Source organism: Perca fluviatilis, chromosome 14, assembly GCF_010015445.1.
Source record: "Perca fluviatilis chromosome 14, GENO_Pfluv_1.0, whole genome shotgun sequence".
Classification (NCBI taxonomy): domain Eukaryota; kingdom Metazoa; phylum Chordata; class Actinopteri; order Perciformes; family Percidae; genus Perca; species Perca fluviatilis.
Genome location: NC_053125.1, coordinates 15,289,602 through 15,577,959, shown reverse-complemented (window position 1 = coordinate 15,577,959; position 288,358 = coordinate 15,289,602). Strand labels below are relative to the sequence as shown.

The 288,358-nt window shown below is 40.5% G+C and overlaps 16 protein-coding genes, 1 long non-coding RNA gene and 2 other non-coding genes across 28 annotated transcripts; 4 read left to right on the top strand and 15 right to left on the bottom strand.

The window, feature by feature from the left end:
• Positions 1-1,940: 1,940 nt before the first annotated feature.
• LOC120572507 (homeobox protein koza-like) lies at positions 1,941-3,867 on the bottom strand (the record flags this gene model as incomplete). Its single annotated transcript, XM_039821844.1, has 2 exons — positions 1,941-3,103; positions 3,471-3,867. Coding segments are annotated over 2 exons (942 nt in total), but the record flags the coding sequence as incomplete, so codon positions are not given.
• A 2,873-nt stretch (positions 3,868-6,740) lies between these two features.
• Positions 6,741-9,233, bottom strand: LOC120572696 (homeobox protein HMX1-like). The gene is made up of 3 exons (XM_039822056.1): positions 8,556-9,233; positions 7,785-7,937; positions 6,741-7,260 (listed from the first exon to the last, which is right to left on the bottom strand). The coding sequence occupies exons 1-3, from the start codon at positions 8,803-8,805 to the stop codon at positions 6,833-6,835; spliced, it is 831 nt and encodes a 276-aa protein (XP_039677990.1). The 5' UTR covers positions 8,806-9,233; the 3' UTR covers positions 6,741-6,832.
• A 39,094-nt stretch (positions 9,234-48,327) lies between these two features.
• On the bottom strand, positions 48,328-50,642 carry LOC120572695 (alpha-2 adrenergic receptor). The gene has a single exon (XM_039822054.1). It carries the CDS (start codon positions 50,310-50,312, stop codon positions 49,011-49,013), a length of 1,302 nt encoding a protein of 433 aa, XP_039677988.1. The 5' UTR covers positions 50,313-50,642; the 3' UTR covers positions 48,328-49,010.
• A 33,743-nt stretch (positions 50,643-84,385) lies between these two features.
• LOC120572693 (protein Dok-7-like) lies at positions 84,386-123,368 on the bottom strand. 3 transcript variants are annotated; one of them, XM_039822049.1, is made up of 13 exons: positions 123,107-123,368; positions 122,948-122,993; positions 120,412-120,642; positions 117,504-117,704; positions 112,072-112,191; positions 107,501-107,599; positions 106,292-107,097; positions 103,068-103,116; positions 102,256-102,894; positions 100,663-100,751; positions 99,015-99,084; positions 89,822-89,992; positions 84,386-85,828 (listed from the first exon to the last, which is right to left on the bottom strand). In XM_039822049.1, the coding sequence occupies exons 1-13, from the start codon at positions 123,158-123,160 to the stop codon at positions 85,692-85,694; spliced, it is 2,712 nt and encodes a 903-aa protein (XP_039677983.1). In that variant the 5' UTR covers positions 123,161-123,368; the 3' UTR covers positions 84,386-85,691. The 3 variants fall into 3 exon arrangements, with proteins under 3 accessions (XP_039677983.1, XP_039677984.1, XP_039677985.1); XM_039822050.1 differs by having other exon boundaries at positions 102,256-102,870; XM_039822051.1 differs by lacking the exon at positions 102,256-102,894 and having other exon boundaries at positions 123,107-123,366.
• A 2,134-nt stretch (positions 123,369-125,502) lies between these two features.
• On the bottom strand, positions 125,503-138,593 carry LOC120573161 (hepatocyte growth factor activator). Of its 3 annotated transcripts, XM_039822671.1 has the most exons (14): positions 137,960-138,593; positions 137,798-137,861; positions 137,316-137,409; positions 135,273-135,346; positions 135,037-135,180; positions 134,169-134,300; positions 131,797-131,907; positions 131,233-131,407; positions 130,464-130,561; positions 129,256-129,520; positions 128,203-128,342; positions 127,680-127,820; positions 126,820-126,962; positions 125,503-125,813 (listed from the first exon to the last, which is right to left on the bottom strand). In XM_039822671.1, exons 1-14 carry the CDS (start codon positions 138,023-138,025, stop codon positions 125,640-125,642), a joined length of 1,821 nt encoding a protein of 606 aa, XP_039678605.1. In that variant the 5' UTR covers positions 138,026-138,593; the 3' UTR covers positions 125,503-125,639. The 3 variants fall into 3 exon arrangements, with proteins under 3 accessions (XP_039678605.1, XP_039678606.1, XP_039678607.1); XM_039822672.1 differs by lacking the exon at positions 134,169-134,300; XM_039822673.1 differs by lacking the exons at positions 130,464-130,561; positions 131,233-131,407.
• A 1,467-nt stretch (positions 138,594-140,060) lies between these two features.
• rgs12a (regulator of G protein signaling 12a) lies at positions 140,061-182,211 on the bottom strand. Of its 4 annotated transcripts, none has more exons than XM_039822667.1 (19): positions 182,011-182,211; positions 179,075-180,950; positions 175,031-175,123; positions 158,224-158,245; positions 156,574-156,606; positions 155,352-155,521; positions 154,410-154,502; positions 153,386-153,529; positions 152,119-152,301; positions 151,840-151,990; positions 150,830-150,927; positions 150,374-150,559; positions 149,953-150,026; positions 149,708-149,834; positions 149,131-149,227; positions 148,736-148,797; positions 148,145-148,256; positions 147,388-147,939; positions 140,061-141,164 (listed from the first exon to the last, which is right to left on the bottom strand). In XM_039822667.1, the coding sequence occupies exons 2-19, from the start codon at positions 180,866-180,868 to the stop codon at positions 140,878-140,880; spliced, it is 4,278 nt and encodes a 1,425-aa protein (XP_039678601.1). In that variant the 5' UTR covers positions 180,869-180,950; positions 182,011-182,211; the 3' UTR covers positions 140,061-140,877. The 4 variants fall into 4 exon arrangements, with proteins under 4 accessions (XP_039678601.1, XP_039678602.1, XP_039678603.1 ...); XM_039822668.1 differs by having other exon boundaries at positions 148,736-148,794; XM_039822669.1 differs by lacking the exon at positions 156,574-156,606.
• A 944-nt stretch (positions 182,212-183,155) lies between these two features.
• Positions 183,156-187,251, bottom strand: msantd1 (Myb/SANT-like DNA-binding domain containing 1). Its single transcript, XM_039822675.1, has 3 exons — positions 186,817-187,251; positions 186,429-186,722; positions 183,156-184,397 (listed from the first exon to the last, which is right to left on the bottom strand). The coding sequence occupies exons 1-3, from the start codon at positions 187,068-187,070 to the stop codon at positions 184,106-184,108; spliced, it is 840 nt and encodes a 279-aa protein (XP_039678609.1). The 5' UTR covers positions 187,071-187,251; the 3' UTR covers positions 183,156-184,105.
• A 2,586-nt stretch (positions 187,252-189,837) lies between these two features.
• Positions 189,838-205,568, bottom strand: dtx4a (deltex 4, E3 ubiquitin ligase a). The gene is made up of 9 exons (XM_039823160.1): positions 205,380-205,568; positions 204,948-205,162; positions 202,163-203,342; positions 194,837-194,898; positions 194,370-194,531; positions 194,208-194,269; positions 193,791-194,111; positions 193,597-193,686; positions 189,838-191,530 (listed from the first exon to the last, which is right to left on the bottom strand). Exons 2-9 carry the CDS (start codon positions 205,153-205,155, stop codon positions 191,300-191,302), a joined length of 2,316 nt encoding a protein of 771 aa, XP_039679094.1. The 5' UTR covers positions 205,156-205,162; positions 205,380-205,568; the 3' UTR covers positions 189,838-191,299.
• Positions 205,569-206,250: 682 nt separating this feature from the next.
• trnaa-cgc lies at positions 206,251-206,322 on the bottom strand. The gene has a single exon. It is a non-coding gene; the product is annotated as a tRNA-Ala (tRNA).
• Positions 206,323-206,483: 161 nt separating this feature from the next.
• si:ch211-119e14.1 (retrotransposon-like protein 1) lies at positions 206,484-211,195 on the bottom strand. 2 transcript variants are annotated; one of them, XM_039823157.1, is made up of 4 exons: positions 210,276-211,195; positions 209,715-209,826; positions 209,233-209,378; positions 206,484-208,087 (listed from the first exon to the last, which is right to left on the bottom strand). In XM_039823157.1, exon 4 carries the CDS (start codon positions 208,083-208,085, stop codon positions 207,453-207,455), a length of 633 nt encoding a protein of 210 aa, XP_039679091.1. In that variant the 5' UTR covers positions 208,086-208,087; positions 209,233-209,378; positions 209,715-209,826; positions 210,276-211,195; the 3' UTR covers positions 206,484-207,452. The 2 variants fall into 2 exon arrangements, with proteins under 2 accessions (XP_039679091.1, XP_039679092.1); XM_039823158.1 differs by lacking the exon at positions 209,715-209,826.
• A 1,200-nt stretch (positions 211,196-212,395) lies between these two features.
• coro1b (coronin, actin binding protein, 1B) lies at positions 212,396-222,716 on the bottom strand. The gene is made up of 12 exons (XM_039823156.1): positions 222,467-222,716; positions 222,213-222,357; positions 219,994-220,199; positions 219,595-219,717; positions 218,550-218,679; positions 215,919-216,100; positions 215,686-215,805; positions 215,285-215,389; positions 215,033-215,178; positions 214,524-214,581; positions 214,044-214,373; positions 212,396-213,948 (listed from the first exon to the last, which is right to left on the bottom strand). Exons 3-12 carry the CDS (start codon positions 220,195-220,197, stop codon positions 213,826-213,828), a joined length of 1,521 nt encoding a protein of 506 aa, XP_039679090.1. The 5' UTR covers positions 220,198-220,199; positions 222,213-222,357; positions 222,467-222,716; the 3' UTR covers positions 212,396-213,825.
• A 908-nt stretch (positions 222,717-223,624) lies between these two features.
• trnar-ucu lies at positions 223,625-223,713 on the top strand. The gene is given in 2 exon segments: positions 223,625-223,661; positions 223,678-223,713. It is a non-coding gene; the product is annotated as a tRNA-Arg (tRNA).
• Positions 223,714-224,322: 609 nt separating this feature from the next.
• LOC120573430 (oxysterol-binding protein 1-like) lies at positions 224,323-239,091 on the top strand. Its single transcript, XM_039823155.1, has 17 exons — positions 224,323-224,675; positions 227,052-227,224; positions 227,530-227,738; positions 228,593-228,761; positions 229,183-229,294; positions 229,441-229,624; positions 230,043-230,160; positions 230,725-230,782; positions 231,067-231,231; positions 231,905-232,150; positions 233,112-233,232; positions 233,501-233,604; positions 233,980-234,075; positions 234,286-234,473; positions 236,609-236,844; positions 236,969-237,007; positions 237,104-239,091. The coding sequence occupies exons 2-17, from the start codon at positions 227,088-227,090 to the stop codon at positions 237,244-237,246; spliced, it is 2,325 nt and encodes a 774-aa protein (XP_039679089.1). The 5' UTR covers positions 224,323-224,675; positions 227,052-227,087; the 3' UTR covers positions 237,247-239,091.
• Positions 239,092-239,739: 648 nt separating this feature from the next.
• Positions 239,740-242,870, top strand: LOC120572506 (oxysterol-binding protein 1-like). Its single transcript, XM_039821843.1, has 7 exons — positions 239,740-239,926; positions 240,349-240,460; positions 240,670-240,853; positions 241,274-241,391; positions 242,067-242,124; positions 242,324-242,458; positions 242,847-242,870. Exons 2-7 carry the CDS (start codon positions 240,452-240,454, stop codon positions 242,868-242,870), a joined length of 528 nt encoding a protein of 175 aa, XP_039677777.1. The 5' UTR covers positions 239,740-239,926; positions 240,349-240,451.
• Positions 242,871-245,296: 2,426 nt separating this feature from the next.
• On the top strand, positions 245,297-250,504 carry LOC120573428 (N-acyl-aromatic-L-amino acid amidohydrolase (carboxylate-forming) B-like). Of its 2 annotated transcripts, none has more exons than XM_039823152.1 (7): positions 245,297-245,725; positions 246,073-246,323; positions 246,404-246,599; positions 246,750-246,843; positions 246,940-247,047; positions 247,170-247,282; positions 249,140-250,504. In XM_039823152.1, the coding sequence occupies exons 2-7, from the start codon at positions 246,073-246,075 to the stop codon at positions 249,383-249,385; spliced, it is 1,008 nt and encodes a 335-aa protein (XP_039679086.1). In that variant the 5' UTR covers positions 245,297-245,725; the 3' UTR covers positions 249,386-250,504. The 2 variants fall into 2 exon arrangements, with proteins under 2 accessions (XP_039679086.1, XP_039679087.1); XM_039823153.1 differs by having other exon boundaries at positions 245,309-245,373.
• Positions 249,434-255,653, bottom strand: LOC120573429 (claudin domain-containing protein 1-like). The gene is made up of 4 exons (XM_039823154.1): positions 254,845-255,653; positions 253,041-253,148; positions 252,668-252,805; positions 249,434-252,025 (listed from the first exon to the last, which is right to left on the bottom strand). Exons 1-4 carry the CDS (start codon positions 255,134-255,136, stop codon positions 251,805-251,807), a joined length of 759 nt encoding a protein of 252 aa, XP_039679088.1. The 5' UTR covers positions 255,137-255,653; the 3' UTR covers positions 249,434-251,804.
• Positions 255,654-257,271: 1,618 nt separating this feature from the next.
• LOC120572505 (SUMO-interacting motif-containing protein 1-like) lies at positions 257,272-261,937 on the bottom strand (the record flags this gene model as incomplete). Its single annotated transcript, XM_039821842.1, has 5 exons — positions 257,272-257,286; positions 257,399-257,534; positions 257,625-257,689; positions 260,193-260,221; positions 261,655-261,937. Coding segments are annotated over 5 exons (528 nt in total), but the record flags the coding sequence as incomplete, so codon positions are not given.
• Positions 261,938-262,186: 249 nt separating this feature from the next.
• On the bottom strand, positions 262,187-265,945 carry LOC120572504 (signaling mucin HKR1-like; the record flags this gene model as incomplete). The annotated part of the gene is made up of 5 exons (XM_039821841.1): positions 262,187-263,174; positions 263,353-263,369; positions 263,683-263,970; positions 264,171-264,190; positions 265,504-265,945. Coding segments are annotated over 5 exons (1,755 nt in total), but the record flags the coding sequence as incomplete, so codon positions are not given.
• Positions 265,946-269,089: 3,144 nt separating this feature from the next.
• Positions 269,090-272,074, bottom strand: LOC120573465. The gene is made up of 3 exons (XR_005641729.1): positions 271,875-272,074; positions 269,666-269,724; positions 269,090-269,239 (listed from the first exon to the last, which is right to left on the bottom strand). It is a non-coding gene; the product is annotated as an uncharacterized LOC120573465 (long non-coding RNA).
• Positions 272,075-288,358: the final 16,284 nt, after the last annotated feature.

Genomic DNA, 288,358 nt, shown 5'->3' with positions numbered 1-288,358 from the left:
AAAATATTTTTTATTTAAGAACGTAACTGCTTCTTGTTGGTCAAGGACAGAAGTTCTACATTGTATGGATTCAAGTGACATCATGAGTCAGGATGTCATGATGTAGTTCAATCTTGGTCTCTCTGAATAGCTTTTTGCTCTTTGTGCAGTGTGAAAATGTAAATATTGCGACACAAAGCTGACAGAGCTCAGTATTTATGCAGTAACCTGGTCTGCCATTGGTTGTCTGTTTTTCTACTCCCATAAAGAAGCATTTGTCAACCTTATTTGTTACTTCTTTGTTTTAAATCAAGATTCATGTAACTAAAACTTTTTTTGTAAGTTAATATCAAAGACACAAGAGGCCCTGTGGACCCAAAAAGAATAGACTTTTTTTTTTTGTCAACCTCACATTGAATTCAACAGCTAAAGGCAGTTGGGCAAACTTTGTCCCAAATAGCCTGACCTTACTGTATGTCATGATACCTTATCATGACTTTTTTCCGTATGAGGCAGTGCGTTTCAAATGATACACTTTTTAGTGTTTTATATCAACTTGTTGTGTGTACAGGGGCGTCAGACCGGGGGACTGAGTACCCAGGGCCCTGAATAGCTGTGGATGCGGGGAGTGGCCCATAGAAAATGCCTTTCTACAGGGCCCAAAATTTTGTGTTACGCCCCTGTGTGCGTATGTGTAAATATACTGTTAAAAGCAGCAACTCAGGGTGTGATGGGAACTTTCTGTGACTGCATCATATACATGCAGGTTTTCACTCTTTTTTTATGTTAAATGTTAGTTTGTAAGGGTAGATGTTCTTTAAGGATATGTAATGGCAAGTTCTTTACAACATAGGTCGATTGTACGACATACAAACATTAACCAACCTGATATGGTACACTTTTACTACCTTCTGTTAATTAACACAGTCATCAATTGTTCTGAACATTTTATGTTCTTTTCTTCTTTTATACTATATAAATAAATATAGTGTCCCTATTTGAACTACCAGAACGTTCCTCTGCTGGCTATTTGTACCTGTTTTTAGCAGAAATGCCTTCAGCGGTAAAAATGATAGGGGATACAATCCAAACTATTAACTGTATATGATTATATATATTATTTAAAAAATAATTATGTTCTAGAGTAATATTTTTTAAGGTTAAAGACAAGATTTGTCCCCATAGTAGACAATCTTTTCAAAGTGTCTATACCCTAATGAAATGAATGTCACAATATAGTCTGAACAAAGTTCCTTCTGAAGCAATGTGGTTTCAACAGTGTTAAGATTTAGAGTCTTCAGATGGAGCAGGAAAATACAGAATGTCTACAGCATTAAAGTGATGAACACATTAATGCATGAGGAATTATAATCAAATAATATAATTTTGAAATAGACTGCAAAATGAGTCCTTTTTACTTGTGGTACTTTAAAATTGTTTTGATGCTAATACTTTTGTACTTTTACTTAAGTAAGATTTTGAATGCAGGACGTTTACTCTGCGGTATTATACTACTTTTACTTAAGAAAAAGGTCTGAATACTCCTTCCACCACCGCTGAGGCGGTACATATATGATACACAATTACCAGTTAAAGAGTGACTACATGAATATGCAGGGACGTGAACTATTGCTTTGAATGATTTTCTGTGTGTACTAAGAAATTTGCTTCGAGATTATTTCGCAACGCAGTTCTGTTCTTTCTTCACAAAGCAAAGGAGTTCTTGTTCTGCTCCGCCTCGGCCCAGTGTCCTGCACATACAACAGAGTTGTCAACATGAGGTTTTAAGAAACCCGACAAATCTAAACTTTAACTTCGTTGTTGCCAGTGATGACAGGATTTTATATATCTTTCTAAAATAGCTCAAAAAATAGAATGAAACGCAATCAATAATCCAATGTGGGAAATGCTTTGTTGCGTCTTTTTTAGAATATAATTCACCTTGAGTCAACACACTCCGGTAAAATTGCAAATATTATACTTTTTATTGCAAAATTCATCTTAGTCGTGATATAGTCTACTAACTGTTCACAGTTAACAGTCTGTCATATGAAAGGTCATTGAAAACAAACGAGTTTTATTAATAATAAGGCCATATAAATACAAATGGAGTGTTGCACCACAGAAACTAATTAAAAAGTTTAAGACGAGTTGGGGAAAAAAGAGAATTGTTATTACGAAGTAAAAACGTTGATGCAGCATTAACGTACATTCATTCAGATGACATTACTGCGCGAAATAAAACTGCTCAGAGGAACTTTAATGCATAGCATACACAATTTTTCTGACGATAAACGTCCTATCCAAAAGGTCTTAAGCATTGGAAAATATAATAATAATAATAATAATAATAATAATAATAATAATAATAATAATAATAATAATAATAATAAAAATAATAATAATAATAATAAAAACTGGGAAAGTACAAAAAGTGGCACATGCATGTCTTGGATTAGTTGATATATAAATTGGGAGATTTTTATGAAGTCCAAAAAAAAAGTGACAGGCCTAAAGCCCAAACAAGGGAGACTGTATGTCCGACTGTCCACACACGGTCATCTGATCAGAGCAAATCCTCAGTCTGCATCAAACAGGCCAACATATTTGCCGGTGTTGGAGAAGTAGATGTAAGGCGCAGCGGTGGCAGTCGGGTACAGGACAGGGAAAGGCATGGGTAACAAACATCCGCCCAGCAGGCTGCTGTCTTTGTAAAAAGTCGGTAATTGCACATTTTTGCCCGCCTCCGAGAGGTGCTCGGCGGCCAGCGGGCCCTCCATGTCCGTGGATAACTGTCTCTTGAGCTTGTTGCGGCGATTCTGGAACCAGATTTTGACCTGGGTCTCGGTGAGCTGCAGGGAGCTGGCGAGGCACGCTCTCTCCGAGCTGCTCAGATACCTCTTCATGTCAAAAGTCGCCTCCAGCTGGAATATCTGTCTCTTGGAGAAGATGGTGCGCGTTTTCTTCTTGACCATGACTTTAGAGTCCGCGGTGGGCTGCTGCTGCTGATGCTCGGAGGCGTCCTCGGCGGTGTGCGCACTCTGCGCCCCGGGACAGGAGCCAGCGGTCAACGGCGGGCAGTTTTCCCCGCGGTCCGCACGGTGCACTGTGGGCTTCGTTTGCGCTGTGAATGAAGCGACAAAACGTGCTTTGATGCTGCGGTAAAGGCAAACTTGTTTTTCTGTGCGCAAACACATGCGAAGAAGCTGCACAAGCATCGCTGTAGCCTGATTGATAAATACAAATAAACAACGACCTCTTGGTCCGCGAACTTCACCCCTACCATTTCTGAAAATCCCTTCAATAAATACCATCAGTCTCTTGTATTTTGATCCATCCATCTTTACTTTACGCACCATCTGGCTATAAACAGACTACAACTGTTCCCATTGCTTATAAAAATGTATTAATCCGTGTAAATAAAATACTGGCGATACACTGTCTTAGTCGTCATGATTAAGATGTATGCTTAATAAATGTAACCCAGTTACCTGTCTCGTCTGATCCGCTGCCATGTCTCCTCCGGACGTCCCACTCCTCATCATACTGCGCCTGTAAATCATCCGTACATCCACTGTCCCTCTGCGGCTTTGACCCGTCCAGGTGTCCGCTGTCCCGCTGCTTCAGGTTGAGGATGTTGTCAATGGTGAACGTCAAAGAAGCGCTCCGGCTCGGGGCATCCTCTTTGCTCATGTTCCCCGGCATTTCATCTGCTCCTCCGAGATTCCCGAAACACCGGCGTCTCCGCACGCTCCGAGCACCATTGCTCCTCGGCTGCTGACTAGCGCGCGCAGAGGAGCGAGGTGCGACGTTCTTCAGCGACCCGGAAGACTGCGGTTTAGCAGCTTTTGATAGGCGAGGTTGTGGGGCAGATGAGGGCGGGATGCAGATTTACGTCTGGCTGCCATATTGTAACACTTTTCTGTCGTCCAAACTCATTTCTGCTGGCTTCATTCACGCGCAAACTTGAGACGTTCGCAGAGTTCCCTTTGAACTGCGTTTGACTTAGAGTTGGAGTCAGTATCATTTTGGGGTAGCTTGATATCCAAACCGGGTCGTTTCTTTTATTTATTTTTTTAAGTATGTCACATTCAGACAGCTTGACAACTCCTTATACTGGGCTCATTAGAATTATAGGACCTAAAATATGGCTTCAGGCGTCATTTAAGTTTAATGACACAGCTAAAGTCTAACTTGTACTAAAGCACGTTTTGTGACTTTTTCTATGTTGACGGTATCCTGTAAACTTTTGTCTTTAATCCGACACCTGAATTTGTCCATAACCTTAATTTAGCCATAGAAACTAAATGCCTTCGCAAATTAGGACAGACAACACTTCTAATGTAACAGAGTTGCCTTGCCAGTAATTAACCATCAAAAGATTTTTGCTTCCATTTTATTCACATGTGAACATATCAGTGTACAAAAGTATGTATTAAAATCCTCTTTTAAAAAAAAAAAAAAAAAAGTCAAAGAATATTGCTAATAATACCAAATACTTACAGCTATCCAAAGTCACAAACACCAAACGCGTTTTTCATAAATTATCAAGTCTCTACAATTCTGGAGATCATTCTGAGGACACTGTGCATATATGTTATGTGTATGGGCTCAAATAAGGGCAAAAAATATTCTGAGCTTGTGAAATCATGTTGAGAATGAACTTCAAAACCTGTGGTTATACAGTATATCACTCTTTTCTGCATGAGACCTGGAGTACAGATTATAAGCAGAAAGAACTTGAATGTGGGTTCATAATGTCACACAGACTGGAGTTTTAGTTTCCTGCTTTGAGTTTGTGCTCGGATGTTCACAAACATCGGTTTTCTTGGAGTTGAGCATTCATATAATTTGTGCATCTGTTCTTTTTTTATTCTTTAGTAATACAATTTTTTTCCATGGGCGAGTTGTTTTCATAGGTTTACAAAGGCGCATACCACATGCAGGTTTGTTTTACAAGCTCAAAATCTTCTTGACCCTTATTGGACCCCGTATTTGGGGACCCCAGGAAGATTAGCCGTCGCCAAGGCATCAGCTAATGGGGATCCAGTTAATAAACAATATGTGTGGGTCATTCATACAATTTCTGTGAAAAAGATCACACAATAGAGCTTTAGTTGAAACCTGTGTGACCTGGTGTGAAATGTCCTCCAGGCCTGAGGGCAGGATTGTGGGCAGCTTAAATAGACTGAATCTGTGACCGGGTTGGCTCAGTGGGTAGAGCAGGCGCACATATACTGAGAGGTTCATGCCTCGACGCAGAGGTCTAGGGTTCGAATCCGACCTGTGACGATTTCTTCTTCTTTCTTCGACGATTGTCTTCCCCCTCTCTCTCCCCTTTCTCACCTAGCTGTCCTGTCAAAATTAAAGGCGGACAAAAAAGAGACTGAATCTCAAAACCACTTGATAAGTTTGAAGTGAATTAAAAAACAACATTGGGGAGAAATGGTCTTGTTTTAAGGGTTTTAAAGCAGCCATTCAAGGATCCCAATGATCCACCTTAAAGGGTAACTACCGTTTTTTTTTTCAACCTGGACCCTGAATAATGTTTGTGTTGCCAGGTTGTGAAAAGCCCCTTTAACTGGTTCTGCATGACATGATAGACTATTGTAAAACTTCTTTTATGAATGACTTTATGACCGCATACTTGATGGCTGATTAGGAAGTGAGAAACCCATGAGCATCCATTTACTGTACAATCACCACATGTATGTGGTTAGACCAGCCAAAGGGATTTTTTTTTTTTTACAACCTGGCAACCCAAATGTTGTCCTTAAAGGGTAACTACTATTTTTTTTCAACCTGGACCCTATTTTCCTATGTTTTTGTGTCTAAGCGACTGATGGGAACAACATTCTTTGACATCGGTCCAGTATTAACCAAGATCGCTGCAGTAGGCAGCGGCAAAACCAGCTACAATGTAAGTTAACAGGGCAATTGTCTAGCTTGTATTTACCTTCACAAAAGGGCTTGTTTTGCCACTGACAGGCTCAGATTAATTTTCGAAGTATCTGACAACATAATGGAAAGAATCCCTTCAGAGATAGACCTTTTAAACCTCTTTGAGACCTTTCTGTTTAACCAGAAACATCCCTGAAGTCGCTAGCGCTAAACCCACCAGGCTGCATTTAAAAAAGAAATACTTTTTGCGTGCCAACATTTAGAGCCAACATATTTTCACGTAATCGGTAAACTATGTGTTTATTTCAACCAAAACTAGAGTTGTGATGGTTGCAAAAGTGGTAAGATGACCCAAAACGGCTTTTCCTAGTTTTATTTAGTTTCTGTCAACTTAGAATGAAGTTTATTTTACGCTGCTAAAATTACTGTTTATTTACATGGAGTCTGGTGAGTTTAGCGAACACGATTTCGCAGATGTTTATATGTTTAAAAAAAGGATCTTACTTTGTAACAGAAAGGTCGACCTCCTTAGAAATCCTTTCCATAATGTTGTCAGACACTTAGAATATTAATCTGAGCCTGTCAGACGAGCACTTTTGTGAAGGTAAATACAAGCTGGACAATTGCCCTGTTAACTTACATTGTAGCTTGTTTCGCCGCTGCCGACTGCAGCGATCTTGTTTAATACTGGGCCAATTTCAAAGATAGTTGTTCCCATCAGTCGCTTAGACACAAAAACATAGGAAAATAGGTTGGGAAAAAATGGGAGTTACCCTTTAAGTTGCTTCTAGACATGTTAAACAGAGGATAACTTGACTTTATTATCATCTGACTTTACAGGATCTGAAACTGAACTAAAATGAATATTTCTGCAGCATCTTTATTTGATCAATTGGTGTCAAAACAGTCACAAGTATGCGCGGCATCTTTAACATCCCTTCCGCCCTTAAAGTCACACCAGTCCAGTCATCTGTGGCGTTATGAACGACACCGGATGGCTGAAGTGGGAAGTCAATGGATAGCTGATAGAATTAGAGAAGCCGAACACCGATGGCGTCACTGGAGGCAGGCCGGTCAGCGTCGCAGGCGAGGTGCCATTCTCGCGATACAACACGGGAACTCTGACCACCCTCTGGGCAGCGTACGGGATGGCGGCGCTGCTGGCCTCCATGTCTGCAGCGATCTGCCTCTTCCACTTGTTCCTGCGGTTTTGAAACCAGATCTTCACCTGGGTCTCGGTGAGCTGCAGCGAGGCGGCCAGCCCGGCTCGCTCCGAGCTGCTCAGGTAGCGCTTCAGGTCGAAAGTGGACTCGAGCTGGAACACCTGACTCCGGCTGAACACGGTGCGGGTCTTCTTTTTTCGCGCCACTTTCATGTCACCTGAGAGGAGGAAGCGGGAGAGATTTGACTAAATGGAACTGGATACAACTAGTCTAACAGTGCAGCTAATGGAGGGTGGGTGATATGTAAAATCCTCTTGTATCGATTTCAGTATATATTGTGATCAGGTTTAAAGTGGAAAAGTTTCTAGGAAGTCAATTGAGAAATAGTTTATTAATAAAATAATCAATTCAGGGAATCAAATACCTGAAACATTGAGCTTACAGATTAATATTACCCACAATGACTCACTGGACCCAGGATCTCTTGGCTACACCCCTGCAACTAAATATAAAACTTAAGTGGGCCTTTGTTGCTGACACAATCTGTCAAGAAAAAGAATTAAGCAAACCTAAAAAGTTCTGGAAACACCAAAACCAAATTCTTACATTTTGGATGAGAGGAACAACTATTCGTTTCAGGAGGAAAGCGCATGCGTGGTGACAATGCACTCTTGTGCAAACCGCAGAGCTTAAGGTGAACTATTTTTTGTGTAGGATGTAGCCTGTGTACTTTGGCCTCACCTGTGTCACAGCTGTAGGAGGAGCGCGCGTCCTCCTCCTCTCTGTCATCCGGCAAACTATCGTCCCCCTTCTCCTCCGCCCGTCCTGTTAACGTTGGGGAATCCCGGTCGCTCGCAGGCGCAGGGTCTGTGTGATCGTTCTTGTACTGTGGACCTAGGAACATGGAAACATAATAAATCCTACTCATTGTTCAGGCTTCATTTCGCACATATTTCACGTTTTGCCCCAAATGTGCGCATTTATGCTGCCTGTCCTTTCCAACATTATCGATACGCATCAGATCTCCACTGCTGGTCGACGTGGAGCATGAGAGTCATGGTGTTGTGAGGATGCCAAACACTGTTGGCTCGCGCCAGGCTGATGATTGGTTAGTTTGGGGGTTTTACGCACGGAGGAAGGGACAGTAAAACGTTCTACAGCCCACGTGTGATGTCCTCTTGTGAGAGGTTTTTTTTTTGTGAAAATGAAAAACTGCTGAAAACTGCTGTAGCCTCATTCTGGTCCGGGTGGCCATTTCAGACTTTTACGCACGGATTGCGGAGGTTTTAATGGTTATATATTATGATATGAGATTGAAATTGCTATTGCAATGCGTTCACTGGTTTGTAAATTGAAGATAATTGTTGTCACAATAATTCTAAACCACAATTCAACCATGTCAAGCAGGCTACCCCGAATTAGCAGACGAAATGAGAGCAATCATTTAACCCCATCATTTTTATTCCGGTACTCTTTGTTAAAAGATAAAGACAACCCGATAGATGCACTCACTTCTCGAGGTGCCATTCGCTGTGTTTGGTGATGTCCCGCTCCACTTCAGCACTTTGCTGTCGTCCAGGCGTTTTGTTTCCAGTCCCGGACAGACCACCGGGCCGCTGACGGCAACTTTGAAGCTCGGGGTGTCCACCCGCTCCTCAGCTGAAGCCCCTCTGTATGCAGTCCGCAGCAAATTCTCAATGTAAAAAGACGAACCTCTCGACGGAGGACCCAGCTTCGGTCTCGGCGCGTTTTTGTCAAGCATGTTTACTTTTTTCTGTCCTTCCTTCCCCAGGCAGCTTTTTTTTTTTTAAATCCCAGATTTAGATTTTATAAAATCATTCCCGGGAACGTGTCTTATTTCCAGCCAGGAGTGTCTTCCGCTCCGCGTGAACCATCCCGACGCAATCCTTTAGAGCAACAAGAGCTCAAGCCTCCGCTGTAAGAGACCCAGACAGAAATTTCGTCTGGAAGAGACGAGGAATTACTCCAGCAAAAAAAACCGAGACTGTCTCGTTCTTCGGAGCCTCTCATGTAGACTGTGTGATAGTCTGCCTGGAGGGACTGTAGACGCTGTATTTAGGTCAATTAGGGAGCAAACCAAAGCAGAGATACAGTGTTGTCCTCAGGGCTGGAGATGGAAAAAGCTTCATGAAGAATGGCACAGTACCGCCTAATGGTTAAATCTGTCCATGCACACTTTACATTTACTATGCACACTTTAAATCTCTTATTCTCTCAGTTCTTATTTATAGCCACAAAATAATTAGAATCCATGTTTTTAATACAGCTGCTTTTGCAGGATTAATCATCAATATGCTTGGTTATAATCTTAATAAAAGTGTTTTTTGGTCATGGAAGCTACTTTGCCTTTCCATTATAGAGAACACTTCAATCGTATTGAAAATAGAACTAAAACGAGGTGATAAAGAAAACACGTCAATTCTTTATTTCTTCTGCTCAGTTGATGAAGACAAATACAAAAATGGTGTAAAAGAGCTGTAGAAAATATATTAAAGAGTATTAAATCATGAAACTGAAATAGACTTGATTGTACTCAACATGTATTATTATTACATAAGAAATTGCAGAAAACTCAAATTAGTTTTTCTGTGACATTTGGAGTAAAAAAAAGAGCAACTGCTGAAACCATTGGCGAATAATGGTTGGACGCCACTGATTCTATATGCCAAAGTTGTTCTATTTGTATCATTTAAAATGATTAGTTAGTTATCTAAGGGTCTATACATCCACTGTAGGTGAGCATGTGGTCTGCCTCTTGCTATAAGTCTTCCATTTGTTCTAATTAATTACATTTCTTAAAGATCCATTGAAGCTATTTTTTATAATGTAAAAAAAAATACTAAATAATTTGCCGGATATGGTTTTTCCACACAAATTAACTTTTTCAATTTTAATTTCATCTACTCCTTTTTGCTCCATGAAAACAATCCAGAATCTATGAATATGCAACTATTAACTGCAACACACAAGAGGCCTCCTATAATACACTAAAAAGTCCATTCTCAGTTTATGTGCACTGGAGACTTTACGTTTCCACACCACAGTTGTGTTTGAGTTGTATATTGGACCATGATTGGCTTCGAAACTAGTTGTGATGTCCCAAATGATGCTCATAAACATCTACCAGTCAGATTTAAGACACAGAGAAGCTTTCCTCAGCAGACGAGGAACGGTCTTCTAGTGTTAAAACTCTGCACAGTGAAGGACGTAACAATAAGCAAAACACATTTTGGAATGGTTTATCACTTGCATGAAGACATTCTCCTGTAAAAAAAAAAAAAAAAAAAGCATACATACAGTACATAGTTGCCAAAATAATACATTTTTATGTGTGAGATGTTTGTTTGCAAACCTGTATTTCCAAATTAACCACAACAAACCTGCAGGCATCAACAGTGCTAACATCATCTTGCTTTTGGAACCGGGATCATGTTATTCCTCCCTCCAGCAGGCTTAAAGGACCAACCAGTGAAGTGTAGCCCCCCCACAGGCCTCAGAATACTGTCTCACTTTCACAGTGATTGGCAGGCCGAGGTATTTCACCATGGTAGGGAAATCTTTATAAAGCCTAATATAAACGCTCAAGTGTAGCTTATCCATGAAGAATAAATGCCTTTTTTCCTTTCTTGGAAAGAGCCTCTGCCACCCTGAATGTCCGTAGATGGACCGAGTGTGTTCCAGCTTAACATGAGGTAATTAATTCTGAAGGTGGAAAAAGTTTAGTCAGCTTGGAAGCTGTGAACGGTGGAGTGAAACACCACCGTGTTTGGAGTTGTAATAGGATTCAAACACTATGAAAAGCTTACTTTCATCTGTAAGTAGCCTTGAACAAATGCTCAGAACATTCCAGGCTGCAGATTTTCAGGCTATACATGTTGATCAACCTTTTAGTGCATCAAACTTGTTTTAACTCCTTTTTTTTGCAAAGGGAACATCTCACAATACTGCCAAAATGATTAGTTATTAGTTAGAATCCTAAAAGTGGAAAGTGAACAGAGCGGTAATCTGTCAGTGTATGAAATCCCTGCACAGCTGACCAGCCATCAGTGAAGAGAGGCAGAGAACAACAAACCGTTTGTTTTCTCAGATGAATTGCTCACAATTGTTCTCCACTGTGCCACTAAATTGACTTTATTCAAGCCTCTTTTGCAAGTAATAGCCTATCAGCCTAATACTCTGGATTGTGGTTCGGGTGTTACACCTCCACGGATATTTTTACATGAATTCCCAAATTACAAGAGGATTTGTAAAAGTGATTAAAACTCATTATTCAACAAGCTTTATTCATTATTTGGTCACTATGTAGCCTGCAGTATACATGCTGTATGGTGCGTAGTAAAAGCTGATAGACGTAATTATTAAGAGGGGTTTTGAGTGGAGGGTTGTGGAAAATGTTTAGCATAAACTGTTAATTGAGGCTGCTTTTTGGTTAAAGTTGAAAGAAGAATTTGGTTTAAAATGAAAACACTCCAGCAGTTAAAGTTGAAAGAAAATGTACAGACAGGATAAAAAAACACACTATCTTTTCTATTAACAGCAAAGTTTTTAAGACAATGGTTTCCAACCTTTTTTTGTTGTTTATGACCCCTTCTTAGAGCCTCTGAAAACATTGCTTCAAATGTCATTTCTAAAAAATATTAGATATTCATAACTATACGAATAATTAAGTAAGAAAAACATCTTTAGTATTATTTATTAAGCGTCTAAACACTCAGAAATCATCTAATCTGCTACATCAGGACTGTGTGGCTGTGATTTTTTTTGTCAGATTCGATTGACAGTATCCAAACATCCTCCAACTGTGTCAGATTCTGATTCAAATCTTGCCGAGTCCTGATTGGTGCACGGAAGTATGTGACATAACATTTTGCCCTAAATGAAGCCCCGCCCACTCCAACCCAGTGACAAAAAGCACAGAGACACAAGTAAATGTGTTGATCTCTCATGTAAAATAACCCAAACTGTTATAACTTTTGTGTAAAATGGTGCGTTTGTGTGGGAGTTATCACACAGTGAGAAGCTGATGGAGAATATAGTAGAATATAGTTTTTTACGACCTTTTAAAACGAAGCAGTGTCCATTTACAACCCCTCGTCACAGGTTAAATGTCTGTGAGCAGTTGTGATTTCTTCTCAGAATGTTTTTCTTTTTAATTATTCTTTAGAGGCTATAAGATCTCCAACTTTCCGATATTTAAAAAGAAAAAGAAGATTAGAGAGAAAAGCCTGAGGAAAGTAAATGGGCTTCTGTATATAGCAGAAATACAACTTTTCTTCTTTTTTCCTATCTTTGCATGAAAACACTAGATTGATTTTATAATCCCCCTGGGTGATCCCGGCCCCCAGGTTGGAAACCACTGGGTTAAGATTGTCCAGATGTGATTTCCAGCCATGTTGGCTCCTTTTTTTTATTCAGTATTAGACGCTTTTCGAAAATAAGTCCAAATGATTTGATATCTGGTTGTACAATTGGTCTTTGATGAAGTTCAGTTCTTTCTGTTTTTTTGTTGTTTTTTTTGTTGTTTTTTTACTGATATGCAGTTTTTAGTTTTGTTTTTTTACTGATGTGCAGGTTTTTTTTTTTTTTATTTAAGTTTTTTTTACTGATGTGCAGTTTTGTTTTCTAAGTGCACAGTAATTTGACCTTGTTCTTTCTATCTGGCTTAAGTGGAATATTATGTCATTGGTCAGCGGAGCTGTTTTGAAGGACAAAAAGAAAAGTGGCTTGCATGCAGCTGAGGTGTCTGGGTATTTAAAAAGATGCAGAATGATGGGGAATTTAGCTTTCTGCTGTTTTTGTCCAACAGTCTTTCCCCAACAATAATTCAGGCGGACATGTTTTTGTGTCCGATCGCATGCCACAATAACCCAACACTTCCTTCCCTGTCTGGCCTCATTGGGAAGCATTGCACAAAGGCATGTTCAGGGTCTCTAATTAATGCTCGCACTGCAAGGTACATATGACACAATGAAAAAGTCTAACCTCTACATTTCTTGCTACATGAACACTCAGGATTAGAACTCTTTTCTAGTACTTATCGGTGAGATAAGATTCATATGCATTTTTACTGAGGATGATTTGACTTGTTTTGGCAGTAGTGGAAGTAGAGATTAAATCATTTTACTTGTGTTACTTATCTACTAGTAAAAGTAGCAATAGCACAATGTCAAAATATTCCCTTTACAATTGATTCAACAAGAGTACAAAGATTTTATCAGCAAAATGCACCTAAAGTATCAAAAGTAAAAGCACTCATAAGTCAGAGTGAATATATTATCCAATTATGTATGAAACAATTATCATTACTAATGCATTGACATGTAAGCAGCATTTTAATGTTAGCTAATTGAGTTGCAAGGTATTTTAACTATTTTACATACTGGGTAGCTAATAATATGCGTATTTTATAAACTATGTAAAGCTACTTTACTCTTTGAACAAGATCAAATTATGAATTAAACATTAGCTCTAATTGAATAGTTGTTTTAAAAGCCACAGTCCTCCCAGAGAAGAAGTACAGGGCAGAATATCTCGTCACAGTCCTTCTCGCTGATTACTTTGATTATCTGACGACCGCTCATCCCAAACAAAAGCATGATGAATCTAATCCATATCTGATCCTAATCCAGTATCATTAACAGTGTACATGTTTGTCTTGCTGCAGGATGAGAATCAATGTTTTAATAGTCTGCTGCTGGGGAATCCTCCACATCATTACTGGCACTATAATGGGCCACTGTGGCGGTGCAAGCTGTTGAGGTTGAAGCCATGGCCTACAAAGCAATAGTGTATATGAGGTCAGAAAGGTCCAGACATCTTAGGTCGGCCTAAACAGAGCCAGTCAACCAGAAGGCCCTTTGTGCCACATCAAGCGTGGAGCTATTGATGAATCTGTTTTTCAGCTCTCCTGCAACTCCTGCTCGCCGTCTTTGTTGTTTTATTTCACCAGCAGTCCCTTTTTTTTTTTTTTTTTTTTTTTCTTACTCAAAATTGCTGAACTCATTTCCATCAGATGAGATTTTAAACACGCGGTTTCCCTGGCAGTTTGTGTCAAATAGGTCAGCGTAAGACCCTGCATGAAAACAGACCTCCGGGCTCCCGCTGTCACTTATCAGAAATGCTTCTTAATCTGCGTTTTTATACCTGCTCAGAAACTCCAAAAAGAACATTTCAGATTACAAGCATCGAAACTGACACATACTTTTCCTGCTTAATCCCTATTAGCCCTCACCTTACTGCACCCGGAGCCCAACTCATTGGGACAAACCAAAAGGCATTCTGGGAGCGGTTTGGTTTATTGCGAAAGCATCTGCAGCCTCGCATAAAAGCCTGGTAACAAAAATAATAACCTTGTTGTTTTTAGTTTTTTTTAGGTTAAATTTGATCTCTGAAGCCTTTAAAGAAACCCCATTAGAGTCTTGGCTGGAATAAACTATGAAGGCCTGTTTGTTTAACCCTTGAACAGCAAATTAACCCCTGTTAGAGCCAGCTTGTCAGCTCAGCACAAAGGAGGAAAAGGCTTGATATTTTAACCACATTATGGCCTAATGCCACACATCCCCACCCCTTTCTTTGTGTCTGAAAGAGTAGAGCAAGACATTTTCTCCTTTTTTTTTTAAAAAGCCAAAATCCTTCAGAAAAATATACCCATTATAACACGTTTTTAAAAGGAAGAAATAAGGTTTTGCATCATTTGCATGCTCTTGTTTAGTGCCTTGAACACCGAGGGATTCATCAACCACTGGCTCTTTCCCATGCATGTTAAAGTGATCAAGGTTAATCACATGAGATAAGTGCAGCCGCCAGTAGGTACTATATACCTACACAGGAAACATGTTTTATCCCTGTGAGTGTGGGGTGGGAACGAAGGAGCACTTCTGATGGATTACAGGCCCAGCACAAATACCAGGGCTTATGGGACATCAGATCAATGAGAAAACATCAGCTTCCCTGTAATTCCATTAATGTCTTGAGCTGTGCCAGGAACTGGGGTCAAATGTTAACGAAGCACTTGATTCTTGGGATAATTTCAGCTACATAACAACACAAGAAAAGCTTATTGCTCAAACTTATAAAGGCTTTTAAAACTTTTTCTTTATAAAGGCAGGCAGATGCCTAATAATAGAGCCTTTCCTTTTGCCGTATGACTTCCTTCGGTGTCCTCCAGCACACTCTATCTGACCCAGAGGTTCAGATCGTTTCTACATGCAAACTTAAATAAATCTGCAGAAAAAGATGGACATTGAGCTCAAGCAGAGGAATCGCGTGAGAAAGAAGTACACTCAAGGTAGCAGCTGACTTCCGTGGAGAGTGCACTGCCCCCCCGAGGTCAAAGCACTTCTGTCATATTAGCTTATACACAGGGTCCATATTTTCAATAAATCATGCTCCTGAAGGATAGCTGAACACACAGGCTATTAGAGCTGAGTCCTGCCTGTGGGCTTCCTCCTATACTGCTAAATCGCACTCACTGGGGAAAGTTAAATTGTCAAATGTTGATCATATTCAGTTCACAGATGCAGTTTATTATCATCAACTTCTAAAACTTGTTATTATTTTCTCCTTGAAATGATAATTCCTCAATGCAATAACATTTTACCAACATATAAATCTACCGAAAGAGATTGCATGGTCTGTCTTTACTATTACTTACTTACTTACATTAAGCTAACTTGTGTGAGTAGAATTCTGTATTTACAGGGCCAAAGTAAATTAGATGTGTCTAAAAAAATGTATTGATAACATTTCTGATTGTTTAGACCTATAGGAAACCTATAGGTTATAAATTCACCTTTTTTTTCTTATGTTTTCTATCTTTCCCCCGAGGACAATAGGTAACAAAAATGTCCTTTTTCCTCTTCATCTTTTCCTCTTCCCATTCATTAGAATTGGGGGTCGAGCCATGTACAGTCTCTTCAAAGTGTGAGGACCATCTGATATGATTAAACATACATGCAAAGGGACAGGGCAAGAAAACCCAGAAGCGGCAGGAAAGATGAAAGAGTCCACTTTAATGTCTGCCTGAAGGACGGATTTCCACAGTCGTGTTTTCCCTCCTCTTGTCACGCAAGTCCTCCGCTTACTTAATGCTGCTGGCCTGTCCCGGGAGTCCAACCCGCAACTGCGATCTGACAAGGGGACGGGGATGTTTGAAATCGCTGTAGGCCTATTACGTGTTGGTCAGTAAAAGCATCTTTTTTATTGAAATCCTTATCCGTGACACACTTGCAGTTACGTTGAGGGCGTAAAATGTAGAAAGCTTCCAGTGTAAAATGGTGGAAGCCGACATATTTGGCTACTCTGATACATTTAGAATTATAGAATATTTACACGACCCAAAATAGGCCTAGCCTATAGGCTATGTGCAATTACGGTCAGATGGCTGATACTCTAAAGTATGGCCATTAAACTCAACAAACTAACCGAGTTTTTTTTATGGAGAGAGAGAATGCAGACTAGAGCTAATTTAAAAGGCCTGTTGTGTAAGTTTTTATTTTATTTTTTATTTTAGGACCAAAGCTGCTGCTGCGTTAGACTGTCGGGAATAACATCTAGGACTATTTGATTTACTCTTAATCTAAACACCCCCGCCTTAAAAAAAAAACATTGAATCGATATGTTGAGCAAAGTAGAATATTCATTTTTTTTATTTGTTTTTATTAGTAGCCCTGTAGTGCTACAACTTTTGATCTTTTAAGGATTTATTAATTTAACCTTTTAACTGCAGTCACTAACCCGCCAGTAGGTCCACCTACAAACCCAAACCAAACCTCAGTTAAAATGTGAAGTGAAGTTGAGCTGAAGTCAGTTATAAAGGCCAGGCCTACATCAGGATACAGCAGCCCGGTATAATATTACAGCCCGCTGAAGACTACGTATAGGCCTAGGGTTCCCACTTAAGGTAAAGTTGCTCTGATTTGACTCCCACAGTTAATACAGTTACACCTAATATCATAGGCCCTACTTTATTTATTCGAGTCTTTTGATAAACTCATCCAGAGTAGGCTGAAGACGTTTTAAACAGACGGCGGTTCTGATTGCCTGAAATGGAAACCGTTAAAATAGCTGATAAACAGAAACCGAATACCTTTTTAAAACTTATTTAAAAAAGAAAAAAAAAGAAAACGCCACTTAGAAATAGCTTAGAAAGAGGTGGGATGTTGACACAGTCGGCAAAACGGTATTTTTTGATGAAATCGCTTATATTGACTTTGTAAATAAACACTCATCCTCGAACCTCACCGCTACAGGACAACATATTTCCGCACATGCTCTTTTGGTAACTAGACCCCATGTAATTCTGTTCTCCATCTTAGCGCAGTTTACTTACATTTTTATCAACTTATATCTGTTTTACTCATTTTTAGGGACTAATTCTGTCAGTTGTGTTCTCAAGAGACACTATTTTATTTTGAAAATTATTTTCGAAACGTTTGCTTTTGGATGAAAAAACAACAACGAAAAAACGCATAACAACGAGGCAGACAAATTGTAATGAGATTTATTGATGCTATATTTAAATATCCGTATTGAATGTTTACTTTCAGGCTTTAGGTTGTGTGAATTCATCATGAGGTTTATAACACTGTAACATTATCCTGTATTATGACACATAATATAATTATATCACATCCTTGGAAACAGGGCCCGCTTTTGGCAACGTTTAATTTATTATATCAAAAATATAATGTGTCCCACAGACAGTAAACAGGCCAAGTTGTAAAGTTCATCACATTCGAAGCATAAAAACAATGTTCAAAGTTAACACCCATGTGTTTCTGTTGAGAATAAAACGAACCAACAAATAGATGAGAGACATTTTCTTGAAATGGCCAACACGCACCTTTTTAGTTTACAACTCCCACCGCTGCTGCAGTATGTGTGCTAATAATTTTGATGGTGTGACATGAAAGAACGGGGCTAATTTGAAGTTGTTTCAGAGGGAGTCAGCGAGGGAGGTCACTATAGTGCCTGAAGCTGTTTTCAAGGCTGGGAGGCCTAAAACTCAACGTATTGTAATCTGCTGTTTGAGTTCAGTGTGTGGAAACATAGAAAAATGCCCTTTCATCTGCTGCCTGTTGGTGATTAATGTGACTCTGGTCTATATCACTTAATGCGGTGAAGACAAACAGAAATATCCAGACTGAGAAAGAAATCACACAGTGTCAGGATTGGATTGGTTTGATTAGTTTTATTTGTGCCTGCATAATGATAATGTGAATAATATGCAGCTGGAAATCATTATTACAAAATAAATTTTTTGTTTGTGATTAATTTGTAGCTGTGCAATTAATCAAAATGTAATCGTGATTATGATTTCAGCTCCCAATGATCACAAAAACAGAATAATCGAGAAAAACAATTATTTAGCTCATTATGTTTTGCAAGTAAACTCTAATTTTCTCTTTTGCTCAGAATGAAAAAATAAAGTTTAAATAGGAAAAGTATTAAGGCAAATTTCACAGTTGTATGTATTTTTTCACTGTTGATTTATTTAAAGGTCCCATGGCATGAAAATTTCACTTTATGAGTTTTTTTTTTAACATTAATATGAGTTCCCCCAGCCTGCCTATGGTCCCCCAGTGGCTAGAAATGGTGATAGGTGTAAACCGAGCCCTGGGTATCCTGCTCTGCCTTTGAGAAAATGAAAGCTCAGATGGGCCGATCTGGAATCTTGCTCCTTATGAGGTCATAAGGAGCAAGGTTACCTCCCCTTTCTCTGCTTTGCCCGCCCAGAGAGAGAGAGAGAGAGAGAGAGACATCATGGCTTTCAAACGAGCAAAGTGGCATTTGATCAAGATACAGTATTAGGGGACCACTAAGGCCTATATAAAAGAGACTTCAGATACAGTATTAGGGGACCACTAAGGTCTATATAAAAGCATCCAAAAAGCACCATGTCATGGGACCTTTAACCTTTTCCACTTTTTTTTTGTTCAATAATTGCAACATCTTTCCAGAAGTCAATGAGTAATCGTGTTAAATTATCGTGATTTCATTATTGACCGAAATAATCGTGATTATATTTTTTTCCATAATCGAGCAGCCCTAGATTGCAGTAAGAGACACTGTCAGTTATTTATTTAAGATGATTCCCTTTCCTGAGAGCTTGAACCAAACCTTCTCTTGTGAAAATTCAAATGACAACAAAATGATAAAATAAGCCAGTGCAACTGAGGAAAATACTTTAGATTAAAGCAATTATGGTATTTGTTTCTTGGATGAGTCTGAGTTACAATACATTTTGAAATCATTTTTGAAAGTTTATTGTACTGCCACACAGAACAGTCAACTGCAGACATTTACATGACCGTGGACAACACTACTGCTACTACTACTAACTCCTGCTTAAATAACTGATTTCATGTTTGTAACACCATAGCTTCGTCACTAGATGGCAGCGTTATACTTTAGTCAGTCACAGCTTTAAATGTCTGTCACTATTGCTTCTGCGTGATTCAGTTTAAACAAAAGTGGAGAGAGATATGGACTGTAATTATAGGAGCTATCAAGTTCATTTAAAAAGACATCACATGATCACAATATGCCTCTTGTCACTGATTTCAATGAGTGCAGATTGATAGTGATTTAAAAAAAATGCATTAAATAAGGTTTTTTTGACAAGTTGTAATGACAAGCAAGCAACTACGTTACTGGAGTGTTTATGTTGAATTAATAAATTATTTAGTTTTTGGTAACGAGTTTACTAATTGTTTTTAATTACATTTTATTTTTTCTTTTCTTTCTTTTTTATAAAGGAGTCATTATACAGCCCAGTCTCTCGGAAGTTTGTGAAATGGTCACGTAATTTAATCTATTGATTGACGTTTATCTCCTTTTTTTGTGATTTTTATTTTTTTTATTATTAATGGTATCCAGAGCATTATGGAAATACATCTTTCATTGTTCCCAACACCCCTACCCTCTCAAAAGTAGGCAACAAATACACAATTTAAGGACATATTCACAAAAATTAGATAGACAAGCAATAGAATCCACATCAGTAATATCAAAGAGCATCTGGCCAACCTCCGGGTTATTACTCGTCACATTTCTCATGGATTTCACATGTAGATAATAAAAATAAAAGACAAACAAACAAACAAAACACTTGCCTGTCTTTTGATAACTTGTGCATAATCTTCAATAAAAGGTCTGTCTGGTACCACAAACAGAACTATATACATTATAGAACTGGGAGGAATGTGTGTACTTGAATTAAATGCATATAGTATACATTATATAAAGTCTACTCTTCTGGGAGCAATGTATTCGGTCCACTTAGACCATAAGCTGGCAAAATCTTCTTGCCGAAGTTTGAGATAATATGTCAATCTCTCCATTTTGTATATGTCATAAACTATGTCTATCCAGTCATTGATCAAAGGGGCCTGTTGCTTCAACCATTTACGGGTTATGGCCTTTCTACCTGCAGCTAGTAAGATGGACGTAAGCTTCTTGTCTTTAGCATTCATCACTTTTGGAAAGTTACCCAGGTATAGAATGTCAAATCTGAAGGGAATAGTGATACGGAGAACCTCCAGGAGAACCTGGTGGATACTTCTCTAGTAAGGAACTAGCACTGGGCAAGACCAAAATATGTGATAGTGATTTGCACTGTAGTGATCTGTGTGGCATAGTCTCCAACAGTTTAAGTCAGCAGTGCAGTGTCGCTTTTGTTGGGGTGTTATGAAGGAACGTACAAGGTTCTTCCATGCAGAATTCCCTCTAGCAAAAAGAACTAGTGGTTTTCCATTGTGTTTGGCAAATATTGTACCAATCCTCTTGAGAGACAACATAATTACTCTCACTATCCCATTTTTCCTTAATATACAGTGACTCCTGTGATTTTCTTTGTGAGAAGCAGTTGTATATCTTGGATATGGTTTTAGAGTTAGACTCAGAGTTGTAAGCAGATATGAAGATTTTCATTAAGTCACTCTCTAAATTTGCCATATCTACATTTTTCTTAAGTGTGTCAAAACAATGTCTCATCTGGAGGAACCTGTAGAAGTCTTGCTGTTCAAGACCATATTCTTCAGAGATCCCTTTTGTAAGAGAGTACAGTAAGCAGTGACCCCATTCTTTGCCCATGTCTTAAATCTTTCATCACTTAAGTTAGGAGGGAAATCGCTATCAAAAGCACACCATCTTAATAGCTTAGCTAATTTTTGTATTTTGCTCAACTTTTCAGTTTCCTGGTCAGCACATTTTTTTAAACTAATGTATTTCAATGGGAAGCATCTTTCGTGATCACAGCACGATTCATTAAGAGCAACTACGGTAGCGAGTAGTATGAAAGGCCGAAAATCTGCATAGGGAGGTTGGTTGCGGTGGTGGATGGGTCAAACAACACAGGACTTTCACCCAGGAGACCGGGGATCGTGTTCTGCGTGTCAAGTTTCCTAAACCCAACAGTCGCTTTCTTCTTTTACTAAACCCAACCGACCCGTTCTTCTTTTACTGAACCCAACCGTTGCGTTGTTGTCCCGCGTCCCGTTATTTTTTTTCCAAAACCCAACTGTCCCGTTCTTCTTTTCCTAAACCCAACCGTCCGTTCTTCTTTTCCTAAACCCAACCGTCCCGTTGTTGTCCCGCGTGACATGGAAACGTAAGCCCACTCACGACCTTTTCCTTAACTTAAGGGGCCGTGTTCATTTCACGAAATTCTGTGAGATCAGGTTGTAAAAAAACATGCTGACCATCACGAAAAAAAAAACATGCTGACAATCACAAAAAAAAGGAGATAAATGTGTCCGTGTACACAAATCATTGGATTAAATTACGTGACCATTTCACAATCTGCCGGGAGACTGGGTTGCATTATATCCCTAAATATGAAAAGCCAGGTATTCCAGGATTTGTGTCTTTCTTACCAACCAAGACAATGTATATCCTGATATATCTGATATATTTTATATAAGAGTATAATGTCTCTGTTATAAAACTAGAAAAAGTCACCTAATGTGTAGTCTCGCATTGCCAGATATCCTCAGGGCTGTATTAAAGCTATAGTGCGTAGTTTCTGTCGCCCCCATTGAAGAATTAGTAATGACAACAACACTGTCGGCGCGTCCACATGATACAAGCCTTCCGTGATTGCGCACCACCCCACCCCTCCTCAACGCAGTTGCTAGTAGCCAAGGAGGACACAGAGGATTAAAAAAACATGATTGATTCTTCAGAAGAGGCAATTATCTTCATTCGATCTTCTGCGTGGGAAAGTCACCGGACGCCACAATCTTCTGAACACAGCCATACTGAGAAATACAGAGAGAGTTGTGTGGAGCTGATAGTCTTAATTAGCTTTGTAGCAACTCATTTGGCAATGGCTTGAATGTAACGGACGTTCATTAATATCAAAAAGTTACGCACTAAAGTTTTAAGGTCTGGCTCTACCACATATAAACATACCAGTGTATTGCCATATGCACTTTGTCCACAGCAGTTCCCACCAACCGGTCCCGAAATGCTGGCATTTGTAGGATGGCTCTGAATCTATCATTGCCAACTAATGTTTCTGGTTTTCCAGCTAACAGCAATTTTTGGCTCTGAGTTTGTTGTTGCTGTTTCCTGTAGCAATGGGCAAACATTTGTTGTTGGGCCCTTGCTGACACCCCAAGTCCACCCATAGCTATGCAACAGTCTACACAATGGCAGCTTCAGTATATGCCCAGACACTCAGAAACCTCTGGGGAAGGTAGTGTTATTCCACTTGCTGCCTGTGTAAACACAACTTTATTTAGGCAGACAATTTTGACACTGACAGGACTCTGTCATCAGTTAATAAAGGTGTACCCAGCTTAGTGGTGCAAACACCTTAAGAATTTGATAATCAAATTATAAAAAACAATTCACATGTACTAAACCACTGGGCCAAGAATGTTAATTATTTAAGCATTTAACTTCAACAAGTATTAATGTTGTAGGTAGTCTAATAATAAACGTTTACAGTCTGTCACATAAACTCAGTACAGACGTCACATACACACTGGCATGTATTATTTCCTTTTGAATGAGAATAATGTAGTAATTTATTTTCTTACTTGCTACCCTGAGTTTAAGTGTTGTACAGTTTAATACAGCATGTTGAAATGTATCACCCTGTATTCTACAGTAGGCACAGTTAGTATGCACAGTACAGTAGCTATTTCTTTCCCCACAGTACATAACCTATTCACCACAGTACCCTGAGAGGCTATAGAGACCCAGTGCCGGCAATAGACAATCAATGGGAAGCTCATTACTAGATAATTTACTGGGAAAGCGTCATCTATCAAGATTGTGTGAGCTGCTACAGAACAAAATTACATTATTATTATTATTATTATTATTATTATGTCTCTGAAAGAAAGTGTCATCCTGTCCTCATAAAGTCAGAGATATTTGGAATTAGAGAGGAGAGATGCTCACATACACACCTTCATCTGTGAATAATGTATCGAATAATCATCACATGGATTTTTCTCATGTCATGATGCCTCTTTAGGTATATATGCAGTCGATTTAATGGACTTCAGTTGGGATTTACTGTATTGCAGCAATTTGTTAATTCGTTAATAATAAGATAATGCTGATAAAAGTATTTATTGTTGGCAATTACATGTTCTGGAGCTTTCAACAGCATCTCACTGTCTTCATCCGCAGCAGTGCTGGTGGTCGTATATGACTACCAGTGCTGTTTATGTTACTTGAGTTATCCATGCCTGACAAGTGAAATGCAGTTGAAAGCTCCAGAAAAAGAAATTAAGTGGTCCTTGAGTTAAGTCTTTTTTTTTTCTTTAATGACTTGAATATGTTAGATTGGGGTTTTATATTTTCTAATTGTACAGTCCAGCCACGTTATTAATCTTTAAACCAGTATGAAAAAGGACAGATTGCTTCAAGTTGTTGGGCAGTTGTATATGAACCTTTGAGAGTTGCACATTACCCAGCAGCACCATGACAGGATTAAGTGAACGGCCCTGAGCTGTCACTGAAATCCACAAAACAAGACAGGGAGAGCAGTTTGGTTATTGAGTGCATTATGCTCAGTGGAATTAACACCTGCCTGGGTTGAAAATTGAGACAAGCACCATTCTCTGGCAATTATGCATGGCCGGCTAGAGACACGGCGAGTGCACAACTGAGGCTAAGGCTGGGTCTTGGCCCCTGTGCATGATGTACAGCTTAATTCATTACAAGGAAACAGAGTGCTTCTTCACATGCACGCAGCATGCCTTTTCTCTCCACAGCCTATCACATCAAATTAGTCATCCAGAGGGGCTTAGACAGAGAATATTGCCTGTCATGAGGTTCTTGTGCAGAGAGAAAAAAAAATTAGCACAAGGCTATTTCTCAGAGAAATACACGTCAATCGTAATGCACATTAATGTTACTGGGCTTTCATATCAACAGAATTTCTTAAAATCTGTGTGCGGGTGGCATTGTCTCTGTCAGGAGGCAGTTCTGGGAGTCCTGTTAGACGCGGCCATTTGCATTGCCTCCAGTTTCTGTCTTCTTCAGTAGCCCAGGCACTGCCATGTATTAGAAATTCTTTTAGTTCTCCAACACAAAACTTCTTATTTAACGAGACACAGATGCAGTAAGCACATAACAAAGTAGGCTCTGCATAGTTAGCTTGGTACATGTGCACTTATCACCTTTCCGAATGCACCACTGATACAGTGTGTGCTGTATGACTATTGGCTTATTTATGTATTTGTTTATTTAAAGGATGCCCATTAGCTGATGTCATGGCTATCAGCTTAAAATGACAATGATAGTGACACACCTGACACACAATATATAAAACATACATGATGAACATTAAAGGGGCTGTATTCAATATTCAGAACATTCATATAAACATAAATTATAAACAAAAAGTAAGGAAATTTGTGTTTGGTAGATTATTTCTCTGTGGTAACAATGCTTTTTGGCAATAAATCTTATACCGTTGGAAATCCTGTATAGTTCCCTTTCAAATGGTGCCCCATTTGTAAGGAACATGCATTTGTGGGATGAGCAGCAGCACTGAGTATGTGGGTTGCGCCCAAATTTTGGCCAATGCCAAACCGCTTATTCTGCCACTGTTTGGTGGATTGGATGATTGAAGTTTGAAGAAACAAGACATATTGGCAATTTAACAATTTATTAATTTCACAAACAGGAGCCTCAGTAGCGTGTGGAAGAACCATACACAGCCACAACAGCCTGGCACCTCCTCCTCATGCTGGTCACCAGCCTGGTCACACACTGCTGTGGGATGGCATCCCATTCTTCAACCAGTATTTGTCGCAAGTCAGCCAACGTGGTTGTGTTGGTCACTCTGGCACGCCCAAGCTCATCCCATCCTCTCCACTCCCACATTCTGGAGGTAGTCTCTGATAAACCCCGCCCTGTTGGGGTGAGCATTGTCATCTTGGAGGATAGAGTTCGGTCCCAGACTGTGGAGATATGGGATTGCCACTGGTTGCAGAATCTCATCTCTATATCTCTCTGCATTGAGATTGCCTCCAATGATGACAAGCCTCGTTTTTCCAGTGAGGGAGATGCCGCCCCACACCATCGCACTGCCTCCACCAAAAGGTGTTACTCTATCGGTGCAGCAATCGGCATAGCGTTTTCCGCGTCTTCTCCACACTTTGACCATATGCTCCAACTGCCGTAGGCAGAATCTGGACTCACTGAACATAACGTTTCTCCACATGTTCAGGTTCCAGTGCACGTGTTGCCGACACCAGCGCAAACGGGCCTGACGATGAAGGGCAATGGCAGAGAAGATTTGGCAAAGTTTTCATGGGCGCAACCCACATACTCAGCGCTGCTGCTCATCCCACAAATGCATGTTCCTTACAAATGGGGCACCATTTGAAAGGGAACTAAATGGGCTTTCCAACGGTATAAGATGTATTGCCAAAAAGCATTGTTACCATAGAGAAATAATATACCAAACACAAATTTCCTTACTTTTTGTGCTAAGTTAATACTTGCTATGTAAATATATAGTGTAGTTAAAAAAAATTATTTCACACTCTCTCTGTGTGTTGTGATCAGAGCTTCTCTGTTCTGTTTTGATTGCTGCCTGTGCATGTTAGTGCATGTGAGTCTGTGAGAGCCGTGTGGAGGTAATCCCAGACCACTTTTTAATAATACATTATTAACATAAAATGACATTCATAATTCAAAGTCATGCTGTCAACACTGTATACAATTGGGTACAGTAGAAGACTAATTAAAAAAACCCTAAATAGATGTTTGAAAAGGAGAATAATACCACTCGTATGAATATTAAACAAATTAAATATAAAAAACTAGCACAGAGTTATACCACCTCCTGTTCGATTTTATTTTTATTATACAGATATAAAAGGCTGAATTATTCCAGTTTGTTATGGATCTGTAAATGGCAATTAGTCCTTGGGCTGGTTACCACAATAGGACTGTTACTGGCAAATCTGGTGTTGTGATTATACAGTATGTTTTATTGCAGTAAACTATTTTTGTCAAATAGAAATGTTTGCATCTTTGAGTATATGGTGAACAATGTGGCCATGTTTGAGGCTGGGCTGCACAATACGAGGAAAATATGTGATATGCGGTAACGTTATTGAATTGAATTACTTGGAATAAATAAACAGATGTGAAAGTGTGCTCAGTTCTGCTGCTCTTAGTATTCTGCTAATTACAACAAATTGCTTTTTGAATTTAAAACAAATTTTTTTTTTTCATCTTTTAGTGAACAAATTGAATATTGAATTGAATATAAAAGGCACCACTTAAAAAAAGGATTAAAGTAAAATTTTTATGTGGAGTTTTCTGCTGATATTTTCTTTCAACTCACACAAAACAGCTCTGAGTGTCTATTGCGATATGTTGTAGCCTTTTGCGATGTGTATATTGCGCAAGTTGATATTGCGATGATGATAAAAAACGATATGTTGTGCAACCCTACTTGAGGGTATCCTTTGCTCAATGGTGAGCTATGAGAGGCTGGAATGGAGCTTTTTGGTTCCAGTTCTAATAGAGCAGCCCAGAACAAGTGTAGCAACCCTCTTTTGTGCGACATGTAATTTTGTGGGGTTTGTTTTAGAAGCAGCCGGCCATGCTTTTGAACGATAGTCCATGTGGCACAAAATACATGATTTAGAAACCTAACCCAGCATGTGTGATTGTACATAGGATATGTATACGCCTCAGATTCTTAGTGATCCATCACTCCTCCTTGTGCATTATTTGCATCCTGTGCAGGTAAATTGGAGACTTGTCATGGTACATCCCAGCAACTTCAGTTTCCTCCGCCTTTGATCTTCGGGTTAGCACGATACCACTTTTACCTGCTCATCAGCCTCCCAGATGGTGCAGCAGCTCACAGCCTAACTGTGCTCTGTCTGCTAGCCTTTTCCTGCTAAAAAGGCATGGGTCTGCCACCTGCAGATCTGTGTTCCCCTCCACCTGACTCCGACAGTGCAGGGAGGGCGCAGGTGGCCAGCGTACCTGTCAAAGACCTTAAAATTTATCACAGATGCGCTTATTATTCCAACAAAAGACTTCTGTTTTCTACTCTGCGTGCAGCACCAGTGAGCATGTTGTTATATGCATACCAACACATACACTGCAGTCACATTCTGATTAAAGAGCAGGGAAGTACTGTAGATAATGAGTTATTGTAATTCTGATTAATGTGTAAGTTAAAATCCTTTCCTGGTGCTCTTATACTATGATTGTGAGCAAGCCTGTGTTCCAGATGAGCCAGTGGAATTCCTTACTCGTGGCTGCAGTGTACTCCTTCTTTGAGGCTCCTTCTTTCAGTAGAGCTATTGGTATCAGCGCCTCTTCTCTAATGGATTTTCCCCCTGTTTGACGGTTTACTGCTTGTGTAAGATAACAAGTCCGTATGTTGTTGATAAATGGATTGTTTCCTGCGAACTTCACTGTAGCTTTGCTGGAAATATCTTAATGAAATGTTATGTCATCTGTACTGAATTTGAGATTATACAATACGGTTGACATGAAAACAAAAAAAACATGGTTGACATTTTTTGTTCAGAGTTAAGTCTTGAAACTATTGGATGTATTATCATAATAAGTTCCCCCTTAGGATGAACAGTAACAAGTTGTGATGGTTGTGGTGAATGCCTGACATTTAGCTTTTAGCATCTATTGCCATCTTAAGGTCAAAATATTTAATTTGTCTAATACATTGTGACAAAAGATAAAAATAACTAAAACACTCAATTTCAGCTTTTTTGTGCTAATAAGCAAATGTTAGCATGCTTACATGCTAATTTAAGATGATGAACATGGTAAGCATTACACTTGCTAAACATCAGCATGTTGACATTGTCAGGTGTGAGCATGTTTTTTTTAGCACCCAGGTCTCATTCAATCAGTACATCACCACCTAGACCTTGACTTGTTCTGATCCATGCTGCTGAATTTTTTACCAGTGGCCCCTGATCCTGACACTGGCTGTGTGATTGTGGGCATTATATTATGCATGAGATAAAGAAATAAATGAGGTTTCTGTAGAAATGATGACATTGTGGATAAAATTTGACCAAAGTAAAATGCAAATCCAAATCTCTGAGCATCGACATGTGTTCAGTGCAGTAGGTGTCGGAATCTATGGCAAATATATTCTTGTTTCTAGAATCTATACTTGTATCTACTAAACTAAACCAACCCTGTCTAACTTTACTTGACCTATGCAGGAAGCACTCGGTGAGGAGTGAGGATTGTTAGAGATATCAACCACAGCTGAGGCAGGTGTAGAAATAAAAGCAGCTCTCCAGAGGCTACGAGCAATATAAAATTCCTGACAATGGGCTTCCCTACAGTGAACAGAAACAAAGCACGCAAATGGGGGATGTACTTTCCTCACAACAGGGAAAGACTTTGATTCGAGAAGTGCACATAGAAAACCAGGTTACTTTACAGAGGGAATGGAAGGCTTAGAGAGTCATGACGTTACGGTTGGTGCTGATTGACAAGTTAATCTCTTAATCATCTGCAGCAGTTATAGCTGTGTGGCCTCTCATCTCTTAATTCCACCATGATGAGAAATGGTGGATAATCAGCAGCAAGACAAACCTTCTGTTTTAGTCCTATCTTTATTAGCTTGCAGCCAGAGCAAACTGACATTCACTTTATTGACTGAGAAAGCAGCACAATCACCTGATGACGTTGATGATAACAGCAACACGATGATTCCATTAACAGACGCATTAATCAGTCTAATGAAGTCCGCTGAGAGGGAGCGATAACCAAGCAGGTGAGGACCAAGCAGTAAACGTAAGCACTTGCTGAACCTCGCGTTTTCCTCTCAGATCCTCTAAAAATGAAAGAAATCAGGTGAAAATGGTGATCATGTAAGCAACAGGACGCCTGTGATTGTTCAACACTTCAGTGGGGAATTTCTTTCTTGTGCACTGAGCATGTACAATAGCTTGTGTTTTATCTTCTGTTCATGGCTCTGTTTATAGTTTTTATAGGGATTATTCTTTTGTAATGGTTTATGACAGTTGATGTTGCATCCTTAGCCAGTGCACTTGTTTAACAGCGTGTTCTGTTTCCATACTTGTATATTACCTTTTTTTGCACAATACATGAGGCAGAACAGTGTGCTCAACATGTTACCAAGTCCTTTTTGGTTTAATAAATGTCGGTGTTCAAACTCTATTGGATCCAAGGTCATGTTCCGTCCAACACCTGGACCTGTATTTTATCAGAATGCCTCCTAGGAGTTGCATTGAAAGTAAAATTTAAAACACTTTTACCTCAGAGTAGGTTTTTATTTTTATTTTTGAAGCATCCCACATATATGGCTCTAGTTTGTTTTATGTATGAAATATTTAGTTCTACTTGGACAATTTATGGGTTACACTATTGTGTTGTGGCTGCTGTAATACGTTTTCTTTACTCTTTATTTTGTGCAAAGTAGAGTATATTGTGTGTGGACATTAGACCAGAAGCTGTGGATGAAATTACTGTTGTATTGGTGTCATGTAATTCTGTGTGGGATGGGCCACTTAGTGACATAACACGTAAATAAAATATCATATCATATATACCCTCAGCAAAGAGAAGGATCACTTATAGAACAAAACGTGACATTACTGTTTTATTAAACTCTCAGAAAGTCACAGAAATTGTGATCACGGTAGCTATCTAATATCTATCTAGGTGTGGTTTGAAGAAGTAGCACCTCTTTATGTGTAGCCTTTAATGTGGGTCTTTCCAAGTAAGTAAGTTGGTAAATAGGATGCCAAAATCAATCTCATGTCTCAATGATATTTACCAAGTTTCCATTTGCCTAAGTTAATATTGGCAAGCCACTATTGTAGCCTAAAGAAATACATACAGTACTCAGTAGGCGACTCGATGGGGCATGCAATTCCCATGCCACCCCCCACCCCCACCCCCTCTCAATCCCCTAGTAGCAGAGAGAGTGCAGGGCAGAGGGGTTTGTGCAAGTTAGAATCTATGACCCCCCCCCCCCCATGTATTGATAAATCCATGGCGCTGGCTGTGTTGCTGAAGCAGCCGACAAAACTGCACATTAATAGCGACTTTTTTAAATGAGTTATTAATCATAAGAAATTTATCAATTTGTGCGTTATGCGAGGAGCTGTAAAGTTTGATTAATTTCTTCCAGAATTGTTGATTTTCCGAAACATCTCTCTTCCCACAGAATGTCTCTGCCTGACTGTTATCTCCTTGTAGCTGTTAACAGGTTAAGACACCTCTTGAGCTCTCCTAAATGTTGGTAGAAAATAGTCATTTCCTAGGACATAACAAAGTTGACTCCTAAATCTATACGTAGACCCAAATATGATAAGCTCCAATGTTGCCACGAGGTCTGATATTCTGGGTCACTTTTAATGGCTCTGGTTCCAACATCACACCACACGTCTACAAGGTTCTCCTGCCGATAAACAGAGCTTTGTATGTCATGACTAAGGGACTCATTTGTCTTGCCCACTCCGTCTGCTAAGTTTCAGCCTTCCAAGTAATTAAAGAGCTGTGGAACACCGCATTCTGGAAGGCCTCGGGGGTTTCGCGCTTACTTTCATGCATCCATTAACAATATGGCCAATGCCTTCCAGATGTACACTTGTGCTTGGGGATTTGTTGCTTTCTTCACGGGAGTCCTTCGATAAATTGCAATTGATGTCGTAATTATTCTTTGAGATTTATTTAAAGAAGAGCCTCCGGAGAATGTAAATGATATAATTATTACCTGATGTAGTTTTCTTTCTTGTGTATAATGGCTTGTGATAACCTGTATCTTAGGTATCTAATTAACACTTTCAATGCCCAGTCATACAAACGCAAGGTGGATAAAGACATTATAGAATAGGTATTATTCAGTAGAATCATATCTTACAAGACATTTATCAAAAGAATATCAGGGCAAAGTCATTTTAATCTCATTACATTTAACCGGAAATCCCACTTCTGTCACCTTGGCTTTGGCAGAATTTGTAAAAAAAATTGTGTCTCAGACATCAAAAGCCTCCTGCAATAAACACATCTGTCACAGCACTGAAATTTGGCTTTTCATTCAATGATTCATCACAGTGTGCAGGTAGAGCCCGCAGTGTGAATACACAAGAACTCACAAGGCAGAAAGGATGTGCATACAATTTTAGAACTGAGACTACACAAGCTGGATAGGTATGCAATGAAAAGACGTAGCGGGAACCTTCTGTATTGTTGACTGACAGCAGATCAGGAAAGAACTGCGACATACATTTTTTGTCTTTTAATGGATTCAGAAATACAATTGTTATCTCCGCTGCCTTCTGCCGCAGCATGGGAGAAATGAGGAAATGCAGCACAAAGAATTACAGGAGATACGGGGACTTTGAAGGAGAGGCTGGGTTTCTTTTTTATATGCATTTGAAATTTTAAAAACAACCTCTGTGCACAGAATACAGTCCAGTGTGAAATAGTTTGTTAGATCAGACCTAATCTCTGGGTGACATTTCAATTGCATGAGTATGACGTGACAATCACGTGCTGATGAGACCATTTTTAACCGAACAGACCTTTTAAAACCTTTACAAAAGGCAGCTAGCATCTCAATTGGTAAGACTTGTGCATGACAGGCTTCTTCTTCATCTTCTTTAGCTTTTGTACGTCTCCTTTAGTTACCAAGAGACGGCAGCATGAAAGACTGAACAATACTACCGTCAGATATTGGCAGTATTCTAACTTTTGAGTGAGTCAACTTTCTACCCTTGCAAACTCTCCCTGGCACTTTACTTTGTGGACTTTGGACTTTCACTCTGCATCTGTGTTGTTCTTGGTCAACTTTTGTCAATTTTTTGGAAGCTCAAGGATATTTGCAAACTGAGGGTGTTCTTATTCTGTCTTCAATAATGTCACAACTATTGACGTTTTATGCTCCTTTTCTTACAGTCCAATTCAATTGTAACAAAGGAAAAGCTTCACTCCTCCTGTTAAATAAACACATTGCTTCCCTCTGGAATATATAAATGAATATTTTAGCAGAGGAGGTTTTCATGGTGTGTCTGCATTGGCCTAGATGTGATTTAATGCATGAAAAAAGTCAGCTTAGCAACAAATGTTGCTTGAGAACGTCTTTGTTATAGGCTAAACACAGCAAATTGCATGTTTTAAAGGCTCAACAAAATTTGGCATGTGATTTAAAAAAAAAAAAAAAAAAGAAACTCATTCCTCAAGTCCTCTACGTTTACAAGCTGTCAACTTTCGGGTTATGGTCGGGTTAAGGTCACTATTCGGGTTTCTGAAACATTCGGAATAACCCGTTTACATGCGTGAGCAGAGAGAGTTACTCCTGTATACATGACATTTGTAATCAAATGGCAATATCCCGACGTAAACGGCAACGCACGGTTAGCGTCTGGACGTAGCCTACGGACAACCTTAAGACGCAATAACTTTTCGGTCACCTTCTTATAAATCTCACTATCTCGGTACTTTCTGCCGTCAACAAAAGACATTATATTCATGGTTTTCCACCACACTAATAAAGAAATTGGTTTCCTCCTCGGCCCAAAAGTGTGGTGCTGTGCTGCGTCTCGCCATGTTTACCTCTACTTCTTGTTTACTTCCGGTATACTGCGCGCAGGTTTTCTGCATTGACATATATATATATAACTATATTATTATAGTATATAATTATTATTATAACTATGTTTTCTGGCGCATACAAGAAGTTCCTCTACTCAAAAGACCAAGATTCCTTGCGAATAGAACATGCGCAGAACACAAATCAATGTTCCTTTTGATGGGGATATGCCGATACGCGTTTACATGACCAAAATTTCGGGTTATCCTACCCAGGTAGCATATTCGGGTTTTTAAAAACCGGAATATGAGCATATTCGGGTTTTTGCCGGTGTTTACATAGCCGTGCGCGACCGGGTTATTGCTAATATTCCGGTTTTGAACGGGTTATTGGCTGCATGTAAACGTAGTCATTGTATTAATGTAATTTTGGTCCTGAGTTGAATTTTACCTTTTCAAGTGCTGCCTGTGTTTGTATAAAGTCAGCTTTAACTTGAATTTTAATATTTAGTCATCATGTCCAGTATAACTTTCCCATACTTTCAATACAGAAAAATTACACAGGCTTCATCAGCAGGTGAAGTTTGTTCTGTTGTCATGAGCTGTGGATGTTCAAACTCTGCATGATTCGGAGCATATCCAGGACTCCTTGTCCATGTTGGCTTAAAAGATGAAGAAGTTGGAGATTTTTTTTGTCAGCTGCTGCCAAAATCAAGAATGATCTGTCGACCTTAGACAGAATACTGCATGTTTTACCGATACTATTTAGTACTTAAATTCTTTGCGAAACTTAAGCCAGCCTTTCTTATAAAAAAGAAGACCACTGGAATTTCAGGAATCACAACTTTGCCAACTTGAAACTTGGGCTCAAAGGTTGAGGGTGTGAAGGCTATCCTGTCCCCGTACGGACCGAGGTACAGAGGTGGACTGGTAGCTGGAGAAATGCCAGTTCACCACCTGGGCACTGCCAAGGTGCTCTTTAGCAAGGCACCGAACCCCCCCACCCCCAACCCCTCAGGGCACCTGATCAGCAGTCGCAGCCCACTCACTCTGACATCTCTCCATTACTGCATTTAAAGGACCTGAGCATGTGTGTGTATTTCAGGCCTGTGTGTAGTGTGTAATAACAATAGAGTGTAAATTGTAATTTCCCCATGATCAATAAAGGGTATAAAAAAATAAAACAAGTTTTAATAATTATAATTTTAGCCTTCAACCCAGAAACTTGTAATATAATGCTAGGCTCTGCTGATTTCCCCGATGATCTGGCCTGTAATATTCAATTTGGGTTGGAGCAGTTGTTTCAGCTGCAATAATTCTTAATAGAAGATAAATGCTCAGATGCCTGTGTGTGTAGTGCTGGATAAGGCATGAGCCACTCCATTAACTTAAAATCCCAGGCTTGCCCCGAGCTGACTTCCCATTAATGCAGAAGGCGGTGCTGGGAAAAAATGCTATATCAATTATTCCTCTGTATTCCCATCTGACTTAAGACCTCGCTTGCCGTCTAAAAAAAAATTAGATTTTAACTGTGTCGGGCTCGGACACAAATTTCTTAATACCTGTTGGGCTCGGGCCGGGTTCGGTCACGGCTCTGTCGGACGCGGGCCGGCCTCGGACAGAAAAATTCGGCCCCATCCGGACTCTACAACCTAGCCTTCCTCAAGTGTTCGAGTGCTGAGCGTGTCATTGGAGCACCATTGCCTTCACTCACAGACATCTACTATGGTAGACTGTTTCAGTCTAAATTTCACTTTATGAGGTTTTTTAACATTAATATGCATTCCCCCAGCCTGCCTATGGTCCCCCAGTGGTTTGAAATGGTGATATGTGTAAACCGAGCCCTGGGTATCCTGCTCTGCCTTTGAGAAAATGAAAGCTCAGATGGACCGATCTGGAATCTTGCTCCTTATGAGGTCATAAGGAGCAAGGTTACCTCCCCTTTCTCTGCTTTGCCCGCCCAGAGAATTTGGCCCACCCATGAGAGACAGAGAGAGAGACATCATGGCTTTCAAACGAGCAAAGTGGCAGTTGGTCAAGGCCACACCCCCACCCTCCACCTTGCTGCCGCGCCCCCCCCCCCCTTTTCAATAGCTACAGACACAGAAATGGCACATAGTAAGGAAAGCTCATTGTGGGACTGGCTCTAGTGGCTGTAATTCTGCACGAAGGCTGAATTTCAGGAAAGAGACTTCAGATACAGTATTAGGGGACCACTAAGGTCTATATAAAAGCATCCAAAGAGCACCATGTCATGGGACCTTTAATATAGCTTCAGTGTTTGACTAAATTTTTGCCAACGATTTAAAGATATTTGCCCCCTAACCTAACCCTAACCCTCAGCCTCATGTTTCAGTTCATTTGAGTTTGTACTTATTAGCAAATGGTAGCATGCTAACACACTCTGATTATGCTAGCATTCAATTGTCTAAAATGCGTTTTGCCTTTTTTTGAAAGATTAAGCTATTTCCTGCTGTGGCTCCTTTTTATACAGTATTTATATCTTTGTGTTAATATATTTTAATCTTTTCTTAAAAGTTCATTGAAAAGGCTTCTATTTTCTTTGCTTAATGACTGATCTAGTTACCTCAAATCTCCTAACCATTTGTACTACTATTACTGTATTTATAATACTATTTTCAGTTTTCCTCAGTTGGGGTTAACTAAACTGCCCACAGTGGTTATGAATGAACTTTGACTTCTTGCTACTCTTTTAAGCCCCTTTGTCCTTGGGAGAGAGGTCTGAGAATGGTTAGCAGCCCTAAACTCTCAAGAGTTTAAGTCTCTAACATGGTTCTTTCTATGACACAATAGAAAACAGTTTTGGTTCACTCTCACTGCTCTCATCGCATCACCTCATGCAGCTTTAGAGACGAGGAATGGTAGAAGATAAAAGATGCGATCCATTGGCAGTTTCAGTGCAAAAATATTCAAAATCCGTAAGCACACACACATTGGCTATTGCAGAGCATGAGGATGTTGTATTTAATCAGCATATGCCTATAAATAAAATGTTGGTTCCTGCAGTGGGCTTTGAATTTGTGTTGATTTGTTGTTTATTTAGCGCCTATACTTTTAACACATGAAAATGTTGCCTTATGAAGTCATACTGCAAATGTAAATTACATCTTGTTTTTCTGTGCCCTCTCACACCCTGCACAAGTATTTCACACTGTGCCCTAAGGCTTTAAGTTCCGGGCTATAATTATAATTGTGAATTTGATTTGACAAAAAGGCCTTGCCACAATGTTGGACACTGTTAACATGGGACAATTACTCATTATATATGATTGTATTGCAGCGGTAGCTGGTTTTGCAGCTTGTGGATGATTTTAAAGAGTAAATCTATATTTCTTATATTCTAATAAATGCTGTTTAGAGTATGATTTTTTTTTTTTTATAGTTCTTTTATGCATTGATGATTGTGATCAAATCCTTGTATCTGTTCCAATAAATTATTCTAGTCTAGTCTGCAAACTAGAAATGTGACTGTTTGGTTCAGCAGTTACATTTATGGTTCCTAAAGCTTTACATTGTTAAAATTGTATAATTTTATCTGTGTTGCAGCTGTTCTGCTCTCAGAATATAATCTCTTGAACAACCACTACTATTGAATTTGTGAGAATGTGCATAATAGTTGGGTTGTGATGCAGAAGAGTCAACCTCAGCCATGCTATTTGCCTTCATGTCTTCCCCGAGGCTGGATGAGCTTACTGAAGCAAACAAAACAATAAAAGTGACTTATGGGGTGTTTAGGGTCCGCCTGTTCTTCTGTACCTCAGTGTTGTTCCCTATGAACACAAGATAATAAAAACAGTGCAGCCTAAATGAAGAGATAAATAACCTTGTGTTAGGTAGCTGGAGTGTGTACAGCTACGACTTTGCAGTTCAACGAGCCAATGAAACTCTTCTATAAAACTGTTAATTTGAAGATTGCACTTTTCTTGATTTTTCATGTCACTTTCTACTGATTCTATGTTACATTTCGGAGGGAATTATTGCACCATTTAATCGAATGAAGCATTGTTATTTTTTTATTTATATATATATATATATATATATTTATATATATATATATATATATATATATATATATATATATATTTAGCTACCCAACAGTATATAAAACAGTTCAAATGAGCTCCCCCTCACCCAGCTACAAGAGTAAAATGCTACTTAAACATTAATGCATCAGCAAAAGTGATTAAATAATCTAACGTATAACAAAGGTCGCATGGGCCATTTTTCTGCATTTAATACTTTAACTTGTGATACTTTAAGTACATTTTACTCCATCCTGCTGCTCTAACACAAAATTTGTATCACTCCTCCGATTAAAATAGTCCCCAAAAAATGCACGATTTACTCCCTTCCCAGTCTGTTTGACAAATACCTACAAGGTGGAATACCTAGTAAAATTTGTATCTATTATTTGACACGTACTGTACCATGTGTTTGCTTGCTTTCTATTTGTTGTATGTAATGAAAATAGTGCCTACGAGGCTTTATATATAAAAAAAACTATAGTGCCTAGCTGTTTCAGTAATTGAATCCGCTTTTTCTAAAAATGACACTATAAATGTGTGACCTGTTTTTAAATATGTTATTATGTCTTCAGTTCTGCAGAAACAAACAGACTTGGGAGGGGTAGGGACGTACAGACTAACATGTTGGTTTTGGTCAGTTCATGAGTTTGGTTGAAAACAACAAAAATATAGACTATCACTAGCCTTATCGTTTAAAATGATGATTGAAATTGAAGAAACATGACTGTGATCTTCACACTGGAATCATTTGCACATTTTCCTTTTTTTTCCAGTCAAGCTCTCTGTACAATAAATAGCACTTTGTGATGAACACAATCCATTAATTGCACTACGTATATCCAGAAAACAGATACAGAAAACCAGGGATGTGACTCAAGGTCCTGTTTAAAAAGAAATGCAAAAGTAAAGTTGAAAAGAAAATCTGAGCAGGTGTTCTGTTTCTAGCAGAGTCAATCACACTTTCTCGTATCCGTGCCGTTTGGCAGGACAGCCAGTGAGCTCAGCTGTGAGTGAACAGCGACTGAGGTGCTCTCCATCATTATGTGTGGCAGCTACACTGTGATGTATGATTGTCTAAAGTCAACAGATGGCATAATTCATCACACACTGAAATTTAGATTCAGCTATGATGCCTAGGCGTCATAATGCTTTAATGCTGGTTCAGCAAACTTGAGCGCATTACATCAAATACTAATCAAATGTTAAATCACATTAAGCATCATAAAAGACTGCATTATTAACACTTTCAAAATGTAGGACTCTTTTTTTTTATTATTATTATTATAGTCTAAAATGGTTTTCATCAGTTTGATTAACTACCTACACACCCTTCTTCACACAGATGCTTTGTAGATTATTTATAATATTAAAATAATATTGTCATTATCTTGAAAACGTCCCCTGATCAAGTTTGTCCTCAACTTTTACAGCTGCATAGATTCTCAAGGCCCTGACACACCAACCAGCCGACCATCGGCCTAGTTTGTGCGGTGTGTCCTGCAGCGTCGCCTCGCGTCAACATTTTTTCGGACAATTCAACCTGATGAATCTGCGTCATCGGCAATCGGCCGAACTTCCAATTCATCTGATTGGCTGTTCAGCTTGAAAACTAGAGTGAGGAAAACAAACAAACGACTATAACAGCCACACACAAGGCTGCTTTCATTTTTCATCTCATCTGATCAATCCAATACACATAAGAGCTGTCAAAACTGGTCAAAAATGAAGCTTGAATGTTCCTTCACACAGGTTCGAACTATTGGACTAACTTTTTTGTACATTATGTCCATAAGATGGCAAACGTACAATATATAGCCTACTACATAACTACTTGTGTAGGCATATTTATTCCAATTATAACATGTCTTTTAAAAGATCTCTACATACCTACACTTTACAAAATAAACTAACGTTAATAATAACCTATACCGTGATATTTAAAGGAATACGCCATCGTTTGTTGAAATAGCGTTATTCACCATCTACTCTATATTTATATAGGTGGGCAAACGCATTTTGGTCTCAGTGCATGCATTGTCTTAGTCCGGCGGCACCGCCACTAGCTTAGCTTAGCGTAATGAATGGAATCCTTTGTTGCCGTTAGCATGTCGTGAGTAAAAGTGACCTAACAACAACAAAAACAAAACCTAATTACTTCTTGTGGCCTGCATATCCACAACAAGTAAAAATAGCAATGCAGATCAAGACTAGACGATTTACTAGGTAGATATTGACTTGGGACTATATTGGGTGGATGTAGGCTACAGCCGAAGCACTGCTACTTGGGCACAGAGATATCAGCGGCCCACGGGCCTCTGCGGCCGGAGTAAAGTCACTGTTTCTGGGTTAGTGGACAACCAAATGCCGCTGCCCTGACTGAGATCCACGGGGCTCGGTGGGGCTCCACAGCAGGCAGCCCGCGGGGCTCTGCGGCCGGCGCAAAGTCACTGTTTCTGGGTTACTGACTAAGACAATGCATGCACTGAGACAAAAACGTGTTTGTCCACCTATATAAATATAGAGGAGACGGTGAATAACCCTATTTCAACAAACGGTGGCGTATTCCTTTAATATAAAGACCAAATAGACCTCTCACTCTCTCTGCACCCTCAACGCTAAACAATTAGCCCCCTAGCAAGCAAGCAAGCAAGCTAGCTAGCTTATTAACCGGCTGGACAGCCTCTAAATTAGTAAAATGTAACAACTTAATGTTTAATTCACATGCTCTCGTCACATTGTAGGAAAGCACATTTCTATCGCCAGATAAGTGACAGTTTTGTTTGGCTAATTTTCTGTAACCAGTGTATGATGAAGGCATGTTGGGTGGGTGAAATTGGCAAACTTACGAGCCAGCAGGCGGCCATTTGGTCGCTCCGCTCCCACCGGAGACTTCTTTGCCGAGAGAACAGATGACAGCCTGGGAGAGGGACAGTCTGGTTAGCCATCTCCTATTGTCCGCTGTCTTCCTGGCGGGGGGTGAAGCAGAGGGACCGTAGGCTCTGTTCGGTTCTGCCGCTGCTAGAGCAAACACTGTTAGTTATGGGTATTAGAGCAACGTTATCCGGTTTCCCTTGTTGAATGACAAATAGATTTCCGCCACCTGCTAGCCTAGAAATATAGACCCTAGCGGCAGCAAATGTAATTTGCAGCTAGGAGGTCTAGCAACTCTCTGTTGGCTTGTTAGCTGGAAAAGCCAAACTCTGGCCGGGCCAATCACATTGTGTATAGAGTTGGTGGGCGGGCTTATCGCTGCTGCTGCTGCTGCTGAGAACCGGAATCGGAACCGAATCGGCTTTGGCCGCGACTCTGGAAGACTTGGAGTTAAGCTTTTCTTTGAGAAAAGAACAAAGAACGGCACTGAAGTCATTCAAAAGGAAGATGTGTTTGGAGTTTTGCCGACCGGATACGGCAAACGTTTAATCTATCAACTAGCTCTGCTACCTTCTTCGTTGCTCTGCCTGGTTGTAGCGCTATCATATTGCGTGCAGAGGGAATTTGAACGACAACCGTTTATCCAGCCCCTCGGATTGAGCCCTGTCAATGGTGGCTTGTCAGGCTAGCCGCCTGCTGGTATGGAGAGTTATTTCCTCTCACGCAGGCGCAGAACGTAGTGTGCATTTGTGCTTTGACTGTCCTCCCCTGAAAATGCCACCATGAATCGTTTGTTCATAGAGCAATTACAATGCATATTTATGTTTTAATAGTGGCGCCACACACATGTAGGGGGCAAAGCAGGAAGTAGCTAAGGTGACGAATTAAGAGCAATAAGAGAGCCCAATTCTGCGTAAGGATGCAGGTTGGTGTGGTGAATAGATTCAAACAAACACAGGACTTTCACCCAGGTGACCAGGGTTTATGTCCTGTTTGAATATAAAAGTAAACAGCCTGTTTTTTTTACTTTACTTAACAAACAGAACTAAGTCACATTCTGCGTCATGTGCGTTACTGGAAGTGAAGTACGGTAATGTAAGAAATAACTGATTTTAACCCAAACCACGACCTTTTTCTAGTTTTGTGCCTAAACGTAACCAAATTGCGACTGTTTCACAACGTTAACACGTGTTTAAAACCGCAAGCGTTACGTTCTCTGGTTCAGATATGAGGACAGAAAATGCTCCTGTGGGTCATATTTTCTGCAAGTGCTAATTTATGAACCCCTCCTATGGGTCGTGTTAGAGAGGAGGAATAAACAACCTTTATCATCTTATGGTTTGGAGGACTTGTTGGCTTTTATGTATCCATGGTTGAAAGAGTGTAAAAATCCAAGGTAAACTTTGAAATGTGCATTCAAAGGTAAACACATAAATTTGGATTAAACTTTCTATATTTTTTAAGGTCTCAGCCACCAAATAGCTCTTTTGGGATGGGATTGCTGTTGCAATCTCATGATAGCCGGCCCATATTTTCCCATTGCTAGGGTCTGAGGTCTGGCAGAAAATTGAATGCAGTCAGGTGTGGCACCGTCATTGCCACAAGGGCTCTGACATCTTTCATATTTCACACAATTTGCCAGGTTTAATGATGACATGAGAAACATCTTCTGCTTTTGATTGAAGTATATTGAGGACAAGTATACATTTTCAATGTATACTAATGTGTATCTAAAAAGCAACTGAAAAACACTTACTCTTCTAATTTATCAGAGTAGACCTCTTGATTTGTTATAAAATGTGTATTTAAGGGTGTACTCCTAATTACAAGTTTAACATCTAATAATGCATACCATCCAATAAAGCAAAAATACTGTGCCTGTGTTTTTGTGTACTTTCCAGAAAAAAGGGGATGGTGACATCTGCCTGAGTAAAGCTGTTGTAACACTCAAAGCTTTAAAGAGGATATTCCTACACCCCTAGTTGCTATTCATAGTAGTTATCAAAGAGAAAGTATTTATTTCAAAGTTCATGGCTGTTTAATTAAAAAAAAATTATTTAAAATATTTAAACATATTTACCATATGATTATCTTGTATAAGCAATAACATGGCTCTGGTCTGTTTCTAGCTCGAAAATATATCAAATGAGTCATTTGAAGTCAAAGTAAAGCTGCACCATCAAAACCTTTTCCAGTAACAATGGATCAAATGACTGCAATGGGATGGGTTCTGCTCATAGTGACAAACCCAAAGAAAATCATCACCAAAATTTGCAGTTCCCATTAACTTTTTGGAGCTTTTTAGCGTCTTTCAGCTCATTGGGCCTCATTCACCAATCGTTCTTAAGAACAAATTTGTTCTTACGCAGTTTTCATGAAGATTATGGCATTCACCAATGTTTTCTTCTTTGGGATTTGTTCTTAGGTAAGAACAGATTCTACACACACTCAAGAGCACTCTTACGCACAATTGAGAGCTGACATGTTTGCGCAAAACAAGTAGTTGTACCGTTTTCGTCCGTTCTAATTTAAAATATAATATTTCTCTCATTATCATTTTGTAATTAATTATTTTCATTATTTTACACATAATTATATGTTTGTTGTAATAAATACACACTACACTTACACTTCTGCTCATTTGTATCAGCACTTTGAATTGCCATTGTGTATGAATTGTGCCAGGCCTATATACTTCATTAGTTCTGCACCCTTCTCCAGATACAGCGTACACTGCATCAGTAACTGCATTCCATGCATTGGTTTTATTTTCTGTTTTGTATCCACTGCTGGCGCTACTAAATATGTTGTCTCGTTTTTCGCTAACTTCCTGCAGCAGTACCTCCACTTCAGAATTACTAAACTTTTTCTTTCTTTTGGAGTCGAGGCCTCCACTGTCTTTACCACGTCTTTTCGACATTTCTCTAAGTGTGCACACGGCCCTACCATCTCCTGCCCTTTTATGGGAATTAACGAGGTGTTTACCTATGCTAAATAGGAGCAACGGGCACGAGCTTTCAATTTCCGAAGACATTGGGTTTCATCATTCTAAGAACACACCTGCGAACATTTCTGCTGTTTAAGAACACGTCATGAATGAGACGTAGACTTTTCTTAGGAACTTTCTTAAGAAAAAATTTAAGGAAAAAAGTAGGAAGATATTGGCGAATGAGGCCCATTGTTTTGGTTTTACGGCCTGCAACTGTTTGGTCCACTCTCCCCACTCTCATAGACCTCATTTACAGAAGCAGTAGGCTGCTGTTTTCAGTGAAAAAACTCTGATAGATCCTAGGGGTGGGAATCACTAGAGGCCCCACCATACTTATGTCACGATATATTATTGCGATTTTAAACATATTGCTATATTCTGCGATATATTGCAATTGATTACCTTTTTTCCAACTTCAAATTATGTCCCCAAAAGAAAACTTTGTCAAGATCTGTTTTTAATCTAGATACATAGATCAGCTGCAATTTGTATATGTGTGTGTGTGTGTGTGTGTGTGTGTATATATATATATATATATATATATATATATATATATATATATATATATATATATATATATATATATATATATATATATATCTCAGTGATTCTTGAAACCTTGGCAAAAACATGTCCCACTAAGAAAAGTGCCAATTCTGTTGGAAATTAATAACATTTTCATGAATAAAAAGAATCAAGGTTATAATCAAGGGCTCCTTTGCACATATGTAAGGTTCTTTTATAGTTTAATTTTTATTAATTTAATGATTATTTGCTGGCCCATTGCCTACAAAATCAGTTGTCCTCGGATAGGAGATAATCATTTCAACTTGATTAAAAAAACATAAAGTAATAATTGAATTGAATAATATCTTTACCACATGAAATAGTCCATTGTAACATGTTTTAAAAACTACAAACAGTGAGTTTTTAACAATATTTACTATTATTTTGTGGTTGCTCAAAATGTGTCCCACATATTCGTCACCACTGTCAGATATTCATAAAAAGCAATAAAGTCAGGCAACTAAAAGGTCAACTACATTCCTGAGGACCCCATTTTCAAACCTTCAGCTCTACTGCATGCTTCAAGATCACTCAAGCTCCCTTAAATTTGCTATTTTCTCTTAAACTTGTTCATATTTTTGGACACTGCTACTGTCGCCACCATAACATGTCAACACAGTCTCTTTTGTATAAAAAATATTAGATTAGATTATGACATAAATGTATACTTTTTAAGAAGAGGTCTGAAGTAGCTAGCAATAGAGGGGAAACAAGATGGCTAATGTGAACAACTCATGCATATCATGTGAAAGAGTAGGTTTTTGTCACCACCGTCAGACGTCACCACCGTCAGGTTTTCGTGGATATCCTCACAGCTGTGGTTCAGCCTTGAGGCTGCGGCCAAACCACAGCCGTGAGCCCTGTTTATTGTGATCAACAATTATATTCTAGCCTCCGTAAAGGACTATTTGGAGGTTTTTGTCACCACCGTCAGACTGTACGTCACAAAAAACCTGATGTGGTGATGTCTGACGGTGGTGACAAAAACCTACTCTTTCATATGATATGCATGCTCAGGATTGTTATTTTTTGGACCCAATAGTTAAATGAATTTGTTAAGCAAGAAGCCATCTTGTGTGGTATACATTTTGGAATTGTATGTTGTTATGAGGCCACTGTCACCAGATTAGTGTCACCACCGTCAGTTCTAGAGTCACCACTGTCAGAGGGAGTTTTATTTGTTTTAAATGAATATGCTTACAATATGTTTCTTCAGTGCTGTTGAGTTATTAAAGTAAAAGTCTCTTTTAATACAAATGTTTGTTAAATAAAAAACATTACTTTTTTCTATTTAGGCTTAAAGTAAACGTTGTATGATGTTAGATCTTTTAAAGGAGTACACGTGAAACAGTATAAAAAATGAACAAAAGTGAATATTCAACATTTAACAGCATATCTGTGTACTACAAATGTCAGATAATGATTTAAAAACTCTAAATACATATTAGACCAAATAAATAATACATAATATGCTTTTTATTGTGTCTGACGGTGTTGACAAAAACAAAGTAATAACTGGAAAAACGTCTATTTTATGAAAAAAATACAAAATGAGGAGGTTGCACCAGTACATTGCTGAACAGCCAACACTTTGGTCTATAATGATATACCTTCAGATTTAACTAACTTTTTATTTTCAAAATTAAAACCTGTTTTATCCAAATTCCCAAGAATCAGTGATATATATATATATATATATATATATATATATATATATATATATATATATATATATATATATATATATATATATATATAAATATAAACAATACTTAGCGTACGTGTATTGATACAGTATTGCCACGGAAAATATCGCAATACTATGTTGTATCGATTCTCCCCCCCCCCCCTAATAGACCCATTCGAGCACTACCAACACAAGTTGGTGACTAGCTTGTGAGTATAGTGGAAGTATAGTTTTACCAAGTGAAACTGTGCAACCAAACAGCCGTTCCTATTGTGATACCTTCCCCTTGTATTTTAAGCCATTTTTTATGAATTGCTCGTTTAGTGCTGACTTTTCAAACAAAGAGCAGGCTGGAGAGTTTTTTAAGCCATAAAAATTCAGCACCTGGCAAAGTTATCGTTGAGTCACTGCAATCGATCACAAACCCTGGTGAAGCACGGTTTGTTTTTCTGACTCCTGTGAACTGCAGGGGTTAATGTGCCGCCTAATACATTTTATTTATCGCGGTGAAGAAAGCCCTGTCCTTACCAAATCTATAAATCTGTAAAAGGACATCGGGAGAACAGGACACCTAATCTGATTTCTTTGACCTTATGAGAACATTTTTTTACTTTTGTGTTAAAAATGTGCAAGGATTTAGCACAATTTTAACACAAAGTGACACTTTCTTTTGGTTTTGACGGTGACAAAAAGCAAAATTTTGGCTGGTGGTGCAGTTTGGCTAAATACAATATTCACCAACTGGTGCCAGAGGTATTTGCCTGCTGTTTTCCATCAGCCACTTTACACCTACATGTTTATTCTCGTTATTCAAACAATTAGAAAGACTGGGATGCTTTGTTCTTTTTTGTTTGTTATAACAGCAGTTGGAACAACAGCAGATGGACTCGGACCACGTCACTCATGGCTTTTGGCTGTGCTCACCCACAGCAGAAAAGTAGGAGGAAAAGAACATGAGTCTGGTATGGGGAATGCAGGTTCACCTCAGTCCTGCCCACAGGGGAAAATTAGAGTATGAGCCAGCCAGACCCAACATCAAACCTGTTGTGCTGAAAGGTCACAAACACCCTGAAACAGGCATGGCCACTGTCCATTAGAGGGACTGAACCCTTTTTTCTTCTTCTTTGAAATCAATCTGGATCCCATGATAAGTCCAAACTCACACTGCTGAGAGTGTAACATTGTTTGGGCAAATGTGTCAATCATTCCCCTAATAGAGATAATGAGCTCTTATATAGTTTGCTTAATTTTTTATCTCACTGGCTTTGCATAAATGGATAATTTCTCTTTCAGCTGAAAAGCAAACTGCTGAGTTGAGTTTAATTAACGTGTTGAATGTTAACGGTAATTGATCTACACTAATCTACACTAAACCACTGTACAATGAATTTAAAAGCAAAGCAAGTCATAACCCACCAGATTCGAATGATCGCCTTGAAATTAAAGCTGTTTGAGTACTTGGCCTCTGTGACTGTCTTTCCATTAAAAAATAAACATTCAATAACGCTATGATTGCTACTTAAGCATTTGATGCACATCTGCATGACCATCAAAGGGGCTCCTTATCGCAACATCACACAAAAGTTCACATTATAAGACTTCATCTTTTATTTTCGTACGACAGCAGACAGTTTAAGCAGAGGAAAGATGTGTACTGCACTTTGCAAAATGTAAATTTGAAAACAAATAACAAACTAAACAGGGAGGTAGTTTCTTGAAATATAAAAATGAAAAAAAATTAAAAATAATGCTTTTGTTCCATAATACTATACAGTAGTTCATGGTCACAATAATTAGCTTATAGTCTGGAGTGTCGCACCCTTCTCAGTGCCGTCTTAAATCTTTACGGTCCAATCAGGGATCAGAGCAAAGACTCTTAAGTGATTTAGTCTGCTTTTTTGCTTTTCCTTTTTTCATTTGTGTAATAACACTCAAAGCACCCAGGTACTAAGAGAGACAGCTAATTTATTATTCTTTCACTCTTACTGTTACGGTAGAGCTGCTCAGCAAAAGGTGTAAAAGCCGACATGGCCAACAGCATCGTGGCAAACACAAAAACCAGCACACCACTGACGTGATAAGGGGCCTTAAGATTGGGGTCTGCTTTATCACCTAAGCTCATAAGAATGGCTTGAAATTTTGGGTAATACAGAGTTAAATGAGAAGATTGTTACTACTCTAATGTATGTACTGTAATATAGCTGGAGATAGCAGTCGGCTATCTTAGCTTAGCATAAAGGCTGTACACCTGGAAACAGGTATAGAGTGAGCTTTAGACGTGCTATGAGGCTGATTTTGTTACCTTTGGAGAGACTAGAGCTAGCTGTTTTCCCCGTTTTTATTCTAAGGTAGGCTTACCAGTCGCTTGCTCCAGCTACATATTTGCACAGTAATGGTGGGGTTATCTCTTCATGTAACTCGCGGCAAAGAAAGCGAATAAGCATTTTTTCCTAAAATGTCAACTATTCAGTTAAAGCTGCAGTGGGTAGAAAGCAGGATTTGAAGTAGAGTGAGACCTCTTCCTGCAGCCAGTGGTGGAAGAAGTATCCAGATCCTTTACTTAAGTAAAAACACTAATACCACCCTGTAAAAATCGTCTAATCATTTCAGTTGTACTTGTAGGCCTGTATATTGTTGGGTAGTTTAATTTATAATAAAACATTGTATTTTATAAACTACATGTGTTTTGTGTGCAAAACTCTTAATTTGTTAAGTAACTAAAGCTGTCAGATTAAGTAGTGGACTAACAAGTACAATATTTCTCTCTAAAATGTAGTGGAGTAGAAGTAGAAAGTGGTATGAAAAGAAAAGACTCAAGTAAAGTACAAGTACCTAAATGCTTAAATACACTACTTGAGTAAATGTAAGTTATATTCCACCACTGCCTGCAGCTCTCCCTCTTCCCTCTGTGTAGCACAGGCATATGCATGTGCAGAACAGCCAATAGGAATGCTCTCTCTCTCTCTCTCTCTCTCTCTCTCTCTCTCTCTCTCTCTCTCTCTCTCTCTGAAATCACCTGTGATTGGCCAAAGTCTCCCGTCACAGGCTAGATTTTCTAAAGCCTGAAAACCAAGACAAGAGGAGGTGCAGACGTTTTCTCTCAGACCACCTGAATTACAACATAGTGAAAGATCATTATGGAATTTTTGGCCAATGACCCCAAAAACAAATTGCCTACCACAGTTTAAGACGGAAAAGGATTCCTTTGTCAAAATCAAGTTATAAAACCCTCAGTATTTCAGTTTTGTGCTTAGGTATGTTGCATAAATTAATGTTACCACTCAGAAAATCTTTTGCCAAGTAATATTCCATACGAAAAATGATAGAAAAAATTGCAGCCATTGCACAGAGTGAGTGGGGGGAATTAAGAGGGGGGCCTTAGAGCTAATTTCTGCCCTGGGCGCCCCCCAAGCAGAAAAATCCAGCCATGTTTGTATCTTTTGTGAATGTATAAAGAGCTTGACCAATGATGATACACTATAAAACATTACAGCACACATAAGTCGGGATAAAAGAATGGTGGTGCTCACTATTCAGACTGGGAATGCCTGTAATGGAAACACTTTATGTTGAAGCTTGTAGAGACACCCAGGAGGTGGTTGATGGCGTGCACTGCCATGCCTGAATTACAATAGGACAATGAGACATAACAGCGAGTAACAAGTGGCAGTAATAGACAAAACAGGCATCTTTTTTTCACTTCGATATTTCCTTTAAGATAGTCATGGTGACGCAGCAGTTCTGATCTAAAAGGACTTTTTCCAAGACTTGCAGAGGATCTTCTGGAAAGCATGCCTGAAGTCCCGGTTGAAGATGGTGTAGATGGCAGGGTTGAGGGAGCTGTTACAGTAGCCAATCCAGAAGAAGAATTTAAAGAGAGGGTCTGGGATTTTACAGGAGTCCCTGCACACACCGTACAGGCTGTAGCTGAAGAAAAAGGGGAACCAGCACAAAACAAACACCCCCATGACCACAGCCAGGACAAATGTAAACCTCTTTTCCCTGGCTTGAGAGACCTTTTTCCTGGCCAAGGAGCCCCGGCGACGTCTCCTCCTGGAGGCGAAGAGCTCCTTGGATTTGTTACTGACCCTGGAGATGCGAGTGGACTTTTTGGAGAGGGAGATTTTCTTTTGTCTGGCCTTCTTGGCTTTTTGGTGGTCCTCCTGCTGGGGTTTGTGACCCTTGCCCTCTGAGGAGGAGCTCTCCTCCATGTCAGCATCCTCAGTCTGTTGCCCGATGGTGACGGTGCGTTGGCTGGGCGTAGGCGGGCACTGACAGTGACCGTTCTCTCTCTCGCCATGGAAAGGGGAGGTGGCTTTGCTCAGTCCATTCTCGGTATGTTCAACACCATCTGGCCTGGGATTTTTTCCCGACATGGTTCTGGTTCTGGTTTTGGCCACCTGGTATATTCTGATATACACCAGCACCATAATTAAGCACGGAGCGAAGAAAGACGCGATGCTGGAGGAGAGGATGTACCAAGTGTCATCATTCAGCTCGCACTGAGGCTGAGAGCTGATATCATTGTTGCGGTCTATAGATATGAGCGGAGGAGACGAGATGAAAGCAGATATAAGCCACACAATTACGATGATGCACTTGACGCGTTTGGGAGTCCGCTTTAGGTTGTACTCTACAGCCTGCGTAACGGACCAGTAGCGGTCCAGGCTTATTGCGCACAGATGAACTATAGACGAAGTGCAGAACAAAACATCCAAAGCCAGATAAATACCGCACCACACTTTTCCAAAATACCAGTAGCCCATTAGTTCATTCGCCAGAGAAAACGGCATCACCAAAGTGGCGACCAGGATGTCCGCGGTGGCCAGAGACACCAGAAAAAGGTTCTGTGGGGCTTTCAGCGCCCTGCTCGTCAACACCGCAATGACCACCAGAATATTCCCAACAACCGTAAAGAGAATGAGAAAACTTACAAGAGCAGCAATGCTGGCTATGGCTGCTAAAGAATATCCACTGTCCAGACTCCAGGAGGAATTCAGATGGACCACCGTGAACGCGTCCATTCCGCTGCCGTTAAATGAATCCATCCCGACTGCGTGCGCTTTATGTATACCCTGGAGTGGCTGGATTTCGGCATGAATTTACATCCATCCCTCTAATGGCTGAGGAGTCCATCAAAAACGCGCAGCTCCGCGGGCAATTTACCAATCTGACATGGATACGAGATTTCCACTTCACGGAGTCTTTGGGGGTTATTTGGAGCCAGTTTATCATATCTCAAGATAACTTATATAAATAAAAAAAATAATCTCCCCCCCCAATTCGCCCTTTCATAGTCTTGTCTCCTGATTGTCAGGAGTTGAGTTCCGTCCAGCCGCAGCTCTCCTTCCTTAAACATGGTGCGCTCTCGTTCCTTATGATGCCCCATGAGTTGTTCTCATAAAACTCACCCACTCCTGCCCCGCCCCCGCCACACAGCCTTATTTTCATATTGTTGGGATATGATAAGGCTCGGGACAAGGCTGTATCTTAGCCCAAATTATCTCAATTTCCATATTATTAATAAGTTGTTATTTTTGTGTTGTAAACAAGCATTCCCAAATTGTACGAGTCAAAATGAAGGATAAATTAGTTTTCTCTTTCTCCTTCTTGTCAATAATAGTTATTTATATCTTCAATTGTGCAATTTTCTGTTAATACTGCAATATCAACTGTGCAGTACTGGCTTACATTAATACTGAAATATCTTTACTGCACAATAAATCACATTTATCAGCACTATCATTGTTTACATTATTGTTTACACTGTTGTGTATATTATAGTATTCATATTTTGTTTACATATTTCATGTCTCTATTTTACACACACATATATATATATTTTATTGGTGCTATACATTTGAGTGTAATGCACAAACTTGTATTTGATTTTTACATATTTCTTCTATTTTGTTTACTTCGTATTCTGTTTACATATTTATCGTTCTATTTTATTTCTTATTTCTATTTGTTCTTATAATTTCTCTATTTATTTCTACTGGAATAGAGCATATACAACAAACCGAAATATGTGAAGAAAAATCTGACAGACACGTGCAGGATTTCATTTTTGGAGTTCTATGTGTTTACATGACAGCAGATTTAAGGAGGAGAGTGAAGGAGTAGCAGAAGAGTGAGATGAGGGTGATGGTGGTTTTGGATTTGAGCTCATCAGGCGAGATGTAAAATTGTGTTTTTTTCCCTATACAACAGTGATAAGAGAGGCTTTGATAATCATATTTTCACACGACCATAGCTGTTCTCCACTGTGCAGAACAGCGCACTGCACATGCCTTTGATGGAAGTCAAGTAGCCACTTTTTTATTTTCAACAGTCAAAAGCTAAAAATGCATTTCACACCTGTTTCATAACAAATGTTCAACATGCAATCTATGCTTAACTAGGTTGAAAGTGCATGTGCATTAAAATGTATATTTTAACAAGCCTTAAATGAAATGACTCAATGGTTGATCTTTCGTGATCCCTGCAAATCTCAATTAATAGCATTAGTCATTCAAAGACATTTCATTTTTATTGAAGGTTATCCGTGAGGCAGAGGTGAATTTGAGAAGACACAAAACATTAAATGTGATCCTTGAAAATCCACCAGATGGTAAGACTTAGCTTCTAATACAGTAATGTGAAAAAGACGGTGAAGATTTATAAAAAGGTTTCCCAGTTCAACATTTTCAAACGACATAAAATGATCAATATCTCTGGGGAATAACCCACTGTTAATATTCACATTAACAACTTTATAAAATAGGCATTGGCAACACATTTATGAAATATTAGGATATTTTGCTCAGTTTGGTTTAGGCTATGTTCTACAATATAATACACCATATCATCACCATAAAAGCTGAGGCAAATTGTTGCTTCCATATGTCAAACCAAGTCTGATGTAGCTAGCCAATAACTACAGTTAGATTGAAGATAGAGGAAAGTACCAAAGGGAGAAGTCACCTTGTTTTTGCACAAAGTTTGTCCCCCTTTATTTCTTCTTCTCTTTCATGCATACATCCAAACAGGACACTGCAATTACACCTTAGAGCCAGGAAACCACAGAAGAAGCTTGTAAAGGAACATAAAAGGCACAAAAGAAGACCATTCCTACTGTGGTGATACATACTGACAGTGGAGACCAATAAGAGCAGAGCAATAATTACAGCTGAAAGCAGAAGCATTATTTGCCATCCATGAGTTCTTTATGAATTGTCTGTGATGGCTCATCTTACCTCCTGCACTGCTCTTGCAAACAATTCTTGTGTTGCCAGGTTTGGTTTTGTGTGTCAGTTGGTATGTCACAAAAAGATAGAATACAGTATAGATTGAGAAGAGCTTTCAATCAATAATTGAAGAAAACTCATCAGAGTGTAGCAACATAAATTACTTTTAATTTAACTCTGAATTTGTGGAAGTGAACCTGGACCTGCAGGTCTGCTGCCACAGTGGTATGGAAGCTGCTGGGAGCTGTAAGAGGCAGGCTGGTAACTGAAAAGGTCACTGGTTCAACTCCCTGGACAAGCTTGAGGATGAGGTAAGACAGTGAGTCATACTCTCACCTCCCTCTGGAACAGATACTGAACTGCTGAAGAAGACACTGAACTATAACTGTTTGCAGAAGCTTGGAAATTGTATATAAAAGTCAACGCTAACCGTCTTTTTCATTATTAAACCTATCAGATTCTCTTTACAGCACTAGTTAAGTCAGGTTTATTTATGAATTAAGCCCAAAATCACATGTGAAAAATGTTATTGTGAAAAAGGAAGAATCTTCAAGAGGGATCCCTCCAGGGTGAACACACTCTGCTTGTCAGTATTAATAATGAAAAATACAGTTAACAAACATTACAGTACGGAGAAAGTGAAGGACAAACATTATGGACTATGCACACAAACCCAGAAACATAAGCAATGGATGATGACATGTATTTCATACAGAAAAACTATTCACTATAATCCACCACAAGCCTCATGCATTTTGAAAGATGTCCAATTAAGCCTTGAATTTGTTGAGTTGCTTGTGACGGTTGATGTTCTCATGAGGCACTGGAGAGAGAGAGAGCACTTTCCTGTTTTCAATCCCACAACTCTCAAGCCTAATATGCTGACATTCAACAACAACAGAAAGCTGAGAAAGCCACATCAATCATTTAAGAATGGTTACAAGTATCTTTTAGTTTAGAGAGAAATGAAGATTATTTGTGTGTGAACCATGATCAATAAGTAATATGGAGTGTTTTTTGAAATGATCTAGCATGCATGGAATTGTTTGCAAGAGCAGTGCAGGAGGTAAGATGAGCCATCGCAGACAATTCATAAAGAACTTGTGGATGGCAAATTATGCTTCTGCTTTCAGCTGTAATTACTGCTCTGCTTATTGGTCTCCACTGTCAGTATGTATCACCACAGTAGGAATGGTCTTCTTGTGTGCCTTTTATGTTCCTTTACAAGCTTTGTCTGTGGTTTCTTGGATCTAAGGTGGTGGAAATGAGTGCAGGGCACATTTTTTTCCTTGTCTGAGAGCAGACTGAATCATGATGTGTGTATCCCTGAGGTCCAACAAATTGTATGTATTCCTTCCTCATCAAATATTTGCAAAGCCAATTTTTTAAGTACAGCATTTTCACATCCATGTTTACTGGCTAGCAGTCTCCTTTGCTGGTGCATCGCTGCGTTTCTTGTTACTGCCACCTGTAGATTAGTAGAATAGTGTGAAACTTTTAGCAGGATTGTGTGTCGAGTCACCTGTGTGCGCACATGTGTACGCCCTCGTGTTTGCACAAGATGACCAAAACAGGGACCCATAAGGCTCTGTAGCACTTATGGTCAAAAACTAAAGGTCCCCTGTGGTCAGCGGCTTGCAATTAGTTCTGCTGTGTCCTTTATGTGTGAATGAAGGTCTGTTACTGGAGTGCATATGTTAATAGTGAAAACAAGGAGAATATATTCACTACTATATACTCAATCACCATTTAATCTTTAGAAACAATATTACAATTTACAAAGCAGTTTTTAAATTTTAAGCAGTGTTTCTTAACCACAACAATCTTTATGGAACAGGATGCATCAGCATGCATGTAACTGGAAAGAAGTAGAAATTTCTCCTTGTACAGATGATAGGGTTTATAGTGGCAGCAGTGTCGAGTGGCGAGCAGCCGGTCGAGGAGAACTGAATCTCTGCAGAATGCTGCTGAGGAGTTGTTAATTGAGCACAAAAAGCACTTGCTAGGCATGACAAAGAAACCGTGAGGGGGAGACTGGCTGAGTGAAGGCTCAGCATGAACCCCTTTGTTGCCCGATCAAAATGGGTGGCAAGCCTTACAACCCACATTAGACATTTATTTGCAGGTAATAATTAAGAGTTATTTATTTAAATTTACGTATTTTGTGTCTGCAAAATGTTTTTTACAATGTTAATGTGTCTGCATCCTCAATATGAATCAAAATACCTTTTTGGTTATTCTGGAGCGAGATGCATCCTTCCTCTACGCTTAATTATCATCGGACGAGTCATGCAGTGTATTTGGCGGTTCCTCCTTCAAGCAAAGTATTTCCATGTGTCTACGCCTTCGTATTTGAGTCAAGTATTTTCCTTAAGTTACAGTGCTCAGCTGGATGTGTAAATTAAGGCCTTAAGTCCAAAATTATGTAATGGCATTGCAGCACAAGCAGCTCGGGATAACGTCACTTCCTTTACAAGGCTAAAATGTGTAAACGATGAAAGCTCCCGCCACATGTTGAGTGATACGATATAATTAGTGTTGAAAACCGCCTACATCAATCACATGTAACTTCGCGAGTCGTTTGGGTTTAATGGCACTATTTGTCCGTTTTTCCCTTTTAGTCAGGCGAACAGTAGAATTCTGTCAGGATAAACATTTCACTAAGGCAATGGCTGAGGGTTTGGGCAGGATTCTCAATCATCAAGCCCCCAAACAAATACGACTACAAGTTACTATCTTGTGCTCACAAGATCAGAAAAATATCACCTTTCAGAACTTGCGGGGCTTTGCAGTGATCAGATAAACCAAAAGACAGATCTGGCTCACATGAGGGCGAAAGAATGACAAGAAACTATTTTGGGACAGAATGTTACATTGTCCTGGGATTGATTATAAATGGGAGGGATGTTAACTTTATTGTCTTAATATATTGATTTTCAAAGTTCATTCTTGACCTCGGAAACAGCAGTGGACAATTAACCCCCAAAAAGTTTGAAGTTTTGGTTAGGTTTAGCCACAAAACACAACTTGGTTAGGTTGAGGGAAAGATCATTGTCTGGGTTAAAATAACTACTTCGTTGAGTCGTCATAGTTACAATAATAAACACTTGGTTAAGGTTGTGGAACGATTGTGGTCATGCACTAAAACTGTCGTTAGAAACATTAAACAAACCGCAGTCTCAGGTGTAAAGTCAACCCGACCGTCCACCTCACTCTGTAGCTAAAACGGAGACCTCAACACACAGGGTGAAAAGAGGAGCTGCTGTTTTTTGAAAATTAAACCATGTAAACCTATTCTGGTACAACCTCTAAATACAATTATGAACCTGAAAATGAGCATAATATGAGCACTTTAAGCCTTTTTAATGCCTGGTAAATACTGGACATTACAATAGGTTACCTAAAATAATTAATGTTATTAAGTGTCTGGGGGCCACTGGGTGACATTTAAAACCTGATTTCTATAACAATCTATTAAATTCAAGCCAGGTTTGGTTTGGTAATGGTTTTCCAATTGTATAATACTATAACCTAATACAAATACATGTATAAGGGGTCAAACCTTTATGACAAATTGGTGTGGAATGTGCTTAGCTAATCTCAACAAACTACAATTGTAAGTTACAACATACACAATGTGCATGTAGTTTAATAGATAACAATCTATTAAATTCAAGCCAGGTTTGGTTTGGTAATGGTTTTCCAATAGTATAATACTATAACCTAATACAAATACATGTATAAGGGGTCAAACCTTATATGACAAATTGGTGTGAAATGTGCTTTAGCTTTAGCTAATCTCAACAAACTACAATTGTAAGTGACAACATACACAATGTGCAGGTAGTGTCGAGTCAAATTCATGTCAACTTTAGGGGCAGCTGCTGCTCCGACTGTCAACACTTGGACATTTTGAATGCCTGTCACTGAGAAGCATCTGTGTTAGACCTGGAGCCCCTCCAAAATGTCCTTTTAATCATTATCTGTTTCAGGATACAGTATGCCTGTTTTCATAAATTGGAGCCAGACGAAGGCAAAGGCAGTCCAGTCCAGAAACATCAACATTATCACTCAAACATATAAAAGTGTTGACTCTGGTATTCTCACTTATTTAGGTTTGGATAGAGGCTCTTTAATAGAAAGCACAAAACTAATCTCTCAGGAATTAAAGCTCCTGCAAACTTGGTTTCATAATAAAAGTATTTCTCTCTAGCATCAAATATTCCTGGTTTAAATTAACCATTACACATTAAAGTTGCATTATAATAATAAGTAAGCATTCAAATTCATTATTTATTGAAAGTGTAACACTATCCAGCAAAGCAATATTTCACAACACCACAAAATCTCTGAGGAACAAGACTTTTACTTATTCATCACTTCTGTCAATTACTATTCTAGATGATCAACGAGTCACCTGCCCAGCAGCCAACAAAACTAATAAGCGACAGTTGATTTAATGCATCATTGCAGTGTATTCAGCATTGCTCTGTACTGTGATGGGTGTTTAATAACAGCCATGCCAAATATGGGTCGAGTATGAGGATGTGTTCTGCGTGTCAATTGGTTTTTGGTAATTTAATTCATTTCAAACTTTGTGGAAAAGTTGAACCACTAAAGTGCAATATAAACCAATGCAGGCCCTGCATTATTACTCTTCTCAAAATCTTGTTTTAAGACCTGATCATGTTTTTGCCTTTTTGCACCGGATATATATTGGGATATGTATACACTACTTTTTGGCTTCAGTTCTGTGATCAAATAGTTCTATTTTTAAAGAAGGTTGTGTTAAATTAGAATAACACAAACGAACATACTGAAAAGCTGTTGGTTGGTAGAGAGGGTTGGCCGTTAATTGTAGAGTTCAAGGTTTGATCTATTTAATCTCAAATTGCTCGTGATCCATCATGTGAAAAATATAAGTTGCTTTTGATAAATTGATCGACAGCAATTTAATCTGCAAGTATTTTGACTTAAGTCATTTATGATTTTATTAGATTCACAAATGTGAGAATTTGCTGATTTTCTTGGTCTTACTTTATAGCAAATTGGGTATAATTGCGTTTTGGACAGGTTTAAAATATTGTGATGGTTTGCAATTTTTTATAGACTGATCAGTAATTGACTGATTAACCAAGAAAATCTGCCGCTAAATCGAAATTATTGTTAGTAATAATCTAAATGTAGCATCTTGTGTTGTGACAATGCTGTGCCTTGGGTCGAGCAAACATCGATGCTTCAAACTAATTGCAAACAGCCAGTTTAGAGTGTGTTGACAGAGGGTTACGTTGGAGATTTTAGGAACGCTGCAGCTTTTTGGATGAGCTGTATGTGAGTTAGAATGCACTCAGGGAAGATTGTGAGGAGCTACAGCAGACAAATGAAGGGTTTGGTAAATTTAGTACAACAGGTGCTACTTTGGTTTGATCAATAATAATGAAGAGATCTTATAAGTGAGCAGGATTTCCCAGCAGAAATATTGCAGTGAATTTTAGTACAATACCTTGCATCTGTAATGTCAGGGACGAGATCCCTCACATGATTTATGCACATTTTCTTGGCATTTCAACTAGCTCTCCCCTCTTCTCTAAGATTCTTCACAAATCAGCTGTAGACGTTTTCTATCTTTCATTTGTTGTTCTTAATAGAATGATGTAAAAAAGCTCCCAATCTTCAATCATGTGACTCTGGCAGAGACATGACTAAAATGAGCAGTTCCCTCCTCATTAGTAGTACAATCTTTGCAGTGACGTCTGACACAGAAAAGTATAAGCCTATCAGCGCCCTTCAACTGCAGCTTAGTCTCTCTAAAACAATGTCAGTCACAAAGTCTCTTAAATTGATTGATTGAAATTTGATTTGATTTGATTAGGATTCCCATTAACTGATGCAGAACATCAGCCACTCTTCCTGGGGTCCACATAAAACATGACAATGGATAAGACATTTTCAGACAAAACAACCACATATATATTAAAAATAATAATAGAATAACAATATTCTTTCTCGCAAACATATAACTATACATATTCCTCTTCATATACTCTTATATATGTTACACTAAATTCATAAGCACTGAGTATACAAAAGTGAAATCTTACAACATATTCGTATATATGTAAATAGTCCTATACATAAAAAGAACTTGTCAGACACTCCAATCCATCGTGCACCCAAGGATATCCTTAATTGGTTTTATTTCACAAGGCTTCACAACACCCAGGTCAAAACCAATAAATTCTGTCTCCATTTGACCAACAGTCCAAAACATGAAGATATTTAGTTTACTATATCTATTTATACAAAATAAAGTTAGTATATAAATGTATTTATAAATACACTTACTTACATAAATATAGTATAAATACTATATTTATTTAAATATATGTAAGACAAACTAAAGAAGCTAACCGTCACATTTGAGAGTTTAAAACCTGTAAGCCTTTTGGCTTAAAAAATAATTGAAATGGTCAATCAGTGATCAGAATGGTTGCCAATTAAGTTTCTGTGAATGAAATGATTAATTGAGTAATTGTTTCAGCTCAAATTTGAATCTATAGGCAGTTTCTTAACTGAGTTTCCAAAAGACTAAATGATGCGTCATTTAAATCCCATACAGTGAGTATTGATATCATATTAATGCAAAATGACCTATACCTTGAAGAAGATCCATATCTCATTGATTTGTCAGTTAGTTGTTCTGAACGCCGGGAGCGTAGATCGTTGTTAAATATTTGTTTTTTAAGGATAACATTGCGTTCATACTAAAATGTAAAGCAAAGAAGTGGTTTCACGATTAGTATTTCATCTTCAGTTGGCCGCCAGTGTCCTTGTGCTTAATGTGCATTACTGTAACCATGACATCACCTATAAATATGTCATGGCTGACCAATAGATTTTGTCATTGAACACATTGATTTTAGTGGTTAGTTTTTCTTCTCCTTGTTGTCCATACGGTTTGCCTATAAATTGTATGTTGTTACTAATAAGGTGTTGAGTTCTACTTCATGAAAACATTAAGAATTTTGAATTATTTTATTAACTTATCATGAGCCTAAAGAGATTAAGCCAGCCATGATTGTCCGTGTATTATGCATGAATTTTCTAATGCAATCAAACGGATACAAATTGTCCTTTTCGCACAAGTGTGAGTCATGGTGTATGAGTATCACAGTAACAGGCCAGTGCTTCGGGGACTCTTTGGGCATCAGTGTTCTTGTTTTGTTCTCTATCTTCTTCAATAATTTGATCTATATCACATGCTCCTAATTAGAAACAACACCTTCAAAATATGTGATATTTGCAAATCCTTTTTATTTAGGTTTTAAAGCAAGTATCTGCTCTGCTTAAGTGTCCCTGAGCGAGACCTCGCTGCTGAGGTAGTCGTGCCAAAAGAGATTTCCTCTTTTTAAAGGTCAATCAATTAATACGTTTTTATAATTTATTATTAGGGGATTAATAAAGCATTGCATTTGTCAATATACACAGCAACATGTAAGCTAAAGTAAGGAGAGTTTGCTTTCATAGCTACTTTTATATTTTCCCAAGAAATAATAAGCAAGACTCAATGAATAATTGATCAGGCACAGATTTTTTTATTTTTATATCTTAGGACACTTAACCATATGCCGCTTCTGCTTTACCGTCATGACCTTCTGAAACGTTCATGTCACTCATCTTAAGCTGTGCTCAGCATGGGAACAGAGAAGATAAAAAGTGCTCATTTTGAGTCTCTGAAAGATTAAGCAAAGAGAATGGCAGTGTGGATTTACTGCAGGATAAAAAAACAAAACATCCACTCTACAAGTCATTTCATTAAGACCTAAAGTTCATTTTACCTAACAATAAAGAAGCTGAGATAATCTTACCTCCGTGCTAAGAAATGTACAATTTTTTTCTTGAATGTATGTAGTATAGTTTCTTTGTTGTTGCTGCCTTTTTTAAAGACATTAAAGCTGCACTTATCAACGTTTTTTATATAAACAATGGATCAAATGACTTTTAGTGACAAACCCACAGATAATTATCACCTGACTGATGTTACCATCAATTCTGAGAAGCGTTTTAGCATCTTTCAGCTCATTGTTTTGGTTTTACTGCCCGCCACCATACGGTTTGGTTCGCTCTAACTGCTCTCATTTCCAGCTGCAGCTGATTTAAGTGAAAAAGCTCTGATAAACCTACTGTACGCTACCTGCCCAGAATTAAACGGCAGACAGAAAAATTAGAAAAAAAAATTAACGACTACCTGACTTCAAATTCGCCACAATATTTACCAGTGTTTTTTTTGCCTTAGAATGTAAAAAGCTCAATTGATGCAGGTTTACACTCTCAAATGTGCATCATAAACCTCATAGATGATGGGTGAGGTTGAGGTTTGGGTAGGCTAATGTGGGAGAGAGGTGGATTTGGATAGACTATGGCCTATAAAAGTAGATAAAAATTGTCGATTCGCATATTCATATTTTTAACTAGGATATGTTTCCTTAACATTGCCCTGACGACCTTATGTTTTGATCCCACAGCTGTTTAGAGATTACTGGGTTATAATGGCCATTAAATAATTAACCACAGCAGTGATTGGAAACTCATGCAGATGTGCATTTTCTTTTGCCATGGATTGCGCTTAAAATATGCGAAAGGTTTGGTTTCTCAACAAGCCAGACTGATCCACGATCACGCAGCTGTTGAGGCCAATTAACCAAACATAAAAGAATGCAAAAGTAGGAGAATGGTGGTCGTAGTGACACAAACAGTAGGCTATACAGGCACAACAAGGAAGACACAGGCGTTTGTATTCTTTAACTTAAGCCTAATTGTGTGCACAATACAATACCAAGGACAGCAGTCTGTCAGGAAGGAATTAAGTTTAAGCCTATCCAATAATTTCTAATTACCTGCCGCCCTTGATAAACCTCACAAATACTGTATACCTCACTGCATGTATTGTTGAAACATGGCTCAGAAATAGGAATCTTAGTACTCACAAAAAGTGTTCTGAAAACACAGTAACAACACAGTATGCAGTTAGTTTCCCGATTTTAAAAATGTAAACGTATCAGAAACTCCAGATTCTTTATTCAACCAAAAGAATCCCTTTTTATGCAATGAAACGTGTGTGTTCTGTTGCTGTATGATACACCCATTTGTCATTAAACCCTACATGTTACAAATCAGTCATACCTGCCGGTGTCTGCCCATCAATTAACTGTGACAGGCAGTTAATGATTGAGTGATATCCTACTTTAGCATGCAGTGAATAAAATAGATGTAAAACTTAATGAGATTTTGCTCTGGGTCAGTATAGTAATTAACTCTTAAAAAACTCTTGAACTCTTTTACAGTCCTGCAGGCAGATATATGTGATTGTTCAAGAACATAACATTTTAAGTCCTCACGCGCAATTCACTGCGAACCTAGACTGGACCTGTGGACTTTAATGTCACCGACAGCTTCAGTATCAGAGCGCCTCATCATTTCAATCCATTGGGCATGAAATAGGTTCCAAACAAAATCAGCTCATATTATCTTCCTCAGATTATCAAGGAGTGAAGCAAAGCAGAAAGATGGAGATGGTGCGAGTGCAGTTCAGCGTGTGGTCAGATGGTTTTCACGTGCCTTATTGAATACCATCAGTGATCTGAAAAAACAGCAACAGGTGGTAGTGATGGCAATGATGGAGGTACATTCCAATAAATGCATGTTTAGGTTTCAGGTGGACACAGACATGTAGTTGTTGTCCGCAATTTTTCTTTGAGGTATATTGACACATAATTCAGCTTGACTCATATGTAGAAAATCAACAGTTTTCTCAATTAATTATAGTTAGAAATATAGGTATCTTACAGTGTTTTAATGTAATTTTTACCCATAATTTACCATTTGCTAAACCATTCCCCAAACAGCCTATTCAAAACCACAAGAGCAAAATTGTAAGGAACTGATTTAGCATTGTTTTTTTCAAATCATGAGCATGTCCAGCTAACTAGCTTGGTAGTAACCGAACAGAGCCAAACTCGTACAAGTACAACGATAAGTCCTCATCTGAAAAGCCTCATTTCCTTTAACATTTAAAGTGAAAGTGTATTGTAAAAAAACAAAACAAGTATGTAACTAAGCAGCCAAAAAGAGTTGTAACTGCAGTACAAGACAATGTTTTCTTTCTTGCCATATGTAACTGGTGAGGATGTGGACTTTTTGCCGTCAGGTGTATATTTAAGATGTTGTTCATGGTGTTATAGCTAGCAATATTAAAGAGTCGATTGGAAACGTTTTTAACCAACTCATGGAGCTAGCGTTGGCTTAATTAATTGGCGAGCTTCGCTAACAAAAACTGGCGGCGACAAAATTGAGGCCTGCTGATTAAAAATGAGACACCTGCTTTTGTCTATCTATGTCTGGAATGAAAAACATATTGCTTACTAAGAATTACGATGGTAAATCTGCCAACGTTAACATTATAAACTGCATATGGAACAAGTGAGAACAGGGGGCCTTGACATGTGTAGCAACACATTAACTGAGGGGACAGGCTTTAGCCAACGGTCATTTAATGTGAGGACAATTTAGCAGCTTTAGAATACATGAATAACTTTGATTCAGTTGTTGCTGCTATATAGTGCATGTATTAAGGCATTTTAGGGGTGTGTGTCTTTAATCATTGCCCACAGAGTGAAGGAGTTGCAGACATGTATTCATCAGTTGAAAAGAACTTCACGGTACATTCTTAAGTGTGTCTACCTGCAATTGAAGATCTTTTAATGTATTAGGTCCAAGGGTATATTCTGGCACTGCAGATCCACTATGAAGATGAAGACACACTTAGAGTGCACTGGTCTGTTCCTCAGCCCACAGCATCACAGTAGATAACAGATCCAGATTAATATTGATGCACTTATCGATGTTAATGGGCTGACTGTGCTTGCTTGAATTACTCTGCTACACACTTCAGAGCATGAGTTTTTTTTTTGCAGTTTAAAAGTTGTTCTGTGTCGACACAAAAACGGACTTTTGCGATTTCAGAAAGATGGTTAGTGACTCTTTACTCAAAGTCCAAGATAGTTTTTCTTGTCTCCTGAAAGAGAAAATTGTCTTGATAAAAATCAGACTTATCACAACCACACTTTTTACAAAACCATTCTATATCACATCCATCAAGTACATAATCTTCGTAGATACATTTCTAAAAAACAAAATTCTAAATACATTCATACACATATATTCCAACCAAAGAACCATACAGAAATGCCAGTGAGGTTTTTAAATATTACTTACACATTACAACACTGCTGTAATCTTCAAGCAACAATCAAATGTAATTACACTCTAACTCTTCTCGCCTTGTGAGTTACTCATTGTAGGGATAGAGATACGTTTTCCTGAGAAGAAACAAGACGATTTCCATAAAATAATTGAAGATCTGGGGCGAGGGGGGGGAGTGGTCAGTGTCATACAATGACATTATTCTTTCACTGTGGGCAGGAACAGAGGATAATGCAAACAAGCCTCACGGCTTTATAGTGGCACTTATCAGTTCATTGAACTGTGAGCGGCTCAGCAATGCCACACATCACTGGATCATCTGAACATCTGTGCAAATAATGTCTGATGCTGCGTGAAAATTAAATAATGAATCAGTGCCATCTCTCTGATGTCTGCACAACTCTATCTGTTCAGTCACAGTAAGCCGCTTGCTTGAATCACTTCAGCGAGCACAGACATCCTTCCCTCAAGGCTGCACTGTACTATCAGACATATATGCTTATTCAAAACGTACTTCCAAGTACAATGATCTGTTTGATATGGACAGTTTGACATTTTAGATAAGAACATACTGCAGAAAATGAAAAGAACCTTAATTGTAATAAGGCTGGATTTGAGAATGTTTCTTTTTAAAGGGTGAGGCTATTTGCACCCCTGGTACAATTAGCAGTGTATGCTATTCGTACCCTGGTGCAATTAGCTCCTTTCATATTGGTCTGGACGTTCGCAGGTTCTATTAGTAGCAACACCTTCCAGAATCCTCAATGGTCTTTTAATGACTGATGCAGACAGTTTCATCCAGACAGAAATATCATAAGATCAATCTTATTTTTATGATTGCTGTTTGTTGCAACAGAGGGTTTATTTCGTATTAACATCTTTATTTGTATTCACATCTGTTCTTTACTTAAGTAATTATAAATTTACATAAGTTTTTATATGTATGTCACTTTGGATAAAAGCATCTGTCGGCCAATTTTCTGGGAATGCGCGTTTGTTGTTACACGGTATGATTATCAATGCATGCTATTCGTACCAGTGTATAAATTAGAAGTGGATGATATTTGTACCCTGGCGTAGGCTACCCTATATTTACACACAGTTATCCATACTACTCATGTATTTCACCTTTTTGGAATATTGCTCTGTGGCCTAAATAAAATCGTTTACTGTGTCCAATATTTCGCACACTTCAGAGAGACGTTGATACATACACTCGCATGGTTCTCGACCTGGGGGGCGGGCCCTGACTTGTGCAATGGCATGCAAATTATCCAATCCAAAATGAAAGAAACAAGATCTCTTCACTGGGGAATCAAACTCCAGACTCCTGGGCCATAGCTCCCTGTTCTAACCACTCATCTAGCAGTTTTTGTGGAATGTAGTACAACAGTTTATGACTTGGTGTCTTTAAGCGTCGGCTGCTAGGTAACCATACAAAAAATAGGTACTAACTAACAAACTAACGGTTGTATGCTGTCTTTCACTGAAGACAGAAAGCACAACTGTAGTATCCATTTTCCACTAGAAATTCAATTGTTATAAACTTTAGAGACAAAACTTTCTTAATATGCCAGTTTCTGCTGTCAAGGAATGAATGTCGGCCATGATTTTGGTGCACGCAAGCAACGTGTTTTTCTTGTTACGTCACAGGGTGTGAATAACTCAGCTGTGTGGCCTAGGCTATTCCTACCGGGGGTGCAAATAGACACTCTGTTTTCATGGCTTTGTTTCATGGTAAGATGTAAGAAATGGAATAATTTATTTTCTAACTCCTCTTGTCATGAAAACTCCTTGATAACATATTTATTCCACATGCCTCAGGCCTGATAAGAGAGACGCATTCAGTTGAGTATTAGTTGATTAGGCCTGTTATAGTTAGTCCCTCTCTCTGCTTGATTTGCCCAAACAACATGTAATTGCGTGTTGAAGCACTTTAATGCGGGCGGAAATGCCATGAATTGTGAATGTGTGCCCTTTGTGAGTCCACCAAGTTGCTTTAAAGCCTCAGAGCATTTTCTAGGCAGCCCTAAAGGCAGAGTCCTTAATTGAAAGAGATAAGGAGAACAAGGGATAGGTAGGGAGTGCATAAGAGGTTAGAGTACTCGCTCTCCTTCAACCAATCAAGTGCGGGATAAATGTCAAGCCATTGAAAGGCCAGGCTCAGAAATGAAGATAGCTGTTGACTCCCTGAAATGTCAGCTAATATTCCGGCATAGCAAATTCAGAATCGCTACTATACATAACCTCGGCCAACGTGCAATTTCTCAGTGGATATCTTTCCTAAATACATACATACTCTGAAGCACAGTACATGACAAAATGGTTATTGACTTAGACTTCCTAAGAAATGAAGGGTTTTCTAAAGTCTTTTAGACATTAGTAAAGATGAATTTATGTGGGATCACAAGCTTTCTCCTCTGCCTCTACACACTACACACAACACAAAAAAATTATGTTGATTTCACTTCACTGCCTCGGCTCGCTAAAAGTTATTACTTTTTTGGGGAGAAATGGGAGCATTTTATCATACTTTTCACACAAGTCGGTTCATGTGCTCCCAGGTATAGCATGAAGAATGAGCTGTTTGCAAACAAGGATGCACATAAAACAAGTACATAATTGAATTACATGTCTCGCCAACATGAGCATTTAGAGCTGTGTCTGCTCATGTGAAGAAGATTAAGAAGTTCCCTCCTATATTTCATGGTGCTGAAAACTGTGCTACTTTAAAGTTGTAATCCTTAAGATTTCAGTCCTGGTTGATTTGGCTACACTGTTGGTAGTGGTGGTAACACTAAGTGCAGTTTAAGAGCCGGGTTATGCTAGAAAAATAACTAGTTTGTATGACAAGGAAACATACTAAGTTGAAATACTATCTTTTCTGACAACAATGCTAATGCCAGTATTTTCTTCTTTTGAATTTTCCGTTCCGTGATGGAATGTCTGTTTGTGTTTTGGCCTGTGTGTTGTTATCAACTGCCCAGTTTGACAGCCAGTCCGGGTTGCCAGATATTCAATTCAATTCAATTCAATTTTATTTATAGTATCAAATCAAAACAAGAGATATCTCAAGACACTTTACAGATAGAGTAGGTCTACACAACAATTCCAGTAATTCCCCCAAGAGCAAGCATTTAGTGCAACAGTGGCGAGGAAAACTACCTTTTAGGAAGAAACGTCGGACAGACCCAGGCTCTTGGTAGGCGGTGTCTGACGGGGCCGGTTGGGGGTGTGATGAACAGTGGCAATAATAGTCACAATAAAGATAATGGAACAGTGACTAGAAATAGTAGTTGTAGTAGTTCATGGCATAGCAGGGCACTGCAGGGCGTTAAGGGACGTAGCATGGAACAGCAGAGCATAGCTGTAGGGCATGGATATACCTGTGAAAACGTAAACCCAGTGCGCTACAACTGTAACGTTATTACAGCCATGGAAGCAGCAAACAAACGAACGGGATCAGCAGAGACACCAACGGGTTCCTGCAATAATACTCAGCCGAGGAAGTGTGTCTGTCAGTTAGGTGGAGAGGATGGCGAGGTTGTGGTGTTTTTTTAGCAGTTCCTACAGTAACGTTGGCTAATTGTAAGCCGAAAAGGTGTGCCTGTCAGTTGGGTGGAGAGGACGGTGAGGTTGTGGTGTTTTTAGTGGTTCCTACAGTAATTCTAAGCTGAAAAAGTGTGTCTGTCAGTTGGGGGCAGAGCTCCGCGTGAGCATGGGCTTTTATGACTGTCAGCATAGCCAGCCTCTAAAGTTAGCTACTCCGATGTGCTGTGAAGTATGTCTGGCTGTGTGAGACAAGCGTCTAGCAACATTGAATGCTGCGGTCTCAGCCTGGCAACCAACGGGAACTTCGAGGCGGACGGGCCGAGGGAGATGACTTTCTCAGTATTTTGAATTTGTACTGCAGTATTTTAAACACTAGCTGTCAGTATTACATATTGCTTTAGATATATGTACATACCTTGGGTGTAGCTACCCAGGACTATAATTATTACACCATGTCAATTAATTTAACTAAGCACTCAACTCCCTAGTATTTCTCAAACTATTTGTCTTTAACAATGTTCTGGTGTCAAAAACACCCAACTCTCTCTCAAATCAAAATCAATAGCCTTCCAATACCTCAAACTCTGTTTTTGCAGCTGCTTTAGCCTCTGAGAGCTATAGTTTGAGATCCATGTGCTTTTTCCCTTTACAATTCTCTAAACCCTCCCTGGTACAAACCACAGTTAAACTTAAGTGCTAAACCATGTCTGAGCAAAGATAAGTCATACCACTAAGCCCGAGGATCAACAGTCAAAAGCTTTCCTTGCTCTCTTGCAGAAGTGTCCGTCTGCTCTTTGGTGGCTTTGGATGGGGTCACCTCTATCTTTCTCTAAAGATTAAAAACGTCAGAAGTTTTTGGCAGATGTTCACAAGCGGCCACAATAGTTTCCAGAACGTTTCACTTCTTTTATAAGCTATACTCCTGCAATAAGCTTACCAATGTTACAGGCTTGGAGTTTCTCTTTAACAAAATATTTACCTCGTTGTGTACAGTATATTCCTAAAAACTGAAATATTATCTTTTGAAGATAGCCATTGCTTGTTTGAATCTAAATTCAAATAATTTTAAATCAAAATTTTCTCTTGATGTTGATTGGACAAATTGTCCAATACTACACAAACGGCAACAAAACCCCCAAATCTTTCTCTTTTTCTAACAGCACTACAATCTGATTCCTAACGAGCTTCAGCATCAAAAATCCCAAAGCATAACCAAATCCTTCAAAGCCAAAGCATAGTCATTGTTTTCCTTGATGTCTCCTGTCTTGCTGCTTAAGTGTTTACCTCGAGGACTCTTGAGAGATGGGTTAGGTTAAAAGAGGGTCGAAGGTCACTCTTTGAAGAGTTGCTGCATCTGCGCCTGTCCCTGGATGCTCCTTCAAACTGCCAAGCGCATTGTCACCTTGAAAGCTCTCCTGCTGTTTCACGGTTATCACTACCTGCTCAACAAAGGGCAAGCAAAGGATACATCATTTGGAACCTACACACATGGAAATCTGTCAGCACTGAAGTACTGCTAATTTATTCAAGGGGTGGATGCAATAGTTGTCTTTTTATGATCAGTGTTTTGATGGCTTTCCCCATTGTGTTCAAAATGTTGAAAACAACAATTGTTTTTTTTTTTCACCATGATCTTTTACCTTATTAAGTAGTTTTAGTTGTATAAACTTGCCAACCACCCAGAGAGATGGCAGACCAGAAAATATAAATAGTTTTTCTTAATCGTTATTGCGTATGGATTGTTTAAATGTATACATTATAGTTTGTAGGATGCTGATGCAGTGTATAATGTTACGTACAGAGGATGAACCTTTAACATGTAAGTGGAAACAGAAGAGGGGGTTTTCTGGATGATGGGAAACACTGCTTAACCTTCGTCCGGTGAAGGAAGGTGCCGACTTGATGCCAGCATTAGTAACTGCCTGGTGAATTTGACTCCTTAATGGGACACTCTGGTGTTCTCTGTATTGTTAGTTTGTTGCATCTCATTCAGTTAGACTCTGATCTCTTGGCCTTGGGTTGTGTCTCTAAGGATAACAACAATGAGTAAGGAATAATAATTTTTTATACTGGTAGAGAAGAGGTCAGATAATGTCAAGGGAAAGTAAGAAAAAACTTGTGACTCTAATTTGATGAGACTGCAAGCACATTTATTCTACAGTAATTAACAAAACCATAGATATAATTACTCTTGAGAGCGTAGTACCTGATAATTAGTTCAAAAATTGTGCTGTTAAAAGAAACAGCTGGTGAACAGCAACACATCTTTGACTTATTGAACACTGACTCAGCGTGTCTAGCCTGACTTCACAATTTAATGAAAACCTCAAGAGTTTATCTTAAGCTATTTCAGTGTAATATAGTTTTCATCTGCACATATAAACAATTAGTGATGGGCTGCACAACAATTTATTCAGTATTTTATTTTTAACTTAATATTTGATCAACGGTCATGCAGAAAGTAAAAATTCCAGAAACAACACTTTTCTATGCGTTTCTCCTTTTGGATTTCGATGTTGTAAGCTTTGGAGCTGTACTTTTTTGTGCTTTTGGTTTATATAGCAAATTTTACTAGTCATACATATTTATTTAGCTATTTAACATTTTGTCCTTGGAAATGAAGATATGGAAAAACCTTTCTATAAACAATATGGTCAATATTGTTTATAGAAAGGTTTTTCCATAGCTTTTCCATTTCCTTTCAAAGGCAAGAACTATTCCAGAATCTTTAAAATGTTTGAAATTACATTCTGAAAAGAAGCATGCTTGCAATCGATGCTGAAATAATGCAATATTGAAAAATGAGGCAGAACATGTACAATGTTCACAAATCTATTCAAGGACTTTGGTCTCCAGTTACAAAATAGTGCAAATCACTGATACAACCCTGGATCTTAAGATATTGCAAGAATAATTACTGCCCACTTTTAGTAATGGCTCCTGATTGCTATTGACAGATAGCTTGAATCTGAAAGCATTAAGGTTACTGACAGGCCTGTGCAAGTCAGGTGATCCCTTGTACTTTACAGTGTGTTCTCCAGTGATGGTTTCCTGGCCCAGAGTGGGGACAGCCGTATCGATTCTGTCCCCCTCTTCAATCCATTATCAAGCCTCTGTCAGGACAGCCAGGAAGCCTGCGGTTATCTGATTCCCACTTTATAAGCAGATTGGAAAACAGCCACCACACTTTGCAATTGTAATAGGGTGGTCTCTGTATCAGTGTTTTCCCTCATGACACTCACACAGCAACATAATCAACACATTGCCCCATACACATACATTACATTCAAATTCACATGTACAAATACACCTGGGAACTGGTATTATTATAGTGGTATTGTTGATCACAAAGCAGAGCAGCAAGTGACTCGTGTAGTCCTAAAGCCTGGTGTCTTAATTACACTGCTAAGTCTGGTAATTGCTTTTTAATGACTTTGCCTTTCCTTTGCTCTCTTTGTAGTTTTCTTTCTTTGAGGAGGCACTTTTTTCATAGGTCAGGTTATTTCCCAGGAGAGTGAAACCAAACCAAAAATCTAAGCATCTCAATCTGATCGAGCCTCCTAATTGTAGCGTTTGGTCTTTTTTAGAAAAGCATTTTTTGTTTAATTGGAGCTGCTTTATTCCCACAAGAAATATTTAAAGCAGTAGTGGCCTCTAGCTCGCCTGGTATAGCGTGCGCCCCAGGTAGACTCAGTCCTCGCCAGCGGCCTGGGTTTGAATCCAACCCAAGGCCCGTTGCTGCATGTCATCTCCCCATTTCCTGTCTTTCTTCAGCTGTTCTAAATAAAGGAAATATCTTTAAAATACTTAAAGCATTTCATTACCCCACCTCAAACAAACATGACACCTGTTAATTAATGAGTTTAAGGTAGGTGGATTTTTTTAACCCTGGAGAGAGCAGTTAGTTTCCCCGTTGCTTCCAGTCTTTATGCTAAGATAATCTAGCCACATCCTAGCTCTATAGCTCTATACTTGAGGCATTGATATTGAGTTTGAAAAGAACCTAATAGTACACTTTGTTAACGATGACATATCACAGGTTGGAATAAAATCAGTTGTGGAGGCATGGTGACACAACAATCGATGCTGCTGTCCATAGACGCTCATTACAGTTTTATTTTATAAGACATATTAACTATATCTCTCATGGATCAACAGTTCTGTGGGTCTGCACTCAAAGCTAATCAATGTGGAATATATATACAGTCTGTTTTTTTACTATCACACCTCGTCAATATGACCCATTATCCTATATCAACATGCCATGTCAATATCCTTTTGTGAAACCCTGCATCAAACTATAATTGTTCCATTATGCATGAGAGTATTTATTAAAAACTGTCAGAGGTGTCATCTCGTTGCGTAGGTCCATAATTCAAATCTGTTTGTTTGAGGTGGCATGCTGTGACAACTCCCACTCGTCCGCTCTTGTGTGCAAGTGAAGAGAAAAGACGAGAGATTAAAGTGGCTTTTAAAACACTGCAAGTTTGAATAAATTGTCATTTAAATAAAAGCAGCACTGAGCTCCTGATGCTAGTCTTAAAACAATGTCCCCATGATTTTGTGACAATTATGATGGGTTCACACTGTGTTTCTGTATCTTCTACTACCCTTCCTACATGTATGTTTACTGGTGTATTCTGTTTTTCAGCTGAAGACAATGATTTATTCATTTATTTCAGTTTCTCTATTTTGCTCTAAGCTTCAGAATACATAAAAGGAACCAGCAATAAATTAAAAGAAAATGTTAAATATCTACTTTCCACTCCATTAACTTGTCCATTATTTCCAATTCTGATAGGTAATGACGCACTTTCTTAATGCATCTATGTTTGAATTAATTACAGAAGTAGAACCAAAGTGACTGACAAAGAGGCTTTACCTTAAGTACTCAATAATATACAATTGCCCAGTCATTTCCTCCAAGTGAGGGAGCATGTTCAATTATCAAAGGAGCACAACATTTAGCAAAAGTATTGATGTTTTGCTGCGGGTGTATTGCAATGTGGTAAAATTACCTCTGCTTAACTTTTGTACCTTTGTCACACCATTATCCATACACCATAGTCTAGTTTATTGTTTTTATAATAACAAACTAAAGTCCGAAGAATGGATATGAAACTATTGAGCAGGTTTGCTGGTTTTCTAGGGGTTTTGGCTGCTTTTTCTGAAAGGTTTTAAATGACACCATAGACATTTGTGATGTATCCGTTCAACATCTACAGACAGGGACCAGTTAGTTTAGCATTAAAGACTAGAAGCACAGACAACAGCTAGCCTGGCTCACTCCAAAGTTTAAAAAATCCACCTACCGGCGCCTCTAAAGCTCGGTAATTAACACATTGTAGCTTGTTGACTTAATTTTACTTTTGAAGAGAGACAGACTAGCTGTTTCTCTCCGCTTCAATTTAGAAGAAGAATGTATGATAATCTAAGATAACCATCTCCTGGCTGTATAGCTTCATATATACCATACAGACTTAAAAGAGTGGTATCTATCTTCTCATCTACTGACAAGACAAGAAAGCCAAGTAGTATATTTCCCAAAAGTCAAGAGAGCAGCTACCAAATGAGATGAGTGAACCTGTCTCGCATATTAAACAGACAAAAGTGCAAACGGACTGACAGAAGTGCTTTCCCTCCTAGATTAGTGGCATCCTCATAACATTACAGTATCTGCACACGTGTCACAGGCACTGACTACACAGACATAATCTGACCAACATGGTGCTGAGCAATGGTTATCTATTTTCACAGCCCACACCGCTGAAACCTTGTGACTCATCTCCAAAATGTCAAGTCTTTCGGGGTGTGATGAGTTTCAATTGATTCTGCCTTGAAGAGTAATTGAAGGCCATGTTTGAAAATATTTGCCTCAAGAAGTTCCACGACAAAGCTAGATGATTTTCTCAACTTTCAACCCCATCACACTCTATGCTTTAGAGTAGCATTTATTAAATAACTATCTTTGATAACTCTATAATGATACCAGGTAATAATCAGCCATGCAAAGAGAAAGCTTATAGACTGCTGGGACTATGAAGCCCTCCCACAGCAGAAGAGGAAGAATATAATACCGAAATTTTTTAACCATAGCATTACAAAAAAGTCTGTTAAAGTCCACCCAGTCTCCCTAAACAGACAGATAACCGTGTGTTTTTCTGTGCTGGTCACACTCGGTCAGTATGTGTCAGAGTTAATGTAACCCAGCCTCTGCTCCGGTCCTGTCTGTTGATGCTGTATCTCACCCTCTCTCACCTCATCGCATCTATGGATGATGATCAGGCCTCCTCATTTCAGGATGTCAGGGTCTTGCTTTAGGGTGTGCTAAGTGCCCACATACCCACTACAGAGCACAAAATGAATCATGTGCATATGGAGTGTCTCTGGGAGCCACAATTCACCTAAGATGTGATAAATGTGATGTCATGTCACCAAAAGAAGACAATTTATTTGGAATAATATAATTCTACTATTGTTACCATGTTAATTTGTAGCGCTTAAGTGAAAATTGACCAGAATTTCCTGTGGAAAAAGTGCCTTTTGTGCACAATTTAAATGCTGAATGTGACACTTAATCTGTCAACGTTAGTCTGTCATGTATTTATATCCGGGTGTATCTGCGTGCTATACAGGAACATCTGCAGTCTTCAAAGTCCAAGTGGGAACTAGAAAAAGCAGAGGAAAGTTGCTAAATGTTTTTGCTTAAATGTTCATCAAGCTTTCAACCATTTTTTTTTAACTGCTAATTCCTGTATCAAAACCTCTTGACATAATTGTGTTACTATTAAAATGTTTATTCTAATGAGGGGAAGCAACTGAAATAAAAAGAACATCCCAAAAAATAGCATTCATTACATACTGTAGCAAAGCCACAGGACTGAAAAAGCAAGAAGGAGTCAGATGTCACTAAAAATCATCGTCACTTTTCCAATTTGTCTTCAGGCTTCACCACGCATCCCTTTTGAAAAAGTGATAACTTATTTCCCAAAAATCAGCAAGTCATTTCAAGGATCATTTGTATCGTGCTGTGTTGAGTCACGCTGTCTCTCACAGCCCTCTCTGTGATAACTGTTCTGCGTTTTAAAGCAGCTTTTCTCATGCATCTTTGTCAGCCTGTGAAACACCGTAGAAAAACCGTAGAGTTAACTGAGGATAACATCAAGACAAAAACAGCAAGGCGAGGTTTAAGTGAGGTTAGGTGAGATGCGCTAATGGTAAAATATAGAAAGGTAATAGGAGCAGAATCATCATGTTTAGCCATTAGCGCTCCCTTTTGTCTAAATAAAGGACAAATGGAAATCAATAGTGCTATAGATGAGACAAAGGTGGAAAAAACTAAAGCTGTGCTTTAGTGCCAAGGTAATGATGTCACTAAGTGGATCATTGTTGTTGCACTTGTTCCCTGAGCCACTTCACAGTTTTTGTTGTTTTCCACAGCAGATGAGCATCAAATGATCAAGCTGAAGTGTTTGTGTTTGGATGGACTTTCATTGTTGTTAATTGCTAACAGATAAAAAAATAAATAAATAAAACGGTCCCCATTTGGTGCATTACGTAACTCACACCCAAACAAGGCTTACTAGAGCAGCAGTACAGCTCACGTCATGTGTCACAGAGAAAGAGGAAGGTCAGAAACAAAGCACTTTTACTAAAATATTCCCTTATGTTTTACACATTAAAATGTGGCAGCTGTCCATTTCACTTTCGGTCCTCTTGCAGCGATATGATTAATTTTGAAAGCTCAAATATGTTACTCGTCTGAGCTAAATCAATATTTTACACCATGATCATCTCGCCCAAAGCAAGTGAGTGAATCACAACTTCAGATTAGGAGCAGAGCCTGGAGCAGTTTAACCGATGAGAGATTGAGAAATGAGAGAGCGAATTGGTTGGCTGGAGTTATCACATCCAAATGTCCTTTTATGTTGTGGTGTTATTCGGACCAATACAGAACATTTATCTCCAGAAAATCTTCCCAAATATTGTTAAATATGTTGTTTTCAACTTTCTTGTCTGTGTAGCCTGAGGAGGGCAGTTAGTTGTCTTTTACTTAACTAGAAACTGAAATTAACCAAACCTTTTATCAAGATTTATTTATATACTTTTTTTTTGGGGGTTGTTTAAAAGGTTAAAAGCAGTGAACACTCAGTACTCAGCAAGAAGAACACATCATTAGGGTCAATGTACATATTGAGAGAGCGAGAGAGCTAATGTACCGGCACTGATGGGGGGTGTGTGTGTGTGTGTGTGTGTGTGTGTGTGTGTGTGCGTGTGTGCGCGCTTTCAGTCTCCACCGTATTCAGCAGTGAGTTTGTGTGGAGATAATGATGTTTGTATCCTTTACTGTCCATAAACCACCAACTGTAATGTAATTAGCAAATTATAATAGACTATTATCAGCATATGAACACATTTGAAAGTGAAAGTAAAACAAAAATAAAGGCGAAAGCATCAGGCAACTGAACAGCTGCAGCCCAAAGAGAATTAAAGCTGCACAGGGGGGATAGAAAAACAAGATTAAGGCATTTCCTCTTGAGATGCCTTGTGGGCACTGACTGCAAGAGGCTCTTTGTGTGTTTGTGTGAGACATTAGGGGTCTTAATTGAGTTGGGCCGAACAAGGCCAATGACCAGGGCCCAATGACCAGAGCAAAAAAGGTCAGCACTGGAGTTTATTGGGTTGCCGTTTGGAAATGCTACTAAACCCTGCAGGCTTTGACCATTTGCAACAAATCACTTCCGACAGATAAATCGCTCAGCAGCTATTTGGGGAAGCATAACATTTACTTAGAAGCCATGAGGTTGTAGGTTCAAGCATCAGTGCGCGAGTTAAGAGACCGTTGTTCAATACTTAGTGAAGCCATACTCAGCACGTGACGTTACGTGCTTGTGAGCTGTTCGATATGATTCCACTCATGAGCCAGTCTCACTTTTGTGAATAATATCTGATATCATTATTAGTTTAGTGCGGGCATCGCTGAATGGCGGACCATTTTCCAGACCTGGACCGAGTGATGGTTCTATCTGGATCCGTGACCAATTTTTTTATAAATTAATGAGAATCAATCAACTTCAGAGAACTTGGCTTTTTTCTGACGGTCACCGCTAATCCAGTTATTACAGCATTAGCTTCACTCAATTGACCCAATCCAATCAATTGTTTACCGTGCATACACAGTTCGCTAGAGAACAGCAGCGTAAGAGAGATGTCAGAGAGATACCAGCATGATACAACAGACTCTGTCCAAAACTGTTTTCCCTGGTCTAACTAAAGTAGCACTACACAGCTTCATGTCTTTTTTCCTTTTACTTGTAGACCTTAGGTTCATTGTGCCAGGATTAACTGTATGTATCGTACAGATAGCAATTTGTTTTCCAAAAAAGTGCCACACAAGTATGTGTGTTAAAAGTATCCTACTTTTTGTTGAAATCATATGGAAATGCATGTTGTTGGTAGGCTTTGGGATGCAATTTAAACAAGAGTATGGGAATTTAGCAGCTGGACCTCTTTGAATTTGAATTGAATACCCCAGGTATAGTGTTTTTAAAGGCAAGTAAAGACATTTACCCTACAAATGACTCATTTCCGTGTCCTTTATGCTCTCTGTTGCTCTGCCAGACACTACCTGGAGAACATGTGCTGCAGTAATCTAATTCATTGCTGTGCACCACACAGAATGAGAATTGATTGAAACATGACGAAAAAAGTGCCATGAATAACAGCATCATGTAGTGAGGACAACAAGGACAATTGGCAGATCAATAGTCAGTGGAAAAATGATTTTTTTTGTGATTACATGTTGGATGAATTAAATGAACCGTCTTGAGCAACACAGCGCATGATGCGGAGGTGGAAAGTTGTATGTATTAATATTTAAGAAGTGATATTGCTTCAGTTCAGTGAATTATGTTCTGACAATGTCTGACAATTGACATTTTGTGTAACGAATTTGCACAAGGTAATCCACCATCTTTGCTGCAGTTCGAGACTGATTATTTAAAAGACATTGTGAGCATGCAATGACATTAGGTATTCAGGTTTCAATTGCGGATTTTACGGATGGAATAGCTTTGTTGCAGTCAGAGTTGACAATATAGCTTGAGGGTTTATGGGCCCATACAATTATATAAACCATGGATATTGTGTCAAACTGACTAACTTTGTTTTTCCTCTGCTTCAGTTTGAGGGAATTGTTATTGTAAATTGTGCCTTCAACATTGCAATCAACATTTTAAGCCACACTCCAGTCTATGAGTGTGGCTTGAAATGTTGATTTTAGGTGCTCCCCCATTATCCTATAAAAACCTTATATTGTCTTAATGACATGTACGTAAGAGACAGGTTTACTGCAGGAGTGAAGTAAATGGTCAAGTTATATGCTGTTGTTTGAAAAGTTGAAAAATACTCTCCTGGTTCCTGCATAATTAATGAAATTTAGTCAGGGATCAGTGATGGAGTACCAAAAAGCAGAGGGGGGGAAATTACCTTGCATGAATAATGAAACAGATTGAGTTATTTGAATTTGTTTTCTGACAAGTATAAGATTGACAAAGCAAATCGGACAGTTTGATTTGCAAACACCAGTTACTTATTCAGAAGAAGTAATTTTCTTAGAGGCGAAAGGGAGAAGGAAATTTCTCGATAATTGAACCAGTACAGAGAACAGAACTGAATGGCCTCGGATCTTTATACGCTACCTCTACAGACTTTGTTCTTTGAACCCAATGTACCCTTAAATCTGAAAACAGCAGCTTGTATATAATGGTGAACAGTAGTAAGGCAGCGTTTAAATGCTTACTGTATAGGAAGGTGTAGATGTCAGAGCTGTTTTTAATTATTATTATGGAAAAACAGGCAAGTCTCAAGTCAGTACGGACGTTTAAGTTCAAGTCTTGTCAAAGCAAGTTGCCTATCAAATCTCAAATCTTGTCAAAGCAAACCCCAAGTCAAGTCTGTAGACTTGTCAAAGCCAGTCTCACATTAAAGTGCTCATATTATGCTAATTTTCATGTTCATAATTGTATTTAGAGGTTATATCGCTTATATATATATAGAGTTATATATAGAGTGTCAAGTCTACAGTACTGGTAGACGGATAGTAGTCCTGAATGAGACCTGTGTTGTATTCACTGTTAGTTGGGGAGATTGAAACTCTACCCACAAGAACTAAACTGCTGTTTCTTGCATAAAAATTAGGTACTTCAATTACATACAAGCTGTCTGTGGATTTGCATTGTTAATTTAGCTACCGCCACGCCACCATTGTCTCGATGGCATTAACATTAATTTATTCAAATCAATATTGGACCACAGAGACAGCCAATTATGCTTTATTGCTCCGCTCTTTTTGGCTAAATGTAATGAATAAATTAGTTTCCAAGAAACGCTTCGCTAGCCTGTGGTTTTGTTCGAGCTAGGTCAGTGAAGTTTATGTCTATAGTGCGAGTGACTGTGTGACAACTCGATGCAAATCATGTTTGCTCTGATAGCTGGCAGACTTAGACATCACCATCTTGAAAATCTGTGGAATAATATGTGTGAAAGCTTTTAATTTGGACCTTCTTCAGCCTGATCTGTAACGAACTGTGAAAATAATGTGCACTGTGTTTCTCTTCAAACGCTTTCACACTGCCAAGCTGGGGCTCCCAGATCCTTTCCTCAAATACGTTTTGGTTGCAGATACAAACTGAGTCTCTGCTTGCCAGCACTGGTGTCGTGGCAACGTCCATACAAGCTCTGCAACGGAGGCACAAATACTGTAGGCCAGAGGTGCTCAAAGTTTGGATGACTGACTGACAATTCTGAGAGCCAGCATATGATTGAGGGTCGCCCAGGAAAACTGCACACATGAAACAAAATCATTTTTTTTCATCTCCACATTAAATTGCTGGGTTGTCCACCGACAAATTGCTAACATTTGCTAATAGCCTAGCATTGATGACCGGACATAATTCCAGCATCACTCGTGAGGGGCCATTAGTTAATAAGAGTAAGAAAAGAGCTAGTCAATAAGTTTATAAGGTAACATAGCTACAGTGCAAGAAATAAAAAACTTAAGTAGATGTCAAGTATTAATATACTGACTATACTGACTTTTAAAAAAAAATGTATGGCATACTATACTATGACTTTTTTGAAATTTTTTCGTTACATACTACTATGACTTTTTATTTCATTTTTTATTGCAAACTATGATTTTTTAAAATATTTTTATGACATTCTATACTATGACTTTTTTTGCCAGACTATACTATGACATTTTTGTGACTTTTTTTAGACATTCAATACTATGTTTTTGAGACTTTTTTACGATATACTATACGATAAGGTTTTTGTGACTTTTTTAGACATACTCTATGACTTTTTTCGCCATACTATACTATAAAGTTTTTGTGACTTTTAAAGTATTTTTTATGACATTTTTTATGACGTACTATAGTATGCCTTTTTCGACATAATATACTATGATTTGTTTTTTTACATATCCTACTATAACTTTTTATGTCATTTTTTATAGCAAACTGACTTTTTAATATTTTATGACGTACTATACTATGACTTTTCATGACTTTTTATGACATTATGACATATTGTTCTAACTGTTTGATGACATTTTTTATGGCATACTATACTGTGACTTTTTTGGCATTTTTATGACATATTATACTCCGGCTTTTTTATGACTTTTTCTATACTATTACTAGTTTTTTATGACATTATACTACAAACTATACTATGACATTTGTATATGTTTTATGACATTATACTATGGCTTTTAATGTAATTTTTTTATGACATACTACTATGACTTTTTTATGGCATTTTTTTATGACATACTATCCAATTACGTTTTTATGCACTTTTTCGATATACTATACTATGACTTTTTTTCGACATACTATACTATGAGGTTTTTGTGACTTTTTAATGTTTTTTTATTTAATTATTTATGACATATTACTCTGACTTTTTTATGACGTACTATACTATACCTTTTTCGACACGATACTCTGATTGTTAATATTAATAATACACAGTCTATGGACATACTTTAAAAAAACTGACTTTAAAAAAAAAACTATACTATGACTATACTATACTATGAAAAGGGCTCATCAGTGATTGGGCAGTTCCGCCAGATCAGCCTTCTTAACGTCGAGGGAAAAATCTTCTTCAGTGTGGTCGCTCACAGATTGGCAGAATACCTGCAAAGAAACAACCTGATTGACACGTCAATTCAGAAAGCAGGCATCTCAGGCTTTTCTGGTTGTGTAGAACACGCTAGTGTCATCTGGCATCAGATCCAGGTCGCCAAAAAGGAGGGAACAGATCTTCACGTGGTATTCCTGGATCTCGCGAACACTTTTGGTTCAGTACCTCACACCCTCCTGTGGACAGCCTTTGACTACTTCAGGGTTCCAGCAGCTCTCACAACCCTTGTTAAGGCCTACTTTGAGGATGTCCAACTCTGCGTGACAACAGCAGAGTACACGACAGCATGGCAACACCTGGAGGTGGGAATCATGGCCGGCTGTACCATCTCTCCGTTGGCCTTTACCATGGCCATGGAGGTCATTATCCGGGCCTCGCGATGGACGGTGCCGGTTGGCGAATAAGACCTGGGCTGAGGCTGCCACGCGCTCAGAGCCTACATGGACGACCTTCCAACTTTAACCACCGACCAAGGTTTGCACTGTGCGGCTACTAAGAAAGCTACAGGAAAACATTGAACGGCCCGCGCATGAAGATCAAGCCGAGCAAGTCCAGAAGCATCTCCATTGTCAGGGGAAACTGTCAGAGCACCGCTTCCATGGCGAGGGGCAGGAACCCATTCCAACGGTCTCCGAGAAGCCTGTGAAGAGCCTAGGTCGGTGGTATGATGCCTCCCTTAAAGACAAAGAGCAAGTAGAGCAGCTCAGGAGGAAAGTAACCAGCGGCCTGGAGAACATCGACAGAACACTGCTTCCTGGCAAGCTGAAGCTCTGGTGCGTGCAGTATGGACTACTCCCCGCGTCTCCGTGGCGGCTAACCCTCAATGAAGTCCCGCTCTCAAAGGTGGAAAAGCTGGAGAGACTCGTTAGTTCATATGTAAGGAAGTGGCTTGGCCTTACCAGGTGCCTCAGCAGCATTGGGCTCTATGGCAAAGGGATGTTACATCTGCCCATTTCCAGCCTGGCAGAGGAGTACAAGTGCGCCAAAGTCAGACTGGAGATGATGTTACTGGATTCGAGCGATCCATTTGTAGCCCAAGCTGCTCCCATCCTGGCTACTGGGAGGAAATGGACTCCATTGGCTGCAACTGAGCAAGCAAAAGCGCAACACAAAGACAAGGTGCGTTAAGCGTGGGCGAAGTGCAGGAGGGGAAGAGTGGTTTTGGCCTGGGTGCCACTACACCAGTGTGGCGTAAGGCTTCTCCATTTCAAAGACGCAAGCTTGTGGTCCAGGAGGACGGTCGGGAGGAGGAAGCAAGAAGGTGTGCTCAAGCTGTGGCACAGGTAAAGCAAGGGCAGTGGATGGCATGGAAGTGGAGAAGAGGAGGAAGATCTCCTGGGTGAATTGTGGGAGATGGAGGCATTCAGGGCAAGGCTTTACCATCAGGGCTGTCACGATGTCCTGCCTTCTCCTGCAAACCTAAGCCAGTGGTATGCCGAAGACCCCACATGCCCTCTATGTCCAAGTCCAGCAACACTGAAGCACATCTTAGTGGGATGTAAGACCAGTCTCACCCAAAGGCCGTTACACCTGGCGGCACAACCAGGTGTTAAAGTGTCTTGCAGCAGTGCTGGAAAGCCGACAGACAGGTGTGAATGCCCTTCCTCCCGTCATCTCGGTGGCGCAGCCAACACCATTTGTCCGGGAGGGTGAGATTAAAGGCAGCCTCACTACCGTAAAGACCAGACACTGGGAGGCTGAGCAGAGCACGCGACTGGAAGCTGCTCGCAGACCTGGATAAGAAACTCTGCTTCCCAGCTGAGATTGCAGCTACCAACCTGCGACCAGACCTTGTTCTGTCGTGCTCGCCGCTGAAGCTTGTCTACATCATCGAGCTCACCGTGCCCTGGGAGGGTGCAACGGAGCAGGCCCTATGAACGGAAAAGGCTGAGGTACGCAGAACTTGCAGCCGATGCGCAACAACAGGGCTGGAATGCGAAGGTACACCCAGTGGAAGTAGGTTGCAGAGGGTTCGTAGCCACCTCAACATCTAGGCTACTCAGGGAGATGGGAGTGCGAGGGAAGGCCCATCGACAGGCAATCAAAGACAAGAATGAAAAGAAAGGACTCCGCCTGGGCTTTCAAGTGAGTTGATGGCATCTAGGGAGTGAACCTGGGACGCTGGGACTCACTGCTGAACCCTCTGGAGGTGTCGTGGGCCTATCAGCGAAACACCTAAGAAGGAGGGCGCCCACTTGACAACCCAAAGGGTGCCATCACTCAATTGAGCATCCCACGGAGTCTCATCGGTGCCTCAAGTACGAATACTTTAGGGATATTAACATCTAGTCCTACACAACAGACCTTTATGTCATTTTTTATAGCAAACTGACTTTTTAATATTTTATGACGTACTATACTATGACTTTTCATGACTTTTTATGACATTATGACATATTGTTCTGTTTGATGACATTTTTTATGGCATACTATACTGTGACTTTTTTGGCATTTTTTGTATCATACTATACTATGACTTTATAACATTTTTATGACATATTATACTCTGGCTTTTTTATGACTTTTTCTATACTATTACTAGTTTTTTATGACATTATACTACAAACTATACTATGACATTTGTATATGTTTTATGACATTATACTATGGCTTTTAATGTAATTTTTTTGACATACTACTTTGACTTTTTTATGGCATTTTTTTATGACATACTATCCAATTACGTTTTTATGCACTTTTTCGACATACTATACTATGACTTTTTTTCGACATACTATACTATGAGGTTTTTGTGACTTTTTAATGTTTTTTTATTTAATTATTTATGACATATTACTCTGACTTTTTTATGACGTACTATACTATACCTTTTTCGACACGATACTCTGATTGTTAATATTAATAATACACAGTCTATGGACATACTTTAAAAAAACTGACTTTAAAAAAAAACTATACTATGACTTTTTTTCGACATAATATACTATGACGTTTTTGTGCATTTTTTCAACACTACACTATGACAGTTTTGTGACTTTTTTAGCCATACTATACTGTGACTTTTCTGACTTTTTTATATTTGTTATGGAATACTTATTCTATCACTCATTTGTATTTTTATGACATACTATACTATGAATCTTTTATTTTTTTCATGGCATACTATAAAATTTTTGTGCCTTTTTTCGACATATTATACTATGACTTTTTTACATTTTCGACATGGTATACTATGACATTTTGGTGACTTTTTTTTGACATACTATACTATGGCCTTTTGTGCCTTTTTTCAACATATACTATGACTTTTCTCGACATACCATACAATGACTTTTTTGACATACTATGCTATGATGTTTCTATACTATGTTTTTGTGCATTTAGTCAATACTATGACTTTTTTCAACATATTACTTTTTTGAGTTTTTTGACATACTATACTATATAAACATTTTGAAATTTTTTTATGGCATACCTCAACTTTTTTATATTTCTTATGGCATCAGAATACTTTATTGATCCCCTTAGGGAAATTGTTCAGTTGCAGTTGCTCAGAGTCAAATTAAAGGTGAAAATAAGAAAAGAGCTAGACTTTTTTTAAATATTTAAACTAGTTATATTTCTTATGGCATCATCACTATACTATGACTTTTTTAGCATTTGTTATGGCATGTTTTTGTCATTTTTTTACACTATACAAATCTATAATGGCAGAGTGGCATACTCCATAGGTTAAAGGTTCAAAATGTTTTATATATTTTGATAATGTGATCAGTGCTAATTGCATTCATACTGTACATCAGTCTACATTAAAATGCTTAGTGTTAAATGAAAACAAACAAAACAATTGTAAGGCTGCTTTATGTAATATTATACCAAACTAGTTTACAACTGTACATGGGGGGGTGGGGGGGAGAGAGTCCTATATATGATCAACCGTAGCTCTAGAAAAACTGAACGTGCACATCAAAGCAGTAGTTAGTCATAAATAATTTACAAGAAAATATTATCACAAGAAGAAAAATTAGCGCCTTAGGAAGTGGGCACTGTTCATTAATTCTTTCCTGTACATACATAGTCTTTACATGTATATTTTATAACAATCCACATCACCTAAATGGAAAAAAATGTATTTACAGATATCAAAAGTGTTATTCAGTAAAGTATGAGACTAAAACAATATATTGACTAAAATGGGCTCCTTAAATAGCTCTACAAAAGGCATACTAAATACTTCTTTTCAAAATTGCAGTTTTAGTAAAAATGCTTATGTGCACACACACACACACACACAATAATACAATTATTTTTAACCACTTTAGTGAGTAAAAAAAGAAAACTTCATAATTTTGACAAACAATGGCAATGAATGCCAGGCAGTCAGTTCTGGGATACATTTGTTGTTGCAGAGTGATTGTTGCATTATTTATGAGGACTTTCCAGAGTAAATCCTATTTTATATGAACCGTAAAGCAAAAACAATAGCAGCATTGAGATTCTGTTCACATGATAAACACCAATCCATTAGTTACACCCAGGCAAAAATGTCACCATGCACAATGTGGAAGTATTATGCAGAAGCACTGATTATACTGTTCTTATTTGTACAATTTATTTTAAACATTGAGCCTAAAATTCACAACATTCTGAGTAAGACTGGATAGGAAGTTCCCCAAATATGAATATGCTTAAAAGTGAGTATTGTGCAACTACATGTGTGTGGTTTTCGCTGAGAAGTAAATGTGTGAACTTATCCAAACAACATGTCTGCTTCCTCTCCTGCCTCGTTCTCCCAAACAAGGACAAAAACAGCATTTACTATTAGGGATGGTCTGAGTGGGCTGTAAAATGCCTCTGCTCTGGGGGTTTATCGGGGCCAGTGACTCAGCTCAGGACTGGCACATCTTCCTCCAAGTTAGCCTGAGGCTCCGACACTGACATAATGCCATTTAATGAGATCTGAGAGAAAAGTCTGAAATGTTGCTCCTGATCCTGTGCAAAACCTTTCTGAGGAGGCTCCATTTTCAAGTGGCTTTGTGATTACAGAAGCAAGTCTGAAATGGACATTGGGGTAGACAACATTTTTCTGGGATTTGTTGTGTAGACTGGATGAAGTGACTGAAAACTCCTTCAGAGAGGTTTCCTTCTAACTTTAGAGTCTGATTTAGTTTACATGCTGCTGAGATCAACAGTTTAGTGATGAAGAAATCAGTGTAGCGTCCCCTTTCTTCTCAGCTCCAGAGTGTGCAGGCCCTCCTGCCGACCCAGGGCATGCTGGGTGCCGACTTTGTGGGCCGTCTCTGTGGCGGTGATGTCGATCTGGGCGTACTTGGTGGAACTCTTTCCTGTCAAGACACAAAAACAGACCTTCTTTTAACCTGAAGTAAGTCATATAACTAATATTTTGATATTCAACACTTTGGCTTGTTACAGCAAAGCCAGCTGCTTTTGGTAGCAAATAGAGCTGAAACGATTAGTGGATTGACAGTAAAGTATAGGTATACTTTTTTTATGAATAAAAAATTAAATCACTTTTTAATGAAATCTGGCTCCATCTTAGAGCAATATTAGAAAACTATGTATTAATTAATCACTGCCTCTCTACCACAACCTCAAGCCTAACAACCTCCTGTATGCAACAAAAGGGACAAAAGTCTGCTGCATTGTAGTAACCTGACGCAACAGATGGTTTTGTTACACAGAACCATCTGAGAAGCCGTCACAGGACACGGTGTGGAAAGGGCGGGCACTTTAGCGGTTTCCCCGTGTCTTTATGCTAAGCTAATTGGCTGAAGCGTCATATTTAGCATACAGACATGAGAACGGTATTCATTTTCACATGTAATCTTCATGAAGGAAGCAAATGAGCATTTTTCCAAAATGTTGAATTCATCTTTTATTCTTCATGTGGATAATCAGTTACTTGCTTTTAGTAATTAAAAAAAAAAAAAAAGCCTCTCAGTTGTGAATATTTGCTTTATCAGTCTTCTATAATAGTAAACTGAATATTTTGGGGTTTTGGATTCAGGATGCAGTCTCATAAAATTGACGAAATCACAACCAGCTCCTAACAACACATCAATAGTACCTGGAGGAGTATCCCATTTGAATTCACAGCTGTGCTCTGAATGCCCTTTGACCTCTTTCAGTGGCGAGATAAGTGACAGATTAATGAGGCCGCATGCCGGAATATTAACTATATTGCTGCTATCAGATGTTAACCTCTCTCATGTCAGAGCCCGAGCTGCCTTTGTATTCCTGAGGGCAAGGACGCTGATAGCGGACTTCTCGGTCAATTACAGCTCACTAGGGCGTCTCCGATGACAAGGACTGTCTTTTAGTGAGACATGAAATATGCTCAATCGTTAACTCTGACCAAGTGAAATTAAAATTACAGAACAATCGTGTTATCTAGAGAGACTTTTCATCCTCACTTGACATTGATATCCTGATTAGTTTTAAGTTGGCTCTTTGTTGAACTAAAGCTTTTCCACACAGATGCCTAGATCAGAAACATGAGCACAAATTAGAAAACCTTGTACAGTGTGTGAACAAAGATGAGAACATAAGGGCAATACTGGGTTTTCTTTTGAATTACAACCTTTGAATAAAATAAAATCCGCTTACATCTAATCTATTAAACATCCTCATCAGAAATGAATCTTTCATGATTTTCTGATGGGATATGTGATTTTGGGCTATATAAATAAATGAAAATTGAACATGCATTCATGATTTTCAAACTTATGATGATGATTGGCATTTACAGCATGTCTATTTGGGCAGTGCTTTAGTACACGAATGCACCCATTTATACAGACGGACAGTGCATTAATAGCAGGATTAAATAATGGTTTCTAATAATAGCAAAGGACTTTTGTGTGTCTGCTCACGTATCTAAAATATGGCAGAATATTATCAGTTAAAACAGGATACAGGTAAATGCAATGTCATTCACATTACTGTAATATAACAACTACCCTCTAGTGCTGTACTTGTGCCTACACAACCTGAGTTTTTGTTTTTTAGTAGTAGTAGTATGGAGCAGTGTTTTTACTGTATGAGTGGATCTTTGTTTTGTTTGTAATGCATGAGGATGCACATGTGATGGAGCAACAGCCGTCAACAATCTTCCAAGAGTCTTAGGTAGTTTATTAGCTTATCAATGAGCGTTTCTGAGTTCAGTAGTGAATCTTTAAAGTGACAAAGATTATCTGATGTGACAGTAACAGTGGATTTTTCTCCACAGGTGGAGTTTGCCACCCTGAATATTCAACATGGCGGCTGTCTGAATGAGGTAAAAACCAGTCAGTATTGCTTTAGAGAGAAGCTGTTTGTAAATCAGCACTTTTACTTGTTAAAAGGTCCAGTGTGTAACGTGTTTAGTTGTTCATTATCAAAATCTGTGTTGCCCTTTCACCTTTTTCATGAATATTTACTACCACCATCAATTCCAAGTCTTCCTTTTGGCTTGAAAGTTTACATTTGCATTCGCATGAACTGGGGTAGACCATGGATGTATTAAGAGAACTGGATACAGTGTTCGGCGGGAAGCCCCGTACGTTCCAATGAGAGTGCTCAAAAGCGCATTAAGACAACATGGAGCTTGGCTTTTCCGCATTCTTGGCCCATGACGTCACGGTGGACACGCGCACTAGCAACAATTTGTTTGTGTTGTCTTAGCAACCAGTAGCAACATGCTCGTTCATGAGCTTATCTCTCGTGGCTCTTACAAGTGGCAAACTCATGAACTCGCCGTTTTCATTGTCTAAAATATTCACTAGCTAACGTTAAACATTGTGTTTTCGTTGTTCCCAATCGTTTACATGCTTAGCTAAATAAACGGTAGATGTATTTAGCTAGACAACCAAGGAGATTTAATCATTATGTTGTGCTACTAGCTAGCTAGCTACTAGCTAACAGTTAGCCTGCAGTTTGGTGAACAGAGCTCATCCATGGCTTCATCTCTCATCCACGTTACAAGCTTTACAGCATACAGCCCTCGGATGTATCATAAGAGAGAACCAAGGCCATGTAATCACTGTCTGTAGTAACGTTATGTAGGCATGATCTTAACACAGCCATGCTAGCTAACCCTGATGTTAGCAACTAGCTAGCTAGCCGATAGCCCCGCCAGTTTGGGAAACGCTAATGCCGTTACATCCATGTAACAGGCTTTACAACATACATACATCCCTCGGATGTATCATAACTTCATAAGATAATACCATGGACGTATTAATAGAACACATGGTGAATTACAACCATTAGCTATATCCATTATTACAGCTAGCTACATGAGCTCGGGAGAACAGTCATGTGAGCGGACGTGCGCAGTCCCGTGGGTCTGATCGCATCCATTATGCGCGTTCATCATTTCAAATTTAATAATTCTGGATTCACTTCTAGTGAATGTTAAACGTAACGTTTTAAACAAGGACCCTTTCAGTGTTCGGGCTGGTAGGTTGATATACCCCGAAACAAATTATCCGCTGAAATATAGACGTTTCTTTCGCCATGTAATGTCTATGTGAAAAGTATTTCTGGGCCATGGGGTGCAGTACCACCGTTATGCGCTAAGCCCATGTTGGCATTTAGACTTAGCGCTCCTCCTGGGGGCTTGCTTGGGGTAGAAGCATAGACCGTATATAATGGACCAACAGACCCCGTTGCTCTGGACGGAGACCAGTGAAGGCTATTAAAAGCACTTTTCCGGTGATCGCTAGCTTTACTGCGCAGCCTCCAACTGAGAAAGACAACGTAGATGTGACGAGAGCAACGTGTCTGAAAGTTGTAAGTCTTCTGGCAGCTGTGCCAAGAGAAATCTCAATCATTCCCAATCTTACAGAGACGGAGAGCGTAGGTATATGTAAGGAGATAACATGGGCACAGGTTAATTATTGCTAACTAAAATGCTAGTTAACATTAGTAATTAAACCTAAACAGCTCATGTAAGTCGAAACTGCCTGCGAGCTTCTCATGTACTATACGGTAATTCCTCTACTATGTGACACAATCGTTAGCCTATTTTTACAAAAACATCTGCTACGGAGCCATAACATGAGGTACAAGGTAATGGAGCCTTTTATACATGGTCGTGTTTCTTTAGAAATAAACAACGGACAAATAGAGTCTTTAAACGCTTCAGATGTAAAGTTATTCGCTGTCAAGTGACGTCAAAATGAATGCTAGTCAGTGGAATGCTAACGGGAGGTGAAGGCTACCGTAGCTGTAATACGTACTTTGAACTGCGTGGCGCGAGAGAGTTGAATGCGATCTCAACGCTAGATGGAAGAAAATCCTACACATTGGACCTTTAAACGTTATGCATGCCTTACTCTGAGGAGGGGGGTGTGCGACAGTCCCTGGACCTGGCTCCTGCAACTCCAGCTCCATGTAGTTCAGCTGCTTCTTGGATGTGGGACTAACAGGAATATTCACATACGTCACACCTTCACTGCGAGGCCTTTCAGGAAGCGGAGCCTCTGGGGGAAAAACGAACACTGCCCCTGTCAATACAAGAGCAACGTGTTAATTAAGCTCGACAAGTTTTGTTCGTTTGTGTCATTTGCATCTTTTAAAGGTGTGAACACTTATCAACAGAATCCCAGAAGAGACCAAAACCAACAAGTAGTTCATCTTCTATATACATACTTTATAGCCACAGACTGATTATACTGCCAAAAGACTCCTTTGTCATCCAAAAAACATTTTAGATGCAGAAAAGAGGCATGCGTTTGCATTTAGATGACTATTTATATGGCCAGTTATTTTACAGTCTTTTGCTCAATGATTGGCTGTGTTCATTGTTACAAACGATATGTAAGTGTCTTGTCAGTGTGGCTATTTCATGTTTCTAAGTTTTTAGACAACAAAGGCAGAGGAATAACTTCTACCAGGCTGTGGCTACATAGACAATACAAACTAGGATACATTTGTCTTTTCGTGATATTTGTTGTTATAAAGATAAAAATAACACCAGCCTTACTCCGACACTTATTTGAAAGGAGGGGATTTGTTTTTGTCATTATGACCTCAATTAAAAGATAATAATGAAACCATCAATGATACGGCTGGTGTTATTTTAACACTGTCATTATAACCTTCATCAGAAGCCAGAAGAATTCCCCCTCCAGGGTTAGCAACTCTTGAGGAAACGGTCCTTATCAACAGCCTAATGTTAATTAGAGTCATTTAAATGACCGACGTGCATTAACGTCACAATATTCTTTTCAACAGTAAAGCACAGCAGCAGATCTAGGATCAGCAGCTACACTGGCACACAGTGCACTCGACTTAATTGCCCTTAGTCCCAGAGGCTAATTCTACATACCGGTAATTGGTTGATAGGCCCCCGGGATAAATTATGGTCATTTTAAGTAATGACTATGAGTCAGTAAACCCATAACCTATTGCCATTTTAATTCTACTATCAGCGCTCAATATCCACTTCATTGAACATGTGAAAAGAATTCTGGCGCATTTAACGACCCAAATTTGATGTTTTTCTTTATCAAATTTTTATATATATATATATATAAAACCCAAATAGGAGCACCCACAAAACTAAGTTAGCAGCCTAATTTGATTCACACAAAAAACTATTTTAAAACTATTTTAAAAAGAACAACTTTGCCCATAACACAAAATAACACCAACAGAGGTACAAATCATTGGCCGATTTCTCCATTTAAAATTGGTAAACCACTTTTAAAAGCATGTGTGCAATTGGACAATAAGACAAATGTACCAACAACCAAAAAAGCTGTTTAATGGCAACCTGACTACATCTTAACTTTGAGCTGAACACAAGCAGATTGTATTAAAGCAACACTAGAGAACTTTTTCCGCTTCGGTCCCCCTACAGGTTGGAAGAAGAATTGTCTATTACATTACATTGTCCAGTTCATTCAAACTACAGATCCGCTACCCGATCTGGCAAACTTGCATAATGTAATGTAATGGACAATTGGACTGAAGCGGGAAAAGTAGTAGTAGGGCTGGACAATTTTGGCTAAAATCATAATCACGATTAATCGAACAAGTTACCTCGATTACGATTATTGAAGGATTATTTAAAAAAAAAAAATCTTTTCTTATACTGTAAATATGTTCACGGTTATTTTTATCTAATGAAAGAGTGCATATAATCCTATCATTGTGATTCTAAAATAAGGAAACAACACACAGATAGCAATTAATGCTTATTTATTAAATATTTCAAACAACTGAAATCTACAACAGTAGATTTTGCAAAGAAATAAAAATGTCTTAAAATTTTTTTATAAGTTTTAATGTAAGAAAAATTGTTATTTTTGTAAACAAAATTATGATAAATATTGCCATGCCATCTTAAAAGTAAAATAATTTCTCTCTTGTAAACAAAATAAATTATTGTAAATAAAATAAATTATTGTAAATATTGCCAAAATATAACTTGTATCCCAAGTAAACCTTTTGATCTTCCTCTCAGGGATCTTGTCCTGTCACTCTCTATGCATAAGCATTTACTCCAGGTTCTTACTAAGAAACACTAGCATGCTTACCTTTTCAAAGTGCTTAACAGACTTAAGTTCAGCAGCTACTTTTTTACGACATGTTTGGTACATGTTGGGCAGCGCAGTTTGGGAAAAATAGTGTCACGATGGCACAGTGTATCTTCTGTCGAGTGTTTTAACGAGTTGTTTAAACCCACTGTGCTCCACCGTAGCTATGGGAGCCATGTCCTTCGCGATGTAACTAATGGCGTCAGTTATTTCTCTCCATTTTCTTGAATCCTTTTCAGATTGTGCAGCATTTGTAAATGCGTGTGTTATCGACACCTGCTTTGTGGAGGCACTTGTTGCTGGGCGATTGTCAGCCTCTCTCTGTTCATATTTGGTAATGTGATTACGCTCCAGGTGTTGAAATAGATTGCTGGTATTACCTTTGGTCGCTATAACAGTTTTTCTGTTTGACTTGAGTTTGTTCGGTGTCGTCTTTATTGAAACCAAAATGTGTCCAAACAACGGAAACTGCGTGTTTTTTTGGTACAAGCGGCTCCGGCTCCTGTTGCTGAGTTGACTCTGTGTTTGAGTTCTCCTCCATGTTGCTTCAATGTTGCAGACTGGACGGGGCGGAGTCACGTGACTACACACGCAGCGTCCGTAATATGTTTTAAGGGGAAAGTACATTAACACACAGTGGGCGCCCGCAGAAATATTAATAGGATTAAAAGACCGAAATAACCGACTTGGTAAAATTACGTCGGTTATAGGCTCTGAATTTCGGTTTAGATTATTTTTCGATTAATCATCCAGCCCTAAGTAGTAGTGTTGCTTTAAGAGTAAAAACAGCTCATGCTTCAAGAATCTATGCAATTGATCAAATCATGCAGTCAGCAGAAAATAGGTTTCAAGTAAAGCTAACAAGAAATGTCGCCTCAACCCATTTCAACCAAAAAGCTTTTCCTGTCAAAACCCACAAATTATTGCCACAGTGTTACCTAAAGTGCGTCTACTGTGCTTGATAGATGGATTCCAGTGAAAACAGGAAGCCCTGTCTGCTTTACCTGTCATAAACCTAAAAGCCACTCAAGATCAAGAGGTGCAGAGTTGATGCGGTTTGTTGTTCAGAACAACCGCATAAAATTTGTCCTTTTAAGTTCTGTAACACCAGCAAAGATAGCTACAACCTTCAAAAACAGGAGGAGAGTACACTCAGATATTTTAGAAATATGCATAACCTGAATTCTTCTGTTCTCACAATAAAAAGAGACTAGTAATGGAAAGCAATATATACTCAATTTGTCCTGCATCATAAAGGAAAACCAAATAAACGGACACATTGCTAAAATGAGTTCACCTACATTCAGACTGTTCTTGAGAATCATACATTCAAAATCCTCATCATAATCATATTACAGCTCTGAGCTCTTCCAGCAGTTAACAAAGATGTCCTAAAAAGGCTACATTTTACACATTTTAAATTTTTGTTTCACTGACATCTTTAAATTGCATTCGTCAGAACAACAAACCAAAAGATTAGCATTTTGGGGGGCATTTTAGCTTGCAGTATAATTAGTTGCAGATTAATTTTCTAATTACTTGACTAATCATTTCATCACTGCTTGCCACTACAGTTAAAAAATCAACACGCTACTGCTTGTCCTATTTATGGATGAACAAATAGACCTCAACCAATCAATCAGTCAAGATTGTGTGTTTATGGAGAAAGAAAAAAAAAATACCGGCTGATATCACAATCCAATTTTTTGTTTTAACTTTAAAATCTCTTGACTACAAATTAATAAATTTAGCTTATTAAAAGGTACCATGACATGGTGGTCTTTTGATGCTTTTATATAGACCTTAGTGTTCCCCTAATACTGTATCTGAAGTCTCTTTCCCGTAATTCAGCCTTGGTGCAGAATTACAGCCACTAGAGCCAGTCCCACAATGAGCTTTCCTTAGTATGTGCCATTTCTGTGTCTGTAGCTATTGAGGAGGAGAGAGGGGGGGCAAGGTGGAGGATGGGGGTGTGGCCTTGACCAACTGTCACTTTGCTCATTTGAAAGCCATGATGTCTCTCTCTCATGGGTGGGCCAAATTCTCTGGGAGGACAAAGCAGAGAAAGGGGAGGTAACCTTGTTCCTTATGACCTCATAAGATCGATCGGCCCATCTGAGCTTTCATTTTCTCAAAGGCAGAGCAGGATACCCAGGGCTCGGTTTACACCTATCGCCATTTCTAGCCACTGGGAGACCATAGGCAGGCTGGGGGAACGCATATTAATGTTAAAAAAACTCAAAGTGAAATTTTCATGCCATGGGACCTTTAACAATTTCACACCAACTAACTTATTCATGGGTGTGAGGCTACACTGCCCCATACAGGGCTTATCATCAGTGCCAAATGAGTGCCTTCATTTAAGCAATGTACATTGGTTAAAACTATTACTCATTAAGCGATAAACTAAAATACTCCTCTTGAGCCCTACCACTTCCTAACAAAACAAACACCATGTATCGTGTAGAAACAAACACTGCTGAAAAATCGGTTTACTTTGTCAGTCACTGCAAGACTGCATATGTTTGAAGATTAAAGAGAATATCTAGATCACAGAAAACTGATCATTTAACTTGATTTGTGTTTAAAATAATCCCAGCAGCAGTCAGTGTACAACACCAGGAAGCAGTTCAGCTGAGGGCATTTACTGCTCAAAACACTAATGAGGCTATCTCTAGAAGACTATTTACACAACTAACAGTAAATAATTCACTGTCTTGTGTCAGAATCATATTGTAAAACTATGAAATGCTGTGTAAAATATTGTTTTTTTTAGTGTAATGGCTTCATATGTATCAGTATTGCTACAGCTGTGTTGTTATTCCACTATCCTGTAGATACAGCGCTGTACATTTTGTTAAGAGGCTGGGTAATGCATAACATTTGGGCACAAACAAGATTTCCCCCTGCTATTGACTGTTCCCAAATGGCAGCAGGCAGCGGCCATTACCAGCAGCTCCGAAAAACCAACCCCAAGGGGACACTCCTACAATCAGCGAGAAGCCATTAGATGCCAGCAGAGTCTTGGTGGGTGCAGCCTTTGGCAACATCTAAGAGGCCTGATCCCTAATTGATCAGACACCAAGCAGCCCTCGCAGAAATGTGGCGGTTTATAATGGCTGCCATTACAACAGTGGGTTTGCCCACAGCTCCAAGGCTGAATAACGTTTCCATAACACTCTGCGAAACCTCTAGGGGAGATGTTAGAGACAATACCTGGCTGAGCTTAGTGACCGGAACACACAAAGTCAACGACTTTTGAGGGGAAACGCGGACCAGTTCAAGCTGCTTTTCATGTTATTCCAGCAGGCAGACATTAAGGTGGAGGTGAAAGCATGTCTGACTGAACCCAAAGGAGTTGTGACTAAAGACACACATTTCTCACATACAAGTTTTTCCCCTCTTTCTCCCCAGTTTTACCTGTCAAAGGAGGACTTTACCGGGACAACACTATCCCTTCCCAGATCCCAGGCCAATCAGCAGGAGACACTGGTGGAGAGACAAAAGCCGTGCTCCCTCACCGGCTTCCCACCAGAAATTGTGGTCATCAAATCGCATAACCAAGCCAAAGATACAACTGCCAGGGTCTCTGCAGTGGTCAGTGAGTACTACCCAATTCCCAAATGCTGATCAAATTAGAGATATAGATATAGAGATATATAGAGATATATAGATATATAGATATAGACAGACAGACAGACAGACAGACAGACAGACAGACAGACAGACAGACAGACAGACAGACAGACAGACAGACAGACAGACAGACAGACAGACAGACAGACACAAGAGCTAATCGGTACACCGCAACAAGTGAGGAAACTACCAGACTGAACCATGCAGCTGAGACTGAAGGCCCATTTACACTCCGAGAAACATGGTGAAATCTTTGGTCGTCGGTACAAATGGTGGTCCTCCACTCACTCGCCAGTTTATTAGGTACACCTAGCTCAAAGTAATGGCGTCTAATACAACAGTCCTGCAATCAATATTACCTTAATGAAGGCTAGAATGTTCAGCTTATGTTGAAACTGTTTTAGAGAGGTGTTATTTCAACTCATTTAGAAGGATGTAGTTTGTGCTGCTGTATTGCATTATAAAGACTGGTGTTTCTGTTATTTAGCCTATCCACATTAATATAAATGGGGTGGACAAAGTGACCATACAGTTGAACCAACATCTCTCTCTAATAACCTTCAGCAGGGATTTACTGAAAAATCTGGCATACCTCAAAACTGATCTTGTACAAACCCAAAATGTGTCCAAAACAATCTTGGTCACAAACTGTCAAAGTAACATACAATGAATCTGAAAAATTGCTGTTTTAGTGGCATCAAGCATAATAGTTATAGTACCTGTAAAGAGGGGTCTCAATATGGAACCAAAATACATTGTTGCTGCTAACTGCACTGTTTCATGAAAGTGTTACCAAACCACTATAACATCCCACGAAAATCTTTTACTCATTTCAGCTGCCATCGAGCCTGCATCCTCTCGTAAACCTGAGCCCCTGGATTTGGCCGCCTCCTGCACGTCGCCGTCCATTAACTGCCTGCTGAGGCAGGATGGTGGGGAAGATGACATGAGGAGCCCAGCCACGTGTGTGTTGGTACATGACTGATGGGTTTGGTGCCACAGTGTGACAGCTGCTGGGACTTCCTAGAGCAGGTGTGCATTAGAATGAAGGCTGAAGTGGCCAAACATCTCCTGACAACTGTCCCTTTCACCTCACCATCAGGGCAGGTATCCTGTCACACGCCACTTCACTATCTGTTTGTTTAGACATCTGTATGTTTTCTTGTGACACAATTAGTTCTTATGTAACTCGTGTTTATGGCATTACATAAAATGCAGATGGATAACAAATAGTCCTTTATTCTAAATTACATTAATGGCAACACAAATTACGTATGTGACTCCTGTATGTGCTTTACAGGTTCGCATCACATACATTAACACAATTTAAACTAACTCCACTATTTAGCCTCAGTTTGTCCCTCTGATGTACTCTCATTTCCGTAAATGTACAGATTTGTAAAACAAAGTGATAGCAAGAAGTTGGCCCACAATGTTTTCATCCTTTCAAACAGCAACAACCGTGCAGGTTGACAGGGATTTATCTTTAAAAACAATGTAATGCTTAGCTTTGTGACTCAAATGTTAAATTATTTATTAAATAATTAAAAATTAAAAATTTCAACCATTTAAACTTAAGAAATGTCTTAGCTAGTAAAAACTTTAGTAACGTGTAAATCAGTTGCTAGGAAACATGTTAGCACTGTCCAATCGTGAGCATCAGCTATGTAAACAGGAAGTCACTGACTACGTTTACAAGCTGTCAATTTTCGGGTCATGGTCGGGTTAAGGTCACTATTCGGATTTCTGAAACATTCGGAATAACCCGTTTACATGCGTGAGCAGAGAGAGTTACTCCTACATGGAATTTGTAATCAATTGGCAATATCCCGACGTAAACGGCGACGCACGGTTAGCGTCTGGACGTAGCCTACGGACAACCTTAAGACGCAATAACTTTTCGGTCACCTTCTTATAAATCTCACCATCTCGGTACTTTCTGCCGTCAACAAAAGACATTATATTCATGGTTTTCACCACACTAATAAAGAAATTGGTTTCCTCCTCGCTCCAAAAGTGTGGTGCTGTGCTGCGTCTCGCCATGTTTACATCTACTTCTTGTTTACTTCCGGTATACTGCGCGCAGGTTTTCTGCATTGACATATATATAACTATATTATTATAGTATATAATTATTATTATTATAACTATGTTTTCTGGTGCATACAAGAAGTTCCTCTACTCAAAAGACCAAGATTCCTTTCGAATAGAACATGCGCAGAACACAAATCAATGTTCCTTTTGATGGGGATATGCCAATACGCGTTTACATGACCAAACTTTCGGGTTAGAAAAGGGGTAACCCAGGTAGCATATTCGGGTTTTTAAAAACCGGAATATGAGCATATTCGGGTTTTTGCCGGTGTTTACATGGCCGTGCACGACCGGGTTATTGCTAATATTCCGGTTTTGAACGGGTTATTGGCTGCATGTAAACGTAGTCACTGTAGCTTCACGAGATGTAACCTATAGGTTATAACCTATAGGTTATAACCGCCCACTGGTATAGCTTTGTTTTATTTATATACGCATACGTGGAGAAATCTGTTTTTCAGATTGGTTATGTTTGTAGTATTCATGCAGTTTAGAATGAGTAGGGAAAATCGAATTACACTTAATGTTTTATAGTTTATAGTATTGTGTCATTTTTGTGAAGTTTAATTTTACGCAATTATAAGATTTTGATCAAGCGTCTGGTCAGATCGGTCAACCAGAATACATTTCACTCTTCAGTCTTAACGGGCTATATAGTAGCAAGTTGGTTCAGTTTGCTCTGTAGCAGCTACACCTGGCAGTTACTAGGTGTAAATATTTAGAAACAACTTGTTTGTATGGGGCAATCTGCTTTAATTTAGTGACATGTAAATCTCACCTTCTGTTATATACAAGGCTAAATTTGAACTTACGAAGAGCTCCAGATATTATGAGTCTACATGCAGCACAACATGCTATGTATGTCTTTATGAAAACAACTTCCTGCCAATGTCACAGTCCATTACCCTGAATAAAGTCAAGTAAACATGTGTGGAATACGTGTCCGTTCCTAACATCACTCCTGTGGATGCAATGTCTCATGTCGGTCTGTTATTTCAGACACTGAATGAGCCTCATTTAATTAATTTTTTCATGCACACCAAGCAAACAGGTGATGTGTTTATAGCATTGCTTATTCAGGTGCATGACTCATATTTAATTCACTTTTTAGAAGTGGGTCCCGGTTATTGTAAGAAACCTGAAAATGTTCCATTTATTTGTGCAGCTAGAGAACCAACAACCTGCATTTGTTTAACTGGCTTGGATGAGAAAAACAACCTGGTTATGCTCATCACTTGATGTCATGGTTACTCACCTTCAGTCTCTTGAAGGAACCTCTGCTGACCACAACTGCCCATCAGCGCGTACTTGCTTTTTTCTTCTGCCTGCCAGACACAGACAGTAAGAACTACTGATTAGAATATGCAGTAAGCGACTATACGCATAAGTTTATTACATAAGAAGTGTGACTATGACTTCCTCCTCAACAGCTCTGTGGACACAGCAGTAGTATGTAAAGACAGAGGCTGATATTAAGGATTTACTGAGAGCTCAGGGCTACATCTTACATGTCGAAACACTGTCTGCAATGCCTCATCGTTATGGATCCATGCCCATTGAACTGCAGCCATGTAATCTCTGATTCCAGACAGCCACTGTAAGCACAGCTATTGTGGAGTAAAATTGGAGGTGGAGTGCAGCCATTTTGCTTTCAGTCTCATCGAGAGGCCACTGTGCACACTAAGAGGGATTCTTTGACGGGACCATCATCATGCTGAGAATGAATGACACTCGTACATAAAAGGGCATCTCTAATGGGAATCCGCTGACTACTGTTTATTGGTGCATCTTTCAGCAGTGTTTTTTTTTTTTTTTTAATCATGTTCCATATCAGAACGCTCGAGAGATTAAATTAATGTTCTACAGCATCCTGCCCTGTGATGCAAGGCTGGACAATAAACTGATAACTGGCACTTTTGTATAAATAATCTGTATTCCACATAATGTTGTTCAATACTTATTCACTTTCTTTCCATAGGATAGATGAGGAGATTGATGTCACTCACATGTTTGTGTGTTTAGTGTGGAGCTGGATCCAGAAGGCCATTAGCTTAGCTTAGCATAAAGACTGGAAGCAGGAGGAACCTGCTAACATGGCGACCATGTTCTAAAAACCCTCACCTCTAAAGTTGATAATTAACACGCTAACTCTTGTTTGTTTAACCCATAAACAAACAGTAATTTTAAAACAATTATTGTATGGTTTTAGAAGAGGTTTCGTGCATGAGAGTGGTATCAACTTCTCATCTAACTCATGGAAAGAAAGTGAATAAGCACATTTCCGAAAATATCAAATTATCCATTTAAAAACGGAGCTACAACAATCAAGGACCGATTCAACCAGTAGGCCCATGTTTCAGTTCAAAACTTGCCAAAGCAATAAAGGAAATAGGTACTGATGTAAAACAGTTTCATTTTTCATTATGGAGGTAAATGTGTCAATTAATCATGATACAGCATACTCAGCTGCCAGTTTACGTATACACCTAGATAAAACTAATGCAGTCTAATACAAAGCTGTGCAACAAATCTATTGCTGCATGACTTTTCTTCCTTTTCGCTAAACGAACACCTCTGAGAACAATGCATCTCATCACACACACTCACATTAAAGTTCAAAGCATAAGAGACTGCCCATTATGTACTTTAATGTTATGATTTCAGAACATCACTGAGACAATCTAGACATCTGCTTACCGGATAACTAACTAGACAAGTTTAAAAACTACAAAATGCTGATTGTTCAATTTCAGACAATACTCAAGCCTCATTTTAAAGCAATAGGTATTTCCAGGATATCAGACTAAATGTTTAGCTGAACTTGGAGCACAATGAGTTACGCAGTTAAAATGTGTCAACGGATGATAGCATAAAGCGGATTAGAGTGTTTTGGATTGGAGTACCTCAGGGTTCCTCTCCGGTGCCCGACTCTCCATGATCTCATAAGCAGGATCAGCTCTGTGTCTTTCCTCTTTACTATGAGACCTTTTGTCTGGTGGGAGAGAAAAATATGGTGTTTTAAATATAAGAAATTAAACTGCAGTTTCTAGTGCCAATAGCCATTATGTAAATAATAATCCCACATTGTGCTTCTTTAATCCATTTTGTGAATCAAATCAGACACGGTGCTCTCTGGGTATACATTTGTCCAGATCCAGTGGATGGAACAAATAACAGTGGACTGATTCATCATTTCACAATACTACTAGTTAATAAACAGGGGAAAATGGCATTGCTTGTGCTGGAAATAAGAGCTGGATTGAGAACGTGCAAGGGACAGACATCACAAAGAGGTTCAACATGCAGCAGACAAGAGTTTAGTGTCCTCGACAAATGTACAACCCAACCTAAGCACTGAACACCGTTATCACGGATTCTTTCAGTTTTGTTATTGTAGAAAGGCTTTCTCTCAGAGCCAGACTTATACACTAGCATTGGTGATATTATCAGACAATTTAGCTTATTACAGATATATTGGTGTTGACGATATAGCCCAACTGGTTGTGGATTTTTTATTTCAATTCCTTACTTACTGTGTGACAGCAACACAGTTTCTAAATGACCTCAAACACATCCTTGACATTTCTGCACTGCAATCTCTTGTTACTTGGTCGACATGTATAAAGATACATCTGTATTAAGCGAATATCAGCTGATATAGGCAGATTTATCGCTCCAACTTTCAAATTGTTGAATTAGACGCCATTAATTTTAGCTAGGTATACCTAATAAACTGGCAACTGAGTGTATCATCAACCAAAAAACAAAACAGGACATTTCAGAACAGAAATTCTAAAGATACTGTATGTTAAGGTACTTCATAAACAATGTCACCATTACACAGTTTGTCCACTAGAGGGTGATGACAAGTTTTTTTTAAAGATTTTTTTTGGGGGGCTTTTCCGCCTTTAATTTTTCACAGGACAGCTAGGTGAGAAAGGGAAGACATGAAGGAAACTTGTCACAGGTCGGATTCGAACCCTGGACCTCTGCGTCGAGGCATAAACCTCTCAGTATATGTGTGCCTGCTCTAGCCACTGAGCCAACCCGGCCATCCCTTTTAAAATGTTAAGTAATTTTAAGGCAAATACATTATTCACAACCTGGCAACCCAAAAACTGGCTCAAAACTATTTTATAAGTCATCAGTAAAGGATTTCTTAACCATGAATAAAGTATTGCTTACAACTTATAAACCCTTTGACGGGGAAATAAAGTGGTACACAACTTCAACCCCCTCTATGTTTAACAGCCCTCATAAAACTGTTGTACAAGCAACACAACACAAGGAAACACCACAGAGTACAGAGAGAAAACAAGCAGTTGATTAAATAAAAGAAGCCAGGAAGAAAGTGTGCTCTTTTATTCAGAACAAGAACAACAGGACGGAAACAAAGAGAAGATCCATGTCCGAGGACTGAAGAGGAAAAGGACACCAAAGGAATCGTAGAAGCTTTGTTGTGAGTTGAAGAGGAAACTGGACAAGAGGCCTCTTACCTTCACCGGTCCCTGTCCAACCATCCATCTCTTCAAACTGACACTGGCCGTCCACGCTCCGTGATCCATCACTGGGAGCTTGATAGAGCAGTTCCTCATTAGCATCTACTTCTTGTTCTTGGCTGTTCTTCAGGTTTAGCCCAGTTGGAAAGGTGTGTAAAGTGGAAATGTTCCTGTTGCGGTACATTTCAGCGGGTACGACCCGTGGAGGAGGGTGGCAGTGCTCCCCTTGACACTTCAAACAGTTTTCATAAATGGCAGATCTTCTGTGTTGCCGTAAATCCTGTATCGGTACACAGGTGCCTGTTGCTGGAGATTTGAGCTCATTTCCAAACCTAGGGCTCATTGACTCATACACGTTCAGTCTCTTAGTCTTGGCCTCTGGCTGCCTATCTGCGCTTGGAAAGCCTAACAGATCAGCTAAGAGACTGGATAATTTCTCTCTTCCTTTTTTTGGCAGCGGTGAATTCTCACTTGTCCTCGCTGTTGGCTTCTCTGAGCTGTCAATGCTCCCAGAGCCAGGAGAGGCACAGGGTTTCGGCATCATGTTTTTTACTGCAATATTGTATTCACTGGCAATGCAGGGTCTGCATGGTGACTTGTCAACACTTTGATCTGATGGATTGAAAATATGTTGTTCTGGAGGCAAAAAGAAACCTTCAACACACTTTGATTTCTGTCCCAAATCAAATCAGCATGCTGTGGCTGCTACAGCAAATTATGAATGTTTTTTCTCTTAAAACATGCATCAACTGTAGATGCAGAATCAATGCATGCAGTGTGCATACAATATTTCAACTGATTACACTTACCTGGTATGGCAGGGATCACTGCACCACTTGCAGGGATGTACTGTGTCCCCTGTGAGATGAAATAGAATATTACACAAATTATTTTCTTAATGCAAACTGGCTTGATTAGATAAATAAGCAACAACACATTCTTAGCCTGGTTTCAAAATATGAGGCATTTCAAAAGGAAAAGGCTGGCAATGATCTGTATTTTTTTTTTTTAATTGCCAACAATCCCATAAAAGACAAAAACCAACAGTGCGTTAATCCGTCTCTACATATTTCCTGACTTTGTTTTTCAGCCAGAAGCCGAAGGGTTTCCACTGAAGATGTAAATCTGGAAAACGGGTCACAAATATATACTTCTTTTTTTTATTTTTAAAGACTACATCATTTCCTTGAATAGCTGGGGTGTTGAGCAAATGTTACTCAAACAGGAGTAAAAAGTGCATCTGTTGGGGACTACTTTCAGCTGTAGGTTTTTTTACCCGAGTGAGTATTTTTACAGCAGCAGGACAGTAGAATGTGTAGAATTGACCCAAAATAAAATACAGTGACAACAATGGCGCTCTAAGACACAGAGGAACAAGACATATCAGGCTTTGGCTACACATGCAAAACTTGTTAGTGTTAAGATCAATCAGTCTTTTCAAAAGATTTGTTGACAATAACAAAAATATAAAATATCACCAGAGTTATCCTTTTAAAGCTCACCACAGTGGACGGTTTAGGTTTTATAACTTCAATAAATGTATATTTCAAAGTGAGGGATCATAGCTGTCAACGCTCTGGATGCCATGTCCATGGCATCCATCACACAGAGCATATGGCACACTTGACTTTTCTTGTAGATTTATTCCATACTCCTCTCACTTGTCAAACCAGCCAGACTGAACCTTTTGAAATCTGTTCACAACAGTGTGACTGCAATTATAGCACAATTCATTCTGATAAAATTATCTTAATGCATTGAAATACTCCAAAATGGGAAGAGGCACAAATGTAGTTATGGTTTGATGTTCTCTTTTGAACTGGCCCTGTAACTGTGAGCCAATAAACACTACATGGGTGGATTGTGTTGCTCTGGCTGCGGGTGATAAATACCCACACACCACCACAGACACACACACAGACACACACACACAGACACACACACAGACACACACACACACCATGTGTGATCCATCAGCTTGTAGCCAATAACTCTCTTGTTTAATTTAGTTTACTGAGGACTGACTGAAGGGAAACAAAGAGGAAGAGAACATTTTGTTCAGGTAATCAAATGCAATTTGCGTTCTACCTGCACTACCAGCAGGTGGAGCTATATGTTAAGAGTATTCAATAAACACACACCTGACATGGAGAGACCAGGCTTTTTACTGAGCTTGCATCTGTTCATATGATAGGGATTTCCCAAGAAATTTAAATCATAGCTCGAGCTCAGCCTTAAAGAGTGCAATAAGACATTTGATAATATACTGCAGGTTTCTACTGAGAATCATCACAGACATGAAGAAGAAATCATGAGAATAAAACTAGTGTACATGATATAAGACTATCAGAGCCAAGCAGGATCCATATCCAAATCAAAAGGGCAAAAACTGATCACACCATGTCTTTCTTCACTTACAGCAACTTATAACTCAACAACGGAGAAAACAAAGCTGAAACAATTAGGCAGTTAATGTAATAGTTAACTGTAAGAAAATGTAATCGTCAACTGTTTTGCTTGTGGATTAAGTCATTTTTTAAGCAAAATGCCAAACATTCTCTGGTTCCAGCAACACAAATGTAAATATGTGCTTATTTTCTCAGACATCTATGATTTAATTATAATAATATTTAACTTGATATCTTTTGGTTTTGGATTGTTGGCTGGACAACACAATCGATTTAAATATGTAAACTTGGGTTTTGGTAAATTGTGATTGGTATAATTCTAATCATTAAACAAAGATGAATCCAAAAAAAATCACTATCTACTAGAGGTGTTGAAATTAATCCAATAATCGATGCACTGAATCGTGGACATGGACGATGCTGCATCGATAATCGGCCGGCTCATAATCGATTATTTCTGTTTACAATTTAATGCAGGCCTAATTTCTGTTTACATATTCTGTTATGTTTTGCACATTCAGGAAGTGTGCTCAGTGCTGTAGTTTTATGTATCCAATTTATTTAGTATTAGCGCACTGCAGAATGTTTGGTTTTGGAAGCTTGAAAAACTTTGAATTAAATATCCTACATGGCTTTAATAGAAAATTAATTTGACGCATCGTGATATTGAATCGAATTGAAATCGCTGACATGATAATCATAATCGAATCGGGAGATCAGTGAAGATTCACACCTCTACTATCTACTCCATGGTCGCCAAGACAAGGAAAAAAGGTCTATGCCCTACCTAGGAGGAAACTGAACCTCAGTTCATACTGAGAAGTTTTTACTAGAAGCTTATTTTTCTTCTTGTCACTATAAGGACAGGAGCCCTTTGGTTGCACTATTGCATTTATTGTATTGTCTTCCGTAATTGTGGCAGTGTGTTTTTCTGTGTACTATGTTATCATATGTTTTGTCCTGGTTGAGAGCACCGAAACAAATTCCAAATCAACTGCAGTTAATAAGGCAATAAATTATTGAATCTTTAAAAGCCGTGAATAAAATTTGGATGACATTCGGTTTGGAGTTTATATGTACTTCTCATATAAAAAAAAAAAAAAAAACACTCCCTTAAATTTTCAACCACATTCAATTTAGCAATAAATAGGAGGTAAAGATGTGAAAAGAGAAGAACTGCAAGTCACCCACAAGGTAAACCTGCTGGATACAATGACAGTGTCATCCTCAATTGGCTGCTGTAATGCTAACTTGTTAGACAGATGGACTGTTGGTTGTCTTACGCAGAGTGCCACCCTGCACGGTACAGCAAAGGTCAAATTGACAGCAAGCTACAGAACAGATGATACCGTGATGACGAGGGCTGTTCACACAAGCTGCTACTGTATGACAGGGAGTTATACAACCGAGAATGTTCAGGAGACAATTCATTTGCATACACGGAGGATGCCTTTTTTATTTTTTTTAGGTTGAAGTTTTGAGGCAAACAGATGGCCAACAAGAATAGAACTACACTTACAGTATATCTGAGCTTAACCCAGTTGGGTCTGTTTCTGATAAAAGGATATATACATACATACTTGTTTTTTTAAACAAGCACAACTGACAGATATTTTTCTACTTACCTTAAATCCACCACAAACTGAGCAGATTGTCACAATGGTTTTGGAGACAGATGTGAGAGAGCTGCAGATGTTACAGGAGTCTGGGTGTTCACTAGAGGGCGGCACCTTTGTTTTCTTACTCTTCTCTGAGGGGCCTTGTAAGTGTTCACTCACTGACTGTCTTTGAGTAGTTTCTGAGTGAGCATCAGAGGTCATGGCGCTGATTTTCTCCCCCGTCGCTGAGTCTGTTGTGAAGCCTGAAGAGGCAGGTGTGTCCTTAGTTGGGGTGGAGGGTTCATTCTCTTTGACACCCTCACTCCCCTCCTGTAACAGACTCCTGGGGCTGTCGTAGAGATACCTGAGTGATGTCGGTACTTGGTATTCATGTCCAGGCACAGTGGCGCAAATACAAGGGCTCAGGTCTTGAGCCAAGTGAGGAGGCAAGCTGAAAACAGACCCAAAGTCCTCGCCATGGGTGATATCCAGGCTGCCTGTGTAGGAGGAGAAACTCCCAGTGTAAGAGGAATGGCTGCCAGTAGCGATGCCGCTGTCAGACGAGCTCTGACGGCCGATCTCCTGAAGCTGTCGAGGGGGCTTGACAGCAGGCCGGTTTCCACCTCCCTGGTTGACGGAAAGCTTCTCAAAGCTCTGAAATGCCACTTTAGCTCCCACATGGCTGATGTTTTCAGATGGGTTGGAGGACGGCTCAGTCCAAATGGCCACGCGGCTGCCAATACTGCAGTCTGACTGGCTGGTGTCTGATGTGTCGGAGGAACCGGATATGCTGTGGTCGTCTCCCCCAGCAGACTGGCTGTACGAGGACGAGACTGCCAACAAAGACAGCATTGATGAGACTTTAATGGATTTAATCAACAGCTTTGAAGAAAACATTAAAGAACACCACATTAAAGCATCATAATATCATTATGCCCGTTTTTCTTCCACCACACCACATAATAGAAACAATAAATCACCTGTGAGAGAAATTTCAACCTGCAAACTGGATTTAAATCTAAGTGCAGCATTATTAAAAGCCAATGTATCAGTGGTGAAGAGGGATCATCTTTTACTGCAGTAAAAGAATAATTATGGGTGCTTTGGGGTGGTTATATAATGAAAGATACACATTCAGGTGGAGGAAGATTTGTAAAATGGGCAAACTTTAAGCTGCAGTTTCACCTTTTTTTTCTACTTTAAATCTGAGCACAGCATTACAGTAACATGCTATACCTGTGCTGCTCCTGTGAGAGAGCATGCTCAATCGTTTCTCCAGCTCCTGGGCCTCGTGATTCAACCTCTCCTCCGAATTCTTCTGACTGACACTGGGATCTGCATCCGAAGAATAACCCACAAAGGCACAATTTTTATATTTATATATACATACATGCACTTATATTGCAGTCATCAAACTAACTAGTCACAACAAAGTAAATTTCGCGAGTCTTGCTACCGTCACTGAGATGCGGGATCAAATGTGACGCAGCTGAGGATTCAGCACTGTGGTGAGAAAAGCACAGCTGTGAAAACACATCCAACAACAACTCCAGACAAACAAGAAGGGACACTTTAAAACCTCAAGGGTCTCACTCGTGAAAACTGTGGCATCAGGAAAATAACACGTCAGCCACAAGATGTTAGTAAAAAGAATAACTAACTTGGCAGGAGTGTTGTATACTATTATTTGGCCTGTGAGTGTAACAGGCTTTTGGGAAAGCACAGGAAAGGGTCACACAGGGGAACACCTTGCAGTATTTGTGCAACACTACAGGGTTTATTAATAGCGCTGCCGCGTGGCTCTATTGCTACGCACTTTGCTGCTGGTGGGAAGATTGTTAGTGCTGTTCAAGGATCTTATGTACCTTGGAACACCAATGTCAACTCTAACACTGGATCGATTTTGAGCCTGAAGCAGTAATGTGGTAAATAAACCGGAACTCCGCAAATGGTTGAGATCACAACATACATGTGGAGTATTTACAGTATACAACAGTCAGTGTCCTCAAATAAAAAAAAAAATATAATTGATTGGACCAAACTACAACAGGGTTTCTACAGGTTTCACCAAGTCAAATTTAAGACTTTTTAAGACCATTATGAATGAAATTTAAGACCTACTGTATATCACAACGTCGAAAACAAAATCAGATGTCAGAGTCCAGAAACAATATCCTGATTTCCTCATTGGCATTATAGGACTGGTGTCTTGATTGGCTGCAATTTACGTTGCATGTTGGTTTCATTGGTCTCAACACCACAGAATAAAAAAAAACGTAGACATAGGAAAATTAACACCTGTTTAAAATTATTTTTTTTTACACTTTTAAAGACCCTGCGCAAACCCTGTACTAGAGGACTTCAATGAGTTATGCCACTGGTTTCCCTTGTAACATAGTTAGGTGTTGATTATATGAATCTCACTTCTTAACTTTTGAAATCCTGTCTCTAGCTGGAAGACAAAAAGCTGTATGTCCTACTTCTGTTTACTAAGATGCACATTATACTTAACTTTTAAAGACATTTATTTGGCCCCCTACAGCATCTAGTGTAGACAAAGTAAAATTACAGTCAGAAATTGTAGGTTTAAGGTCCAACCTGAAAAATGTAGCAAAGATTTCAAATGCTTGTACTAACATTTAGTCATACAGTTATATATTTGTATTATTCATTTCTTATCTTTCCTTTTTAACTTCTATCTTGAACTAAAAGACTAAAGAGCTTCGTCCTGATATTGTGTACCAAGAAGCACATCACGCAAACAGGCACAGATTCCCTGCTGAAAAACACATCACCACCCACCCAGACAAAAAATAAGCCCATCATACTCTCCCCAGCACAAAGCTTCTTAGGAGCCCTCCAGAAAGCTCAGGTACTTTCGGAGTTTAGGATTGATCTATCTCCCCGCAATCTGACATAGGTTATCATGTACCCCGGTCCAAAATTCCTGGACCTTAATCACAGCACCACAGGACATGAAGTAATTGGCTTTAACAATGCATCTTAACAATTCAAAGAGATAGAACTTGGAAATGTATTTGGCCAGAGAAGACCTACTCCTGCAGTCTAGTCTAGAGCTAAACTCACCATCAAAACGGATTCAACAAAAAGACTTCAATGTTTTAAACTAAAAATTAATGTATTACATTAATTCTTGATGTTTTTCTTTCTGAAAACATACTTTCATTTTAATATGACAAATGTGAGAAATCTTTTTTTTATGATTACAGTTCTAGTGTCTTGGTGGACTGGTGTGTAAAGTGGACAAAAGTGTACCAGCATCACCGTAAGCAATACAAACTGATATTTCATATCAGTTTGATGGCTCCACCTCATAGGACACGTTTCCCTGCCATTGGCGCTACGTAACAAGCAACATGCCAGCACGACCAAATGGAGCACAGCCAAAGAGATGAGAAAGAAGTGGGGTAATATCTGCCTCACTGACAGGTGTCGCAGCCTATCACACGCTGTATTTTTTGCAACCTGCTCATCCCAGCTAAGCTCCACTAACCCCACCTCCTCTTTGACCAAATTAGAACTTTCTGGCTACTCTAACTGGCAAAGAACAGTCCTCCCTACATTTATCTTGTGTCTCTAAACGGACGCCAACAACACTTATTGCACTCCAACTGTTTACAAATACAGAAAAGGATTCTAACAACCAATCATACAATCTTAGTTTATAAAATATACATTTTAAAAGAATGGTTTGACATTGCTCTGCATGCTAAATATGCAGCTACAGCTAGCAGCCAGGTAGCTTAGCTTAGCATAAAGATTAGAAACAATCATAATCGTATACATTATCCACTTAATTATAAAAGCAGTAATCTTCATTCCCTATAATGTCATCCACTGGTCAGCTATGCAATTTTCCTAGATGAACATTCTAGTAATATATGTTTAAAATGCTCCCCATGGAATACAGTTTGTATCCTGGAGAGTAAGGAGAGTGAAAGGCGAGAGAGGTGAGGTGGAAACCATACAGCACACAAGGTGGCAAAAAGATAAGTGAGCCTGGGAACATAACAGCAATTAATCAAAACAGAGGCAGAGAGATTTAGTCAGGAACTGTGTAGGACAGAGGCACAGACAAGGACTGAGAGGTGAACCACAACTGAGAACAACAGACACAATTATGGCTGCAGAGAGAAATAAGAAGGAGGGGGAAGTGAAGCGGTGGGTGATTGAGTATGAAATGAAGGGGGGAGGCAGCAGTGGAATCCTGTGGATGAGGTTACATACATGCCCGGAGTGATTAGAAGGCTTTGGCTGCTCCGCTTGTGTGAACTGTGACTTTGACCCATTGCTCTCCCTCAGACATCCTCTCTGCTATTTATTCTACTACGCATCACAATAATAGGAGTATGAGCTCAACCTGTGATTGAGCAGCGAGATGTGTGAGAACAAGAATATCCACAAGACCCCACAGCTGCCCGGTCCATATTTCCTGTTAAGTTGCTCACTGGGTGAGATTTTTTTTTTTTTTTTTTAAATAAAACCGCTAGTGTGGAAAATCGAAGGTGTTAAAGTGAACAGCAGGAGAGCAGACAATGTTTAACAGCTTTAGAAATATTAGATCTAGCATGCAAATGTGTTAAAATAACAGAACTAAGAGCAATCAGATAGATAAGGTATAGGGAATGATTCTTTGTATCTGAGACAATTTCTACAATTTCTATTTTTTGGACAGTATATGATGGCTGGAGAGACATTTGAAAAGAAGAGTTGGAAGATACCCAAGTACACAACATTTCTGTAGTGTTTTCAAATTGTCAGTCCAAACCCCTAAATAACACAAAGAAAAAGCAACAAATCCTTAAAATTGATAAGCTGGGGCTAGAAAAAGTTTTTACTTGATAAATTACTAATGATTAATAGATTATTAAAATTATTGGGGATTCTCTCTTTTTTTCCCAGCACTAAAATTAAATAAACTTTTTTTTTTAGCAAAGAAAGTAGGCAGATACTGTCAGGCCTTCACAACAGGTGGCAGAACAACAGGAGAGCAGAGGAGCTGAGAGTGGACATGCTAGAGGTCAGGGCTCATTATACAGACAAATGTTCACTGTTGCACAGTAAGTATTTAATCATTTTGAAAAATGAATACTTTAGTATTCAAATATTCCCAAATGGAGATCATGATGTCCACATATCATTTAACCAGCGTGCTTGGCATCTTTGACAAATTAAAGTCAGATGACCATGCTGTAATACGAGTACATAAAAAAACCCTAATGGCTATTTGGAACTTGGCCCATCCTCCAGCTTGCCCACCAGTAGCACTACACTCTCAACTATACATAGACTACAATTGAATTTGCTGCCAATCATCATAATCACAGTTAGTACATAAGTTATCCTTTTACTGATGTTTAAGGCGACCTTAAGAAGACTAAAATTATAAATTGCTTCAGAGGATTATCCAATCACATAAAACACAGCTGTCAGTCAAAATGTAGTCACATCAAAGCACATCCATCCACGGACGAATCCTCTGACTCATTCTGCCAAAAATGGTTGGATGCCAGGAAGGCAACACACTTAACAGCTATGATAATACGTGTAGGCACAGGAGGGGAGCCATGCACTGCTTGCTACAATTGAAATGGTAAGTGTTGACTTAAGTGTTTGTTCATACTCCTTGGTAACAGCGAGGCTATTCATTATTGAAATAATGCATTACATAGAGATCCACCTTGTCTCTTTAAATAATAGTACTTACAACTAAACTGTCTCTGTAGGGCACAGTTGGTTTTCCAGTCCTTTCCAGCTAAGAAGCTTTAAACACCTCTGGTACTGACCTGGCAAAACTGGCCGCAGTCCAAAAGGGCCTCTGGTGGGGGAGATGCCTCTGACGATGCAGTCGAATAGAAAGCTGATCTGCTCGCTCTCAGCAGATGCGAGCAAAAAAACACCGGCCCCTGTAAAAAGCAGACTTGATTAGTGCCATGCTAGATTTTTCAGGACTGAAATATCTGCCACAAGGCCAAATAGAAATACACTGTAATTAGTACAGGAGGTAATGAATAAGAAAGATAGATTTGCTGTGGACAGATCTGACCTAGCATTCAGTTTCTGATACTATACACACATTTTGTTCCAGAAAAGTATTGAGGTTTGATACTGAGTGCTGGTTGTGGATGCTATTATACATTTCATATGTCCTTTTTACTGCTACCAGTATGTCCCACATCCATTGAGAATGTCATCAAAAGGTGCCATAAGAATGCAAAGGTTAAAAGGTCATGCCCCCCACAGGTCTCTTGACCTCCCTCTGACAACACAATTGGCTGTCCGTTACAAGGTGTCACCATTAAAAGGGTGGTTGTGTCACCCTGTCCCTGAGACCACCCAGGTCAAGGCACTCTTCAACCACATTCCCAACACTCCCCTCGCAGTGAGCTGGTTCAAAGGTCAGCAGTGAAGGCTGCACCAGTCGAAATTTAAGATGTATTGCCTGCTGATATAGATCTAATACGTTTAATTCATTTCATCTTATATTGTACTCTACTCTGGCACAGAAACTAATTTGGTTAGACTCTAAGGCTTAATTTAATCTCTTCCAATCTTTTTTTTTTTTTTTTTTAAAAAGGAACCACTTCTACTTGTGTCTCGCTTTTGATAGCAGGTGACTGAACATCAGGTGCACTGCCAAAAGCTTGAGTACAAAAAAAACACAAAGCAAAACAAAGGACAGGTGGCAGGGCTCATTAGGTTTACAGCAAAGATTCTGCGTAGGAACAAAAACAACTCAAGTGGACCCTTCTGGTCTCTCCTCTACAAAGTGATAACACACAGCGGCATTACGAAGTAACAGAACTTAAATCGTGTTCGATAAGTGGGAAGTGTAAATTAGCTTGAATCTTTACAAGAGCGAAGGCTGCAAAGTCATCCAAGCAGGCAAACTTTAAAGGGGGAAGTTTGTTTTTGAGCAAACTGCAGGATTTGCTTCTATTCTCAAGTGAGAAAAACTCAAATCTTTGGAACCAGTGCCAGCTTCAACTTCTAAAAACACATGCATTTCTTAATTAATAGTAAACTATTATATATTATTACACTTTCTCCTCGAGATTTATTTTGTCATACATGTGCGACTTGACTCCTACAAGTATCCATCCAGTTGATTTTCCAAATTTCTGTTGATTAATTTTCCTTCTATTATTGTCCACCTGACTAATCATTTTAGCCGCTATACGTATCAAGTGTGATAAGTCTTTTATATATACACAGCACACAAATACTCAAAAGAAACACTTCTCCTCTCCATCACTCTTACTAATTTGGGCGCATTTCTTACTGAAAAACTAAAATAATTGAGGACAAACTATTAAGCAGCACGTGGACAAAAGGTCGGACAAATGCAGCTTCAACCAGAAGAGAGAGATTTAACACTGTTACACCACTTCTTTTTCTGCTGTGAATCAACTGTGCTGAGAGATTACATGTCACAGGAATGCACGCCCTTCAACAAACATTTCGATGCACCCTCACATTCACACACATATCCCTTTTTTCTTTTTCTGTGCATGAAGATGTACTGATCGTCTTCGTATTTTGCGAGATGCACTGCTGAAGATTTAATGAAGCTAAATAAATCACACATCACATACTGTGAGTGTCATTTTTCCAGCGGGGTTATCATGTGTCCGTAACGCTCTGATGTCTCTGGCGTTCCCCTCGTGTCTGTCTCTGTCCCCTCCAGGTGATGACATACACCAGTCTCTGCTTTAATGGTTTCATGTCTGTTCCAAGATGTAAACTGTGGTTTGCCTGATCACAGGGACAGACACAGCTCGGGCTGTTATAATGGAGTTTAGGGGGTAACTACTGTTTCTCAGAAACAACTTCTATGGAGTGACGCATGATGTGGAATTTTGGGCACAGCAGGGGTGATCCTGCACAGACTGAATAATTCCCTCCAGCAGGTTTCTCTTTGTCATGAAGCAGCTGTTTTTCGGATGCACAATCCACCGAGTCGGAGAGGACACAACACTAATGAGAACAAGTGAAAAATAGGTTACTGCTGTTTGCATCTTATGCTCGCCATTACTCATCTAGGTAAATCAAATTACCAATAAAAACCAAGTGTGATTACAAATGTGAGACTTTGAATTAGGGCTGCATGGTATTTTGTTTCATCGTCTACATCGTGATGCGCACATGTGCGATATTAACGCTACATAACCTAACTTTTTGCTGCTTAATTGAAAAGTAAACTTTTACCGTTCTCCTTTTACATGATTGTTACCGGCCGACCCTTCCCCTTTAAGACAGGTGGCCATGTGGGCAACGTGTTTATGTGACGAAACGTTGCGACCCGATGGCTTTGTTTGGAAGTAAGGCTCTCCCGTGTGTAGAAAAGTACCGTAAGCGGCAGTTGCCGCAGACACAATGAAGAACATGCTTTTCGATGGGTAGTGAACCTACAGTAGTCAGTGTTTTAAGGATGAAGTAAATCACCTGAATAATGCAATGTTATCACGACGTCTCACGGCCATTTTTCACCGCAGAGTTGCCAGAAAGCTGCTACCAGCCAGGCTAAAGCTAATATTTAGCCTTAAGAAACAAGGGGTCTGTCATATATATATTATATATATATATATATATATATATCCACAACGTTCCACTTCCAGGATTGTTCAGGTGCTGCCGGAAATTCCGCCGGATGTCTTTCATTTTGGCCGGATGTCCGTTACCTTCCACTTTTACGCATTTTAAACTCCGGTGGATTTATGAGGACTATGGTTAACTGCTCCTCAGATCTCTGCAGGGTAAATCCAGACAGCCAGCTAGACTATCTGTCCAATCTGAGTTTTCTGTTGCACAATTAAAAGAGCGTACACATGTTCCACCAAAACAAGTTCTTTCCCGAGGCAGAGGCGCTGTTGCTCCGTGTTGCGCTGCCCAAGATGATTGCGATTGGTTTAAAAAAATGCCAATAAACCAGACCACGTTTTTCTCCCATCCCGGAATGCTGTGTGGACTCACCAGACCCTCCTCTGCAGCGCTATGGAGGAAGGTCTGGCAATGTGAGACTGACTACGTCTGTCCCAACTAACGTTACGGTTCAGATACACAAAGTTTGTGGCTAGTGCTTGACATGCAGGCTCTGCATGCACAGCATCACCCCAGTAGTCGAAAATGATTTATTATTTCCAAATAGAGCTATTTACGTATGTCATCTTGTAAAAAATGTGTCTTTATTCATATCACAAAACATATCGCAGGAAAAAAAACATCATACAACTATTTATGAGGGTGGCCAAACAGTTAATTGTGTGACCACTGGTTTAATGCAATAAAAAAAAAAAAAAAAAGGATTTACACAGCACACAACCATTTAGCCACGGTTGAAAATAGGGGCAACGTAGCATGACTTTGGCTACAGTGAACGCGTAACGTATGCGGACCGTTAAAGCACACACCTCCCGTAAAAAATAGAAATAGATTGTCCTATTTTACTTGTAGAGCTGATCTCCGCGAAGCAAACACACAACTACATGCTGCTCTCTTGCCCGGTGTCGCCAGTTTCATTGATTAGAACGGAGAGGCTGCCCAGTCAGAGCTGGGTAATGTGGCTCAAAAAGGGAAGTTTGGGGTCCCCTGCTGGAGCTGCTGCCCCTGGCGTCTCAACCCTGGATAAGCAGATGACGATGGATGGATGGATTGATGGATTGATGGACAAAAACCAACAAACTACCATCTACGATAGGCTGCCTGCACAGGACACGCCTCATTTTCCCAATGACCGGAGTTCGGTGTAACACCTTAAAACTGTGTGCTGGGATTAACCCCTAATTTCCACCAGGTGTGTCTGCGCTGCGCTCCAGGCGCACCGCGTGCTCCGCAAGCAATCGCGGCCATTCAAGTTAATGTTTGATAATCCACCTGCTGCACCACGGCACGTCCCAGAAGTGTGCTTGAAGCGGCTTTCTGCTCCGCTCAAGATACGCAGCAGGTCTATTTTCACGTGAGTCGCGGGGCATTCGGACAGCCGGGCAGGAAGTGAAGCAGCGAGACTATCCAGTCAATTCACCAATTCACCAAAACACGCCCCCGCCCCCTCCAATATCGTTTATGTCTCCTTTACAACACCACGTTCAACGAGAGATTCATCTTGGAGGTTGAAAAACATAATACCACATCACAGATTTTTTTTTTGAGAAAACCACCAGAAAAGAGGAGGCATGGAGTTTAACTGCAGGAACGTTTTTGTGGAAGGTAGATACTAGTTAATAAACATGTGATTGTTCTGTAAAGTACTTGTAGACGATAAAATCTGTGAGTCGGGCAGCAAGACGCTTCTGTAAGGTATTCTTCCGTTGGGCGAAGGACGGAACAAAATAGCGGCGCAGCCGCAACACAGCAAAGACGCGCACGCTGGAGAATCGGAGTTGCCGCATGGAAAATAGTGAACATGCAAGCAGAGAAGTCAAAATGGATAGCTTTAAGTAATGGATAAATGGTTAAAACGCCCAGCTTCTGCCACTCCAAGTAGGAGTAGTATGAATGTCAAGTGACACCAGGGGTACTTGATCCCATCTCATAAGGCTGTGGAGATAAAAAAAAATAAACACTAGTCTTAAACTTAATTATATGCTATTAAGATTTCCCTTAATTGGAACTAAGTGAAATCACGAAAAGCAGCCCCAGGAAAAAAACAAACACACAAAAGCATTTTCCCTCTTCCTACTGGCTGTACAGCATGTACTGTATTTAACTCAAGAGTTGCTCCTTACATTATTGTACTGGGTAGGAGCCTCTCTTTTACAGAAATTGTTGAATGAAAGCTACAAATTAATCATCTGGAATCACAGCCTGTGATTATCTGGCCTGTTTGAGAAAGACATAAGAAAAAAACAGCTCAGATACTTATTTAATGAGCTATTAGCCTCTAATGATGCGACCCAATTTTACTCCAGAGAGATTGTCATTACATGATGAAGATAGAGATAGTCCGCTCTTTTTCTCTTATTTTGTTATTTTAGCCTTGCTTTTTATTTATTTTTCCATCTCATTTATTATTTTCCCGTGTCAACCAGTAAATGTTATTTCTGATATTGTATTAAACATACAACTGTTCCTTTAGTGCAGTTTCATGTCTTGAAGAACCGTCTGCCAAACACAAAATACCAGTTCATGGAGTCACATAATAGCTTAATGGCCAATTTACCTAAACTAAACCCATGGAAATGTAGCATAAAAGCAACAACATAAAAAGCAGTGAACTTACAGTAACCACATCTTGTTCCTCCCTCGAACACAAATCCATTGGGCACAGGCCCATATCTGCGCAGGTCTGGAAGGTTCCAGTGGCCGATAATAACGGGAGGGACGTCCCTGGCAAGAGCCAGTAGGTTGTTGCACAAATGAAGAGTTGCAGGTCCACTCTCCAACTTGGTCCCTGGTAAGACTCCAACACTGAATCTGTGAACTAAGAAAACCGAGAACCCAATAGAACAATGAAGAAAGGCCAACAACAGAAACTTCAAGCATCATTTAACCATCTCATCTTTTCAATACATTCTCTTCAGTAGAGAGACTGGCTTCTTTCTGGAAATTGCTCTTGGATACTTTTCTACTGGACCTGTTAAGTCTGTCTAAAAAGCATCAAAAGTTATTTGTATTATATTGATTTTCACTGTAAGGAGGTGTGCAGGAATGTAAAATACCGTTGAAATCATGCAAATGTGAATCCAGCTGCCATGCAAGGTAAGGAAAGTCCAGGTTGAAAATAGTTGCAGACAGGCTTCACAAGGGATAGAAAACACACTGTGCTTACAAAATAATTACTTCAGCACGGATTTTATTTCATTCAACAATAAAAAAAAAAACAAATAAGGAAAAACAGCTGCACACAGAGAATGAGTTCAGCGAGCTGAGCTCTGAACCCAGCAGGCTCAGATCTAAAGCCTAAATGCAATCAATCAAAGTCTCTAATAAACATCTGTGTAACTGAGTCTGTGTTCTGTTGATAATGAGAAACCAATGAGGAAAGCTGGATGTAAAATTAGAACAAAGTATGAACACTGCATTTGTGTTTCTGCCCCTGAGTTTGTGGAACTTCATTCAACACGCGTGAGTGTGGAGTTTCCCATCCGCACACAGCCTAAGACTTTTACTGCGCTGAACAAACTTCGCCAGGTGAGATCGATAGGAGGCGTTGATTAGGAAAGGTCGGCAAGCTGCGTGGCGTCATCACTCAGATTAAGAAAGATCCATAGGGTGACACACACACACACACACACACACACACACACACACACACACACACACACACACACACACACACACACACACACACACACACACACACACACACACACACACACACACACACACACACACACACACACACACACACACACACACACACACACACACACACACAAATTCAAGGACAACACACAATTGTATCTAGCTCTCTTAGAACACGGACACCGGTGCACAGGGAATTACTGGAATTGTTGGGTCTTTGTAAATTATAGAGTGTGGTCTAGACCTACTCTATCTGTAAAGTGTCTTGAGATAACTGTTATGAATTGATACTATAAATAAAATTGAATTGAATCTATACAAGCAGATGCGTGTATTTTCAGATGCACACACACATGTGATGACATTGTTTAACTGAAGTCGGTATGTGTGTGGATAAACTTAATTTCCTTTACGACGGCATCACCCAAATGTGTCGATTAGCTTAACAAAACAAAAAACAGACTTAAAAAGGCAGGTTCATCTACCCACAGTGTTCAGGCAGCCTCCCACTGCAGATTTGGACCGTGCCAAAGTAATAACTAATGCTATATATCGCTGCCTATATGCAACCATACTAGTATACCATAATAGTCGTAGAGAATACCGAACTAAAGCATATGGTCTAAGTACTTGAGCCCCGCTACAAAGGGCTTTCATGTGTACATTTTTGTGTCTGTTGTGCCTGTCCTGTATAAACGAGCAAAAGCTGCAGTTCAGGAATTATCAACAGGTCAGTCTTATTATGAAAAACGACGAATATTTGTGTTTATTTTTCTTATTGATAATATCCAATATTTGAGTGCCTCAACTGTTGAATGTTTATAATGTTGGTAAATGTTTGAGCCACTGTTGGATGTTTATTAAAAAAAAACAAAAAAACAATTGTGTACAATTGCACTCCTAACTGCGATGCAATTGGTCTTCTAGCACAATGTCCACTAGCACACAGTCAGGTCCAACAGTCATTAGTGACTGCTTTAAAATTCAGCTGGAACCCAGCCACCAGCTGAACAGTCCAACGCTATTATTAGATCTGATCTGTTTATCACTTATATAATTTATACAATAGATCCACACAGTGGACTGTATACACGTTGAGTCTCGACGCTTACGTATAAATTCATTTTTAAATTCTATGATGTCAGAAATTCATGTGTATGGAGATAATACTCATAGTAACATTAGTAACAAAAACAACTTGCAACCAACTTTTAAAATGACCATACCCAACAATTAAGTTTGCATGATGTGATCTACTAAAAGATCATTACCATTAGCACTCAAACTGATTTGTTTTAGGTAGGTAGGATGAAGCAAAAACAGGTGACATGGTGATGACATAGTTGTATTTTTTTAGAGGATGGTCTGTAACCTTTTATGTGTGAATGTGAGTGTAAATTTAGGTAGCCTTAAAAGGCCAACAGTAGTTTAGAAAATCATCTGTAACCTCAATTAAAACGTCCCAAATACATCAGCAACCAACTGCATCTCTCCAAGTTAAAGGAAGCATAAACATGAATTTATAATTAACGCATGCAGATGTATCTGGCATTATGAAAGCCAGGAATTACTTTATGAATCTGTACCATGCTGTTACCTTGATTAAATGAATCATCATTCCAGAAACTGTGGCTTTTTTCAAAAATGCTGCAGCACCACTCTCTTCCTGTGATTCGGCTGATCACCTCTAAGGCTTTCATAAGTAAAGCCCCTGGATAAATTCATGACCTAATTAACTTGTTGAGAATTGCTTTGATTTCAGTATAGTGCGGTCAAATGTGGTACTCTGTCAAATTTAGAGTGATTCACGGTTCTTGAAAAGTTTTGAGAAGTGACACACCAGAAGGACATTGAAACCAAAGCACAGAGAGTGATCTCCCTACCTTCTCCGAGGCTGTATCGTAGGCGGGCGTCCCACGCCTGCAGGGCCTCCTTGCTGTCGAAGCCCAGTAGAGCAGCCTGGTTCAGGCAGAGGATGGCCAGAGTAAAAGCCACACCTTCATACCACTGTCCTATTTCCAGACCGCAGATCTCCTCCAAGATGACACTGGCCCTCTCTTTGTTGCCCTGCGCCTTTTCAGACTTGTCTTTAAAAACCAGCAGCACGAGGCAGTCTGGAGGAGTCAGAGAGTCGGTATGAACATCACTGAAGATGTGTTCAGCAGCATCAGTTGATGTATTTGCAGTTAAACTGCAGTTTACATTACATTTTTGTATTATGTAACAGTCCCCTCAAATAACTGGATACACAGTTAAATCCATAATTAATTACATTGTCAAGATGTATTCTGACACACAGTAGCTGTTGGAGTGTCCTGTAGTCTTTTGGCACCTTCAAATAATTAGTGTCAACTGACATAACAACACTGTGTTTGTGTATCTCACTCCTTCACACACACACACACACACACACACACACACACACACACACACACACACACACACACACACACACACACACACACACACACACACACACACACACACACACACACACACACACACACACACACACACACACACACACACACACACACATAACTGAGGCATGAGCGCAGACAGCTGTGATAACACTGACATCAAAGATGAAGAGGAGCAGCACTCAACCTCAGTCTAACCTGTGGAGCATGTTAAGCTGTCCAGCACCAGATATCCAAAGAAACATGTCTGTAATGCAATACAGCCACTTAATTACGTTGAATCCTATAGTTTCTTATTCACAAAATACAAAAAGGCCAGAGGTAAGGTAGGTTTAGACACCTTCAAACTCAACTTCAGGCAAGCTGAAGCCTCTTCAGTAAATGTGACTAAATAACAAGTACAGGTTTGGTGTATCTAAAAATACAGCAGGGCTCAGACCAACAGACCAGTCTTTAGCCCGTTAACTTTGAGGATGGGCTCAAATAAGAGTTGATAAGATTTTGAGTTTGTGGAATCAAGTTCAGAAATAGTTCAGAAAACTGTGGTTGAATATCAGCCTTTGCATCCTGAAAAATCAAAGTTTGTGAATGTGTAGACATTTGATTTGAGAATATCAAAATCTAATTATGCACAAATTATATTAACAGTGAGGTTACACCATGGATGTAAGAGAATGGGTTAAAAAACAAGTAAGTTCAATTCAATTTTATTTATAGTATCAAATCATAACAAGAGTTATCTCAAAACGCTTTACAGATAGAGTAGGTCTAGACCACACTCTATAAATTCCAAAACCCCAACAATTACAGTAATTCCCTCAAGAGCAAGCATTAGCAGTGGCTATTGCGACAGGGGCAAGGAAAAACTCCCTTTTAGGAAGAAAGTCAGTAAGTAACGTTACAGACTCAAAGCAAACTGTGAAATTCTAATCAACAAATGACTACAGCACATTTAAAATGAACGAACTGTGTGAATTTTAACCCCGCTTTTACAGCCAAAATCATTGCAAACATTTGCACCTTAAATGTACTCGTTTAAAAATACACTACCGGTCAAAAGTTTGGGGTCACTTAGAAATCTCCATTCCAATCCATTACAGACAGAATACCAGCTGAGATCAGTTGCATTGTTTTTTTAACCATGGCAGAAGTTTTCAGATTACATTATGTGCTTACATAATTTCAAAAGGGTTCTCAACTGTTGAAGAAAGAAGTGGCTGATCTTTAATGCGATATCTACATTGCCCATTATCAGCAAGCATTCATCCAATGTTCCAAAGGCACATTCTGTTTATTAATCGGATATCATTTTAAAAGGCTAACTGAGAAAACATTGGAGAACCCTGTTGAGATTATGTAAGCACATAATGTCATCTGAAAACTGCTGCCCTGGTTAAAAAAACAATGCAACTGATCTCAGCTGGTATTCTGTCTGTAATGGAGTGGAATGGAAATTTCTAAGTGACCCCAAACTTTTGACCGGTAATGTATATTTGTACCTCCTGCTTTGAATCTGTATACTGAGATCTTCACAAAAAAACAACAGATGTTTTCTCTCAGACTTTGTGTAACCTCGCTGTTTCCCAACAAATGTTGGCTTGTTGTCTACAAAAACAAACTATATCTATAACTTGAGTTTATCATGTAGAGTCTTGTCACAGGTTTATAAAAGGGTTGAAATACAATTTGAAACCTTTTTCTACTTTCTTTTACAAGCTCTAAATCTTTTTGACCCAAAAGCGCATGTGCAAGGCCCAAGTTCTGAATATACGAACACAAACGGCCTCATCAACACAGGAAGGGTCCATGCAAGTTGCAACAACACATGCACCTTATAATGTTCAACAAGCTAAAGTTAGCTTATTTTAATCTGGCGCAGCTAACATGCGCATTCATTCGTTTACACACATTTCATAGATAACTCGCAGTAAGAAACAAATGTGAAATGTGTAAAACTGACCGGTAATAAACCGTGTTTTTTTTTTGTTTTGTTTTTTACCTGCTACAGGCGACGGCTTGCGAAGAACGAGCCACCTAGTTTTCCACTGTGGAAGAAAGCAAACGTAACGTTAGAGACAAACTTTTTTCTAAAGCACAGATGAAAGTGCGTTGAATTACTTCAGCCGTATCCGTCAGCAAATTTAGTCACGCTAAACACCTTTTTTCCATCTCTGAGTCTGGCATATCCCTCCACGACAACAGAATCCGTCATCTTCAGTCATGGTTCCTGACAGCTGCACAGTCGCTGCCTGAATGAGGGGTCACTTTCAAAATAGCTGCTCTCTCTGCTTGCGGGGAGCAAACTCGCCCCCAGCAAGGCACATGGAAAATGGCATGACCAGTATCCGTCTGTCGGTCAGTTTGTCTGTGCACCAGCCAGCCGACCATGTTGCCACCTGGACTGGTTTACACCACCTGCTACTAGAGGAAACAATCACATTCTCATACAACATTCCATAGTATCTTTACAAACGCTGGTTCAAGAAATATACACAGATGTGTTATTTATGGTTATTTCATAAAACGGGAAGTATGTCGCAAAGTACTCCTTAAAATGGAAATAAAAGTGGAAGTGGCTTCAATTGTATAAATGTGTAGGCTATTTGAAATGCATTCTGATACTGCAGAAGTTATATTCATAAATGGCCTCTAGTTGGCCTCATAGTGTGTAAAATCAAAGTTATAATATGCTTGAATGTTGAATTATAGTAGCTGAAATACTAAAAGAAGTGGAAACAGCAGATAAAATGGAAGTGAATGAAGTGCTGAATAAAGTTGAAATCTCAGGTAAAGTATAGCACTGAATGAAGTTGAAGTGTCAAATCAGCGGAATGAAGTTAAAGAATAACTTTTGGCAACTAAAGATGCTCTATTACAATCAAATACATGTCGAAAGCTACAGGCTTTGGCACAAATGACTCGTCCTTCTTTCTATTTTCCTCATGGAAGTATCGGATTTTCCTTGGCCTGAACATGACATCATGGATGTATTAAAGGTCCCATGGCATGAAAACCGAGCCCTGGGTATCCTGCTCTGCCTTTGAGAAAATGAAAGCTCAGATGGGCCGATCTGGAATCTTCTCGTTATGAGGTCATAAGGAGCAAGGTTACCTCCCCTTTCTCTGCTTTGCCCGCCCAGAGAATTTGGCCCACCCATGAGAGAGAAGACATCATGGCTTTCAAACGAGCAAAGTGGCAGTTGGTCAAGGCCACACCCCTACTCTCCACCTTGCCCCCACACTCCCTCCTCCTCAATAGCTATAGACACAGAAATGGCACGTACTAAGGAAAGCTCATTGTGGGACTGGCTCTAGTGGCTATAATTCTGCACCAAGGCCGAATTTCGGGAAAGAGACTTCAGATACAGTATTAGGGGACCACTAAAGTCTATATAAAAGCATCAAAAGAGCACCATGTCATGGGACCTTTAAGAGAACGGGCCTGGCCTGAACAGTAAAGCCAGTGCGGAAGTGCATTCTACAGTCTATCTAATTTCCAACAGCGACTCCCACTGGCTCCAAAAAGAAGTCTGATTGCATATAAGTCTATGGGAAATTGACCCACCTTCTCACTTGATTTATTACCTCAGTAAACATTTTCCCAACAAGATTATGTTCTTAAACACTCGTTTTTCAATACAGCATGATTCATTTAGTAAATTATGGTCCCATTTATTTTAAAATAGACGATAAAGCAGCTAAGCAGGAGATGCTCCAGGACGTGGCTACACGCTGACCCGGGGGCTTAACAATGCTAACCATTGCCCTTGTGTACATTTGAAATAGCCGTTAATTTGTTTTCGGTGTTGTCCATGTTTACGTCTTAAAATGTAACCCTCTCACTGTGTGTTTTTACTTGTTAAGTTGATTAAAACAAGTTGATCGCATGTATGTACATGCATATTTGTGTAGCCATGCACATACTTAGACTCGTCCTTCTTGTATGCATGCTTCATTGTCCCTTTTTTATTTTATTTTAATTTTTACTATTTTTTTTTTTGTCCTGTACACAAATCACAATTGCACTGAAGATTGTTGTTTTTGAAAAAATACTAATAAACAGAGTTTTGAAAAAAAAAAACAAGTTGATTGGCAAAAAATGTTTTGTCCAGCGTTCGGTAGCACCTCGTCAACCAAAGCTAGCAAGCTAGCTAGCGCTAACGTTAGCTGCAAATCAAGGGAAAGTTTGCTAATTGTTAACCAGCTCTGTGTACTGCCGTACATGCAGATAAACAGCGCCAGTGCCCGGAGGTCTGCGGTAAGTTTCCCGCTGGATGACTCGTGTCAGCCGGCAGTCAGCGTTTAGTTTACCGCAGCGCCGTTGAGACCATATGGACCATACATGACACTGGCTTAGCCATATAATTTATGTAAAACAATGGGTTTAGCCCCGTTTTTGGCTTAGTCATCCTCCGCAGCACCGCCCTTTTGTCCAACTCTTCTGGCTCCAAAATACCAAGATAGCAAAATGCAAATTCTGCTTAAAAAAACGTACTCACATCACTAATGCTACGACCATTATTTTATATATAAATAAAAGGCTTTATCAAGTCACTAAAGGTTTATTCAGTCACATGTTTCACAGTTAAAAAATATATAACCTATAAACTTCCACAAGCATTACACATAAAAAAAAATACAATATAGTACAATATTTCATATATTAAAAACTAATGTCCAGGTAATGTCCATTTATGAAGCCTTGGGTTTGTGTCCGATCACTGAATTGATCCAATCGATATAGTTCCCTACTTTAGTGTAAACGCCAGGTTTTTGAGAGCGGCCGCAGCCCTCTCCCCAGCTGATGATCCCATACAGGAAGCTGACATCATTCCTCGAACAAGCCAGAGGGCCCCCGGAGTCACCCTGGGGAAACATAAACATACATGCACATCAAAGTGGAGTCACACAAACAGCTAAGTCACCCACTTGGAACCTAATTACTAAAACTTGCATCCTACCCATGAGGTAAACAGATAACTGTGACATATAATTTAAGAAGAAGGAGCTTGAATATTTTACACCGCAATTTGAGTAGTTAGTCTGGCACTGCAGACATCTCTGCAGTTTTCAGACCCTTGCACTTTACTCAGAGGAATCCCTGCTGCCATCTTTGTGCTATTCCATTATTCTGATATCTCAAGTCTTCTGATGTCAACCCTTTCCGAGTCAAGGGAGGTCAACAACTATGTGGGCTCTGGCAGTCTATTTTGCCCAGAATACTGAGATCAGTTGTAATTTCCAATACTCCAGAGCAATAAGACAAAAACAAAAATAGGAGCTGTAAGCTCCAGCTCTCGTAAGTTTTAATTCAACCTTGCCTCGTTTGGTGTGTATGGATCAGTAAATTAAAACAAAGTAATTCTTACATTTTAGCTTGCTAACACAATCTGTTGAGAGTGAAGAGTAAAAGAGGTAATGGGTTATGGTCGACACACTTGATCTGACGCCTAACTAAAATGCCAATAATGTCAGATTAAATGAGCTAGCTAAGGTGCTTTGTTTGTGAGATATCAGTGGGTTGTTTAAAGGGATGTTAATAGGAATAAAGAACAGAATCACATTCTTGAAAGTTGGTGCTGAATCAGGGTGCAGGCTTGAGTTAAAACATTGGAAGTCGACATAGGTCAATTCATGTTGGGATGTAAATACGTTTTAGTTTTTTTCATAACTGAACACTTTTGTATTGAAGTATATGTATATGGTTATGTGTGTGTATGTACTGTATATGTGTGTGTGTGTACGTATCCCTTGACTTTGTGTAATAAAATGAATTTGAAAAAAAAGATTTTTTTCTAATAGTAGGACATTAACCATCCACTTGGCAGTCTTGGATTTAATAATCACGGTTCGTCTCAAAATGTTTTCCTACCTGGCAGGCGTCGACACAGCCGTTGAGCCCCGCACAAACCATGTCAGCAGTGACATGGTTGCCATAAACATTTGGCTTCCTACATGTGTCGTGAGGAATCAGCCTCACTCCAGCCTCCTGCAGACTAGAGTAACCCTGTGCCTCTGTCAAAACAAAGCACAAATAACGTATTTCGTTACAAGAAAACCTTTTTAACCTGAATCCCCCCAAAGACACAAAAAAGAAAGCCCTAAATGTTTACTATTATTTAGATTTTTCAGTTAGTTGTATTTAGGGCCCAATACCCTGATAGTTCACCCACCCGGTGTGGTCACTTATGTTGCCTGATTCTCAGAACTGTGTGGCTGTGAACTGACTGTGCTTGATTGACATCTTTTCACACTCTCCTGTTAGCTTTGTTATCTGTTAGGGCGGAACAACTTACACTGTCATCAGCGACTATGTTTACATGCACACTTATATTCCACTTTTATTCCGAATTTGATATGGGTCATTTAAACAGCATATTTCATTTGGATATTCCGAATTAGGCCTTATTTCGAATGTAGCATTTTCCAATTAAAAGACGTGGGATATAACGATATTTTTCAGGTTTTAGGAAAATCTTTTGGACATGTATACAGCGCATTCAGAATATGCATCTCAAATGGTTTTTTTTGCCGCAGTTGGCAACACGCAGCCTCTTGCCTGTTTACGTCCACTCTGTGTGTTGTACACAAACCAACTAGCCAACAGCAAGGCTGGAGTAGAGATGCATGCCCAAAAGAAAAGCCCAAAAATATACAGTCTGTTCCAGTGTATGAATGTAGATAGGTGTTATCATGATGACACATTACTGCCATGATTTCCTCATCACTCACTCTCATACATGTGTCCCCAGCCGCTAATAGTACAGCAGTACCCATCAGGGAACGTCATGCTTTTGTCTGGGAGACAGATGGGTCTGATGAACGGGGTTCTCTTCACACACTTCCCGTCCTGCTTCGCCAGTTTGATCAGAACTGCCAAACAGAAACGCAATGTTATGAAACGGGCAAAGAGACAACAACAAAAAAAAAAAGGTGAAACAAGTGGTAGACTTGGAGACTCCGCTGCCCAATGAAAACCCCAGACCCTACAGTCAGTGTGTGTGTGTGGGTGTGTGTGTGTGTGTGTGTGTGTGTGTGTGTGTGTGTGTGTATGTGTATTTGTTCAAATGGGTGGGAGCACAGGGACACAGCTGCTCAATGATGCACAGCTGTGCACACAGAGTGGGCTCTTAAGTGTGCTTCTGAATGGGGACAGGAGGTCTTCTAGTTCATGTGAGTCACTGGTGTGTGTGTGTGTGTGTGTGTGTGTGTGTGTGTGTGTGTGTGTGTGTGTGTGTGTGTATTTAATGCTTACCAATGTCATGTAGTGTTGGATTAAACACTGAGAACTGTTTAGGAAAGATGTACTTCTCCACTCCGAATGTCCTGGTGTTGTGATCCGTGACGTTGAATTTCTGCTGACCGAGCACCACTCGAAGCTGAGACTTCAGGGGGCTAGGGGAAAACACACTATTATCAGTCCATGGTGCTGTATGGTATGGTATGTGCAAGTATGTACTCCTAATACTCGTGTCCATCTGTCATATATATAATAGTTCTTTAATAGTTTAAAGAAAGCCTTGCAGAGATCATTTACTGTATCCTTCTAAAACACAAGTAAGATGGCTTTTCCATCACAGCTAGTGATGAAGTCCAATTCAATGATGTTAACGTTTTAGCTTAAGATCTTTGAACTTGTACAATGGCAACAGATGCCTGTTTGCTGACATGTATGCACATGCATGTAAACAGCATCTGTGCGTGAGACGTTTTTAGGTTTTCCTCGAACTGGATGCTTGTCTAAATATAGTGGGTTCGGGGCGGCCTCTAGGTCATCCAGTAAGCACGTTCGCCCCATGTAGGCTGAGTCCTGCAGCGGCACGGGTTCGAATCCGACCTGTTGCCCTTCGCTGTGTGTCATCCCCCATCTCTCTCCCCCTTTCAAGTCTATCCACTGTCACTATAAAATAAAAGGAAAAAGCCCCTAAAAAATAATATTAAATATAGTGTGTTCATAAAGCTGTGATGCTGAAGAGTCTTTGAATCCCATGACTCTTGAGTTGCGACCTCTTGTTCAGCTGAGGTAAAAACAAAATTATGTAAAATAACGCTAACGTTTTCTGAAGGATTATGTTTCTTACATTGCTGACTCAAACTGAGTGTTTTCAGCCTTTTACAGACGGGCTGGAGAGGTCCCCAAGGACATAACATTTATTTTTAGAGTTTTAGAGTTTCAGAGGCACTTGGTGAAAGTTACATTATGTACAGTATGTTGACTCAAAAGGGCTACAAAACCTTTTGCCTTTACTGCAGTGACATAAATACAAATATCAGCATCCATTGCAGCTTAAGCGGGTTCATGACATACTTGCGGAAGAAGCAGTGAGCCGCAGAGACAATCCAGCAAGAGGAGACCATGGTGCCGGCGCAGAAGTCTGACTGTCCGATGTAAATGGCTGCCATCCAGGGGTGATTACCTGGCAGAGCTGAGATTCCGCCCAATATCCGCGCCCTGGATATCGGTAACCTTTTCTTGTTCTTTTTTCCACACACAGGCTTTTTGGGAGGCATAGAGGGCTGAGCTTTTTTAATGCTGGGCAGGGCATTAAATGGGACAATCCTTCGTGAAGAAGCTGCATGAGGAAACAAGTTAAAGTGCATGATTATTTCAAACATTTTTTTAAACAAGACTTACAACAAACTAACTACAAACTGGTCTAACAGCTAGAATATTTTGCTAACACACTACCTAAATATACCTCTGCTGAATAATGTTACAGAGCAACCTCATCCTTAAAATCATATGTTGAGGAGGAGACAGCAGATGAGACAAGCTTGTGGATTCTGTGCATACCCCTGGCATCATGACATTGTGTTAAATCCTACTCAACACATAACATTTGATTGCACCTGACATGACATGTTGATGCAGGGTGAGTCATGCCTTATTTCTCCTTATCTCATCTAGCCCACGTTTTTAAAAGCGCTCTGCCAAAACCAGTCAACTTGGATGAATTCAACTTTTCAGAGCAGCGTGACTCAACAGAGATTAGCTGTATTCTCAGCTTTCTGTTTTTATCACAAACACTGGTCTTCTAATTAAAAGTGGAGACATTGAATGAGGTGTTGAGCTGTTTGGAATGTTTCGCTGACTGTGTAATATAATCAAAGCTGAGAGAATGAAGATATGGATAGATATATTTTTGGCTTTGATTTACCTAAACAACAAGACCACCAACAACCAAGGCCAATAGTTAATAGAAAGACCAGAGCAAATAATTCAGCAGTGCCCAGAATTTATTAACAGTGGAAGCAAATGATGAAAGTAAAATCAAACTGTTTTGACAATATGTCTAGCCAAGCTAACAAATATATCACACTCCTAGCTTTAAGCATCAAAGTATATCAATACACCTGGTCAGTGATGAAACTAACTACATTACAAACTAATTACAGATGCGATTGGGTTCTTTAATGCCCTATGATTTCTAATCTGGCCTGCCAAAATGTTTCAACATACGTTAGGCCAAAATACACGGGACTACAAAACTCCTTTCCTCTGCCGCATTTACTCACACACAGCCATAACACAGGAGGGGACGTCACAGTACTCCCAGGAGATGGTGGCGTCATTTAGTGTGTAGCACCACGGCATCTTGTCTTCATCTGGGTTTCTGCACACACAGAAACACAGCGGACAGAGTGTGTGTAGGTATGGCACCATTGTTTAGAACACCACACATTACTCAGTTCAATACAGTAGCTACATGGCTTACAGTCTGACGCACAAACTTGTGTAACTGTGCCTAAATCCCAAGTTTTGCTTGAAATGGGCTTTTCTTAGATGTTTTGGACATTTTGGGGCACATGCCATTTGCTGTGGGCATGCCATATGGCTGCTCGGTAGTCATAGCAACGATGACGACTGAGGAAAGCAGAAATAAATGGAAGAAGAGCAAAAGTGGAGGAGGAGATATGTTTTTTTTATTACACACAGGCTGGATTCACCATGTGCTTCTTTAAGGCCCAGGCTGGTTTTATAGCTGCCTCTGAGTAGACTTCGTCTGAAGGCTCATCCACATGAGCAACAAATGTTGGCACATGAACTTTACAGATAACAGCTAGGACTAGCAGGCAGCTTGGCCAGATCAGGGTAAGAAGTTGGAGTAGTAATTCTACAAAGTAGAATTTGTGGGGAAAAGTATAAGGAAATCTGGCCTTCCAGATAAGCCAGTTGGTACTGTAGCAACTGAAATATTGACACAAAATCTACTCGTGGCAATACTAGAAGTAGCTTTTATTTGTCATGTTGCTACCCAATATAGCAGGATGTCTCAACACACACCTGCAGTAGGCATGTTCCCCGAGGCCCCTGAGGGACGAGGCAACCACCGTGCCCACATGGAGCTCGTCATACAGCAGGTCTGAGTTCCACGCCAAACACCGGGCGCCAGACACCGTGGTGCCCACCAGCCCTCTGTAATCTGTGCCCCTGCTGTTGTAGCACTCTGTCTCTGGCTCTGCACACACATGCATACACACAAACCACAGATGGAAGCACGCAAAACAAATGTCCCAATCATCGATTCCGCAGCATAACACAAGAATGTAAATAATTGGAATGCGATCAGACAATTTCTGCTAGTGTGATGACAGATCTCTATCCTTCACACTAAAACCAGTCAGAACAAGTCCTAAAAAAACTCTCTGTATGCATTAGCAACAGTTACAACAATTCAGTAGTACAAGTATAGCAGCTTGCTCATGTCTTCACCTGCCATCATAAATCAAACCATTATCACGCACACTCGTGCATGAACTTGCACTACATAAACACGCATACATGACAAATAGAAGGGCACACATAAAGAACATCACTACCTGTCACTACAGTCCTGCTTTTACTCACCTAAGCTACAGTATGGGCCGCTGTAGCCATGTCTGCAGTTACACACTTCCTTGTCGGTGGATGTGATCAGTCGACACGTTCCATCATTCTGACAAGGGTTTGAACGGCACGCTGGACACATAAAGGCAAACCAGGTCACATCTTAACACCATACATAGTGTATATTAGTAAGCTACATAACAGAATATGTCTGTTTTGGGTGGTGATGACGCAGTGGATATGACACATGCCTTTGGTGTGAGAGATCTGGGTTCAGTTCCCACTGCGATACATCAACCAATGTGTCCCTGAGCAAGACACTTAAAGCCTAACTTTGTTTTTCGGTCAAATGGCCTTTTGAATGGGAGTGCTAGGGGCAAAATGTTAATTTTGATGCTATCATAGAAGTATGATAGCATCAAAATCAACATTTTTAAAACACTAAGAAGGCTCGACACAACATGAAACTTTGCTCCAAGTATCACCAGGGGCTCTACACATGGACTTGAGCATTGAGAACATTGTTTGTGTACCCAGAGTTTACTAAAAAGAGGTTTTGAACGACTTACTTTAGCAGTTGTTGTTTCCGGGCGCTACCATCTCGCCAGTCAAAAAGTGTCGATCTCCAAATGCGAATGAACGGACTCCATAGGAGGAAATGTCATTCTTATATGAGGCTCCTTTTTCAACTACGAGGTCAATATTGTTTTTCACTGACGACAAAACAACGAATTATCCGTGCATTTATATGGAACTAAGCTTTAGGACAAACAATGTTCTTAATGCTCGAGTTCATGTGTAGAGCCCCCGGTGATACTTGGAGCAAAGTTTCATGTTGTGTCGAGCCTTCTTAGTGTTTTAATGTTTGACTCGGGTACATTCACAAAAACACCCTAGGTTGCATTTTGGCGAGAGTTACACTTTAACCCATCCTTGCTCCGGAGGCGTGCGACCTCTGACATACAGCTAAATGACATGTAATGTAATGTTTTACACATGGTTTAAACCTGCAATAAGTGATTTGGCCTAATGAATGTGCAATATTGACTCTTTTTTTTCTTTCTTGTCTACCCACTCCTGAGGGAAATATCTGGCTCTTTACTCGCACTGCTCTCATAGCGTTGTTTTCCTAATGCAGCAGGCAGCTGTTTTCAACAAAAAAGCTCTGCTGAACTGACTGTACACTACCTGCCCAGCACCAAACACCAGACAGACAAAGTAAGCAACTAGCTGGTGAATATCGGAGCATTTAGCAGCTAAAGAGCATAGACTGTATGCTAAAGAGCCAGATATTTCCCTGAGTAATTAGTCTTCTTGTTGTGTAAATAAGAAACGGGTTGCCAACATGTCAACTTTATAAGGTAATAACACTGTATGTCAATGTTATATCTTCAGCATGCTGTGCTGCCCTCAAGTGGGAAGAAAATCAATGCAGGTTAAACAAACAAAAAGTGAAATCCAAAATGTACAGTGCACACTGGTCCTGTGTGTACAAATAGTATATCTGACCCTGAGTATTCCCTTAAGATCTATTGCAACATCTGTGAAATATGCCGGAGAAGATTGACGTCACATCTGCATTGGGGTAATCTAAAGATCACAGGCGTGTGGAGGAGTCGAAATCGTCCCCTTAAGAAAATTTTAGTTTGAACGAGCCAAAAGAAAATTTTGATCTCAGTACAAAATGAAAATATAGTCCTTTAGTAGTTTCATTTGAAAGCCAAGTCAAAGGACATTCAGGTGCATTCAGCTTTAAGGACAGATGTTGTTCCACTGTCAGATAAGCCCCTACCATCATGACAAAAAACTGTTTCGGCTCATTGAGCATGGAACTACCTCACTGATTCCCTCTTTTATGCCAGGCAATCTGTTAAATGCCAATGAACGTCGCCCAATGAGATGAAAGCACCTTATGGACCCATGGGGCGTGTCCTAAAACACCATTCCTGAGTCACAGTGAGTCATATAATCTGTCTTTTCTCTCATGGCAAGGTTAGTCTTGTAACTACGGAGCTGAAATCAAAGAGAAAAAGCATGTCTCCGGGCTGGGAGGAGACCTGATACTTTTTTTTTTTTCCTTAGATTGCACTATTCTCCATTTTTAGTCTAGTAGTAGTAGTTTAGTTTAATATATCAGATGTACATGATCTAAAGTATTAACAAATGCACAGCGTCTAGTGCACTTTAGCTAATTCTAACTACATGTAGAGTAAACAAAGTTCACTTAACTGACCTACTAATGCGTTCAACAGTTTGTGGAAGTGCATAGTGTTTAAGGTATTGTAAATACATCCCCTTATTGGTTTTCTCTCTCATCATCTTAACAAAAGCAGACCCCAGAGCAAAAGCAAGACACAATTGAAAACAGAACAACAGCTGAAAGCACATCTTACTTGTGTATTGAACTCTTTCACACAGGATTTCCCCTGCCACACATGTGCACTGTTCCACATTACGGAGGTGAATTCGTCCCCAAGACTCTCCGATGTCATAATGGCGCAGGTGTACGGTTTCATAGCACTTCTCTGAAAAGCCGACAAAACACGTAAAAGGCAATAGGTTGAAATCCGAGAGGAGATTGAAGAGCTCAATGGAGCGTGTAGAGAAAAGTTTGATGGCTGGGCTGTGCAAGATGCATTCAAAGTGGATCCATTTTTGGGGGGGTTTTCTTTAGATTTGACTGTGAGCGCTTTAAATGGCGTTGAATGTAGAGTGAAACCTCTTTGCAAATGACTCATAACAGACTTCTTTGAAACCAAAGGCGAAACTTCTTCAAGGGAAGTAAGAGAGGGAAGCAGTAGAGCATGAAATGTAATTATTGATCTTGGAAATAATAAGTTTGATGTTGGACAAACAAGATTTCACATCATTATTATTGCAAAGCATGTCACATGAAATATTTTTCAAATAACATATATAGGCTTTTCCCCATCATTTTGTGACATAATAATAATCTCACTTAAGGTCTACTTATCAGCTTTTTCCAAAGCTCTTAAATGCATCTCACTGTCTCGTAAGTTGACAAGTTTTATTCGTCTGTGGCTGTCAGGTGATTGACAGTAGGCGGCCTAATGTGCAGTATGATATGAACACAATAACTCCTTTTAAAACATTTTAAAAGTTTGAATGGAGGACACACATAACACAACAGTGGTATTATACTTGTCATTCATAAAATAATAATAATAATAATAATAATAATAATAATAATAATAATAATAATAATAATAATAATAATAATAATAATAATAATGTACGTACTCTGCTCACAGAGTCTCCCAGTGAAGCTCTCAGGACAGGAGCACTCAAACGAGTGTCTTTGTGGGATCAGCGTGCAGACGCCTCCATGCTGACATGGATTCGGCCGACATGGATCTGGGATTCTACGTGATGTTTGGACAAAAACTGAAACACATCAACAGGGAAGAACACAGTTAGAGGCTAAACATTACAGTATTCTGATAAAACACTGTACTATCCGTGTTCAGTAAACTAACCATTTGGCTGAGTTTTCTCTGGTGCACAGAAGCCCCACCGCCGGTCCCGATCAAAATTATGTGTGAGGGAGCACCTACAACAGAAGGGACAGAAATATTATACAGTCACCAGCTCGTCACCTGGATTACAAACTGGAAACATTTACAACAATTAAATTAGGGTTGGGCAATATGACAATAATACCGTGAGAAGTTCGTCACCTGTCAGATGCTGTGTCATATCGTTTATTCAGTGGTATCTCTCCCTTTAACAACTCAGGATGTATGAGGCCATTGTGAGCAAATCAATGAGTCGGACTGCTTCATGGAAAGTTTTGATTTTAAGCCAAGCTAGCAAAATTGCTTTATAGATGGTTATCTCAGGCGGTCAGTTTGCCACTTGGACTGACTGCCATGAAATTTGGTACAGGCATTCACGTCCCCCCCTGGATGAATTGTTACTGTACCACTTTCATGACCTGACGTTTCCTTTAGCACCATCGTCGCATCTGTGTAATGTCCGATTGATCCCGTACGTGAATAGAGCAGGTCAATGTCCGCAGAATTCACAGCGAGCGAGTGGGCGTGTTGAGGACGTTTCTATCATGCAGCTGATGCGAAACTGGAAGAAAACAAACATCCGAGGGTGAAGAAGAAGGGTCATTTACACAAAGACGCTAACGAAAATGTTTGACTGGAGAGACGACGCGATTCGGGAACTTCTGTTGGTAAGGGCCGACGCCAAAATCACCCGACAAATTGAAGGAATAGCAAGAGAGTCGGCTGTTTATGACGCGTCATGTCGTGCCTCCTGCACGCTCCACCCAGGCGCTTTCCCTCGCCCAAACCAAACGGAGTACTTCCAGTAGGTGAGAATAATAATTAATGTATACTGTTTATTGTATAAATTAATGTGTCTGATACAGACAATCTCCTGCTGTGTGATAACATGTGTGAAAGGGCAACTTGGGACAATGTCTGCACCTGATTTGTCGGACACTGTCATATGAGAAAATAGGGAAAAACAGACGTTACTATCTGGTTATTTTATCCATTAACAGTTTCACAATTGATTTTTTTTGAAAATGTACTATACAGATATTGTCACATAAAACTACTATACCATATGAGAGGGGTTTATCCACCCCTAAATTACATATTTCAAACCTACAACTACAGACAAGCTGCTCTAACAATCTCTCTGTGATGGAAGTGCTGCATTTTTTAGGCCAGTTTGATTCTGAGAAAAAAACCATAACCAACCGACACGCACTAACTCTGTCAAATCATACACTACTTTAATCCAAGAAACATCAGCAACACACACTGAATCTGCAGTTCATAATGACAAACCTATCTTAACACTGAGCTCATGAGCACATCACGAAAACACGCAGAGTCTTATTGCAGTAACTTTATGTGTAGGTGGACCAGAGATGTTGGGCCATATATAATTGCGTTCATGTTACTTCAACTTGCTGGCACCCACCCTTATTGTCTCAATTCCAAGGACTGATGACTGGAAAGCCCTTCAGCAAGTTTTTTTTTTTATATCCTAAAATAAAAATCTAATAAAAAGAATATTTTGCTGCTATGTCACAACCTGAAGCAATAAAAAAGCACCACGGGAGTTTAACTGTGACAGCTGTTTATACACCATTGGGATTAACTGTAGGTAAGTAGTAAATGTGTTACAAACTACAGCCATAGTCACAGTTTAAGATTTTCTACATTCTATCTTACGTCACCTTTAAAAAAAAACGGCTGTTTATAATAACAGCGGTGTTCTAGTTTCATCATTACAAGGCCCACATACGATTCGGCAATGAGCAAGTCATTGAAGACAATTAGCTCATTACCTCACCTGTGACGTAACACCTACGGTCTGTGTGAGTGTGGCGTAGACAAGGTGTGTGGAATGTGTGAACAAAACCAAATATGTACCTGTCAAGTCTTTGTCTAAAGCGAGTGTGTGGTAACTCGTGTGATTACGCGCACATTAGTGGTGTGTGTTTGTGTAACATAAACAGTAGATCCCAGACGGGCTGGCTAATAGGGACTCACCATGGTTTTGAGGATAGGATGGTGAGGCAGTGATGATGAATCCTTCCACCCTGACGAAATGGGAACGTGCATTCTTCTCCCATTGTAGTAAGAACTGGCAACAGCAAAACACAGCTTGTTAGTGATTTCCAATGAAAACACGGATGGGCAAAACACAAAAGAGTGAAATCAGAAACTGTCTGAAAAACATCTGTGCAGTTTCCCCCTGTACCTCACACACAAGGACTTCTCAGACTGTACATATCTGATCAGATGACAGCAAATCCATGATCCTCTCCTCAGAAAGTTTAATCATGCAGTTATAAGGCAGGTTACAGACCTGTACACGCACTAGCTCCCACATGCTTTAGATTTATATTGCACCAACAACTTTCGATTACTACAGCTGGAAATATATCACATTCACTGCCAGTCCAATGTTCATCCCCTTTCCCTCCCTCTTTTCTCCTCTAAATCAAACACAGGACAGAGGTAAAACCTACCTTTCCGGCTCTCCTTGTATGGCTCATTGGAGATGACCGTTTCATATCCAGCTCCTAATATGCGCTGAAATCAGGGGAGAGAAGTTATTGCACTTTATCTGGCTTTTTCCGCAATATTGATGAAAAAGAGGCACAGAGGTGAGTAGGATGGTTTAAACTTACCGCCCGTGTACTGAAAACAAAAGGTAAAAAAAGTAATATAAGGTATGCCATCATGAACGTTTGCATCTGTTGGTCTCTGGTGTCCGGAGAAGCTTGTTTCCAGAAGTCGGAAGAGGGTCTGTGTGCCTGTGTCACGTTATGTATCTGTCAGTTTCCGAGTCCTCAGCCTGCTTTTGGTCATAGGAAACGTGGGAAACCCTGCATGTATTATCCTGTCCCACACAATTTTTTAAGCTGTATTGAGTAAACCCGTTGCGTCATTAGGCTTGTCTATCTCTGAGGCATCCTATAGCCTACCCCGGCTGGTGTTCCCTGTACACCTTCTCTGCAGACGCCCACGGTTTATCATTGCAAGTTATCCACGGAGAGAGGACAGACCAAAACTTTCCAGAGGCAGAGGCGGCTGCTGGGCCGGGAGATGGTGCTGCAAAATCCCCTCCTTTCCAGCCTCTGGAACCGTCCAGTGTGAAGTTACTTTTTGCCTGGGTCGCATATAAACTTTTATAACTGTTTCAGCTGTGATGTCTGGTTGTTCTGATTTATAGTTAATAAAGATGTCTCTCTGAAATTACCTGTGATTGGCCAATGGCCAAACTGAAACTTCCGTTACAGGCCAGATTAACTAAAGCCAAAAACAGCCAAGAGGAGGTGCAGAAGTCTAGTTTTCTCTCAGACCACTTGAACAATATGCCTTGGGTTATTATTATTATTATTACTATTATTATTTCCAGACAGCTGTACGGGTTTAGCATAATGGTTCCTAAACTGAGAAATAGCATTAATCAACCCAGCGATTTAACGTCATTGTAACGCAATACAATAACGGTACATTTAACTACAACACTTAGCTAGCTACATTAGAGAATGATAGAGGATTACGCTCATATAAAAGTAGCGATTTTAATTCTGAAATCAATTTCATTTCATCATCACGCTAATTTCAGCTAACGCTTAGTTCACTTCCAGACTGAAATGCTAACTGTAGCAAGATTTCCTCAGCGATTTGAAGTAATTTTGATTTTTAAACTCGAAATGGCAATTAAATCGTATTATATAGCTAGCTAGGCTAAAACTGTTAATGTTACCCTCATGATAACCTAATATTTAATTCCACAGAGAGTAAAGTTGTGTGCCATTTTCATTTTAGCATGCTTAGAAGTTAGCTTAAATTGCCATAAGATAACTAAAGTTATAAAACCTTGGTTGGTTAGCTAGCTAAGTTTCCCCTGAATTTTTTGATAACAACCGTGACTACTTGTCAGAGGATTTGACCCAGGCAAAAGTAACTAATGTCACAACAAGGGATGTTATTCGGGATTTTTAAAAGTCCTAAAACAGGTTAAAAGTGCTCTCCCCTAATAGCCCCATCATACATAGTGCCAAAGCGGCTACATGGCAGAGAAGCACACAGAGGGTGGAAGCGTTCTAGACATTAAAACATTCAAATGAGTTATATCTCAAGTTTTTAAGATAAGATAACGTTACATCCAAATTGGGGGTGTATCAAGGATTTGGAAGGAAGTACTGTAATGAAGAATTCAATAATGACTACTTTAAAAAAGAAAAGAAAGTGAATAGCCCAACCAACCACTTATAGGTCCCATGTGTTGTCAAGCATTCCAGCAATCACATGCTGTGCCTGTGTCAAGACAAGATCTCCAGTGCCATAATCTAACCTCTAATTTTCACCATCTGTAATAATCTCTCTCCAGATGCTCAACTAGAAGAGGAGGCTGGATGACTAAACAGCACGTCCACATTGGCAACAAATACCCAGGTGAAGGTAGTGTGTTTTCAAAGAGAAATTGTTCAACTAAGACAACTATGCTGTTAATTATTGACAATTTGGACATACTTGGCAAATACATTTAGCTGGGCCTTGGTCAAATATGACAAGTAGGAGAATTCAGGGCTGTAATGTCTTAGGTAAGACTTGGGGTTATAAACTACAACAGAGGAGTATTTCAATTATTATTATTATTATTATTATTATTATTATTATTATTTTTACAAGGGGGCTACAGGTTAGGGATGGTAAGGATTTCCCTGCTGTCAGAAATACAAGACTTAATCTATGTAGGGTACAAAAGAAAAGTTTCAGTTTTGTTGGAATTACAGCCATCAAATCTTTTTAATCATTCAACATGTGGACAACCTCAAAACCACAGAAGCAGGAAGTACAGGAAACAAAGGTACCGTCATGTATCATCCGTAAAACATAGGAAGAAGATATATACAGGAAATAGTTAAATATACAAGAACATTGTGATTTGCCTCCCTTTTGATCCTAAAACAGTCCCGTCTAACGTATGGTCCAACAAAAGTGGGTAGCACTTTCTAATAGGGCAACAGTAGTTTGACAAAAAAATTAAAATCAAGCTCCACTTTTTGGAACTTTCAACTGCATCTCACAGTCTTCCTCAGCTGAGTCATTAAATTGTAATTAATAGTTTAATTAATGGTTAATCCCTTGGCTTGTACATATTGTTTACTAACATAACTTACTTTTTAGTTAGCTCTTTAGTTCATTTTTATGGCTTATTGTTAAGTTAGGATCTATAATAAACCCATTGATTACAATAACTTAGAATCTGTTTGTAATGTATGCCTATAATTAGAAACTACCCAAAAGTTCATATCAGGCTTCTTCCATGGTTGTCCTTGGTCTAACATGGCTCATAATAAAACCGCTTTGCACTTCACTATTAAAGTAAACCATAACAAAAACACATCACTGTCCAAAAATTACAACCAGTACTAAAAATCAACGAGAAGACGCCAGAAATTGTAACAAATATACAATGTCTGTTACCATAATATTGATTGTTGGAGTGTACATGCAGCCCAGCGTTTCACTAATTCCCTTTCATCAAAATACAGTGCCTCAGGCTTAAAAAGTGCAGCAGTGGGGGTTCCCTTTAGACAATTGTGGCCTTGTAAAGGTCTGTGTTGCAGTCCTTGCCCTCTGGTGGGTTGCGGCCGTTCTGGGGCATCTGGGCATTCCTCAGCTTGCTCTGGCACTGCCGCAGCTCAGCCACGTAGCCGTGGAAGCTCAAGCTGAGCTCAGAGTCCTCTCCCAGGGATGTTTCCAGCGTTCCCTCCTCTAGATGAACCCCCTCCACATCCATCACCTCCTGAACCGTCTGTGCAGCGTCGGCTCTGTCGGCGGGGGATTTGGTGTCGGAGCTTGACTCTGTTCCTCCCTCTGTGCACGGGAGAAAAGAAAGACATTGGAGATTTAAGATTAGTTGATTTATTATGGACAGCCAAGAGGTCTATTTGAATATTTATGAGGGTGGCCATGAGAAATTGCAGCGGCAAACACTTAAAGCTGCATTCATTGATTGTTTTGGCAACTTGGGGGCAGCAAAAACGTATTGATATACTATCACCTTATAACCAAATAGTTACCTATTTACACATCCAGGAGACACGAGCAACATTATATCGTTGAGATCATTTTCTGTGGGTTTGTCACTGAGTGACCCCGTTCACATTTCACAGTCATTTGATCCATTGTTTATATAAGAATATTGATCACTGCAGCTAAAAATAAGTAAATTACAACAGGCAAACAATCTTCATTTTAAATATGGTTGTCAAAAATATATATTTTTATATAACAGTGAATAAACATAGATACAAAAGACTTGTTCCATCTCCGTGCAACTTTTACTCATGTGGACCTGCATGCGACTGACGTTGCCTTAGTCTATAATGTGTGTGCCCTAAATGTAGTCTTGAATGTCATTTTTATATAAATGTGAAACACCACTTGATCCATGGTGAAGCGTTGTTTCGTTTCACTAAATACAGTGTACATATGGTTGACATGACAATAAAACCCACTTGACTTGACATTAGACTGCATGATGACCAGATGCTGAGCACACAACTGTATGAGATTTCAGAGGATCTAAGAAACCAAAACTTTGTCAACCATGGCTTGGGGGCACACTGCACATGGATTTTAACTCTAGAGCACTCAAATGAACATGCCAGCGTAATATGTTTGTGTAATCTGAAAACTGTATAGTTGTGTAATCTGGACAGCTGTTGTCAAGACAAACTTGATGACATAACGGCTTCAGCTCAAACTTACTAAACTCATTTGCCAAATCACGGGAAACATCTGAATAAAATTGCAACTGAATTAAATGTATTAATTCACTGACTTGTTGTTACATGTGGTATAATTCAACATTACCACTTGTGCTTAATTTCAAACAATTCAGAGCTGCATGACCTCATCAGATGTTGAACTCACATTTAAGAAGGGTGTGTTGGGCACAGGGACTCCAACATTTCCCTCTTCTCATGCAAGTGCACTTGGGGGGGCTTAAAAACCAAAGTTTCCAGGAGGCTGGCATTACTGAAAGGCCGTTTTACAGTTGTGCGGAGGCTCCACGCAGAGCTCTCGCCGTAGCCTACGTAAGTGGCCTGATGTTTATACTTGTGCGCTGGTGTGTACGTCGAACCGGCATGCGTGCGTGTGTGGGGAGTGTGTTAGAGCGAGGGAGAAGCGAGAGAGTGACGGCGATTAGCGTCGCTGCGACGTGTAGTTACATTTTTCGAGAGGCGCGCGTCAGGCTACGGCGTAGACACAGAGGGGTCTGCGGGGCTACGCCGTCGATTTTACGCACGACTATAAAATGGCCTTTATGGTGACTGATAAACTCTCTACCTCTCATGTGATCCCTGTGGTCCCACAGGCTCTAAACACAGAGGCCCGAGTGACTCAAACACAGCACTTCAGCACTCTCCTAACTGTGCTGACTGTGATTCACTGCTGTTCAGCTCAGATGTAAACACAGCCTGTGAGCTCCAACAGCTGACCTTATACAAAACCTCAGCAACTGACTACGGCACAACTCGAACCACCAAGGTGAACACAAAACTTTTTCAAGGACTTTTTAACAACTGTCATGGTCTTCTCTGAAGTTCAACGAAGGATACATTACTGTATAATACTGTTTAATTTGCCAAACACACTGTGTCTGGCAAATAAGGCGTGACATCCATTAGAATGAGCTATAATTGATGATATCTCAACATAAATCTCCATCACAGGGTTTTCCACAGGATGTGATGCATTAGTGCTGGTATGCAGCGCTGCTAGATGATGCATTGTGATGAATTGGTCTTTGTAGAATTTCTTACAAATCTTACAACGTCATAAATTTATTACTCAATCCATCCTCTCCCAACCTGGGTACCAGAACCCCCTAAGGAGTCACACGCTAGGTCTTAAGGGTCGTGAGATGATTTTAGGCAGTATGAAAATATCCTCTATAAATTAGTTTATAATTGGAATTTTCCTGTTAAATACTGGAGAGTTTTACCCCTTCAGGCATTCAACATGTATGTTTAAAAAAAAATACATGTGAAAGTATGTGTGAAAGTAAAAATCTCTTTTTGCCTCATGTGCATGTCTGTTAAGAGTTATTAAAAAAGAAATGTAACAAGGGGTTAAAGGTTAACTTTAAGATGTTGATACTGAGAGGAGACAAGTCCTACTGTAACCATTGAGCCACCATAACACCACAAAAATGTAACTTTTTATTTTATTTTACAATAAATGACTCAAATGTGCCCGATTGTGCTTACTCGTGTCTTTGCGAGGAGGGGAAACTCCAATACAATCTTTTTTCTTTCTAATTCTATGTATCACTGTTTCTGGACATCTTGCCTTCTCCATAAGCCAGCGCCTCACTAGAATAAGTGTTTTCCTTCAGTCCTTCATTATTATTTACCCATACACCTTTTTCAAACATGTTTTGAATGTTCAAGCTTGCCGACTCTACTGTGACGTGTAAACGTGATGTCTTGACACAGCCACGCCTCCTGTGGCGAGTCTTGTCCACAGACATGGCAGCAGCCGGGAGCTAAGACAGACCAGCCAGACTGGAACGGACCCAGCGAACAGTCCTCACTGAGGCGGACTGCCAGAGATCTGAGCCAAGCCCTCCTCCTCCTCCTCCGACCAACAGATGGATGATAAGGCTGGCCCAGGGTCAGAGGGTGCCAGCTTGGAGCGGACACACAAGGAGGAAGAAAGTGAAACGGGTCTAAAGGAAAACTGAGCCATATGGTCCCTCAGGTGTACTGCTGAGTCATTACAGAGCACTTTTTGTAGATAGCCTGGCCTTAGGGGAGATGTCCCATTAACTCCTACTGCAGAGAGGGAAAAGGAAGCAATTTCCACATGAACTTTCTGAATTAAACCTTTCTACAAATTCTGGTTTATTTCTTAGCTTTCTGACTAAACTAAAAACACCCTGCATTGAGTTCAAATCAGTCATACAGTATGAATGGAGTTACCCTGTGTGACGTCGCCCCCTAGTGGACATCCTAATCCCTACCAACCAAGCCCAGAGACCCCACGCTTGCAAGACAGGGAGAAGTGATTACAGCCATGATTAGTAAATTATCCTGATATATTGGGTAGCAGTTCTCAGTTCTGGTCTTCTGGATACAGACCAGAGGCCTAATGTTTTTCATTTTAACAGTCTAATCAGCGGGTAATTTATACCTGATATGCCCAATACATGCAACTACCTGCAAGACCAGAAGTACTTTTGGTACAATATACCCACTGTTTTAGATGCAAATGCTTATACTGATGTCAGGGTATATTGTTTTTTTTAATGAAAGAGAAATTGTACCTCCTAAAATCTATAAAGAAATTTCAGTGTGTCCCTTTAATTAATTAACTTGTGCGGTTTGGTGAATTTGCAGAAGAGAAAACAATAAAGTACCCGAATAAAAATAAAAAAAACGTATTTCTTTTATCCACATCACATCATGCAAAGAAGAAGTAAGCAGCTGGACTTTATCCTCTTCCTTTCTTTAGTACTTTATTATTTACGGCATAGTGGCAATGATGTCTGAGGAACATGTTGATCCACCGCAGCAGCAATTATTTATTCCCTCGGAACAGCAGAGGGCGTCAGTTCAACAGTAATACACAAACTGGAGAGGGACAAAATCAAGCAGATCGGCACAGTAAAAGAGCATAATTGCTACTGAACCACTGTTAACTTGTTTGGACTGATGGCCTCTGACTTATTCAGTGGGTGTCTGTCTCTTACACAATATTAAGCCTGTGAGCGTGACTTTCCGCCAGAATTTAAAAGTAACAACTTCATAAAGTCTCTAAAAAGGTGGAGGCAAGCGGCAAACAGTGTTAGAAATATGGGTATATTGAATCATAGCTATGTTTCAATGGTTTAGTTTAGCAGGTGGGAGAAAGAGAGAAACAGATGAAAACCAGCACTGACAGTTTATATCTGTAGCTCAGTCAACTCGTGGATAAGGTTACCATGGCGCCCAGTGGTGGGAAGAATCAGGCTGATGCACTTAGCAACCAGAAAAGAGGAGAGAGCCTGTGGAGGAGCTGCGCTCCTTCCTCATCATCTTGTGTACATACATCACCTTACATTAAAGCTGGGCTAAGGCAGCGAGGTCAGAGAGAACATGTTTGTGCACCTTCCGTAAAGTGCGTTGAGGTGCAAGATACTCATCACGTCACCAGCTTTGTTGTTGGAAAAACATGTTGAGCGTGATAATCTTCTCTTTCTGTAGAGTTCACATGGTTTCAAAGAAGGTTTCCTGGGATCGTCTTTAAAGTCAAGAATCATAACATCTCCTCTAATTGGATATCCGAACACAGAAAGCTTTCGGCTTTATTTTTCTGACAACTCTGAGAATGTCTACTGTAGAAAAAAAAAACCATCACCAATACAAATCAATTCACCACTTGATTGTTCACCTTAAAATCTCAGAAACATACAGGAGTGGAGGAGTGGGGGAAATGACATGGACGGGAAATAGAAATGAAATCCGTCTGCGGGAGAGGATTATAATCATACACAATAAGCCAACACTCCAGCACAAACAACGCCACGCTTTTTTAAAACCCAAGTTTGAAAGAAGACAGACTCAAAAAAAAATCCACAATGCCACGCTGGAGCCACACACACACACACACACACACACACACACACACACACACACACACACACACACACACACACACACACACACACACACACACACACACACACACACACACACACACACACACACACACACACACACACACACACACACACACACAGGAGCAGTGACCCCATCAAACAACAATACACCAAGCAGGTAGACCAAGCAATGTTTAACGACACCGCACAAACACGCCACACTGAGCAGTCTGAGCAGAACACCCTGAAACAAGCGCACGCAGAATAGTACACAAAGGAGTGGGCGCAGATGAGAGGAGGAAGCCACAAGGCAACATGAGACAGAGCTGAAGGAGAACGGGGGAGGGGGGGGAGGGGGGGCATGCGAAGGCGGCGAGGCGGAGGTGGTGGACGGGGAGGGGGGTTGGGAGAGAGAGAATCTGAGCTCACAAACGTGTAAAAAGACAGACAAGAGTGATTTCCAATTCTAACATTTATTAGATCTACTCAATCACAGGTACAGAGTTTATTGGCAGTGGTTATCTACAACAGGCATCTATAGAGGGAGTGAATGACCCAGATAAAGAATGACAAGGCAATTCAACAATGTCACCAGCACTAAGGAGCACTTGTCCTCCGATGACTAATTATTTTCCCCATTGCTCAAATTGCTACAGCAGGAGCTGACACTGTTTAATGACTCACCGGTTTTAGAGAGTTGCGTTAAAAAAGAAGCAATTTTTTGACATTGTTGGATTGCCCTTAATTGGTGGGATGGAGAGAGATGTTTGGCATTCGCAGGTCCAACACTGTAAAACAATCACATGGGTCTGGTTTGCTACGATGTTTTTCTAATTGTACGTAATGACCCCACGATGCCAGGAAACACACAGCTGCTAATGTCATCACGTTCAATTGTTCGGTTGTTCTGAATTACAATCTTCAGCACAACATTTACTGACTACAGTACTGTCAAATATTGATCATTGATCTGTATGCACTATGCATATATTATATTATTAATATTTATAAGCTCTGCAGTCAGTTACATCAGCATTCATATGCACCCAAAACTACAAAATAAACTAAATATTTCCCTGGAATTAACTCATCCCAGTCATGTGGCGAAACCCAACAACTTGTGGCGTGGGAAGTGACATCCAAGTAAACGTTACTCACTGAACAAAATATACACATCCCTATTTACAAGATGATCCGAGTGTAATTAAGATCAATCACACACACAATACTAAGTTTAATGAAACAAATCTGTTTAAATGAACGGCAAACTGAAAAAGAGTCAGTATCAATTTGTCATTAAAGTGCATCAGAGTCAGTGTAGAGGGAGTTCAATCACGAAGGTGGTCGGGTTTAGACCACCGGGGATAGAGCGCACACATGCACATACGACACCACACACACACACACACACACACGCAAACACACTGGTTTGTTACACTGTAGAAATACCTGAACTGGACTTTCCCTCTCCAGCTGCGTCTTGAGACTTGGAGAATGGTGGCGGCGGGGTGAAGTTGGCTTCAGGCAGGCTGCTGTCGAAGGACTGCATGAGGGACGGTGATGAAGGCAGCAGGGTGCTGTTGGGGCTGCTGATGTCGCCCTCGCCCACGAGGGTCAAGTCGTTGTGGGTGTCCTCCTCCACGGTGCGGAGGTTTGGCCGGGTGTCTGAGGGCCGGGGGATGGGGGACAGGTAGTTGCCAAAAGTCTGGTGGCGAGGAGGGGGCATCAGGCACCGCCTGGTCCCGGAGTGTCCATTGGCACTGGAGCTGAGGGAGGAGTCCAGGCTCTCTGAACGAAGGCTGGCGGTGAGGGCCCCCCGCGAGGAGACGCCATTCTCCCGGCGGTCAGGAGTGGAGCATGCTAGGTCAGAGGAGACGGAGCAGGAGGAGCTGGGAGGGGTTAGGCGTAGGAATTCGGGAAGTACCAGGTCTTCTTTGTTCAGGAGCCCGCGCTGGTCGTTGGCTCGGGTGCTCTGTGCCCGGCTCAGCAGCTCAAAGAATTCTGCAAAACAGATCAAACAAGTTCTCTCAATTAAACTTTCCAAATTGACGAACACCTTGAAGAAGAAAAGGATTAGTTAAGGTTTAACATGCAGCGTAGCAGCTTCACAGCTGACAGTTAGTCCCGAGGCAAAGCACAGCTAAGACATCCACCAATAAGTCAAAATAGAGAGAGAGAAAGAGAAAGAAGGAAAAGAGGGATTTACCTTCAGCTTCATCTATATTAATCTTTTTCTGTTTTCTCTTTTCCCCTGGGAGTGCTGTGTCTGGTCCACTTGCTCTCACAGACAAGTCCTTTGGTGTTGACCTCTCATCTCCCTGCAGATGCAACAATAACAATGCACTCTGTTAGGGGATGGAGGGATGGGAGGGGGGGGGATGGGGGTTGTAAGGGGGAGGCTAAGCATGAGCTGTCAAGCACCCTACTGAGCAGAGTGTCCAGATTTACTGAGACCCTCGTCTCATCTGTTGGCTCTGTGTCTTAACTGACCTTGCTAGCTAGCATCTAGGACCAAGTGCTATCTGCCTACATACGGTGCAATAACTCAAGCATGGAAAATATGAGCAAGCAAGTCAGCCACAGGCAGTGTTAGGGCAAAGAATACAAACAAATCAGGAACTCCACCAATTTAAAGCTTGTCAAAGATTGTAAATGTTAATAAAGATGAATGTGTGCCGCTAGTAAATGATACTGAATGTTGCGGAAGCAGCGCAGCAATAGAAAAAGGACAAAACATCACACACTGGACTTTTTAAGCAACATGTTGTAGGAGAACAAAGATGTCGTGAGTACTTACTGTAGCAGAAAAACTCCTGGTTGGAGGGTGGTTTTTTAGGGAGGACGACTTGGATTTGTCTACTTGAAAGAGAGAAAGAGAGAGATGTACATGAAAAATTCATCAGGTTGAGAAATTGATGAGGAGAAAGTGAGACAAAGTAGAGAGGAGAGGACACTTTAGAGGTAAGAGACATGTTCTTCAAAGCTTGAATATGTTAATCAATGGAATAACAGAGGTGGACATGATTTACATTTGGCAGTTACATTTATGGCGTCCGGTTGAGAAAGGGCAACCCAGTCAGTACACAAACAGTTGTTTACAGATTCCAGCGGGAAAAACAAAGTATTGTTAGTTTGTAATATTTATTTATTTATATATTTAATATTGGGTTACAGTGTATTTGATGGTCTTACCTTTTCCTGAAGCTGGGTCGATTCGGTCCAAAACAACTCGGAGGCCATCCAAAGTCGATATGGGGGCACCCAGGTCCAAAGGCTCAGTTTCTCCGCTCTTAAACGAAAGACAATTTGATGGTCAGCGCGTTTTTATTTTCACCGGTTGTGCAGAAGTCTAAAGACGTTACAATTTCTCTTAGCATATTGAGCACACGGCTGATATTTGAGTTCACCAGCCTTTGCTTAATTTATAAACCATCTTTCAGCTCCGGGTCTACTGTATAATACAGTTATAATGCCTGGAAACCCACAGGACTAAAATAAATCATCTGGCGGGGGTTAAGGGGAGGAGTAAAGAGTTGGCATGTTTGAGGAGTGTCGTCATTCTTAATTATAGCCTTGGTGCTCCGTCTTCAGAGCCTGGGCTGAGTCAGAGTGCTAACCACCGTGTAGAGATGGAAAAGGATGCGGTCGCTTCCCTCCCCTAACCATGATACTCCACCCTGTGGCACTGTCACACGCTGCACAGGCTGCTCCCTGGACACACAGGAACTTCAAAAAGATGAAGGCATTGTAGCCACCGGGGACGACTTACTACTTTGGCCACAAGATCGCTGAGGTGAAGGCCATATTTGGCCACCACGGGGCGCAGGACCTCAGTGACTGGTTTGGTAGGTTTGGCTTTAAGCCCCACGGAGCGGTTAATGGGTACTAGGTCCAATCTGGGAGCAGAGAAAGAGCACAAGTAAATGTCAGCACAGACATAAAAGCATAGACAGACAATGTGATAGTCAAAAGGAAATTGACAGAGCCAAGCAAACTTTGATTTATTATTAATACCTAAACAAGGTCCGCTTCTCCACTCTCAAGTCTCGTGAGCTGAGGGTCATGCAGTCTTGGTCCAACACCAAAGGCTGTGAGGAAAAATGAAACTACACATTAGCAACACATGAAGCCCCAAACACTCCATACTGTAAACTCTTTACACAGTAACTAAAAAGACATATTGTCCACTTCACTCCTCTGTAATCTTTTCAATTCACTTTGGTTGAATTCAGCTCAATGCCTCTTCACAAAATATTCACAAAAATAAAGCATGTTTAAATTGTAAGTGTAGTTGACTGTATTTATCAACGTTTGGTTTATAATAAAACTGATTTGTTCAAGGAGGTGCTTGCAGCAGTATTCTGTTCTCTGTTATCTATTAGCAGCAGATGTTTTTAGCATTTGTCATTTGTTAGCGGCGTCTGCCTCCCTTTACCTTCTCCCCTCCCACCAGGAAGAGGTCGACAGCAGCCATGTTGACGCTAATGCTCTGACAGAGATCGTGGAGGACTTCTCTTATGGAGGCACCGGGCCGAAGACTGACAGAAGAGCAGGAACCGTTGGACAGCATCACGGTGCAATGTTTGGGGGAACGCTCCCATACTGAGTGACGGTTATCAGACTAAGGATAAATGATTGGAGAGAAGAAGAAAAGAAAGAAAAAAAAGAGTCAAAGGCTTACTTTAACAAGGACTGGTTTATGGCTTTCCAGTGTTAATAAACAGATTCAGTTGTATTTGTAGCTAGTTTTTCTTTACTCTCTGATTTATGACATACATAAACAACGAGTGGGCTGACAAATAAAAAAATAAATCATTTTAGGCCTATTATGATGGCTTCACCAGACACTGGGCTCTGTGTTGCCATGGGGATCTGTCCAGAGGAATCTTACCTCAATCTTGCCAGCAGAGCAGGAAGTGGCCATCTCCAGACTGGTACCGGATGACAAGGAGCCCTGGGACTCCCTCCGCCCATTACTGCCCCAGTAGTCTGCACAAAACAGCCCAGAGGATGATGAGTTCATGCAGATAAGAGACATTTGCGCACTACTTACAATAAGTAACACCAAGACGGCGTCAAGCTATAGCATGACTAAAAACTACGTTTTTGAATTTGTGATTGTAGTTCGACACCACAACATATTGGCAGGCAAAAAAGCTGTTTGTCATGACTCATCAAAGAAGCGTGTGAATAGACAGAAGGGGTTTTATTAAAATAAAGTGCAGCTACACTTTAGTGAGAGACATTTATGTTAAAGCACGGGTGTGAAATGCAAGAAAGGAAGTTCACATGATTGAAATAGGGATAATTTGGACCACAGCTATTCCCATGTTTTGACCGAGAATTGTGCTATCTGCAATATATGCAACTGTGTATACCTGTATGACTACTTGTGCTTTCAGAGGATATACAAAACAAAGAGGAATCATTATTTATGTATTTCAGAAAGCTTGAAAGTCTAAAAACAAATTAGAAAATGACATTTTAGTCTACTGCAGCCTTTAAATAATTATACAATTCAATTCAATTATACAGTAATTAGATATTATAATAATCAAAATCCCAAACAAAAGTTTTACATCATCATCATATCAACCTCATTTTTGTATTTTACCACCTTTAAAACTTTGGCCCTTTGTGGATAACTCGCTTTGGTGTGTCAAAATGCCAGGGTTACAACAAGTATGTTTTTGTGTGTGTGTGTGTGTATAATACTTGGATGACTGTGGGGCAGGTGGGTTTCTACATGCCACCCCTGCATACAGCTCATGGTAACCCTGGAGTGAACTGGTGTCTTGTTCAAGGACACATCAGTACTTTGGACGCTTTTGTTGCAAAAGTTTTAAACTGCGGAGGATCTCTGTAGCCAGATGGCAACGGGCTTGTTAATCAGTTTCTTACCGAGGTTAATGTCTCCTATGTCCTTCTTCTTTGGGCCCTTCCCAAAGCTCCTGTTGCGGGACCACGAAAAGAAGATGCCGCGTTTCTTGTCAGCGCTCTCATCCTTGCTCTCTTCGTTCAGTGACCTCCCGGACTTCTGCTTTCTGGCCTCCTGTTGGTTGGAGAACAAAAGAAAAACTATGATTTCACCTGCCGTACAGGACGGATGAGCACTGTCAACACTGTTTTATTTCCATGACCAATAGCTGCTGTGATACAGTCAAAAAGCAATAGTGGCACCTTTTTGGGGGTGGAGAGGGTAGAGCGGTCCGAGCTGGCACTGTGTTTGGAGGGCGCGGGGCTGCAGGGAATCTGGTAGGGGTCCGGCAGGGGTCGGCCATCCACCTCAGCACGCATGCACTCTTGGTAAAGGGAGGACTTGAGGAATCGCGAATAACTGTCAAACTTCATCAGGTTGAAGATCTGTAGATGCGAATTAAAAGAGTGGTGTAAGTAAAATAAAAATTAAAAATAACAGTGAAAATGATGGGAGAGGAAGAGGTAAGATACACAAAGCAGCAGTCATGCTCAAAAATAAGGGAGTGAGGAAGAGAAAATGACACAGACAGAAACAAGACAGAAGAAACTACCAGCGTTAACATATGGTTACAGCTGATGTTATGACAGGTGTCTTAACGGTTACCATTTTATCAAGCTCGTGTGCAGGCTGAAAATATACAGATCTCTAACTGCATGTCTATGTGTGTCTGTGTGTGCAGTATGCGCTACATCTCTGTGGGTGTATGCCAGTTTGTGTTTATCTCTCTGGTAAAGGCTCAGAGCCCTTTCGTAAACAAACCCAGATGGCCACCGAAAAAATCCAATATGCTTGTGCAAAGTGACTAAAGGCTAGATGAGAACAAAACCCCCTAGTGTCAGGAAAAATGTCTTGATCTTCAGTGTTGATACGGAACAACTGAATAATTTAAATAAGAGAAAGTCTAAATCAAACAAAGACATGAAATATTTAACTAATTGTGGAAGCAACATATTATTTAGCACAGGGTTTCTGCAGCTTTCACCAAGTCAAATGTAAGACCTTTTTAACACCATAAGGAATGAAATTCAAGACCTATGTCACAACATCAAAACAATAAAAAAAAGGAGAAAAAAAAAGTCTGGAAACATCATCTCATTATAGGACTGGTGTCTAGTCAGCGCGTGGAGGACACAGAGCACCTCTGCTCATTTATTTTGTCGTAATATAGTAAATTATATTTGGAAAGAAAGAACAACAATACTACAGAATAAAAAACAACAACATTCTATTCTATTTTGGTGCGGGAGCATTAGAGGTAGCTTTACATGGACGTCGCTAAATTAAGGCCTGTTTAAAATTATTTAAGACCTAACACAATAGAATACAATAGAACACAATACTTCAGCGAATTTAAGACTTTTTAAGGCCTAAAATTTTGATTTAAGAATTTTAGATGTTTTAAGACCCTGTGGAAAGCCTGTAGCAACCAATAGGATGAGCCCACTACTACTACTGCCTTGTTGGTACCTGGAGCTGCTGCGTCTTGAACATGTCGGGCCGTGGGGAGGTGAGGACGTCGTCAGCCAGCTGGGCTTGGCTGTCGATGTTGACCGGCATGGTGGCCTTGCTGGACAGGAAGCTGTTGTAGATCTCTCCAGCTCTCTGGGACAGCTGCAGGAGAAGAGGGGTTTGATGATGCACAATTTCATAAGGGTTTCTGCAGGCTTCACCAAGTCAAATTTAAGACTTTTTAAGACCTTTTTTAGACCATTATGTCCTTTATCACAACATGAACTAAGCCCTAAATAATTATCGCAAAACTTGCACTTCGCCATAGCTGAAGAATAATATTTGTTTTAGGTCTGTGGTACAATCCGAAAGAGACTTGCGCCAATAACACAAAAGCTGATTGGCTGTAATATAGGTTACATGTTGGTCTCATTTGTAGTCGTAATACAGTGAAATTATATTTGGACTAGCAAAAGAAAGAACTACAACACCACAGAATTTAAAAAAAATTAGCATAATGAGGTAGCGTTGCATGGACATAGGAAAATTACGACCTGTTTAAAATTATTTAAGACCTAGAGTACAATACTTCAGCGAACTTAAGACTTTTCAAGACCCCGCGGAAACCCTGTTCAAGAACAACTCTAGATAATGATGTTTCTACATGTCATCTTATATACTACTATGTGTTTTGCACAAAATTATATAAGCAATCGAAATGTCATTTAATGTGGATTGACCCTTTGTTAACAGTGGTTCCAAACCTGAAGGTCGGGACCCACAAAGGGGTCTCAAGTTAAATATGAGGGGTCAGAACTGATTAATGAGAGAACAGAGAATCGAAAAACTTTTTCTACACAAAAGTATTTTCACAAATTATTTATGCTTTTCTTAATCCATTCAAGCCTCTAAAAAATATTCAAATTATATAATTTCTGTGAGGAGAGTTTATTATAAGTGGATATAAAAAAATAGGTTTGGAACCATTCCAATCAGTGTATATGTTTTCAGCAATGGGATGTGCTTCATACTTTGGACTTACCTGCTTTTTATCAGTTGCAGGGACATGACTGAAGTATTCACAGGCCTGCCAGAACAAGATATTCTCCTCACTGAATTCTTTCTTGAGGAATTCCTGTGGAGTCACACAGTACGAGAGTTTTTATATATGTTCTCAAACTCTGTCTTTCCAGTGCTGCTGTTGTTGAGACCAGTATTGAGAAAAGAAATTATTGGGTGTAATGGTGTGAACAAGATTGGTGTAAGTGTGGGCGCAGGACAGTGTAGGCGCACAGCGCAGCTCTGATCAGTGGTGAGGGAAGGTGAGGAGCGAGCGGGTTGTGGTACGCCAGAACTTCATGTTGAGCCTTCTGAAAGTGTTGTGGGCTAAATTCAAAGACACATCTTGTATGTGGGAGGTAACATAAATGAGGTGCCTGTACTCAGTTTTGAGAACTGGTTCTGAACTTGAACCTATTCCGAATCTATATAAAGCTCGGATTTGTTAAGAAATGTGCTTTTCAATTTGGTCGTAGAATCTGGATTTAATGTGATTCGAGCCATATAGTGGTTACACATGGGTCACAATTTACAAAAAAAGCGGTGAAACAAAAGAATTTAATGCACGAATTAAGGTGGTCTAACATGACAAAGCGCTGTACAAGAATGCATGAGTTTTTCATGTCATAATGGTCGATGATCAGCAAACAAGCGTGAAACTAAAAAGAATACTTTTCCTTATCACTTCTGATATATTTTGCATTTCTTTCCTTCTCAAATGCCATGAATCAAAACAAGGTATCAATAAAAAACAGAATCAATAAGCAGAATCGATTAAATCCAAACAACAACCGTACTGCTCACCCACTTTGTTTTACTTTTAAATCTGAAGGACCAAGACGCTTCATGTCAGCTGTTCTTCACCACACTTTTGGTTAAGTCTGACAGGATTCAATCAACCTGAGAAACCTTTTCGTTTTCTTACCGAGAAATAGCGCACGCCCACTGGATCCTGGAGGAGGCGTTCAAAGCAGGCGGCCCAGCTGGCCACACGCTGCTCCGGAACCCCTCGCAGGCTGCCTGCTCCTGGAAGACTGCCATTACTGTTCAGGCTGCTCTGGCTGCAGCATCCCTGCAACTGGACTCCACTATAGTCTGCATGACGGAGAGAGCAAAATGCAACGGGGTTAGAGGGCTCTAATGTTAAAGGGTAATTCCAGCCAGAGGGAATGTTAGAGCCAGTCCCCCATCTGCCCTTCCAACCTTCCAAATATTCCTGCGGATTTGAGCATTTTTGTGTGCTTGTCTTCCTCGTGACAATTTTACCTTTTTGAGAGTCAATTCAATTTGTGGAGGAGAACAGAGCTTTTATAAAGATTTTCCTAGACATCCTTAAAGAAACCAGAAAGTAAACCTTGTATTGGTACACATCCTGAAAAGGGCCTCACAAAAGTAGACATTTTTGGTAAACGTGTAAACCAGAAAGCACAATACATGTTTAAACATTGGAACAACATCAGATTCGGGTTCTAGTGCTAATTTAACTAATGTCAACAACTACACCTAAAAATCTCACTACAATCTTTTCAACAAAACTTCCTCAAGAGTACATGTTTGGCTTTCGGAAACTGCAGGAAAACGAGAAAAACAAGTACGGTATATTTTGAGCAATTTAATGAAAGTCTTGATCCTGTTAGAGTTAAGAGAGAATAACTTGTCATGCAATTATATGGCACAATGGGGAGGGCAAAAGGTGCCCTCTTAGAAATAAAATGTTGTCTCCAGAATCCATTTTATTTCTATGGGTGCCTTATATCTGCACCAAACATAAATACAAACAGAAAATGGATTAGACTACAAGGTAATGGTCAAGGGATTTGAAAGGAAAGCTAATGGCTCTTTGCTGTACCCTCTGCTACACCTCTCAATGTGTAAATGGGACACGATAAGTGTAATGTCAAAGTTCAAATGTGTTACGTGGAAAGCGTGGAGCACAAAGCTAACAGATCTGTTTACATTCAAAGACAGCAGATGTCACTCGGTTGGTCTGAGAGGAGCAAAGAGGGGGCAGCGAGGAGAGGGGACAGAATAAAAGAAGAAGAAAGAGAGGAGACATGGCTGATTAAAGAGACAAAGAGAGAGACAGAGTCTGTAAGGATCCGAGAGCTGCTAGAGAACTAGAGTGGGGGCTTCGGCACCCATAGTACCTGCTATCATGGCAGCAGATGGCCACTTTAGAGCTGTGGGCCGGACAGGCAGGAAGCACATAGTCAAAACAAAAGGGTCGCAGTGAGATTTGTTACAGATACATAGCTGTGGTCATTCTGCTGAGAGTCAACTGGGTGGCGTGGGCAACTGGTATAAACAGAATGTAGCTTTGCTGTTGAGAACAGAAACTTTAGCTTGGTCAAGTAAGGTACAGTGCTGCATATCGTCATCTTACCAATACACCTGCACAAAAATAGAGCGGATTTACAAATAGGTGTAGTTCACCTGTGGTGAAATAAAAGTCCTGTAAATAGTACATGACATCACAAACAGCCTTACAGGGAGGTTTTTCAGATTATTACTAAGGTGGCCTCTACATGACCTTATAACACATACAGTACATCCTAGTCTAGTATTAGAAATTATTCCAACTGACTGAGAAGATGGGTCATTAAAATTGCATAGGCATTACGTTAAGTATTACAATCTGAGTAGTCTCGCATTGCCAGACAGCGCTGTGGAGGAGGGTCTGGCTAGTCCACACAGCATTCTGGGAGGGGAGAGAAGCATGCTCTTATTTACTGGCATGTCTTTAAACCAATCACAATTGTCACGTTGTGGCTGCCAAATAGACTATGGAAGGAACTTGTTTTGGTGGAACGTGTACGTTCCAAAGTTGTTTTAGTCGTGGAACAGAAAACTCAGATTGGACAGATAGTCTAGCTAGCTGTCTGGATTTACCCTGCAGAGATCTGAGGAGCAGTTAACCATAGTCCTCAGAAATTGGCCGGAGTTTCAAATTCCAACACAAAGAAAGCGGAAGGTAACCCAAAATCCAGCCAAAAAGGACATACGCCGGAATTTCACGGTGACAACGGAGCAATCCCATAAGTGGAAGGTGGTGGATATAGACTACAATCTTAGAAACTGAGGGATTGGTGGTTGTTGTGTTTTTACAATACGGCCAAATGGCTGTTTTTTTCCCTGTGCCGCCGAAAGTCCCTTTCTAAAGTTTGCTAACAAGCCATTTGTTTGTACTAGGTTTAATGCATTAGGACTGAGGCTTTGGGAGACGTGTTTACAACAATGTGTGCTGCTCAGTTAATGAGATGGCTTTAGAAAAGCAAACAGCCGTGTATGTCTGATGCACATCCACAGTGAAAGGAGCTGCACTCCTCACCGCAGCCTCGGTCAGCCTGTTAGCAAATGTTATTGAAAACTGCTATGAAAGGGAGGAGCAGAAAGCATGCACGCTAGCCCTGACTGTAACCCAAAACACACTCAGCAAACCTTTGTTAATGAGGCATGCTGCCTACAGTGACTACATCATCCTCGCTAAGTGTTTTTATTAGACCATTTTATTGAGCAACTACAAAGTTCTGTGTCAAGGGTGGAGCAGAAAATGAGAAATAAAAGTGCAGACACTGACAAAGCTGGACAAAGCACTGCAAGCTAGACAAGATCAAAATTGTTTACTGTGTTAGTAAAAAGGGATGATACTGAAGAAGCCTTTGAATCTTGTTACTCTTGTGATTTAATTTAGAGTTTCAATAAGAGTTTCACTTATATAGCTGACATTTTCTACATTTCATATAAAATGTTCAGAGGTTTTATTTTTCTTACAGAAGCAATAAAGGAATTGTACTCACCACCATCTGAAGAAGCAGCAGACTGAAAGAGAACAAAGAGAGACATGAGTGAGAGGCTGCCCTCATGACCTCCTGTGCTGCCTGAGACCAGAGACTGAAGATAGCAGTGTCTCTTCAGGCATCCCACCAGTCGCTCTGAGGTGTGTGTCTTTGTGATTAGTAAGTGTGTGAGAGAGTGTGTGTGTGTGTGTGTGTGTGTGTGTGTGTGTGTGTGTGCGTGTGGTGTGCTACTAGGAAAGGGTTGGATCGTGGGTCCTTACACAAGACCATTAATTTGTAAGTGGGTGGACCCCAGGCCTCTACCACATACAGCTGTTCACACCTCCACACCAGGACCCACCCTTCATTTTATATTATCCACACACACACACACACACACACACACACACACACACACACACACACACACACACACACACACACACACACACACACACACACACACACACACACACACACACACACACACACACACACACACATTCCTGCATACACAAAGATCAGAGCTCATCAATGCAGGGCTACTTGAGAAGCCATCACTGGCCATAATGGTCCTCCTTTCACTTGCTAATTTAGGGAACAAGTGGTTTATGCATGTGTAAATGTCCCTGAATAAAAGGCAAACAGCAAAAGCACCCCTGGTGGTCCATGGAAATGTCACGGCGACAACTTTCTATAATTGTGTGCAATCTAAATTAAACACCTCACATGTCTGATCTTATGAAAGATCAACAAATATTCACATTACAATACTTCTATTTGAAATCACTGCCTCAGCATTGGGCTTCTCTAAAACCGGTTAGCATAATTTTGGTTTGACAAATAAAGAGAGATTAGAAGCCCAAACTGTAAAGCTGCTGTCCCAAATATATTTAAATGCAGGGGAGGATATGCGAGGCGCATCTTAGGGATTGGTCCAAGAACACTCGAAAAATCGGTGCGTTGGAGGATTCATCTGAAAAGGGGAGACTATTTCCAGAAGAGTGTTTTCTGAGCTGCCACTTCAAAGTGTGAATATCCAAGGCTGATAATATGTCTAAACAAGGCTCTTATTACCAGGCTGGTGCCTTGGTTTAAGCAGTACATACAGTTTGTACTTTAGTGCAGTTGCATAATATTGGACTGTAAAGCTGCAATATTAGAGAACAATGAAAACAAACAAAAATGATGCACCCTGATGAGACTGTTTTTGAAAATAAGACATCAGGATATGGTTTGATTTTCCTGTCTGATTTTATTCACAATATCATTTCTAAATTGGCTGTGAATTTAATTTGTAGTTTTCAGCTTGATCAATCAGCCATAGAACAAGCTCAGACATATTGTGGACTGGCCTATTCTTTTTAAGTTTGTGTTGATGCAAGTGATCGTCTGAAGGCAGGGGATTTTTGGTCATGTGCACTGACGTGACGCTTCGTTCCATTTTGGGAGTGACCACATGTAAAAGCTCTATCAGACATCGACCACTAAACCACTAATTGTCTGTCACAGTCTTTACAACTCTGCATATAGTCAACACCCAAAAGCCACCCCTTCTGTGGTGGCTAGCATGTGTACAGTAATCATGGGCGGGTAGGATGAGGACCAACACGAAGCCGAAACAGAAGAGAGAGAAAAGAGAGAACACCCACTCCATCGGTCTGTCCCTTTGGGTCTAAAAACAGCTAAACCTCAGACCTTAAATATATAGAGTGCGGCTCATTTTAAAGAACGAGACAGACATCACACAATGTGACGTTAACTTCGGTTTTGGACAAACACGAGGTCTCCTGGCTGAAACTTTAAAATTGTTAATTGGTGTATTCACTACTATCCGTTCTTTAAGAGTCAACACTATTATTAAAACCTATACACAGAGAGGTTTCTTCTAAAGGTGACAAATATGATGACATCAACTTCTTTTTGAGTGGAACTTCCTCTTATTCACAGACGTGATACGAGTGGGAGAGTTACAATAAATCACAATGAATCTCTTGACGCACAGTTGATGTAATATATCATCTTCTAAAGCATGCTTGTGTCAGACGACAATTATGTTGATGACAAATATGATATTGATGACAAAGTTGCGTAAGCAGGCTGAAGCGTCTAAACGAATGGAAATGTTGCAATATCTTGCTGCTAGTGTGACCAGCTGCAGCACATCACTTATTAGATCTACTTCAAATTCTACTCACATTCTCAAATAAGGGCAAATAATGATTATTTTTATTATTGATTAATTTGCTGACTATTTTTCATTCAAATAATAGATTCGTTTTGGGCTATAAAATAAAAAGTTCACTGAACCTAATGTAACCTGTTCAAATGGCTTGTTTTGTCCAAACCCAAACTCTGAGAAAAAAATACAAAATCTTCACATTTGAGATGCTGGAAACAACAAATATTTGCTTGGATGACCTTAATGATAAATGCATTATCAAAATTCTTGTCGGTGGGCGCCCAGATAGCTCAGTTGGTGGAGCAGGTGCCCATATATAGCTGTTTACTCCTTGACGCAGCGGGCCCGGGTTCGATTCTGACCTGTGGCCCTTTGCTCCATGTCATTCCCCCCCTCTCTCTCTCTCTCTCCCCCCTTTCATGTCTTCAGCTGTCCTGTCAAATAATGCCCTAAAATGCCCTAATATCTTAAAAAAAATCTTGTCTGTAATAATTTTGTTTATCAACTAATCAAGGACTTGCAAGTAAAAATGACATCACGTTCACACGTCACACAGGGCTGGCAAATATGCAGAGGGTGGTGTGTGTATGTTTGTTTGTATGAGGCTGCAGGGTTTAGACCACACACACCACTAGTTATTACTTCCTTGCCCACAAGTCCCCTACAAGAAGTGATGAGCCAGGAACACCATCACCTCTTGTCAACAGACTCCCTTCCTGTATGGACACCTCTGGTGACGAGCCGGTCCACCGTGGGTGGCTCTGCGGTACTCCAGAAACTCTTTGATCCTTTTCATATAAGGAGAGATCGCATTTCCCAGCTGGAATTCCGGAAAGCTGTCCACGTTAGGTTGTTATCAAGCAAATGGACAAAATCACAATTCAAGTCACAGCGAGGAACCGTGGCTTCAAACAGAGCAGGATTTGGCTCCAGTTGGAAAACGCTCTCCCGGCTTTACTATGGCACGCCACACAGTCTGGCACCCTGAGACACCACACATACTGAAGGAACGTAGATGATCCCACCAAGACAGGTTTATGTGTGATATGAAGTGAGCCACCACGACAAAAACACACTTTCACCGGTGTTAAATCAGTTGAAGGATAAGCCACATGTTAATGCCACCCATTAACACCTCTCACGGAGTATTTCTGATCTTTTTAAGAGGTGATTTCTTTTATCTTTTGGGCTTGTGTAGGCATGTTTCTGCCCTCAAAAACTGGGTTGAGATGTACTCTGCTCAACACTTCCCCACAGTTAGATAAAAAAAAAGCTTCTTCTAAACTTTTACAACAAGTCAAGGCTGATTCTAGCACCCCGCAAACAAACACCCAAGAGTCCCCGCCGCTTCAAACAGCTGTTCTGAGTGGGAGAGAGACAAGCAACAAAGAGGGAGATTAATGAGAAAAGCAGCTGACTGAACGAAAAGGAGTCTCCCCGCTTCATACAGAGGAGGAATAGGAGGCTCGCTCGGCAAACCACAGTTTACTTACAGTGTTGAAGTTCCAGGTCCTCTTGAAGGAAAGTCTCTTTTTGAGACTCATTGTTCCCTTGTCTGCTACGCCAGCAGCACACAGACAGATTATGTGTGTGTGTGTGTGTGTGTGTGTGTGTGAGAACGCATACCTGAACATTCCCCACCCAAAACTCAGCAAACCATGTCTGTACAAGTCGGAGAGAGGGGAAGAGAGGGAGGGAGAGAGAGGCAGACATTTGACAAGGTACTGGACAGAAAGAGAGAAGAGGAGGAGGGTGAGAAGAAGGAAAGAAAGATTTCCTTACTCCGCAGCTGTTGCCATGGCAACACACCCGCCAATACATACAGCCTCTGCCATAGTGGCATGAAGGACTCAGATGAATTAACCCCCTCTTTATTCCCCTCACAAAACACACACACTGGCCATGTCAAAACCACATTGGCCTTCCCCCCCTCTTTTGTTTCCAGTTGGGGCACTCTCTCTTTACTTGAAAGAGAGAAGAAATACCCAGTCATTTTAAATGGAAACCAGATGAATTTTGTTTAATCAAAACAAAAGTTTGGTAGCCCACGAGTTGAACTCTGAGCTTCATTATCCGCTGTCACAGAGTACCATTCTTACTCTTTCACCGTTAATCACGTCAATTGGGGTTTTCTGCGAGCAATTTAGCTCATGTACCAGCAAAAGAAAATTGGGTTATATTCTGGCATCACTCCTGGTCTCCGATGCAGCACTGTGCCTCCACATTTCTGGCAAATCTCTACAATCAGCATGCCCACTGTTTTTGGACCGACTATTATTCCTAAAGCATTGGTGGCTCTTTCGGAGGTTTTCCCGTGGCACACGATCTAGCATTCTTTGGACTTAATTCTGCCGTAAATAATATACGTGAAACAGTGTTTAATAACAGCGTGGCTTTCATGGTAGATTTCTCCTGTTTAATTGGATTTTCACATGGTTTATCACTTTGGAAACTGGAAGTTTTTCCCATATGTGCATGGCTATGTTGATGATTCGAAAGAAGGAGGGACAGAAAAGGTTTCAGTATGCTTCAAACACACTAGGTTTTACAATGTGTCCAAAGGTACTGAATATAAGATAAAACAACGCTCACTGGACAGCCTCTCCTCAACGGCTTTCCTTTGTTGCATCCAGTTACACACACAAAAAGTGACAGAAGTGTGAAGATTGCAAAAAAAGAGACGTTGAGATCGAAGATCAACTTCTTAATACTTCACCCATAGACAGTATATAAACTGGACCAACAGATCCCGTTGCTCTGGACGGAGACCAGTGAAGTCTATGAAGCATTTTTCCGGTGATGGCTGAGCGTTACTGTGAAGGCTCAAACTGAGCTTGACAACGTAGATGTGACATGAGCAACCTGTCTGAAAGTTGTAAAGTCTCCTGTGCCGGAGAAATCTCAATCACTCCCAATCTTGCAGAGATGGAGAGCGTAGGTATATGTAAGGAGATAACATAGGCACAGGCTAATTATTGCTAACTAAAATGCTAGTTAACATTAGTTATTAAACCTAAACAGCTCATGTGAGTCGAAACTGCCTGTGAGCTTCTCCTGTACTATACGGTAATTCCTCTACTATGAGACAGTAAGTCGCGTGGTTATGACACAATCGTTAGCCTATTTTTATAAAAACGTCTCCTACGGAGCCATAACGTGAGATACAAGGTAATGGAACCTTTTATACATTGTCGTGCTTCTTTAGAAATAAACAGTGGACAAACGGAGTCTTTAAACGCTTCAGATGTAAAGTTATTCGCTGTCAAAGTGACGTCAAAATGAATGGCAGTCAATGGAATGCTAACGGCAGGTGAGCGTTTGGTAGCATCAAAATGGCGCGATAGGAGGTTCGAGTTCTGAAGAGAGGCTTACTCCGGATTTCCAATGGATGCAGAACCCACTAGGTCCGGATTTGTTGCAGCACGGCTGCGGCCATGACTGACAACTGTATTCACAAGGACCCGAATTCACGTAGAATAGAACCACAAAAGCAACAACAGTTAGTTTCCATCCAGAGGAGTAGAGGGGAAACAACTCTGTGCTGTGTTTTCAAGGTGTAGTGCAGGGAACTATGATCCGCCGTGAGCACGGTGTATTCTATTTTGAAAATTAACCGGGTGTTTTATTTTGCTTCTGTGCTCGACTTCCTGTCCCGCACTATCTGCCGTGTGCTGAATTGCTGCGGAGTTGGGACGCAGTCGGAATGCAGCCGTTCTGCAGTCAGTGGAAATACACACATTGACTTTAATGGAAACCTAATGACTCCGCCGCCGTTCCGAAACCAATTCCGCAGCCGTTACACAGCCGGTGGAAATTGGGGGTTAAGTCCTTGACTTCACCACCTTTGCACACCCATTGGCCTATTACTGCGTAAAGTGAGCATGACTGTGATATTGTAGATCTTAGAAACACAACCTTCCCAAATCTGCCACCGGTCAGTCTCAATTAATTAAAGAAAGGGAGCACGTTGTTTGCCGCAGAGCTAAAGTTTATCGGATGAGGACTTCATTTGATGCATACCGACGACTCAAGAAAGAGAAAGAAGCTGTGTTCTATTTTATAGTACATACTACTTCAAACAGAATGATTTAGTACATCTCAACTTCATTTTTGATTATGCTTTTGATGGACACTAATGTCCCACAATGCAAAGCACAAAATTGATAGACGAGCTACTCATAGCTGAGAAAAAAAAAAAACTAATTGCGAAAAGGGTTGATACAGATCCAGGAACATCTCAAAAATATAAAATACAATATTAAATCTCTTGCTTTCTCTTTCCAAATTTAAATTGGCAGTTGCTCTCCAAAGCAGTTGATGTTCACTAAGGGTGGGAATCACCAGAGGTCTCACGATACGATATCATCATGATACTTACGTCACAATACGATATTATTGCGATTTTGAACATATTGCAATATTCTGCTATTTATCGCAATTTATTACCTTTTTTTCCAACTTCAAATTTTTCTCAATTTCAAAATATGTCCCCAAAAGGAAATTTTGTCAACATCCGTTTTATCTAAAAAGATACATTTCTCTGTTTGTTCATCTCACTTCAATTTTGTTGCTGCAAAATGGGATTGTCAAGCAGACAAACTGACCAACACATATATAATAATAGATTGATACTTGGCATCTGTGTATCGATACAGTATTGCCGCAGAAAATATCTCATACTATGTTGTATCGATTTTTTCCCCCACCCCTAATGTTCACCTGTGCACGTTTTTCATTTCCTGTTCGTAAGAATTGGGACATTGATTTAAAACACTGTGCCATTCAGATTATAATATAATGTATACGTTATGCAAGAATTGCAAGACAGAATGTGTGTGCTTTCATGTGCAGATAAAATCAGCCGTGCAGTAATTAGAAGCTATTCTTGGTGCTAAGCTGAGTCATTCATAACTGTGGTCACAAAAATCACAAGGCACTCAACAGTCTACTACAGCCCTGCAGGTCTACTTTTGCACCTTTGTGTTCACTGCAGCCAGGTGGTCTATAAGCACATAACAAGAGCAAAATCATGGAACTCTTCAAACCAAAATGCCCTCAGGAAAAGCACTTTTCTATTTCTTGCTTCAGTTTTGCTAACCGAAGAGTCTGTTGCCACAAAGTAAATAGCCTTCACGTGCACTCTGAGCCTGCACTTGATTTAATCAATTTGTGAAACTTTTCTGAACAGGCCTTACAGCGACAGCGAGCACTGCTTGTCACAAGACCTAACTAATTGCATGTCAAGTTCTCCACCAGGCAATCTTTAGCAATGAAGGAAATGTATCTCGGCCTGCTATCTGTGGCGGAGGACAAACTATTCCCTGACAATAACATCAAGAGAGTCTTGCATGAAGGCAACTTCCTTTAGAGAGAGAAAGGGGCGAGGGTGTGGTGACTGATAAGATGGAAAATACATTTCTCTCCCAACCAAGCAAGGAGTGTGGGGGGGCTGCTTTAGAGAATTATGAAATTCCTCTGACAATATCTAAGTGTCTAAGTGATAGTGTAGACAGACAGCCGGCTGGGTAATTTTAGGAGGTTAAAGAAGGATCCAGTGTTTTTACTGTGGGAAATCTTGTCACAGCAAATCTGCCAGACACTCAATTACATTAGCTAGGATCTGATGAGGTCAGCATAATTATGTGATGCTAGGGGGCCAGGAATGGTAAACAACATGAACACAATTAGCCTCCCCTTAGATTTCCTATCTGCATTATGGCCATAGATCAAGGGCTGTGGAGTATGGAGTCACTTCAGACAACATATTTTCATAGCATTAATATGCGACTTACGGTCACGCTTTTAGAAATCCTATTTTTGCCATGAGAGCCTCAGAAATGATGCCAGTGGTGTAATTCAACTTCACTTATGATCTAATTTAGTTTCACATGTTCTGGGATGTAACTTAATTAGATTTTTGTTTTTTTTATAAAACAAAAGGTGACCATAGAAGACATGATTTGGGCATTTTGGGTTTAATTTTTAAACAAAGTGTAACGGTGTTATTGCTATTGCAAAACAAAACGAAAAAAGATTTGTCTCATGGCAACATCTAAATTAAGAGAATCCACCTTCGTGTGTGTGCTTGCAAAGGGATTTATTTCCTCCTAATTTCAGCCAAATCTGTATATGTTTTTTCTTAAATCTCACAAACAAACAGATACGGGGGAGGGAGAAGAAACAGAGGTCATTATCTTACCCAACTTGCATTGTAGATATTGATATAGAAAAGAATTTAAGGCTCAGCTAAACCATAAGAATTTTCCCACAGTGTAGAAAAGTAAAATCTAAACACTAATCTGGGGGGTTCTTTTAAACAAATAAAAAAGATCTTCAATCAAACATTGATGCTGGGTGGATACATGTCGGCTCTGAGCCGTGAGGGTCCAGACTTGTGCCGAGGCATCTTTTAAGTGTAATCCCCTCAGCTAACAAATGGGTTGAAGACACTGGTGATTTGCATGCAAACAGAGTCCATCGCCACAATGCGTTTCTTCTCTTAATCCCCTTGATCGGCAGTAATCTACTGCCTGTTCCCCAACTCCAACTGGTTAGCCACAGCAGATGGATACGGCTCTGCTCCAATCTGGTTTAAAGTGGCATTAGTATGAGTTGTGCAGTACTGCTGGTGTGCATGTGTGTGTTCGCCACTTGTTGCTGATAAAAAAAAGCTGACAGGGAGTACCAGCATTCCTCTGGATGGAGACGTTTACATTTTTCCCTCTGCTGCCCTACTTCGCAGAATTCAGGAATGTGGCGCTTTAACCAATATCAGAATTTGTCTTTCCCAACTTATGACGACAATGTAAATTCTGATCTTCTTAACTTGGCCTAAACCTGTACAGCTCACGGCACTGGACCTGTAGCTTACTGTGAAGCCTAAAAGCATGCCAGGAAACATGTCGTCAACTCCCTTTGTTGTTTAAATATCTCTGTTTATTGCATTGAAGTAACAAAATGGAAGGCTAGGTTGGAGGAAATGCTAAACAAAATGACCAACAAAATACATTTGCTTCACAAGGCACAGCCAAACAAAAATAGAATAACTTCAGAGATGGAAACTAGAACCAGTGACCACGACCCCGCCCATCTCAATTTATTATCATAGAGAAAGGGCTGCGCTCATATGAGCCTAGAGGGCTTGAGGTGGGTAAACCACATAAGATACCACCACACCCTATTACTGCTCTCTTTCTTTTCCATAAAAAACACCAGAAATGGACTTTCCAACCTGAAACCCGACACTGTGAGGTTTTTACGCCAAAGTTTACTTACACACAGTGTACAGTGTTTTAAAAAGTCTAAGTGCTTGGGTACATTTGTTGTGTGAAGATAAGGCCATGATATGAATGAATACCTGCCTCCTGGAAGTGTACAAGGCTATATGTTGCCAATGACAAGGAACTGTCATAATTGTTTACTTCCTGTGTTAAGTCCCACCTTACACCCCACTGTTAATCCTTTGGGTCATGCAGGGAAGTCAAGGTTGGCTTAAGTTGATCGCTCTAGGCTAAGGTCAATGGGATGGCATTTCTCTATGGGTATTTGGCATTGCCGTTCATGTAAATGCTCACAGTGGCAAAAACATTGCAGAAACGTTTCATTTGAGATTTGTGACACTTTGTCTACACAATGAATGTCTGCATCTTTCCTTAAACTTTTCCTTTTTCATCTTTATCATATGTACTACTACATGTGATGGTCACCTTTTGCTTAAGCATATATTTCATAATATGACACTCATTTAGCACCGTATAATTTGCATTTCAGGGCAACCTTTTAATCTATGACACATGAACAAAACATGAACATGAGTATTTTACTCAACCTAAAGCGGTGAGGTCATGCAATAACCAAGCTATATAAACAGATATTATATTTCTGGATGTTGACCACAGGATGAAGATGTTATATAAATAGTTCATGAGTGAAAGTTAGTGTTTAGACTGCCTAAGTAGAGCGCCAGGTCAATCTCTCACAATATCACAGGAAAGCTAACTTGGCCGCCCCAACAATCCATGTTTATGACTTCCACAGTGTGAGGTAGACAAGGCTTTGGCCTAGTCCTGCCGCGTCTTGTGCCAACACAAGGTCAAAAAGATATCAACTACATTCACTTTCCGAGCCTCTTTGCAATCCTCTCTAGTTCAAACAAGACTCATCCGTCTTGCTCAATGTCTCAAAGACATGAAGCAAACGCGCCATGGCGTCGTCTAAGCAACAGGTGTGAGAGTTGAGCAGGCGATTAGCCCACTGTATCCCAGACATGTCTAAACTGTTACCAGGGAGGTGATACAAGACTTTGGCACTTCTGAAGCCGTTGCTTATTAAGTAACCTCCACGCCCTTGGCAGTCGATTCCCTTTCAATGAAGCAGAGAAACGTAATAATAGTACGATTGAGGAAGGTAAACAGTGTGTGGGCAATGAATCACCTCCAGAAGTTGTGTGTCACATCCATAGACGTCCTGATTCAGACACTCTTTCCTATAGCCAATCAACAAGGGATGATGAAAAGCTGTTAGGTTAACTAAAAGAATACATCATGATCCTGAATGTCCACAGAGCCAACAGTGGAGCTGCGGTGCGTCTCTGTCCAAAAGATGGCGAGGCAGCGGGTATTTTCCGTGGTCACAGTTTGGTCAAAAAGCAAACTCAGCAACCACAGCCACATCTGGTCATCTGGTTATTGGCTGTTGCATATTCATACTCCAAGCAGCTGGACAGTTCAACTTCCACTCAGGTTTTGTTGTGTTATAGGTTATATTGTTTTTCCAGTCGGTGGGTTTGGAAAGAGAAGTTTGTGTAATTGCAATAAAACCTCTTGTGAGAGAAGAGAGGAAAATAAGGAATCATAGTGGAGACATTTAGAAAATGTCAGGCTGTTTAGTCTTTGCATCCTATAATGTTCGCCTAAGGACCCATTTCGTGAGCGCAACTGTCCACCCACACTCCAGAGCTGGCCATGTGATGTCAGACAGAGAAAAGTGTGTCGTGTTCTCCTGCCTCTACAGCTAACCCCCAGGAACACACTATTCCTGCGCATCTTCTCAAATCATAACAACCACACCAAAAAAAGAAAGAATAATTTATACAATGAAGTATGGCATCTCATTGTAGCAGCTATTCGTACAATAATAACAATAATCCTGGTTCAACTTGTAAGTGAATATAGTTTTTTTTGCTTGGATATGCTGTATGGATGTTTCTTTAAAACATATTGTATTAGCAACAACGATCATGCAGTAGTCATGAGCATTAAAAAGATAGATGTTTTCATTTTGAGAAAAGTGAATGAGAGGGCTAGTGAATCAGAGCGGGGACATGCCTGCACAAAGGAAATAGGGGCACGGCCAAACCACAGGCAACCATTTCAAGTTCAAACTAAATTATTACATGATGCAAGAGAATGTCCATTAAAGATTTAATTCTATCTGACAACAACAATCTATGATCTCCGTTTCGCTCACACTGAATCTAACTTCTCCCAATGCCACCAAGCGATTGCAGAAAGGGTGACTTCTCAGGGCGAGCGCAACAGAGCAAACTTCATTCAAAGGCCCATAAAGTGGTGCACTTTACAAGAATAATCTTGGGTCACTTCACAAAAGCCTTTTAGTATAACATCTAATTTAAAGTCAGCGTGCATCCTGATGTAGATGCTACACCAAATTTTGCTATATAGAGCAGCGCAGTGTGTGTCATACAGCACATGAGAGTTCAGCTGGCACTGGTCAAAACATTCCTCTGACAGACCACACAAGCTAACCACTGTATGCCCGCTCAAAGGCTACAACAGGAGCTACAAAGAGCCCAAAGACAGAGAAGTAACGGTGGCAGGGAAGATGGCACCACCAAAACAGAAGACAAGTGAGGACAGACAAAATAATGAAGACTCTGGGATTTCATGACAACACTTACAGAGTTGAGAGTCAAAGTTTGCTCCATGTATGGCGCTGTGTGCGTGCGTTTGGCTCGTCCTCAGCGCTGCTCCACACGCCTGGTGTGTGTAAACCAGTCCATCCGCTGGAGCGCCGCGCTGTGTGTGTGAGTCGGTGTTTGCAGTGCAGAGAGACGGGAGCTCAACGGGGGAGGAGAGAGCGTGCAGGAGAGCCGCAAATCCTGACAGCTATTGGGAGTTCAAAAGCTCCCTCTCTCTTCCTCTGCTGCCAGTCTCTCTCTCTCTCTCTCTCTCTCTCTCTCTCTCTCTCTCTCTCTCTCTCTCTCTCTCTCTCTCTCTCTCTCTCTCTCTCTCTCTCTCTCTCTCTCTCTCTCTCTCTCTCTCTCTCTCTCTCTCTCTCTGCCTTCTCTTGGTTTCTGCTACGCCCACAAGATAGATCTATTACCCGCAGGCGTGCAAACAAGAGCTACTAATGTCTCCACACCTAGAAGGAGAGGAGAAACTTCACACTCATGGAGCAAAAGAGGTGCCCTGAATTTCCCAGCAGGCACCTGTATGTCTGAAAAAAAAACAATGTGCTTTCACTAACTCACATTAGCAGATGTTTTAACACGCAGCAGCACTTCAGAAGACTGAGTCAGTGTGAACATGGGCACAGCAGCCTGCTAATGGTGTCACCTCTGCAAAGTTGACCGTGTTGTCATCTACAGAGTGTCGCAGGCGCAAAGCATCTGTTCGGAGCTAGAAACAAGGAGTCTATGACGAGTAAGAAATAGGCTCATAGTGGTGGATTGGTGCGGTGGGATTTGGGTACATTTGCGGCAGGGCTCTGACGAGCTCTGTGTGGAAATAAATGACAAGGATGTACAAAGCAGCACATTCTTCGACATGCCCAAACATAAGGGGATCTGACAACAAAAGCTTAGCGTGCATCAAAACACCCTTCATCACAAGATGCAGGGAAGATGAATCGGCACAAACACAGAATTGTACAGCAGTTTCCCCCTCTACTAAACCAAAAAGGCACAAAACGTTGAAACGTTTTAAAAAGCACGGGATTACATATATGCTGTTTCTCAACTGATGCATGAGTTGCAAAAGCTAAGTGTCAGAGCCTTTGTACTGTGAAATAAAATAACAAGCATTTGCTTATTCCTGTAGCCACTGTGATGCACACCACCGACCATGGAAAAAGCAACACGACCACACGCGTCCAATTTGTGACATGCAGTAAAGGTCTGCCCTGAGCACTGATGGTGAACTCCAAAATAGTCTCAGGGTGTCCTTGTGAGTCCAGGTGCATGCACTGACTGAGAGCTTATCATTTATTTTTGCTAAACTTGCCATGAGAACAGTCCCTTAGAAAATCTTTCACAACAATATTCAAAGTTAGAGAGCCGCAGAAACCAAAGACTTCAACCCCTCAAGTTCATACCTGCACTACTGCCACTGAATACGTAGAAGTAAGGAGTCATCTAAGGTCAACAGCTTAGTGCAGCTCATAGGCTTGATAGGTTGATCGTTACTTATCCGTGCTATCTTTGAAGTAGAGCAGAAAGAAGAGAAAAGAAGTTCTCAGGCTTCACTTTCTAGTCTGTCTCTCCAGTCTGATGTACAGGCTCTTCATAGAGAAGTTCTCCAAATCTTTTGCGGAAGTAAAAACACCAACTTTTGCACATGTCTTTGTAAGGACACACTTGGTAATGCCATCAGAGGGGCTTTGATTTGCTGTGGCAGGGGGCTTTTAGAAGTGCAACATCAGATCTCTGACCATGAACCCATGGTGAAGCTCAGCCCTTGAAACAAGAGCCCAGGGGCAAGTGCTAGGTGAGGATCTAATTGCCTTTGACAACCATAAAACATCCCTATGGTGTTAATACCTGGCATGTATAGGCCTACCATGGGGTAAATTACTGTTCTTGATTAGATGCGGTCTGAATACCTATCAGGTAGATGCACCATGACAACTGATTTTCTGATTCCTGTGATGTTATTTCATAGGAAGTAGAGAGCTATTAGCTAATCAGAAATGTATCAGTTTCTCTGCTGACATAACAGCGCAGAAATGCCAAAGGTACGTGTGGGGTAATTTAGAAATTATTATATATAATTTATATAATTACATATAGTGTCCACCAGAAAGCACGACACGTTTCTTTTTCAACAGTAAAAATATCCAATACTATATGTTATTATTCTTTGAGAAGCAAATTGAAGGGATCCATTTAAAAACGGTTTGTCTCCCTCTCTTCACTCCTTCAACAACTATAGTTGATATGGCTCTGTGCAAAACAAACAGCAGACCCATCTGTTTGCACAGCAGTGAATATGTTCAACTGTTGGATTCTTAGTGTTTTAAACTGGGGTTTCCCTTGCAACAGACAAAACAACATTCTTCAGTTTGTCATCAAAGGGTGTTTTATGTATGTAACCAAAAACCATGCACCAAGAAGCATTACTTCAGCCTGCTGAATGCAGATTTGCAAAACCACTTGACAATGGGAAGTTCCAGGCAGAATAGCTAATGCGTTTTGAGAGCCGGTTCTACACAATGTATGGCTAACGATGAAAAATTCACTCTCATAACTCAATAATTCCAGCATTCCAATCATCCTAGTCTTGTTTAATCTAACACAAACTGTCATTATACAGGCAACCACATTCTATTTTCCATAATACATATGCCAAACCAAACTCAGCTTACTTCAACATGCCAGAGCTTGATCATTCAATTCAATTGGATAATGTACAGACATCATGTTACCCATGATGCTCGCACATGAGAGGCCAGTGTTTTTGACATTACACTTGGAAAAACATATCAGACCAGCCTGAGCCCGTCTGTCCCTGTTTGTAGCATAGCAGCTCCTGATAGAGGAGGTGTGAAGTCCAGGTATTAATACATGTGCACAAAACACTGTGTAACAAAGCAAACTCAAGGTTTAAGAAAGAGAACTCCACACAACACTACAAGTTAGAAAAGCAGCCATCTTTCTGTTCAGCCAATGTTATTATGTCCCATGATAAAATTGTTCCAAATTATAAGTGCAAAATAGAAAACTGATTAAAGCAGTCTGAAGCTTCTCAGTTCTTTACATCCTAAACTTTTTATATACCAATGTATAATGCTGCATCAGTTGTTAGGGATGATTGTGAACTCTAAAGTAATTATATTATTGATAGATGCAAACTAATTTGCAACTGCTGGGATGCCATAACCATAGCAACTAAATATAATGAAACACATTACCAAATAGGAGTGCACGATTCACAAAATGTCACGATTTTCAGGGTCAAGATTCGATTAAAAAACGATTCTCAATTAAAAAAACGTTTCACAGTATGTAAATGTAGTTATTTTTCCCAATTAAAAAATAAATTAATATTAATTAAATAAAAATTTAAAAATATGAATCGATTTTTGGAATTCTATGAATCGATTTTGAATCGGTATAGCTTGAATCGCGATTCGAATGTGAATCGATTATTTTGCACACCCCTATTACCAAACCAACAGAAAAACAAAGTGAGGAGATCACTGCACATTAGCTGACTCGGAGCAACAAAACCAAACAAAAACACATGATTTACAACTTGTTTAAAAATGTGTAGCTTTACAAGATACAGTAAGGATAAGGTGGGCCGATCCATTACATAAATCAACTATGAAAGAAGGCATAAAAGTTGTAGTATGCACTGCAGCTGTCGTAACCTTTATAGCCATCTTTAATCCTGTGGCTGTACATCCCTTCAACCATGTTATGAGTGTTGGCGTTGTATAGTTTGTCCACCAGAGGGAACTCTACAACGTCCCTGTTGGCAACACTTTTTGATTTTTTGGTTGTTATTGTCTTTTTGTTCAAAGGACTTTAAGTTTCATATCTTACGTTTGTATTTTTATACATTTTATTTATCAGAGCTTTAATACATTTTGATGTTTCTCTGTTCTGTTGTGACAATAAAACAAACTATTATTTTTAAACTGCATTATCATATTATTTTAGTGAGGACTCTATAAATAACTACAAATAACTAATGCTTTTTTTAAAATAAATAAATAATTAATGTTAAGGAATTCTGTTGATGTTTTGTTACAAATTTCTGGATTTAAAAAAAATATATACATATCGGCCGATATATCGGAATATCGGATTTTTAAATCATGAAATACTTTTATCGGTATCGGCCTTAAAAATCCTTTATCGGTCGGGCTCTAATACAGTATGCCACTTTTTGGTGTGTTTCTGTGTCTGTAACCAGTGTGCATGTTTTTTTGTGAATGTAAATCAGTGTGTATGGGTAATGCATGCATGCAGAGAGTTCCTCAGCAACATTAATATGAGAAAATGTGAGCATGACATTTAGTCGTGCAGCAGTGCTCATTAGCGAGGCCAAACAAACAGGACCACGCCTCTGGCCCACACAAAGACCACTTTGTGAGCCACCCCGGGCCACAAGTGTAGCAGCAAACGCAGAGTTCAAGGCAACGGAAATGAAAGGTTAAAAAAGAACTGAAAGTGGAGCAGAATGAGAAAGGGGAATGGTTCAACTGAATGTCTACATTAGTGTAGCAGACCACTAAAAAACACTGATGATTTTCCATTTTTAAACTACTTTTGTCAATGGCAAACAATGGCAAAATGATTCAAATTAAAAGCTTGAATGTTCTGATTCAAATTAAATGAGAAAAATAACAGGAATTAAACCTCTAAGAAAACCAATGAAAAAAACAAAACTTGTTGCCTACCTCAAGGTCGTCCAGTGATCGTGCCAGGCTGAGACGTTTGGCAGAGCGGCGTTTAGAGGCACGGGCAACACCCATACCCCAAAACCTGGAGCCCTATGAGAATAAAGGTTGAGAAACAGATTAGCAAAAACACAACTACCAATACTATAGACGGCATAATCAACACCCTTATCCTTGTACTATTAGTAGTTTATTCTGGTTTTGATCTCGCATACGGCTTATGTGAACTAATGGTCAGCCAACACTACTGAGTCCAAGTTACTGTAATTCAATTCAAATCAATTACATTCAATTGCATTGTAATTAATAGTCTTGAAACTCCTCGAAAATGCATCTTGCTAAAAGTTTGAAAAACTAAAAAGGTAAAAAAGAGAAGTTGTAATAAACAGTTGTTCAATTCAAATAAAAGAAATGCTATGCATACATACATACATACACATATTAGTTTACTGTATCCTTTTTCATCTACTTAAAAGTTAAATTCAAAAACATTAAGAATGTGTTATGACTGACTCTGAAATAATGAAATGATATTACAAGACATAAAGTGTTTGTGTGCACTTTTTGTCTGAAGACCCTAAAGATGATAGTTATTCATAAAGTGTATGAGAAAATGAAAACACTATTACCAAAAATGACCAGTGAGCGGTGACTTTGAGGTCAGTTGAAGTAGATTGTCTGGAAAGCTCAGAGATTTTCTACTAGATTTGACAGCTACTAAAGCTTTTGCATTTACATATAACGGGGGTCATTATGACACACAGTTCTGTCTGACAACATGCAGATTTAAAGTTAACCTGAAATACTACAGCCCCGTTTCAAAAGTACCGAGGCAGAAGCGCTAATTTCACTAACTGTCAAACCACAAGACCATAAGAGATCAGACGGAACCTCCATGGTTTTCTGCCTATCACTTTTAGAAAAGTTTCACCAGCCACCCCTATTCTTATGATTGGAGATTGAAGATTGGTGTCTAATGTTTGAACGCGAGTTTTAAAATTGCAGATAATTACCACTGCATGACATGGTCTCTACCCTGTAATTTGCTTGGCTTCCTGTGCAAGATTGTCTCCTTTCTGATCTAATGCAGGCTGGGGGACGAGAACACAATCTGCTTCTGATTTATAAACACAGCTAAATACTTTGCTTAAATAAGATTGAAAACACCAATAAATGCTGTAAATGGAAGTTCAAAAATATAGATTTTGCGGACTTGGACATAACCTAAAATGTCCAGAATTTTATTTTTAGCTACCGGTATTTACAAAAACATTTTTGCCTACATGTCAACTAACTGCATTGATCCCCATGGCTGAAATAAATAAATTCAAAGATAATGCATACACATAATTGATTTTCTGAGGGAGCCTCATTTTTGGGACTATATGGATACACAGGGCCATCTTGTGGGCAGAGAGGACAGTAATGTAAAAAAACAAAATCAGTTTCCCTCTCTGCAGGTTTATGACAATGACGGCATTCACTTTAAAACAGGTGTTTTCGGATATTTCAATTCACACTCAGCACCAATTGACTCTTGAAAAAAGTGGCATTGTATTTCATTTTAGGTGCCACCAAAGTCAGGCTCACACCCTCTCAGTGTCTGGAAACTCAACTCCATGTGACCATTTAATACTTCCTGTGTAGCTGTGTTAAACATGAATGAAGTACAGAAACAGATGTCTTACTGGGACTGTGCTTACAATGGGACTATTTAATGTCACTGTGTGTAAGGATTTCTCATTAACACATGGCTAAGAAATTACCTGCGAGGAAACAGTATACGGTATGTGAGCAAAACTTTGCCCTAGTATTCAAAATCCGATAATAGCCTACCTAAAAATAAAAAATACACAAAACCAAGTTTACAGGTAACGTAAATAGCCATGGGTAAAATATTTTCACCTATAATCAAAACATTAGCAATCCATACCTTTTCACATATTCAAACTGCAGCAAAGATGGCAGAGTATCTCCTGTTGTTTTTTTGTAAGCTGGTTCCACTCATTGTTGCAAAGCAGTAACAAAAAATTGCATTGAGTGACCAGTTACTAAAGCAATTCATTCAGACAGAATAAGAATAATATATTCATTCTGCTGCACAAAATTAAATTTGTCTTGTCAGAATTCCCAAAACTTTGCCTTTGTTGTAATTAATTATCAAATTGTTTTTCACCTCTTCAGGCTTGTAAAAATAAAATACAGACAAAGACAAAAAAAAATAAAAATAATAATAGGCCTATGTCAAGCAACAATTGAAGAACATCTCTGAGTGGGGAAACGGCTCTTCTGGTTAGCTTTTTACAATGGCGGAGCCCGATAGATACTGCTGGACCAAGTCTCTCCCGACCCTGCCTGAAGTCACCTACGACGATGTGGTTCGGATTGTAAATGAACACTCTCAAAGTAAAAAACATTTTGAAAACGGCAAAAAAGGCAAAAAGACAGTGTACAGAAACTATCATAGACTTCAATGGTAGAAGCTAGCTCTAGTCGTTCGCAGTTTCGCGGGTACGGTAAACATTTCTATGGTAACAGCAAGCTGGACCAATCAGAGACGTTGCTGTTACGCTTAGGATTGTGGGTAGTGTAGTTTTTCTCCATAAGAAAGCGGATAAAACATGTTTTCATTAAAGTGCTCATATTATGCTCATTTTCAGGTTCATAATTGTATTTAGAGATTGTACTAGAATAGGTTTATGTGGTTTAATTTTCAGAAAACACCATATATTTGTTGTACTGCACATTGATGCAGTGTGTTGAGCTCTCTGTTTTAGCTACAGAGTGAGACATCTCACTTCTGTTCCACCTTTGTTGGGAGTCGCACATGCGCAGTAAGTACTGCTAGCTAGTCAGTTGCAGAGTATGAGCATAGACAGTCAAATTAATGGAAAAAGCGACGCTGTAGACTACCCATGGAGACCAGTGAAGTCTATTAGAAGCACTTTTCCGGTGATGGCTGAGCGTTACTGCGCAGCCTCAAACTGAGCTTGAAGATGTAGATGTGACGTGAGCAACCTGTCTGAAAGTTGGAAGTCTTCTGGTAGCTGTGCCAAGAGAAATCTCAATCATTCCCAATCTTGCAGAGACGGAGAGCGTAGGTATATGTAAGGAGATAACATAGGCACAGGCTAATTATTGTTAACTAAAATGCTAGGTAACATTAGCAATTAAACTTAAACAGCTAATGTAAGTCAAAACTGCCTGCAAGCTTCTCCTGTACTATACGGTAATTTGTGTACTATGAGACAGAAAGTTGCGTGGTTATGACACAATCGTTGGACTATTTTTATAAAAACGTCTGCTACGGGGCTATAACGTGAGATACAAGGTAATGGAGCCTTTAATAAATTGTTGTTGTTTTTATAGAAATAAACAATTGACAAATAGAGTCTTTAAACGCTTCAGATGTAAAGTTATTCACTGTCAAAGTGACGACAAAATGAATGGCAGTCAATGGAATGCTAACGGCAGGTGATGGCTTATTAGCATCAAAATGGAGGTACGCCCCCTTGAGTATGAGGGAGTGCCACGCTAGCAGCTAGGCGAGCATTATAACGTGTGTTACAAAGTGATGCATGTTCATCACAGAAGTAAAGACTGGACTACAATAGAGCTGTTTGGAGCAGTTTGTGAACAGTGTTTTCTGTTGGAGATGGTAAGTCCCTTTGGGGTGGACTTTGGGCTTTTTCACTTTGTAAACCTATAATGTGCACAAAAAGATAACACAATAAAGGAAAGGGGAAAAGCCAAAAAGCATAATATGAGCACTTTAAAACAAGGTTGATTTCATACAGACTTCTAGCTTCCACAGGACGCAGCTCGTGGTCAGTCTACCTTGGATGGTTTAGACATTATGGCTGATAATCTAAATCCTTATGGAGAAAAGGACTGCTGACCGGAAGTTCTGTTCCCTACTCCGTGTTCCGGAAGCAGGAAGTGTGACATAGGCCTATTGTTTAGTTGAACTGGTTACAACCAGACTACAGGTTTTAAATGCTGCAGATTTTAGTTTTTTTTTTTGTGGAAAAGTTTCTTACTTACATTTTTGGTACCACCATCTTTCCTCTGTTTCTCTCTCTGTTCAAGAAGCTTTTTGGTCCATTCCTCTCTGGGAGGGAGCATCATGACCTCTGCTGAGCAGTACCTGTCTGAGGGGATCTGGCTCATGGGGGGTGGCAGGTTATTTGTGCCAGGGCTAAGGCTAACACTGGAGGCCCAGTTGTTGGTCACCTGAGGGTCCGGTTCACCGCTCAGGAGGACTTTAGGCCACTTTGGCTTTGAGAACCACCTTTGGCTACCTCTGAGAGGGTCTCCAAAGACACTTGCTTTTTTACCAAAAGGCAGAGGAGGTGGTGGGGGCTTAAACTGGAACTCCAGCCTGGGTGGGGGACCTCCATAAAAGCTGTGAAGAGAATCAGGGCCAGGTAGTGACTCTGAAAGGGAATGTGTGCTGGCACTGTTCTCTGGATTCAGGTTTTGGCCCTTCTTGGAGAGGTTTATTGGGGTGAGGTCTTTAGCCATGGGATAATCCCATGGACAGCTGGGGAGGTGGGCCCCAGGGTGGTTTCGGATTGCAGAAGGGAAATCCCTGTCCGCTCTCTCCTCAGGGGGCGACGCATTTCCAATTCCACTGTCCCCGTTGCTGCTGGCGCTGCCTTGCTTGCCTGTGCTGTCGTTCTCCTTGGCTTGCTGCTGAGCCTCCATGTCCAGTTTGACGCGAAGCCTCTCCACAGCCTCCCCCATGTCACTGTACAGGACTGTGACAAAGTGAAGGACGTCTGGTGGAGTCTGAGGAAATTCCAGGCAGCCCAAGGCATCTGGATCTGGAGTGCAGTCGAAGCCAAAGCGTCCTGCAATGCCTACATGGTCCTCGTGGTTTCCCAGCTCTGGGTCGATGAAGAAAACATGGCAGGAGGCCCGCAGAGGACCATCCTCTGGTACACGGCCATTGATTACGTGTGCTGTAGTGACCAGGCACAAAAAACGAGGGTCTTCAGCGCACACAGCCCCTAAAACCAGGTTCTCAGCAGGAAAGGCAGCCAAAACAGCTCCTGCGTCGTCACAAAGTCGGATGCAGTCAAACATGATCTTCATAATCACCAGAGTATGAGTATTCTGCTCTGTTCCCAACAGTCGTATTCGCTCCCGAATGGCTTTTAAACAGTCCTCCTCCGATTCTGTAGTGTTTAAAATCAGCTCTGTGGAGCTCAGGTAGCCCACCACCAAGGTCATGTTTAACATACTCCAGTCTGAATTGGCTTCTTCTGGGTCTGTAAACACAGAGTCTGTGTCCCCCACTTTGGAAGTTTCCTCATTTTGCTGCTCAGCTAAAGAGTTCCACTGTTGTGACCATTGTGACATATCAGGCTCTGACACCGGCCTCTGTTTGGTGCTGATAGCATGATTTGAGTTAAAGGAGGAATTGCTTGAATCATATGAGATAGTGCGGAGAACACCTGCCTTTTGGAAAATACCATTTTTCTGGCCAATCCCAAATTTTGCATCATTAAGAATGGGGTTCCCCATGATTCGGCTTGCAGCATGCACCACCAACCGCAAGGGTCCTTTGCAGCTGCCAATCAACTGCACCACAGTCTCATGCAAAGCAGCAGACACGTCAGTTCCGTTGATGGCCATGATGTGATCCCCCTGTTTGAGTCCCACCAGGTCAGCAGGGCTTCCCTCCAGGATGCCACTCAACAGACATGGCCTCTGCCCTGAAATAGTAAATCCATATCCTGCCCGACCACGGATGACCTCCACACCCCTCAGCTCACCGACTGCATTTAAATCCAGACGCCTCCTTGCGCCCTCAGGCTGCCCCTGTATCCTCATCTTTGTTGTAGGGGGCTGTGAGAGCCAGTGTGTGGGAACTGAAACACTTGCAAGTTGCCAACACTATTGTGTTGTTGTCATCCTACAGTTACACAAAGTGGGCAAAAACAGGAAGAAAATTGAAAAGCAATTTGTTTTCCATGCATGAAATTATACTACATAAGAACAGAATTATCACCAGATTATCACAGAGAATTGCAGAATAATTCAGATGTCCATCAGCTTTCAATAGAGACATTTTGTGGTGAAATACTAATTTGAAGCATTGTACTAGGGCTGCAACACTTATTTCATTATTGCTTAATCTGTCAAAATCTTTGCCAATGAATTGAGTATGGTCTTGTCAAAATAGTGAAAAACACCCATCACAGTTTCCTGATATTATGTCTAAACAGCAAAAGCTTTGCCATCAAAAACCATTTGAGACTAAATAAAGCAGGACATATTCACTTTTGAGAGGCTGTTACCAGCTAATTTAGGCTCTTCTGCTCAAAAACTGACCTTAACAATTAATCAATCATCAAAATTGTAGCTATTTAATTTCCTGGTGATCAACTAATTGATTAATCGACTATTTGTTTCAGCTCTACATTACACAGTTTAATCATGTGAAGTTATTATTTTATACTTAATTAATACACTACATAATTTTTTTTGTTCAAAACAGAATTACAAATGCACTTTATAATACATAGTTTAAAGCAAACAAAAATAAGAGTAAGTCAATTCTAAATCAAATTAAACACTACTATCAATCTTATTTTAGCAATTATCTGTCAGAGATTAGACAGACATCTTTTATGGCCAAACACAGCTTGCAAAGTATCCACCCCTCCACCCACTCCCCCAAAACAGAATGCCAGCTGGCTCCCTACTCACCAACAACACTTTAATCACAACCAGACTCTTTAGTTTCGGTCAACCAATGTTTTTAAATGTTCCAATACTCTACTAACCTCAAAAGTTAAACACTTTCATAACCGGAAACACCTGACGAAGACCTGTGGCTTCTTTATTTTGTAACAGTTATAAAAATAAAAATATATATAGTTTAAACCACAGAACCGATGTTACGCTCGCACTTAATTTATCAGAAACTATCACCACAACGAGGCTGTGTGAGGAATAACTTTTTAAGTTACCTTTTCCAGGGGTAAAAAGTTCCACAAAAACTGCCAACGATTACATTCACGCTACTGCACGTCCAAACGTTTCCATTTTTCACATTACACGTCCATTTTTTTTAATAATTCAAAGCACTATTTCCCTGTTGTGATTCAGTAGTCCATATGGAAACGCGGCGAGAGCACCACGACCGCCCTCCACTCATCCACCGCGGCGGAGATCACAAAGCGTCTTTCATTGTAACCATGACAGCGTAACGTCTCTAGAACATGTGACGTCCCTTTCAGGCCAATCACCACGCTTGTCATATTCAATATTCAAACGATTGGAGCGACGCTATTGGCTGATATTGATGACAGTTGACGGTCTTTATTTTTCGCTAAAGTAAATCACATTAAACGCATAGAGGTTTTTTAAAGTAAGCAACGCCATGTAAATGTAGGAAAACTGGGATTGAAACCACTTTGTAAGCTATATAATTATCCCGGAAACATGCCACGGTTGAGCACGTTGCATTTAAAAAAACGCACAGCAACATTCACGCATTTACAGATGCGTTCTCAGTATAACAGAAACACAATTGTTTATTATACATATATAAATGTAAGTCTTACCCATATGGTTTCGCTATTACTGCTGTATTCCTTAATTCACTTTGCAAGTGGATCGCCCCCTGGCTCTTCCACACTGGAGCAGCAGCACTTGAGTGTGGATGCATGGTCTGTCAATACCACTGGTCAAAGGGCTGCAACGGACATGGTTTTACTGCACGTGTTCAGCCTACACCTTTACAGAAAAGAGGAAATGACTTACAGTCATTTGATGAAAGATAAATAATTATAAATAGTCTACTGCTACTTGCCATGAAGCAACTGTTTAGTTTTTAATGTAGTTTTTTATAACATCAAGATAATATTTGGTTTACATCTTGAACAAACAGTATTGCTTTTTCATGAAGTAGTGACTTTCATGGAGTTTGTGTAGTGTTTGATGGAACTAACCTAATCCCCAGTTTTTCCAAATCCTTTTAAAATAGACACAATGGCAAATGCCTTAACATTTGGCTCTATATCAGGCCTTACCTTCTGTGTATTTTGCATTTCAATAATTCCTCTGCAGTAACAATTAAAAGACAATAAATAAGAGACTGTGTGTTGTTTTATTCAGCAGAAATGCAAATAAGAACAGGACATTTTTGCATATTAAAGTAAAAAAACACAATGCCCCCCATGATTAAACTATAAGTTATTGTTTGTCCATAGTCACAATTTGAAGTTGGATATGAATAGAAGAATGAGTCAGTGGACTCAATATTTGTCTGATTTTTATTTATTTACTAAATAAGATTCACTTTGAAAGTTATCATCAGTTGAAAGCAGGAAGTACCTTCATTATAAGAAGCTCTCTTCACATCAGTATAACATTGTATAATCAAGGTTAGAAGCAATTCTGTCTCACGTGGGATATGGTAGGCCAGCATGTTTTTGTCAATACTGGCTGTGCTGCTATTGAGGACAAAAAGGACATGTTTGAAGGCTGCGATTTGTGTTGGTTATGTTGCCATTTGTTGACAGATTCCTTCCAATTACTTCAATAATAGCAGGGATTATTGCGTCATCTTCTGGTTCATAATGCAAATTGTCCTGTTTTGGCATCAAACGTTGCAATTTGTAATTATCCTGGCACAGTGAAAAATTGAAGTGACAAAATAACTGTTTTGCTAGCCTGTTGTTCCCCAAGTGACAGCTGATACAGCTATCCCTACAATGAAAGCTCACAATGGGGCCTGATGCACGTTAGATTCTAAAGTGCCAGCATATGTCATAATGGTTATTAACAATGGTCATCTTCCATTAATGATATTCAGGCTGATGACACCTTAAACAATCGTAACAGCATATTTTTGTACCTCTATATGCCACCTCTGCACTGATAGGAGCTACACTGTGACATAGGTTATGCAACACGATAAACCTTAAAAATGTTCCATGTCAATTAAAAATGTTCCATGTCGAACTGAAATCCAAAATAAATATGCTTTATTCTTGCTTCAACGAGGCTATAGGTGAGGCAAGACCATAATCTCTCCCAGACAACTATAACTCTCACATGTCATGGCTTCACTGGATCTTTGACCCCACTCTGACTCCATGATGCTGACATGGCGGAGGGAGGCTGGATCATCTTCTCCAGAAGGTTCATCATACGTTCCTGCAGCTGCAGACACTGGACCTGGAGGAGGTTCTGTTGATGCATGACTCGACGGACCTCCCTGCATGTCTCCTCTATGGCCCGGCTCGACCTTTTTTGTTGCTGGAACATGGCCTGCATCACCCGCAGTTTCTTTCTCTTCATGGACAGGTGCTTGTTGGCATGTCTTTTTCTGGCTGAAGTAGGGTGAGAGCTGGAGAAGAGAGAATGGACCTTTTAGAGCAGGCAGTGACTTGTAATAGATCAGATCACCTCTGGGTGCAAGAGCTCATTGTTAGTCCTTCAATCTAATAGTTAGTTTACATCAGCAACCTCTCCCGAAGTCAGAATCATACAGTACCAAAAGTATTATAATGAAAAAGGCTTAATAAACTAATTGAATTGGTTGGGGTGCCCTTGTGGTTCAGCTGGTTGAGCGTGCGCCCCATGTACAGGGGCTTAGTCCTTGCCGCAGCAGCCTGGGGTTCAAGTCCAACCCTTTGCTGCATGTTGTTCCCCCTCTCTCCCCTTTTCCTGTCTTCATCTGTCCTATCAAATAAAGGCCAACTAATTGAATTGGCACTTATGTATACAGAAGCCAAAATGCAGTAACTGCATTTTAAAGGAACACGGCGACTTATTGGGAATTTAGCTTATTCACCATAACCCCCAGAGTAAGACAAGTCGATACATACCCTTCTCATCTCCGTGCATGCTGTAAAGCTGTCTGACGGCTCCAGCAGCATCAGCCCATAACAGAACAGGCAGGTGAATGGTTCCAGTAATCCTACTGCTCTGAATAAGTGACAAAATAACGCCAACATGTTCCTATTTACATGTTGTGATTTGTAGAGTCACAGTGTGTACAAAAAACAACGTAACATGAGACACAGCCATCTTCTAACCATAAACAAACCGGGAACTATATTCTCAGGCGGAAGAATATAGTACTTGGGCGGAGTGATATGCTCGCAGCAAGCCTTTCTGAGAATATAGTTACGTTGTTTTTTGTACACGCTGTGACTCTACAATAAGTACAATAACACTCTACTATGTAAACAGGAACATGTTGGCGTTATTTTGTCACTTTTGTCACTTTTGTCACAATTCGGAGCAGTAGGCTAGTTGGAACCAGTTACCTGCAGGATCTGTGCTGGGCTAAGCTAATGCTGGAGCCGTCAGACAGCCTTACAGCATGCACGGAGATGAGAAGGGTATGTATGGACTAAAGCTGAATAAGCTAAATTCCCAATAAGTCGGCGTGTTCCTTTAAGTCAAAATATTAAGACCAGATGAACCAGATAGACATAAAGTATATGTTATGTCATATATGTACAGTATAAAAAAAAACATTGTATAGAATTTAAAGCTACCAGCTACTAAACACAACTAAACACCGAACCAAACAGTCAACTACACAGCTAAGCAAAAGCAAGAGAGCCAAAAGTTAAAGCTAGCTGAATATATCCACGTCTAGGTAAATGAACTTACTTTCCAACCCACCTTTTCATTACTACAAAATACAGTTAAACACCAAACCAAATAGTAAACTACACAGCTGACGCTAGAGCAAGAGAGCCAAATTCAGCTAAAGCTAGCTGAAGATAACCACGGCTAATCTTTAGCCTAAAGGTAAAATATTTTTCATGTTTCCTGTAATTGAAACATATAAATATTGATGCTCTAACATTATAGTAATTTAGTTTGTTATCCCACGTAAATAAGGCCAAAGTTATATCCAGTGATGGAGAATAAAAAAACAGCTAAACTACTCCTGCTAAAAACTATAGCATAGCTTAGCAGAGTAGCCTGTCATCTTAGTTTTGGACCACCCTAACCAGCTCTATGACAAGTGAGCAACTCGTGGGCTGAAAGCTGACCTTGTTTTTGGCATTCTCTTCTTCAAAAATATATATTATCATTGACACAAAATTAATATATTCTTAATTTGAATGCGTATCCTAAAAACATGTATTCTAGAAACTAATTTTGATTTCTTGAAAATATTATTATTATTATTATTATTATTATTATTATTATTATGATGCATGTATACATGCAACAAGAAACACAACATGATCAAGTAAAGCCCTGAAGGGCATTTAGTCAGCTGAAACTGAACAACTTTAGGTGGATTGCTTCCCTGACACAATAGAATACAAAGGTCAGTTTATCAAACTGTTATTACCTTTATCAGTGACATACACACACCAACACAATATTTGTCTCGTCTAGTTCCTTTTACCTGGAGCCCAGTGTGTGCTCACTGTCAGAGCTCAAAGAGTCCAGCTCTTGTTTTATCTCCATCTCATCTGAGGAGCCTGTGTACTCTGGCAGAAATCCCAGCATGCCCTCCTCTGACTGGGGCACCAGGTTGTCTGTAGACTGGGAGGAAGTGGAGGGACCTGCAACAGAGGCCTGGAACTCCAGAGAGGTCACCCGCCCGTTCTCCAGCGGCTTGGAGAGGATCTTCTCAATGGCCTTATAATACGGCCAGTCCGGCGTCTCCCCACTTTCACCAGCTACAGTTTTCAGTCGCCTGTTGGATCAAAAATAGATGTTTAAAGTCATGCAGCAACAGCTGGAGTTTGAAGTCATACCTTTAACTGGACATTTGTATCTGGTGCACTTGCCTGTACTGAAATGACATGTTGGTGATTTTCATCTTGATCTCCTCTTTGAAACGCTGCTCTCCAGTCAGCTGGAAAAACCTCTGGGACATCTTCTCGTAAACCTTGGCGTTCCTCTTGCTCATTTTCAGTTCGTTGTGGTGTTCCTCCCACACATACAGGAGGGCTTTCATTTCACCGTCGGTCCAGTTCGGGGCCCGCCTGTGTTTCTCACTGTGACCTGCCATGAGGTAGCTGAAACCGTCCTCTGTTGCCATTTTTTAAATGCTTTCTCTTGGCCTGTGCTGGCTGGGTTTGCAGAAACAGGATCTTTAGTGGGTGAATTTTAAAGTCTTTTACTGTGCTAAGAGCTGTGATGAATCTGCAGTGAGGGAGTGATACATGCAAGCAGGCACACACACCGTCCTGCCTGTGCCCTTCCCCCTAGCCTAGCTGAAAGAGGACTCAAAATGGGGCCTAAGGCGGGAGAGGAATCCGGTTAAAAGCTTTTAGTGGTGCGTGATGTCACCGTGACATCAAGTTGCCTTGGTAACGGCGAAGGTGGTACTTTATTTTCCCTCCCTCTCCTCTAACCACTCCCATCCACCTCCTTTCCCTTCCTCACTGCTCCACTGGTAGCACAAAAAGCTTTTAGCTGAAAGGCAGCAGTGTGAGCGCATGAGATTGCTGACAGCTTTGAAATATGAGCCTCTGGGGAGAGAAAAAAAAAGGCGAGCTGAGGGTATGTTTCCCTGGCAACAAGGCACTGGATTTGGTCGTCAGCCAACACACTGCTCCATTTAAAAGCTTTTAATAATAGACAAATCATTTTGAAAAGGGGAGAGGGAGGATTAGCTTTATCTGGCATGATGTAGAAGAGAGAAAACACTTCTAGTCAGCAGTTTAGACCTAAAAGGCAAAAGCAAAAATCTTTCACTGAAAAACTGGGAAACACTGTGTTCGGGAGGAAATAACAGGGGGGGGGAGACACGTCAGACAAAATGGCAACGTGGTGATCAACCATAGGCACCCCTGCAACCAAATACAAAATGCTGACTGCTCTGTAATCTGTAATCAGTTTTCTATTCGCAGCCTGGGGTTGTAGACAATGGACCCCTGCAGGAAGGGTTTCTCTGACCAGTTGGAGCCCCCTCCCCCATTTAGTTCTCAGCAAGGGGCAGATCTTTGTCTACTCCCATCTCAAGCACCCTAATCTACCATATTCTGTGCAGTTATTTCCCCTTGTCTCCTGCTCCCTTTCTTTCTACTTGCCTGTTACCACCTTTTTTTTTAAAAGAATATTAGTCCATCAAAACCACACTGTCTTTTACACAAATACATGGACTGTAAAAACCCAATTCCCCTTTTCCATGGAGCATTTTGCCTCCTGATTTGTCTTTCCATGTCTTTCCACTTATTTACTTTTGCCTCCCCAAAATGTGCAGATGTGGTAATGCACTAAAACACAAGCCCACCCTCTCTTCATCTTCAAAGGTGCCACTAGTTGTTGTCAGTCCGGCTTAACTCAGTTCTGGCCCGATTAGACCCTTAACCCATCTGCTCCTCAGTAACCTGACAGGCGGCCGGTGCATTTTCATACTAAATTGGCCGCTTTGCCCAATCCATCACATCTGTCACTTAAGACAAACGTTTTAAGCTCCGCCGTTACAGAAGTTGAAGGGCAAATGAAAGTTGGCGTGAAAGGTTTTTTGTGTGTGATTGTTTTTCCACTGTTGCCTCCAGTGTGCATAAAGGACTGTGTCTCAAAAAGTAAATACATTTGATTGGTCTTTTGGGTATGGGTTCATATTTATCGCTTTACTGACTTCCTGAAGGTAACTTTTTTTTTTGCAGGGTTGTGATTGTTGCCTTTGATTCAGAGTTAAACATAGGTGGGTTTTTTTCACGTATTTCACATTGTCTTAAATAAGACATTAAGTGAGACTTAAATGCATTATGTTTAAATAAATAGTCACTGACATACTAACCCTTGCCTATTTCAACATCGTGAGTAAATCCTCTTGCTGGGGACCACTATAATTGTGTTTAACTATCTCCGTACATTTTCTCATTCATTAAGGTGGAAGTAATCCGTGCTACTAATCCAGGAGCCAGACTAATCTACAGATAAACTGGTTACGTGCCGCTCATTTCTTGAAGTAATGTGGGTGATCTGTAAAAATACACAACATTGTATAATTTAACTATATGTACGACGAACCAGGATCTATTTTCCAGGAGCCTTTTATAAATTTCCACATGATGAAAGAAAATGTCTCTATAATTGATAATCTATAACACAGTAATCTTTGCAAAAAGTGAATGCGACCACTGTAGTTTTAAGATGGCCATTGCTATAATTCTTTATGGAAAGTGCATAGAGGAACTGCACAGTGTTGCCATGATTTGATAGAACACATGATTTGATCTTTCTGAAAATATACAGTAGGTTATGATGACAAATTCAAATAAATCAAGTATAACATAGAACAGTGAACACACAAAAAATATCTGTCTTCTCTAATTTTTCAATTGAATAGTGCTGCTGCACTTTACTGTATGCAAGTTGCTTGTATTTCATACATCCTGTGCTGCATACTGTAACTAATACCTGCATTCTTTGTTGTCAGTTTATTTAATCTTTCCATGAATATTTATACAAAGACTTAAATCAAATGAAAAGGGGGTTTCACAGCAACACTGCAATAGCTGAAATGACAGACTAAAACACTAAACCCATAGGGATGAGGTGAAACCGCTTTTAAAAACAAAATAAATAAAACTTTTACTCAGTCTGGTATGACCAGTAGTGTTTGGTGGCTAATGTTAGCTGACGTTAGCAAATGGATTCTTCTCTACTTGTGCTACTGTTACACAATGTTTTAGCATTTACTATGATCTTGTATTTGCCACTGGTGGCCACAGTGTCTGCGGTTAATCAAAAGTTACATAGTCTTACTTTAAAGTAATAAAGACTGGCACATTTATGGACTTAAAGAAACATCACATAATCAACCTTACATAAAATGAAGGAGTAAAGCGGCATAAAGTTCTGTTATCTCATTGAACCTTAGAAAAATGTTTAATGCAAATTTGTGCACATAAAACACATACATACAGTACAGTGCATACATAAAGTATCATAAAGTATAAATGCTTTAAATGTTGGCTTACATCAGTATGTCAACACATACCGTACACGTACCTCATAATACACCGGTCCACAACGGACCGAATGCAAACTGACTGGACCATTTTGGCCAAAGCTGGATCCACAACAAGAGATAATCTTCTGCACCTGCTCATGACAAAAACTTAATATGACAAAAACAATTGGTGAGCACATTTTGTAGTGTGATTAGAGCATTTGAGGCTGGTGTGTGTATCCTACACAATTATACAGTAGATATAAGCTGTCTGGTTCTTTTTGATACTAAGTAGAAAGCTCTGTGCAAGTCTGAGCTCAAGCAGGAGGTCCAATCCTAGCTTTTTGGGAATCTACTCCTCCAGGGGGGAATGGTGTAATCCATAGTAGCTTTTCCTCTATCAGTCCTTAACATTAACGCAGATACAAGAAGACAGAAAGCTATTAAATGCACCCATGCTCTGAGGGCAGAACAATTAAGGAATGTCAGTTTCTGAACCTATCAAATACAAAATACTGAAAATGATTTTTCTTTTTTTTTTTTAAAGAAAGGGGGCTGGTATATGGCATATAAAGTCAGGCAAACTCTGGTACACCAGCAGTTTATCTTAACTTCACCCCACATCTCAGTCACACCACACCCAAAAACAATGCAAAGAAACATACCATATAAAACAAAATTAAATTATAAAAAACATGATAGAATGGAATCAATATCATATAATATATCAAGTATTCATAATTTACAACAATACAATTGAATAAAAATCAAACCTAAAAAGGAATGTAGTTCTGGAAAAGTACCACTAGAGGTCAGCAAATATTCATGCTCAGATATCCAGTTATACACTTGAAATATTTATCTGCAGTGACAAGTTCCTTCTGCTTGTGGACTAACACTTGACAAAACGTACAGACCTCCACTTCTTTTCTCCAGTTTAACCTCCTTTCAGTTCCACATAGCAGCAGCAGTAGTAGGCGTGGTAAACACTTCAATTCAGCAAAATTCACTTAGTTACATTCTTGATATGAAGTCTCACAGTATAATTTTTTTATTTTTTTTTTATTTTTAAATCTAACACTTACTTGTATGTGCACAGTGGTCTCAAATGTCTCACTGAATATCATCTGCGATCTTGACACTGCATCGGGAGAAAAACATTATTTCCCACGTATCGAAACTGACTCATGCAGTCATAGGAGAAATTTTATTCGCAGCAAAGAGTTTTGCTTTTAGAAGTTGTTTTCCATCTCTGATGGTTATAGTTGTTTCTTTTTTTTTTTTTTTTTAATCAGACTTTGAAAATAATTCCTCTGTCCAGCTGTGGATCCCTTCCCAGGATAGTGTGTGAATGTCTCCGTTCAGTCTCTCGGTAGGCACTCCTCCTCGGTGATGCCCTGAGCCTTGAGCTCCTCCAGAACGTTGTCCAAGTGGCCGGGGTCGGGGTAGCCGTGGCCCGTCAGGTTGGAGCCGAACTCCGTCTTGTGGTGCACCTCGTTCCAGATGACTGTATCGGACTCGCCTGTGGTGCTGGATGTACCCACAGAGAAAATGAGCCGGCGGTCCCACGCCACCAGTAGAAGCCTCAGAACCTGGACGAAGAGATGAAGAAAGAAAAGATGACGTTTTATCCAGTCACATTAAAGGTGTAGTAGGTAAGACTTATAAAACTAACTTTCTGTCATACAGTGCCCTCCACAATTATTGGCACCCCTGTTTAAGATGGGGTCATGGACTTCTAAAAATTCTCCTTTTTTTTTTTAAACAATATAGAACTCAAATGCAAAAAAAGAGAAAAATCCAACCTTTTATTTAAGTACATTACTTTGGTGGTAAAAAAAAAAAATCGCATTTAGAAAAAGAAAACTTGAAATCATGTGTCCCACAATTATTGGCACCCCTAACAATTCCGCTAAATATATTTATATTTTTTTAAATATATTTTTCTGTAGTTGCTAAAGTTGGTCAGGGTATCTAGGAACTTTTAAATAGTAATTCATGACTTCCTGTTTCCCTGGGGTATAAATATGACGTGACACAGAGTCCTAATTCTATTACCCATTTGTCAACATGGCAAAGACAAGAGAACACACAATTCAAGTAAGGCAGATGTGTGTCGACCTTCATAAGTCAGGCAATGGCTACAAGAAAATAGCCACTCGCCTTAACTTGCCCGTATTTACAGTCAGAGGAATCATTAAGAAGTTTAAAACAACTGGAACAGTGACAAACAAGGCTGGAAGAGGTCCCAAGTTTATCTTGCCACAACGCACAGTGAGGAGGATGGTAAGAAAGGTAAAAAAAAGTCCTAAGCTCACTGTCAAAGAGTGGCATCTTGGGGTCACGAAGTCTCAAAAAAAACCATCAGACGCTCTCTACATGCCAACAAGCTGTTTTGGAGGCATGCAAGGAAAAAGCCTTTTCTCACTAACACTCACAAACGTAAACGTCTGGAGTTTGCTAAGCGGCACTGGGACTTCAACTGGGATTGTGTGCTTTGGTCAGATGAGACTAAGATTGAGCTTTTTGGCAACAAACACTCTAAGTGGGTCTGGCGTAAAACAAAAGATGAGTATGCCGAAGAGCACCTTCACCACCGTGAAGTATGGTGGAGGATCTGTGATGCTTTGGGGTTGTTTCTCTTCCAAAGGCCCTGGGAACCTTGTTAGGGTGCATGGCATTAGGAATGCTTTGAACTACCAGGACATTTTAAATAAAAACCTGATGGCCTCTGCCAGAAAGCTGAAGATGGGTCGTCACTGGGTCTTTCAGCAGGATAATGATCCTAAACATGTGGCAAAATCTACACAAAAATGGTTCAGCAGTCACAAACTCAAGGTCCTCCCATGGCCATCTCAGTCCCCAGACCTCAACCCAATCGAAAACCTGTGGGGTGAGCTAAAGAGGAGAGTGCATGAGAGAGGACCCAGGACTCTGGATGATCTAGAAAGATTGTGCAAAGAAGAATGGTCAAAGATCCCTCTCTCTGTGTTCTCCAATCTTGTGAAATGTTATAGAAGGAGATTAAGTGCTGTCTTGTTGGCAAAAGGGGGTTGTACAAAGTATTAACATCAGGGGTGCCAATAATTGTGGGACACATGATTTCAAGTTTTTTTTTCTAAATGTGTGATTTTTTTTTTTTACCACCAAAGTAATGTACTTAAATAAAAGGTTGGATTTTTCTCTTTTTTTGCATTTGGGTTCTATGTTGTTTAAAAAAAAAGGAGAATTTTTAGAAGTCCATGACCCCATCTTAAACAGGGGTGACAATAATTGTGGGGGGCACTGTATTTGCTGAAACTGACCCTATGTTCGAGTAGAACTACATGAAGCACGTAATTAAAAAATATGGCACCACCTACAGCCTGTAGTGCGATTTGCAAAAATCCACCGCTCCCTGTTCAGATGCACCAATCAGGGCAAGGGGGGTTATCTAACTGCGTGTCAATCATTGATCATGCACACGCATTCATTCTCCCTTGTGGGGGGGAGGGGCTTAGGAGAGCGTTTTGGGCTTCAGCAGAAAGGGGGGAGGGACTGAGAAGTTGTTGATGTTAAAATTTTTTGGCGAAGTCCTGGATCTTCGCAATCCTACCTACAGCACCTTTAACTTCAAACCATACAGGAAGTTAGACAATAGAGAAAAGTTCTCATTTACCTTGCGTCCCTTCTCGCTGTCAGGGAGGTAGCAGTGTCTGGGGAACCCGCGGGCGGTGAAGGGTTTGCCTGGATTTGGGTGCTCTGGGCCCTAAACAGCAAGTCAGCAATTACATTATGCAAGCAAAACCAATAACGCTTCCTTGTATTCATCATTTAGAAGCTAGTGTCATGTAAGCATCGGTGCGACTTTACCTGAATGCCAGGAGGGATGTTATAAATTATCCGGATGGTTTTGCAGTCCGGATGGCCGGGTAGCGAGTGGGGGATGACATGGTACTCCATCTTGCCCGGGGGCTGGTTGCCAGTCTTGACTCCGTAGATGGTCTTGCAGGTGGGACACTGCAGGCTGCCGTCCTTGTTGCCATTGTTGTACATAGCAACGAGGCATTGGAGGTGGTACTGGTGACCACACTGTGCCAGGCGGCCCACCGACTCGGCTCGGGAGATGCCACCCACGCCTGGGCCTTTGTAGCCCGATGGTCCGGCCAGGGCCTCCATGCAGATGGTGCAGTCCTGAGTACAAAACAAGTACGAAATATGTTGTTTAGCCAATGAAAACGGGTGTTTTCAAAAGAAGGAAATCAAAATAATCATAAAACGAGAACTCACCTCCTCTGGGGGATTGCGGACTTTCTGAAGGTACCTCTTCACCACCTCCTCAGGGGTCTTCCCTACGTGAAGGAACATAAAGTATGATGATCTGTTTATGACTAAATAGGTATGACTGCATATGGGGGAAAAACATGAAGCAGACTTTATCATCAAACCCACCTTTACGAGCCTGTTTCTTTGTGGTCTTGCGACAGCAGTGGCCCAGACCGGAGACGGGCTTGATGTCACTCTTGCTGACCGGTGGAGGATGAAGCACCAACTTGGGAGGGCGAGTCAGGCAGACAGGAAGTCCTGCTGCGCTCATCAGGATGCCTGTAATGCCTGGATACAGCCAGCAGAGGGGGGATGTTAGACACTGTATTTGAGATTTACTCAGCACGTGATGAGCTCTTTATCCAGCGAATTATTATCATACTCATAATATTTGGCCAGTTGATTTAGTCTAGTCATGTCAAAAATGACATTAATTGTGGTGTCTGTACCACTTAAACGTTTATTTAAAGAGCTGTAAAGTACAACAAACCTTAACAAACAAGATGCCTCTTCAAAGTCTTAAAAGCGGAATTTTAAACCTATTTTAAAGAAAGTACTTCTGATCGATTTAAAGATAATGAGAAATAATGTACCTGCCAGCGCAGGGTGTACAGGGCTTGATCCATTCAGGTTCTTCACTGGAACAGTTGGCACTCTGAAACACAAGAAAAAATTAAATATGAAACTACAGATTGCTGACTAAAAGCAGACATGCAACTGGTCAGGTCACCTCAGCCCAGATTCATAGTGTCAGAATCTGATGAGTCACAAGTAAACAGGAGAAGTGACATGCTGCATATGTTAGCTTCTTGTTCACCTCAGTCAGCAGGATAAGGAGCTTTTGCCGAGTTATGTAGAGAAACAAACGGGCGTGGCTCATCACGATTTGACTTACTGTCCTATAATTGCCAGCTAGGACTTCCTGCTACGTAAGGTTTAAGATTAGGAGGTGTATGGCAGCATTAAACAAGGCAAACCAGATATTTTGCTATTTGCTATCTTTGTGTACAACTATACTAGAAAGAAAATAGTTCCTACATGAAACTGCTGCCAACTAGATCTGTGGATTGTCCAAAGTGTCAGTCCCTTTAAATCTGCTGAATAAAAATATTTCAGACAGTAGTGAACTTGCCCTTATTTTAATGAAATGTCAAACCATCCTTAACCACGGCTGTACTATATCTCTGCTCATTAAAAAGGTAAAACAGGTGTGTACTTACGGACTGCCAATTCTGATAATAGTCATTTTTCCTGCTCGAAAGCACCAAAGACAAATATATTGCCGCAATAATTTCCACTTGTCGCTTCAGTTGACTTGCTATGGCACTCGTCTGTCTCTGTCTCTCAGTTCCTATGGTTGTGTGCCAGTGTCACATCTCCTTCCTCCTTTTATAGGGCTAATCCACTTGTTTCTATCTGTTGACTAAACTCTAGGGCAGACATCCGTCACAGGAGGGATTACCTGTCAGTAACCACGTCAGACTGGCTGCCATAAGGCTGACAGACACGAGCACATACGACTCGTTGATGTAGCCTACTAACACACTGCCACTGCCAAGAGATACATTTAAACTGCCTTGTGTACAATTGCCTTTGTTGATTGACCAATAAAGCATATTTCCTGTCTTTCTTTCTTCTTTCTTTCTTTCTTTCTTTCTTTCTTTCTTTCTTTCTTTCTTTCTTTCTTTCTCTCTCTCTCTCTCTCTCTCTTACACCTGCTATCATAAAATCCTACCCTTGGATTTGGCCAGGGTTATTTGAAAACTTTGCTGTGTTACATTAATCAAAGCTATCCATTAATATTGTCCTATGTGATCACTTTGACTGTAACTGTAATGTTTGCATTACAACCTACAGTCCCTATAGATTGAATTAGAATGTGCACCATGCTAACAACAAAGAAGGCTTTCATATTGCCACCCACATGCACTAATCGGGGGAAAGAAATGTCTAAACAGATGCTTTTTATCATTCAAGTGCACAGCTACACTTATGTGTTTTGGGCCTTTGCTACTCGACTACCTAGTAAAGATATTTGTAGCTGTTTCTCTTTTATCTATTTAATTAATTTCTTATTTTCCACGAGGACTACCCACCCTCATGCCTTTTATTCTATGTTTTTGGTCATTCTTCTTCTTTTATGTATGTGCATTTTAAATATTTTGTCTTACTGTTACTTTATTCTTGCCATTTAGTCTTTCCTCTTGATTTGTGAAATGGGAAAATATATATATATATATATATATATATATATATATATATATATATATATATATATATATATATATATATATTTTAAAACTGCGCATACATCATTATTTAAAAAAAACAACCTTCCCTTATAATAATTTACTGTCTTTCAGTATTACATTGCATTTAGTCTTTTTGTGAGTATTTTGCTTGTATTATATAAAGCAAACTGTACTGCTATTATATACATTTTATACTTTACCATAGATTATGTCTATAACTGAAACCTCTAATTGATATGATGACTAGCAAGGTGCTCTTTTTGACTTGTGCTAACCCAATTAAATTCAAAGCAGAGGGTGCGTGACGTCAGATCATGCTCTTTTACAACCCAAAGGAAGCAATAGGTGCATACCTGATAGTGGTAAATAAAAAAAAATTAGAAATCTCCTTTTGAAATATTAAATAAAATGAGCTGTCCAGCTGTATATTATTTGACAGCTGATCAGTTATCATATATAGAAAATCTCATTTTACCGACCTTGTTCTTAGGGTAACAATAAGGTAACATAGGTAGATTGTAGATTGAAGTGTAGGCTTTAAGGTTGAATGTTTTGTTCTGGTATAAACAAAGACAGTAACACATTTCTGCACAGTGTTTTCACTAGTGGGAAGAGTCCTTATAAATGATGCAACCATGACACAGAACAACTTACAGTCAAGAGTTCCTGTACCTGACAATATGCTTACACTGTACTCTGTTACTATATTTGCTTGTTTGCCAACAAAGTGTCTAAGCTGTACGGTCACCTTCCTGTGTGTGTGTGTGTGTGTGTGTGTGTGTGTGTGTGTGTGTGTGTGTGTGTGTGTGTGTGTGTGTGTGTGTGTGTGTGTGTCATACATGACTCACAAACTCACAAAAACATGCTGGCTGACTGGGTTAAACCTGAGCATAAATAGAATAAGATGACTGGCATTGAGGCAGAGAAAGGATGGGAAAGAAGAGTCAGTTGGTCCCATTTCTTTAATCCTAGCTAATCTAGTGCCATTAGAGCAGCCGCCATCTGGACCGCTGGACGATAGAAACATACAAGATGCAGCATATGGCCACACACAAACACACACACACACACACACACACAGACAGGGTGTCAAGCAGCGCTGTTTTCCATCACCCAGTAGTGGTTGGTCTGCCAGAGAGTATAGGCAGAGTAAACACAGACTCGTTCTTCAACTCACTTGTATGTGTGTGTGTGTGTGTGTGTGTGTGTGTGTGTGTATATGTGTGTGTACTGTTTTTTCCTGGTCTCTGCGTTGCAAGTTAAACGGTTGCTATGGCCGAACAAACAAATAAAAGAGAGATGACTACAGACAATGAAATGATGTTTGAATGTCTTTCAACTCATTATTTAGATTTTCTGGCCAGCAACCTGGTTGACTCTGGGTGTTCTAATTTGCAATGTTTCCAGTCACAGCAGGCAGTTGTTTTTTAGCAAAAAAACTCTCTTAAAACCCAGTGTACACTGCCTGCCCAGAACCACACAGTAGACAGGCACAATTAGCAACAAGCTGGTGAACAAAGTGGACCAAAATGTAGTGTGTAGTTTCTGTCGCCCCCATTAGGAATTCTATGTAATGACAACAACACTGTTGGCACGTCCACATGATACAAGCCTTCTGTGATCGCGCATGCGCACCCACCCCTCCTCCAAACAGTTGCTAGTAGCCATGGAGGACACGGAGGATTAAAAAAACATGATGGATTCTTCAGAAGAGGTAATTATCTTCAATTGAGTTTCTGCGCGTGAAAGTCGCCAGACGACACAATCTTCTGAAAATAGCCATACTGAGAAATACTGAGAGAGTTGTGTGGAGCTGAATCTTAATTAGCTTTGTAGCAACTCATTTGGCGATGGCTTGAATGTAACGGACGTTCATTAAAGATGCAGTACCTACCTACAGCACCTTTAATATCACTAAAGCTGTAAATATCAGTCAACCCAAATGAAAAGTGCAGAACCAGCAGAATAGGCATACTGCTAAAACATAATGTCAACTGATGAAGAAATGCTTCAAAAGGTCAATAATCCACTTTTTCCCCAATCATTTTCTTCTTTAAGTGACTCAAAACAAAAATGCGAGCCTATTACCCACATGTACCTCCATGATTGAACCACTGGGTAGAGCTTAGGGAGGTGTTCTCTCCACTGCTCCAGTACCCATGTGGTGCACTTATGAATTTGGGGATAAAGCAATAAAATGAGGACAGCAGTAGCACTAAGTGGAGCTTAGAACAAAGATGGAGAGAAGAAAAGTGAGCTGTGGGGTGAGCAAGAATCAGCAGGTGCTCTCACCTGATGGGTTGAAAGAATGGTTCAGTCACACAGCTCACCTGACACAAAATACGGCGATTACTGAAGCATGAATATTAAGCCTGTGGTATTTGGTATTAATCTGAAGCTTAGCTGGATTGCTAATGCCAGGATCCAGAAAGATGGGGTTCTCTGCTGTGGTCATTTTTCAACGTTTGATCGAAGTACAAGAAGTTCCATGCAGACCTGCTATCAAAACACAAATAAAATGACTGCATGTGTTTGACCAATGTGGGAATGTCTTGCAAGTTATATTTGAAGCAGCTGCATAACAACAATCTAGAGCACCCCAGAAACATCTCTTTCAGTGAGACTTAATGATTGTGAGGGAAATGTTCACTTTATGAGGTTTTTTAACATTAATATGAGTTCCCCCAGCCTGCCTATGGTCCCCCAGTGGCTAGAAATGGTGATAGGTGTAAACCGAGCCCTGGGTATCCTGCTCTGCCTTTGAGAAAATGAAAGCTCAGATGGGCCGATCTGGAATCTTCTCCTTATGAGGTCATAAGGAGCAAGGTTACCTCCCCTTTCTCTGCTTTGCCCGCCCAGAGAATTTGGCCCACCCATGAGAGAGAGAAGGCTCGTTCGAGATGAACTGCGCCTCGCCTGTAAAGTAGACGAGAGCAGGCGGCAGCAGCCGGGGGCGGTGACAAAAGTCCGCTCTCAAGTCGGACAGTTTTCCAGCTGACTCCAGCAGCCTTCAGGCTGAACAGGAAGTGACACAAACACTGTGGTCCGTTCGGGTCCGATTCCGATTTAATAAAATGTTACCAGACCCATATATCTGCTCCTACACAGTCTCCAGTTGATTTTATTATGAAAGAGTAGCTGTCAAAATTCTCTACATGTGATCTGGTGCTGATTTTAATTACCAACAGACTGTAGGTGATCCGTAATCTGAACAGATTTAGTCTCTCTGACTTCTAAACACAACTATCAGCCACACAACATGTGTTCTGTACAGAATAAGCCTTTAAATCAGACAAATAGCAGTTAAAATCTCTCCGATTCCTAATCAATAAAAAGTTTATATAAAACGTCATCATGTTGAGTCGATTCTGAACCAATCAGCTGTTCGATCAGCTGAGAGGCCGGCGTTTCCCAGCATGCACTGGGTCCGCCTGCGTCCGCCTGGCTCTTGCAGTTGGTGAAAAGCAACTGCGCCGATCGCCGGTGATCGATTCTGCGCAGATCTGGCTCATCTCGAACGAGCCTAGAGACATCATGGCTTTCAAACGAGCAAAGTGGCAGTTGGTCAAGGCCACACCCCACTCTCTCTTCCTCAATATCTACAGACACAGAAATGGCACATCCTAAGGAAAGCTCATTGTGGGACTGGCTCTCTTGGCTGTAATTCTGCACCAAGGCTGAATTTCGGGAAAAAGACTTCAGATACAGTATTAGGGGAACACTAAGGTCTATATAAAAGCATCCAAAGAGCACCATGTCATGGGACCTTTAACACTGATGCTAACAAATGTTGTGAGTCTTTAGACATGTTTGAGGACGTCCATAAATACTTTGAATTATAACGTATAATGTATAATGTGTGTTTGATATAGAGTTTCTACGAAAAAGTTAAATAACTAGTAAAAATTCTTAAAATAAAAACCTACTCCTGTTCTCCCAATCTAGAAATATTACTACAAACAAGATGTCTCCTACTTCATAGTAAAGATCATTCTCTGATTATTTTGTGCACTGGAAGCTTCAAGTTTCCACATCGCACTTCTCGTTCCCTACACGTCTTAAACTTAGATTTAAAAAGAGAGCACAGACAAAATGTGTTGCTTCTGTCACCAAACGTTTAACCTAATTTCCCAGTGAATAACATCTGCCAGTATAACTGGTGACACAGCCAGCAGCACTTTTATTAGCACGGTGTATAGAATGAAGACACACCCCTCCACATACTGTGATTAAAGGCCCATAAGAAGACATCTGAAAACATCTCAGATTCTTTTGTTGTGATTGTGCTCAAACTCAAAGAGAAGTCTGAGGACAAGAAGCCCACTGATGGAAATATCAATCATTCCATAACGATGGGGGCATCCCAGATGTTACAGACCTGTTCCAGATGTAGTTTGTTAAGTAAAACCTACAGCGTTCCTTTTTACAATCAGCCCATGTTGCTACAGTTAACGAAGCCAAGTGCTTACACACACGTAACCATAAAGTATTTTCCAGACTTTATGGATTTCTTGAGGCCCCCCGTGCGAAAAATTGTTTGCATGAAAAATATACAAATTATGTAAATGTATGTGTGTGTGTGTGTGCGTGTGTAAAATAAATCCATCATTAAGCGGTTGCATGATAAATGTCTGGAATGTGAAACACTTGTGAGAGCTTGGCTTGTTCAGTGTGAATGCTTTTCATTGTATTTCCATGGAAATGAACGAGCCCGATGGACTTTGTCACAAAGATTAAAGGCTCATGAATGCTAATGAGCGCTGATGTCAGACACTGTGTAATGAGGGCTTCAAACAAATTAGAATGGCCTGTCTAAATTGATTGTCTTACAAATCCTGTTCAGTTGGTCTCATTTGGTTTCATACAGTATATTGATAAGGGATGTAGTCTCTGTGAAGATGTCATTTGAATGCCACATCAAACATTAAGTGACCATTAAAATGTCCTAAACTAGCTGGCATTCAAACTGCCCACTGCTTCTATACTTTCTATAATATCATTAGACAATTTTGCCGTCTTTTCTTCTCTGATTTGTTTTGTCTGTTAACGTGTGTTTATACACGTGTTTGTATTCTTATAATATGTAAGTTGTCTTTTTAGTCTTAATGCTCACCAGCTTGTCACTAACTGTTTGGTGCTGGGCAGGTACGTAGCTGACAGTGGGTTTGTTTGGCGTTGCACTGAAAGCAGCTGCCTGCTGCTGCTGGTGGGTGATAATTCTCAATTTGACCGACCCTTTTTACGTTGCACATAGTCATTTGATCCACTGTTAATATGACAATATTGATTATTGCAGCTTTAAGCTAATCATTTGACCAATTCAGTATTGCCTTTACGGTCAATGAGCACTACACCCTTTTTTTTTTTTTTCCATTTACATAAATATAAAAGCCTTTTTAAATAGTTGTGTGGAAGAAGATTTTAATGTGGAACTAAACTGAAAAATGAATATGAGAAATGTACTACTGTGTAGTAAGTAACAATTTTGAATTCTTCAAATGGGTGGTTTTTGTAGGAATGTAAAGCTTGCTTAAATATGCTCCATTGGAAATCCATACACTTAATTTCCAGCGGTTTTCTTACCTTTTCTTGGATGATAGAACCCTTTTAACTGTAAATGAATATTTTGAGCAAACTGATATACTACTACAGCGGTTGTGTACTCACCCAGAGGCGATAAGGGCACGTGACTGAGCCATGGCGATACGCTGCAGTGCAGGTCGGCTCAGCCCTGCTAGGCTGGACCGGGGTGGCAGGGGGGCTGCGCAGGCAGCAGCACCAGATGAAGACACTGGACCCAGGACGCGGGCAGAAGGCGAGGGCGTGCAGGTGGAGGCGGCCGTGGAGATGATAGGTGGGCCTGGAGCGGGCACTGTAGGGGCAGAACAGGAAGCAGAGAGGGAGGACGAGGTGGAGGGGTGAGGGGGAGAGGTGGCAGCAGATGAGAGTGTGGTGGAGGGTGGAGGAGGAGGTGGTGGGGGAGGGGGGAGAGGTGGAGGAGGGGGACGGGTGGAGGAAATGGACAAGGCGGCGGTGGCTGAGCCAAGGAGGGAAAGCGAGTGGGTGAAGCCTCCTCCGTAACCAAAGCTGGCACTGCCAACACCACTACCACCGACGATACCAACACCTCCTGCACCACCCATACCACCTAGACTAAAGCCACCTGTCGCCCCGACTATGGACGTCCTGTGGGGGGAAAATGACCGTGACAGGGAAGGAGGACGAGGGAGGGTTAGTGAGTACGACCCTCCTGGGACAGAGTAACTGCTGATTTTGGGACTAGGTGGTTTGGTCTGTGGCGGTCGTCGACCTAGAGTGTGAGCAGACATGGCGCCTGCTTTGACACTTAGCACCAACATACACTGCTGACAGGCGCAGGGCTGTCCCAAGGAGGTGATGGATGAGGCAGGGAGTGCCCCGCTGGGATACGCGCTGCCGTTTCCAGTCCCACTGCTGCTCATCCGCATCCCCATGCCCACTCCAGATACATCCACACCAAGCAGTCCTCCATGGCTGGGCATGGACATGGGCCCCCAGGCGTGGTGGGATTTGGGCAAGGGGCCGGACACCAGCGGGTAAGCCAGGTCGGAGCGGCGCTGGATGCGGCGGCAGCGCTGTGTCTGCCCGTTGATTTGGGTCATGCTTTCAAAGTCAATAAGGTAGCAGAAACCCAGCGGCGCCAGGTCCAGCCAGGGCTGCTGACGATCGCGTGCTGCCTGGATTGCGATGCCCACCTCCGTGTCGTAGGCCGTCCAACTGCCAGCGTCGTTCTCCCACTCCCACAACCAGCCCTGGCCTGGCGCTGAGGTGGGGTCGTAGAAGCTACGTCGTACCGGTCGAAGGGTACCTAAGGCAGTAATTAGGAGGTCATAAAAATGCAAAAGATTCATGCACAGTATTACAATTTGAAAAAGGTGCAACAACTCCTAGTAATACAGCCATATTGCATTTTGGATTATTTCCATGAATAGCACTTTGGATAGATTTACTGCTAGATTTTTACATGTGCAAGACTTCTACTGTAACTATAAAGTCTGATCATCTTTCTCTCTTAAGCCTGAACTACTATCATGACACTTGGTGATGAGACGTGGCTGCAATAGGAGGTAAGTGGCTGACTGTCGTATTTACTGTGGACAAGTAGATTGCAACCTTAAAAAATTCAACATGTCTGTGTTTGCTTGCTAAGAATTTGGTCAAACAGGTTGCCCCTGGAAACAGCACACGGTGTTCTGAATTCTGATTGGCTGGCAGCCTTGATCCGACCCAAAGCTGGCTGTGTTTGCTTTCCCAGGGTGTCCAGAGAAACTCTACAGAGTTCTTCTACTGTAAAGCCTTCACATATCAAACCATGTCTGTCTGAAACACAAAAGGGGTGCAAAGATTTCTTCAAAGATGAGCGAGCTTGAATCTAGAAGTGAGAGATGAAACCTTTTCGGGATCACAAGGCAGTTTTGTCAGAACTGTAAAATGCACTTCATGTACTTTTTACAGTATACTGTAGTATACTGTAAAATTAAGCATTTGAAATACATGTAGGATCAAACATATATCAAAACATCTCCGAAGTAAAGAACAAAAATAATCTCATATACGACACAACTCATATAGGAACAATTTGAATGTGTACCATACAGTGTGTGTGTGGTACAGTTAGGCCTAGACATTTAACAAGACAACAAGGGACCCATCGAACTCATTTTATCTATGACCTCAGACTACCCCCCCTCCCCCTTCCTCCTCACTGTCTAATATTTAGACAGCATCCCCTATTTCAGCTTCTGCTGGATTTGGAAAACAAACTTCACAAAGGCTTTTGTCAGCCAATGTTGAGAGAGAGAGGGGGGGGGGGATGTTGGGTTCTCTGCCAAAGTTAGACATCTGACAACTGACAATTCCCGGCTTTGTCTTACTGCTCTGCTTGCCTCTCTTTCATGAAGCTTTAACTCGTGAAGGATGTTTTTTTTATGCCCATATTCTGCTATAAAAGGCAATGGTACTGATGAAAGTGTTTGCAGTAAGAAAAGACAATGAATCTGTGGCTATGACTGGACACTTCAGCTGTGGCCTAGGTGCCACATTGCAAACACACACAGGTCCCACCAGAATGACTCACCACTGACACCTTTCAAAATCACAGACACACAGCATCTCTCCCTGTCATTTGCACATAATGTAACATAATACAGGAAAGGTGTAAAATATGGGAAACGAGATTTAGGGATCCAAAATATATATAAAAAAAAAATGAATGGCACGGCTGTCATTGCTGCAGAAATAAGAAGCCACTTTGCAGCAAAACACTCCCACCACGACATCAACTTCTGGAGCAGAATCAACATAAGGGCTTGCAAAGATAAAGTAGACACATGAGCAATAAAAAGGCCTCCATCAGGCCCTGCCACACCGTATACACCCTCCGCCCTGTGTCTCCCTCCTCTCTGCTTCTCACCTGTGTCTTGTCGGAACTGGTGCATGGAATGCAAATCGATGATGTAGGGCGAGAGGCGAGAGTCCACCTGGCCGAGGACAACACTACCACACCGCGGGTCGCTCCGGATGACTGCCTCGATGTGATGACAGACAGCCGGGCTGTAGGGCCGCCAGCGTCCGTGCTCGTTCAGCCATTCCCATACCACTACAGCGGATGCTAGTAACATCCTACTCCTGCAAAGGTGAAAAAATACAACTGACAATAGGGAGGCATAAATGAAAGCGAAACCGCGGGGGATGGTGGGCATTTAAAGACACCCTGCTGCCGCTCCGCCGTGCATCCCTGCGCACAGCGGCGCTGCATCCATCTTGGACAGTTTGCAACCCAGATGTGTTTCCTATCTGTGCATATAAATATATATTTTGGCATGACACTACATGCAAACTGTACCTTCCATGTTTGTAGTTTCGGTTATGCAGCAATTAGTAGGTCCTTTTATCACACGGCGAGGCTACAGAGAGTTTCAGGGCGCAAAAAAGCCTTGCAGGATGGTTGCATTTTACTCCCTATGCAGATGAGTGACGTCTACTGAAATCACAATCAAGTTAGGGTGAGAGGAGAAAATGCAACTTGGATGCTCACGGTGGTGCGGCACTCTTAAAGTAGGTTACTGTGACAGACTGGCTCTTATCGTGCAATGCAAGGTTGCTTTTTTCTTCTTCTTTATTTTTTATTTTTTAAACCAAATCTGTGCTATCTGTAAGGAAAGATCAGATTCCTGAAAGCAAATAATATTTACCGGGTTAGATTGTCTCCAGTCAAATGACTGCTTTGTAGAACAGTTTGGGTGCTTATAGCCTATGTTCCATCTGTCACTGTGAGAATGTCTTCAGTCTTGAGGTAAAATCCCGGATTTCTGGTTACATAATTGGTTTGATGATGTGTCCCTACAGTTCTGTTTACTTTAAATCGGGCTTACTTATTGGTTCATAATGTCTCGATCGAGTGGATCTCACACTGAAGATCATAGATATATAACTGAAGATAATTTGGCCGGTGAAAAATATGTTTGACATTCGCGTGTGTGAACACTCCTACACTCAGACTCTTTGAAGACCTCTCACATCCAATCCGATTTGAGCAAGTGCTCCCGTCTGGCCAATCACGATTTTCCTTCTGTGATCATCTCACACGCTCTTTGTGAACTGTATCGCTAGCATAAACTGTATTTCGAAATGTTTTTATATTCATTTCTTCGCAGGTTTACATACCGTACTTCACTCTCTTGTTACATATTTTATAGTCCGTTATCTAAAAGTCCTGGAGATGCCGGGGATTGAACCCGGGACCTCATACATGCGAAGCATGCGCTCTACCACTGAGCTACATCCCCATTGGTCAACCAGAGCATGACAAGGTTTTTTGTATGTTCTTCCTTCATCGAGGCTAACGATGTCATGCATCATGCATGTGTCAACCATGGAAGTACCGTATAACAGTCTATGGTCTCAACAAAAAAAGTCACTACTAAGGAGAAAAAGTTTCTTCTTTTTTTTTTATTAATGTTGTTACAGTTACATCTCAAAAAACAAAACCGTTCAGGAACTGCCTTTCAATACAATACATTCATTAAACATGTAGCCTATGTCAATGGTTTTGAGTTAGAAACCTTATTGTAGTTTCATTTCATGGTATCAAAATTACGACATTTAAGAGCTTAATGTCATAGTTTTTCAGTACATTCAACATAATGATTACTACTGATCTACCTTTACTAAACATTACACAACAAAGTAGGCTAACTAACAGTATAACAATGTAACTTCATGGAAAGTTTGACTCATCATCAGTTCGCATTTGAGAAGCTGGAACTTTTTAAAATTTTGTTTTCTTTGCTTAAAAGTGACTTAACTTTTCTGGGGATCAATCATTCAATCGACTAATTAAGAACATACAAAAACAGTCAAATCTATCTTGTTTATCTGTTTTCAAAGTTTCATGTAAATTAGACAAACACATTTAAAGCAGTAAAAAAAACATATGCCACAGTCCACAATATACAGCATGCAATACGCTGATACAGTAATACAGCGTTTCATTTGACCAGTTTTACTCATATGGTTTTACTTCAGGTAAGGAAAACTGTTACACAAACATTCACAATTCAATCCAGTGTACTCCTGCATATTTACAACGACTTCATTCAGCAATCACCTTTTAAACAGGAAGTGGAATTAAGACCAGAGCCATAGCTACCATTGAGGACAAATGTTTTTTTAGTGAGAATTGATGAGGTTTTAGCAACCTGCAAATGGAAATTTGTTTGTTTTATAGGGTGGCTTCAGTACTTTTAGGCCAACACAGTGTGGAACAGCATTTACACATTTATGTTGGGAAATAAAATGTACAGTACAAAATATATTTTAACAGCTAATTAGGGAATTTGGACTCATGACCTCAGTACTGATTAAGACCATTTCTTAAGCCTCCTTTGTATTTAATGTTTCTTTTTAAATTCTGTTCTCACAGTGCAGTCAAATCACTGTCCTTGCCCTCACCTCCCTCTTCCTCAGACCAGATGGCACTACCAGAGAACGGCTTTAGATCTATCAACAGTCCAGCCCCTCCACTTGCTTCACCTTTACCTTCCTCATCTCCCACTTTCTCCTTTGTGTCTCCCTTTGCCTCTTCCTGATCTGTTTGCCTGGCTTGCTCCCCTGCCTCTGAACCCTCCAAATTTGAGTTATCATCTGAAGTGTCACCTCCTTTTCCACACTTCTCCACATCGTCGTCCTCCTCCTCCTCCTCCTCCTCCTCCTGGTCATCTCCCTCGCTGTAACTCCCCTGGCTACCACCCTCGTCCGACTGTACATCCTGAGATCCGACTTCCTGCATTTCCTCTTCATCCTCCCCGGTATCACTTTGAGGCCACAGCTGGACTCCGAAACGTGTCCCTAGAGCTAAAGCTGTACCTCTCACCCGGTCCCTGATCCCTCCTTCCTTATACACCAAGCGGCGCACAGTATATTCTCCATTGGCCTCCCTGTTCAACTTCTTGTACAAGAAGATCAACAATGCAATTAAGCCTATTAGGCAGAAAAAAAGGATCAGCACAGTCTGAGTGGAGGGTGTGATGATGTTGTCAGAGTCAGCCATGCCTGAAGTGAAAAGAGAGAAAAGGGGTTAGCATGGTCCCATCCACTGTGGATGGACTCCAAAAACAACAAATATATCCCAAAGTGGATCATTCACACTGGGATTTATTTGTTGTTTTTGGAGTCTATTCAGTGGCACTGTCTCTTGAAGAAATAGTTTGGCATTTTGGGAAATATGCTTATTCGCTTTCCTGCTCTCACATCTATACAGTTAATATTGCTGCCCTCAAATGGAACTTGTGAGCTCGTGGGCACGACATCTGAAGTCGTGTACAGGATATGCTTGGCGTTCAAGTGGTGAAGTTGTGAGAACGCCGCTGCTAAGAAGCGGCAACATGGTCTCTTGTCATTCTTTGCTTTTTTTAAAGAAATGTAGACTCACGTTGTATTTCAACTCCATACTCTCCATACTCTATACTCTATAAGACTAAAATTACAATATATTGAATAACCATCCACCGAAAAATGAACTTCCATGGCCATTTCTAAAAACACAACTCGTTAACTTGGAGGTTGTGAATACAACATTCATATGGACTCTTGAACTCTTCAACACGAGCCTAAAGGCAGCATATGTAGCCGAAGTAGCTGGTTAGCTTAGCTTAGCATAAAGGCTGGAAATGGAGAAATGACTAGCCTAGCTCTGTCCAAAGGCTCCAGGCTCAATAAAAAATATTCTAACACATAGCCACCCGTAAAACTCCAAATTGTTGTTTTTAAACTTGAACAGACTTGCTGTTTACCTGTTTCCAGTCTTAATGCTAAGCTAGGCTAGCTGGATGCTGGCTGTAGCTTGATATTTACACTATTTTATACAGTGAGTATATACAGTATACCGTACAGACATGAGAGTGGTATCAAGCCTTTCATCTAGCATAAAAGCAAATAAGTGTATTTTCTTAAAGGTCATACGATTTTGTTTTTAATAGAGTAGCCCTTTTTATTAGATGATTCCAGCAAATTAATCCAAATTTTACTGGAGGCAACATAAAACAGGTTGACACAGATGCTGAACATTATGTGGGGCTGTTTGAACCAGGCCTCAATCCTTTGCTAATTCTTCCCAAGAGCACCAGAAATCCTTTCAATGTTATCAAGCTGTAAATCCCACAAAACAGAGACAGATTAGATTTAGAAATGTACTTTACCGCTTTAGAAAAGTCTCTGTTGAGTAGAAAGGTCCCACTGGCTTGTTGTCACAGTTTCAGGCAGAATCTTGCAGTCAAACTCGTACTTTAAAGCAGTTGTGAAGTTTTCATCAGAAGGAGATCCATTGGAAATGTACATTCAGGATCTAGAAAAAAGAAAATTAGAAAACTAATAGTCCATTGTGCTTCCAGCCAAACCTTCAGATGGCCTAACATAAAAGATTATCCATTCAATTTAATTTTGCTGTGGCATTTCAGGTTTTACACACTCAGAATTAAACAGATTACCAAGAAATTACAATAATTCTGCTTTAAAAATCCACTCCATGGTGGTATTATATTTTGGAAGCTGCTCAATTTTAACATTCAAATATATTATTTCAATACAGACATCTAATCCTGACACAATTGTAATAAAAAAAGTCACCATCCACGCTGGCTGAATTTAACCAATGGTTCTTAATTGCAATATACAAACGTACGCTGCAGATGAAACAGGAAGTATGTATTGCCTTTATCTTGTTTGACTGTAAACTGTGTGCATTGTCTGGGGTGACAGGAAGCTAGCAGACCGCTCGCAGCGTTGCTGGTTTCCTGTCAAAATGATAATTGAACAGCATCAGTCAGCCTGCCATGGGAGGGAACTTTTTGTCACGCTTAATTAGACTCCTAGAGATCGGACATAAAGCATTACAACATAATGTTTAGCAAAAAAAATAAAAATACACATGTGAAATAAGTGGACTTAACATGCAATAAACGCTGAAATGCATGCGGATAACTGACCTAGGTGATAAATGAATGCCTTCAATACTGTAATTATACAACCATTTAAAACGTAAAGTCTATTAAGTCAAAGATTCAAGTAACTTAACTTAACTCCAAAATATATATATACAGAGCTGTAATTAAAGACAGAAGAGCAGAGAAAACATGAGGCATTCATATTATGATTAATAAGAATAGACATAAATGTGTGCAGCAAAAACGAGTAAAAAGGCAAACTATTAAAAAAGGCAGGAAATAAACTGTAAAACACTTACCAAAGTTGTGAGCAGAAGAACAAGTTAGTGGTGCCAAAACATGATCACTGTAAAGAGACTTACTTGTGTAATTTAAGGTACTTTTGAACTGTGTAACAGTATGTGTGTGTGTGTGTGTGTGAGGAGACAGAGAGAAAACGAGGGAAGGGGTGGGTGATGCATGAAATGTGGTGAAGAAAGCTCGCTGCAGCCCTTTGAGGTAGGTGGAGGCTGAAGGGGGTGAGAACACAGATTAAAGACAAAGTCAAGCAGGGTGTGGTGGAAAGCACAGATAGGAAAATGTGCTATTTATTTATGGAAAGAGGAAGACATACACATTTGAATTTTTTCTGCAAAGTTGACTTGTGTCACTTTCAGCTTGCAGCACAGGTGCAGGTGACATGCAACATATATTAAGTGCATATTAGGAACATTCATACTCTTCGTCGACTACAATTTACTCACAGGAAATACATGTACAGTATATTTATTTCCTGTGACACATTTCAACCTTGCACAAGCATACAAAATATGTCAGTGGGCTGACTCCCATAAGAGCAGCTCAGTGGAAGTTATGTATCTTTGAAAAAAGAGGGATCTAATAGTGTTACATGAGTCCAAGACAATCCCAAGAACTAAAGATCCTAATAATTCTTTGATTTATGCAAAACACTCAGGTTATTATTATATTCTACAGATTTGAACCTATCAGAAAAAAACAAGTCCAAACACTGTTCTCGGCTTCTTAATGTAAAACAAGTTGACCACATCCTGTTTTCACTCCGGGGGCCAGGCAGCCACAGCCCCTAGCGTACAAAGACAGCCGTACCAAATCTCTACAGTCAATTTACACCGTGTTACCCAGTTGAGGACATAAACATCAGTCACGGATTGAGATGGAGAATACCCGCAGTGTCACAAAATGTTTTTGGTTAAAAAAAACCCAATACAATACAACCCTCCCCTCTGCCCCCCATGAACTGTGGACTCTGCCCCCCCCCCATCAGGATCAGCACCGGACACTTTATAATGAAGACATTCAGGAACTCTACCTTCTATTCTATTGCCCATTTCAATATCTTTAGTTTTCTGTACTGTTTGATTGTGCCTTACATTTGCACTATTTAGAATGTATTACTGTATTGTACATATTACTTATGTTTTTAATTGTATATATAACTTATCTTTCATCTTATTTGTATATATGTCTCATCTCTTTTTATATTATACTTGTATGTGTCCTTTTTGCACTGTGGGTCGGAGAGAAATTTATTGTCGATTGCTCTGTATGTCTGGCACACATTGCAGAATTGATTATAAAGTTGACTTGACTTGATACAGGTAGAGTTGGATCATTGCTCCAGCTATCTTTAGGTCCCACTCAATGGACTGAGTTCTGTGATTTCCCTGTAGCAGTTTCAGTGTTGATTGCTGGACAAAGTGATTGTCTGGTTGTATTAGCAACCTAATCTAAACTACAGCACCACCATCAATTATGATACCACCATCAGCCACTTGTATGCCTGATGGTGGCTAGGGTGCCACGACGTAATGCTTTGCATAGTCTGCGGAGTTTCGTTTTCTTTTTGTCAGACCACAGATTATTCGGTTATGCCATTAGTTGACCTGAAGTTGCTCCTCGTCTTTCACGCAGGCTTCTTGGTTGGTTGCTCAGTTTGTTTAGATGACCTACTAAAAAGGCGAGAGTTCCAACTAATAATGGAGACTGCTGTGCTAATATGAAACTCCAAAAATGTTCCGTCTTTCACTTCTCTCTGAAATCTACAGACATCTCTTCATTGTCGTTTCTGACATGACATAGCGGCATTTGTAGGGCCTCAGTGTCACTTCTTCCCTCAGTCAATTGAATTGGCCCCTATACAGTTTGAGACATTTTAAGAATATTTATAGCAAAAGTAAAATAGGAGAAATTCAGACAATATAAAATGTGAGAAATCTACAGGGTGTTGCATCCTTTATTGAGGCAAAGTGTTAAGTGTGTGTGCGCGCTGCACATATGTCTATTAAATTGGAGTAGGCAGCAGTTGCTTGGCTTACAGTCAACACACTTGTGTGTAATTATCACAAATACCAGAAATCAAGATCAGAACATTTCTTAGTGTAAATAAAAAGCCATTCCATTAATACAAAGGAGGAATGAATGTTTATTGAATTTTCACAATTTAGTCTCCTTTAACCTGCTACTGGTTTTACAGTTAGTGTTAGGAGGTCAGTGCATCAAGAAATATAAATCACAAAAGTAATTAAAAAAGGGATAAGCTTGATGTGGAATGTACCATTGTTACACAATCATTGACTGATGGAGGTTAACAGAAAAATGCCTTTTAATGTAATGGCAAAAAACAATGAAAATAAAAAAAAATAAAAATCTAAAAAGATGTTTATCTTTTAACACCAATATAAATGCAATTGCAAACTGTAGAAAATGTTTCCCATTTCACCGTAACTTCCTCTTTCTCATGGCTGCAAACACTAGTGTAATTTAGTAAGACTGCACTGTAACTAGTGTTAGGTTATATTTGCATGTACCGTATATAGCTCAACTTGGTCTCTGTGTCCACCAAACAACTTATACTTCAGCTTACAGCTCTGGAAAGGGAAAAAAGAAAAATCACAAATAGTGACTACTAAACCTCATATCCTGGATCTTTAGGGGGCAGAAAATACTGCAGCCTTTCCAGACATTCAAAAGAAGGAAAGAAGCAAATATTTCTGCTAGTTTTCATCCTAATGATAATGTGGACAAATATCTGCCGCAGCTCTCTCCTAAAACCATGAGGTAAATCACAAGTGTTACCTTTTCGTTGACTGCAAAGACGACACAGAATTACAATACACAAATATTCAACTAGACTCTCATCAGCTATCAGTCACATAATTCTCACTGTCAAGGTCATGATTTGTGTACCAAAAGATTTCCTTACCGTTAGCCTTACACATATAACGAAGCAGTAAAACAAAGCACAAGTCACACAATGAATTAACAATTGGGGTCTGATGACATCACAGTTTAGCAGCTTCAACTACCTGATAAATAGCCCTAATAGTTACATTTGTGAGTGCTTTAGAGAAAGAAAATCATATTTTTACTATAATTTGCTATAGTATGTCAACCTTAATCAACTTTGATATAATGCTTTTATCACCAATTTGTGCATTAACTTGAGGCAATGGTACCATTGTAACACCTTCAAAGCCCTTCAAAATTAGCAAAATTTGCAAAGCTCAAAGCTGCACTATATGCACCACCACATAGCTGCTACGATACTCCTTCATATGAAAAACAAAACATTATCTCACTGTCAAAAATCGTTCTATGCAGATGACACCCCTTTTTCAGCCACAGTCTGGAAAACAATCACAGAAACAAATTGTGGTCTTGTTTTCATCACAATAATTGATCTGGTTGTGAGCCACTGTGAGTCAGTTAGTCGCTACCCTACACTACATTCTTCCACTTACACAGCTCAAGGTACTGCTGATTCAAGTTAGGCTATGGTCTATGGATTAAGTACGAATGCCCTCCGAATGTAGTGATTCTCCGCCTTGTTCATACATCCCCATCCTCAATCCGAGCCAGCTGCCTCTCCAGCAACTCGATTCTCTGGCTCTGAGCGAGGACGACAGCCCGCAAGGCCTTCATTTCTGCTAACAACTCATTCAACAAATCGTCCTGGAAGACGGGAGGAGAGAAGGAACAAATCAGAAAACAACTTTGAGCATTAAAAACATTTGGTACGGGCAATATGCCTCATTCTGCCAACTCACCTCTCTCTTCGGCCTCTCAGTATTTCCATCCGTCTCCCGTGTGGCAACTCGTGGCTGTGGCACCTCTTCTTCTATCTCCTTGGCGGCAGAGCTAGATGTGGCTGCTGCATTGCCTGCTGAAGGCGAAGCAGCCCCAGTCCCAGAGTCCTGCGAGACGAGCTTGGGTTTGCTTCTGAGGGTGTCCCTGTGCTTGGATGTGGGAGCTGAGTAGCCGCCACTCAGAGAGACCAACAGGGGTGGTGCATCCTGCCCAGCGATCCATTCATCAGCCAGGAGAGCCGGCTCCATGCCAGCTGTATCCGGGTAAAGGTCTCCCTGAAACAGATCTGACTGGGGAGGCAAGATTGAGACAGAAAAGTGTTTTAATGATACGCTTATAGATAGACTTCCTGGGCATGCAGAAGGCTTTCAATTCCTTTTTTTAACTAATAAGTAATGTAAATTGATTTTACTTTTTTTAAAATGTTGTGCCTGGCTTACCTTTCGTGGTACAGTCATAGAAATGGGTTCCACTTTCCTTTCATGCAGTTTGTAGAACCTACAGAAGACCAGGAGATTAGTAATCTCGTGAAAGGCATTTTTCTTAATGCAAAAAAACCCGCATGAATAGACCAACATCACAAACATGTCTCTAAATGCTTTATTAGTTATTGTTGCCAACTGTGCCACTCAGCCCCAAGCTCAATCGTTCCTACAGAAGATATACAGTGATAATAAGCATGTTCAGGGTAATGAAGGAACATGTCACCCAGTACAATGGTGTGGCTAATTTATGTGTTTCTAATAGTTTTTGGACAACATTAGTGCTCTATGGCACACATCAATAATTTGTACAAGGCTTTGGCTACACAGGCAATACTCAGTAGGATCAATTTTATTTCCAAGTTAGTGGGCAATAAGAAAACACAGAATATATCAATAGCCCTTTAAAAAAAATCTTTTAAATTAATTAAATATCAAGGAAGGAAAACGTGACCAAACATATTTACCTGGCAATTTCACATTTGTTGACATCGACACCTCTTTTACTAAGAAAGCCGGCTCCTCTCTGAGGCTCCTTGCTGCTGTATAAGCTGAGGAAGTGAACATACGGGGATTCGTCTGTCACTTCAAAATAACGGATGGTGCAGTCCCCCTGAAAGGCAGAAGATAATCTAATTAAGGCGATTGAACAAAAAAAAAAAAAAAAGGAATTGATACCAATTTTAAGATTTTAGTAAATCTGTTTCCTTATGTCATACCTTGCCACACAGGTAGACCATGTTCGTGTCAGGGTCATAAAAGGGTAAAAGAACCCCATTACTTGTATCCATCTCCTGTACTGCCATTGGCTCAGAGAGATCCTTCTGTAAAATAAGAAAAAGAAAAGAAAAGCAAAAGACAGATTTAATGATACTTGTAATTGCTTGCATACGATATGTACACTCAACCCACCGCACAAAACGCTGATATTGGACAAATCTGCAAAGCCTGATTATGTTCAGTGACATAGTTGAACATTGTAACATTTAATACCAGCACTTTATCATTTCTAAAATCTCTGTACATAACAAAAAGAGCATGGTTTAAGTTATTGAAAGAAAGTAGTTATGGGTTAGGAAGTCAAGAATCATTCAATATGAACGCAATTCATAAGACTTACCGTATCCCACAATGCCAGCTGTCTCTCACTCATACGGCTAAAGCCTGTAGTCAGAATCTTCCCATCTGAAAGGAACACAGCTCTCATTGGCCTGGTGCCATCATGGACCTTCTCTTTCACCTGGGAGAACAATAAGAGACATATCATAGCAAGAAAAGAGGATGTGTACCTGCATGATGTGATGTAGTATAACTTATTTTGTATGCATCTGCACAAAAAAAAAGTGAAGTAACCTTGAGGACTGTGCCCCGTCGCGGGTCGATGACACGCAGAGCCTTGTCCTTGCAGACAGTACAGACAGCACTGCCGTCCTTGTTCCAGCTGACACTGTAGATCAAGTCTGGGTGGGCATCACTCAGCTGGTACACAAGCTCCCCCGTGCCCACATTCCACACACAAATCACATTATCGCAGCCTAGAGAGAGGAAGACACAACATCCATCCATTCTTTAAGTTCATAAATGCTAAATGCAGGAACATGAAGGAGATTGGTGTCTTGTGATCTGAGAGATCTGCCGAGTTTATAAACTAAGAGCATGTCGGATATCTGTGGAGCAATGCCATTAAGAGCATTGCATACCAAAAGCAGGATCTGAAATTGAGATACAAAATGTACATAAGTACATCAGATCGGAGTGATGTGTTGTGATTGATTTACAAGACAGCAGATAGAGGAGACAGAAGGATAAACCTTTACAGATGCGGAGTGGGACACAATACATTTGAAGCTTGAGTACAGAATTTTAGAAGAGGGACAAAAAAGGATTACTTTACTGTAAGGATGAGTCACTTAACTTCAAGGCCCTGAAAACCTATTTCCCCCCAAATCAGCTTCACTTCTGCGAGCAATTGGGTCCTACAAAAAGACAACATTTCCCCCCAAAGTTTGACCAATTCTGGTTATTTCACATGAGGGATTTCTGTATTTGTTTCTCTGGTTTGAAGGGGACAGAGCTCAGTTAGAAAAGGGTGACGCCATGGACTTCTGAGCACCAATCAGAATTTAAGAATAGGACTATCTGAATAAAAGTGACAGTTGGGGTTATTTCCCTATATTGCCAGCACGGTCATTAAAATCTGATCAAACAAATGTTTTTTCCAACATTTCAAACTTTGACTGTTACCGGCTGTTGAAAGCCTTCACTTAGATCCAATTTCTGCTCTCACAAAGACACTTTGGGTTTATAACCAGTTTAAAACCCTCACACTCAGAGTCTTTTAACAGACGCTCTGGATTTAATTCTTCACAGTTAGGGTTATATCCCTAGGTTGCCAGCACGGTCATTATAATCTGATCAAGCCACGCCCACAGTGGTTCACCCACACAGTGCAGGTGGTTTTTCAAACATTTCAAACTTTGGCTGTTACAGATAATGACTTGAGATTTGAAACCAAGTTAATAGAGGCTTTAACCGCTCAACTATCCTTATCTAACTGCGCTTCCTTGGGTCCTGAGCAATACACCTGCCATGACATTGTTGCATCCATGTCATTTGCTGACAGCTAGCTATTTGGGATTAGGCTATTTCTGGGAACAAGAGCGCTCATTCTGAAACTTACATTGCTGTTTGAGGTTGCTTCAACATCTCCGGTAATAGTGGGCCCCTCTCAATACACTATACAGTTTGTGTACATAACGCACTACTAAATAAATATGTCCACAGAAATACACCCACCAAGTGTGAAGTCGAAGGACAGACATACAGACCGTAGTCCATATCCACAACGTTCCACTTCCGGGATTGCTCTCGTTCTCCCGGAAATTTGGCCGGATGTCACTCTTTTCAGATGTCCGATATCAGATGTCCCGTTACCTTCCGCTTTCTTTGTGTTGGCACTCTAAACTGTCGATTTATGAGGACTATGGTTAACTGCTCCTCAGATCTCTGCAGGCTACAGCTAGCTAGACTATCCGTCCAATCTGAGTTTTCTGTTGCACGACTAAAACAACACACACACACACACACACACACACACACACACACACACACACACACACACACACACACACACACACACACACACACACACACACACACACACACACACACACACACACACACACACACACACACACACACACACACACACACACACACACACACACACACACACACACACACACACACACACACACACACAAACACACACACACACACAACACACGTTCCTTCCCGAGGCTATTTTACGTTTTACGTTCTCCCATCCCGGAATGCTGTGTGGACTAGCCAGACCCTCCTCCGCAGCGCGGTGGAGGAAGGTCTGGCAATGCGAGACTATACAGACAGAGACTCCTTCCATTTTTGTTAGACCTGCTCAGCCTGACGCCACCTCCATTATTTGCCTAATTTTAAACACACCGCTTTATAGTTCAACAACCTGTCTCTGTGGCTGCTTGAGATACAGGGAATAAACAAAGCGTGTTTTAATAGAAGACAGCAGCTCACAATGTTTCGTGTGAGATAAACGTCTTGTACATCAAAGTCTACTTTCTCTGCTTGGGAATGTACTTGTGTTTTGGGATCCACCTTTGATTTATTTAAAAAAAAAATAAAAAAAAATGAAAAAACATCTAGAAGCGTTGCAACCAAGTGTAATCATTGTTCAGGTTTCATGTTCTCCTTTAACATAACCTAAGTATTGTCGGCAGCCATGTTTGTCATAGTTAAGTCAGTATTTGTTAAAAAGGGATCATTTCATATATAAAAAAAAACAAAAACAAAAAAAACTCATCTTACTGTATGTAAAACAGAAATCACAGTGGTCTTGTTGTGTCTATCCTGACAGCTCCCTACAGGGCACAGGTCAAACAGCAGTGTCTAAAGTCAGATTATGTGGCACCAGAATGTGATAAATGACTTTACCTGCAGTCAAGAGGATATTGAAGGCAGTTGGGTGCCAAGCCAGGATTCCCACTCTTTTACTGTGTCCCTCGAGGGTCACAATGGCCTCAGTCATTGGGCTCGTCAGGCCCCCATCTGGGATCTGCCACACCTTCAAACCAACAGAGTCAGACACCGCAGACATTTGTGAATGTGATCCATTCAGTTGCAAAAGAGCTACTGATGTTTTATGTGATGCATTGCCATTGATACAGAATAGCTGACATTGTTTTTGACCACAGAAAATTAAAACTATCTTCAGGCAGAGCAGGGAGAAAAGTTATCTTGAAAGCCTTCATTTAGACATTTCTGCTCTCATGAAGACACTGAGTTTGAAACCAGTTTAAAACCACCACACTCAACTAAATAGAGGCTTTTAACAGAAGCTCTGGAATAGTTAAACATTTTGAGAAGTACTCTTATGCGCTTTCTTAACGAGAGTTAGATGAGAAGATTGATACCAGTCATCTCTGGCTGTTTAATATGAAGCTACAGCTACGAGATGGTTAGCTTAGCATAACAACTGGTAGCAGGGAGAAAGCCTGCCTGACTAGTCCAGCACATAAGCCCTAGTAAAACCACAAACTGTTATTTTTACACTTCAGTTTCTGTACAAAATAAACAAGATATAACCTGTGAATTAGTGTGCTTTACAGGAACGGAGCCAGGCTGGCTGTTTACCATGGCTTCCAGGATTTGTTCCTGGCTAAGCTAACCTCATAGCTGTAGCTTCATATTTCCTGCACGGACAGGAGTGGTTTCTTCTCATAGGTGTATTTTCCAAAAATGTCAAAGCTATTCCTTCCAGGTTCCCTGGATTAAGCACTTAGCCTTATTATTGTCAGAATAAAAATTGGCTTTGAAACAGCATTTACATAAATCGGACACCAATACCCTAGCAGCTCTTTAATTGCAACAACAATAGGTTACTTCCTTTAACGGAAAAATAAAGAAATTGACTGCAGGTGTTGGAGACCTAGTTTCCATAAATGGGGTCAGGGTGACCCGTGTCAAAGTTTTAACCTACCTTTACTGTGAAGTCCTCTGAGGCACTTGCAATGATGTTGTCGTCATGAGGAGACCACTGGATGTCCAGCACCGGTGCCGCATGGCCGCACACTGTTGGACAGGACTGATCGATTCTGCCACTCTGTGGGAGAAAACAAAAGGTTAAGATCATGACCGCGTGACAGCTGGCTAGAGAAACTTTAACAAATTACAGGAGTATAACCTTTGTCCACCATTTGTCTTGGAACTGTAAAAGTGCTGCATATGCATTAGCACACATGGAGCGAGGCATCAAAGCCTTGCTCATATAGGTATTTGCTTTTAGTAGCAGAGTGAAAGACAGGAAACAGGATAGATGCTTTTCAAAGAATATTGATCCACTGTTTTAATTGATGCTGAATGTAACGTAATGTTGAACCTTGCTAAGCGGAACAACGAGGAAGGCCCCTCCTCCGCCGGCTTCGATGATAACGGCAATGAATTTGGGGTTGACTGCACAGAGGGAAGTGTCCCACGTCACGCGGGACACCCTGACATCGTCGATGCAGTGCTCAGCTTTCCACGCCTGGGCGAAGACGTGGCGGAATTTGCTCTGTCTGACCACACCTCGCCGGAAAGACATGTCTGTCGAGAAAAAAAAAATAAATGAAAACAAGACGTGAATTATGTGGTATCTGAAAAAGTTGAGAAAACAAGAAAGCAAAGTGGTACTTTTAATCATGACTTTTAAATAATCTGCAACTATTTTGATATTCAATTAGTAGTTCAAGTCAATTATTTATCAAGCAAAAATGCTTGAAAAGACATTCTCTGGTTCCAGCTTCTCAAAATGTGTAAAAAAAAATAAATAAAAAAAATGCTTGTTTCCTTTGTTTAATACTATTGTAAATATAATATTTTGCAGTTAAATCTATGGACTATGTATTCTTTAAACTGTTGGTTGTCAAACTGATGTCAATTTGGGCTCTGGGAAATTAACTACCTGTGCCAAAGTAAAACACATGAGCTGCAGATGACTTTGTAATACATTTGTTTGATAGTTCAATATTTTAAAGGCTATTAAATTTACAATTACAGGCAATAAGGATGTGCAATTAATCAAATTTTAATCGTGATTAAGATTTTGGCTCCTAACGATCACTAAAACAATGTAATCAAGAATTTTTTTTTATTTTGCACATTAGGTTTTGTAAATAAACTCTTATTTCATCTTGAGATCTGAAGGGGAATTCAAAAAGTATAAACGGGAAAAGTAAAAAAAGGGAACATTTTGTAGCTCAAGGTGGGTTTTTTTAAGTTCAATAAAGGCAACAACTTTCCAAAAGTCGATGAGTTATCGTGATTTCAATTTTGACCAAAGTAATTGAGATTATGATTTTTTTTTCAATAACTGAGCAGCCCTAACAGGCACTGCTGCTGGCTTCTTCAAAATGCCACCTTACATGGTATGGAAAATTGTATTTTCTAAATCTGTTTCACTGGGAACCACAAAAACCTTTTTAAACATTGATGATGCACAAAAGCTTAGTTGACTATTCACATACTTTTTACAGACAAATGTGTTATTTAAAAAAGTATATAGCAGTAATATAAAAATTGATGTTTTTCTTTAAATTGTGCATACATGTAATTGGATGATGTCGTGTTGTACTTTTGGTGTTTGATAAATAGCTGTGTTAAAACTGATATCTACTCAAAATGATTTAATTAAGAACTCCTGCTGTTAATATCTTTAATGAAGTTTGCAAGTCTGTCACTTTATTATTGCATTTGTTTCTGTTTAAAATATTACTTTCATATTTACTTTCATATTACCTCATATGTACATTTTTATGTTTACGAACTGTGATGACTGAATGTAAATTGAATTAAAAAAAAAAAGAAAAGAAAAAAGATTTGACATGGAAATTAAAATGAGGATTTAGTCATTTCCATTCCTAAAAAATGGAAGACAGAAAAGACAGTTATTACACAGTTTACTCAGCGAATCCCGAATATCTTTAGGTTGCCAGCTTGAGTGAAAAGGTGATGTCAAAACAGCATGCAAATTAATACTGCGGGTCTGTCCTGAAAAGTACAGTCAGGCTTCAGCGGACAAAAGGGCATGATCCGCCTGAAAGCAAAACATGCTGGCAGTGAGGGAAAGGGGGTTGGGAAGTCAGAGCTGCTGAGGCAGGGGAGCCAGTAACTCTATATGCCATATCTACCTAATGTTTCACAGTTGTCAAAGCAAATTGTATTTTAGCAGGTCTAGGCTGTAGGTCGTCTCCATCTTTACCCAGTAGCTTGTGAGGATAAAATTGCTCCACATCCATGCAGCTTTGGATATATAGTAAAGTCCACTGTAACACTCACATAGGTATTTAGATCTGGGTTACTAAATAGGGTCATCCTATTGTATAACGGTGGTTTTAATTCACTGCTATTGTTTTCCAAATACACAGCACTTTTTGCACCATTTATGTTGGGGTTTCTATTGTTGTCTGCACACAATGCGAGGAATACTGGTTGGCTTTTGCAAAGAGTAGCCTAGGCTTGAGCAACAAAGGACGTTCAGGAATGCGTAGTTAACTCCAGAATGAGACATTTCAAGGAATAGGCAAGGTTATCATTTTAGAACACAACAGAATAGCATACCTGGCTTTCGGCCTCTCCTAATTGGAAAAAGGATCACTAAAGACTCGGGCGTGACAGGAGGAGGCCAATAAAATAATCCGCCGCCAGCAGCAGTAACTTAATCCTCTCCTGTGTCCAGGCAGGCGTTCACATCGATTGCGCAGACCTATAACAAAATACGTTCTTTAGAAATAAACACCCATTCGTATTATTACCAAATTTTCTCACGTTGGTTTGTCAATTGGTACGCATGTCTGATGTAGTAAAAGCCTAACCTGACAGCGCATGTCCCGTGCTGTTAAAGCTAGGCTACATTAAATAGTGCACAGCGACGCTGAATGGAGCCAAGCTGATGGTGAAGGTGTGGGAAGAAATGCAGACGGCGTTCGCCTCGTCTCTCTTCACAAACGACTGGTTGGAAGAGATGGATTCAGCATTATCCCAGACATTTCCGCTCACGGCAGGATATGTCAAAGACACGCGGGAGTCAAGCGGGAGATCATTCGTCTACTTCCAGATTCCTGTCTGCCAGACCGGATGTGAGCGCACCTCTTTATATACAGTAGGGTACGCACATGCGAGGATGAAATCATTAGCTGGTTTAATGTACAAACCCTTAGTAATTTAAGTAAGTGTCCGGTTTCACCATACATACATGCGTGAAACAAAAGCGCATTTCCCCCCAATTTGTATACCAAAAGAATGTATTACACTTCGAAACCATGTTTAGGGTGTTGACGCAATGGTTAAGGTTATGGTAAAACGCGTTAAATGTCTTTTGGAAAGATAATTCCTAGATATTTACTTAGTCTAAAATATTTGTCCAAAAACCTAATTTAAAATGTAAGAAATAATCAGGTAATATTGGGCTCAGAACAATGCATCGTAATCACACCCTTTGTAATTCACTTTTTAAAATGTAAAATTTATATAAGTACATTTTCATTAGTCTTATCTAGCTCCCATAAGTAGGATCAATTGTATTGTGGTAAATAAGACGTTTACACTGCTGAATGATGAACTCATTTAGACATTTCTATTGGATTAAAGTTGATTAATTTTGTTTCTATGATTAAACGTGTGTTAAAAAAACACACCGGCTGATCGAATCGCAATTCATGTGATTACAGGACGAAATGCTCTATCAAAGATTTTGGCTCTACCTTCTGAGTATAAACAGTACTCCTGTCCTGAGTCACAGCCGCCCAATGTGCATAGCCCTTGAGCGTCACCTAGTGTTTAATATGTCACAAGGCATGTTCATTATTTGTTTCCAAACGAAATAGTTTTGTGAAGTCGGTGGAGCGAATGCATGGATTTATTATAATAATATTAATAATTGACAATATACCTAAGAGATAACCATAGATATACAGGCAATAACACGATGTACTTGTACTTTAAATATGGTGGCGTAACCGTATGCAACAGGTGGCTCCGTGGCGCAATGGATAGCGCATTGGACTTCTAGGTTCTAGTCGAAGTGATTCAAAGGTTGTGGGTTCGAGTCCCACCGGAGTCGTATTTTTCTATTACCGAAACAGTCGACATTATGCTAGTACAGACATCCTCCTTTTCGTTTTTAAGTAGGGACCAAACTATGAAAACCTAGCTAACGGTTTACATTTTTCGTTACTATGTGTAAGCTTTGAGTTTTTCATTTGAATCACAGCCTGCAATTGACATCAACATAGTATAGTGTACTATCATTAACATTCGCTACTATCTGTAACGTTAGTTAATGCGTTTTTGCGGTTTAATGTAATTTTGTTGTTCATGTTGCTAGCTAGCTAGTTAGTAGAAGAAGAAGCAACTGAATGTGTTAAGTTAGCAATATACAAACAAGTTGATTTTGGATTGTATCCTTCAAAATAAAACACATTCTTGTTACTTAGAATAAAAATAAGAGTTACCTGTCAGTTGATTTACTGATAATCGACTATTAACAGAACACGAAAATGGATGGATTTATGGATATATAAACGTTAAGTATATAGTACAGAATGTATATTTCGATGGCCTTTGACTGAGACGAAGTTTATGACTTTTAGTGGCAAATACTGACACAATGTACTATTACTTTGAAGGCAAAAAATACGGTTTCGCAATGCCTAGCTGTATGTTTCTAGACGAGACCATCTGTATGTTGCACCGGGTGTAACCAACAAGCTAACGTTAGGCTAGTTAGATGTAGCTAGCTAGCTAGCTAGCTTTAGATTCTTGTCGGTGTACGCAGCTGTCGAATGAACATTTAAAACACGAGTATTAAGTGATACTGATGAAACTCGTTGGCGTCACTTTATTTTACAATCACACTACTGCTGCTGTCTTCGGTTACGCTGTTTTCATCATTAGCTGCCCGTGTTGGTCAGTTAGCTAGTTAGCCTCTTCTGCTAGTTAGGTACAGTAGCGTATGGGTGTCAAAGTTAGCAGTGACTTCACCGGGTGTCTGGTTGCCTGATCTCACATTTCGGACACGTCAAGGTAAACATTTAGCCATCGGCGAGTTTGAAAGTATGCTGTTTAGCTAATGATTGTTTAGCGTAACGTAACGTTGTCTTGCTTGTACCGTAACGTTATTGTAAATATGCCCATGTCAGCTGGTAAACTTCGCGCAAACGTGAAATTTGTGTTTTTCTTTACTTTCTTTACTGTTCTAGCAATGGGCTGTTGTTACCCGTGACTCCCAGTAGCCTAACGGTAGCTAATGTCGGTTAGCTTCTGGTGTCAAGCTCATCAACATTTTATGTTGTTATTTTCTAGATTTCTTTGTTGCAAGTATTGTACAACTGTCACATTTCCCTGATCGAGTCATTGCAATCACATTTTTTTTTAAAATCCTGGTATCTGTGTCAATTGATACTGTTTAGTTTATAGGTAATTAATAAGCATATTTACTTAATTTATATAGCAACTTTTAAAAACTAGTGCTATTACAGACAAAGTAAGGCAAAGCAGGATAGCCAGAGGTCAGTATAACAACAGAGAGCTAAACAGTCTTAACCACCCACCCTCAGTCGCTACACGTTACATTGACACACATGCTGGACTATTACCCCTGACCATTGCGCACATTATACATTCTGTGAACCTTTGAACATCCCCTGATCAAAGATTTTGCACACCCAGCACTAAACTGTACAGCCTTCCTTCTTTCCAGATAAACAGTTGTTATATTGTACATATTTGTTATTTTCTTATAGTATCATTTTACATACATTTTATTCTAAGATATATATTCTTTATTTATACTTTAAACTTTTTATTGATCCCAAGTTGGGAAATTATTATTATTATTATTATTATTATTATTATTAATAATTATGTTCTTGACTGTAGCAGTACTTCAATTTTGTTTTTAAACCCTTTTTATAAACATGAAGGCAAAACAGTAGAGAGAAGAAGAAATAAAATAAATTAAAAAGTAAAAAAGTATGACAAATACAAAACGGTAAAAGCAATAAAATCAATAATTGAAATAAAGAGAAAAGGTAAAATATAAAGACGACATCAGATGAAACAAGTCTATAAATATGGGTTTTTAAGAAGTGATTTAAAAGAGTTCACTGATTCTGTGAGCCTTATCTCCCCTGGCTCGTCCCAAAGTTGAAGGGCCCTCATGGCAAATGAATAATGGCAAATTTAAGAAGACAGAATCACACTGAGGGGTTTTAATCAAAAATCGGTCCCTCTTTTATGCACCTCTAATCTCATCTTAAACACTAGATTTGTTAGTACGATGTGTCAGCAGTGAATCTGTATTGATTCCATGGTTAATCTTTGACCTGTCACACCACACTGAACGATCAATATTAACCACCAGTAATGAATCTTAGTAGTGTAGTATAAAATGTTGGGTTTAGTATGAGTATAAGGTTGTGACTGAGAAATATTTTCATTATTAATGATTCTGCTGATTATTCTCCCATTTAATAATTTCAGCCTCAAAATGTCAGAAAAAAGGAGAAAATGCCTTGCCTTGTATGTCCCAAAGTCCAAAATTCAAAAATATAAATTTTAATATCACCAAGAGAACCAGCAAATATGCTCCTTTGAGAAGCTCAGAGAAGTGTATTTGTGGAAATTGTTGCATTGTTTCCTTAAGGCCGGTTACACACTGGCTGCGTGGCGTGAGCGTGGCGTTTCTGTTGCGTGTCAGCTGCGTGGATTTTTCTATGTCTTTACACACCACTGCTGCTGCTAGCCTTTTCTGTACACATGTATGTTTCCCATTGATAAAATGAAATACCATGTTCAACATAAATATATACTGATTTGATTACAGCAAAGACAACGTTGGCAGTATTGACGGCAAAATAGGCTACAGAATATTTCGTTCTGTATTGACAGGTGCAATATTAGAAAATCGATTTTTTTTTTTTTATTACATTTATATCAAAACCTAGAGACTTCCAAACATCAACATGTCATTTATTAATATGTATTCGTGTCTAAACGACAATAAACATCTTTTCCTATTCTATTTTGCCTGGAAACGCTTCCAACACGCTTGCGTGTGGCGTGAATAATAGGCGTTGGTTCTATTTCTAGCAGGCACGTGTTTTCGGCGCGGCTGAGTCATGCATGTCACGTGCATGTTACGCAGGCAGTGTGTAAGCTCTAACCTTTGAACATGAGAGCCGAAATATAAACGGACACGCCACGCAGCTGACACGCTCGTGCGACGCATCCAGTGTGTAACTGGCCTAAGAGTGAGTTAAAACGATGAATCGGTTAACAAAATAATTGCTGGTCAATGTTGTGGCGACTTACTAATTGTTTAATCAGTTCAGCCGTACATGAGAGCACACGCCTTCTCATGTCAATTCTAAGATTTTCAACTTTCATTTTTCTTTTAAGGTTCTTCAAATCTGTCCCTTGATTTTGGGGGCTGTGATGTCGGAGCCTAAGACCCCCACTCCCGCTCCTGCTGGCGACACATACAAAGGATGGGTGTTCAAGTGGACAAATTACATCAAGGGTTATCAGCGGAGGTGGTTTGTCCTGAGCAATGGCTTGTTGTCATACTACAGGTAAGCGTTCCTGTAAAATAGATAAAATGAAGGAAGAATATACTGTAGCCTTTACCACGTCACCAGAGAAATCCGTTAGCCTTGATCTGCCCTAACTACTGTTTAATGTCATCCGACTAGCTGTCAATTAAGCAGGGAACAATCAACCTTATCAATATTTCTTTCCTATTTGTGTTGAATTTCCTTCACAGATTAAAGCTTAGTTCTAATATTGTAATTATGGAACATAAACAATGCACATGTTGTTTTTTTCTGTTCAGTTAAATGTTTTCCAAAATGTCAACTCAAACACCTGTGATTATTAGGACCCAGGCAGAAATGGGCCACACGTGTCGAGGCACAATCAACTTGGCCACAGCAACTATCACTGTGGATGACGCCTGCAACTTCGTCATCTCCAATGGCGGGGCGCAGACGTACCACCTGAAGGCCAGCTGTGAAGTGGAACGGCAGCGCTGGATAACTGCCCTAGAACTGGCTAAAGCTAAAGCAGCCTGCATGCAGGCAGAGTCAGGTAAAACATACAAACACACGGCCAGATTTAAAAAAGCTGTATTCAGTTTTCTTGCTCTTTAAAGGAACACGCCAACTTATTGGGACTTTAGCTTATTCACCGTAACCCTAGTCAATACATAATCTTCTCATCTCTGTGCGTGTTGTAACTCTGTCTGACGCCCCCAGCGCTAGCTAAGCCTAGCACAGATCCTGGAGGTAACCGGTTCCAACTAGCCTACTGCTCCGAATAAGTGACAAAGTAAAGCCAACATGTTCCTGTTTACATGTTGTGATTTGTATAGTCACAGGGTGTACAAATAACAAGGTCATATGAGACACAGCCGTCTTCTAACCGTAAACAAACTGGGAACTATATTCTCAGAAAGGCGAAGCACTGCTACTTCTGCTACTTGGGCGGAGTGATTTGCTAGCAGCACCTGAAGCCCTGTGGTGAGGAGCAGAGAGTTCGCCTGGAGTTTGCTCAGAGTTGGAGTAGTAGAGTCAACAATTACTAGACAGTAAAAGCATAGTGACCTTGTTATTTGTACACCCTGTGACTATACAAATCATGTAAACAGGAACATGTTGGCGTTATTTTGTCACGGAGCAGTAGGCTAGTTGGAACCGGTTACCTCCAGGATCTGTGCTAGGCTTAGCTAGCGCTGGGGGCATCAGACAGAGTTACAACACACACAGAGATGAGAAGATTATGTATCGACTTGTCTAACTCTGGGGGTTACGGTGAATAAGCTAAAGTCCCAATAAGTCGTGCAATGCGAGTGGCAGACATAGTATGGTTTTGTGAAAGTTTTTTTTTTTTTTTTTTTTTAAAGCTGATGTTTTTTGCTTTCCTGTTGCTTTGATTATTAACAGATGACTCAGGGGATGACTTTTCCCCATCATCCCCACCGGTGGCACACGGACAAGGTGGCGGGTCACAGAATTCAGAAGTTCAGTCTGCTCTCAGAACGCTAGGCAGCAAGGTGGAGGATCTGAGCACATGCAATGACCTAATTTCAAAGCATGGCTCTGCCCTCCAGAGGTCAGGCTTTAACAATCTATTGCTCTGTTTTTGCTTCGCTTTTTGCTTACGCAGTCCAAAGTTTCTCATGTGTCTTCAATCTTAATTAAGAAATGAAGAATCCAAAACACATAAGACTAAAACATGCACATACTCATGTTTCTCATGACAACTCTATTTCAAAATCTTTCGTGAAGTAATGTCCTTATGTCCAGCATTTCATATCACTGTTGCTGCATGCTACTTTTGCTTGACATTTACAGGCTGAGTTTAAGTGTAGTGTTGCACTATTTGCAAAAAGCAGGTAGATAAACAAGTACTGCAGCATGAGTTATAATAATAAACCCATTACTATAAAGGCTCATGGCCTTTTACACTGTGATTTGATGATTTATTGTCCCAACTGTTTATTCATGTTGTATATTTTGATCATTATTTCCAGGTCTTTATCAGAACTGGACAGTTTGCGTCTGACTGGAGAGGCTGGGGATAAGATCCGTCAGGTGACGGAGAGGGCCACACTGTTCCGCATCACCTCTAATGCCATGATTAATGTAGGTGTCGCCTCCTCAGTATATCTATTTCTGCTTTGTTGTTCATGTATAATGTGTAAATGTGAGTGAGTAAATCTATACTCTATTGATTGGCTCTTGGGTTTCAATAGTTCTAGTTTGACCCTGCTTGATGTTTTGCCCCTCAGGCGTGCCGAGACTTCCTCTCGCTGGCTCAGGCTCACAGCAAGCGATGGCAGAAGGCCCTTCAAGCAGAGCGGGACCAGCGGGTAAGGCTGGAGGAGACTTTAGAGCAGCTGGCCAAGCAGCACAACAACCTGGAGCGAGCGTTCAGAGGGGCTGCACAGGCTAATGCAACTGCAGACAATAAAAGTAAGATGTGACTCTGACGCTGACCACTTCCCATGTTAGGATATGGTCAGTTGTTTCTCAACTCATTCTTCTGTCCACTTACCCTTCCTTTTTTCTTCGTTTGCACTCTGGAAACTCCTATCCTTTTTACTTCATTATCTTCCATTTTTGTAAGTCTGTATGGATGTGAGAATCTCCTAAATGCCTAAAAGGCATATTGCCCAAATAGACCGTTTATGTATTTCAATTCCAAATGATCAGGGCTTCTATAGTAGTTTGCCTGACAATTCTTGTCAGCAAGAGGGCTGTGTTTCCAAGATATTAATGTTTAAGCGAAAACGCTTGTCATGAAAAGGTTTAATGTTTAAAAGGGTGAATTATAACTGTGAATCTGTTTTCGGTCTCTATATTACACCGACTGAACTGTTTTTTTGTTAAGGTTCTGCCGGGCCAGGAAAAGGTGAGGCCAGTGACGAGGACGACGACAATGAGTTCTTTGATGCCATGGAAGAGGCTCCTGAGTTTATCACTGTACCTGCAGATCCCCATTTCCACAAGTCAGTGCACACTCATTTACCCCACACACCCATTTACTGCTGGTGCAGCAACAAGCAGCAATATAAATGAAATCTTTAGGGCTGCAACTAACGATTATTTTCGTAGTCGATTAATCTGTTGAGTATTTTCTCGATTAGTTGTTTGATCTGTAAAAATGTCAAAATGTGGATCAGTGTTTTAAAAAAAAAAAAAATATATATATATATATTTTTTTTTTTAAACAAAAAAAATGACTCAAACCGATTAATCGATTATTAAAATAGTTGGCGATTAATTTAATAGATGACAACTAATCGATTAATCATTGCACCTCTAGAAATCTTTTAACATTGTGAATTTCCTCCAGCCATCAATATCTCTTTGGAAATGTATTTATTCAATCCAGTTCCTTGTTCCGGGTGATGTTTACTGACACTGCCCTTATTTCTGAAATCACTGATTGATTGTGTTGGTTAGTGTTAGTTGAATCATTTACTTGTATGTTTAGCTGTTGGTTTGTTTAACCAGAAACCTTCCAAACACTGACAGTGCCTCTTTGTTTTATTTTTCAAATCTCTTTACAGAAGGTCAAGCAGTAATATCAGCGGTTTCAACAGTGAAATGTGTCCTGATGATCAATCGGTATGTTTCATTCTGTTCAAAGACTGATTCACTGTTCTTCAGCTAAAACCCTTATTAATATGTTGTTTACCGTCATTTATTATCATAGATTAAAAAAATGCACAGTATTATTGCAAAGCTGCAGCAGGGTGCCCGATTCTTTTTTATATTAATGGTATGATTTTGCTACAGTCATAATAAATTAGATCAGAAACACGTTTAATAAAACAGTAAACCTGTTTTGAAAGCTTTCATATTTCCAGAAGCTTTTATGCTCTTCATTGACATCATTATCTTTCTTTTAGCTTAATGAGGAGCCTCTCGTGATGAACCAGGAATCTCCCTCTCAGGAGTTGATACCTCTGAAGAAGAGGAGGACACGCATTCCAGACAAGCCAAACTACTCTCTCAACCTGTGGAGTATCATGAAGAACTGTATTGGCAAAGAGCTGTCCAAGATCCCCATGCCTGTGAGTAACCTCACAAGAAAAGTGTTAGCATGGCCAATTAAAAGGAAACAACAGCGTGACAAGGAAACTTTAGTAAATCAAAGACTCCTGGCACCAGCATGCTCCTGTGATCTTGGATCAACCCAAAAACAGTTTGTCATGTCTGCATTACTGGCTCAACAACATTCTGTATGAGTCATTAGTAGTTAAAATGGCTCTATTGACATATTCCATTGGTGACCAGTTCCAAGAAGTTGTTTGTTTTAAGATAACATTCATAGACATAGAGTTAGCGATAGACTGTAGATTTATTTATATATATATATACACACACACACACAATAATACAATATACTCATTATACAAACAGTACTTTCTTACTAAAATACTAAGACCGATAAATTTGCCAGGCCGATATAGCAGATCCTTATCAAGATACTTGGTTTACGTTATGTGTAAATGTTTTTAAAAAATTACTATTGCCGTCAAAAATCCAGTATTGGTAGGGTTTTAATATAATATATATAATGTATTATATAAGTGCGTGCCCTATATTTAAATGTGTTATTTCATTGTGATTTTGTACAATCTGTAGGCTAAGCTTAGAAAGACCATGATAATAGAAATTTACATTTCAAACTAAACGTTATGGGCACTTTAAATGATCAGACATCCGAATCATTCTGCTCTCTAGGTAAACTTCAACGAGCCCATTTCCATGCTGCAGCGGTTGTCGGAGGACCTCGAGTACCACGAGCTGCTGGATAAGGCCTCCAAGTGCCAGAGTTCGCTGGAGCAAATGTGCTACGTGGCTGCCTTCTCCGTGTCCTCCTACTCGACCACCGTCTACCGCACAGGCAAGCCCTTCAACCCTCTGCTGGGAGAGACGTATGAGCTAGACCGCCGGAGAGAGAGCGGCTACCGCTCCCTCTGCGAGCAGGTGAGACAAGAAGAAACACACAGAGATAGAGGCCTTCCAACGGGGTGAAGTGAAACTGAACAAAGAACGAATATGAAGAAGGAAGACTTAAAAAAAAAAATCCCATGGGCTCAGCATTTTGAGAGTCTTTTGCTTCCTGTTTCTCATGTTTTGGGGTTAACATGTTCCAGAGAAGTAGCAGTAAATTGTGTTACTAAACAGATCAGGAATAGAAGAGCAGGTTTATCATCATTTAGTGTCAAAAGAGTGGTGGTGGTTAAACCGCTGTTAATGCTGAATAAAACCACCATCACAGCATAGCATAGCTCCAGCTATTTTTATGTGGCAACAATTCACACTCTTTTTTTATAACAAATAATTGTGGTCGTGGCAAAGCTTACTTAAAAATACCATAAGCCAAAGAAAGTATATTCTTTGTGGTGCATACTCTGGCATGGAAAGTGACAGAGCAACTTCCATTTTCTTTTTTTCTAAAGCACAAGGTGGGGAGAAAAAAGAAAGGATGTTTAAAGCAGAGACAAGAAATGATTTGTAGAAGGTGATTGCAGGAAACAGAATGGAGGCTGAACGTTGGAAAATCAGACTGGCAAAAAGGTTTCTCTTCCGGAAGACCAAGAACGTATATCCATTTCAATATCTAATCCAATGAACTGTGCTTTAGGGCAGTAAGTCAAGCAGCTGTGAGAAACTATTAAGTCCTATTAGAGTACTATAATTTATATGAGTACTATAATTGGATTTGAGCATTACAATGGGGATTTTCGTGCTCTGCAGTACAACAACATGGTTGACAGGTCTGTCAGTATGTATGTGTCTATGTGACACTAAATGTGAATTATAACTATTAGAATGGATCCAAACCTACAAGGCGATACCACTCAAGGACAACATTTCGACGCCTCTTGTGTTGTTCTTTTTTTAAACACAAATTGTACGCTTCACGTCTTTACCTTTTTCTCAGGTGAGTCACCACCCCCCTGCAGCAGCGCATCATGCGATCTCTGATCGCGGCTGGACCCTGAGACAAGAAATCACTGTTGCCAGCAAGTTCAGGGGAAAATACCTCTCCATTATGCCTTTAGGTAAGAGGCGGTGCAGTTCAGAACCTGTTAAGCATTCCTTGCGGTCTTATGATGATGTAGATTGAGGGTGCGATATATATATATACGGAACACAAATGATGATGGTGATTACGTTGTTCCTTTAACAGTTCAGTATGGGGAATATAGCAGTCGTACCTTTTGGTTAAAGGAATGTTAACATCCGAATACCATTGAATAAGAAACAGTGGTTTGTTTGGTAACATGAAGCTTGTTTGCTTATGCTGTCTGCATGCTCTCTTCATTGCAGGCACAATTCACGCAGTCTTTGAAAAGGGCAACAATCACTACACATGGAAGAAAGTGACCACCACAGTGCACAACATCATTGTAGGAAAACTATGGATCGATCAGGTTAGACTGCCAGAGTTAAAATTGTGAAAATATGTAAATTTTTACACACTGAAGAATTGCACAGCCCACCGACACACTGGCCCAGTAGTATACACGTGAGCTTTTTAATATTCATATATTTAAAATGCTTTATTCTCTTATTGTTGATAGCACACTAGTCTGTGCAGTCTTATGAGCATACTGCTTTGCATTGCCCTACACATATTGTTTGTGCAGGTGAAGAATAGAGTAAAATCCTTTGAAAGCAATGCCTGACTTCCATGTGTCCGTCCACATACTGCCAACCCTAAATTGAATTTTATACTTTTATTTCTTAAAAAATGAAAATGTCTCCATAGTCTCAGCGATTTCTTTAAAACTTGTTCTCTCTGCCAGTCAGGAGAGATAGACGTGGTGAACCACACCACCGGAGACCGCTGCCACCTTAAGTTTGCTCCTTACAGCTACTTCTCCAGAGATGTGGCCAGGAAGGTGAGAAAAATGCTAAGACCCATGACAGATTTCTCTCTGTATGTTCATTGTGTTGTTATTATATTAATGTTTTCAGGTTCTGTCTAAAAAGAAAAATATGCTCCTGTAGTGTAATATAGATCTACACTGATGTGTTTTAGTAGTAACCAAACTACAGTTACACTTTCCTGCCCTCCACCCTGTGACCAGTCTCTCTGTCTCTCTCTTCAGGTCACAGGTGTGGTGATGGACAAGGACGGCAAGGCCCACTACGTGCTGTCGGGCACGTGGGATGAGAAGATGGAGTTTTCCCGGGTGATGCAGAGCAGCCGAGGAGGAGAGAATGGCACAGAGGGCAAACAGAAGACGGTCTATCAAACCCTCAAAGCCAGAGAGGTTTGGAGGAGGAACCCTTTACCGTGAGTTTTATAACTGCATGGTCAGGTGTGCGTGGCATTATGGTCTTTATTAAATGACAGACATACTTCCATTTTTATTTATCTTTTCCTTTTAACCAAAGATAATCACAAAATACATTTCTCATTGAAGAGACAAAAGATTGTTTAGCATTTGTTCGCAGCAAAAATCAGTTAAAAAAGAAACTGCTTTTTGGTTCAAACACCCACCGTATTTTGGTTTCTTACTCGCCGGAAATGAAAGGCTGAAATTTTGGTGCCAAGGCAACCAGATCTTTATGCATTTTTTTTTTTTCCTGTTTCCAATTTAGTAAGTAGATGACGGCCTAAACTATATTAACTATATATACTAACACCAGTGTTGGGAGTAACGGCGTTTAAGTATAACGGCATTACTAACGGCGTTATTTTTTCAGTAATGGAGTAATCTAATTAATTACTTTTCCCATCGTTGCAACGCCGTTATCGTTACTGAGAATGTAAAGTGGCGCGTTACTACAATTTGGTTGAATGAAGCGCGAGGTGACATCAGCTGCCTGGAGAGAGCAGGGGTGGGGATGATGACACCGTTGCATATGACTGCACGCTCTGACTAAACGCAAGACAGCGACGAGCCAGGGAAATTCAAAAGGTAGCGTTCTTGAACTGGAAGTACCGGCACTACTTCTCGCTCATTGAAATTAAAGGCAAGAATGTTTATGTAACATGCACGCTACGCTCAGGAAAAAAGACTTTATCCACGTCTGCCTCAAGCAACTCGAATCTTATGAAGCACCTCACATCAACACATGCTAACACGACGCTTGTTGCTGCTGCTAACCCAACCCCCAGCCCAAATGCAGCTAGCGTGAGCTCCAGCGAAGGAGACGGAGCCACTCTGTTAAAACAAGCAACGCTCAATTTTTCGGGTCAGCAACAGGTGACCAAGGAACTCACTTACTTTTTGGGAGAAGTAATTTGTAACTGTAACTAATTACTTTTTTAAAGTAAGATGACCAACACTGACTAACACAAAAAGTGGCATTTCCTGTTCAAAATAGCCATCAGCTTCTTTTCTGTGAATGTTAGATTTCACAAAACGTTGCTTATTTCTATAGTGTTTGCAGATGTGGTCTTTATTTCAGAGTGACCCACCTCCACAATAAAACACTGGGAAACACAGTGCAGCACCTACACTTACGAGTTTATTTACCTCTGTGGCCACCCATGCCAACCATGTCTACTTGAGTAATGACTAATGGTGTTTTTCCATTACATGGTACCTGCTCAACTCAGCTCGCCTCTACTCGCCTTTTTTGGTTTTCCATTATGAATAAAAGTCCCTGGTACCTGCCAACAGGTACTTTTTTTTAGTATCACTAAAAGGTCGAGGTTCCAAGCGAGCTGAGGCGATACCAAAAGGTGACGTGAAAACCTGCAGACTACTGATTGGTCGGAGAGAATCGTCACTAATTACTGCGTCATCATTGCTAACAAACCCCGCCATTTTTTAATAGTTTAGCCAGCGGTGTGTGCCTCCAGCTTCTTTTGAAACTAAATTAGTCTTTTGGCTGTGGCAACAGCCACATGCTGAGAATCAAAAACAACACCCTTCGACGTTCTGTGTGTGTGTGTGTGTGTGTGTGTGTGTGTGTGTGTGTGTGTGTGTGTGTGTGTGTGTGTGTGTGTGTGTGTGTGTGTGTGTGTGTGTGTGTGTGTGTGTGTGTGTGTGTGTGTGTGTGTGTGTGTGTGTGTGTGTGTCGCGTTAGGTCATGGCAGTTTCCTGCGGCGTCGCTATGATGACCAGCCACGCTCGCCTCACGCATGAGGCGGTACTAAATCTGCAAAGGAAAAAGGTGGACTGGGCACCGCGGTCAAGTCGAGCCGAGCCAAGTAGAGCTGGTACACCATACGTGTTTATAATATTAACAACCAGCTATTCTTTTTAAAAGCACCTTTAATACATACGATTCAGGTGCTTTACAAAAGGCTGCAAACAAACAATTTAAGATCAGTAAGAGGCAAGCAACAAGCTACTTAAAAAGTTATGGTCCGATACAGTTCTAGTTTCCCCATCAGTAACGACAGAATTGCATGTTGATTATGGGTCTATAGAGCCCTCTGACTTTCACTGCTGCTGTTCTTCATCTTGGCCACAGTGAGGGAGCAGAGACCATGTACTACTTCACTGCCTTGGCGCTGACCCTAAACGAGTTTGAGGAGGGCGTGGCGCCCACTGACAGCCGGCGCCGGCCTGACCAGCGCCTGATGGAGGACGGCCGCTGGGAAGAGGCCAACTCGGAGAAGCAGCGGCTGGAGGAGAAGCAGCGCAGCGTCCGGCGGGAGAGAGAGAGGGAAGCTGCCAGCCAGCGGACCTCCAGCCAGTCAGAAGAAGGTGAGAGTCTAGTGTGTGTTTACTTTGTCTGTATTCCTCTCTACCATGCATGGAGAAAATCTAAAAGCGGGTAAAAAAAAATACAAAAAATCTCTCTGTGATTCCCCCTTTTCTCTTCCAAAAGCTGTCGATGAGGACTCTCTTACTGATCCGTCCTTAAAAAGCAAGTACTCCTTTACTACTTTACTGCCAAATGCAATGCTTTCATTTCTGTTTAAGTCTTCTATTTTCTTGTTAACACAATTTTTCTCTCTTTCAGGCGCACCTCATGACAGCTACCAGGCACTTTGGTTCGAGCGCTGTGAGGACCGGATCACAGGTGAGCAAATACATATCTATAAGGGAGGCTACTGGGAAGCAAAGGACCGTGGCAGCTGGGAGGGCTGTCCCGACATCTTTTGACCTCGGCTTTGACTGCCCCTGAAGAGACTGATCCGTTGAAGCCGCCTAAGTGAACAGCTACTGCAAAGGCCGGCTTGTCCCCCCACTTGGACGGCTGCCTCCCCCCAGTGGCTCTCTGTTTTAAGAGATCTCCAGGACGATCTCTGCTGTCTGATCCAGAGGGGGAGCAGAGTTTTCCTCCGGCCTCCCTCATCCCATTTTGGTTCCTGTCTTCGCACCTACCCCCTTGTTGCTGTAACACGTGTGAGAGGACTGGAATGAAAATGTTTGTGCTGCTTTGACTCGGGTCAGGCTGAGAATAAGGGGGAGGAAATGAAATGGGAAGGGCTTCCAAAAAATCATTAGTAAAACAATTTTTAGTCTCTCTGCTCAAGTCTGTGCAGCCTCTCAGATCAGGAGCAGAAGAGGTTTCATGCTGATAACCGTAGTGTTCTATTGCCATCCACAGCATTGTGTGCTTTGGTAATAACTTAAAAAAAAAAAAAAAAAAAAAAAAGGGTAATACCTGGTTAATATATAAATTTATATATAATTATGATTCAAATAATTTCATTAATATGTTGACTGGTGGCCTTCAAGACGTAAGTGAGGATTTCTTGTTTATCTCTCTGATTTAGTGTCTTAATGTAATGCAGTGAAGGTTCTAGTGTGCTTGTGTGTATGACTGCATATCTGCTCTTCCATCACTTTACAACACTGCCACTGTGCAGTATACTGTGTTTTAAAAAAGTAATGATTGTCCAAAATACTGGTTGAACCTCCACACTGTCATTTTTTTTATACTTAGAAGATTTGTTTGATTCTTCACAAAGGCCTGATGGAAATTATGATGGTGACATTTTTGATGTGGCTCAAACACTCTTTGTCTTCGCCTTAGAAATGAGCAACCTTGCTCTCACTTGTTTTTACATCACACCTGACTGGATTTGACGCCGACATTTGTAGCTGGTTTCTTGTACAAACATTATAAACTTTGAAGAAGTAGTTGGGAAAGACTACAGAGCTGCAAAATGGCAAAACACACGTTCCAGTGCTGAGAAAATCTCACATTAGTGCAGTTTTATTCAATAACAATTAATGAAATGACACCTTTTCACAATATTGGTATGATGTTTGAGCCATTTTGCAGATACAATAAGTGAATGGTAACTGTGTTACATGGCAGTAAAAATGGAATGGGATATGTGGTGTGATTTTTGTGTTTAGAGGAACACAGACAAATGAGAAAAGACAAGTAAATGCAGTGGTGAAAATAAACCTTTGTGTATCGGCTGAAGAGTTCATACATATGCAAGTGAATTTTGACACCAAAAAATGGGGTGTGTGTGTGTGTGTGTGTGTGTGTGTGTGTGTGTGTGTGTGCCAAGCGTGTGTGAATTGTTTGTAAGTGTACTTAAAAGTGAAGAATAAAGAAACAAAGAGTTTAAAGCATTGAAAATAACAATGATTTTATAAATGTAATGTAATGAAATTCAGATAGTATTGATAACTGTAAGGTAGTTTTTTTTTCTTGTATTTTTTGGTTCCTCGCATTGGAAGAGGTCTTCATTTTCAGAAAAAAAGGGAGTTTCCATACTTAACCGAGAGGGGAGACATGACATTGTTCAGTACTTTGTATTAACAAAGACAAAGAATCTGTAATAAACAAATGCTGTGATGTCAAGCATATAGCTTTTCACACTCTTCTTTAAATTTCACATGTTCCAACATTTCCATTAATTATTAATTAAGTAACACAATTAAAGACTTGCCAAATCGATTCTTTGGGAATTTCTCATGTTCAGTAGGAGCTCCAGACGGGACGACATATGTTGTCAATAAAATAATAAAACCCAATGGAAAGAGTTTTGTGGTTCACTTGATTTATTGATATGTAAACTAGTTAATATTGACTCAATATATACTGAATTTGCATTTTCACAGACTTTAAAGATAATGACATGCAGTTTAAAAATGTGATTGCCCATTTGATTTGTGCCAGATATTGTTACATTGCTAAATTTACCATCAAATGTTATGAATATGTTAAAATATTTGATCCTTAAAATATGTTTTAAACAAAATAGTGCTTTTCAGAGTTAGGAAAACAAAAGACACAGACAGCATTAAAGCTGCATGAAGTAAAAGTTAAAGGTGGACTGATAAATCCAGTTTATCGACCGGTATTAACTTATTACAGTTAAATCAGTATTGACGTTAATGTTGAGCGTCAAACAACAAGAAGTTGCATTACTGACCGATTAGTCAGAGGCCTTAACGCCGTTACCGTGTCTCTGTTACACATTTTGTCCAATATAGAGCACTGACAGATTTATTTTTATTATCCATACTAGTTGTTTGGATGAACACTGAAACGTCTTGTATTTTATATTTTTTAATCCAGTGTTTTTAAATTAAAGCTTTGTTGAAACTACAATTACCTGGATGCATAAATTAATCTCCATACTAGCTTTATTTTTTTTTTTTTAAAGCTGATGTTTTTTGCTTTCCTGTTGCTTTGATTATTAACAGATGACTCAGGGGATGACTTTTCCCCATCATCCCCACCGGTGGCACACGGACAAGGTGGCGGGTCACAGAATTCAGAAGTTCAGTCTGCTCTCAGAACGCTAGGCAGCAAGGTGGAGGATCTGAGCACATGCAATGACCTAATTTCAAAGCATGGCTCTGCCCTCCAGAGGTCAGGCTTTAACAATCTATTGCTCTGTTTTTGCTTCGCTTTTTGCTTACGCAGTCCAAAGTTTCTCATGTGTCTTCAATCTTAACTAAGAAATGAAGAATCCAAAACACATAAGACTAAAACATGCACATACTCATGTTTCTCATCAAAACTCTATTTCAAAATCTTTCGTGAAGTAATGTCCTTATGTCCAGCATTTCATATCACTGTTGCTGCATGCTACTTTTGCTTTGACATTTACAGGCTGAGTTTAAGTGTAGTGTTGCACTATTTGCAAAAAGCATGTAGATAAACAAGTACTGCAGCATGAGTTATAATAATAAACCCATTACTATAAAGGCTCATGGCCTTTTACACTGTGATTTGATGATTTATTGTCCCAACTGTTTATTCATGTTGTATATTTTGATCATTATTTCCAGGTCTTTATCAGAACTGGACAGTTTGCGTCTGACTGGAGAGGCTGGGGATAAGATCCGTCAGGTGACGGAGAGGGCCACACTGTTCCGCATCACCTCTAATGCCATGATTAATGTAGGTGTCGCCTCCTCTCAGTATATCTATTTCTGCTTTGTTGTTCATGTATAATGTGTAAATGTGAGTGAGTCTTGTAAATCTATACTACATGCCGTCTGTACTGTGTGCAGGCCAAATTGACTGGTCAAAATGGCTCATATTGATTGGCTCTTGGGTTTCAATCAGAGACAATCTAGTTTGACCCTGCTTGATGTTTTGCCCCTCAGGCGTGCCGAGACTTCCTCTCGCTGGCTCAGGCTCACAGCAAGCGATGGCAGAAGGCCCTTCAAGCAGAGCGGGACCAGCGGGTAAGGCTGGAGGAGACTTTAGAGCAGCTGGCCAAGCAGCACAACAACCTGGAGCGAGCGTTCAGAGGGGCTGCACAGGCTAATGCAACTGCAGACAATAAAAGTAAGATGTGACTCTGACGCTGACCACTTCCCATGTTAGGATATGGTCAGTTGTTTCTCAACTCATTCTTCTGTCCACTTACCCTTCCTTTTTTCTTCGTTTGCACTCTGGAAACTCCTATCCTTTTTACTTCATTATCTTCCATTTTTGTAAGTCTGTATGGATGTGAGAATCTCCTAAATGCCTAAAAGGCATATTGCCCAAATAGACAGCGTTTATGTATTTCAATTCCAAATGATCAGGGCTTCTATAGTAGTTTGCCTGACAATTGTTGTCAGCAAGAGGGCTGTGTTTCCAAGATATTAATGTTTAAGCGAAAACGCTTGTCATGAAAAGGTTTAATGTTTAAAAGGGTGAATTATAACTGTGAATCTGTTTTCGGTCTCTATATTACACCGACTGAACTGTTTTTTTGTTAAGGTTCTGCCGGGCCAGGAAAAGGTGAGGCCAGTGACGAGGACGACGACAATGAGTTCTTTGATGCCATGGAAGAGGCTCCTGAGTTTATCACTGTACCTGCAGATCCCCATTTCCACAAGTCAGTGCACACTCATTTACCCCACACACCCATTTACTGCTGGTGCAGCAACAAGCAGCAATATAAATGAAATCTCTAGGGCTGCAACTAACGATTATTTTCAGAGTCGAATAATCCGTTGAGTATTTTCTCGATTAGTTGTTTGATCTGTAAAAATGTCAAAATGTGGATCAGTGTTTCCCAAAGCCTAAGATGATGTCCTCAAATGTCTTGTTTTGTCCAAAACTCAAAGATATTCAGTTTACTGTCACAGAGGAGAGAAGAAATTAGAAAATATTCACATTTAAGAAGCTGGAATCAGAGAAATCTTATTATTTATTTATTTTTAATAAAATAAATGACTCAAAGCGATTAATTGATTATCAAAATAGTTGGCGATGTATTTAATAATTGACAACTAATCGATTAATCGATTAATCGTTGCACCTCTAGAAATCTTTTAACATTGTGAATTTCCTCCATCAATATCTCTTTGGAAATGTATTTATTCAATCCAGTTCCTTGTTCCGGGTGATGTTTACTGACACTGCCCTTATTTCTGAAATCACTGATTGATTTTGTTGGTTAGTGTTAGTTGAATCATTTACTTGTATGTTTAGCTGTTGGTTTGTTTAACCAGAAACCTTCCAAACACTGACAGTGCCTCTTTGTTTTATTTTTCAAATCTCTTTACAGAAGGTCAAGCAGTAATATCAGCGGTTTCAACAGTGAAATGTGTCCTGATGATCAATCGGTATGTTTCATTCTGTTCAAAGACTGGTTCACTGTTCTTCAGCTAAAACCCTTATTAATATGTTGTTTACCGACATTTATTATCATAGATTAAAAAAAATGCACAGTATTATTGCAAAGCTGCAGCAGGGGGGTCAATTCTTTTTTATATTAATGGTATGATTTTGCTACAGTCATAATAAATTCTCGTGATGAACCAGGAATCTCCCTCTCAGGAGTTGATACCTCTGAAGAAGAGGAGGACACGCATTCCAGACAAGCCAAACTACTCTCTCAACCTGTGGAGTATCATGAAGAACTGTATTGGCAAAGAGCTGTCCAAGATCCCCATGCCTGTGAGTAACCTCACAAGAAAAGTATTAGCATGGCCAATTAAAAGGAAACAACAGCGTGACAAGGAAACTTTAGTAAATCAAAGACACCAGCATGCTCCTGTGATCTTGGATCAACCCAAAAACAGTTTGTCATGTCTGCATTACTGGCTCAACAACATTCTGTATGAGTCATTAGTAGTTAAAATAACTCTATTGACATATTCCATTGGTGACTATTTCCAAGAAGTTGTTTGTTTGTTTTAAGAAAACATTCATAGACATAGAGTCGAGAGATATAGAGTTAGGGATAGGCTGTAGATTTATAGCTCTGATCTTTATTTAGGTTTCTTTATTTGCCTGTTTTGTTTCCATAGCAATCTGCTCTATTGTGCATATGCTCCTACATCAGCCGGATTCACTCGACACACCATAAATACGAGCATTCTGTCGTAAAAACAAACCACACATAACACACTACTGCAGTAATCCTGCAAAAAACACCCAGCAATCGCTGTCTCACGGTCTGCTTGGAAAGAACCAGTGAAATGCCTCCTTGCCCCGCTGCGCGTACTCTACCCCAACCGTGTATGAGCCTGTAGCTTTTATATATATATATATATATATATATATATATATATATATAATATACAATAATACAATATACTCATTATACAAACATTAATTTCATTTCTTTCTAAAATACTAAGACCGATAAATTTGCCAGGCCAATCAGTCACTCATTATCTTTATTGGTGACAAAAAAAGGATCCTTATCAAGATACTTGCTTTACGTTATGTGTAAATGTTTTTTACAAAATTACAATTGGCGTCAAAAATCCAGTATTGCCACTGTGCAGTATACTGTGTTTAAAAACATGATGATTGTCCAAAATACTGGTTGAACCTCCACACTGTCATTTTTTTTATACTTAGAAGATTTGTTTGATTCTTCACAAAGGCCTGATGGAAATTATGATGGTGACATTTTTGATGTGGCTCAAAGGCCTAAACACTCTTTGTCTTCGCCTTAGAAATGAGCAACCTTGCTCTCACTTGTTTTTACATCACACCTGAGTGGACTGTTGTTGTTGGACATAGGTCCAACAACTGTTGTTGTTGGACCTATGTTGACTGGTGGCCTTCAAGACGTAAGTGAGGATTTCTTGTTTATCTCTCTGATTTAGTGTCTTAATGTAATGCAGTGAAGGTTCTAGTGTGCTTGTGTGTATGACTGCATATCTGCTCTTCCATCACTTTACAACACTGCCACTGTGCAGTATACTGTGTTTTAAAAAAGTAATGATTGTCCAAAATACTGGTTGAACCTCCACACTGTCATTTTTTTTATACTTAGAAGATTTGTTTGATTCTTCACAAAGGCCTGATGGAAATTATGATGGTGACATTTTTGATGTGGCTCAAACACTCTTTGTCTTCGCCTTAGAAATGAGCAACCTTGCTCTCACTTGTTTTTACATCACACCTGACTGGATTTGACGCCGACATTTGTAGCTGGTTTCTTGTACAAACATTATAAACTTTGAAGAAGTAGTTGGGAAAGACTACAGAGCTGCAAAATGGCAAAACACACGTTCCAGTGCTGAGAAAATCTCACATTAGTGCAGTTTTATTCAATAACAATTAATGATAAGTCAATAAAATAATAAAACCCAATGGAAAGAGTTTTGTGGTTCACTTGATTTATTGATATGTAAACTAGTTAATATTGGCTCAATATATACTGAATTTGCATTTTCACAGACTTTAAAGCTAATGACGTGCTGTTTAAAAATGTGATTGCCCATTTGATTTGTGCCAGATATTGTTACATTGCTAAATTTACCATCAAATGTTATGAATATATTAAAATATTTGATCCTTAAAGCAAAATAGTGCTTTTCAGAGTTAGGAAAACAAAAGACATAGAAAGCATTAAAGCTGCATGAAGTAAAAGTTAAAGGTGGACTGATAAATCCAGTTTATTGACTGGTATTAGCTTATTACAGTTAAATCGGTATTGACGTTAATGTTGAGCGTTAAACAACAATAAGTTGCATTACTGACATAAATATGTTTGAGGACGTGTCTCCGTTACAGATTTTGTCCAATAGAGAGCACCGACAGATTTATTTTTATTATCCATACTAGCTTTGCGGCTCTGTGGATAGTAATGTCTGTCTACCACTTTGGCCCAGGCTGAATTAGTGGATGACTTTGGTTTATGACCAAATACCTGCAAAACTGACATTCCCATCAGCCTCAGCTGTACTTTGTGTTTAGCGCATTTTCGCAGGCTAACACTAAACTATAGAAGTGAACGTGATAAACATGATAAACATTATACCTGCTAAACACATGCATGTTAGCATTTTGATATCATTAGGATTTTGCTCAAAGTACAGCCTCACAGAGCTTGGTCAGATTAAAAAATTAATTTAAGGCATTTTTATCAAAATGGTTGAATACGTTATGAGTTAAAGTAAAACAAAAAAGAATAATAGCTCATATACATGGATCGATGATTTTATATGGTATAAACCTGTTATTCTAACTTTTTCTTCAGCAGTCAACCTCCTTGTATTTACAGTTTAAGATTAAAGCTGTGTTCTTTTTAAATCACCAGCTGGTTCTCTATTTATTTTCCCTGCGAGAAGAGCTGTTTCTTTCACTGTACACACCACAGGCGCCTCTCCTGCTGTGTCATGCCAGCAGATTTATTTTCAGCCAATTTTCTGAAAGGCAGACTGGAACCTACCATCCTATACATAGGGCAGAGAGAAATGGGGAGTTGGGGAGGGGCTTACAGTTTGGCGGACCTCACAGCTGGTTGGGACCAAGGGAAGCAACCGATGCACCACATCACACTCAGGACACACCCTGCCTACGATACAGTGTAGTACAGTGCAGTGCAGTGGACAAGAGGTGATAGAGAGACGGTGAGAGTTTGCATAACAGGCAGCTACAGCCTGTACAGAGGGAGGGATGGGAATGCTGAATCAGTGAAACTGCATGAAAGCCTGGGAGAGGGTGGAAGAGGGTAAACGGCAGGGGAGAGGGAAGAGAAAGGATAGGGACAGGGTAGACTGGGTAAGATGTACAGTACGATGCCTCGTCATTCATTTCATCTCTTATTTGTGAATGTGGAGCTGACCGTTCACCCTGTTTTACCTCGAGTTAAGAGACTTTAAACAGACTTTTAATCTCAGTGCTGCTTTAGAGTACATTACATTTGTAGGGTTTAAAGCCGGAACTGCCCCTTTACAGTTTCCAGCAAGCCAGAACAGCGAGGTAAGGTTTCACAAATCAATATCTCTGCTTTGTGTTGCAGTTGTTGTCTACAATGTGCCCAGTGACATCCTCACTGGAGTAACTGATACCTCCCACTGAGTGAAACAAAATGGGAAACCAAATATACATGTGCAATTTGATATCATTTGACATTGATACATACGGAATAAAAAGAGACACAAATAGTGTATGATCAGAGAAAATGCTAAGCAATCTGTGCATGTGCTGCTCAAAACTGGATGCCGAATATACAGTAATATAGGAGGACTAAAAAACTAAATGTTTTGTTGCGTACATCCTCAAATTCTTGCACCTTCTCTACTGTATCTCTGCCTGCTCTCACTCAGATGGAGGTAGACGAGGTGGTGTGTTTGCCAAGGTTGCCCCGGGTCGCTGTGTGCGGTGGTACACATGGCAACGAGCTGTCTGGGGTGTACTTAGTGAGAGAGCTGCTGAAGGCAGAGAAGAAAGTGACGGAGAAGGAGGAGGAAGAACCCCCGTCAGTGCTGATGGTGCTGTCAAACCCGCGGGCCATGCAGCAGTGCCGCAGATACGTCGACACCGACCTCAACCGCTGCTTCACCCACGCCAAGCTCAAGTAAGGCGAGGAGAGATGATGATGCTCTTGGTAACAGTTGTGATGATGAGTTGAGCTCACATTGTTTCTGTGTCTCCCAGTGGTCCCATACCAGACGATGCCCCCTACGAGATAATCAGATCCAGAGAACTGAACGCCACGCTGGGTCCAAAAGGAAATCCTGAGGCGGTGGATCTTGTTTGTGACCTCCACAACACCACTGCCAACATGGGCCTGTGCTTCATCGCGTACTCTGACTGTGACTGGATCTGCCTGCACATATTTAGACATCTGCAGGCAAGCGCAAACACAACCATTCACTCAAGTAAAATCAATTCACCCTGCATGTTTGAGAATTTTACCAGGTTCGGGAACACTTAAATGGAACAAAGAACTGAGTTTGGTAATGCCAGAAATCTAAAGTTGAGAGTGACATGTCGTTTTCAGAGGCAGATGCCTGATGTACCAATGAGGTACATCCATTTTGACGTCTCCAATAAAGAATCATATTCCCTTGATTCAGTGGGAAAACATGGCTTTGGTAAGTTATTCATTTTTACTATAACACTAGTTTATCAAAAGCATTTGAATGCTGGATAATCTGTCATATTTGTCATCTAAAATCCATTTCCTGCAGCCATGGAGATCGGCCCACAGCCCCACGGTGTGGTGAGGTCAAACATCTATACGGCAATGAAAGTTGGTGTGCAGCACATGCTCGATTGGGTCCGTATCTTCAACTCAGGTGCAACTAAAATCAGAATACCAATGGAGTATATTTGACTCCAAAATGTCACAAGTCTTGCAAAATTTGTGCATCTTTTAAGTCCTTCTTGATCTTGTTTTAAACCCTTCTTTTATTTACAGGTACTATTTTTGAAGGAGGATGTGTGGATGTGTTCACTATGATTAAACACATTGACTACCCAAGAGACAATGAGACTCGAAACATCACAGCAGCCATTCATCCTCAAGTCCAGGTACATTCTGAAACCTATTTTTGGCATCAAGCTTTTATAAAAGAAGTCGCCCTTCAGATTTAAATGCTACAAAGCTGAATTGAGCTGAATTTAAATAAACCAGGGAGCAATAAACTAACAAGACAAAAATATAAAAAATAAATTACCTTACATACAGGTCAGCTAAAGACATGAACAAAAAATAAGTAAAAAGTAATAGTAGAATAATAGAACAATAATAGTGCGTGTGAATGTGTTTGTGTGTGTGGGTGTTGGCATTTTCGTTAAATATGAAGACATACAGCTTTAGTGTTCACAAAACAGGGTGGGGCCTCTTTCTTCGAAATGGCTTCATATCAAAGAGCAATCATTAAACAGCATGACGTCCATATCATGGTTTTCATACCAGTACACATATTTTTAAAAGCTGGCAATTTGCATGTTGTTTTTCTGGATGACTCATCAAATTATTTAATAAATTCATTGTTAGGGTTAAAGACAGAATTCTGTAATTTGGTATTCATTACAGAAAAAAAGGTTAACCTGCTTCATATCCAATTAATTAATTCAAATAAATTGCTGCTGTAACCTAGACAGTGTTTTAGTCAGGGCACAGTAGGCCTGCTGAACATGCAAAAATGTGAAATTAGTCAACAGGCAAGCATACAATTCAACGTAATGGAGAGTTTCTAACATTTCTAATAATAAATTATAATTCACGGTGGTTTAGCTCAAGCTTTTTTCATTCAAGAAAAATCCTAATTTAGCTATCATTGGTCTCAAATTATATAGTTCTAGGAATTATGTAGTAACTAGTAACTACATAAAAAAGTAACTACATAAAATAAAGTGTTACCCTTTTTTCTGTTCAAATGATGGTGCAACATATTATTGAAAGGGCAGGCTACTGATTACTATGTTACAAATTACTAGCAATCAGTAGTATGAAGACTGGTACATATATGTTTGTATGCAAAAGACAGAACGGTGCATCTGTTTTATTTTGTTACAATTGTTCCAAATGACAAGAACTGACATTTTGATTATGAATGGAATATAAAACAATGGAACCGGACAGGCTGCTCAAACTGCAGCTGATACAATCAGTAAATTTGAGATTGAGTTTCAAGTTAGTGCCTGATAATAATGCTTTGTTATCGTCTGTGACTGGTTTTGCAGCCTTTTTATAAATAACCAGCATTGTAAATTTCACAATGTAGTTTCTGTTGAAACCTATCTGTTGCAATGTTTAGGATTGTTGAGTAGGTGGTGTTCAGCAGTCATCCTGTGAGTCAGTTACGTTTGAAGTGTCACTGCAGTTCAATGATTTTTTTTTTTATCAGGACACACAACCATAAAGGACATTCCGGCAAATATTAACTATGGATTTAAATGGCTGGTTACTTTGTATATCAAACAGAAAACCCTGATCATGTTTCAAATAGTTTTTTCAGATTTTATGAAAGTGTAATTCTAAATCGCTGAGGAACTTGTAGTGGTGAATTGGAAAGTTGACAGTATTGCCAACTTTTAGAGGCAATATTAATTTCCACACTCACACCGTCAGCACTAATGCAAACACAGACTAGCTGTTGCCCCCTGCTTTAAGTCTTTATGCTTCCCATATATATCTGACTGCTCATCTAACTCGAGCAACTTTCCTGAAAAGGTTGACCTTTTAAAACTGGTCTTTTAATCATTTTGCAGTTTTTATGAACACTGCTCCAACAACTGCAGTATACAGCTGGTTTGGACCTGTTGTTTGCTACCCTGCTGCTTTTAAACCTCACACATATCAGTGGCGATTGCCTTGCAAATGTTTAATCTCACAGGTGTTGCTCATAAACTATCAACCTAATTGGCTGTCCTTCCCCACAGGACCGAGACTTCTGCCTGCTCCACCCTGAAGACCCACTGTTCCAGACTTTCTCAGGCGAAACTCTGAGGTATAAAGGCAAAGAACCTCTTTATCCTTTCTTCATCAATGAATGTGCATATTACGAAAAGGGCATCGCTCTCTCCCTGGCAAGGAAAAGGCGTGTTACGATTCCTGCAATCCGGGTGCAGACAGAGCAGCAGCAACGAGCTAACGAACAGGAATTTGCATCAGAAGAAGAGGAGTGAGGAAGGACTTAACACACACAACATGATGAGAATGATGTGACTCTGAAATAAATTTTACAAAAAGCTTTTATTGAAACAACAGCAGTTGCTTGGAACACGCACGTGTACGCTCGCTTAAACTCACACACGATATTTAGGTGCACATTTATCAACTGTTTCAGCTCATAACTGGAGAGTGAACATCACTGAAGATTCACAAAAGCAGTCATACATGGACATTTGCTGTTATATTTACGGTACAGTGGATTCTGGGATAGAACGATTTCTTGACTTAAAAGGCTTAATATGCAAAATACAATCTAATTTACCATAAGACCCATCAGACCACATACAGTGCATCATTTCACAGGCATTCTTTAGTTTTATTGAGACTGGTGGTAATTTATACATGTCTGCAAATATATAGCATAGTTTTTAGGGTACTATTCTTTTCTAAATTGATTTTGTTTTGGGACACATCTTCAAAAAATAGAAATAGAAATTCACTATGGACCAATACAGCAATATTCAGGATATGTTCAAAATAATTTAAGTGCAAAGGAACACTGTAGATTAGCACAATATGGCCTTTAATTTACATTCAGAATGCCTAACAGGGAAACGCTGTTTCCATTCATTCCTGTTGAATTGAAATGGTTGTAACAAGTGAATAAAAAATAAATGAACAAATATGAATCAAATAAATAACAAACACAACTATATTCACAAAATAAAACCAATGTATATGAGCATGTAAGGGCAACTAAACTAAACAAGAAATGGTTAAAAACCACGACAATTTTTAAAGCATAACTTTTGATATTTTCTACAAAAGCCTAAAAAAAAATCTGTCAAAACGATAGTAATGCTTGAAAATAGTAAATAAAACAATTAATTGGGTAAAGAAATGTAAAACAAACACAATCTGACCCTAATAATGGCCATGAATAAATAAATGTCACTTAAGTTAAAAAAAAGGAATGTCAATCTTTTTTGCAAGAACAGAAACGTATATACATAATATTCACTGTCACTCTCAATCATTGATGGCCACTGTCCCAGTCTGTGTTTTGAAGCAGCTAAAGTAAAAGACTTATTGCACAACAGCAAACCTGTCAAAATAAACATATTATGAATGCCTATGCGGTTTTTGTCTTGCTTTAGTGCCAGTACACCAACGTCAGCTGTGCTTTTATAAATGTAACTACGTGTCACCACACGCAACTGTGATTCTGGGTGTGATCAGAGGTGCAATAAAAACAAAAGGTATGTACCAATGCCATACCACAAACTTTTTTTTATGTGTGAACTGTATATGTAATAATCTCTAAGCATCAAATTAATCTGAAACTTTCAAACACACCTGCCAGTTAAAGAGTTGTTTTAAAATATTTCATACACCCCAGGTGTCCACAATTTGAATACATTTTATCCAGTTCGTTTGCTTTGTACATTACATCGTAGGACATAGTCAACAACAGTCTTAGGAATCCAGCAAATTTAGTAAGCATACTAAAACCTGCATACTTTACAATTCTAATTACAATTTGGGTTAATTTGTAGCTCGATGGTGTTTTTTGCCCCCAACTGCTCCTTCCAGGCAGCGCTGTGACCGCTGCCTTCAAGGCATCTAACCTTAACCTTAACCTTAACCTTAACCATAACCAGTGCCTCCCAACGGTGCCTTTCAGGCAGCGCTGTCTGGAAAGCACCGTTGGGGGGAAAAAAACACCGATAAACTAATTTGTATTAGATTGATGAAACTCCAAAACACAAATGCCTTTAAATAGACAACATTGTTTTATCTTATCTTATAATGCTTCTGCTATTATAATTTTGTATTAGGAACAATGGGAACACAGCAACATCCCTATAATCAAATTTGACAGGGCAAGAAACTAGCTGCAGATAAGAGAACATATGAAATGTTGGTATATATTATCTTATCTAAGGATTTGTTTAAATCTTGTCTGATCATGTTGAGTGCTCGTGTTTTTCCTCTGCAATTAATTTTTTATTGATGTTTCTGCATTCCTAAATGTCAGCAATTACTTTGTTTCATTTCACTTTTTCAATGTGAATGCACTTCTTATTCAGAACCTGGAATTAATTAATGTGTAATATGAAACTAGGACAGAGCTAATGCTTTACAGCTTGGTGTTAAGTTACTCTGAAGCAAACATATGTTCTACTATAGACATCTTTCTGGTTGACCTTTTGCAAACCAATTCCTGTAACCCATAGAGAGATAAAAATCTAGTCCTTTAACGCAGCAGACAGGGTCATCATTACTATATAGTACATGCACTTTAATCCATCAGAGGGCAAAACGCACAGATTAACCCACATCACATTTCTCTGAGAATATTATAAAATGCATCTTGGTGACAGAGTGGGGTATGATTTTAAACAGGGCAAAGATCCAGACCTGAATCTCAGTCTATGCCACCCGGTAGGCGGTCATACGGTAGTAGTTCTGACTGTGGCTGCGTGCTGCCCACACCAGCAGCGCGGCGGCCATCATGTGGAGCGGGGAGGAAATGAGAGCCAAGTAGAGGGACCAGCCCAGAGAGCCATCCACCTTATCAGGCAGCATCGACACCCTGTGGAGCAGGTCCATTCCCGCCAGGTAGCAGCACACTGTGGCTAAGGTGCAGAGGCCTGCAGGGCACAAGGAACAAACTGACTATCAGACGTGCACCATAAATAGTAAGATTAAAGTTAAGGTGTGACCATGCGGCTGCCCGCTGACTTGACTGGCACTGTGGATTAACAACAATGCTCTGTGCAAACAAATTGATTGTCTAGTTGTTGTAGAATTTGACATTATGTAGCCCACACTTGGCCTTATACAGTTACTGTTAGTAATATAATGTTTATACCATGTTGAACATTATAACTGCTTAACATCAGCATGTTCGCATTGTTATTTTTGAGCATGATAGTATGCTGACGTTAGCATTTAGCTCAAAGCACAGCATCAGGTTAAAGCTAGCATGGTTGTAGGAATAGACCGTGTTTCCTCTTTTAGAATGTGTTCCACCTAATGGATTCAGGGAAAGTACTTTTTTCTCCCAGTTTTGATTTTCTGTATGTTAATGCCTGAAAGGACTATTTAGTTTAGTTTTAGATGGGATACATTCTGAACATTACTTTTAGAAACTTGGATTCAAACTGGAAACCCTGTGACTTAAACACCAAAGCAAAAGGACACCTTGAGCTTATTTAATCACTTGGGTCACTTGTACTGTAAAACCCTGCCCGTTACTAGCAAGTGGTTTGGTACAGCTGAACAGGTCTTACCAGCCAGCAGGTGAAGTACTCCTATGCCGAGGGTGGGGGTGAGGCTTCGGCAGAGGCAGGCACAAAACCCAGTCAGGGCTGCCAACACCACCAGGCCCAAAGACGCCAGTGGCAGCAGAAACTGGCACCTCCACAAGTCTATACACACATGCACACAGACACAGAAATGTATGAGTCCGTGGGCATCACAGTTACTAAGTCTTCATTTACTCACCTTCTTATGCATGACAGAAGAAGCAGCCCTAATTGGGGGCAATGTATTATTCAACACCACATATTAGTCATAATTAATGCACTACGCAGAGAAGAGGCTAGTTCTTACAGCTTTATTATATCACTTAGAAAGGGGGAAATGAGTTGTGACTGAACTTACATGTGCGCAGCATGTCTTCTCCACTGTTGTGGTTGCCTGGTTCTTTATACTTTGGAGTGAACTGCTGATGTAGAGTGAAACTTCGACACTCTAGCATAATCTTGACATCTGAAAAAGGTTATGTACATTATTTAATTTTTATTTTACTGCAATAGCAACATGCATAAAGGAAACTTTTATTGGTATCAGTTCTGTGTGCTAAAATGCTACTTCACTGCAACCAAAACACTTTTTTTAATCAGCTAATTGCCATTACATTACATCAAGGTGAATTACTAATTAAAATGGTACATCTTAATGACAGTTAGGGTTTCATTGAGATACAGATTTCTATGTAATTTATGCTGTGAACAGAGTTATTAGTTGATCAAATGATTAATAGATTGGGAGAAATTTAATTGGCAACAATTGTGATAATAGATGTCTTAAAGGATTACCTTTAAGACATTTATTGGCTTTTTGGCCTTTATTTGTAGACAGGAAATGGGGAATAGAGAGGTCATATGACATGCAGCAAAGGGACGCGGGTCAGACTTGAACATGGACCATTGCAGTAAGGACTGAGCCTCAGTATATGGGGCACCCCCTTTTTTTTTAATCAAAAATGCCACTAATTCACTGATACCAGCTTCTAGCTTCTTGCTAGTTTCCCAGTTTACTATGATTATTAAACTTTTTGGGGGTTTGATAAGACAAATAACATCCATTTGAATATGTTTACTTGGGCATCAGGGAATAATGATGGCCATTTCTCACAATTTTCTAACATTTATAATAACTGTCAGACCTAATTATAATGCAAATAATTGTTGGCTGCAGCCTTACAGTACTCTTATATTGAATAATATATCTAAAAAAAAAAGCCAATTGATAAAACACTGCACAATGAGAATATTACAAACTAACACAATAAAGTAGGGCTGGGCAATATATCGATATTATATCGATATCGTGATATGAGACTAGATATCGTCTTAGATTTTGGATATCGTAATATCGTGATATGACATAAGTGTTATCTTTTACTGGTTTTAAAGGCTGCATTACAGTAAAGTGATGTACTTTTCTGAACTTACCAGACTGTTCTATTAGTTGCCTTTTCCCCACTAAGACATTATGTCTATGTATTACTGATGATTAGTTATCTAAAATCTAAGTGTGAAGATATTTTGTTAAAGCACAAATTGTCAACCCTAGAATATTGCCGCAATATCGATATCGAGGTATTTGGTTAAGAATATTGTGATCTAATATCGCCCAGACCTACAATAAAGTCTTAAAACTAGATTTTGACACAAGGTCCCTCCTCCAGACCAATGCCACAAGATGTGACTCATAGTTGATATTGTTCTTCAGTGGTGCAAAAGAAAGAAAAAGAAATGCAATTAACCAGAGATGGAGTAAACCTGGGGCTTTTGAGCCCCTGTCTGGTTTGCCTGGTTCGCAACCCAGCCCTGATCATTAGATACACTGAACTATTTTACCTTAGACAACCCCCAATAGCCTATAATCTATCTTCAGAACATCTTCTGAGTTTTTCAACAGATATTTGTCAGAAAATCAGCTTAGTTCTGTGACTAGCTATGATAATACACTTGAGACACAAAGTGATTCTATCTACAATCCAAGGGTGATACAGCTCCGACCTGTTGGGGGATGAGCCACATCTGGTGGCATCTACCTGTGACCAGGTGGGGCTCATAGTTACAGAGCAGCTACAGTGTGAAACGTCTGAGACAGAAGACTCACATGTGTATAAAAGTGACATACGGTGTCATTGGACAGGTTAGGTCAGTTAACATACCTGGCTCTTTGTACCAGTGTGCGTTGGCGGGAACGAGCACACACCGCCACCAGAGGCCCACAGTCCCGTTGAGGCGGAACAGGGTGTCGCTGTAGGTTTTCTCATCAAACTCCCCGTCCATGAACTCCTCATACAGGGAGCGCAGCTCGGACACGTTGGCCTCTCCGCGCACGGTGGGGCTGCTGTACTGGTACCAGTGCTGCGTCCCGATGGCCACCGAAAGATACACGGTGGCCAGTATGCTCAGCACACAAGCGATGACCAGAGCTGTAGCGTAGCGGTTGTCAACCATTGTTCACCGAGCTGGAGACACGTCAAATGGGATTAAGTTGATGCCAGTGGTCGAGTCGTCGCGCATCAATTTGGTCAATCTGCAATGCTTCCTGTCAAACACTCTTATCCAAGTCACTCTGACATTGTCATGCCTGCAAAAAATACTGGCCTTATGTGCAAAAGCTAACAACAGCCTTTTATTTTATTGACTGATACTCATCTCCAGTGCTGTCCTAACAGTCAGCGTCAGCAGCGCTGCAGGGCGGCTCGGATGCGCCATCTGTTCCCTTGTCCCACTTCCACAGATGGTGGGTGGCCTGACGCCGCGACAGATAGGCTATCACACAGCTAGTTGGCAATAATAACCTCCAGTCCTTACCAAAGAAAGTAAAGTAACAGGCATGTATTATAAAATAGCCTAGTACGTTATGTCTTGCACCAGCCTGAAAATGCAAATTGCATGGTTCTATTTCGGACGACAGGGTGATGCCGGGTGCACCAGGGATGATATGAGTTGTAAACACACTAATCCATGCGTTTTCCTCTTCCGGTTCCGCTGATCAGCAGATATAAAAATAACATTTTCTCATGACGCTTGTGTCTTTTTATTCCATCGACGTCTGAGAGGGCAGAAAACACAGGACCGTTTTGGGAGCAAAATGAGCAGCAACACAGCATTAGCAAAATAAAATCTTGACAAATTGTTCAAAGAAATGATTAAGATTAAGTTGTTAACCTCGGTTATGCTCTGTGATAGCTGTGCTTTATAAAACGTAACGTTAGAAGATATTTAGGCTATATCAATTAAAGGCTTAGTTAGGCTTTTTCATTATTCGTTCCAGACCTTGGTTAAACAGCTGTAGCCTAGTCTAACCTAGATTGAAGACTACAGACAGCAAGACTATATTTAAAAACGAACGTCCGACTTTTCATCTCACAAATAAATAGCTGATTCATAAGCAACAAAACACCCACTTGTTTAATTGAACACAAAAGGAGCAGTAGTCAATATTTTAAAAGGTCTCCTTATAGCCTACCATAGACTGTATACTAATATACAGTCTATGTAGCCTACCCATCCATCCCCCACAGAAAATGTTGTCCACGAATCAAAAGAAAAGTTTCTAAAAATGTGTTATTTCAAATATTTTTTTTAAATAGTTAAAGGTCCAATAGCCTATAAATCAATAAATGATCACAATATGTCATCAGTTTGTATGAACTGCCCATTTTGACAGCCGGGTTGCCACCTGTAAAAACGCAAACCCAGCGCGCTACTTACTACAGCTGTAGTATAGCCAAGGAAGCAGAAAACAAACAACAGGATCAACGGAGACAGATTATGGTAATTTAATGTTATTACACACTACACACAGGCCTGAAATACACACACACACACACATGCTCAGTTCATTTGGCTTAATATTCTAGTGATGATTCAATGGACCAGGTGCTTAAAGTTGTCTGTGTCATTCTGTCCAGCTCAGCATCCTGGACATTCCCACACAGAAACGTGTTCAGTTCGACAAACATTCCTATCCACTGTCATTATTGTGTCCATTTAAGTAATTTAATTATAATATAATTACTTATCCAATGTGATGTATCTTAGCATTTATAGCTACTGCTAATTTCTAATGCCTGTTTCTAGAAGGGCCTTTAAAATAGCAAAAATAAAAGATGTTTACAGACAACAAAGTTAAACTATGTGTGTACATTTTGTTGACCTTATAGGAACACCTGTACAACTTCATATAGGCATACTGTATGTAGCACATACATACACATACACATATACACACACATACATGCATAAATACTTACATACATATATGCACACAGGCTACATATAGGCTAAATATACACTACATACACATACTGTACATACCCACTTTTGTCCTTTATTTTGTATTGCACAATTGTTTAACCTCTCTAGGGTTTTTGCAAAGTTACATTTGATAGTACATTTATCCAAAGCTGTCAAGCCTTAAGGCAATCATGAATTTGGGATATTTACTGACAACAAATTCCCTTTTCATATCAGTCATGACTGTCATGATCTGATGGAAATTCAGCATGGATGCTATTGCTTGCTTTAGAGTAGCCATGACAACAGTACCAGGCAGGATGCAGTGACGAGACTGATTTTGTGGCTTACTCCACCCGAAGCTGTAAATGAGGAGAACGAAACAAAACATTAGTTTAACAAAGAGTTGTGTACCTTTTAAATTTTTTTTGATTGTAGCAGTAGCACTCAATATTGCTTACAGATGCCATTCACGTTGATAGAGCTGCCTTCAATGTCGAAGCCACTGACGCTTGAAGCTGCGTTGATCAACGTGCTTGTAATCTGAGTGTTATTAGGGGCAAACGTGCTTAAAAAGCTAAGGTCCATGGTGTTGATGACTGATCCACTGCTGCAGAAAGAGAAAAACATAATATAGTTTGAAATATCAGCTTAAGTCCAGTATTCTTAAATTATATTACCTGTACATAAATTAAATTACCTGAATGACACCACTGTCAAGGAGCTGAAGGATGAAGAGAATGTCCTTTGGAAGACAGGTTCAAGCTGCAGAAACAAAAGAAGTTGTATTTAAAGACTTGGGTGTACACATAAGTTGTACAGTGAGTTGGAGGTGTAGTATATTTCCCTTAATGTCTCTGTCATCGATTATTTCTGGAAATTTGAACAAGTGATGTTTTATGTGTAGACTGTCAAGGAATTGTTCAGTTCTTTGGTGAGTGCTTGAGCTCTCTGATAAAGTAATTCAATAGGTGTATAAGAATATTTCATTCTGAGGGTGAGACTTACCTGTCCCACTATCATTGCAGCTCGATTTTTAAAAGCTGCTGATGATGGATTCAGCAAGTCGTTTGTAAAAGTGCTTTTAACAGATCTGAAAGACACCCTAGCTGTTGTGAGTGCTACAGTTGTAGGTGCAGCAGTAGTGGATATAGTAGTTGTAGGTGCAGCAGTTGTACGTGCAGCAGTAGTAGGCGCAGTAGTTGTAGGTGCTGCAGTTGTAGTTGAAACTGGACCTGCTGTAAAAACATATATTTAAAGGATTTATTTTTCCTTGTTTGATGTCAAACTGACTTTGGTGCAGTTTCACAGACTTATAAGAAACATCATAAAATGTTTACAAATAGTTGGCTTTGCAGACTTAATAGCATCTTATGTAGTCCTGAAGTGGCCAATGTAAATAAAATGTTAAAGTTAGTGACACATTCTTTACATAACAAGCATTCTGACTGCATACAAGGTAGCTTAGATAATAGCTCATCCTTCATGGATTGAACTGTACAACACAGAAGTTGTCTTTATGAAGGGGTTTTACATAAACTTTTACTTACCAAATACATTGACTGATCCTGGATCTATGATCACATCGAAGGTATTGTTGGGATTACTCACAGCTGTTACTAAGATATTAGCAATGACATTATTCTCTGGGAGATCTGCAATAGGAGTAGTACTATTGAACACAATCTCCAATACTGCTTCAGTTCCAGTTACTCGTGAAGTTAAGTCTCTGTATCAAAAAACCAAATGGGACAAGAGTTAATAAATTATATGACCGGTTTTTAATGCCTGGTGTCATGTGCGATTTACACAGGACACTATTAACATTAGATTTTACCAATTTCAAGATCAAATCCCTGCATATGAAGTAAAATCAATAAACCACTATAGAATGTTTTTTTTTTACCTGAACGATTTCACATTGCATCTGTTGAAATTTCTTCCAAATTGTTTTTGGTATATCGCAGTACACTGCAAGAAAACAATGTTGAGGGACCTTAAGTAGCTTTCAGGTACATACAATTTCACTGTAATTAATGTAATGTATACAAATCTTAACAGAATTGTGTTTTAGATAAAATATTCTATGCAATCCAAATTAAAAACACTGACGCCATCAATGACAAATTTATAATTTGAAAATGCACTCACAGTATTTATGACTTGTTGTGCAAGTGTTTTGAATTCAGTGCTGCTGGAGTCGATAAGGGCAGGTGAAAAAGGTACTGCTGTCAAGTCTACTGAGAGGGTGTAAACTGGTTCAGGGGCCAAAGTGAATGGTGCTGCTGTGGTTGATGCTGGTGCAGCAGTGGTTACTGCAGGGGCCGCTGTTGTTGATGCTGGGGAAGCTGTTGTTACTGATGGGGCCGCTGTTGTTACTGCTGGTGCAGCTGTTGTTACTGCTGGTGCAGCTGTTGTTACTGCTGGGGCAGCTGAGGTTACTGCCGGGGCTGCTGTGGTTGATGCTGGTGCAGCAGTGGTTACTGCAGGGGCCGCTGTTGTTGATGCTGGGGAAGCTGTTGTTACTGATGGGACAGCTGTTGTTACTACGGGTGTAGCTGTTGTTACTGCTGGGGCAGCTGTGGTTGATGCTGGTGCAGTTGTGGTCACTGCTGGGGCCGCTGTGGTTGATAATGGGGCAGCTGTCGTTACTACTGGGGCAGCTGTCGTCACTGCTGGGGCAGCTGTCGTCACTGCTGGGGCAGCTGTGGTTGATGCTGGGGCAACTGTGGTTGATACTGGGGCAGCTGTTGTTACTGCTGGGGCCGCTGTCGTCACTGCTGGGGCAGCTGTCGTCACTGCTGGGGCTGCTGTCGTTACTGCTGGGGCAGCCGTCGTTACTACTGGGGCAGCTGTTGTAACTGCTGGGGCCGCTGTCGTTACTGCTGGGGCAGCTGTCGTCACTGCTGGGGCAACTGTGGTTGATACTGGGGCAGCTGTAGTTACTGCTGGGGCAGCTGTCGTCACTGCTGGGACAGTTGTGGTTGATGCTGGGCCAGCTGTCGTTACTACTGGGGCAGCTGTTGTAACTGCTGGGGCAGCTGTCGTCACTGCTGGGGCAGCTGTGGTTGATGCTGGGGCCGCTGTCGTTACTACTGGGGCAGCTGTTGTAACTGCTGGGGCAGCTGTCGTCACTGCTGGGGCTGCTGTCGTTACTGCTGGGGCAGCTGTCGTCACTGCTGGGGCTGCTGTCGTTACTACTGGGGCAGCTGTTGTAACTGCTGGGGCAGCTGTCGTCACTGCTGGGGCTGCTGTCGTCACTGCTGGGGCTGCTGTCGTCACTGCTGGGGCAGCTGTCGTCACTGCTGGGGCTGCTGTGGTTGATGCTGGGGCCGCTGTCGTTACTACTGGGGCAGCTGTTGTAACTGCTGGGGCAGTTGTTGTAACTGCTGGGGCCGCTGTCGTCACTGCTGGGGCAACTGTGGTTGATACTGGGGCTGCTGTCGTTACTGCTGGGGCAGCTGTTGTAACTGCTAGGGCCGCTGTCGTTACTGCTGGGGCAGCCGTCGTTACTACTGGGGCAGCTGTGGTTGATGCTGGGCCAGCTGTCGTTACTACTGGGGCAGCTGTTGTAACTGCTGGGGCAGCTGTCGTCACTGCTGGGGCTGGTGTTGTCACTGCTGGGGCAGCTGTCGTCACTGCTGGGGCAGCTGTCGTTACTGCTGGGGCTGGTGTCGTCACTGCTGGGGCAGCTGTTGTCACTGCTGGGGCCGCTGTCGTCACTGCTGGGGCAGCTGTTGTAACTGCTGGGGCAGCTGTCGTCACTGCTGGGGCCGCTGTCGTAACTACTGGGGCAGCTGTCGTTACTGCTGGGGCAGCTGTCGTCACTGCTGGGGCAGCTGTGGTTACTACTGGGGCAGCTATCGTCAGTTGCGCTGCTGGGGTATCTGTCCTGGCTATCGTTGCTGGTGCAACAGCCGTTCGTTTTGTTGGGCTGTTCGTGATTACTGCTGGGCTTGCTTTGGTTGATGCTGGGCAACTGTCGTTACTACTGGGGCAGCTGTGGTTGATGCTGGGGCAGCTGTCGTTACTACTGGGGCAGCTGTTGTAACTGCTGGGGCAGCTGTCGTTACTGCTGGGGCAGCTGTGGTTGATACTGGGGCAGCTGTCGTTACTACTGGGGCAGCTGTGGTTGATGCTGGGGCCGCTGTCGTTACTACTGGGGCAGCTGTTGTAACTCTACTGGGGGCGTGTCTGCTAGGGCGCTGTTGGTCACTACTGGGGCAGCTGTGGTTGATGCTGGGGGCTTGTCGTTACTACTGGGGCAGCTGTCGTCACTGCTGGGGCTATGTCGTTACTGCTGGGGCAGCTGTCGTCACTGCTGGGGCAGCTGTGGTTGATGCTGGGCCAGATTGTCGTTACTATGGGGCAGCTGTTGTAACTGCTGGGGCCGCTTCGTTACTGCTGGGGCAGCGGTACCGTTACTACTGGGGCAGCTGTGGTTGATGCTGGGCCAGCTGTCGTTACTACTGGGGCAGCTGTTGTAACTGCTGGGGCAGCTGTCGTCACTGCTGGGGCTGTATGCGTCACTGCTGGGGCAGCTGTGCCGTCACTGCAGGGGACGGCTATCGTTACTGCTGGGGCTGTGTGCCTGCTGGGGGCTTCGTCACTGCTGGGGCTGGTTGTCGTCACTGCTGGGGCGCTCTGCGTCACTGCTGGGGCAGCTGTCGTTACTACTGGGGCAGCTGTGGTTGATGCTGGGGCCGTATGCGTATACTAGGGGCAGCTGTTGTAACTGCTGGGGCTGCTGTCGTTACTGCTGGGGCAGCTGTCGTCACTGCTGGGGCAGCTGTGGTTACTGCTGGGGCAGCTGTCGTCACTGCTGGGGCTGCTGTCGTTACTGCTGGGGCAGCTGTCGTCACTGCTGGGGCAGCTGTGGTCACTGCTGGGGCAGCTGTCGTCACTGCTGGGGCAGCTGTCGTCACTGCTGGGGCAGCTGTGGTTGATGCTGGGGCCGCTGTCGTTACTACTGGGGCAGCTGTTGTAACTGCTGGGGCAGCTGTCGTCACTGCTGGGGCTGCTGTCGTCACTGCTGGGGCAGCTGTTGTAACTGCTGGGGCCGCTGTCGTTACTACTGGGGCAGCTGTTGTAACTGCTGGGGCCGCTGTGGTTGATGCTGGGCCAGCTGTCGTTACTACTGGGGCAGCTGTTGTAACTGCTGGGGCCGCTGTCGTTACTGCTGGGGCAGCCGTCGTTACTACTGGGGCAGCTGTGGTTGATGCTGGGCCAGCTGTCGTCACTGCTGGGGCAGCTGTTGTAACTGCTGGGGCTGCTGTCGTTACTGCTGGGGCAGCTGTCGTCACTGCTGGGGCAGCTGTGGTTACTGCTGGGGCAGCTGTCGTCACTGCTGGGGCCGCTGTCGTTACTGCTGGGGCAGCCGTCGTCACTGCTGGGGCTGCTGTGGTTGATACTAGGGCAGCTGTTGTAACTGCTGGGGCCGCTGTCGTTACTACTGGGGCAGCTGTTGTAACTGCTGGGGCTGCTGTCGTCACTGCTGGGGCAGCTGTGGTTACTGCTGGGGCAGCTGTGGTTGATGCTGGGGCCGCTGTGGTTACTGCTGGGGCAGCTGTGGTTGATGCTGGGGCCGCTGTCGTTACTACTGGGGCAGCTGTTGTAACTGCTGGGGCAGCTGTCGTCACTGCTGGGGCTGCTGTCGTTACTGCTGGGGCAGCTGTTGTCACTGCTGGGGCAGCTGTGGTTGATGCTGGGCCAGCTGTTGTCACTGCTGGGGCTGCTGTCGTTACTACTGGGGCAGCTGTTGTAACTGCTGGGGCCGCTGTCGTTACTGCTGGGGCAGCCGTCGTTACTACTGGGGCAGCTGTGGTTGATGCTGGGCCAGCTGTCGTTACGACTGGGGCAGCTGTTGTAACTGCTGGGGCAGCTGTCGTCACTGCTGGGGCCGCTGTCGTTACTGCTGGGGCAACTGTGGTTGATACTGGGGCAGCTGTTGTTACTGCTGGGGCCGCTGTCGTGACTACTGGGGCAGCTGTTGTAACTGCTGGGGCTGCTGTCGTTACTGCTGGGGCAGCTGTCGTCACTGCTGGGGCAGCTGTGGTTACTGCTGGGGCAGCTGTCGTCACTGCTGGGGCAGCTGTGGTTGATGCTGGGCCAGCTGTCGTTACTACTGGGGCAGCTGTCGTCTCTGCTGGGGCCGCTGTCGTTACTGCTGGGGCAGCCGTCGTCACTGCTGGGGCTGCTGTGGTTGATACTGGGGCAGCTGTTGTTACTGCTGGGGCAGCTGTGGTTACTGCTGGGGCAGCTGTCGTCACTGCTGGGGCGGCTGTGGTTGATGCTGGGCCAGCTGTCGTTACTACTGGGGCCTGTTTAACTGCTGGGTGTGTATCTTTGTTCTGTGTTTGTGGGTCGTATGTGGGGTCTTTCGTTCTACTGGGGCAGCTGTTGTTCCTGGGGGCTGTCGTTACTCTCACGCGTCTGGGGCAGCTGTGGTTGATGCTGGCGCTGTCGTTACTACTGGGGCAGCTGTTGTAACTGCTGGGGCAGCTGTCGTCACTGCTGGGGCTGCTGTTGTTACTGCTGGGGCAGCTGTGGTTGATGCTGGGCCAGCTGTCGTCACTGCTGGGGCCTCTGTCGTTACTACTGGGGCAGCTGTTGTAACTGCTGGGGCCGCTGTCGTTACTGCTGGGGCAGCCGTCGTTACTACTGGGGCAGCTGTGGTTGATGCTGGGCCAGCTGTCGTTACGACTGGGGCAGCTGTTGTAACTGCTGGGGCCGCTGTCGTTACTGCTGGGGCAGCTGTTGTAACTGCTGGGGCAGCTGTTGTAACTGCTGGGGCCGCTGTCGTTACTGCTGGGGCAGCTGTGGTTGATACTGGGGCAGCTGTTGTTACTGCTGGGGCCGCTGTCGTGACTACTGGGGCAGCTGTTGTAACTGCTGGGGCAGCTGTGGTTACTGCTGGGGCAGCTGTGGTTACTACTGGGGCAGCTGTTGTAACTGCTGGGGCTGCTGTCGTTACTGCTGGGGCAGCTGTCGTCACTGCTGGGGCAGCTGTGGTTACTGCTGGGGCAGCTGTCGTTACTACTGGGGCAGCTGTTGTATCTGCTGGGGCAGCTGTACGTCACTGCTGGGGCTGCTGTTGTGTACTGGGGCAGCTGTGACGACTGCTGGGGCAGCTGTCGCTCACTGCTGGGGCAGCTGTGGTTGATGCTGGGGCAACTGTGGTTGATACTGGGGCAGCTGTTGTTACTGCTGGGGCAGCTGTGGTTGATGCTGGGCCATGCTGGTTTACTACTGGGGCAGCTGTCGTCACTGCTGGGGCAGCTGTTGTTATTACTCAGGCTGTGGTTTGCTGGGGCGCTGTCTTGACTACTGGGGCTGTTGTAACAGCTGGGGCGCTGTCGTTACTGCTGGGGCAGCTGTCGTCACTGCTGGGGCAGCTGTCGTTACTGCTGGGGCAACTGTGGTTGATACTGGGGCAGCTGTTGTTACTGCTGGGGCCGCTGTCGTACTACTGGGGCAGCTGTTGTAACTGCTGGGGCTGCTGTCGTTACTGCTGGGGCAGCTGTCGTCACTGCTGGGGCAGCTGTGGTTACTGCTGGGGCAGCTGTCGTCACTGCTGGGGCAGCTGTGGTTGATGCTGGGCCAGCTGTCGTTACTACTGGGGCAGCTGTCGTCTCTGCTGGGGCCGCTGTCGTTACTGCTGGGGCAGCCGTCGTCACTGCTGGGGCTGCTGTGGTTGATACTGGGGCAGCTGTTGTTACTGCTGGGGCAGCTGTGGTTACTGCTGGGGCAGCTGTCGTCACTGCTGGGGCAGCTGTGGTTGATGCTGGGCCAGCTGTCGTTACTACTGGGGCAGCTGTTGTAACTGCTGGGGAAGCTGTCGTCACTGCTGGGGCTGCTGTTGTTACTGCTGGGGCAGCTGTGGTTGATGCTGGGCCAGCTGTCGTCACTGCTGGGGCCTCTGTCGTTACTACTGGGGCAGCTGTTGTAACTGCTGGGGCCGCTGTCGTTACTGCTGGGGCAGCCGTCGTTACTACTGGGGCAGCTGTGGTTGATGCTGGGCCAGCTGTCGTTACGACTGGGGCAGCTGTTGTAACTGCTGGGGCCGCTGTCGTTACTGCTGGGGCAGCTGTTGTAACTGCTGGAGCAGCTGTTGTAACTGCTGGGGCCGCTGTCGTTACTGCTGGGGCAACTGTGGTTGATACTGGGGCAGCTGTTGTTACTGCTGGGGCCGCTGTCGTGACTACTGGGGCAGCTGTTGTAACTGCTGGGGCAGCTGTGGTTACTGCTGGGGCAGCTGTGGTTACTACTGGGGCAGCTGTTGTAACTGCTGGGGCTGCTGTCGTTACTGCTGGGGCAGCTGTCGTCACTGCTGGGGCAGCTGTGGTTACTGCTGGGGCAGCTGTCGTTACTACTGGGGCAGCTGTTGTATCTGCTGGGGCAGCTGTCGTCACTGCTGGGGCTGCTGTTGTTACTACTGGGGCAGCTGTCGTCACTGCTGGGGCAGCTGTCGTCACTGCTGGGGCAGCTGTGGTTGATGCTGGGGCAACTGTGGTTGATACTGGGGCAGCTGTTGTTACTGCTGGGGCAGCTGTGGTTGATGCTGGGCCAGCTGTCGTTACTACTGGGGCAGCTGTCGTCACTGCTGGGGCAGCTGTTGTTATTACTGGGGCAGCTGTTGTTACTACTGGGGCAGCTGTCGTTACTACTGGGGCAGCTGTTGTATCTGCTGGGGCTGCTGTTGTTGCTGCTGGTGCCGCTGTTGTTGCTGCTGGTGCAGTTGTTGTCACTACTGGGGTAGCTGTGGTTGATGCTGGGGCAGCTGTTGTTACTGCTGGGGCAGCTGTTGTTATTACTGGGGCAGCTGTCGTTACTACTGGGGCAGCTGTTGTTACTGCTGGGGCAGCTGTCGTCACTGCTGGGGCCGCTGTCGTCACTGCTGGGGCAGCCGTCGTTTCTACTGGGGCAGCTGTTGTAACTGCTGGGGCTGCTGTTGTTACTGCTGGGGCAGCTGTCGTCACTGCTGGGGCAGCTGTGGTTACTGCTGGGGCAGCTGTGGTTACTGCTGGGGCAGCTGTCGTCACTGCTGGGGCAGCCGTCGTTACTGCTGGGGCAGCCGTCGTCACTGCTGGGGCAGCTGTGGTTGATGCTGGGGCAGTTGTGGATGATGCTGTGGCAGCTGTTACTACTGGGGCAGCTGTTGTATCTGCTGGGGCAGCTGTCGTCACTGCTGGGGCTGCTGTTGTTACTGCTGGGGCAGCCGTCGTCACTGCTGGGGCAGCCGTCGTTACTACTGGGCCAGCTGTCGTTACTACTGGGGCAGCTGTTGTAACTGCTGGGGCAGCTGTCGTCACTGCTGGGGCCGCTGTTGTATCTGCTGGGGCCGCTGTTGTTGCTGCTGGTGCCGCTGTTGTTGCTGCTGGGGTGCAGTTGTTGTCACTACTGGGGCAGCTGTGGTTGATGCTGGGGCAGCTGTTGTTACTGCTGGGGCAGCTGTTGTTATTACTGGGGCAGCTGTCGTTACTACTGGGGCAGCTGTTGATACTGCTGGGGCCGCTGTCGTCACTGCTGGGGCCGCTGTCGTCACTGCTGGGGCAGCCGTCGTTTCTACTGGGGCAGCTGTTGTAACTGCTGGGGCTGCTGTTGTTACTGCTGGGGCAGCTGTCGTCACTGCTGGGGCAGCTGTGGTTACTGCTGGGGCAGCTGTCGTCACTGCTGGGGCAGCCGTCGTTACTGCTGGGGCAGCCGTCGTCACTGCTGGGGCAGCTGTGGTTGATGCTGGGGCAGTTGTGGATGTTGCTGGGGCAGCTGTCGTTACTACTGGGGCAGCTGTTGTATCTGCTGGGGCAGCTGTCGTCACTGCTGGGGCTGCTGTTGTTACTGCTGGGGCAGCCGTCGTCACTGCTGGGGCAGCCGTCGTTACTACTGGGCCAGCTGTCGTTACTACTGGGGCAGCTGTTGTAACTGCTGGGGCAGCTGTCGTCACTGCTGGGGCCGCTGTCGTTACTGCTGGTGCAGCCGTCGTTACTACTGGGGCAGATGTTGTAACTGCTGGGGCCGCTGTCGTTACTGCTGGGGCAGCTGTCGTTACTACTGGGTCAGCTGTGGATGATGCTGGGCCAACTGTCGTTACTACTGGGGCAGCTGTTGTAACTGCTGGGGCAGCTGTTGTTGCTGCTGGGGCAGCCGTCGTTACTACTGGGGTAGCTGTTGTATCTGCTGGTGTTGCTGTTGTTACTGCTGGGGCAGCTGTCGTCACTGCTGGGGCAGCTGTGGTTGATGCTGGGCCAGCTGTCGTTACTACTGGGGCAGCTGTTGTATCTGCTGGGGCAGCTGTCGTCACTGCTGGGGTTGCTGTTGTTACTACTGGGGCAGCTGTGGTTGATGCTGGGCCAGCTGTCGTTACTACTGGGGCACCTGTTGTAACTGCTGGGGCTGCTGTTGTTACTGCTGGGGCTGCTGTCGTTACTGCTGGGGCAGCTGTCGTCACTGCTGGGGCAACTGTGGTTGATAGTGGGGCAGCTGTTGTTACTGCTGGGGCAGCTGTTGTAACTGCTGGGGCCGCTGTCGTTACTGCTGGGGCAGCTGTTGTAACTGCCGGGGCCGCTGTCGTTACTGCTGGGGCAGCTGTGGTTGATGCTGGGCCAGCAGTCGTTACTAATGGGGCAGCTGTTGTAACTGCTGGGGCCGCTGACGTTACTACTGGGGCAGCAGTCGTTACTACTGGGGCAGCTGTTGTATCTGCTGGGCCAGCTGTCGTTACTACTGGGGCTGCTGTTGTTAGTACTGGGGCAGCTGTGGTTGATGCTAGGGCAGCTGTCGTCACTGCTGGGCCAGCTGTCGTTACTACTGGGGCAGCTGTTGTAACCGCTAGGGCAGCTGTCGTCACTGCTGGGGCTGCTGTCGTTACTGCTGGGGCATCTGTGGTTGATACTGGGGTAGCCGTCGTTACTACTGGGGCAGCTGTTGTAACTGCTGGGGCAGCTGTCGTTACTACTGGGGCAGCTGTTGTAACTGCTGGGGCAGCCGTCGTCACTGCTGGGGCAGCTGTCGTAACTGCTGGGGCTGCTGTGCTTACTGCTGGGGCAGCTGTCGTCACTACTGGGGCAGCTGTGGTTGATTCTGGGCCAGCTGTCGTCACTGCTGGGGCAGCTGTGGTTGATGCTGGGCCAGCTGTCGTTACTACTGGGGCAGCTGTCGTCACTGCTGGGGCAACTGTGGTTGATACTGGGGCAGCTGTTGTTACTGCTGGGGCAGCTGTTGTATCTGCTGGGGCAGCTGTGGTTGATGCTGGGCCAGCTGTCGTTACTACTGGGGCAGCTGTCGTTACTACTGGGACAGCTGTCGTCACTGCTGGGGCAGTTGTGGTTGATGCTGGGACAGCTGTCGTTACTACTGGGGCAGCTGTTGTAACTGCTGGGGCAGCTGTCGTCACTGCTGGGGCCGCTGTCGTTACTGCTGGTGCAGCCGTCGTTACTACTGGGGCAGCTGTTGTAACTGCTGGGGCAGCCGTCGTTACTGCTGGGGCAGCTGTCGTTACTACTGGGGCAGCTGTTGTATCTGCTGGGGCAGCCGTCGTCACTGCTGGGGCAGCTGTAGTAACTGCTGGGGCTGCTGTCGTTACTGCTGGGGCAGCTGTCGTCTCTGCTGGGGCAGCTGTGGTTGATTCTGGCCCAGCTGTCGTCACTACTGGGGCAGCTGTTGTAACTGCTGGGCCAGCTGTCGTCACTGCTGGGGCAACTGTGGTTGATACTGGGGCAGCTGTTGTATCTGCTGGGGCAGCTGTGGTTGATGCTGGGGCAGCTGTCGTTACTGCTGGGGCAGCTGTCGTTACTACTGGGGCAGCTGTTGTATCTGCTGGGGCAGCCGTCGTCACTGCTGGGGCAGCTGTCGTCACTGCTGGGGCAGTTGTGGTTGATGCTGGGCCATCTGTCGTTACTGCTGGGGCCGCTGTCGTCACTGCTGGGGAAGCTGTTGTAACTGCTGGGGCAGCTGTCGTCACTGCTGGGGCAGCTGTGGTTGATGCTGGGCCAGCTGTCGTTACTACTGGGGCCGCTGTTGTATCTGCTGGGGCAGTTGTTGTCACTGCTGGGGCAGCTGTGGTTGATGCTGGGCCAGCTGTCGTTACTACTGGGGCAGCTGTCGTCACTGCTGGGGAAGCTGTTGTTACTGCTGGGCCAGCCGTCGTTACTACTGGGGCAGCTGTTGTATCTGCTGGGGCAGCTGTGGTTGATGCTGGGCCAGCTGTTGTTACTTCTGGGGCCGCTGTCGTCACTGCTGGGGCAGTTGTGGTTGATGCTGGGCCAGCTGTCGTTACTACTGGGGCAGCTGTTGTATCTGCTGGGGCCACTGTAGTTACTGCTGGGGCCACTGTAGTTACTGCTGGGGCAGTTTGTTTGTTACAACACACACAAATTAGTCAGCAAAACAGAGGTTGCCTGAATCAACAAAATCATATAAAGGTGACAATAGACTGTCTGTGTTTCCATAACAATTTTTTAATGCGGTGTGTGCAAGAACTGCCCTTTAAGTTTGTGTTACGTTGTGGGGTGGTGATGGCGCAGTGGATAAGACGCATACTTTTGTTGTGGGAGACCTAAGTTTGATTCCCACTGTGATACATCAACCAATGTGTCCTTGAGCAAGACACTTAACCCCTAGTTGCTCCAGAGGCGTGCGACCTCTGACATATATAGCAATGTAATGTAATGTTAAGCTACACCTTTTCTGTTATTTTCTATCAAGACCTTTCAATGGTAATCCATTAAACATCGCTCATCTTACCTGTAAGAAGCAGGAACATTGATATGATCCGCACAACATCCATCTTGTCTTCTTTTAATCTATGAAATTAAACAATATAGACACTTATTAACAGAAGCAACATTTGGAAAGCTTTTTTAACTACAGTAACTACAGTTAACGATGAACAAAACCAAATATCCAGGTACAGAATTTCAGCAATCATTTACATATAGACTTAAAAATGTACAGTAATGTTTTAAGATGAACATAATATGTTCCCCCTTTCTATCTGCTTTTAACATTTTAAACTTCTTCACTGTCTTTTAAGTCAGTACAGTTCACCTGTGATATTACCAAAACGTTCACCTTCTGTGACAGTCCACATTAGGGCCTTTATATTGGAACCGAAGAAAGGCTAATGATGATCACCTATGAAGGTGATATAAATGTTGCGATACCTTAGTGATGAACAAAACTAAATCTCAAGATATAGAATTTCAGCAGTCAATTTGTCAGTTTGGGCTCAGTATAGGCCTATAATGGCACACTCCCTTCTTGTTCATCTTATTTGACAGTCAATATCTATTATTATATTGGAACAGATATTGGAACAGAGTAGGCTATTGACGTCAGTTGTAGGTGAAATATTTTTCAGAAATGTTGTTACACCTTAACGATGAACAAACCAAATATCCAGGTACAGAATTCCACTTGTTAAACTGTTTCTTTGCTTATTATCATGGCATACTCCCTTCTTTTGTCCTGCTGCATTCCACCTACGTGAATGTTAAAACTAGTTGGACCAGTGTGACAGTCAGTAAGAACAAAATAATAAATATAGCTTTCTAGTGTCGTGGTAATGGTGCAGGAAGAAATGCAAGAAAAAAAGAATTGCATTTAAAAATACTGAACTAATGTTACATATGATATTGGGAGTTATCAGACTTATTAGACCAGTGAAAGTAGAAAATAATAATATTTATATGGACACATCTAAAGAAACATACCAAAGATGTATTTCCTCATATTCTTGTATGTATTATTCTTGTCATTTAATGACATCAATATGAAATCACTATATTTAATAAATGGTGACTGTAACCCATACCAAAGCTGGTATGGGTCTGACTCCTAGCTACATAGCAGAGATTTTGTATGAGCCAGTTCGCAGCCTTAGATCCTCGGGCAGGGCCCCTTTAGCTGTTCCAGCTGTAAGTCGAGGCTTAAGGGTGACCGTGCTGTTGCCATCAGGGCCGCTGGAATTTGGAACGACCTGCCCAAGGAGATAAGGCTCGCAGGATCGGTGGACTCTTTTAAATCACTTCTGAAAACTAATTTTCATGGACTTGCTTTTATGTGATGTCTCTTTTTACTCTCCTTTTATTCCCTTTTTATTGTCTCATTTTATTGTTACTTTTGATCTGTATCTGTTTTTGCTATTGATCTCTATTCTATACCTGTATGCTTTTTTGTCTCATTACCTTGTTTTGTGCTTTTTGGCCCCACTGTTAAGCTGTCTGTTTAGCTGTCTGCCTTGCTTGTCTGTCAAAGCAAATTGTAAACTTTGTTTTTGAAGGTGCTATATAAAAGTTATTATTATTAATGTCTACTTGTATTTTTCCTCCACATTCCATTTTATATTTAACAATAGCAGCACATAGGGTAAAGACAAACTGTAGCTGCTTATTCAGGGTTTCTGTGAGTTCACCAAGTGGGATGTAAGACTTTTTAAACACCTTGTTAAAACCACACACAATATACTTTAATAACTTTTTCATGATAATACTGGTCAAAGTATGAAATAATTTTTGAAAACCGGTAAAGGCAATATGGCCTAATTTATGTTATTAGCCTATATCACATTTGTTGAGTACTCCTCAGCAGTATGCTTTATATAAACCATTCTTAATCATATAATTAATTAAATTAACACAACCTGGACTCTGATAGGTGGCATAAAATGGATGTGTGAAATAACCAAAGTAAAATGATAAATCTATAACATTTTCAAGTTTAAAGCTTTTGCTTAAATTGGCACTTGCCCATAATGAGTCAATCAGCTTATCTACTGTAGCTAGCTGTATCAACAGTGTTTGCTCCAGGTCTGATGATGCTGACTGAAACTTCATATAAAAGGATTAAACTGCTTCCTGAACGCACAACTCACTATCTCAACAATCCCACTTTTAGTTTATAAGTAAGAGACATCTCCTGATAGCATTACATAAAGACTTAAAAATGTACTCACCCCAAAGATTTAAGATGAAACGTTATATAGTCCCCCTTTCTATCTGCTTTCAATGTTTAAAACTTTTTCAATGTCTTTTAATTCAGTCCAGTTTACATCTGTGGTACTGCCAAAACGTTCACCTTCTGTGATAGTCAGGATCTATTAATCCCTTTATATTGGAACAGAAGAAATGCTAATGATGTGACTCATAGGTGACAGTCAGAAATGTTGTTACACCTTAGCAATGAACAAAACCAAATCACAGGATACAGAATTTAAGCAGATTCTTGGCTCAGGATGGGCCACAATGGCACACTCCCTTCGTGTATCCTGTGTAACTGGTTGCTGGTGAATTCCACCTATGTTAGAGAGGCTTGACTAGTGTGACAGTAAGTTCTGACAAAAAAAAAATAGATTTCCACCAAAAAGATAATGAAGCAAAAAAAAAAAGCAAGAACAAAAAAAGGATCTGCATCTCAAACATGTTGAACGAATATTGTACATGATATTTGGAATTATCATAGTAAATATGAAGATGAGTACAAAACAGTATATATATATCTTAGGTATTTCCTCATATTCTTATGAAGTGTCAGTTCATGACATTATCACCCACTATGAAATCACTATATTTAATTAATGATGAATGTCTACCTATATTTGAAATTCAAAGTATGTAGAATTTTTTTTTTAATTAAGACAGGTAAACTGCCGGTGTTTTTACAGGGCTCACCATGTTAGTTGTCAGACATCTGTAAGACCTTTTTTAATTCCACACACAATTAACCTAAATAACGTTTTTTTATGATTGTACTGGCCAAAGAATGATGGAAAACCAGTAGGCAAGAAACAGCCTAAATTATTTGACATATTACACTTTTTCAATACTTTTCAGCAGTATATAAGAATACATTCGTAATGATAAAATTAATTAAATGAACAAAACTTGGACTTGGATAAGTGGCATTAAATGGATCGATGGTTCAACCAATGTAAAATCATGAATTTATTCAAGTTTATCGACACTTGCCCATTATTGGTCAGTCAGCTTCCTGTCTACTCTAGCTAGCTGTAGCCACAGTGTTTGCTCCAGGTTTAATGATGCTGACTGAAAGGTTGTCAAGAATGCACAGCAGCGACTGCACTTCCTGACAATGCTCAGGAAAAACAGGCTGGGAAAAAAAGCTGCTGGTGGCCTTCTACCGCTCTTCCATCGAGTGTACTGGCCTTACGTATCTCAGTGTGGTACGTCAGCTGTTCAGCATCAGACAGAAGAGCTCTTCAGAGGGTCATCAACATAGCACAGAAAATCACTGGCTGCCTTCTGCCCTCCCTGGTAGACATCTTCAGCTCTGGCGGCCTTAGCAAAGTTAAAAAACATTTTAAAGGACTCTTCTAAATCAGACACTTCCTGTTTGACCTGTTGCCCTCTGGCAGGTGCAACGGGTCCATCAAAGTACGAACCACCAGCCTAAAGAACAGATTTTTTCCCCCTGGGCCATAAGCACACTTAACTCCTCAAAGTACTGAATCACGCACCTCACGTGCAATATGATGACTTATCTTTCAATAATCTCATTTAATCTGGTGCAATAATTATAGTCATACAAGTGAAATGTTTACATTTATTTTAGTGCAATACAACCTCTTATTCTAGTGCAAAATCACATTGGATTGATTTATTTTACTTATGTTTGAATGCAATTCTGTGTTGTCGGCTGGGGATGTTTGTTTGTCTTTGTGATGTTTTTCCTGTCTTTTATTGCACTGATCAGGAGTAACGCTCCTAATGTTGTTGTGTTCTGTACAATAGCAATACAGGGTTTATATTCCATTGAATTTCTATCTGCTTTCAATGATTAAAACTTGTTCCATGTATTTTAATTAAATCCTGTACTGATGATACTGCAAACCTTTCACCTTGTGACAGTCCACATCTAGGCTATTAAGGCTTTTATATTGGAACAGAGTAAAGGCTAATTACGTGACTCATATTTTCAGAAATGTTCTTACATCTTAGTGATAAACAAAACAAAATCTCTGCATACAGACACTGTGTCACTTCCTTGGCTCAGTATAATGGCACACTCCCTTCTTTTGTCCTGGTGCAATCCACCTACGTATGTGAATGTTGAAATGGGTTCGACCAGTGTGACAGTAAATTATGAACAACTAAATATAGATTTGTGGTTAAGTAGTAATGAAGCAAGAAGAAATGCAGAAAAAAATAATTGCATATTGAAACATACTGAATGAATATTGTATATGATATTTGGAGTTATTGTAGTAAATATAAAAAAGATGATACAAAACAATAATAATGTTACATTCCACATTCCATTTTTTGAGAAGTCAAAGGAAAGCAGTTGTCATCCGTTTCAGTTGTGTCCTAAATTGCAACACTGTTCCTATCTGTGTGAACAGATCTTCAGAGACAATCCGTCCATCCTGACTCTCTAATCTTACTATTACATTACATGTCATTTAGCAAACGCTTTTATCCAAAGCGACTTACATCTGCTATATATGTCAGAGGTTGCACGCCTCTGGAGCAACTAGGGGTTAAGTGTCTTGCTCAGGGACACATTAGTTGATGTATCACAGTGGGAGTCAAACCCAGGTCTCCCACACCAAAGGTATGTGTCATATCCACTGCGCCATCACCACCCCTACACATCATCTAAATGAATGGAACGATTGATTGAAAATATGTACATTGTTGTGTGTCTCATTAAACCTTTAGAACATTGTGAACTGAGCCCTGCTTCATGTCGCTTTGTTCTCCAAGCGCTCGCCACTGCTTTCAGAATCAGCTCACAGGTGTCGAGCCAGTAGATGATAGGATTCAAACCACAAAACAATCCTGATCGGTTTGTTTCTCAACAGACACATTGAAAGAAAAGTATCTCAGTTGTATTTCCTCATATTTTTCTTAAATATCAATTCATGGCATCAATATAATCCAGTATGAAATCACTATGGTGAATGTCTACATGTATTCTTCTTCAAACGACAAAGTCAGTAGAAAATACAGAATTGTTTTTTGGGCATTTGTTTTATTTGACATGAGATATAATGGAACCAGATACGGCATACAATATGTACTGCACACTAAAAAGGAATTAAACTCCTAAACAGACAATCCACTGCCTTTTTTTTTTAGATAAATTAATTCAATACTTTTTAAGACTGTTCAAGACCCGCAGAGATTTGAATATCCTTCCTAAACTAGCAATGGAGCAGGTTAAAGCTAAACATTCATGTTAGGTTCAACTTTAAGATGAATAGTTTATTATTAAGTGTATTAAAATAATAGGTTTCTGTTCAGTTTTACTTTTATCTTTTAAAGTGAGCTTCCATTATCTTGCAGCATAAAAATAATTATGCTGTGAGTGTTTATCCTTGTGGAGGTGGGCGTGGTTTGTAATCAGCTGCAGGGGAGAGAGGTGTGGGGATAGTTCATTAGAGCAGTGCCTGGTGAGTTATTTGACACAGCTGGTGGTTGTTGGTCTAATTACACTCCCTTTTCGTGCTCGACCTCCAGATGATTGCCACACACCAAAGACGGAAAGGAAGCTTGCGCTGCGAGATATTGTTTATTTGAACTTTGTTTTTCTGCCGTTAGCATGTAGCTACATGCGATAATGTTAACACCCCAGTAGCTTAAAACAAAAACAAAAAAACACTCCAGTCCTGCCTGGCTGGAGCAGATGACCAATCATAGAAGGTCGGCTAAAATTTTATGACGAGCCGGTGCGAACCGAGCTATGTAACCTAATGGGGCAATTGTGCAGCCTTGCTTTTTGTCCAATAAAAGTTGTTTTTTTTGTGCTGACAGACTCAGATTGTTACTAAAAGTGTCTGACAACATTATCGATCTCAGGACGTGACTTCTTATCCAATGACGTGCAGCTGTGTGGAGAGTGAAACGCGAGACGATAAAAAGGCATTCAGGTCTGTTGTTATTGGACTATCCATCCATCCATCCATCTTCGTCCGCTGATCCGGTGTCAGGTCGCGGGGGGAGCAGCTCCAGCAGGGGACCCCAAACTTCCCTTTCCCGAGCCACATTAACCAGCTCCGACTGGGGGATCCCGAGGCGTTCCCAGGCCAGGTTGGAGATATAATCCCTCCACCTAGTCCTGGGTCTTCCCCGAGGCCTCCTCCCAGCTGGACGTGAAACCGCTACACCTCCTAGGGAGGCGCCAGGGGGCATCCTTACCAGATGCCCGAACCACCTCAACTGGCTCCTTTCGACACGAAAGCTACTCCGAGCTCCTCACGGATGACTGAGCTTCTCACCCTATCTCTAAGGGAGACGCCAGCCACCCTCCTGAGGAAACCCATTTCGGCCGCTTGTACCCTGGATCTCGTTCTTTCGGTCATGACCCAGCCTTCATGACCATAGGTGAGGGTAGGAACGACAACTAGGTAGATCGAGATCTCTTTTCGTCACAACGGTGCGATAAATTGAATGTAATACCGCACCCGCTGCGCTGATTCTCCGACCAATCTCCCGCTCCATTGTCCCCTCACTTGCGAACAAAAACCCAAGGTACTTGAACTCCTTCACTTGGGGTAAGGACTCATTCCCCACCTGGAATAGGCACTCCATCGGTTTCCTGCTGAGAACCATGGCCTCAGATTTAGAGGTGCTGATCCTCATCCCAGCCGCTTGACACTCGGCCCCTCGACTGGATGTCTCCAGTGATATACCTCGGACACAACGCTGTGTTTCCACGTCAGGATTTCCCTCCTCTCATCAACAGGGCTGTAAGACATGAGCAAATACGAACCATTGTTTTTATTGAAAATCTTTTAGATAACACAAAACCATGGATGTATTATAGCCTATTGACCGCACGAAACACTGAGCAGCGCCTCTCTCTCTCTCTCTCTCTCTCTCTCTCTCTCTCTCTCTCTCTCTCTCTCTCTCCCCTACTACTCCTCTTTATCCGTACACTTCATCCATAGACTATAGCCTACTCTGGCTCAAATGAATAAGAGCGACCACCCAGTTATAACGCCCTCATCCACACTGTCGAAATAATTTAAATATTGAGCCATTACATTGAAAATCTTTAAGATAACAGGAGCCTATAATTTATGTAGCCTACTCCCAAACAACAGACTGGACTTCTTTTTCTCGTCTCGCGTTTCACTCTCCACACTGCTATTTTCGGATAAAAAGTCACGTCCTAGACACTTTTAGTAACAATCTGAGCCTGTCAGTAGCGAAACAAAAATCACTTTTATTGGACAAAAAAAAGCTCCACAATTGCCCCATTAGGTTACATTGAAGCTTGGTTTGCGCTGGCTCCTCATTGCGATCTCGCTCAATACTGGACCAAATTCAAAGATATTTTGTCCAAATTAGTCTATTAGACACAAATGCACAGGGAAATGGGGCCCAGGATGAAAAAAACGGTTGATAATGGTTAGTTAAAGGACAATTCCGAAAGAATTAACCTACCAAGACAATGGACCTAGCAGACTATATTTCTGATTAACTGTTTTTTTGGCTACGGGATCTTTGTTCTTGACCCGGTCTACCCCTTTGCCTGCTTCTCCAAGTAATGGCGTTTCTCAACCTGGAGGAGAGCCAGAGACTTTTATGACTGTATTCCAATATGTTGCTATGTGTGCTAGAAAGACTGAGGAGGCCAAAGCAGCCAGTCTTCAAGGTGGAAGACAAAGGTCCAGTACTTCTACTAGCAGCTCCCCTGAACCCCATAGTGGAACCGGGTTTCGGTACCCAACCCTAAAAAAGAGAGGTTACATGTGCAATGATAATGAGATTGGAGAAAAAAATGTATTGTGCTTTTAATTAGGGGAAACATTTTTTATATCAGCTAAAGAGAACCCACTGAAGCAGGATGTCACAACGTATTACAAAAAACAATGTTATAACTTAATTTGAGAATCATTTATTATTACATTAAATATTTGATAAGTGATAATGACTTAAATTGAACATTTCCTAAAATTAGGACATAGGAGATTAATAGAATGTATTGGTATCTGTGATATTGTAAACCTTTCATCTTATTTGACAGTCAATATTATTATATTGGAACAGATATTGGAACAGAGTAGGCTAACAAAAATTTCTCATAGGTGAAACATTTTTCTGAAATGTTTTTACACCTTAACAATGAACAAACCAAATATCCAGGTATATAATTTCAGCTGTCATTATCATGGCATACGCCCTTCTTTTGTCCTGCTGCATTCCACCTACGTGAATGTTAAAAATTGTTTGACCAGTGTGACAGTCAGTAAGGATGAACAAATAAATACAGATTTTTAGTGTCGTGGTAATGGTCCAGGAAGAAATGCAAGAAAAAAAGAATTGCATTTAAACATACTGAACTAATATTATATATGATATTGGGAGTTATCAGATTTATCAGATGGTGAAAGTAGAAAATAATAGTATTTATATGGGCACATCTAAAGAAACATATCAAAGTTGTATTTCCTCATATTCTTGTATTTATTATTCTTGTCATTTAATGACATCAATATGATCCAATATGAAATCACTATATTTAATAAATGGTGAATGTCTACTTGTATTTTTCCTCCTCATTCCATTTCATATTTAACAATAGCAGCACATAGGGTAAAGACAAACTGTAGCTGCTTATTCAGGGTTTCTGCGAGTTCACCAAGTTGGATGTAAGACTTTTTAAACACCTTGTTAAAACCACACACAATATACTTTAATAACTTTTCATGATTATACTGGCCTAAGTATGATTTTTTTTTTTTAAACCAGTAAGGGCAATATGGCCTAATTTATGTTGTTATTAGCCTATATCACATTTGTTGAGTACTCCTCAGCAGTAGGCTTTATATGAACCATTCTTATTGATATAATTAATTAAATTCACACAACTTGGACTCGAATAAGTGGCATAAAATGAATGGGCGGAATAACCAATGTAAAATTATGAATTTATTCAATTTTCAAGTTTGAAGCTTTTGCTTAAATTGGCACTTGCCCATAATGAGTCAATCAGCTTATCTACTGTAGCTAGCTGTATCAACAGTGTTTGCTCCAGGTCTGATGATGCTGACTGAAACTTCATATAAAAGGATTAAACTGCTTCCTGAACGCACAATTCACTATCTCAACAATCCCACTTTTAGTTTATAAGTAAGAGACATCTCCTGATAGCATTACATAAAGACTTAAAAATGTACTCACCCAAAATATTTAAGATGAAACGTTATATATTCCCCCTTTCTATCTGCTTTCAATGTTTTAAACTTTTTCATTGTCTTTTAATTCAGTCCAGTTCACATCTGTGGTATTGCCAAAACGTTCACCTTCTGTGACAGTCCACATCTTTTAGGGCATTTATATTAGAACAAAAAAGGCTAATGATGTGACTCATAGGTGACAGATAAATGTTGTTACACCTTAGCAATGAACAAAACCAAATCACAGGATACTGAATTTTAGCGTGTCAATTTGTCAGTTTCTTGGCTCAGGATAGGCCTACAATGGCACACTCCCTTCTTGTCTCCTGTGAAACCGGTTGCTGATGCATTCCACCTATGTGAATGTTAAAAGAGGTTGACAGTTGACAGTTGACAGTAAGTTATGACAAACAAATAAATATAGATTTCCAATGAAGAATTGCATCTCAAACATATTGAAAGAATATTGTACATGATATTTGGAATTATCATAGTAAATATGAAAATAGATAAGTACAAAACAGTATATACTATATAGACCCATCAAAAGGATATGTATCTTAGGTATTTCCTCATATTCTTCTGAAATGTCAGTTCATGGCATTAATATCACTCAGCATGAAATCACTATATATAATTAATGGTGAATGTCAACCTGTATTTTTTCATTGTTTTAATTGAGACAAGTTCTTTTACAGGGTTTCTTTAGAGTTAGATGTAAGACTTTTGTAAGACCTTTTTTAATTCCACACACAATTAACTTAAATAACTTTTTAATGATTATACTGGCCAAAGTGATGGAAAACCAGTAGGCAAGAAACAGCCTAAATGATTTGACATGTTACACTTTTTCAATACTTTTCAGCAGTATATCAGAATACATTCGTAATGATAAAATGAATTAAATGAACAAAATCTGGACTCGGATTAGTGGCATTAAATGGATCGATGGTTCAACCAATGTAAAATCATGAATTTATTCAAGTTTATCGACACTTGCCCATTATTGGTCAGTCAGCTTCCTGTCTACTCTAGCTAGCTGTAGCCACAGTGTTTGCTCCAGGTTTAATGATGCTGACTGAAAGGTTGTCAAGAATGCACAGCAGCGACTGCACTTCCTGACAATGCTCAGGAAAAACAGGCTGGGAAAAAAAGCTGCTGGTGGCCTTCTACCGCTCTTCCATCGAGAGTGTACTGGCTTACTGCATCTCAGTGTGGTACGTCAGCTGTTCAGCATCAGACAGAAGAGCTCTTCAGAGGGTCATCAACATAGCACAGAAAATCACCGGCTGCCTTCTGCCCTCCCTGGTAGACATCTTCAGCTCTGGCGGCCTTAGCAAAGCTAAAAAACATTTTAAAGGACTCTTCTAAATCAGACACTTCCTGTTTGACCTGTTGCCCTCTGGCAGGTGCAACGGGTCCATCAAAGTACGAACCACCAGCCTAAAGAACTGATTTTTTTCCCCTGGGCCATAAGCACACTTAACTCCTCAAAGTACTGAATCACGCACCTCACGTGCAATATGATTACTGTCTTTCAATAATCTCATTTAATCTGGTGCAATAATTCTAGTCATACAAGTGAAATGTTTACATTTATTTTAGTGCAATACAAACTCTTATTCTAGTGCAAAATCACATTGGATTTTGTGATGTTTTTCCTGTCTTTTATTGCACTGATCAGGAGTAACGCTCCTAATGTTGTTGTGTTCTGTACAATAACAATACAGGCTTTATATTCCATTGAATTTCTATCTGCTTTCAATGTTTAAAACTTGTTCCATGTATTTTAGTTAAATCCTGTTCACATCTGTGATACTGCAAACCTTTCACCTTGTGACAGTCCACATCTAGGCTATTAAGGCTTTTATATTGGAACAGAGTAAAGGCTAATTACGTGACTCATATTTGCAGAAATGTTCTTACATCTTAGTGATAAACAAAACAAAATCTCTGCATACAGACACTGTGTCACTTCCTTGGCTCAGTATAATGGCACACTCCCTTCTTTTGTCCTGGTGCAATCCACCTACGTATGTGAATGTTGAAATGGGTTCGACCAGTGTGACAGTAAGTTATGGCAAACAACTGAATATAGATTCGTGGTTAAGGAGTAAAAGAAGAAATGCAGAAAAAAAAGAATTGCATATTGAACAAAACAATAATGTTTGTGTGTTGTGAATAATGTTACATTCCACATTCCATTCTGTGAGAAATCTACGGAAAGTCCTACTCATCCGTTTTAGTTGTATCCTAAATTGTAACACTGTTTTCCTTGTTTGTCTCATTAAACCTTAAGAACATTGTGACAGTGTCCAGTATGAAATAACTATGGTGAATGTCTACATGTATTTTTCTTCCAACGTCAAAGTCAGTAGAAAATACAGAATTGTTTTTGGGCATTTTTTTTCAGTTGAATCAGATAATACATTTCCCTAAGGGAACACATGTATACAATACAGGAAAAAAAGAATTCACACAAAGAATTATTTACATTTTTACAAACTTAAAACCAGTGGTGGAATGTAACAAAGTACATTTACTCAAGTACTGTACTTAAGTCCAAATGTTGCGGTACTTTACTTGAGTCTTTTCTTTTCATGTCACTTTCTACTTCTACTCCACTACATTTCAGAGGGAAATGTTGTACTTTTTAATCCACTACATTTAATCTGACAGCTTTAGTTACTAGTTTTGCATTGAGTACTTTTATCACTCAGATCATTTTTCCCAATGATACATACTTTTACTTAAAGTGGCTATATGTAACTTTCAGTTTGTGTTGATTCTAGCGGCCACTTTGGACAAAAGCGATAGGCCCTAAATGGAAGGGGGACATAATGTAATGTAGGCTACTGACTACAACCACATTGCGCATTGTGAAGTAATTTTATGAATGAAATAGACATATTACATACCCGAGGGCCAATTCACGGTCTGTTTTGAATCGTTTACAATCCCCTAAAAGCCTGACCGAGATTCACTCGGGTTTTGAAAGTCCTCTTTCACTTTCCCTTTTAGCTTTTAGTTGTTCTTCGTTTAATAAAATTTTAGCATATAACTTCCAAAATAAAATAAAATAAAAATACAATCAGGCCTATATAAAGAAATGTTCTGCTACCCTTTACCTGGCTGGATACACTAACACAGGCTTTTCCTTTTCTAATTTTTTTTTCTTCTGGTTTTGTTTTGGCGTTTTGCAGTTATTACTTATAGATATTAATTTATTTGTACATGTATAAAAAGGAAACGTGCAATGGACTCAGAAGTGTTAATGATTGTCTCGAATGGGGTGAAAGAACATTGCAATGAAGTATTAAAAAAAAAAGCATAGGCTTCTCCTGTGTTACGCCGAAATCCGTGACCCTTCAGAATGTGTGCCCTGCAGCGCAGTCTACCTGCCGTAAATCATTTTGTGACTGCGGGAAAAATCAGACCGGGCAAAGGCATTAATTACAACTATATAAAAGTAGTGTTCTTTACACTGTAAGTCTCGTTTGCTGTTAAAGGTAATTTATGATCATCAGATGAAAAAGTACAGTTTCAGAAACATTTAAAAGTTACATATAGTTACTTTAAAGTCCTAGAGGATGAATTCTAGTTATGGACTTTGAAAAGAGAATTTGAAAAGTCAATAAAAGAACAGTTGACAAATGTCTTTTTTCTAATAGAAGTCACAAGTTTATTCAATATCCAGTCTAAACCTCTCCAACATATGTTTTACTGGATATACTGTATGTGCTGCAAAGTGTGAAAGAAATCAGATTAGTCTATTACCACAATACAATTTTTTTCAGGTCAATTCTTTATGTGATGCCCAAAAACATCTCCCCCATATTTTTGATATTTATATTTGTGAATGTTCCCCTAATCATTTATTTATCCTTAGAATATTCTCGTCAAATGTATAGGTCTAGCTTAGCCATTATTAGAGTTTCGCAATACATATTCATCTTGGTATAACAACTACAAAAAGAAACTCAGAATATGTTATTTGATGACCATTGATTGTAAATAGGTTATAGGCTTGTCATGAACACTGTTCTGTTCATCTGACAGAGATCATAAAATACAGCGTATGAACAAACAATTGACAGCTGATGCAGCTGTGCCTCATGTCATTTTTCATTTGACGTCACTTTAAAATCACGGGTCTAATCAAGGGTCTCATTTTGGTAAATACCCATTGCCTCGACTCCTCTCCCCTTGCGTCTCTTCTTCAATTCCTCCGCTCGAATCTTCTTTGGACGGGACTAAGATGCGAGGAGAGGCATTGGGGATACACAAACTGGGAATAGGGAAAGGCCCCAGCTATTCAGACAGACAGTAGGCTATAAGAAAAAAATGTGTTTATGAAAATGAAATCATGTAAACATGTGATAGTAAAAAACCCAAATACATGTATGAACCTAAAAATGACATCTGTCTCCTTTAAACTATTTTAATCATATCTAGTCAGTTTTTGTAAGATAGGCCTATACGACCCATTGATGAGAATACGTTTAACCAGTAAGGTAAATAGTTATAGGCCTATGAGTTGCCAGGTTTGAGTGTTTTAAAAAAGTGGGCTGTTTTGAGAAAGATTAAAGAAGCAATATAGCCTACGGGAGATGCCTGGCCGGCTGATCTGGCAACCCTCAAATTGTAGCTAGGCTACTTAACATTTTTGATTAGCCAAGCAAAATTTACCTTTGGCAACTGTCGGATGGATGAATGACTGCAAAGTTAAAAGAAGCGGTTGGTATTTAACATTTATACGATTCAAACATCACTGAATTACAATAATATATCTTTGTTGGATATAACGTATATCGCTAATTTGGGTTTTACATCTAAATTGCTGTGTCCATTGCTCAAACATGACATTTTTACATCAACCATCTTTACTTAAGTGGCTACTATTGTGGACAAAGGTGCCCACCAAAATAAAAAGATGGAGACACATTTTTTTTAAAGATAAACCAAAATGTAACAAAATAACAAATTCCTGTTAGCAGCAATTCCTGACGCCACCTCAGGCAGCTAACTTCATAAATTGATTGAAAAATAGTTTTTGAGATTGTTCACCAGTAGATTAGGATAATGTTTCTGAGCATTGCCATGGTTCTGTGAAGCCCAAATAAACTGACTGAAATGGTTTTAGTAGGCTAATAGGCTAGCTATAGTAATTTGTACTGTAACTTTTTTTTTTTTTACATGAATAGCTTTTAAAATAGCCTACCATAGTGTTCATTAGGGAAGGTTACTGTGTCCCCATCATATACCAACCTATCTTTGTATTACCTGCAGGAAACACCATCATATAGTTTATCAGGACAGCAGACTGGAGGAAAAGCAGTTTGGAGCCATACGGTCTCAGGTAAGGTCTAACAGTGGCTCATTGATTAGGTTCATAAAGGTTCTAATGCTATACATTCATAACATTGGCTGCATCTACCAATTATTATTAATTATTACTGATGAGTCAGAGTTTTCTTTATGTTGATTGATTCTTTTAATCTAAAGCAAATGTCCATTACAAGTTACCAGAGCCCAAAGTGACATGTTCAAATTCCTTGTTTCTTTTGCCATTTTTTTTTGTTTGACCAACAGTCCAAACCCAATGATATTCAGTTAAGTATCATAGAAAACAGAGAAATCCAGTAAATATTCACACTTGGGAAGCTGGAATCACTTAAAGTTTGGCAATTTTTTGCTTAAACAATGACTTAACAATTTACTGATTTTAAAAATTGTTGTGGGTTAATACAATCATTAGATCAGCCAATCGATTGACTGACTGCGGTTGAGAATGGCTACTATATGATACTAGTTTCAAACAAGATTTTGTGGGATGATGAGATGATGAGACAGGGTTTGATAGTTTGTGTACACATATTCAATCCCTTAATGGAAATTGATCTTCAATATGCTGTGATTTATCACCCAGTAAAGGTGACGATAGAGTGTTATAGATTGTGATATAAATGTTATAGCACAGAAAGATTGTTTTATTTCTCATGTTTGTATTGTGATAATAAGGAAGACTTATTATTTCTAACAAAAATATACTAAAAGGTAAACTCTCAGAATACAAATATGAATGATAATAGAAATACACAAAAAAATAAGCACAGTGAATGTCTAGATATACAAGACATTGTTCTGACAGGACAGTAATGACTAACACAACCTTCACTATTTATCTGACTGAGTTAGTGTAAGAGCAAAGAGAACACTATTAACTGAGCAGCTCTTAAAGACTTCATTTAAAAGCCAAATTCCTCAATGATCTGAATATATTTCACACACAATTGTTTTAAACTACATGGTGAATCATAAAACAAATAATTTCTTAATTTTGGTTTTGACGCTACACCTGAGTTAGCTCTGTTATTTGTCCCGGTATACTACAGGTATTTTGGAGAAATAAATGATTTCATACTTTAACAATCTTATTTTTACCTGACCCTATGCGTTCAGAGGTAAGAACTACAGTTGTTGGAACAGTTTTGTTTGAATTATTCTACAATACAGTAAGGTCTGAAAAGAGTTTTCTTCAGCTTTTTACTTATCTCTGACCAGCTGCATGATTTACTGATAATGCCCACACATCAATATCACTGCTAGTGAGGCCTTTACTTTACTTCACAGCTGCACATATCAATGTTGTCATTTAACAATGGATTGAATTACTCTATGTTGAATGAAAAGAGTCACTCCTAGTGATGATTCTGAAAACAGTGATAATAACTATGACTTGAATAATCGATTTGAGATATCTGCCTCTAGGCCAGTACATTGTACGTACAGTATATGAAGATGAGATGAGATTTGCATTTACAGCATTTACCTGCTTTTAAAAAAAATCTACATCAACATGTCTTTCCAGAATTTAATGGAAACTGTTCCTCAAGACCCATAGCCACTGGAAAACTGTGTTGCTATGTTCTCCCTGAGCAAACCTGAATCACTTACTCTATTCAGAACAGCTAATTGTGAAAGTAAGTTTTGGGAAATAATAAGGCAGGGTTTGATTGTCTGTACATAGTATCTTCAGTGCATTTAATATAATGTGATAGACTTTTGTATCCACTTTAAATGATAAAAACTTAGTGACATAGAATAGACAGTTTTTTATTATTATTGTATCCTGATCATCACAAAGACCAATTTGTTTACTCAAGTTGGACAAAAAGGTAAGGTAAGCTCACAGAATACACATATGTATAATAATATAAATGCCTTTAAATAAGAAAAGTGACTGGATAATCATACAGGGCATTGTGTTCGATTTAAATGTTATTTGTTTCTACATCATATTATTATAGCACAATAATTTAAACATAGTGAACAGTTTACGTGGTGTGTAATGGTGTGTCTGATATACAAGGTTTCAATTGTCATTACTCTCATTTTTAAGCCATTCATTACAGTGATGACTATTTTCTTCAGTGGGCAAAGTGCTTAAAGTTGTCTCTCTCATGGATGGGCTTTCTGGGACGTCAAACAGAGAAATAAGGAAAAGTACCAGTAATGGCCTGTCCTATTAAGGTTGAATAGATGTGCCATTGCAATCAACATCCGTTATCAATGTGTGTGATCACCCCACTTTTGAACTTAATATATGGAAGTTCTTTCCAAGCCAAATATTGTGATCATCAGAAGTCCTCTTGAATTTTTAATGGGAGCAAAGTCCTTTTTATATCAGTAATATAAGTCTTTCACTATTGCTGGCTTGACAGTAGCCATGACAGCATTACAAGGAAGGATGCAGTGATGAGACTGATCTTGTGGCTTACTCCACTTGAAACTTCTGTAAATGTTGAAAGAGGAAAAACATTGAAAGGCATTGCTTTAATACATAAAAATCAAATCTGGAATATTTCTTTATGAACTAAATATTTATTTTTGATAAGGTAGCATTTAAAATTGCTTACGTGTGCCATCCACAAAAATGGAGGTGGTGTCAACATTGAAAGCTGTAATGTTCGAAGCTGCCCTAACCAAAACACTTCCAATCTGAGTGTCATTAGGAATGGATGTGGATGAAAATGCAAGGGCCAAGTTGCTGATGATTGATCCACTACTGCAAAAGGAATGACCAAAAAATATTGTTTTATTTGTATGAATTTATGCCAAATACTCTTAAGCTTCTATCACTATAGCATGAACAAATTACCTGAATGAAATCACTGTCAAGAAGCGGAATGAAGAAAATTCTTTTTTGTAGAAAGGTTCAAGCTGCAGAAATTAAAAAAACAAATCATTTGTAAGTACATTTATTTTATTGGCTTGTGTTTCTTCACTTGTGCCTTGATTTAATTATGGTATTTCATTTGGTAAAAAAAGTAATAACACTATCTTAATCTTAGACAAGTTGTCCGCAAGTTTCATTGATAGAGCCCGCGGTGAGCTGGAGTCCATCAATGAGAGCTAGTTAGCCTCCTCCTAACGAGACCTCTGACATTCACAAAAATGCATTCAATTGAAATCCGAAATCGGACAAGTGTTAGCTAAGCTTTGTAAGACCTTCTGGAACCTGTAATATGCATGCCGTGACGAAATTCAAACTGTAAATATACTATAGTTATGCCGAAAGTGTAGCTAGCTAGCTAGCTGCGATATTTCCCCATTGTATTGAATGGGACATATAGATAACAGCTGCTCGTCCTACAAAGACGCCTCGCGTTCATAAAAATGTCTTAAAATCAAATCGGACACAACGGTTAGCTTTATAAGACATTGGGGAATGATGTTATATAAGTGGCGTGACGAAATTCAAACTGTAAATATACTATAGTTGTGCCGAAAGTGTAGCTAGCTAGCTGCGATATTTTCCCATTGTATTGAATGGGACATATAGCTAGCAGCTGCTCGTCCTACAAAGACGCCTCACTTTCATAAAAATGCCTTAAAATCAAATCGGACACAACGGTTAGCTTTATAAGACATTGGGGAATGATGTTATATAAGTGGCGTGATGAAATTCAAACCGTAAATATATTATAGTTATGCTGGCAGCCGGCCGCGGAGCCCCGGTAGTGCAGTAATCCACAAAGGGTGACTTTGCACTGAGTATGGAGCCCAGCAGGCTGCCGCTTTCTTGTCAGACTGTGTGGAGCTCCTAAAGTCCGACATGTCTTACCAAATTTGCAATTAGCGATCAATTTTCGTAAAACGGCCCATATTTGAGCTTTATATAGTTGATTTCTCGCATAAAAAAGTCTCAGAAGTGAATTTGCTGTTGCAGTGTCTGGAATATGAGATTCTGTCGAGTCTCTAATGTGTGTGTATTGGGGATTCGCTCAACC

What these genes read in the sequence shown, in the direction of transcription:
- msantd1 (XM_039822675.1), bottom strand. Translation starts at nt 187,070, where the DNA reads ATGGCAACAGAGGACGGTTTCAGCTACCTCATGGCAGGTCACAGTGAG. An exon ending in AACATGTCATTTCAGTACAG is followed by an intron (nt 186,723 to 186,816) that starts GCAAGTGCACCA and finishes TTGATCCAACAG; the next exon opens with GCGACTGAAAACTGTAGCTG. An exon ending in GAGCACACACTGGGCTCCAG is followed by an intron (nt 184,398 to 186,428) that starts GTAAAAGGAACT and finishes TCTCTTCTCCAG; the next exon opens with CTCTCACCCTACTTCAGCCA.
- si:ch211-119e14.1 (XM_039823157.1), bottom strand. Translation starts at nt 208,085, where the DNA reads ATGGCTGACTCTGACAACATCATCACACCCTCCACTCAGACTGTGCTG.
- LOC120573430 (XM_039823155.1), top strand. Translation starts at nt 227,088, where the DNA reads ATGTCGGAGCCTAAGACCCCCACTCCCGCTCCTGCTGGCGACACATAC. An exon ending in TGCAACTGCAGACAATAAAA is followed by an intron (nt 229,625 to 230,042) that starts GTAAGATGTGAC and finishes TTTTTTGTTAAG; the next exon opens with GTTCTGCCGGGCCAGGAAAA. An exon ending in TACTGATCCGTCCTTAAAAA is followed by an intron (nt 237,008 to 237,103) that starts GCAAGTACTCCT and finishes TCTCTCTTTCAG; the next exon opens with GCGCACCTCATGACAGCTAC.
- LOC120573161 (XM_039822671.1), bottom strand. Translation starts at nt 138,025, where the DNA reads ATGCAAACGTTCATGATGGCATACCTTATATTACTTTTTTTACCTTTT. An exon ending in ATCCTATCCTCAAAACCATG is followed by an intron (nt 135,347 to 137,315) that starts GTGAGTCCCTAT and finishes CTTCTGTTGTAG; the next exon opens with GTGCTCCCTCACACATAATT. An exon ending in CGGCCCATACTGTAGCTTAG is followed by an intron (nt 131,408 to 131,796) that starts GTGAGTAAAAGC and finishes ATGTGTGTGCAG; the next exon opens with AGCCAGAGACAGAGTGCTAC.
- LOC120572693 (XM_039822049.1), bottom strand. Translation starts at nt 123,160, where the DNA reads ATGACGGATTCTGTTGTCGTGGAGGGATATGCCAGACTCAGAGATGGA. An exon ending in ACTGCGGCCAGTTTTGCCAG is followed by an intron (nt 107,600 to 112,071) that starts GTCAGTACCAGA and finishes CTTCGGATGCAG; the next exon opens with ATCCCAGTGTCAGTCAGAAG. An exon ending in CACCGGAGAGGAACCCTGAG is followed by an intron (nt 99,085 to 100,662) that starts GTACTCCAATCC and finishes TGTGTCTGGCAG; the next exon opens with GCAGAAGAAAAAAGCAAGTA.
- dtx4a (XM_039823160.1), bottom strand. Translation starts at nt 205,155, where the DNA reads ATGTTACTAGCATCCGCTGTAGTGGTATGGGAATGGCTGAACGAGCAC. An exon ending in AAAGAAACAGGCTCGTAAAG is followed by an intron (nt 194,270 to 194,369) that starts GTGGGTTTGATG and finishes TCCTTCACGTAG; the next exon opens with GGAAGACCCCTGAGGAGGTG. An exon ending in ACATCCCTCCTGGCATTCAG is followed by an intron (nt 193,687 to 193,790) that starts GTAAAGTCGCAC and finishes CTTGCTGTTTAG; the next exon opens with GGCCCAGAGCACCCAAATCC.
- LOC120573429 (XM_039823154.1), bottom strand. Translation starts at nt 255,136, where the DNA reads ATGGTTGACAACCGCTACGCTACAGCTCTGGTCATCGCTTGTGTGCTG. An exon ending in AGAAGACATGCTGCGCACAT is followed by an intron (nt 252,806 to 253,040) that starts GTAAGTTCAGTC and finishes ATGTGTGTATAG; the next exon opens with ACTTGTGGAGGTGCCAGTTT. An exon ending in AGTACTTCACCTGCTGGCTG is followed by an intron (nt 252,026 to 252,667) that starts GTAAGACCTGTT and finishes TGTGCCCTGCAG; the next exon opens with GCCTCTGCACCTTAGCCACA.
- LOC120572506 (XM_039821843.1), top strand. An exon ending in GCAGATCCCCATTTCCACAA is followed by an intron (nt 241,392 to 242,066) that starts GTCAGTGCACAC and finishes ATCTCTTTACAG; the next exon opens with AAGGTCAAGCAGTAATATCA. An exon ending in TGTCCAAGATCCCCATGCCT is followed by an intron (nt 242,459 to 242,846) that starts GTGAGTAACCTC and finishes CTCCTACATCAG; the next exon opens with CCGGATTCACTCGACACACC.
- coro1b (XM_039823156.1), bottom strand. Translation starts at nt 220,197, where the DNA reads ATGTCTTTCCGGCGAGGTGTGGTCAGACAGAGCAAATTCCGCCACGTC. An exon ending in TCGTTGTTCCGCTTAGCAAG is followed by an intron (nt 219,718 to 219,993) that starts GTTCAACATTAC and finishes TTTCTCCCACAG; the next exon opens with AGTGGCAGAATCGATCAGTC. An exon ending in GACGGGGCACAGTCCTCAAG is followed by an intron (nt 215,806 to 215,918) that starts GTTACTTCACTT and finishes TTGTTCTCCCAG; the next exon opens with GTGAAAGAGAAGGTCCATGA.
- LOC120573428 (XM_039823152.1), top strand. Translation starts at nt 246,073, where the DNA reads ATGGAGGTAGACGAGGTGGTGTGTTTGCCAAGGTTGCCCCGGGTCGCT. An exon ending in AGTGGGAAAACATGGCTTTG is followed by an intron (nt 246,844 to 246,939) that starts GTAAGTTATTCA and finishes CATTTCCTGCAG; the next exon opens with CCATGGAGATCGGCCCACAG. An exon ending in GGTCCGTATCTTCAACTCAG is followed by an intron (nt 247,048 to 247,169) that starts GTGCAACTAAAA and finishes TTTTATTTACAG; the next exon opens with GTACTATTTTTGAAGGAGGA.
- LOC120572696 (XM_039822056.1), bottom strand. Translation starts at nt 8,805, where the DNA reads ATGCTTGACAAAAACGCGCCGAGACCGAAGCTGGGTCCTCCGTCGAGA. An exon ending in AGCGAATGGCACCTCGAGAA is followed by an intron (nt 7,938 to 8,555) that starts GTGAGTGCATCT and finishes CCATGTTCCTAG; the next exon opens with GTCCACAGTACAAGAACGAT. An exon ending in CTCCTACAGCTGTGACACAG is followed by an intron (nt 7,261 to 7,784) that starts GTGAGGCCAAAG and finishes TCCTCCTCTCAG; the next exon opens with GTGACATGAAAGTGGCGCGA.
- rgs12a (XM_039822667.1), bottom strand. Translation starts at nt 180,868, where the DNA reads ATGAGGATACAGGGGCAGCCTGAGGGCGCAAGGAGGCGTCTGGATTTA. An exon ending in GCTCTGCTGGCAAGATTGAG is followed by an intron (nt 150,560 to 150,829) that starts GTAAGATTCCTC and finishes ATTTATCCTTAG; the next exon opens with TCTGATAACCGTCACTCAGT. An exon ending in TAATATAGATGAAGCTGAAG is followed by an intron (nt 147,940 to 148,144) that starts GTAAATCCCTCT and finishes TCTGTTTTGCAG; the next exon opens with AATTCTTTGAGCTGCTGAGC.
- LOC120572695 (XM_039822054.1), bottom strand. Translation starts at nt 50,312, where the DNA reads ATGGATTCATTTAACGGCAGCGGAATGGACGCGTTCACGGTGGTCCAT.